This window comes from Gymnoscopelus microlampas (assembly GCF_963454915.1).
Source record: "Gymnoscopelus microlampas genome assembly, chromosome: 5".
NCBI lineage: Eukaryota > Metazoa > Chordata > Actinopteri > Myctophiformes > Myctophidae > Gymnoscopelus > Gymnoscopelus microlampas.
In genome coordinates, this window is record NC_139942.1 from 27,088,789 (window position 1) to 27,347,742 (window position 258,954).

A 258,954-nucleotide genomic window follows, 5' to 3' on the forward strand; every position below is an offset into this window, starting at 1 on the left:
ATACTCAAAATAAATGTGAGATGCATGGTAAATGTGAGTTGCATGGTAATAGTAACAATTACACATAATATAAATGTATCATCATCATCAACCATTCATCCAATTTGAAACTTCAATATTATTTATATCCATTTCTTTATCAATATTTTATCAAAGAAAATCTTAAGACTTTCTGTTTAAGAAAAGCTTTGCATGCTACCCAGTTGCCGCTGGTACTGGCCCTCTAGTGGGACATCACATTCACTACTGTGTTTTAAGATGACCTTTTTAAATCTGAACCCATTCTGGAAGTTACTTTCTAATCTCTCCTTAGTTAAGATGCCTGCTGCTATGAAGATGCAGGTTAAGCAATAGTACAAACACCAAAGTCAGATAGCCTCTCTTAAGTTTGGAACACTTTACTTTGTTGGAAATGATACATTTTAGGATAAGACTATTTTAAGTGAGGTTTGATCTAGTATTTCAATCTTCAGAACTTAGCACAGATCTGTTCAATCACTTTGCTGTGATCAGGCATACGTCTTATTCTAATTAACAGTTATTGGTAATGCTTTAGTGCTACATTATCACTGCAATGAGTTGGCCCTTGTGAGTAAATGGAACGGTCATAACCTGTTTGTGTTCAAATATGTTATTCTATCTGGAAAGATTTTAACTAATGTAGACAGGGGGTTGGTGAAATAAGAGTCATCGATTGGCTCTGAGAGGCTGTTTACAAATGAATGGTGATCTAATTGGACTAAACCCAGAGCAGCTTCTCTGGGCAGGCATGGATTGACTGCTATACTTTGTCGCACGAAAGTGTCGCGCACTGAAAATAGCAGATCTACAAGCTCACAGTGCAAGCCTCACAGTGGATGGACATGTGAACTTGAAGATCTGCTACTTTCAGTGTGTGACACCTTCGCACGATGGATCATAGGCACAACAGCGCGACGGGCGACGGCTGTCTTGACCTGCAAGGAAAGATGGAATAACTCCGAAAATGATTGTCAAACCTATCCATGTTCAACAACAACAAACTATATGATTTGACATGAATCATTCAACATTAATGTATTAAGAGAACAAATTACCCAATGAATAACTGTCCACAGCGGCATATCTTCTGAGATGTATTGCCACTGCTTTGGTGTAGTGTCCACTGTCGAATAGTGGTTTTGATAGTCGAATACTAGACGCAAGTCGGTAATAGTGAGTCGGATTCTGGTCCTTTCCATTTGGTTAGTGCACTCCCAGTATCTGGAAACTTAACAGTGTATGTTCTGCACTGCAGCACGGTGCATTGAGCATCCTGTACTGACCCGCTAAATCCAGGTGTATTGGTTGCACATCCAGAGAGTTAGGGTAGTTCTAAAAAAGCCCTGATAGCCCTGTTTTTTACTCCTCCTTGTCCTTTTATTTCCCCAGGGGGATGCCGGTATGCTGGTATCGGAACGGCTAGGTCTGGGAAATAACCTGGATCTGTCGGACACCATGGTGCAGCAGAAGCTGGATGAGATCAAGGAGCAGATCCGTCGCGAGATCCGCAAGGAGCTAAAGATCAAAGAAGGGGCAGAGAACTTGCGAAAGGTAACAACTTGGTGCATTTATCTTATGTTGCTTACAATAGTAAGGACCAACAATTACCAGCATATGATGAACATGTAATGCATAGTAGCTCACTAGCATCGCAGATTAAAGTCTGAGTTTAAAATCTGAAATCCGGGGGGAAAAAAAATGTTAAGCACAGCAACCTGGCACACTGAGTCCGATGCGTATTATTATATTAATTGCAGACAATTTCGCAGAACGAAACAAAAGAGTCATCAAGCAGTGATGAGTTTGGTATGAACAAGAAGAGTTTGACCTGCTGGTCAGAGCTTTCATAGCTGTGGGATTATCCCAATCATTTCAATTTGTTTAATTCAAGGCCCAGCTTGATGCTCTGCTATACTGGAGCGACATTAACACATTAAGACTGGGAAAGCATTTGTCATTTTATTTTATTTTAACAACTTTAACTATTATTTAATACATTGGCTATTCAAAAATTGCAGATCTACAAGCAAACCGAGTGCCACGCTATGAGCTATCTTTGAATATATGTTTTTTTCTCTTGTAGTCTACCTTAATTTGAGTTTAAACAAATAGATTGTTTTGATTATAATTTCCCGTTTCATTTCGAGGTAAAGACTGTTCCAACTTCCATCACAGCACAATGAGCACATCCTTGGAGCAATGCGTCTCCGTTCTCCAGATAAGTCCGGGCTTGTATCTAAACCCTTACAACTTTATTGGCTATAGAATAAAATAAGTATGAAGTAATCATTAATTTGATCTTGCAAGAGAGCGCATTTCTCAGGACCGACCCCGGCATATAGAGAAAGAAAGAGACCTTTGCTGTGTTTGAATTAAGTTTTACTGCATACAATATTTTACATAAGAAATAATTTACATTCAGACACTTGAAATGTATATCGTCCCATTTGGAACAGTGCATGCATTTTCTCAATCCACAGGCTTCATTCTTCAGGGTAGGCTACTGCTACAGCATCAAAACCAATGCAACACACAGACATTAGATGATGCGAAAAATGCAGAAAATCGAACTGGGTCCGAAAGAAATAATGACGGCCAAAAACATCTGAGGCAGTGGGCAAACATGATTGACACATTGAGGTCGAATACAATTTATTTCGTGCTCCGAAATTCAGGCGAAAATTCTGAGCTCATAAATCAGGCATAAGCGGTCTAGTGCAGGGGTTATCGAACCTTTTTATACCACAACCCAATTTTCTGGGGGATTTTTTTGAGTGACCCCACACTTTATTTATTATGCAATTTCAAAGTGGAAATAAAGAATATCTTAAAATAAAAGCATACATTGCTGGCCAGCCTGGCCTTATAATTATTAGAAAATGAAATTACAGCAGTGATTCCTGCTGAATTGTAGGCCTACTTTATCAATGAAATGGATGAATAATATTGTAGTCAATCAATAAAATCAGCGGAAGTGTTTCTGTACACACATTCGTAAACAGAAGCATATTTAGCCAGAACCACCAGAGTTTCTGAAACCAGCTCTCGATTTTATCTTTTGCCACCGACTGTGTGCTTTTCTCCATCCCGGCCGGGGGGCAGCTGTTGGTAACTGCTTGTGTGTGTGTGTTGTCTCTTCCCTGTGTTGCTGCTCTGCTGGTTCACGGTCGGTTGGAGTTGTATGTGTGTATGAGGAGTGAAGTGGCCGTCTTTGACGTCAACTCTCACGCTGGACACGATGACCTCACTTTGTTCATTTTTTTCATAAAAAACTAATTATGCATCAATCAATCAAATACATTTTTGGTAGCGGCACCTTCCTGCAACCCATAGTTTGAGAACCGCTGGTCTAGTGTAAAGGCACTGACCATAGTGTCTTGGGGGGTTGAGGGGCCACTAATGAATAAATATATTAATTATTTTGCATATTGATAGTGCTTACATTTGATGTTAGATTTATTGTCTACATGAGTTTTGTGACCAGGAAGTGTCATATGAACAGAGTATTATTTCTGATCAGGTCTGGGAAATTCTTGCATTCTAAATGCAACACAAATTGGCTGAATTGTGATTTTTGTGATTGTGTCACAACTCAGCCAATCACATTCGCTTTCCTAGACAGGCACAGGGTATCAACACCAGTTAGCTGGAATTGTTCTGTTGTTGGCTGGCTCGATTGTGACATATTCCCGACCTAGAGAAAACTACAACCGACATCACCTGAAAACACTAGGGTTAGTGGAGAAGGAAGATGCTGAAGAGAGAATTAGATTCTAGGGAGAGGGTGATATGATTACTCTTGAAGTGATAACTTTTCACTTTAATAACATTGTTCTTATTTATTATTTTCTACACCCGTAACTGTGAAAACCTGCTGACATACGAGACCCTTTTGCTCTCTTAACTCTATTGTTTTCTACTCTTAAGGTGACCACGGACAAGAAGAGCCTGGCCTATGTTGACAACATGTTGAAGAAATCTAGCAAGAAGGTTGAGGAGCTGCATCAAGAGTTGCAAGAACTCAATGCTCACATTGTGGTCAAAGACCCAGAGGAACTACTAGGTAACTACACAGCGAAACTCTGTTAACTGAACTCTGAAACGATAAACATTGACCCTCGAGGACAGTTGTTGGAGGACACGACAACCACCTAGTCCCTAGAGAATTCGGCAACTATAGTAAATGAAGTATACAATAGCCATATGATGTTGTACTACTGACAAAACATAGGGTTTGCAAATTCTAAAACGCAGAGCTGATCTGAAATGCTTTTAGGTAAGCTCTTGAAGGGGAATTTTGGACCACGGTTTTCCTTCATTTTCTATGATGTTAGGATATCTTAGGATGAATGGTACAGTAGAAAAATGTCATAACTCCATCCCGGGTCCGCCACAGTTTAAAACATGCGCCAATAGGCCTTGTGCTAGATCGCGTATTTTAATAGCTTTTTTTTGTGAGATCTGACGTTCATAGTGACAGAACACAAACAAACGGGGAAAAAAAAGAGAAAAAAACGGAAGTTTCGCTAGACGAGATTTCAATCTCGTCTTTGCAGTGGGTCATCTGTCAGCTGTGGCAGACCCGGGATGGAGTTATGAAAATGTTCTACTGTACCATTCATCCTAAGATATCATAACATCATAGAAAAGGTAAGAAAACCGTGGTCCAAAATTCCCCTTTAAGTTTCTTAAAGTCAGCGCTTATGTGTAAAGCATCATTTTATCATTTGCTTTGGCAATGTCTTGTGACTTTTGTCAGAAGACTTAACAATCCAAACAAATACCTTTATGAGCACACACAAACACAGAGAAACGGTGAGAGAGACAGAGCATATTCACAGTCTTTTGAGGTGACTCATTCTCCAGAGGCTGACATTGTTGCATTCCACATTCCACCAACTGTTACAATGGGGCTGATGATTGTTCCACTCGGAGGCTGTTGAAAGCTCGCTCCTGTGAATTCCTGTCAACAGCAAAGCAATTTTTGGAGAGCGTTACTCCAATAGGCAAAGACAGGGATTGTGTGAATGATTGCTTTTCTGTCTGCTCCACAGCTAAATCCGGAGTGTTTAACTCTGGAAGTGGACCTGTAAGGGCCACTCCGGATTTTACTATGTACTGTACTGTTGCATTCCCTGTTCAGTTGACATAAGGAAGTCGAGCTGGGGAAGTTAGGTGTGTGTGTGTGTGTGTGTGTGTGTGTGTGTGTGTGTGTGTGTGTATTGGGGGGGGGGGGGGGTCCTCTGTCTTGGTAAATGGTTGTCTTAAGTGGGAACAAATTTAGCCTGACTCAGTGACCTCTTATCTGATGAGAGAGGGCTTTTGTTCACTGACGCAGCGCCTGCGGAATGTCGCCGGCCACTGCAAGACCATACAGAGGGACTGACCACCAGGGTTCAGTGCCAAAGTCATGAGACAAGCTGTTGAGATGTACCGTTGGTTCTCGAGCCAGAGAGAGAGAGAGAGAGAAGGAGTTGTCATTGTAGAATGAGCAGGGAGGGGTTCCTTTGGCTCCGTGAGCAGCCAGAGTGTGTTCTCGTGTTCAAGGAAGAACATAGGCATGGCTCTGGTTATTCTCCACCTCTCAGCTGATGCCAGAATAGGACTTGCTTGTCTTCAGGTTGTGTGTCTGTATAGTGGGAGGTGCTGATTGAAGGCCTCTAGTCCAGTGGTTCTCAAACGTTTTAATTTCAAGGACCCCCCAGTTTCATATGTATTGGGTCACGGACCCCATAACTCTGAGGGTTACAGACCTGTAAGGGTCCATTTGTTTCCTGACTATCATTAAATTAGCTGGGGATCCCACACTTCAAGGACCCCTGGGGCTACCTGGACCCCACTTTGAGAACTACTGCTCTAGCAAGACCTGTTCACTCACTATGTTTTCATGAAAATAAAAAAAAGAAGAAGAAAAAATAAGGTGTTAAACTGACCCCTGATCAGCACTTAAAAACAACAAATATGAATCAAATTAATGTAATCCTCACACACCCCATGCACATGTAGCATGGCATATTTCCTGTGCCAAAAGCACCCTAGACTGGTGGGGGCTGTTTGTCTCTGACTGTGATATAATTGTTTGGAGAGTATCGTCATCACACATCCTCTGATCGGATCAGCTCAGATCAGCTCAGGGTAGTCTGGAGGGAGGTTTCCCCTTGTCGGCTGTCCAGCAGTGACATCAGCCTGTGGGCTGTCCAGTAGCTCAGAAACGTGTTCCTCTGGCCCAGCGTGGGCCAAGAGGAGCGGAAGGGAGGCCTTCGAATGCTTGACTTGCTGCCTGTAACCTCTACCAACCCCCCGGGCCCTCCCACAGGGAAGGGAATCCCAGTGCATATGTGTGCTGTTCTACATGTGTGCACGTGTAGCAGAGTCACACACATTACCTACTGCACTGACTCGTGCATGTGGTAGAGAGAGAAATGCCGGCACGTACATGGGGATGAGGAGCAGTGGTGTAACAAGTACATATTTACTCAAGTACTGTACTTAAGTACAATGTTGAGGTACTTTTACTTTACTGGAGTATTTCCAATTGTCTATACTTTTACTTTTACTCCACTACATCTCAGAGGCAAATATTGTACTTTTACTCCACTACAATTGTTTGAAAACTTTAGTTACTAGTTACTTTGCAGATATAAATTATTAAATTATAAAACATAACCACATTAACCACTTTAGTCCTATTTTATACATAGGTTATTTGAAAATAGCCGATCTACAATGATGAGACATTCACAGATATATATATATATATTTTTTTTAAACTGCAACGACATACAAAAATAAATCTTAATTCTTAAGTACTGTATTGTCTCAATTTGGAAATCCTTTGGATTTTCAGAACTAATTGTAACTACAGTATGTTTATGTTTTTGTTTATTAAAGGATCCCCATTATAGACACATCATGAATGAGTCCTCTAGTCTTCCTGGGGTCCTGAACAAAGCAATACAATACAGATGTACAACTAAAAATACAAATTAAAGTAAAACAAAAAAAGAATGAATACAAAAAGATGAATTAGCATTATGAAATCAAATCAGTGAGTTTGAGAAAATGTGTTCTTGGTGCTGTTCCTGTTCTTATGTTACCAGAAGCTGCTCCTCTACTGTAACCATCTTCAGAAGTCATATGTAACTGGTGAGCCAAGCTAGACGGCTTATTTGTGCTAATAATGTTCCGCTGTAGCATTAGAAGACTCACCGATCATTTCTGTTCAACCATTAGTCATGCCAGATGTTCTTGCATATAGCTAATACTTGTCATGTATGAACAGCCTAGTGCCAGATGAGCTGCTTTATTCTGAGAAACCTGTAACTTTTTCAAATCTGATTTTGTAGCTTACGACTAGATTACAGGGCAGTATTCTAAATAAGACGGCACTAAAGAGTGAATAAGAGCTTTCATCATTGAGGGAGTGATGAAAGCAGAACACTTCATAGTCATACCAATTCCTCTTCCCATTTTGATGACAATATTGTTTATGTGTAGAGTAGACCAAGATAATGAGCTATCAATATGCTATTAGTGTTGAATCAGGGAAGTCAAGACTGAGGGGTTGACTCATTTCCTTGTCATTTGATGCATTTGTCAACAACAAAATGTATTTTTCTTTAACAACGGCAGACCCATATAGGATGTGGCAGGGAAAGACAATATATAATAAGAATAGCATTTGCAAAAAGATGGTCGCATAACACATTGATCTATGGTTAAATGACAGTGTTCTCTACTGTGAGCATGACGAGGTGTTCTGTCAAGAAGAGCATGTCTAGTTGTATGTATGGAGGCCAGTATTTATTTCCTTTTTTATCCTCTCCTTTCTGTTTGTAACCATTTGAGAGGGGGTTGCCCCAGGGAATGGACATCCTCCCCTCCTGCCCACTCACAGAAACTACAGCAGAGATGCTCTCATGTAATTACAGCTATTAAATGAATCACTTAGACTTCATTTAGGTTCAGTGAATCACAAGCTTCCCTTCCCTCATATCCTGCAGGTGCTCAAAGGTACCATGCTCTTTTTTTCAATGAATCATTTAGACCACCTGAGGAATCAGGCACAGACCTCCAGAAATGGTTCTGTTATCAAGCCTTAATGCACTCCCCTGTTCTGCAAGCATTGGAGCCTACATCCACTTGTGTATCTGTCTGGCCTGATATTTTGTAGGTTCTACTGATTCATTGGATTCGGATTTCTGATTGATCTATTGTGATATATGTGTCATGTTATACCAGTTTTGGGATTGTGGGGTGGGAGCTGGCGGAATTAGATCCAGTTTGCTTAATAAGGATCTCTCACCCTGTAGCCTGGGCTCCTGAACTGAACTGGTGCTGCAAGCCAGGAGAAGTCTAGCAGGTTTTTTTAGGCCCACCTCACCTGTGTGTGAAGAAGCCAGTCAGTTTGCACCATGCTGCTGCAGTTGGCTTGGGGAGGGGTTTGCTGTGTGCCGTTCGAGCCCAGACATGAAAAAGCCAGTGAGCTCATCCCTCAGTACTGTGGTCCAGCTGAGGTGATAGAAGATGCATTTGCTCTTTGAAGTGTGTGTGTGTGTGTGTGTGTGTGTGTGTGTGTGTGTGTGTGTGTGTGTGTGTGTGTGTGTGTGTGTGTGTGTGTGTGTGTGTGTGTGTGTGTGTGTGTGTGTGTGTGTGTGTGTGCGCGCATCCGTGCTTGCGTGTGTGTGTGTATAATATATATATATATATATATATATATATATTTAATATAATTTGTGTACACACACACACACACACACACACACACACACACACACACACACACACAGTATAATATACACTATACCTGCCTACTCGAGTCGGGGACCACGTAAGTCGGGAACGATGCAAGTTGGGAATGCATACCCCATCCGTTAATGCAATACTCGTTGTACCTGTTGTCACAGTACTCGCTATACACGTTGTTAGAGTACCCATTGCGATACCCTTTACCACAGTACTAATAATGTTATATGTTATGTTACCGATCGACTAAATATGGAGATACGGGGACCTCCATATTTGGAGTTCTTATGTTCCACGACACCGCTAACACACTTAAAATTGGGCAGCGGCACGGGCCGTGTTGGTTAATCAGGGAAGCCAGTGCCCACACTCCCCCCAAACACACCTGATTCTGTGTGTCCTCCGCAGACCCACGGAAGACAGATATAGATATTCGGACCTCCTTTTTTCCAGACATTATCGTTTTTTTGTTTCTCAGGAACCGTTGGTCTGACCAAATTGTCACTCGGCACTGCACACCTCCAGGTCACATGGGAGACACACGGCAAGTTTAAGGCCGTTCAGTCGGGTGGTGCCTGAGTTATGCCCTGGACAGTCAGACACACACACACACACACACACACACACACACACACACACACACACACACACACACACACACACACACACACACACACACACACACACACACACACACACACACACATTCTGGTGTGTGTATTATATATATAATATATATATATATAAATACACACACACACACACACACACACACACACACACACACACACACACACACACACACACACACACACACACTGTATATATCTCACTGTGAAGAATAACAAGCATGCCGTATTCGCAATTTCGCATGTACTGTAACGTGACAGGTGGTTGTCTGCAAGTTCACACTGGTATTGTTTTTGTCCCCTCAGAATAGAGAAAGCCCCAGGGTTTCCCTCTGTACTGTTACAGTTGGAATTGACTTCCCTGCTCCTGTAGGGGGCTTATGCCTGATTTATACTTAGTTTCGCGCCATTGTTGTGCATAAAAATAGCACTGTGACATGTAAGCTTGTAGATCTGCTATTTTTGGTGTGAGACACCAGCGTGTAACTCAGTAAAAAACAGGCTTTAGTCATTTACAGGAAAGCACCCAGGAGTACAAAAGACAACTCGCTTTATCAGTAGCTTTCTTTGCAAAACGTTCAAATTATTCAGTGCAGAGCACCAGGTGCTATTCCTTGAAGATAATTCCCTTGTGCTTTATCATTGTCAGCTTGTACTTTCTTGCTGCTTTGTTTTCTGTATAATGGTATTGTGCACACTTGGCATAATACTTGCACTATAATGCAGACTGTCCTATCCCCATGTAAACTTCTGTAAAGTTTAACGCTTTGTGGTCATTGCTGCCAACTCTAACATTGGAAGTTGTTATTAGACCCATTTTATGGTAAACCTTTTGGGACCACCTGAGTGTTGGCACATTATCATGTGTATTATAAGCTTTGAAAGTACTGCATATTCTTGAGTGCTCTGAGTCTTCTGTGAATCTTACCAAGTCTAGGTTAGGGCTAGAATAATAGAACAATGCCCAATTTATGCTCTGTCATACAATGGTCACAAACCTGTGAGCTTGACGACAAAGTATATACCAGGCTTTAAGAGAGACCTTAATCTCTAATGGAGTCTTCTGCTAACAAACCTGATCAAAATATAAACAGCAGACATCTCAGGATACATTAACTAACTGCTGAATTTGGGGTGACCCGATAGCCGAATGTTTAGGGCGCACACCACATGAGCGCGAAATACCTTCTTCAGCGTGTCCAAAGTCTGACTCCTGGCCGGCAGGACTGTTTGCTGTGTGGCATTCCCCTGCTCTCTGTCTGCCTTTCCTGTCTCTCTCACTCTGTTGCTATCAAAATAAAGCAGAGATGCAGAAAATCTTATCTTTAAACAAACCTAAAGCTCATCCTGTCAGGCATGAGGATGATGAACTGTCCATTTTGCAAAAATACAAGTTGTTCCCGAACCATATTTAACACCAACTCTGACCCAACGTAATCTGCATTTCTGAGGTAACTACTTAACACACTTTTCCAGTTTTATTTTTGAGGTATTTGCTTCTCATTTAGCTAATATAGACTTTTCAGACACAAACTGGTTTTAACCCCTAACCGCTCCCAGGGTGCCGTACTATTGGCGTTCCCTGCTCCTAGTAGTTATAGGATGGGTAAATGCAGAGGACAGAAGTTGCCCTCAGTTTGCAATTGCATTCTTAAAATTGATTACAGCAGTTGTTCTCACTGTAGTTATACCTTCTTATTAGCACATTGGGAGATGTCCTGTATCATTTGTGACAGGGATGCCCCCTTTCGTCACCAGGAGCTGACCTCTTTGCCTTTCTGTCTTTTCCCAGAGTGCCCTCTGACACCAGACACCCCTAACAGTGAGGCCAGAATGTGCCACAGCAGCAGCCGCCTGGCGGCCCTGAAGAAGCAGAACGACATCGAGTTGAAGGTCAAACAGGGAGCAGAGAACATGATTCAGATGTACTCAAACGGATCCTCTAAGGTACGTCTGGTCCATCACTCACCTGAATATTGTTGCCTTTAGAAGTTTATTTTTTTATTTTAAAAGGATCCCCATTAGCTGATGCCAATGCAATCAGCTGGTCTTACTGGGGTCCACACAAAAACTACTACAATTACAAAAAAAACTACAACATTAAATTGCATTAATTCACATTACAGTTACATCAATATAAAGTTTAAAACATAAACACTGGTACAAAATAACGTGTACAAATTCATTTAGCATAAAGTTATTCTTTCAACTATGGTCATCTGCACTCCAGTAAATGCCTCTGCACTTTTTTCTTAAAGGCAGATTTGTTTTTTATTAGATGATCAAAGATCTCAGCCTACCGATACATCTAGTGATTTTAGGGACTGCAACTGATGGAAACAATTTGGATATTGAAAAAATAACTACATTGCAGAACCAATGCAAAGATTTTAGGGCGGTCCTTCTTATGGGGATGGTACTGTATGATGACAACTGAATTCCCCCAGGGATAAATCTATTCGTCTCTCTATCTATTAATCATCTGTCAATAATCAATCAATTCATCAATCGACCAGGATTGATTTCCAAAGCAGTGGGCGTAGGTTTGTTGGCAGAGGGTTTCTCGGCTGTTCTAGCCCCTACATTGAATTTGGATGTCCCCAGACGTATCGCTAGGTGGTGATCTCCGATCGTCTGGCTACGAGAGACTAAGAAGAGGGTAGTCTGCAAACCATGTGAATAAATTGTCATACGCAGTTTGTCATTCCTGAACATGGTCAATGGTCATGAGACTGAAACTTTGTTCGTTTCAATGCTAAGTTCTGATTGCATATACTCAACATATGTTGCCATTATCTAGTTTCTAGTATCCTCTGTCACACAGATTTTATATCCTCAATGAGGAATTTAAGTTTAACTTAAATGTAAACTAACCCATGGTGGCCTTCACCTGGCTTTTCCCTCCCCTAAAATAGCCCTTTTCTCTGGCTGTGATCTGCTTGTGGGTCCCTTCCTGCACTTGTAAGCCTTTCTTTGTTCATGTGGACTTGTTAGTTTACCTTCTGAAACAAATACTCTTGTGGGGGACAAGATGAACATCTCTGTTTTTTACTTCAGTATATTTAAAAGTATGTAATGTATAATATTTGATGCATTTAGATAGGATAGTAGAGAGACAGGAAATAGAGGGGGAAAGATATGCAACACATGTCTACACACAGGTCTGGAATTGAACCGTCGACGTTGTGATTATGTTGTTGATACACTTTCCAGTCAGACCCCCGTCCGCCAAACTCTTTATTTTTTTCCTTGAAATGAATCCTCCAGTCGTGTTACATAAGTCAGCCATTCAGACCAAGAGAATAAATGAAACGTATGGCAGCAAGATAATCTGCCGAGTTGGTGTTGCTGCTCTGTGGTGTTTAAGGGTTGTCAGACATGACTTCATCGCAAGTATTCTACTGGACACTACCGCGTCTTGTACCGCTGCTTGTAAGGGATTTCCAGACTGGTAATCAAACCAGCGGTATGGCATGTACCTACCGGCCCGGGTAATAAGCGCTGTTAGGTAACACCAGAGATTATTAGAACTGGACATGGAGTGGAGATGTGGTAGGGAATACGGAAACAAGCAGTCAATGGCTTAACGTTTGCACAAACTTTCACGATTAAAAAAAAATAGCATATCTACAAGCTCATAGCGCGGCAGTTCGAGCCACGCTATGAGCTTGTATATCTGCTATTTTTAAATAGCCAAAGAAATCTTAAAAAGACACCGGATGCGTTCCCGGTCTTAATGGATTAAGGCCAAAATTGGGGAAGTTTATATATTAGCCGTCCAGTATTCACCATTATGGGTCTTATAGAATCTTCACCCAAAGAGAAACTAATTTACCATATCCTGGGTTACTAAACTGACCTGGTGGTCTCTGTGGCTGTTTGACTGCAGAGTGTAGGAAAACTTTTTTCCATAGTGGAGCAAGAGGATGTGAATTTTGCAGTGGACACATATTATGTTGCATGCCATGGCTGCTTGTTTGTTCACAAAGCTCCTTTGGTTCCTTGTGGCTGCCGTAATCCTCAGCGCTACGAAAACTATCATTTGGTCGTATGCTGTGTGTAAGCCGCCATCACTAATAACAGCTGTGGCACTAGAGGCTCTGCTACTCAATGTCGGATCTTATGTCGGTCAGGGCTAATTCAAGCCACGAGTAGTAAACACGGTGCTTTATGATTTATAGGTTGTAAGTAACAGTGTAGAATATCAGTCACGTTAATGCTGCACAGTAACAGTCGCGTAGAGTTGTCCTCTGTTGTACATCACTATGAAGGCCAAATGAAATTTGATATAGTTTGGTTTACCCACAAACTACGCAAGACACCTGAGAGCACCACAGTCCACTGATGCGTTTAAAAATGGACTAAAAACCTAAATTTTCAACAAAGCGATTTCTTAATTTTTCCTGGGCCTCTGTTTTTGGTCTTTGCCTGTTTTTTACCTAGTTTTAATTTGACCCTTTAGTCTAGCCTAGTTGGGTCCCATGTAATTGTTTGGTTTTCTATACAGTTTTTATGTCTTGCGTTTTAACCCTGTAGCACTTTGAGATTCGCAAGAATGTAAAGTGCGTTATAAATAAAATGCATTATTATTATTAAGACTATTTTGAAACAAATACCTGTAGAGCCCTGCCCTACCAGGCTGAATCCCAATTAAAATACAAGATGGAGGTCAGTCCAGCATGCTATTTTATTTCTCCTAGAAAGCCTCGCAGACAAAACCAGTTGCTGTACAGTTGTACTACAGCAGAGGAATGCAGTCATAAAACCCCATAATGCATAATTCAGTTACGGTATGCCATGTAAGTGACCTCCTGGACCATGGTGTTCCTAGAGCCAGAGAGAGAGAGAGAGAAAGCGAGGCAGAGAGACAGACGCAGTGAGTGGAGGCACCTTGCAGCTGGAAATAAATAGCGCCTTCCTGATGATGTCACAGAGGAAATGCCTGTCAGATGGATGTCTTTCCAGCACGCTGCCATCGTAACCCAACCAGGGTCGGAACTCCTGAGGAATTCTGGGTGTTGTCTGCTTACTCCGCTGTTTATGCGTGCGCGTGTGTGCACACGTGCATATTCGTGCACGTTGCGACTTGCGACTGTGTGTTGTCAATGTATTGTACAGTGGTGTGTGTTCCACTTAGATTTTCTTGGTGAATAATATTTTCCATGTGGTGATTCATGCTTCATCTCCAATTAAGGGCATGAATTAATGTCCCAGGCTGTTTGTGTTCCCTGTTCATAACAAGTCTCTCATTGAGGAATGACATGGATTTAGGTGGGTTTAAGTGTGTCTAGGTTTCATTTATGGTTCAACTCAGGTTATAATAAAGGTTAAGTAAAATAATCAATATACCACAACTTCAGAAAATAGCCTGTGAGCTTACAACGCTTGTAGATCGGTGTGACGGTGTTTGGCATCACAATGTGACATGTTGGGAGCTTGTAGATCGGCTATTTTTGAAAAAGGAAATGAAACATTTAAGTTTTTGGGAAATATGCCCAAAATAGGGGTGTCCGAGCTAATGTGGTTAAAGGTTGTTTTTAACCCTGCGTTTGCCAACTTTGACATTGCATATTTGATTACAGTTCTTTTAACTGACTATAGCGTTGTCGTTTTCATCCGTTGTCTTTGTTAACAGGATCGCAAGCTACTAGCAGCAGCACAGCAGATGCTCCAGGACAGCAAGACAAAGATTGAGTTCATCAGAATGCAGATCCTCAAGGCCAGCCAGGCCAGCGAGTTGAACTTCGATAACACTGATGTGATTGGTGAGCCCTCCCTCATTTACATCCATAGATGGCTAACCTGGCCTCACCCTTCTTTATCATTCACATCCACAAATAAATACATGGTACAGAGGTGGTCTGGTTAAGACCTTGACAGTGACCAGCATCTACCCTCAGCTGGTTTAGGATCAGATCCTACTTGTCTTCACCCTGTGCTTCCCCTCTCTACCTTTATAAACAGTCTACTCAAATAAAGAAAAAATACAAAGTGGAGTGGAAGTGTGCATAATATCTTACTATCCTACTATAATTCTAGTAACCTCTGTCCGTTTGTTTGTAGTGGTGAGTGAGTGAGTAGGTGAAGCTTGCTCTGATTTTGCACACAGCCATCGACCATTACCATCTGAACTTAACTGTGAAGCCCGTTTTTCAATTTCATCAAATCTCAGCTTCTTATTAGCGCTTTTGTGTCAAAGAATGTCGCCATGGTTACGGGGCTGCCCAGCTATGGGACGAACTGCCTCCCGGGTTGCCAGATCATGTGCGCATATCCCCCCACGGATGCGTCGACCGGGTATGGTCTAGTAATTCTAGTAACCTCTGCCCGTCCGTTTGTAGTGGTGAGTGAGTAGGTGAAGCTACCCGGTTCTCCTCAGTGGCTGGACCCATTGCTCTGATTTTGCACACAGCCATTGACCATTACCATCTGAACTTAACTGTGAAGCCCGTTTTTCAATTTCATCAAATCTCAGCTTCTTATTAGCGCTTTTGTGTCAAATAATGTCGCCATGGTTACGGGGCTGCCCAGCTATGGGACGAACTGCCTCCCGGGTTGCCAGATCATGTGCGCATATTCCCCCACGGATGCGTCGACCGGGTATGGTCTAGTGATGATAATGATGATAATATTTATATACTTTAATTTACCAAATCTCTGTCCGTGTGTAACTCTGTATCCAGTGTATATTGGAAAGCGTCCGACCAAATGGTCTTAAATTTGGCGTGTGAGTATTACCCCGGGTGTGGATTGCTGAACGGTTTCAGAGAACAGAAAAATCACGGATATTTGTATCTGCTATCAGGTTAAAAATACTATTTTGTCATCCTTTTTTTTTAAAGCTATAACAGGCCTGTAGATAGATGTCATTAATTTAATTCCGGCATTATTTCACCCGCGTTTTATCCAATATTAATTAATAATTATGTTTGATAGACCCAAATCCGCCCTAACCGCGGTTATCCGCGGCTAAACCGCGATCCGTGCATCTCTATCGCACACGCACACACACACACACACACACACACACACACACACACACACACACACACACACACACACACACACACACACACACACACACACACACACACACACACACGGTCTACTCCATTGATGCCATTATTCACTCTTGCCCACTTTCCCTGTTTTTCAGCCAAGCCCATCATCAGCCCACTGGACCTGCGGGTAGAGGAGCTCTGTCACCACGCCAGGATAGAGTCTGCTGTGGCTGAAGGTGCCAAGAATGTCATGAAACTCCTGGGGACAGGCAAAGTCACAGAAAAGAGAGCACATTCAGAGGTGTGTGGGTGTGTTTGGGGCCGAGATCTGTTGTCATCAACTGCAGTCTGATTTTAGTCCAAAGGAAGCTGGTTTCTCATCCATGAAGTCCCTATAACACCATTGTTTGCACTTTACACACACGTACTTGACAACTTCAGTGGAATTTATTAGAAATTAATTGTTACACAGCCTTGCCGAATACTTGATTCTTATTGCGGTCTGTTATTTGCTGATTGAGTAGACTGCTGTTTCGATAGCAGATTGAATGTTCGGTCTCTGTCTACGTTGCTATCGAAAATGACAAAAGAATAGTTGAATCAGTATTTTGTGTCATATTATTGATTTGTTCTTAAATAGCCATGTAATGTAATAAGCAGAGTAATGTGCAAGTCTTAGTGAAATGAAACTACTGACTACTATATTTCAGAAGTTTCTCTTTCGAAGTAAATGGATCGTCTAATTTGATGTTTCTTTTTCCCTCCCCCAAAACCCTCACTCATCTCATTTCCCTCTTTTACGTCCTGCTTCCTGCACCTCCTCTCTTTCACTCCTTCCTTTATGCCGTCTGCACCAGGCCCAGGCCCGATTCAACGAGTCCAGCCAGAAGCTGGATCTACTACGGTATTCCTTGGAACAGCGTCTCAGCGAGTTGCCCAAGAACCACCCGCGTAGCAGCAGCATCGTGGAGGAGCTCTCGCTCCTGTCAGCACCGGCCATCACTAGCCCCAGGTCCAGCATCATCTCCACACAGAATCAATACAGCACTGTGGCCAAGCCTGCCGCACTCACAGGTACAGTAACTGGAGTGACATGATGACTATGATGACCTTGGGTCGTGAAACATGATTGTCTTGAATCATCATTTTTTTCTAACTATTTCGCATCTGGAAACCCAGCAGGGGGACTGTAATGCTATGAAGTTATGATGATTGTAATTTGATAGTCGAATCACTGCTCAATTTCATTTACTTTTTGTAAGTACTAGTAGTTTGAGTGTAGCATGAGATGCAGGACACTGCATGTAGCGCAACACAGCTTTCTGGAGTTTCCTGTGGTTAATACTCAGCCAGCTACAATAACTAGCTAGCCAGATGCATCCCTGTTTCTGTACAATTAGTAGAAGAGACATTTCCTTTCAAAGCAATGCTGTGCCTCTGTGTCAGAGGCAAGAGGAATGAATCATTCCATGAAGGTCTCCATGATGCGTTTGTAGGATATTAAAGGTAGGGTAAGTGATATTTTTTGGTTAAAACAAAAAGTGTTTTGTTAAAAGGTTAAAATACTATGTTCTGATAGTAATCATTGCTGTAGAGTGTTTGTTCAGTAACAGGAGTCTCCCTGTCTCTCCAGCTCTTTAATAAACAGAAAATACATTTTTCGGTAGGTGTCAACATCTCAGCCAATCAGGAGAAAGTACCCATTTTAAGCTTAATTTGTATAGTGTTCCAGTTCCAATTTTGCTTGCTCATTTCTTAGTGTCATCACTTCCAATTTCACTTGTTTAATCTGTATCCTGATTGAGTTCTCTGTCCTGGTTGGATAAAATTGGAAATGAAACTGAAACGAAAATGCATTTTCTGTTTATTAAAGAGCTGGAGAGACATGGAGACTCCTAATACTGAACAAACACTCTATAGCAATTAGTGCTATCAGAATATAGAGCTATTTAACACTTATTTTAACCAAAGCAAATCACTTACCCTACCTTTAAGATGTGTTCATTATATGGTACCATAAGTGTCATTGGTGTCACAGACACTTACTAGCAACGTAGGTGTCTGTGAACACGAACGCAGGGCAATTAGATCTATACTATTATCATTTTAGGCATTAGTCACTTTTGCAAAGTGAATCACATGTGCAACCATAGCTAAAGGTTCAGTTCCTAGATCAAAATCAAAATCGCTATAGTGCCTCAAAACATTTCAACAACATTTCACCAGAATATAGACAGGTGCTGAGCTTGAGGGCTGCTGTAGGCCCCACATCTAACGGTACACTGACGATAGCTGTTTATGGTGCCTGCTGACAGAACATGCTCTTCTATCCTTCAGGCACGTTAGACGTCAGGCTCATGGGCTGTCAGGACCTCCTGGAAAATGTTCCGGGCCGTTCCAAAGCCGGCTCGGTACCTCTGCCGGGCTGGAGCCCTAGCGAGACACGTTCCTCCTTCATCAGCCGAGCCAACCGGAACCGGGGAGCCAGCGCACGCAACCTGACCAAGAGCGAGGAGCTCTCCAGTAAGTGAATCTCATCCCACACCTATTAAGATCTTTACAGGCTAATGTGACATTAAGAACGGTGGGTGCCTGGTTAGTTAAAGCACAGACCAAATGCTCCTTGTGAGTGACAAGGACCCTGGTTTGTAGAGGAATAGTTAAAAAAGGAATACGTGTGAGAAGGTGAATCACAAACGAGAAATGGAGCAAGGAAATTTAATGGTATTACTATTTGTTCTCCCTTATGTGTCTTTGTACTGTCTCCACAGTTTAACTTTTCTTTTTTCCAGTGTTTTTAGTACAAAAGAAAAGCTCAAACCTAAAAGATGGTTAATAGGCCAGTATTTAATGTATAATATGGTTATGTTTCCTCAGATGAAATAAGTGCAGTGTTGAAGCTGGACAACACAGTAGTAGGCCAGACTAGCTGGAGGCCATCTAGCAACCAATCCTGGGACCAGAAGTTTACACTGGAGCTTGACCGGGTAACACACACACACACACACACACACACACACACACACACACACACACACACACACACACACACACACACACACACACACACACACACACACACAGAGTGTCTTTGACTGAGATTGGTGCTTTTGAATGAATGTTTGCCTGTTTAACATACACTATACATGTACATGTTTGTTGACCTGTGTGTGTTTACCCTCTAGTCTCGTGAGCTGGAGATCTCAGTGTACTGGCGTGACTGGCGTTCTCTCTGTGCGGTGAAGTTCCTGCGCTTAGAGGACTTCCTGGACAACCAGCGTCATGGGATGTGTTTGTACCTTGAGCCACAGGGGATGCTGTTTGCTGAGGTATGCACGCACACGCGCGCGCGTAACTGCTTACCCCAACCTTAACTATTCCAATACGTACACATAGATACTCAACCTTTGCCACTAACCTTAATCTATCGGAAGCTGGAAGCTAAATTTGTACTTCAGCCCTAAAATAGAGCTTTTGCATAGTGAGCATTTGGTTAAATGTCCTCACTTAGGGGGACATTTATCCCCTTTAAAAATAGAAGTACTAAAACACACACACACACACACACACCCACAGAGGCCTCTGAGGGTACGCTCTCGACTTTACAGCATGAGGTGAAAATACAACCTTGTGTGTCTATTCTACTCATCCTTTACAATGACGCTGAAATGCTCAGGTAGAATCCAAGCGCAGCACCTGGACAGCTGTGCTGCCTTGAGCAGCTGCACTACTTGTAAATCGTAATTAAACCTTTCTCTCCTTTTTTTCAGGTGACATTTTTCAACCCTGTCATTGAGCGACGGCCAAAGCTGCAAAGACAAAAGAAGATTTTCTCCAAACAGCAAGGTGAGGAGGCATTCCTTTCACTTTTAGGCCGTTCTGTTCTGACACTGAAACAGACCAAACAAAAAACTGGAATATTCCTATTGAAAGCACGTCTGGCCATATTCACACGCCAGCCATTCTGCTTACGTCATACTGGGATTTGTTGGATTGGAAATACTGTGGTAACTTCTTTCTTAAATTGTTGGTGGTGGTTCAAGGAGAGAGGTCGAACTTGTATAAACTATTCAAAAGGTGTGTCACATAACTCCCTAGTTTGCGACATGCGTCTCCATGGTAGCCCTTAGGCTGTGACCTCAGAGTTGTTAAGGAGGTCAGAAAATATGGAGATCAGTGTCTGTGGCAGGATGTCTCTGTCCATTTTCCCCCTTCCTCTGTGTCCCTAATCCTCTTCTCCCTCTGTGCCACACTCGTTTTGTTTTAGTTTGATTTATTTGCACAATAAAAACAGTACAAAAGTTAACAATTATTAAAAGAGACAGAAATAAGTGCTGGTGAGAAAGGAAACCTGTATAGGGTATAAGGTTCTCACCTAAAATAATAAACAAGTAGTAAGTTAAACATAGTACACTCCCCACCGCACACCAACTATTCCCATTATTCCTACTTTTATTGCCCACTATTCTCCACCTCACCCTCTACCTTTACTCCTTCCCCCGGAACATCTTTTCCCATATTGTCCTCTGTGCCCTCCATCGCCCTCTTGCTGTTCTCCATACCAAACTCTTTCCACCCTCCATGCCCTTCACTTCAGGTAAGACCTTCCTGCGGGCCCCTCAGATGAACATCAACATTGCCACCTGGGGCCGGCTGGTACGGAGAGCCATACCCACAGTCAGCACCAACTCCTTCAGCCCACAGGCAGCGGAGACTCTTCCCAGCAGTCTACCTGGCTCCCCCACACCTAGCAGGTGAAGAGCAGCATTCACACACAAAATGACACACACACACACACACACACACACACACACACACACACACACACACACACACACACACACACACACACACACACAGAGCTGGTAGAGAGCAGCATTCACTCACATGATCCCAAACCTAGACTCCTCAAACTCACCCCTTCTCACAGACTCACACTGATGGACCCAACAGAAATACAGTGATAAAACAAAGGTCCTGTTGGTTCTCAGACACAATCTCTTATTCTGATCAACCATAAAACCATATAATTTGACATTTTATAATGTAATAGTGAAGAATCAATCAATCTGCTCTTATAGAGTCTTAATCTGGGTGCTGAATCCCAAACAATAGTACAAAATAGGAGCATGGACAGCACTCATAAATAACTATTTACAATTGTAGCACAATTGTTTCAGTGAGATAAATGCCTTTCTCCAGCTTGCATGCTGGCAAAGATTTATATTGCAAATATTTGCATAGATATTGATCCCACCATTAAACTGTGTCTCCTTGTCCTTAACCCAGTGACCCACTGGTGACCAAACTTGACTTTGACAAAGAGCCCACCCCAGGACCCAAGCACTACCCTATACCTGTTGACAACAGGGAGCCACTTCCACAGGACACTTCCACAGACAAGGAGGAAGTGCAGGTATGATGGTGGAAATAGCGTTTGATAACAATACTAATCTGCTTTTTACCCCTAGTAGGGTCTTTGTTGTTTTTTGCCTTTTCTGTTTTATGCCATTGTTTTTAAACGCTGTAGCACTTGCGATATTTGTGAAAATGTAAAGTGCATTACAAATCAAATGTAGTATTATAATTACTAGAAGTTCGGGCCGCTGCGCGGCCCTCACATCTAGCGTCCGCGCGACGTCGCACTGTGTAGGTGTGTACATGTAGTGTGCAAGGAAGTAGTAGTGTTGAGTAATGTGATTGAGGCAAGAGAAGTATTGGGTATGAATGTAGGCGGGTTGTTGTTGATTGAAATGAGATTGCATTGTTTGTTAGATAGCATGGTTTATTGGCATGGTGTGATGTCGGACAGTGTTGGTGGCAACATGTAAATGTGAGAAAGGCAAAATAGCAGTGAAATGAAATGACATCCAGAATAACATTAACAGTGAAGCATTAATCAGGAGCAGGTGTACAGTATGTTGCATTGGGGGGAGAATACAAACAAAGGCAATGGCAATTATGTTGAAGAATGAAGGTCATTTGTCACTATGCAATCAGGGAGTAGCAGCACATGCAAAGTGTTTGAATGAGCATGTTTGGATTAATAAAAGAGTTCGGGATAAACAACGTTGTCAGTAATTCCCTCATCATTGTTCACAATGAAAACTTTGACGGCGCTGGCTCTCTTTCCCCTGGAGAAGGCTGTGTAGAGTTGGCCATGAGCGAACACAGGTTGAGGCAAGTAGATGCCAACTCGTTCGTTCTCTTGCCCCTGCCCCTTATTGATGGTAACAGAGAAAGCTAAGCGGATAGGGAACTGTCGTCTGATGAAGGTGAAGGGAAGCTCCTCATCTCTGTCATAGTGAGGTATCCTTGGGAGGAAGATTTTTTCACCCCTGTTTGTGCCAGCTGCAATCTCACACTCAATGATTTTGTCCATCATCTGCAGTACCACCATTCTGGTGCCATTCTTGAGAGTGCGGTCGGGACCTGCTTGCAGGTTTCTCAGCAGCATGACTGGGGCTCCTACTTTCAACTTGAGGTTATGATCAGGCATTCCAGAGGGTGTCAGTGAATTGAGGAATTCCACAGGCATGGAGTCCTTGTGGTCGTCCTCCAGAATTGTGTCGGCTGAAAAGTAGACTCTCTGTTCTGTAGGGAAGTCTGCCAGGCATATGTTGTTGATTTCTCTAATGTCATTATTCAGAGGAGTGTATACAGTGCCATTGAGAAGGTTGTCTTTGTTGACACATCCAGTTTGCAAGTCAGGAAAGGTGAATGAAATGAGAGTTTGGAGATCGTGAACCAAGTGGTGGGGTTGAATGCGGACCTGCCATTCTGTGTCCTCCTCGTGTGGGAGTGTTCCTTCCCCTAATGCAAGGAGATAGTGGGAGAAGTCCTTCTCTGCTGCGTGTGTTCTCATGTTGAGGTTTAGCTTGTGGTGTTTCATGTGAGGATAGAGTGTTGACATCTGGATGCATGCTGAAACTATCTGGGGCCTGCCTGCTCTTTTGATAACGGGGAGGGTTTGCCTTGGGTCTCCACCCAGGAGGACAGTTTTGCCACCCCAAGGCTGCTGTGAGTGCATGAGATCCCTCAGTGTTCTTTCCACACACTCGACGTTAAAGCGGTCAACACTGAAAATCTCGTCCCAGATGATTAAGTTGCTGTCTTTAATGAGCTTGGCCAGATTGGACTCTGCGTTGATGGCACAGACAGAGTCTTGGAAAATGGGGATTGGGATCTTAAATCGTGAATGAGCGGTCCTACCACCCTCCAGGTTCTGTGCTGCCAAGCCTGTGCTGCCCACACACAGCACAATGCCATGCTCTGCGCGTATCGTAGCAGCAATGACCTTAAAGGTAAAGGTTTTGCCATATCCTGCAGGGGAGTTGAGAATGAACTGGCGTGTGATGGTTTCTTCTTGTGGGGCATGCACTGCCTGATACGTGGACGTGTGTGGCATTGGTAGCGTCGCTGAGGACACTGGCATTGGCCAGGGCATCCAGGTCCTTTATAGTGATGGCTGTGCCCCTGTCATTATGGTGATGTCAGATAGTGTCAGACATCTCCATATATGGAGCTGCCTATATCAGTTATGCCCAAATATGGGACCGTGATGGCTGTGCCCCTGTCATTATGGTGATGTCAGATAGTGTCAGACATCTCCATATATGGAGCTGCCTATATCAGTTATGCCCAAATATGTGGGTTCTCTGATGTCAGACCAAAATAAGCACCCGGAAGTGAATTTCGCGCTGGGGAAGAGATTTGCATAGTATTGGGGCATAATGCGTTTCATATTTATTGTACATCATGGAAGTAGAGTAACGGTATGGGAAGCAGCCGGTTCAGAGGCAGAATATTGAGGAATTTTGGGGTAAAATGTGGAGTTAGTTGGGCCATGTGTGTGCGTGGAGACCGCGCACACACACATGTGTAGCCCCATGAGTTTGGCCGTCAATTATAGGTGCAAGATTAGTAATACTTACTATGTAAGTAATTAATGATGATATATGTTTTGGTATAGCTGGCTAAACTGTACAACGTTTCCATCCCTGCCACACTCCATTATTTTATGGAAACTCTGCTCGCAACCAACAAGCTCGTATTTCATTTCATACATCCATGGTGTTGGATGTGCAGATGTTCACAACAGTTATTTGCCATCGCTTGTCAGTGCCCTCATAAAAGCCACTGAACATGTCACACTATAGCTGCTCCTGCTTTGCCTCTGCATAGAAGTGACTCAGGAAAAAGTATCCCATAATAATTCACACTCTTCAATTCAGGCCAGATTCAGGAAACTGAAAGTTCTACCAGGGGCTGGCCCAGTGTTTGCAAAGGTTAATCTTAAAGGTTAATCTTTAACTCTCCAATTGTCACCTACCTTCTGTCAATTTGCTGTCCAAAACATTAAATAAATAGCACACCCTACTGGGTGCAATATCACTTTTATCTGATTTGCTTTTGTCTCTCCAGGATGCCCTGGCGTCATTTGACTTCCTCAACAAGAGGAACAGCATAGCGGTGAAGTCGGAGCTGGATGGAGTGGTGGAACAGGAGATCCAGCCTCCAGACTTGGAGCTCACTGCTATCCAGAAAGATAATGAGATAAGGTAGGACAGTGACTGGACTGAAATACTGTTGCAAAGAGAAGGACATTTTCTGCATCTATCGATTGTCAAGTACTTACGCCCTCCACACGTACCCTTAACTTGCATACAATCATAGCCCACCTGTGCATTCACTTCAGTATTAACCTATCTTCCTGTCCATCTACATGAATAAAATCAAAAGGCGACCAGTCCACTCTCCTGTGATTTAAAAAAGAAAGAAGGTTGTTGATTCACTATAAAGCCTAAAGTGTAGTGAATACATTCAAACTAGAAGGTAGGAGACAAGGTTAAAGGGGAAGTAGAAGGCTTCTTTTCTTTTATTCAAACAAAATGAACAGGCTGAGAAAGTGGATTCGAGAGGATATGTGCTGTTCTGCTGAAGGCACAACAGGCTATAAAAGAATCGGTATACGGAGACTAAAACCCACATACACTTCACTGCATGGTGCTGAACTCTCTCCCTATATATTAACACCATAGTGATGCGCTGTTCCTCCATGGTTCAAGTTCTAATACAGGGTGCTTAGCTCAAGATGTTTGAGAAGTGCCGATTTCATGCACTAGTCAAACGAATGGAAACACTGCCCCCTGGCTCTAACTCTGTATCATTTCACTGATGTTGATGCAAAATAGTGTAAGTTGCAGAATCCAGTTCGTATAATATTAACAAACAAAAAAAACCTTGCCACCTGCAGGTGAATAGTATTACCATCCATTAAATATTTTTTCTTTTGAAGCATTTTTTTTTGCTTAATTTCAGTTAGGTTAGTGTAAAGAGACAGGAAACCAAGGGAAGAGAGAGAGACAGCAGACAAGACAGCAGTCAGATTCAAACCTGGGTCCTCGCACTGTAGGTCTGTGCACTAACTGGCTCAGCCACCAGGTATCCAACATGCAGTAGTTAACTAATGTTAACAATGCTCTCCCTTCAGGGAAGAAGAACAGTTCCACTTCAGCCTTCAGGACTTCAAATGTGTAGCAGTCTTGGGACGTGGGCACTTTGGAAAGGTACGTTTTGTATTGCTGTGAGGCGACCCAGTGATGTGAAACGGACTCTTTTAAACTCTCTGCCTGCATTTCCCAGGTGTTGTTAGCAGAGTATAAAAGCACGGGGGAGATGTTCGCCATCAAAGCTCTGAAGAAAGGCGACATCGTGGCTCGTGATGAGGTTGACAGGTAAGGGATTGAGAGACCTGGGGCTCCCAGACAAAATTACTTTGATCTTTATGTCAACAACAGAGGCGTTTATCATGCTCATGTAACCCAAAGTATCTTGAGTTCTAAACCTAAATGATTTGGAAGCTAAATGCGTACGACTTGGTTTTGCTCTGTGGATTTATTAAGTGTTGATGGTCGCTTGAATGATAGTTTATGACTTAATATGTACATACTCAGTGAGATCAGTCCATTGTGCTCATGCAACTATGTACGCACGTCTGCATATGTTTTCAGTGCCTGGGTATAAATGTACATTTTCCATGCTCCTAATATTAACAATGCCATCACCCGCTCTCTTCCCAGCCTGATGTGTGAGAAGAGGATCTTTGAGACAGTGAACAGTGTGCGTCACCCGTTCCTGGTCAACCTGTTTGCATGCTTCCAGACGCAGGAACATGTGTGCTTTGTCATGGAGTACGCGGCTGGAGGTGACCTGATGATGCACATCCATGCTGACGTCTTCTCAGAGCCAAGGGCCATGTAAGTCACTGGGAGTTTAACCAGCTACCAGCTTATGTAAGTCAGCGGTTCTCAAAGTGGGGCCAGAGACCCCCCAAGGCCTTGAGGGGGTTCCATTGGGTCCCCAGCTAAATTTGTTAAAATGGCACAAAAACTCAGTTTAACCACTTTAACCTTACATGGGCTGGTGAATGGTGTTTTCATGTGTGTACAGTATAAGTTGAGGTAGTTTCGTGAAGCTCTAATATTATCAAACTTAAGAATCATATAATTCACATTAATAGAACAGAAATGGGTCATTTTCAGGGCCTTATAGATGGTTTAAGGGCATGGTGTCTGTTTGTTTAAAAATGAATCTCTGCTGATGTGGTTCCCCTGATTCCTCACTGAATCTGTCTCACCATAGCTTTATTTTTGTTCATTTGTCCCTTGTACAGATTTTATGCAGCTTGTGTTGTATTGGGACTACAGTTCTTACATGACCATAAGATTGTGTACAGGTAAGACACCATCACAGTGGATTCATTCATTCCGAAAATGAATGATTCATTCATTGAGAAATTCATCTTGCCGTTTGATGTTGATTTATTTCTTTTTTTTCATATGACAACTTACAGAGATCTGAAGCTGGATAACTTGCTCTTAGACACAGAGGGCTATGTGAAGATAGCAGACTTTGGGCTCTGCAAAGAGGGTAAGGTGGCAATCTGCATTAGTCTAAAGGCCAAAGACCTCTATTTGCTGAAGCAATCTGTATTCTGGGGCATTGTTTTAAAACTGTAACTTATTATTATGTTTTAATTATATCAGTTTTGAATGGACTTGTACTGTATGCACAGTTTCTAAAAAGAGTATGTTTGAGTAAAAAAATAAATGATGGGCCCATTTTAGTAAACTAGATGTTCAGGCCACTGTCACACCTAGATTTTCAGGCCATTTCGCAGCCTGAAAGTCCAGATTCCAGTGGTCTCCATATATGGCCGTGTCATGTCTATGACGTAACCCAAGACAAACAATGTGTCCCGTTAACATTGAAATGCCAAAGGGAAATAAGCTACATTTTATATAGGATATTTCCTCATTCCTGTCAGGAATGGGATTCAGGGACCGCACCAGTACATTTTGTGGCACGCCAGAGTTCCTGGCCCCAGAGGTTTTGACCGAGACATCGTACACACGTGCTGTGGATTGGTGGGGGCTGGGCGTTTTGATCTTTGAGATGCTAGTTGGGGAGGTAAGTGGATGACACCTGTCTGGCTCTCAGCCTCATGAATTATACAGCTGTGAACTAACTGTTATACAAAATGGTTACATAAATGATATGTACTGTATTACTGCAAATCTATGAAACGTAAGATCAAATCTTCTGCACAATATAATGTCATTTGACTCTTGTCTCTCTCTCAGTCTCCATTCCCTGGTGATGATGAGGAGGAGGTGTTCGACAGTATTGTCAATGATGAAGTGCGCTACCCACGTTTCCTATCCACCGAGGCCATTTCCATCATGAGGAGGGTGAGTTTAGTCAACTGAGAATTATAGGTGCATCTGTTAAAGAAACTAATTGATTTAATCCATGATCAAGAATAATGGATTTTAATAAAATGATCGATTTTCAAAAATACAGAGAATTATTATTGCACTTGTACAACAATGTATAAAATCACACTCATTGATTTAGTCGATTAGATTCATTGATATACAGAACGCGTTTCTCGATTAGATTACCTCAAAAGAATATCGATAGAATAATTGCTAAGAAAGTAATCTATTGTTGCAGCCCTTGTGACAATATGTTTAGTCCATCTATGATGGGAACAAGGTTAGTGTCCCATAGCCTGAATAAATAATTAATCTGTTCATGTGGAGCAATATGTATGGTTTACTATGTAAGTAAAGTTCTGTCGTTCATGTTGTAGTTGGTCATATATTTTATATATTGGCCTATATATTTGTATTATGTTTTTGGCATTATGTTTTCCTCATTTGTCTCTGCTGATGTTTATTGTGGTATCTACACAAAGGTGTATGCAGTAGTTCCCTGTCGGGGATGTTGATGGATTTGCATTGTGGTCAGACCAGACTGCTTCATTCCATTACCATTAATGTAATCTACTTTTAATGAGAGTGGGTGGTCCTTGTTTGGTAGGTGGGACCAGTTGGATCGGCCCATAACTGGAAACCCCACTCATATAGTGCTCCAAGCAGACTCAAGCCAGTTCTCAGTTTGCATAAGAGGATTTTGCCTTGTGTGTCACTGTGAGTGAGTCAGGTAAATGTTTACTGTTCTTTATCATCCTGTCTTTTCCATAGCTTCTGAGGAGGAGCCCGGAGCGGCGTCTGGGGGCAGGAGAGAGGGACGCAGAAGAGGTGAAGAAACATCTCTTCTTCAGGGTGAGTTTCTGTACAAGACATATGAATATGAATCCTGTCTTTATGGAGTGAGGCACTGTGAGGCAATTGAAAGACAAAATGTAGATCTTTATGTTTAAGCAGACTTTTTTTTACTAACACTTTGTCCTGGCAGAACATGGATTGGAATGGACTGTTGGCCAAGAAGGTGAAGCCGCCGTTTGTACCGACCATCCAGGGAGCCAGCGACGTCAGCAACTTTGATGATGAATTTACCTCAGAGGCACCGATTCTCACCCCGCCCAGGGAGCCACGAGTACTCAACACAGACGAGCAGCACATGTTCAATGACTTTGACTACATCGCTGACTGGTGTTAGCTCTCCTGTTCACTCATGCACACACATACATGATAATCACATACATGAATACACAGACATACACAGACACACACACACACACACACACACACTGTGAACCAATCAGAGCAGCGAAGACTGTAGCTCTTTTCCTCTTCCCTGCCCAAAATGTCGGGGGGGTGGGGTGAGGTGCAGGGCAGTGAATATCCACTCTTCAAGGCCTCTGGGTCCTGCTCTGTGCCATTGAACGGACAAGCCCACGGCCAGCCATCCCACCTGCCTAACGGACAACACACCATGTTTGTTTTTCTAAATCGACATGAAGAACCTTTTTTCTTTTTTTTTTTATAAAAAAGAAAACAAAAAAAACAAAGCAAAAAGTTGCTTCTCGGAGGAACTTGGCAGTGAAAGAGGAGGCAGCGCACCAAGTTCTCCTGCACGTCGTCGTGTCTGTTGTCTGACCACTGAGAATGTTTTCATATGAACTCCTTTAGTTCGAGGAGACAACAACACAATCATTATTATTCGTCACTGTCATTGTATTTTAAAATAGTTTTTTTTTGGTCTGTACAGATTATATTCATTCATATATTTTATTGTTTTTTTTTCTTTGGCAAAGCCCTCGCCATAGCTAAAGGACTTTAATATCTCACTGTATGGTTGATTTGTCTGCCATGATCATGAATGAAATTGTTATTCGATGAATTTGAAGTGCTCAAAGCATTAATGTCACTGAACTGGCACAACGGTCAACTGCAGCAAACATCTTGACTACTACTACTGCTTCTTAACTTGAAATCCAAATGGAAAGAAAAATAACACTACATTTTGTTTTGTGTACTATTCCAGTCTAAAATGCCTATTCCATGCTCAGATGGACTCACCTTTCAATGCTGTTCCAAATGCTGTCATCTTGTTCACATGAATATTACAGCAACTGTATGCGTGAATACAAGGACCCTCATTATTATAGTGCTATATAGTATAAAACAGTCCATCCAGCGTTAAAAGGTATTACTATACTAAACCGCATCATCCTGGAGAATCACATTAGTTTAATTTCATACCTGATATATAAAAATGATAATTGAATCTGTCATATGAGTAATCCTGAAGTTGTTTTAGAGAAGGTAAAGTGAAACTTCTCCAAATACAATTTACTCTCCAAGGCCACCTAGTGGCACTCCAGCAAGTTGCTGAATGCAGTACTGCACAGAGAACAAAACCTTATTGAACAACAAATGAAGCTGTGTGCTCTAGTCTTCTACCCTCAACATCTCTTTTCAGCAGAATATAGTTTAAGTTTCACTTCAGTTTTCAGTTGTCATTCCTGAATGGACAGCCAGGTGTGGTGGAATTGACAAGTTCCGTTTGATACCTCAGTTTACTTACAAATACAACACACTAATCCTAAATCTCTCGCAGAGTTACAGCTTTACTACCAAAACCCATTAATTTGGTCCTCATTGGAGGACATGGGAAATGGTGCTAATAAAAATATCAGCTGGGTTTCCCAAAAGCATCTTAGTGCCAAGATCTACCTTGTTCCTTTGTAAACTAAGTGCTCAGATGATTTTTTGGGGGGGGGAAACCAGGCCAAACTCAATGCCAGTGAGTGCATTCTAGATGTGGGTCAATTTGAAAATTAAAATATTTTAAGTACTTATTTGGTTTAATTGTCCACACTGGCACAATAGAACCAATTGTATTGCCTGCCACAAGTGCAGACCCTGCCAAACTGGTGCTTGAGGCATTAAGATCTTTCAGTAAATGGACGTATTTTAATTAGAAATTGTCAGACCTGTTGATATGAATCACTACAGGGGCGGGGCAGGGTATATATGTATATGTACACACAATTAAGCTGAAAGCACTAATTTTATCAATAGTTTTTTTTATATCTATGTTTAGCATAATGATGAAAATAGATTGTACAAAGTTTTTTGTTTTCCTTATTTTTCCCCCATTGCTTATGAATGGCTGCTTGTGCATGTTGGAACAAGAACAAACAAGATCTTTTTGGATGGTACACCAATAATGAAGTCACAAAACTTGCTGTTTCACCCTGGTGTAATAAAAGAAGCAGTCATTTGTTGCCTATCATGAATGCACAAATTAAACACTTAATTAATAGTGGTGGGTGGCTCCTGTATGCATCCTTTGAATTGAACCGAGTGATTTCATCAACCGCTTTGCGATTGTGAACCATGGTGGGTCTACCCTCAAGTTTTGTCTTACTTGGAGCTCATGGGCTTGGAGCACATTTTTGGCTAAACTGACTTTTCATTTTAAGGGTCCTATTAGCTCGATCAGATGGTAATGGTCTAAATATTTTACTTTTTTAAAATAAGGCATGGTAAGTATGTCCACATCTGTATAAGAGGGCCAGTCTTAAAGGCATAGTTCACCCAAAAAAAAACTTTTCTATCGATTACTAGTCCCCATGGAGACTTGAATTCATGGATATTTTTTTAAGTTTGTCACCAAGCCAATAATTAATAAGACATTTTGATCAGCAGAGCGGTAGGCAGCGGTTCCAGTACGAGACACAAAGGAGAATCTTTGCTTCTCCTACCGGAAACGCTGCCAGTCAAATTATTGGCTTAGGAATGCGACAAAAACAAAAAAAATATAAAAGGAACTCAAGTCTCTATTAAATTAGATAGAAAAAAAAATCACACCCTGTGTGAAGGTAGCGGCGCCTTTGATACATTTTGTCATCGATATGTGTTTATAATGTGTTTATAGCCACGTGTCACGTGAAGCTTGACCAATCACTTTGTTGACGTGTGTGACCAATCAGAACGTTGACGGTGAACACGGACAAAGTCAGGTATAGAGCAGGATCCGCTCGCGCCGCTAAAAATCACACCCAGTGTGAAGTGGGCGGTGTGGTCACAGTGGTCATCACAGTGATGGAAGTGTTTTTTTTGTCCATACTGCTATTCATAGGGCTGCACATGTGTCATGTGTTTCGCTAGCCAATCACAGTCCTGAATTTGCAAAGTCAGCCAATCACATTACAGCTAGTGGTGATGACACTAGCTGTAATGTGATTGGCTGACTTTGCAAAAGTATAGATTTGCATTGATTGTGGAAGGGTTAGCGTTGTAGACTGCGTTGTAGACTATTGGCCAATCACGGTGCAGGATTGGTCAGTGTCCAAACCTCACTTATAGGGGGCGGTTACACCGCCCCAGAAAACACAACAATTTACGCAAAGGCTCTGGCTTAGGGGCCCTCTGAGCTCTTGGGCCCCTGGGCCAAGGCCTAGTAGGCCTGTTCAGTAATCCACCCCTGCTCATTGAGCATAACCTCGTGTCACCATGCTTTCCAGTTTCCACACAAAGGAAATTTGGGGATGGCTGATAACATAGTGACATCATAGTCATGATGTAAGCGATGAGGTATCATCTTTATGTATTGTCTTCTGCGTGCTTGTATGCAAGGCAAGAGCAAGCCTTCAGTTCAAGTTTTTAACCCCCGGCCCCATGGCTTTTATTTTGATATAGAAACTTTTACTTCCACTTCACCTCTCTTCCTTCATCAATATGAAAACTAAAAACAGAAACAAGGAAAACTAAAACTGCTTTTCGGATAAGCATTTTCCATTTTTGTTTGGAAACAGAAAAAATATTTGCGTACACTCACTGAACCTTCTGTTGCGCCGTCCTTTCGAGAAGCCCTATTGGTCCTTTCTGCAGTCACGTGGTCATCTAAAGCTATAAATAGAAGTAGAAGAATCTATTGTTCGCATTGTACCGTGACTGTCTGACTGAACAGGAGTGACATGGCGTCGACAAGCCGGTGTGTAGCAACTCTTTTTATAACACATTATGTTTATGTTTGTCTCTTACAATGCGAGTTTGTGAAGCTCTAAGTCTAGACCACCACAACAAAGTCAACAGTGCCAACAGCCAACATGTCCTCCTTACTGTTTTGACCGTTCAGGTTTAAAACCAAACATAACGGTCGGAGCACTTTAGATGCTATCAAGCTTTTGTGCGCAGAAGTGACTATTATCTTGTAGGATCAACGTCTACGTTGACTTATGATCGTCCGTTCACTTCACGTCTCTCGTCCATTTATCATACTTTTAACATCTTGTCACATCTAGGTTGTCACTCACGATGGGTGTTTAATTGGGTGTTGACTGTAATGTACACGATATATGATATAGCAATAGCGTCGTGATGCTATATGTAGCCGTTAGCTAGTTTCTTTTACCAGGCGAATGTTTGTTCTGTGTAGTCAGTCTTAACTAGCACATAGCTGGTTTAATGTTTTACCTTACTTTTAGATCCTTTAAAGATTGTGACGGCACCGTTGGTCTCAAGAAAGACCCGGTGTGTTACGTTCATCCGTTATCTGTAGCATTTTGTGTTGATATTGTAGCGTCTATAGTCAGACGTAGATTCAGTACATTAATATTTATTACGTACATGTTTTCCTCACTTTTTTTTCTAGGCGTCCACCAGTATAATGTTGATACGAACCATTATCAGTTTTAAATCTTGCCCAAAATGGATGCAAGACGCCTTTCGCTTTCGCCACATCATCACGCGTTTTGTTTTCGTCCCGAATCACGTCGGTTGGCTTTTTACAGACATTAACAGACCGAATGCTATGATGGCGTATAGCCGTTATTTGTTTTGAATGTGTGTTTTTTCGTGACTCGGTAAATGATGGACGGATGTCGTGGCCTTCAACGATGTTTGCTTTTCTCTCCTCTATGCCAGGAGACAATCTCTGGGGTTTGATACTGCTCAAGCTAATTGTTAAACTCACTTTGGGCCTCAGCTAGGTCGACATGAGATACACGTACTGACTTCCTGTTGATGTTACTAAAGAAAGTTCCCTCTCTGAATAAGAAAACTAAGAATAATTTCCCTTTGCATTAGTATTATTTTTGACCCATCACAAGACCAGCAATCTGAGAACCCACAACCCAGTTGGTAAAATAAAATATTTGTTTTCCTCTGTTTGTTTTTTTTGTTGGCACCACCCCCTTGTTGTGTAGAACCAGGAACTCTGTTTGGCTCCTCCCCTTTCTTAGTCCACTTCCTCCCGGCTCTTTCTGTATTTATTACTACTAACAACACTACATGTTTAGGGCAGTGGTGCTGACAGATTCTGCTGTTAGCAGAATTTGTCTTGAGAGATTACAAAACCAGGGGTTGCTGATCAGCTAACTTTGGGAAAATTCAATTTCCTTTAAACGGGTGTAGTGTCAGGCTTAGTAGAGACGGCCAGTGGCCACCAACACAAATGCAACCTCTATTCTCAACCTTACCTTTCTCCTTGTTGAGGTTCTTGCAACCCTAATTTAACCCCTTGAACCCAGCATGCCTCTTGTAGGGCAAACAGTCACCAAAATAGCAGATCTACAAGCTCACAATGCGTTGCAAGATATTTGGTGCAGTGATTTAAAAAGCGTATAAAGTACAGTTGCCGCTCGGGTTAGTTTAATTAAGAATAGAGGGTTTAAGTGGTTAATGCCTATATTGTTTTTTCTTTTATGTGTAGCGGAGATGCTCTGGCTCTTCCCAAGGTTCAGTGCCCCAACCACCCTGATGCACTGCTGGTGGAGGACTACAGAGCAGGCGACATGATCTGCCCGGAGTGTGGCCTTGTAGTGGGTAAGACATGGTTTGTCTCTATTTAGTGATGATAATCATGCAAATGAAGCAATGTCCTTTGTTAACGCGCTCTTGCTGTGTTCACACAGAGGCACATACAAAGCTACAGTCTACCATTCATTTTCAATTGAAACCAGATATGCTTTGTATCTTTTGTAGTTGCGTGTGTGAATGCAGCATCTCACTCTTGACTCGCTCAGTGACTCTTGGGGTGCCAGCATATAATAATGAAAGAAACCAATCGCATTCAGTCATCAGGCATAGCAAACTAACAAGATAGCCACATACGAAACCAGGCTGTACCTAACTAGCGTTCTAACTCATAAGAGTGTCATACAGCTGCAGTGGAACACAGACTTCCTCTAATGAGCCCCCTGGGAGTGGTGCGGGGAGGGCAACCTAATCATATGGGGATATAGCAACTGAGCCAGAAACCGATGTAAGCCAAGTGACCTGTGACTTGTCTGTCTCTCCCATTACTTCGGCTTTCCATAAGGATATGAAAGTCAAGTTTACAGTCCTGAACCTGGCCTGTAGACCCGTTAGCAATTTGATGTGTGTGGGGGGGGGGGGGGGGGGGGGATTTCTCACTTGAAAGTGGGTCCCTAGACATGAAAAATTAGAGGTGCTTGTCCGCCATAGTAGCACGACTGGTGCAATGGTTAAATCAAATATGGCCGCCATTGGCTATGATGAAAATCCAACTTTTTTCTTTCCGAGTGTATATACACATGTAATGCCTCCATTTTGATATTGTTTTGACCATTAAGGATCAACTTGCATTGACATTTTTCAATAACATGAGAAATATAAATGCAATTATAAACACCCCCTTTAACTTTTATTTTAATTAGGTGTTGAAATAAGCAAATAAGACTACTGTATGTAGGGAAAAAAGTGATATAGGCCTACAAGATTAAACCATCAGAAAACGAATCCTTGGCCTTGACCCCACTTACCAATTATGTTTATTTGCATTTCTTTAAATAATAATATATCAGACTTGTGCTTTTCTAGGCTCTTAACACTAGCATGACTGAGGTTTCATTACCCCCTACACAGCCTGAAATTCGATCATTTTGATCCCCAAATAAGGCTATCCTATTGGCTACTGTCTCACCTCTGTGCTCCAGACTAGCTCACAGCTTCTCCCCCAAACCGTGGGGGGTTCCATTGTCTTCTAAATAGCCATTAACATCTGAATTGCACTCTGCTCAGTCAGTGAACCCACATAATGTTGTTGTTTTAGGCAGACAGAAACATTATAAAATAGTAATGTAGTATATATATATATATATATATATATATATATATATATATATATATATATATATATATATATAAAATAGTATTATAAAATGTAATGGTAACTGCAGATTCTGTATGTAAAATCTTTATTTAAAAAAAGCGTATAAAACAGCGCAATCTGTAGCGTCACATTAAACTCTTCAGTGAAACATGGAGCCTATATGAACGCTGAGGCCACTGTCTAATTAGCCTACGTGACAACTCCATTGTCCAAAACACATGGATATCTCTTGACAAACCAATATTATATTATATAATATTCACATTATTGTCTGAGCGTAAAGCTCTCATTCTATCAGCTGTCCACGCTGACAGAAGTCTCCTCTCCTCCTGCCTGTCAGCGCAACAAGTGAACACATTGCTACGTTCCACAAATGTGCTCATTCCTGCTCTAGGCTACTACTCCTGCGCTAAATATCTGATCTACAAACATAAAACAGTCGCTGGCTGACGAGCCCTCTGCTTGTAGATCGGATCTGTTGGCGCAGCATTGGGTTGCCACATTTTGCGAGAGAAATAAGCAGTCAGGTCTATGAAAATGTTACTGCATGCGTTGTGCCCTGACAAAACAGTGAGGCATCAAACCATTGTGGGGGTTATAGCCGAGGCTAATTTGCAACCCCAGTCCCTGGTTAGACCTTTCTATATAAATATTCACCTAATAAAAAATCATTTACAAAAGGACATGGAGCTCTAATCTAAATGAAATGAAAATATATTTATATCTGCAAACTAAAGTTTTCAAATAATTGTAGTGGAATAAAAGTACAAGATTTGCCTCTGAGCTGTAGTGGAGTAGAAAATTATTACCATTATAATGTAATTATATGGGTTATTATAATAATAATAATAATAATAGAAAGACGTGGAAAAACAAGCCCAAAGTCGCTTAGAATAAGCAGACATGGCAACATGGCAACTTGCAGCCACAGCAGAGTCTGCTCTCTACGGCCGCTCGGCGGGCTTCTCTGTGGGGGGTCTCGAGGTGTAAAGTGCTCTAGGGAGGGGGAGAGAGGGGGAGAGCGATCAATTTAGCCGAAATAAAACGGCTGGGATGGGATACATGGTATGTATTTCATATTTACAATGAGTTAAAAAAAAAAAAAAAAAAACGGAGATGGTTTGAAACATATATTTAGGAAAAGTCATGAAAGGGGAACTTTCTCAGAGCTTCCTGAGAGAAGTTAAGCCACTTTCAATTCTCAAAATCGGTCCCATTGATTGCTTAGTCACGGAAGTGTTAAAGACACTTGACACAAACAAAACAAATGGCAACGTTGAAGGAAAAACAATGAAAATGGGAGCTGCAAAATAGAACTGTAAAAATGGGCTTTGGCTGGAAAGGCTAAACTGAGGAGAGAGTAGGGGCTGCTTTGATGCAAGTTGGAACTTCCACAGAGACTTCTGAGAAGGCTCCATCAACCCTCAGGTTCGGTGCTTGTTCCTTGGGATTTCCAGGAGATTTATATCCCCTGACCCGAGGGAGTGGGAGGGGACATGATGTTGAGGGAGGTTGGAAAGGTAGTGAGAGCTAGGTTGTTATGGGCCTTGTAGCCAGGTGGTGCGTAGTATTTTGAAATGTATTCTGTATTTGACTGAGAGCCAGAGTACATACTGTAATTTATTGAGCCATTGTAGAGGTGGCTATTGCAGTAGTCGAGTCTGGATGTGATAAAAGCATAAATGTGTGATTCTGCAATGGTGTGATATTTTGGCTTGCAGGTGGGCAATATTGCGGGGGCTGACAATACTATTTTGCTGATCTGGTTGATGCCTTTGTGTATGAAATGTGCTACAGAAATAAACTTAATCAGTGAAATCATTGTCAATTATCATGAATAAATTGTTGAGTTGTGACAAGCATGGATCAACATTTCTGGGTCATTGCTGAAGAGTTTTGTGCAACACTGCCTTAGCACTCTGATCCAGCAAGATGTCCCTTGGGTTTAGATTAGAAGTTTTCACTTTTGTGAATTAATTGATTGAAGATGTGGAAGTCTACAGGTGGTTTTATGCTGTGGGTGCGTGAGACATCGGTCTACATGGTACCTGTAATATTTTCACCCACAGATGGTAGCTGCAGCAGTTCTGGGCTCCAAAATAACATGAGAATGTATTGAAATCCATGCAAAAAGACAGATTTAGCCGTGGATTAATCATTTGGTTTATTGGATGGTTCTCCATAGGCGACCGCGTAATCGACGTGGGTTCAGAATGGCGGACCTTCACCAATGAGAAGGCCACCAAAGACCCATCCAGAGTGGGAGACGCCCAGAACCCACTGCTCAATGGGGGTGACCTAACCACCATGATCAGCAAGGTGAAGGGATTACTTGAGGCCCATAATTTTCTTTCTTTGTATGAATGAAATTTTATTTTTGTGTCTTGTCATAAGACAATATCACGTTCACTTCTTGGAAACAGAAAACAGCACAATCCACTATATGTGTGTAGAAAACATTGGATATATGGAGATCCCCATAAATGGAGACTATCAATTTACAAAGTCGTCATAGATACCTGAACGCGTGTCATATGTACGGAGTCTGACATCAGCAACCTCTGCCAGATCTCCATATATAGAGATAACCGTCACGTCCAGGACTGACAGCATAGTCCCATATTCGGGCATAACCGACAGTATAAAAGGCTCGATGTGCCTTAGTTGGAGGCAGTCCCAGCAGCGACTCCGAGAGAGATTAACCACTAACAGAGAGAGAAGCATCGAAGAGATTCCAGCAATAGTCGATTGCCACAGCCTAAAGCATATTCTCATAGTGGCTTTCGGATCTGGATAACGAGCCAGCCGATTAAGAGTTTCTATATGTGGATTCTGCCCAACACAGAAATGCATTGTTTTTAATATGGAGAATTGTAATGTGTATTTTCCATTGCAGGGAACGGGTGCAGCCAGCTTTGACGAGTTTGGCAACTCAAAGTATCAGAACCGTCGCACTATGAGCAGCTCAGACAGGGCCATGCTGAATGCCTTCAAAGAGATTACCACCATGGCAGACCGCATCAACCTACCAAGGAATATTATAGTAAGATATCTCAGTACTGAGTCTGACCTGTAGTAACAATGTTATTTTCTACTATATTACATCAACCAGTCGTGTACCTCCCACGTGTCTCCCATTTCTTTTGCTGAGACAGTATTAATGGTGATTGTACCATAGCTTGCCATAGGCTGATGAAAATTCTCAACTAATCTACCCTGAAATCAGGCCATTGTTAAGTATTAGCATAAGTTGCAAGTATCACTTATGTGTTCTACTGGCTTTTGTATGATACACCCTGAATTATAATTAATTTGTATGACTGTTGAGTCTTTGCAACCGGACAGAAACAAATCTTGAACACAAGACATCAATGTCAAAGCATGCGTTTTGAGCTTGTGACAACAATGTTACAGAGGCCTTTGCTAGGATTCAAACACTAATACGTTTGTGGCGATCATATTCACAAAGATGGCTCATATGCCACAACCCATTGGTACGTTTTTATTTATTCATTTTGGTATGCCAGTAGCCACATTAGATAAAAGCTTTTTTTTTGTTTTTCCCTAGAAAGTGTTGTGTGGAGTTTCTTTGCGAATATGATCTTGCCTGAAGCCAAGCAGGGGTCCTTACTTCTTTTAATGTTTTTTTTAACCGACATGTTTGCCTCTACAGGACAGGACAAATAATTTATTCAAGCAAGTTTATGAACAGAAGAGCCTGAAGGGGCGGAGTAATGATGCCATTGCCTCAGCCTGCCTTTACATAGCCTGCAGACAGGAAGGAGTTCCCAGAACATTTAAAGGTCAGACCAATATTTTTGAGGAACATCACTTGAAGGAGCATTTGCTTGTAATATTTTTTTTCATTGTGTATGAAGTCTGTGCAAGCTGTTCTATTTTCCAGTAAATTAGCTTTGAAGGTTTGTCTCAGAATTGTTTCTGAGCCATTTGGGTCGCCTACTTTGGCAAAATGATAAACACAAATAATTTCAATAGCATTGACTTGGTTGGACAGTGTAAATGTTTTGAGGCACAATGATGTTTATTTTCCCCACACAATGGATTTGTGGAACCCTTAATTTTCTTTGCTTACCTTTCATCTAAACGACCAGTCACAATTGCCCTCTGCTCCTCTCCACAGAGATCTGTGCCGTCTCCCGGATCTCCAAGAAGGAGATTGGCCGGTGCTTTAAGCTGATCCTCAAGGCACTGGAAACCAGCGTGGACCTCATCACCACAGGAGATTTCATGTCACGCTTCTGCTCCAACCTGGGCCTGCCCAAGCAGGTGCAGATGGCCGCCACCTTCATCGCCAGGAAGGCTGTGGAGTTGGACTTGGTGCCCGGCAGGAGCCCCATCTCTGTAGCTGCAGCTGCCATCTACATGGCCTCCCAGGCCTCAGCTGAGAAGAAGACCCAAAAAGGTGGGTGTGTGTATATATATACACAGTATATTTTATATATATATATATATATATGTATATGTATATGTATATGTATATGTATATGTATATGTATATGTATATGTATATATATATGTATATATGTATATATGTATATATATGTATATGTATATATATTATCGTCACCTTCTTAAACTAATGGCCAATGTCATTTTTTGAGGAAAATTGTATTTTTGCCCAAGTCAGCTCCTCATGACACTGGCCACCTCTGGTAAAATCTCCTAATTGAAAAGGATCATGCTGTTTCCTCCCCTTTTAGTATAATGGGGCCATGGCCTTGGCCTATCTCCCTAGTGTGACTTGGGCCAAAATAGGCATTTATTTTGGCCTAAGTCATGTTGTTTTTTTTTGCTTATTTTGGAGTAAATCATTTGGCCAAGTCGGGTTTAATCCTATTTAAACCCATTTTAAATCTCTTATGTTACATAACTGACAAAGTGTTATTTTTATTTTAATAGTCATAATTTGTTATAAACATTTTGGGTGAAATGATTAAGAAATATAGTTTTGATTTGGATCAGTTTTTATTTTTTTCTGAAAAACTTGAAAAAATGACTTACTACTTGAAAATCATGTACTGTAAGCAGAGCTAATGTTGCATTAAAGTGTTTTTTCCCCCTGATATCTCAACAGAGATTGGAGACATTGCCGGCGTGGCAGACGTCACAATCAGACAGTCATATCGTCTCATTTACCCTCGCGCTGCAGATCTCTTCCCTCCAGACTTCAGATTTGACACGCCTGTGGACAAACTGCCCCAACTGTGAAAATTGGAAGATTTTGAGAAAATTGTGGATTTGGGGGGTTTATCTTCCCCCCCTCCTTTGTTTTGGTATTTTCAGGCTTTGTTTAAGATAGGTCAGTGTAGAGAAACCAAGGGCAGAGAGAGAGGAGAGACATACATGCAAGACAAGATGGGGGTCGGATTTGACCCTGGATCCTCCCGCTCACATGGAGCATAATGATGGTCTGTGCACTAACTGAGCCACCAGGCATCCCTCTTCCCTCCTTTCTTAAGACTTTCGACTTCGTCAAGGCAATTTTTGCAGGAATACAGAGACACACATTCCAATTGCTTCAATATACAGATTGCAGACTGTACTTACAGTATTTTCATTTGAGTGTATATATCTTGTATATATGTCCAAGTGAGAAAGTGTAATTGGTGGTTGCAATTTTAGGCTGGATTCATACTTTTTACATACATCTTTGATTTTTAGGAAAATGACCAGGTTCCATTTTGTTAGCTTCTTTGCATTATTACAGCTACATTAATGGTTATCATTTCCCTGTTTGAATAATATTAAACTTTGTTTAATGAAAACATACTGGTGTTTGAAATTTGATCTTCACTTCACTCTTGCTTGCAAAGACTATTTTTTAGCAGTGCCAACCGCTCTATATCTGACTTTGTCCGGGTGTGTGTCTGTCCCATAAACAAATATTGATGACAACATCAATACGGGGCTCATCAAAGGCACCGCTTCCTTCACACAGGGTGTGATTTATTTTTTCTTAAAGGGATAGTTCACCCAATACATTTTTAAATTTACATTTCTTGTCAAAGGGCAGCCCTTTTGTTCCTGCCTATGACATGCCCAAAATAGGCATGCTAGATTGAAAGTGGTTAATTGAAAGTGGCATATTTATTATTAATTAACCTAGTAATTGTAGTAAGACATTGTTTGAAATATCCAAACAATGTCATGAACTATTCAAATTGAAACGGGGGCAAATAAAGGGTTATTTAATTACTTAATTTATTACCATTGTCTATCCCATAAACGTTCGCCCCTTTCACTATGACTCTTCCATTGATGTTGACTTGATGGATGAATTCGTAGCCTACCACATACAAAAATATATACAAAAGAATAAAAATAGAATAGAAGTCTGTGGTATAGGCTATATTCTACATTTCATAGGTAGATTAAGGCTCTACCTAGTTTAAACGGTGGCTAACAGTGTAATTTTATAACCTTCATTAATGTCATTACTATAGTGTCATTGAAAAAATAATGTCACAATGGAGTCATGGCATGCCAAATGTTTTATCAAAACAGCAGGTGGAGCTAAATTCAAAAACATTCTGTCTAAATGGGTACAATATAACCTTCATAGACGGTTTCATAATTTATAACTTGTTGACACACAATTACTCAATAACCGTTAATTCTGAAAGCACAGCCAGTTTTTGTAACCTACCTAGCACAAACCCAACTCAAATACTTGCCTACTCAGGGAGGGGGTGCGTCCTGCATTATCCCCCCATCACTCATGGTGCAATCTGGGAACCCATGGTGTAATGAAAATTGGCACATGAATCCCCATATCACATTCCCAATGCAAATAATTAGCACAATTAAACAATAAAGCAATAAATGGTATTAAGATTCTGATCCCTATACTGTAGATTTGACTGCAATAATCAAAATGGTTGTCATTTTCAAATCTCTATCTCTGCTTCTGTTTCTCACAGTTTCCATTTCTATTTGCACTTCTGTCTCCCTCTCTCTGATATCCATTTCCTATATGTAAATGTCAATGAGGCTCAAAGAATCACATATTGCTGTTGCTGAGTATAGCATGCAATATCTGAGGTGCCAGTATTGGCAGCTCCAAATGGTGTGAATCCCTGAGCCCCATCTCGGGGGTCTTGGTTTGAACATTTGACATAGCAGCTCCAACGGGGCTCACTGCAAAAAAATCAACAACGCTAGGTACAACATATAACACCATTGCCCATGTAATCAGTTGATGTAGTATGTTTATTTAAGTACAATAGTTTATTTAAGTACAATATGAGCAGACTAACAGTTGGTATCACCCCAGCCGACGTCAGACAAGATGCAGCCACACTGGCGCTCTCTTGGAAGGCACAGACCAGTGAATCCCACTTCCTTTATAAGATCGTCATGACGATACCATGATTCATGCACCTCATGTCCCGGCGCTCCTTTGCCATGTACTCCCACGAGATACTCCACACAGAGGGTGGAACTTCCTTCCATCCAAGACATATACAATGGACATTGTGTCAGTAAAGCTTGCAGAATTAAAGATTGTATAGCAGTCCCAACCAATGCACTGTTTCAGATGTGGCCACAAGGAAAGCGGCTCTTTTTTTTGGCGATTCTCCCGGTTGTTGTATGTGTTTATTATTAAATTACTATTATTATTGCTGCTACAATGAACAAAATAATGTTACTCTTACTGTATATCTCGTACACAAGATGAACCATGAATCTCAACGGATCTGCGGGTCTAAAGACCAAGACCAGAGGAAAGATAAACTGTAACCGTCAAAGTTCCAAGCAGTGTGAAGCTGTGATGCACCAATATGGGAGAGTTTGGATAAATAGGTCACTGCTGCCCTGACCATTAAGTACATTTTCACCTGTAGCTTCATCTGAAATTCTGAAACTGTGTGTTTCAGCACTGCACACCCCCGGCCTGGGTCATATGGGTCACAGGGGTTTGAGGTTGTTCGGTCTGATGACACTAGTTCGGTCTGGGACACACAGACATACATACATACTGATTCATGTCGTTGCAAAGAGCACGAGCAGCCCTTTCAAAAATGATATGATCTCATTCCCTCCCAGCTTGGAGTCTCCGTAAACTCGATCCACGAAGGAAATCGGTACCTCTCCGATGGTGTAGTTGAGCTGTCTCGCCCGGACAATAATCTCCATGTGGAAGACATAGCCTTTGGAGACACACTGCTCAACCAGGCTCTCCAGCACCTTATTTTTGTACAGCCTGAAGCTGCCAGTGACATCTGAAGCACCAGGTCTCAGAAGCACTTGAGTGACAAAGTTGGCTCCTCGGCTGATGATTTTTCTGCACAGGTCCCAGCCATACACACCTCCATTGCCTTTGTATCGTGTCCCAGACACCAGGTCATAGTTACCTTCTTTCTGCTTCTTGATTAATTCTGGGATAAATTTAGGATGATGAGACAGGTCAGCGTCCATGATGATGATGAAGTTTCCTGTGGCATGCTTCATGCCATGAATGTAGGCAGTGCCAAGGCCTAGTTTTGATGTTCTTGGTCGAAGAATAATTCTGTCCTTCCCATAGATCTGTTGCAGTTGCTCTGCTATCTCCAAGGTCCCATCTGGGCTTCCGTCATCGATTACGATAATCTCGTAGTCATATCCACCTTCACCGAAATATTTCACCAAAAGCCACATGATCAAAGGCAGATTCTCACGTTCATTATACGTGGGTAACAACACTGAGTATTTATCGCCATCTTCTCGGCTTCGCTTTGCAACACTTCGGCTTTCCATTGCAGTGTGATAATGTCTGGGTGTCTTGAAGTACTTGGAGGCCAGTCTATGACATCATCTTGATGCACCATATTTGGTCATGAAGGGACACAGACAAGACAAAGATTTCTGGATTTAAAGTAGAAGATAGTAGATTAACTCACACAAATTGGTACACATTATCTCTGGATTATCTCAAGGTCTTGTTCACGAGTGAGGGGAGGACGGAGCGGGGGATCAGCTGGAGAATTGGAGCAGTATTGTGGTCGCTGTACCTACTCATGCCTATGGTCATGAAATGTGGGTCATGACTGAAAGTATAAGATCGCGGATACAAGCGGCTGAAATGAGTTTTTCTCTCGAAAGGATCCGATTCTTCTTCACACGGAAAGGAGCCAGCTAAGGTGGTTCGGGTATCTAGTATGGATGCCTCCTGAGTCTCCTCTGGGCATGTTCCACTGGGAAGAGTCCCCAGGGCAGACCAAGGACCAGATTGGGAGGGATTATATCTCCACGCTGGCCTTGGAACGCCGCTGGATCCCCCAGGATGAAATGGCTAATATTGGCCTGGAAAGGGAAGTCTGGAGCTTTCTGCTGGAACTGCTGCCCTCTCGAACCGACTACAACATTTCAAGTTATATCAATGAAATAGAAAAAACGGAAAAAACAATGCTGTATAGCTTGTGTGGAAAAGGCTTTTTATGGTTATATTGAAGGTTTTGCATGAGTCATAATGTAACTCATAATGTAATAATGGCTCATAATGTAATGGCTCATAATGTAATAACGATTCATAATGTAATAAACTAAATGTAATAAAAGCTCATAATGTAATAAGCTTATAATGTAATATCATGAGTGCATGATGTAATAACAGATTTTTGCATGTAATAATGTTACATTAAGAACCTTACATAGCCGCTGATAATGTAATAACAGTGCATAATGTAATAACGTCTCATATTGGTGAGAAAAGTGTAACATCGTAATAATCTCTAAACACAGCAGCTTACTCGTGTCCTGATGGCTGCACCACACGACTGACCTTCTAAAGCGCAGCATGAGGGGGTGTTTTTTTTTCCAATTAGCCTACTTTTTTCATTTTATTTTAATAAAACAATGAAAAAACATGTCCCCTCACGCATTAGAACAACAATATCAGTCACCAGAACCAGGGATGTGTGTTTTCAATGAGTCTAACATTAACATTAAAATGGAGTTTGAAGTCACAACAGGTTTATATAGGAAGGGGGCATGTCTGATAAAATTAATATCAAATATCTAAACATTGAAACAAGAAACTTGTCCATGGGGTGCACACAAAAGCCAGAGTAGATGTTAAATGAGCCCAGAAGTGTTTGAAAGTGAAATACCCCTTTAATGTTTCTGACAGCATAGATAGAACTTCATGGAACTAAATTGGGAACTCATACATGTGATGGGATATGGAAGGGTGTTTTATTGTATGTTGTATGTATACTATTTTTTTATGGCTTACATAATGTAATTATGGGACTTCAAATCAGTGACACCGGAAGCAGGTTATTATTTTTGTGTGGCATGAACACACACAGAAGCCCATTGAGTTTCCCTACAATTGACCTATACAATTAAGGTTTCACTTAGCTACTCTAAAGGTGTTATAAAAAAAACATTTTCTGTGAATAGCAGTGGTGCTATTGCTAAGTTTGGTTAGGCAATATCTATTGTTGTTATCTGTATCTTGAAAGACAGATCAAAGCTGTATAGCATGTTGCATTGTCTTTTGACTGAAAAGTAAATATACATTTCAGGGAACTATTCAGTATATAAAGCAAAGCATAGGAAGGAAATGGTGGCGAACACCTTTAGTGTAGTGTCATCTATATGCACAGATTGCACACCCTTTCACTTTCACTTCCTCATACACACACACAAAATATCTGTCGCGCTTCGAACTTCTGACTTACAACAAAAAAATCCTCAGTGTTAATTCAGAGTGTACAAATGTAACTTAGTTTGGTTATATTTCACTCTCTGACTTACTGTACAAATGGATAAATGAACACTGAGTATTATACTGTGTCCCTAGCTCCCTACTTTAACCTATGTCTTCACTTTAGACCGTCCTCACTACAGGGAATCCAGACACAAACAAACATACTGAGCGCTATAAGAGTGCTTACCATATAGAGAATCATCGACTTGGCATGCTTACAGGTAATAATTGCCATAGAAACAACGTGTGCTTGGGTTTGGATAAGTGCAGACTTGGATAGGTGAGGATTTTCCCGGCCAGTGTGAATAACACATTCTTAAAGAATAGTAATAATTCTCTTTGCTTTCAGAGTAATAAACTGACACCTGTTATTTGTGTGCGTGATCATCATGCACAGTGGTTTCTCTAGAAAACAGGATGGGGGCTACATTGAATAATTTACTGTGCATTCCAATAACTGAAAACAGATTTGAGTTGGTTGCCATGGACATCTGGGTTCATTTTCCCTATGTAATTTAATTATCCATTGCTGGCTCCACCCCACACAGGCAGGAAACCCCATGTGGTTGTACCAGTGTGACTGGTACACCACCAATGAGTCAATGACATTACCTTAAACCACCTTCCCCTCTCTGTCCACCACACCATCATGGTGTCTCAACCATGTTCCCCCATCCAGCACCACAGAAGCCATATGTCTCTCTAGGAGACAGCCTTGACACCATCTGCAGGTTTGGAACCAGGGCAGAATGTTACACAATCATTGTCATCAGAGCCTTATCCATGAACATATTTTCTACAGGCTCATGAAGAACGTTCCACTGAAATGTTTGTGTAATCTAGTGCATAAACTCAAACATTATTTAGTCTCTGAAAATACTGCCTGACTGACAAATTAAGTGGCAGTACGATGTAAGATACAGCACAATATAAGAGAATCACAGAAAGCTGTTTTGAGAATTATAACCGAGGTCATGAGAAAATGTTGGCCAGCCCTACAGTGGAAACCAGGCTACTTTGTGTTTTAACCTGCTTAACTTGATCTCCCACAGACCTGTTATTGACACACACAACACACCAAGTGCAATTAAAATGTTGCGCTGTATCAAAGTTTAATGAGATAGCCCAGTCATATATGTGGGTGGTTGGTTGTACATGAGCTCTAAGTCCATGTATGATCTTATCAGCCTGGCAAAGCATCACACAGCACCCTCATATATATGACGGCTTTCCTTCTTTTTTCCTTCTCCTCTCACTTCCTCACATACACAGTACAAGGGTTGAGTGAGCATGAACTGTGAGTACCAGCAGCCAGCAGCCCATTCTCCTTCTCACATTATCTGGCCAGGACCGGTTGAAACCTGTAGCCTACCGGTTGGAACTCAAGAGACACTTCCTGACGCTGTGCATCAGCAACCAAATCCAGACAAAGCTGGAAATATAGCAAGCACACACAGAGAGAGAAAGAGAGGGGGGTGGGGTGGGGGGGAGGAGAGGAGGTATTATATTATTTTAATATAGGCATAGACAGACTACAGTGCGTGATGCGACAGGGACAATGTATTCCTGTTAAGAGGCAAGTTATTAACAGTTCAGATCAGGTCCATTAGGGGATTCTATAGTTTATTAACGCGCCATGAACACAAAGGGCGACAAGAGGGGCCAAATGAGCCAGTTGGACTAGTTCACATTCACATTATAACAGCAGCGCGTCATGTCGTGTTGTCTGTAACCCTGTTGAAGACTCACAGTTTTCAGGGTTTAGATAAGCACCCACCGCGTCAAGACATCGTCCTCCAATGAGAAGCGTCCATAATACCGTTCACTACGGGTTCCATGTTGGACCACCCTTTTCTTCGAATTACATGGGTATGGTCAGGCTATCTGCGCATATTCTGCAACTCGCGGACAAGCTACGGCGGGGTCGTGTGTCTCCAGACAGTATGAGGGACGTTGTTGCCGATCATCAGCCCTTCATGGTTTTAAACGATGATGGACCCATGAATTGGTAGCGAGAGGCGCACACAAACTGGGATGTAGTAGCATCAGAAAAGAATAATTGGATTGAGATAACGTCACATAAGCAGTAAGTATGCTCATTTGGTTGTTATTTTGCCATTCCACGGTTTTATTTATTCATTTTTATTAGTAGTAGTTACAAACTACACTAACTACTAGTTAGTGGTATATATTGCTCGATGATGTTACATCGTGAGATTCGTGACTACATAGACACTGATATAAGCCACAGTGTGACATATGCTGGGACAGTGTTACCCTGCTACGCTGCTCCGTGTTACAATAGCCTACTGTAAGTCACCTGACCCTGTACAACAACATAAGTTCGTGCGCAAGATATCTTCGTCGTTGCGTTTCGTTTCACCCGACAATTTAGGGATTTTTTTTCCTATTTCGTGGTAACGTGACTCCAAATTACCTAACATGTTATTAGTACCGAATAGTTAAGGGCCTGTCGCCTATTTTCCACATGGCAAGGCAGTCTGCGACTAATTTCTTTGTTGAACCGGCTCAGTGGTGTGTGCGTGTGTGTGCGTGTGTGTGTGTGTGTGTTGTCTGTACCCGTATAGACAATGTCTCTCCCTCAGATGAGACTCAATTAATAAGTGGCCAGTAGTACACTGTGTGCTCAGTTTTGTGACCTGGATGTTCTTTGGTAGACTTTTCCCCCTCCGTCAGACTTTAAATGAATAATACTGAACAACAGGTGTTGAAATAGCACACGGTCTAAACCATTCCAAACATTTAAGAAAACGCCGGGTTGGGTAGCCTAAACACTGCTGTGCTGATCCATGCATCTAAGGTTTAGCTATTGATAATTGGAGTAATTGGAGTAATTTCCCACGTTTGCTAGATGCTCGGCAATGGTTGTCTTGTAATTCTTCCTTTAGGCACTACAGACAGACCGGAGCCAGAGGGCATGGTTTATTTATGTTTTTATATATTCTTTTTATTACTTGCTTTGCTTATTGTTGTTGGGGGAGAAAGATGGTTCAGAAACAAATAAATGGATGCAATAATAAGCAACACCGAAAATACAGGAAGTGCCACATGCAACAAAAGGGCACACATTGCATTGCTTCACTAAATGAAGCACATGCGTGCCAAACTCCTGTGACTCATAACAGTTGGTAGACTTAGCTTACATCAAAGGTTTCCCAGCCATTCCAGGCAGTAACCACATGTTGAAACAAGTCAGGAGGATCAGAGTGATTGCACAGAGCCTCAGCTCAGTGTTTTTATATAATTAAATGGGGCTGGAAAAAGACCCGGAAAGAAAATAATTGAAGCACATGAGGATGAGTTAAATTAACATCCAGCGTAGGTTGAGGTCTTTTTTTTTCCTTCACTAACACCCTGCTGTGCGCCTACACAGTTCCACATTCACACTTGGTTGCTGTACACTGACTGTATCCACTGGCCTAGGCGAGCAGCTCCCCTGGAGCAATCAGGGTTATACAAGCTATTTAAGGACACATCATTGGTAGTTTTAGACTCTAATACTTCAATTTTAAGTGCCACTCTTCCCTTCCCTCTAAAATTTTGAGGGAAGGGAAGAGTGGCACTTGTCTTAATTCAATTCATCTGCCCGGATTTCACCAGTTTGCCAGGGATTTAATCCACAGAACTGTTGCTCACAAATTTGCACCTCTGGGCTTTATGGTACAGCTGGTCTGAAGAGTAACTCATTTTGAGTGTTATTTGGGGGGTTTCCTTTCATGTATGACACATGATTCTCAGGGCAGTAAACCTTTATAGACTGTGCTATCTGTATTTGGACTTTAAACAGAAAATCATGCATTACCATTTAAGTGGATATGTTTTCACTAATCTAAATATTTTTCCTTCTCCGGTTCTCAAGTCTCATCTAACTCACATGATTCATTGTTTCCTGTGCATTGCAGTGATGTTTACTCTCACCGAGGTTGCATCCCTGAACGACATCCAGCCCACGTACCGCATCCTGAAGCCATGGTGGGATGTCTTCATGGACTACTTGGGGATCATCATGCTCATGCTGGCCATCTTTGCCATGACCATGCAGATTACCAAGGACCAGGTGGCATGCCTTCCCTGTCTGGAGGAGGAGTCATCCACATCGGAGCCGGGCTCTTACACAACACAGAGTCCAAAAGAGGCTGCTTCGTCTGCAGTCTCTAGGACAACTGTGGTTCCCACTGCCCCGCTGGCCTCTAAAGACTTACCAGACAGTGCCGTGCACGAGATCCATGTCACACACCAGCACACCGCGAAGGCACAAAAATATATTGGGCAACCTCAGCCTACAGGGATCAGCACCAACCTGGACTATCAGCAGTATATCTTTGTCAACCAAATGTGTTACCATGTTGCCTTGCCCTGGTATTCCAAGTACTTTCCATACCTCACCCTCATCCATACCCTTGTGCTCATGGTCAGTAGTAATTTTTGGTTCAAATACCCCAAAACAAGCTCAAAGATTGAGCACTTTGTTTCAATTCTGGGTCGATGCTTTGAGTCTCCTTGGACGACAAAGGCCTTGTCTGAGACGGCCTGCGAGGACAATGAGGAGAACAAACAGAGGTTAACTGGCACCTCCTCTGCACCAAAACAAATCTCATTAGAGGGGAAAGAAGATGGCACCAATGCCAACTCATCTACACCCATGTTGGGAAACAGTGGGGTTAAGTTCTCAGCAGATAAGCCAATTGGTGAGGTTCCAAGTAGTATGACCATCCTTGACAAAAAAGACGGAGAGCAGGCCAAAGCGTTATTTGAGAAAGTGAGGAAATTCCGTGCACACGTGGAGGACAGTGATTTCATTTATAAGCTCTACGTAGCCCAGACTATTGTCAAAACGGTCAAATTCATCTTGATTTTGTCCTACACTTCGACCTTCATGGCTGCCATTGAATTCAAACACGTCTGTGAGCCCGATATAAAACACCTGACAGGTTATAGACAGTTCTTCTGCACTCACAACATGGCTTTCATGCTGCGAAAGCTTCTCCTCAGCTACATGGCTCTGATAATGATCTACGGAATGGTGTGCTTGTACTCTCTGTTCTGGCTGTTCAGGCGGCCCCTTAAGGAGTACTCTTTCGAGAAGGTCAGGGAAGAAAGCAGCTTCAGTGACATTCCGGATGTCAAGAATGACTTTGCATTCCTCTTACACATGGTTGACCAGTATGACCAGCTGTACTCGAAACGCTTTGGCGTCTTCTTGTCAGAGGTCAGTGAGAACAAGCTGAGGGAAATCAGCCTCAATCACGAGTGGACCTTTGAGAAGCTGAGGCAGCTGGTGAGCCGAAACACGCAGGACCAACAGGAGCTGCACCTCTTCATGCTCTCTGGGCTGCCCAATGCAGTGTTTGACCTCACTGACCTGGAAGTGCTCAAACTGGAGCTGATTCCTGAGGTGAGGTTCACTGCAAAGGTTTCTCAAATGACAAGCCTACAGGAACTTCACCTCTGTCACTGCCCAGCCAAAGTGGAGCAAACGGCCTTTACTTTCCTCCGTGACAATCTCCGCTGCCTTTATGTCAAGTTCACTGATGTGGCAGAGATTCCAACCTGGGTGTATTTGCTGAAGAGCTTGAGGGAGCTTAACTTAATGGGGAACTTGAGCTCAGAAAACAACAAAATGATTGGCCTTGAATCCATGCGAGATTTGAGACGTTTAAAGACATTATACCTGAAGAGTAACCTCACAAAAATGCCCACAAACATCACTGAGCTGTCTCCACACCTAATAAAACTTGTGGTGCACAACGATGGAACAAAACTATTGGTATTAAATAGTCTGAAAAAGATGACAAATCTTGCAGAACTGGAGCTGCACAACTGTGAGCTGGAGAGGATACCACATGCTATTTTCAGCTTGACCAACCTACAGGAACTTGACCTAAAATCCAACAACATTCGAACCATAGAGGAGGTCATCAGCTTCCAGCACCTTAAAAGGCTAACCACCCTCAAATTATGGCACAATAAAATCATCACCATTCCAGCCTCCATTGGCCAGGTGAAGTCTCTGGAATCACTCCACCTCTCTCACAACAAGCTAGAGACCCTGCCCCCGGCCCTGTTTACCCTGCCCAAACTCCGACACCTGGATGTGGGCCACAACTCCATCACAGTACTCCCGCCAGACGTAGGTCTCCTCCACAACCTTCAGCACCTTGCCATCAACTCCAATAAGCTGGAGGTGCTGCCCAAGCATCTGTTCAGGTGCAACAAGCTCAAGGTTCTTTGTCTTGGGAACAACGGACTCACCGTGCTGCCGGAGAATGTGGGCCAACTGGTCCAGCTCAACCAGCTGGAGCTAAGGGGGAACTGCCTGGACCGACTGCCTGCCCAGCTGGGCAACTGCCGCCTGCTCCGCAAAAACTGCCTGGTTGTAGAGGACCACCTCTTTGACACCCTGCCTGGGGAGGTGAAAGACAGTATCAGCAAAGAGACCAACGTGTCCTTTACCAGTGGTTTATAGCACAAATACCATAATAATGGACCCACAGGCAGCTCCCTGATGGTTTGTTATATCCCTGTATTATGGGATGAGATATTGGACTTCTTACTATTATTACTCACTGAGAAAATTGTGTTGATTATTTTAATGAACTGTCTTAGTTGCATATGGATAGTGACTAGATTTGTTTTGTAACTTTTGAAAAAGTTACAAAAACGAAAAAGCAAGAGTGCTTTTTCTCGTTAAGTGTGTGCAGCAACTCAATTATTAGCATTTAGCATTTCACAATGTTCCATTTTAAAATGTTTAAAACTAAAAAGCTTTTAGCAACATTGTGTAATATTCCATAATCTTTTTTTCTTTCTTTTTTTGCTGAAATGATTTGTAGATTTAACATTACATGGTATTGTACTAGGTACTCAGGTATAATTGTATCCATGGGGAACAGTCTTTCGCCTTAACTGCTGCTATTTTTACAGTGAGGGCATTTGCAACAAAAAGGCCAAAAATGTCCTGTTTTATTGTCAGTGTGTGTGTGTGTCCGCAGACCTCCATCCATCCATAATTAAGAAGAGGACAAAGTACAATGCTCTCTTTTTCAGTAGTAATTCACTTTTGTTGAAATCACATTACATTCATTTTCCTCAATGTCCTACAGCTAACAAAATTATTTGGGTGTTGATAATGCCACAGTGGGAGCTTGGGGAAGCTGTCTAGACATAGGCTAGTCCCAGCAACTAAATTACAAGAATTCTCATGTGGCATGAAACAGAACTGAACTTTTGCCCTGTCACGGCAAAGATTGTATACTGACTAAGGCCTGTAGAAATTTCTTTGCACACTGAAAATGCAATGTTTGTTTAAAGATTGCTGAATGTTATTTGTGATTGATAGCACATATTCCCAACACATACCATGATAAATGTTCTTTTCTTTCTTTCTTTCTTTTTTGGTGATTTGATAAAGAGTTGATAAAAGGGAAACATCTGTTTTCTGACCATCTTCATCATATTTTCAAATGGACATGTTATTTGTCTTGAATAGTACTGATCCTACTGAAAGTACATTTTAAATCATGTAATGAAGATATAGCCTATGTCTGCCTTCATTCATTCCAATGTATTTCCAATGTAAGTGTTCTTCACAGATAGGCATCTACAACTTGAATGAATACACGAGCAAAGTTCATAACTTTATGGCACAATAAAACAAGACTTTAGACAAATGGGTATTGTTATTCATTGTTTGTGCTTTTGTTATGGAATTACATTTGTGTCTATAATTTTAAATAATATCTGCATATCAACAAGGTCTCATGTGGGCTGGCCTTTGAACTTAAAATAAATACTCTGTACAACTGTGTCACACACGCCGAAAATAGATTTGCAAACTCACAACACAACACCGTCGCACGACAAAGTATAATCGGGCTTTGTTCTTACCTGCAAAGACAAGGAAATCCAATAGGAGGATACCATGATGGTTATGTCACCTTAGTATTATATTATATGTCTCAAGGGAAAATCCGTTACCAAATAGGCTACACGTCTAGCCTTCATTACAATCCTTTGTTAACTTAATCTGTATTTAGCTCCCTGAGCTAAAACCAGTGGTGTAAAGTAACCTAAGTGCATTTACTCAATACTGTACTTAGTGTACTCAGTTTTGAGGTATTTTGACTTTACTGGAGTATTTCCAATTTTCAATACTTTTACTCCACTACACCTCAGAGGCAAATAGTCAACTTTTACTCCACTGTAATTATTTGAAAACTTTACTTACTAGTTACTTTGTAGATTTTGATTATTATTACAAAACATACATTAACCACTTCAGCCCTATTTAAACGTTGGCTATTTGAAAATAGCCGATCTACAAGCTCATAACGCGTTGCTTTGTAATGCACTGTGAGCTTGTAGAACTGCTATTTTCAAAAGATTTGTATACATTTTAGACATATGATAACTTGTGAAACTTGAGTACTCTTGCTACTTTAAGTATATTTTGATGTCAATAATTTTGTACTTTTATTCAAGGCAGTGCATTTTGAATACCGGACTTTTACTTGTAATAGAGTATTTCTCCCTTGCGGTATTGATATTTTTACTTAAGTAAAAAAATGTTGTATTTTTCCACCACTGCCAAGATTCACTTGACACTGTGATAAGGGATAAACTGAGCAGCTGAACTGACATTTGAAGAAGTTAGAGGCTGAGTAAGCGCTGCAGGGCGATAAACCTCCAATAACTGAATGGCTATAGCTCAGAGGTCTTCACCAGGGGGTCCGGGACCCCTAGGGGGTCCTAACAGTTACTACAGGGGGTCCGCCAAATCTTTGTGTGATTTTTACATTAACCACTTCAACCAAGCATCCCTATTCCGAGGAGAACTTTAGCCAATAATAGCAGATCTACAAGTGCGCTTGTAGATCTGCTATTTTCGGCAAAGTGGTTTGGTGTAGGGGGGGAAAAGAGCAGACTAAGTACAGAGTGAAAGGTCAGGTATACTAAGTATTGTTTAAGTGCTTGGTTAAATGTCTGGAAATACACATTAACATGAATCCAACATGATAGTGCTGTGAAACAAGTCTATGAAGCTGCCTATGAAATCTATGAAAAAATACATATTTTACACAATATATAATGGGGGTCCCTGCTTTATCTCGCTCTCAGCCAAGGGGTCCTTGGCCTGAAAACGTTGAAGACCCCTGCTATAGCTGTTAAGCCAACAACCAAATAAAACGTATTTGACGTAAAGCTTAAACACCGCAAATGAACAAAATCATTTTCATGATCAATACAACATGGAACTTGCATGGCGCATCGCCATTTCTTTAATCAAGTAAAAGTATCAATACTGCAATGTAGAAATACTATGTTACAAGTAAAAGTCAGGTAATAAAAAGTATTGGCATCAAAATATAATACCAAAAGTAAAACTACACATTATGCAGAAGGTCCCGTTTCACAAGGCATTATGTATAATCTTTAGAAAATAGCTCACACGTCGCATCGCAACGCGTTGTGAGCTTTGAAGTTTAAATAGGGCTGAATGTGGTTAAGTAACTAAACTACAGTTTTCAAATAATTCTAGTGGAGTAAAAAAGTACAATATGTGCCTCTGAGATGTAGTGGAGTAGAAGTAAAAGTACTGAAAGTTGGAAATACTCCAGTAAAGTAAAAGTACCTAAAAATTGAACTTATAAGTGCAGTACTTCAGTAAATGTACTTACTTCCACCACAGCACCAGAGGGCGAACTGCTGACGTTCATTCATGACATTATTTAAGTGCAAGTAGATGCTGCCACCTTCCGGTGGAGTATGATAAGGTACTCTAAATTCATATACTAAACCCAGTGTCTTTGGGTAATGAACACATTCAACATAATAACCGAGGATCACAACTTAAACCAACAAAGGTGAATGTCTTTGGACAAACTGTGCAAATTACAAAATGAATAACCTAAATACATATCCGTATACGATGCCTGGACCATCTATTGGAGCAAACCTATCGGCGCAGCAGCAGAAACAACAACAAACTGGAAGGTAACGACACAGTGTGGGACTCAGACTATCTCCTGGACACGTTCGTGTCACAAAGTTTCAGGATTGTAAATCCGACAACGTGTTTGCGTGAAATCTTAACTGATTAAACAAGGTTGTCTCTCTTTAAAAACATGGAGGATCTTGAAAGAACGGCTTTGCTGGTCATATAAACTATTATTTACGTTCAAATGCTGGCATGTGAGATTCCATGTTCCAGCAAATACACTGGACTTACTCGCTAAGCTAGCTAGCAGCGTTGCCATTTTTTTGTGAGAGAAATAAGCGACCAGATGTAGGAAAACAAGCCGAAAAGAAGCAATATAAGCACTTTAAACACATGCATCAAGTTCACAACGCGTCGCGATATGCTATTTTCAAAAACGTTTGCAATAGGCTAAAATGTGGAATATTTGTAATAGTTTTGAAACATTCGAACAATACAAATGCTCCCTGGCACAAAACATTTTCATGAAAATATTTGAGAACCACTGGTTTACATACTGATTTTGTTGTTGTTGAAGCAAGCCTAAATAAGCAAGTACTCTTTAGAAACCAGCCCCCCCAAAAAAACAACCCGCAACTCCCAATATTAACAAACTACAGAAAAAGAAGTCCAAAGTCGCTTATAATAAGCCGACATGGCAACACTGCTAGCTAGCAGCTACTGACAAGTTATCTACAACCAAGACCAGGCCATACTGTTAATAACACTGCCCTGTACTGTTAAATACCCTGTAAAGGAATTCTATAATTTAAACAAAACTATTTAACATTATACATGTTAAATAGTTATGGCTGAAAACATGTACATACAATGATTCACCCTATGGCACCTAAACACTGTGGGCAACTCAATGTAAAACATTTTCCAAAATGTGAAAGAAATAATAATTTGGAAAATGGTCTGAAGTAATGTAAAGTAGGCTTTACACGATTTGAACATGCACGTTACATCATTATCTGTATCAGACCTAAATTTACCCTTCAACTTATTGTTTATGCCTATAGCCGTAGAATACAACTCTCGTAGACGTATTTATGAGAAAACGTCAGAATTATAAATGCGTCTACGAGAGTTGTATTCTACAGCTAGTTTATGCCCATGGATGGATTGGATAATGACTGGCTTGTCACTAGGTTTTGTAGCAATTGTGGAAATATTAGGCCTTATATCAAATGTTCAAGCAGGTTCGAATCATGTATAGGCGAGGCTACTTTACATTACTTCCATTTTCCAATTTCTTTTTTTTTTTTTACATTTTGGCAATAAGTAGCCATTGAGGTTCCCACTCTTCCCGACACCGTGGCTGGCTTATAACACCATTATACTGTGTGACATCTGAGAATAATCATTATTACTTATAATTACAGACACTTTAAATAGGGCATAGCAGTGGTGGCCATTTTGTCGTTCCACTCAAAAAAATCCCATTAATTTTCCCATTGAGATTTATACAAAACATTTTTATATACATTATTTTAAGCCTAGAATCAAGCCATCCATGGCTTCTGGTGAATCATGACCATAAAACAAACCCAAAAAATGATATTGCCATGGCAGTGGACTACTATGTTAGATTGATGTTGTTGTTGTTACATTTCTGAATTATATGTTAATTACGTTTGATGCTTTATTATTTATTATTCAAGAACAGTATGTTATTCTTTATATCTCCCCCCCCCCCCCCCAATTAGAGCCAAGTGGGTGGCGTGGAGTAAAGACAGACCGACACATAACAACACAGCTGATACATCGGGTATGACAAATGAACCACTACCTACTACACAACCTGGCCAAACAGGTAAAGTTAATCTGAATGTTACTTTTAGGTTAGTGGGTTTCTGGGTTTGTCTCAGTCATAAGAAAAAGTCAAATTTAACCTTAAATGTATTGGTATTTCTTATAAAGTGGGGATCCCATAGGGAGAAACACAATCATTCCTAATTCATTTTAACTCTTTTAATGGACAGCACCACCTGAAGCTACCAGATGGAAGAGTTCATTTGCCCCTGCCTCGGGTCTATCAAGTGCTCAGCAGGAAACCGCCTCTCAAGACAAAAGCACAAGCAGTTCAGAGAAGTAAGACATGGCAAAATAATGGTCAACAGCCAGTAATTAATGTAAACACATCATCACTGGTGGCCCTAATTTCAGCTGGTATGCTATGCTGACAGGTAAAAGTTGCAGTACCATACACCCTGAACACACACACACACACACACACACACACACACACACACACACACTCACACTCACACTCACACTCAGACTAACACACTGAACTATGTTCCATTTCCTTCAGGGCTGAGATCTATGACCCATACGATCCTTACTCGTCAGAATCCGAGCATGAAGACCAAGAAGGTCCCCATCCCAAACGCCATGGATACGAGCGGTCCACTCCAGGCCATGGTCGCCATGAGGACCATCAATGGACACCATCTTACTCTTACACAGATGATAGGCGCTGCCGCGATGGGCGAGGCCCTGAGCACAGAGGGCGAGGCCCCAGCCCTGACAGGAGACCCCCTGAAAACAGAGGGCGAGGCCCCAGCCCTGACAGGAGACCCCCTGAAAACAGAGGGCGAGGCCCCAGCCCTGACAGGAGACCCCCTGAGCACAGAGGGCGAGGCCCCAGCCCTGACAGGAGACCCCCTGAGCACAGAGGGCTAGGCCCCAGCCCTGACAGAAGACCCCCTGAGCACAGAGGCCGAGGCCCCAGCCCTGACAGGAGACCCCCTGAGCACAGAGGGCGAGGCCCCAGCCCTGCCAGAAGACCCCCTGAGCACAGAGGACTCAGCCCAAGAGACGGACCGCCTCATGGGCGGTCCTATAGCCCTGATGCTGGACCACATCGGCGGGCAGGTTATGCTCAAGTCACACCCGTAGACCGCAGAGAATACAGCCCTGACAGGTTGCCTGAGTGGCAGGCACATCGCACTGAGAGGCAGTCACAGCATCAGAGTTTCAGCCCTGAGGAAAGACTGCGCGACAGGCTCAGGTCCATGCCGGCATCAGGGATAGGCAAACTGTTCCCATTAGAGACATACAGAGGACAGAGTACCAACGGTGAAGAGAGAATAATGGTCCCCGAGGCCAGGAAGGAGGTATGTTTAAGTGGGACCAATAAGCGGCAGGTTCATAGATACTCCTTTTTGTTTTTTTTCACTTCACTGTATCTGACTGTAATTTCTTTGACAGTCTCATGTACGTTACCAAACAAGTCGTACTTGATAAGAATAGGATTTAGGATCTGTTGTAAAATCAGTGTATGGTCATGTTCAGCCAGGTACAGTTTTAGGCCCTGTGTATATGTATAGAACACTGTACACATGTAGAACAACATTGTGGTATTGAGGATGAGAGACCGCTGCTGCGGTAAATAATACAATTAAAAGAAAAATCATCTTGTGAGTGCGGACTGTTTCTATAGACTATTCACTGAAATTCTGCACCCGTCTATCCTTCTCCGAAACTATTGACAGTAGAGCAAGCTCAATTCAGGACTTCTGTCCCCTAGTATTAGGGTATTGAGGTTGAGCAATGAGCATAAGTAGTAACTTAGTTTAGCTTCTACAATACCTCACCTAATGACTTTACAATTAGTTTTTAAGCACACTTACAGTATGTGATCTGTTGTACTTTAAAATAAGCATGAAATCTGTATTCACGACAAGCTGTTTGCAAAAATATGAATAATGGATTATAAATAATTTGTTCCCCTTAATCTTTTGTATGTGATCTCCTCCCTGTCCTTTTCAGAGTACTACTGCCAGATTATCTCCAACACAGGTCCCGATGGACCAGCCACGATTTGTTGGAACTGGTAAGAGATTGTCATGAAACTGTGGGTCCTTACACAACTGGAGCGTGACGAATAAACAATCTGAAAAATGCATCGTGAATATTTCACATCAAACTATTAATTTGGTGATGTGTCATACATATATACAGGTTCATGCCTTTATTTGCAGTGAAAAAATTGAAAAATGTATCTTGTTTCGAAAAATTACAACGCTGTATCACCATGTAATATTTGCATTCTGCGTGGATGTACTCATGACACAAACAGCAGTTTGCAAATTAATTGTAGTGTGTAAGGACCTTTATACTTCAACTATTTTAAATTAGCCAATCTACAAGCTCACAATTTATTGCACTTGTGAGTTAGGGTTAGGGATAGGGTTAGGTCTGCACATGTTTGAAAGATTATGAAAAACCGGTATGTAATAATATAATAAGCTTTGAAAATGTGTGTGCATGTACTAGTATCAACTTTTGTACTGAAGTTGAAGCTGCCGACCTGCTACTGTTGAGTAACTGTAAGGAAAACATTCCTGTGACATTTTAAAATAGTCTTCAGAGAAAACAAAGTTGGTAAAATATTTCACCACTGGCTTTTACTATATCGTAACTCCATATTTCAACTTTTTGTTTTTTCGTGTGTGTTTTAAAAATAATAAAAAGGAACGATTTTGGACATACATACAGCGACGATATATTTCTTCTGTTAAGTATTTGTATGGATACACTAAGGTTACACTCATTTTGCTGAACAGGAGTGGACCAACTCAGACGTTCCACAGATAGGACAAGAACCAGGAGCCGAAGTCCAATAAGGGAAATGGAAACGTAAGATGCAGCACTTGCCTTTTGTTCTGTTTGAGAGAGAGAGAGAGAGAGAGAGAGCCGTGGCACCCCATGGTGGCCACAGCAGGGCAGATATTCAGCAGAACCCCATAAGGGTCCACCCCAGGGACCTCTGTTGTGGGTATGCTTCTTGCAAAAAGAAGAAGAAAATGAACAGAATCATTATTTAGAAAAATCAGTCCATCTTGTCTTTATGTTTTGTTTTCTTTCAAAAGCCCCTTTACCTGTGAGCTGTGTGAGGTACAGTTGGCCAGCATGCAGGATCTGGAACAGCATCTGGAGAGCAAGAGCCACTGGGACACACTAGAATACATCCAGCAGCAAAAGAACTATGATGACCTGGCTATAGCCTTCTTGCAGGTAACCTGTTAAATACAATAACTGTTAAGGCTGAATATTGTCTGGGTGGTTTAGAATTTGTACATCCCGGGATTAAATTAGTTGCTTTATTCCCGGGAAAAGACAGATGTTCCGTTCGGAATAATACAGTTTAACCACTTAATTAGAACAAAATATACAGCATTTTTGTCATAGCAGTACTCTTAACCAGATAAGAGCACAATGTAAATATAATTCGTAAATTGTAATAAAGCAAGGAAAAGGAAAATTATCTCTTCTTTTTTCATTGTTTATTTTATAAACCTTGAGGTCGAAAGAGCATAGAATCATTTGGCAAAAGGAAGGAAGGAGCAGGGTGATTTTAGTTGTAATCTTTGTCGAGCATTAAATCTCAACTCATTTAACATGAATGGATTTTGACACAAAACATTTCTGTTACCTATTTTAACACCATGAACCTTTATGACAACAGCTGCATTGACCAATTGGAAGTGCATTCAAATTCAGCTAATTGTAAAACATGTTTGAACTGTTCTCTTTAAACTGTAGAAGTTGCACTAAACGGTTGTAATTAAAATGTATTTTTTACAATTAATCTTTCAGCTCTGTTGTCTGTCGTCGTCAGTTTAAAGTAGATACTGTATTATCTACTGTACCTGTATGGGTATTGGTCATTCATGAACCATGACTGATGGCTGCTTTCTTTACAACCACAGGAAGTCATGCTGTACAAAGTCAGACATTTCTGTAAACAGGCCGTTGAGGAACCTGCGATTGAAGGTAAGTAATCTGGAACACAGAAGGGTGAAAGACCTACATGGTTTCAGATGTCGTCTCTTCAGTATCACTAGATAGATGTAATCCCCAAATATGTCATAATTGTTTCTTCTTTTTGTCAGAACTGTGTGAAAAAGACCACATAACTAAGGTGGAAATGCTTCACTGTGCAGCCTGTAAAGTCTATGTGTCCAAGTCCACAGTACTTAAGCACCTAAGCTCTCAGGAACATCTCCACAACAAAAAGGTATCATCTGCCATTCAACACATTTGACCTGAGTGCATAACTGAGCCGGATAAAACATTTGATCAGAACATTCTTTGTTATCATGTAGATCAATACACTTTTTTTAAGTTCTCTTAATAGAAATCTCTGTATCTGTATCTAAAAGTGTTCACTAACTGTTGAAACCGTTTTTCTTTTTGGTAGGGGTTTGGATTGAAGCAGAGACTTGAGTGCCTCTCCAAGGCAGAAACCATGATGAAAGAACTTAAACCACAGTATGAACATTTTCTCAAGGTACCTACTCAAACTTAATGAATACCAAACCCATTTAGACCTGAGGCCGATTCTAAAAACACCTTGTAAATCCTGACCTAAGTTTTCTGAAAAACTTCAAATATTTATTGAAAAATTACAAAAAATGTTATATACTGTACATAGCAAAAGGAACCCCAAAAGGGGTTCCCTTCCTGAAAGGTATAGTTACAAATGGGCTAACAAAATATGTCCTCGTTGAATTCTTGAATATCATACTGGGTGCGTTCGGAAATGCGCACTGGGAGCGCACTCGCCTATTAGTTTGTATGGGCCAGTGCGCTCAGTGCTTCATTTCCGAACGCACCCACTGTGTGAAAATAATGATTGTTTCTTTTTTTTTTTCTAAATTGAAATTGTTCTTCCTTTCAGGGTGCCGATCCCTTTGAATGACTATCTAGGAAAAATGGCCTTGGAAATGCTCTTTACAGATGCTATTTGCCACAGATCAAGAAGAATTCACCGTAAAGACCAGCTGACTCTAAAAAACAGACTAAATAGATTCATTTCGATTTTTGTCCAGCTTGTCACCAGTGATGAGTCAGGGTTTGTAATACATTTTGATTTAATTTTTGCATTAAATACAAAAGTTCTAAAAACAAATCATGATCCGTGTACAAACTGTTTTTAAGAATCCTTGCATTGACACAAATGGTTGACAGTACAGAGCCCAAGTTTATCCTGGTTGCTTAGCCTTTTTTATTTTTAACATCACAAAAAATGTTTTCAGCGTATCTGTGTGATAGAGTACATTTAAAATTAAATTATTTAAAAACAGTATATTTTTTGAAACAGTTGAAAACATTTAATATAGGAGACAGTATAATGGGCAGCCAACACTGGGTGTGCATTTTTTTTAACCACCTTCAGTTCAAGTTTGTATAAAAAAGAAAAGAAATGCAGTGACCGTAACTAGATAAACCATATCCTATGCATAACATGACTTGGCATTCACTATTGCCCCTTTTGTTACCATGATTCAGTTTTTTTATGATCTCGGACTGTATTTGACTAGTTTTCAGGTAGTTTCTTACATTTTACAGGATTCTACAACCAGTAACTATATGCCATGAAAACAAACGGCTGTGTAGTCTGAGTTTGAACATGTCAAAATACAAAAGAGACCATATTTGTCATATCATGATTCTATGTATATTATAAATGTAAATATAGAGAGAAGAAAGGTGCTTCGAAACTGGACTAAAAGGGACTTTAAAACCATGTGATATCTGAGGTAAAAGTTGTCTTCATTAGAAATGGTTTCCACGCTAAATTACTGCATAAAATAAAAACAGTCTGCCCATTTGGAATTTTATTCCATAAAATGGACTGTAAAAACAAAAACCTTGTAACATTATCCAAAATAATTCACTTTTTTGTCTGTTACCTCCAAAAATGTCCAAACCTGTAAAATATCTCCAACATTTAATGTTTTTTTCCTATGTTTGGCCAATATTTGCAGTTACAAAAGTGAAGGAACATCCAATGTACATACACATACACAGTCTAGTGAATTCTAAAAAGGTCCCCGGTGGCTTCATGAGGCAGCGTTTGTTGCTGTATGAGAGCTGTCTTGGACAGTCACGTGGGTTGGGGGGTCCATGGGCAGTGTGATGACATCCACCATAGCTAGCCCAGTGTGGGGGACACTAGTGTTCATAATGTGCCTCTGTAAATGTTTAATCCAGTCCTCCTGGACCGCCAAGGGACCCTGGAAGACTAGGTCACAGAACCTGCAAAAAAAAGAGGACATACAGACTATAAGTATGGTCTCATGCACGCAAGTACAAAGGTTAATCAGGACACTTGGTAGTAGTGGAGTATGCCAGTAGATGACCGGATAGTACGTCGACCACATAATTGCAATGTCCCCCCTGCCCTGGTTGATTCAACCTCTACACTGTCCTGTTAAAATAAATAAGCAAACTGCCGCCTAAATAATCAGAAGTATATTGAGCATGTACTGTAAACATATCCCAATTACAATGCAGACAAAGTCTTATCTTGGGATGAAATGCCTGAATAAGATCTATTATTTATGGATATTGGGGGTGTTAGTGATGTTGATACAGCTTTGTATGATGTCAACAGTTAATCTTTTAGTGGCTAGAAATGTGAATAACTGCAACGTAATAGGTAAGGACTTGCTGGCCTGATATTTTCCTTTTTTTTTTAAATCTCACATGACATGGTTGCCAATTTCAGAAAAGGCTAAAGGCAAATCATGTTCACATACATGTTTTTCTAGGTGTATTAACCCATTAATACCTGGAACGGAATCTGTGTCACTTTAGATTTCTTTGGCTATTCAAAAATAGCAGATATACAAGCTCATAGCGCGGCACCGAGTGCCGCACTATGAGCTTTTTTTTATTATTTTAAGTTTTATCATGTTTATTTTATGTATTCTTTGTCTTTTTAACAGTGTCCAATCAATCAATGATTCCACAAAAAAAGCCTATGAGGTGGACGTCCAGGTGGTACAGTCCTGCCCACCATTGTGGAGACTGGAGTTATTACTCTGCCGTGCCTCCAGCTTGGCCATGTGTACAAGGCAAGACACATGGTGGTCTACAACCTGCCTAGACCAAACAGTAGGGGTTTGCAGAGACAGGGTCCAGGTCTATACACACATAGAAGGGAACAGGGGGTGGAAAAAAACAGCTCAACAGTTAAAAAAGAGCCTATGACAAGGTACAAATCAGCATGCATCATTCTTGATGGGACACACATATCTACCATAAAAACTGAATTGTGATCAACAAACCTGCAGGTGAGTCTATACATTTCCTCTGGAGTGTGTGGCATGGGCATTGTCTTCTTCTTTGAGCCAGGCCTTGATCGCTGCCTCCTTGCTTTACAGTCATAAGCTAATAGACAGAAATAATTGACTTGTATCAGGTTAACTGAATATAGCAGAGTTCAGCGAAATGATCTAAGCCAAACGCTTAGGACCTTATCAGCCTTTTGGACATGTGGGTCATTTGTCACGCTTACTTTGATAAGATTTAATAAATCACATTTTTGGTGTCTTTTCATTACTGAGATAAGTCAGCCTATTCATGATTGTTATTGAAGTATGGTGCCTCTCATAGTCTCAAATATTATCTTCAACACCTCGAAATCACACGAAACTTACCTCACTTCATCAAAATGCTATTCTCATGTTAGTGTTCTGACTTTTTAATAATTTAGGTTTAATTTAGGTCCACCCCCAGAATATACGTACATGCATGCATTATGGGAAATAATATGGGACTTAATTACGGATTGTGGCACAATTAACCTAAATCTAACATTACCTCTGTCAATGTCTACATCACTCTACAAAATGTTCCCTTATTTACATGCATGGATTTATGTATGCGTTTTACACACACATACACATATTTGTTTTGTCACAAAAAAGAATAGTAGCTTGATGAAGGTTGACAAGTTTAGTGTGATTTTTATGTGTTATATTTTGAGAGGCACCAGACATCAATAGATATATCTATCTACACTGTATGTATGCATGTATAATACCGGTACATACATATATCTATGTACACACACACACACACACACACACACACACACACACACACACACACACACACACACACACACACACACACACACACACACACACACACACACACACACACACACACACTATATACGTATATCTCTTTTTCCATTATTGAGATATTATTTACATATACAAAGGTTGTAACGGTCAAAAAGGCTGGTATGGTCCTATTAGTGATGAAAGTCATTACATTACCACTACACAAATGTTCTAAATACTGGTTAATTTGCATTTGAGATGCATCAAACTGAAAGCATCAATGTAATGTTTCAATCAATAATGTAAGATTAAATATTTTCGCATTGCAATCTTTTTCACCAGGACTATAGCTAAGCAGATTTGTTGTTAAATATATAGTTAACTTAATATTAAACACAAGTATTATATACAAGTAAAGGACTAGTAAGGCTTCATTTGTGGGACATACAAGGACCACCTACTAGGTCCACTACAAATATGTTATAACATTCTAGTTTTCAGATTAAAAATGTATTTACCCACATTCTCCTATGGGCAAAGTTAATACTGCTGGTATTTTTCACATTTGGATCCTTTGATGTAATCAATTATTGTCAAAACTGGGAGAATAAAAAATATGAAACAAATAAAAGTTTCATTTTACAATATTTCATATATGTTTCATTGAAACGTAAGACTACTGTGGATGTGCCGACTGTCCTTGCCACCACCTATGCTTCCCACTATATGGCAGATTATCCATTCCAAGGCAAACCACTGGCAGTAACTACGATTTCTCACTTTGTCTGCCGACGTCCATTGGGTGTGAGTGAAGGGGAGCGCTGGTTTGTTTTGACACACAATAGTGTAATTCCCCTTGTTTATCGGTAGAGGTCATGAACTGCACAATGGGGCTTTAAAAACAAAACGAATGGTTATTGGTCTAGCTAGCTGGACCTGTGAGGTTGACCCTCTGTGGGCACCCTCTAACAGCCACTGTGGGACATCCTTTTCTGACCCTTGCGGGGCCCCAGGACATACAATACACTTAATCCCACACTGACTGTGCATTTGTTATTGAGATTCATCTTACTGAATTAGTTGCTGGACCAGAAATAACATTGCTCTGTGAAACTTCTCTAGCAGATTCCCAGAACCTGCAATAAACTATAAACTATATCAACATCTAAGGATCCAGTGTAATGAGTGAAATAATTTCAAACTCTTCATACAGATAGTACAGATGGCCCACTTACTTGTTCCTTCAAGTAAGGCAGTCCTTTTTCGTTTTGCAAATGCCCGCAGGTGATTGGACAAGCTAACGCCACTGTGGAAAGATGCATTGCAATGGAGACAAACCTTCCTGTTGAATTCACCTTTCTCTGCAAGAAGACACACAATAGAAAGTATAGTGAATAATACACATTTCTTAGCAGTCCAAATATACCTTACAGATGGTCCAAGGCCCTTGGTACCAATTATTGTGGACAGGTTCCAATGGTATCTCAGCGTATACTCTTAGTAATTACTACAAATATATGCAACAATTGAGTCTTGATGCACAGACTAGTGGTTTAGAAATGCTATCTTGGAAAATAAATTCATGCTACTATTTTTCTATGTGGCAATCTCAGTCAAATTGCCATATTTTAAATTAAAGTCATTCAGCATTTTCATCAGAAATGACATGTGCAGGCTTAGGGCTTGATAGGGTGATTTATCAAAGACAATTAACCACTTTTTGAATGTATAATATCCAATCAAGATAAGAGTGCTACGAACTAACTTTGTAAGCCAAGAGAACAGGATATGTTGCGGCTGGGCACCCGGTGGTTTACAGAGTCAGAGGGCATACCATATACTGTAAATAAGGCTATAGTGATTGCAGTTAACAGCTAAACCCGGTTTGAATCAGATCCGAGACGCTTCAATGCATGTCATACCCCCTCTCTCCTTCCTTTCCTGTCTTTACAGTATCTATCAGCATATAAATGCCACAAATAAATCTTAAAAAGATATGTCATTGCTTACACATAATGTCTTAATGAGTATAGCATATGCACAGTTAATACTCCAGCAAATCAATGGATTTTTTGGGGGGGGGGTAAATTAAGCTCACTGATATAAACACTTTCTGTTCAACAATATGATGTCCACAAATTAACACACTTTTTTGTGACTTTTGAAACAGAATCGGCTCTGTGCATAACTGCAGTCCCAGGTTTTCAGAGGGTTGCATACCCGTTTCCTGTTCCGGTTCATTTCCCCATATCTTTTAGATTGCAGGTTTGAACTGAAAACACATGACACCTTCAAATGTGTTTCCAGTTTGCTGCTGAGCCAATCACATGAAGCTATGGAACAGGAAACAGCCCTATGCCACCCTCTGAAAACCTGCAACTTACAGTAAGTTATGCACAGAGCCTATTAATGCAAGCAAAAAAGTTAAATAATGTAAGGTTTAACAAAACGAATGTAGGCTTTAACCATATAGCTTATTTTCTGCATAAATCCGCAATCTTTAAGTAAAAAAAACATTGGAAATGTGAAGAGAAAACCCATTGCGAACTCTGGTTTTTAGGACTACAATCTCTATAGCTGGAAATGGCAAGTCATCTATACTTACCCGATATTGACTCTGGCAGTGAAGAGACATCTCTTGAACCAGTACTATGGTCACTGTTTGAAGAAACTGGTATGGTGGTTTTTGACATAGGTGAACAACTCTTCAATTTTGAATCCTCTTGACACTTCCTCTTTTTTAGAATTCCTATCAAGGCACTCGCACTCGAGAGTGAACCTTTAACCTCTAACTTGGTCTCTAAATGCTTCTTGTCCGATGCCTCTCCAGAAAAAGAAAACTGTGGTTTGGCATCATTGAAAAGGTTTGGAATTGAATTATGTTTAAAAATTCCAATGGGTTGGGGTGGTAAACCATCAGTGTTGGCCAGCTTTGAGGAAGCACCATATCGGTAACGGTTACGTTTCTTGCCCAGAATTTGAAGTGCCCTTTGGACCTCTTTCTTGTCTCGCATCAGCTCCCGGAGTAAGCATAATGGGGATTTGTTCTTTGTTGCAATGTTTCTACCAAGCCGTTTCAGGTGGCCTCGTATATGGTTGGACTGCCCAGTCTTGTTATCAAATGAATCCCCACATAATGGACAAGAGTGGTTGCTCTTGGGGATCTCAGATTTGGGGACCTCAGATTCTGACTCCAACTTTAAAGCTGCAAGAGGAAAAGGAATATCAGACATCAGTCAAACTGTGATTTGTGCATTCGTCATTATCACAATAAAGTTCACTAGCTATGATATACATTTCACACATGCATGTGACATTTATGGCAGGCTACTAAGACATTTGTTATGACATGGTAACAGTACCCTTTTTCAATCGTCGAATTGCTGACATCCTGCGACGATTCCTTGGCCTCTTGTCTTGAGAAGCCACATGCTCAGGAGGCACTACATGGCGTGCGTTGTAGCTCAGACCAACCCTGTGAAGATGCCCTCTCACATGATTGGACAATCCGACACCTGACTCAAAGACTGCAGGACAATATGGGCAGCTTTTGTGATCCGAGTCCAACACTGACAAATCATCAGTGAATGGTTCTACCAATGAAACTGTGTTGGTCTCAAAGGTTTCTTCGTAACACTCAGTTTCTATGCACTCTTCCTTGATCTCACACTCTTCCTTGATCTCAGGGTTATCGTCATCATCATCATCATCATCATCATCATCATCATCTTCTTCTTCATCATCATCATGTGTTTCAGTCTTAATGTTGTCAAACAGCCTCTTAGATGCCTGCAGGGCACCCCTCATAGACATTCTCCTACTATAGGTGTAAATGATGTGCGGTTTTTCTTGCTTGATATCATCGTCAAAAGGTTTAGTGTCGTTATCCGTGTCCTTGAACTGGAAAATGTCTTTTTCATCACAGTCTTCCAATTCTTCTGACAGGTTTAGCCTCTTTGGACTTGGCAAATGTTTTGGTAAGATGAAACAAGAGTCCTGTTCAGTAGTGTTGCGATATGGAGTACTCATTTTTCTTTTAGAGGGTGACTTTTTCACAGTTGGCTGATCTGAGGTTGGCTTGGGTGCGTCTTGGCTGCTGAGATCTCTTTTTGCTGATCTAACATTGCTTGTAGAAGAGATATAATTGGATACTAAAGACATTGCATGGCCATTTGAGGATGAATTGGTATCTTCAACTTTTACCGTCAATATACCTGGCAACTCATCATCACTTTTCTCAACATTAATGTCCTGAAAAGATGTGCTGCAGTTGTACTTTTCTTTTCTCTGTTGCTCTTCAGTTTTCCTGCTATGTTTCTGTCGAGACAGGAGATTATTAATGGATTTGTCAAGTTTTGATTCTGTTAATCGAGACTTGATTCTTGTATTTATAATCTTGTCTGTTTTGAAAAAGTCCGAAATCTCATCAGAATCACTGGGTGAGTGTGCTGGTTTTGTTGAGGCCAGGCTTTTTATTGAGATTTTAGATGTCAACTCTGAATCTCCTACAGGAGATTTGCAGGTAGGTGTGGGACATTCTGCAGGTGGTTGTGCATTTCTTACACTTTCCTGTTCAGCTTCATATGCCTCATAAGTCTTCTGATGACGACGCCCAAGGTGATTTTTGAACACTTTTTTGCTAAAGGCTCGATAGGAACAAAGGGTACAGGAGTAAACACCGATATCCTGTCCAGCTTCCTTTGGAGATGGATTAACAGAGTGCTGCCTAATTTCATGTTTGTCAAGTTCTTTCTCAGACACAGCCTTGAAGCTACACTTGTCACAGCCAAAGTGCCGCTTGTCCTTTTCGTGTGTCTTGGCATGCTGAACGAATGCGTTTGGGCAGTTTGTTCCAAATGAGCACTGGGGGCAAAAAAGTTTACAATTTTCATCCTCCTCATTCTTGCCCTTGATTTCTTCAATGAGTCTTTCCCTCTTCTTCTGGTGAACTGTCATATGCTCAAGGAGCAAGTAGCTGTATTTGAAGGACTGTCCACATTCCCGGCAAATGAAAGGCTTTGGCGACATATATGGAGGATCTATGTGAGACTTCATATGGCGTTGCAAATGTTGTTCTCTCTTGAAAATAATGTTGCATTCTGAACAAGGGTAACCTGATGATTTCTCCTCTGAGTGAGAGAGCACCTTCAATGAGGAATGCCTATGACCGATATTGTTCTCGAGTGAATTCCTTGATGGTGCATGGTATATAATTTGCTTGATGGCCTTAACAGTCCCATTGGGATACTGCGATACTTTGCCTATTGGTGATGACTGTGATTTGGAATGCTTCCTCAGGTTTCGTACCTTGCTGATGGGAATTGAGTCTACTTTGTCTTCTTCACCATCAGATGAGTCCTCAGATGACTTAAGGCTCTGATCAGGATAAAGGTCTTCACTGGGATCCACCATAACCACCATGTCCATTTTCCGTTTCCTCTTTCTTTGGCTGATGGGGGGAGTGACAACTTTTTGTGGTTCCTCTCCGGGGGAATCGTCATGATTCTCCCACAAAAACTGCATAAACTCTTTGCGTGGGTCCCAATTAAGGTCACTGGCACTGCTGAAATTGTCTAACGAATCCTCTGGTGAATCAACATCAAATCCCCATATTCCTGTAGTGTCGATTTCTTGCACAGTTTTTAATGGGGTAATGCTCTTTCCCTCCTCCTTCTCTGTGGATAAACTGTTGGGTTCATGGGCTTGTGTAGCCAGGTGTGAGGAAGGTCCATTTCCCAAGCCAACTGGCAACAATATATCTGTGTTGGATAGAACATCAAGGACATCGTTTTGTTTTAGAGAAGGCTTGCCAAAGGAATCAATGTAAGAGATTTGATCTTGCGCCATTCTCACTGGCTCTTGAAGGAGTGTGAGAGCATTCATCTTATGATCTGCATCTTTGTCATCTTCATCAAGACCTGCCAGACATGACATTTCTGCAGCTGTGCCCTAGAAAAGAAGAATACATATTTTTAGATTTTCCAAAACGAATACCATTGCACTAGACAAACCAACAAGTCATTGCAATCACATACTACACAGTACTGTGCAAAAGTTAGGGTTAGAGTAAGATATTATTTTGTTAAAGAAAATAAATTAACAGACCAATTTCCAAATTTTGTAGGCAGCCCAGAGCACGATTAAATGATTATACCAAATGTGCAACAGATGTACAACAACATAACATAGGCTATAGGTTGAACCATCATTTTTACTTAAGTAGAAACTACTAAAAAGGTGAGGTTGCTGAAGTAGTTTAAAAGTTGAGGTTGCTTAAGACAGTTTAAAAAAAAATATCTTACACCATCACTAGAGTGAGCATAGCAACAAGACACAAGGTGGTCATCCTGCCATCAGCAAGGTTTCTCACAGGCAGAAATTCAGAGGCAGACAGTTGTTTCCAGATGTGCTGTCCAAGCTCTTCCGCAGAAGCACGAAGAAACAGGCAGCGTTGAGGACTGGAAGCGCAGTGGTCAGCCAAGGAAACCGAGTACTGCAGATGAGAGACACATCAAGTAGACTTCCCTTCACAATCAGAAGATGTCCAGCTCCACCAGCAGCTCAGAACTGGCATAAACCAGTCAGACCCTAGTACACCCATTTACAGTCTTGTGAAATTCTGGTCAGAAGTGGTCTTCATGGGGTGCCTGGTGGCTCAACCACACACTGACCACATGCTTCTTGTGAGTTGCAAGGACCCAGGTGAGAATCTGACTCCCAGTTTCTTGTCTTGTCTTGTCTTGTCTTGTCTTGTCTTGTCTTGTCTTGTCTTGCGTGTCTCTCCTCTCTCTGCCCTTGGTTTCTCTACACTCTCCTATCTAATACAAAGAGCAAAAAAGAAATGAATACAAAACTAAATGGTCTTCATGGAAGACTTCCAGCCAAAAATCCACTCCTCCGACATGGAAACAAAACCAAGCGACTCACCTATATGCATGAAAACACAAGAACTGGAGTGCAGAAAAATGGCTGCAGGTGGTCAGGACTGATGAGTCCGATTTTCTATTATTTGGCTCTAACAGAAGGCAGGTTGTTCACCGAAGGGCTGGAGAGTGCTCCAAGGATGGTGAAGTATGGGGAAGGTTCCTTGCAGGTTTGGGGCTGCATTTCTGCAAATGGAGTTGGAGATTTGGTCAGAATTAGTGGTCTCCTCAATACTGAGAAGTACAGGCAGATTCTTATTGATCAAGCAATACCAATTCTGCAGTACGACAATGACCCCAAACAAACACACAGCCAGAGTCATAAAGAACCAGGAAAAAGAACAGCAAGGAGTCCTGCAATAGAGGGTTACTATGGCGCCAACAGGTCCCTGATCTCAGCATCACTGAGCCAGTCTGGGATTACATGAATTGAAAGATGCATTTGAGACCAAATCCACAAAAAAACTGTGGCAAGTTCTCCAAGATGTTTTGAACAACCTACATCCGAACTAGTAAAACCTTAATACATTGTGCACAAGTGTACTTAGGACTAGGTGCTGTTATGAAGGCAGAAACCAATATTAATTTGATTTAGGGGTTTTCTGTTTACTACACTTCGTTAAATGTTGTTAATTTATAAATAATAAAAACTATTCATTGTGTTATTTTTTAAAGCATCATCAGTACAGCATTTTTTTCATGTGCCTAAAACCTTTTGCATACTACTTTTATGTAGTAGGTAACATAAACAGCCGTGAAACACAATTATTAATTTCACAATTAATTACATGCCTGATAACATCTTATATACCAGGGCCGTAAGAGTCCCTGCTCGAGAAGACAATTTTGCCATCTATTAAGCCTTAATAGATGGCAAAATTGTCTTCTCGTCTTATCACTGCCCTTAATAATTAAAGGCAGTGATATGGACGTTAACAAAATGTGCTTATTCTGAATAAAGAGCCTCATAGAGAAGCTATTATCTAAACAAAAGTATGAACTAGTCGCCATAGTAAGCGGATAATAGCCAAAAGCAGAAGGAAAAAAGAAAGAAAAAACAAGAATCATGCTGCATTCACATGAACAAAGCTACAGGCTACACGTTAAGGCTGCAGCATACTCCAAATGACGACTACATTTTTTCGTCTTCGGCAAGGCCTCCCGAAACAAAGAAAGTTTGTTGAGGTCTAAAATGTGTTATACTTGCTACGCTCAGTTCTGACTGATTTCTGGACTTTAGACCTTGCCCACTCAGTAGTAGGCCTACAGTATGCCTAGCAACACTGTGTCTCTCTCCATCACTCAAGCCATGGAAGCATTGTGGAAGCATTGGTTTTACCACCTGGTTCTCGCTCCGACGTGCTGTGGCAAATTTGTCACGGAGGTTTTCCTTTTCTTGTGATCGGTTGTGTTAATTGTCACACAGAAAGGGATTACAGAGGTGATTGTACGTCCTGGAGGTTGGCTCGCGAGAATAGTACCTCCCAATCTGATGGGAACCCATCGTCAAAAAAAAGTAAAACACAGCGCCCTCTGCTGTTATTTTCCTTTGAATTTGACTCAATTTTCAGTAGAATGTTGATAACAGGATGTTGGCCCGTTTGGTTCGCCCTCAGCCCTTCTCTTCCTGTGGGGCGCCTATGTTTTCATTCCCACTGACAACATTTCTCCCACGGAACACTAACAACATTTCTCCCACGGAACATGGATGTTATAGTTGATGAGCTTTTTGCTAGCGTACTTCGAGAGTTGCTCAATTACACAATATTGAACATGTAAAACCTCTTCAGGACATTCGTTTGAAGTATTTGATAGATCGGTGAGTTTCCAGTGGGAACACATTAGAACGCGAACGCACAGGTGTAAATCCCGTTTTATAAAAAGAAAAATGCGACCCTAAGTGGTCAAAGTCGGTATTACCGGTCCGGTTTGAACGTGAAAATCTAATTGACTAATTGATTTGTACATTTTTAAACCGTCCCAAGCCTAACGCCCACCTTGAACTTCTGACCAGTTACACACGATGTTCGGCTAGTAGAGGTGGCTAGTGGGAGGTGTAACAAGTAACTACTGAACAGAATGTCAGAAAGGCACTATTGGGGAATGCTGCAGCCTTCATTTTCAATAGAAACCAGCTACATGAGTGATGCCCGACACTTGTTGATTCAATGTGATACGCTACAAATCAACGTTGAGCTGGCCCAAAAATGTTTCATTGGGCTAATGACACTGTGAAGCAAACAATCATATGTATTTATTTCACCATTTCCACACCCCTTCTCTCTCCTGACAATTCGTGTTCTGTTCTGAATATGGAAGAAAAACTAATTCTTACTGTTAACCAGTTCCTTGTGATATTTAACCCTACCCTTTTCATTTAGACTTGTGTGGCTTGAGCGACACTTCAACGTAGACTCGCCTGAAATGTAGGTGACAACACATAGCCATTTTGTAGATGGTTGCCGCTAGTTTGACTTTGACACTGTAACATAACAGAGCAGTCATAACACTATCTTTAAGCACAATCCTGTTAGCTAGGCCTTAAGGGCAGTCCACACCAAGAATAACTATAACGATAACTATAAATGTCATTTTAAATGTTTTTCTAAATGGATGGCAGAGTCCACAGTTCACCAATAACTATAACGACGACAATGGTGAACGATATAATTGAGATCACTTTCAGAGCAATTTTATGAATTATAGAAACACTGACAAGTGACAACCAATTAATATCCATTTAAAGGTACAAGGCATAACATTCAGCACATCACTCACATTCAACATGTCTACAGAACCTTATCGTTATCAGTGTGGATTATTGTTATATTTATTATAGTTAAAGTTATATTTAATTATCATTCTTGGTGTGGGTGAAAATTAACTGTGAGGCCATACCAGAACAACCCTTTGGGTCATTTGTGTTATTGCATATAAAAAGACAAGTAGACCTGCTTAAGCAGGCTCATGCTTTCAAATCCACTGCTGAATGAATATATATATATATATATATATATATATATATATATATATATATATATATATATATATATATATATATATATATATATATATATATATATATATATATATATATATATATACAAAATGTATAACATGTGTATAATGCATCATGTTTGTTTGTTTGATTTGGTTTATCCCAAGAGATGGAAGCTATATATGAATGAACATAATACAAGTGGCATTTTCAATGAATTAATAATGGCAATGGTTGCCATGGAAGAAAGGTCGTTGGATTGAGATGTGTTATTACACATGATGGGTAATAAATCTTTCAAACCCGCTATTTCTCTAGGAAAGAAAGGCTTTTGTAATGATCACAGCACAATAACGTGAACTGCAAAAGGGGCAAACCTCATATATGAGGTTTGCCCCTTTTGCAGTTCACGTTACTCAAAAGCCTTTTGATGAGCGCAAATGCACTGTATTCTTCTACAGCTAAAACTTTCAGCACAGTAGTTGACTTGCATGCCAACCCAAAAGCTAACCCCTGCTTTGCAAAGCACCGACATATAGCGAACAAATAGTAGTTTTCACTCTGTTCTGCAAAGGGATCATATTGCATTTTGTTCTCGTTTGTGTCACGCTGTGTTGTTGGATGCTGCTTGCAGGAGCTGCAGCCCATTCCATTTAGGCTGTGTTCCATACCAAAACCCAATCCCTAGGCTACATTTACAGCTTTATGTCAGTTGTGCCCCGCATTTACAATACATACGTCCGTATATAAGTGAAAGACAAGGAATACGTTACCTAGAGACGACGTGGATGCGGACAAGGTGCACTTTAAACGCTGCATTGAATTATTTCTTACTTTCGTCTTCCATCCATTTCACACAGTCGCCATTTTCCGTGGTGGTCTCTGGTGTGGAGCAATCCATTTCTTTTCAGAGGTTGACCATACCTAATATCGACAGAATAGTCAAATACAACGCAAGCAACTTCTCTAAATAAGCATATCCTGACAGTCAAGCACATTTATACACTTTACAGTCCCAAAATAATAGGTTTATAATATTCATCTTCGAGAAAATGGTTACACTGTATCGCCATGTCCCCCACGAGACGAGATGGTTCATTCCAGATAGGAGGCATACAAAACCTGAGTTAATGACCATCTCATTCTCTTTAGAGGTAGCAGATTTTTTCCCCCAGGTTGATAACGGTTAATCACAACATTCATTCATATAATAAAGTGAGATTTGATTCATCCCAACCGGGATCGATATTCCTGGCATTTTTATATCTCACGTTATTAGATTGGCTGTTTGAGGACTCCAAAATTCCCAAACCAACCTAACAAAGATGTTGCCATCCATCACAATCCCCTGATGGAGGGCTATCGTAGAGTAATTATTTATTCAATTATTAAATCAGGGCGGATTTTCAACACAGTATGAAAAAGGTGAAAGGTTTGCCATGAATTCAAGGCAGTGTTTCCTGAGTAGCATGCTCATTTGATTATTAGCTTGTATTTTGATACTATTAATCAGTGGTGGAAAAAGTACTACATTTCTTTACTTGAGTAAAAGTATCAATACTGCAATATAGAAATACTCTGTTACAAGTAAAAGTCCCGAATTCAAAATGTATACTTGAGTAAAAGTACTAAAGTATTGGTATCATAATGTACTTAAAGTAGCAAAAGTAGAAAGTACTCATTATGCAGACGTGTCCCCTTTCACAAATTTTCAAATGTAGCCTCTACAATGTATTACAATATTTTGTGCATTAAGAGCTTAGATCGGCTATTTTTCAAATGGCCGAAATGAATGGGGCTGAACTGGAAATGTATGTTTTTGTAACTAATAATAATCAAAATCTACAAAGTAACTAGTAACTAAAGTTTTCAAATAATTGTAGTGGAGTAGAATTTGCCGCTGAGATGTATGTGGAGTAGAAGTAAAAGTACTGAAAATTGGAAATACTCCAGTAAAGTAAGGCCTACCTCAAATTGTACTTAAGTACAGTACTTGAGTAAATGTACTTAGTTACTTTACACCACTGCCTGGTATTAATGTCCTATTAACATCCTCTCGCGTGAGGATGCTGTGTAGAGAGATAGGCCCACGTCTCGTGCAGACGGTAGTTAACAAACTGACTGTAAGGTCAGCAAGTTCGTAGCTAAACAAAGAGGAGAACACGTTAAAAACTACAAGTTTAAATGAACAATGTTTACTCTGTCAACATGTCACTCACCTCGCGGACTTCTGATGAATAATTCTAGTTAACTCATTGTTTGTCTGAGTCGAGACTCGAGAGAGGCTGCTTGACTTGACATTAAAAAAAAACAGGTAAGCTAGCTAAAGAGTAGGGCCTCCTCTAATAAGCGATAGAATGAACATAAAATGGCTAAGCTAATTGATTAGCTATTGTTGTTTCCCCCATGGTTTCTGCTGAGTTCATCCGATGAGATGGTGGACCAGGATGGCGCTTTTCCCTTGGACAACCTCTTCTTTGAGAGGCCCATTGTCCACAAAGTGTAAGTACACGCAGGGTAAAAATGGTTGCAAATATAAAAAACACACAAGAATAACAGCGTTATTGGTTTGTTAATTGGGTTGGGTTGTTAATAGGTCTTAGGCTACACACAGTTCTCGAAGTAGTAGACTATGATATTCATTGTTGTAAAGTTTAAATCCTTTGGTCAAAATTACAAACCAAATGAGGGGCCACAGACTCCATTGTGTGAGTGTTATTGGGCCTACTCATCTGCCCCATGCAAGTGTGTGTGTGTGTGTGTGTGTGTGTGTGTGTGTGTGTGTGTGTGTGTGTGTGAGAGAGTGAGACTGTAACTGTGTGTGTGTGTGTGTGTGTGTGTGTGTGTGTGTGTGTGTGTGTGTGTGTGTGTGTGTGTGTGTGTGTGTGTGAGAGTGAGACTGTAACTGTGTGTGTGTGTGTGTGTGTGTGTGTGTGTGTGTGTGTGTGTGTGTGTGTGTGTGTGTGTGTGTGTGTGTGTGTGTGTGTGTGTGTGTGTGTGGGGGGGGAGGGGGGGGGGGCACTAATCCAGTAGGTCAGAACAAAGAATCATCCATATCCTTTCCATCCATGGTGAAACTCCCCAACCTTAACACACCAAACTCATACCTGAACCTAACTACTATCAGAATTAGTGGGCTCCTATTGGCTTACCATATAAGGCAGATGAGTAGCCTACTTACCTACTTGCCTACTACCCATTATAACGGTGTGATAACACCCTTTACAGAATTACAGTGTTTGTTACATTGTAACAAACCCAGAGAGAGTCACAGAAACAATAATCAAATATTTATTCCTCTGAATCACTATCTACAGAAAGCCGCTGTGCCAAGAGGCTAATCCATGGCGGTTAGAAATGCCTCCATCTTTCTCTCAGATCCCAGCCACGCAGGACATCCTTAAGGAGGCATCCTTGTACAGTATGTAGGGTGGTGGATAAGTGTGAATTCCTTTTCTTTAGAGATATCCTGACCTGAAAATGTATTTTCTGTTTAATGAAGAGCAGGAGAGACATGGAGACTGTTACTGAACAAACACTAGTAATGGATACTATCAGAATATAGAGCTATCACTTATTTTAACCAAAGAAAATCACTTATCCTATACCTTGAGTAAACATTTCAGTATCTGGCATACACAAGCCTTACCAACTTAAAGGACGACTTCACCCATTTTCAACCTCTCTTCATATAATTGGTCCTCACTAATGCTCATTATAACATTTTAGCATTTTTGTCCCTGTCTGTGAGACTGTGTCTCAGAGGAGGGCTGTGGACAATTCCAAAACCTGCCTACCAGAATATCATCGATGGGAAATCCAAGCTAATAAACTGCAAGGCTTTCTATTCCTGGAAAGTTAGCATGCTATAATGGAAGTCATTGTTCTCGCTTTAATACAAATTTGAAATCGTATTTGAAAAAATAAAACCTGCCTAATGATGATGTCACTGGTAGGCAGGTTTCTGAAGTGTCCACAGCCCTCCTATGAGACACAGACAGAGAATAATGTTTTATTTTTTTTATTTCATCATGAGCATTAGTGAGGACCAATTATATGAAGATAGGTTGAAAATGGGTGAAGTCCTCCTTTAACTGTGATTTGATTACTTAAATTGGCTTCAATTCCATAACATTTTTACTTGATTTGCACTATTTGCCTTGTAAATAAATTGGACTTACAGTATATTCATGCATTCCAAAGTGTTATAACATTTTCGTTTAATTGGACTGGCAAAATTTCTGCCGTCTAAGTCTAAATACCTTCATCCTGTATTATTAAAATAACTAGTTGTCTGTTTAACCCATACTACTCATGGTAGACTTGACTACCGGCCATTTTCCAAAGCATACCATTAGTATAGATAGATTGCTTGATTTTTGGAGGACACCAGTGGATTCCTTTCAGTATGGTATGAAAATCAATTTTCTAGTTTTTTTTGTTACATTATCATTGTGTTTTAATTTTAAAAGCACAGATTCATAGCAGAAAATAGTTCCAGGGGAAAAAATATGGATTTCTAATTGAACTCACAATGACTTACAATTACCAGTACCAAATTATCAGTAGTGCAATTACTGGCACTGAATACTTAATTTTACTCTTCTTCACAGGTTTCTCCCAGAAGCCTGATCAATTGCGGCCCTCTTTGACAGAGTCAGTTGACACAAGCGTCAAAGTCACCAGTTCTCAGAGATTCAACAATGCCGAGGAGGTGACAGAGACCAGGGACAGCAGGTGTAGTGGCCCTCGGCTGGGTGAAGGGTTCATGGATTACTCCCGGGATGCCAATCAGTGTGGCAGAGGTGGAGATGAAACCCCGCTGGACTCTGGTCATGGGGCTGTCAGGGGGAAACATTTCACCCTGGACTTCAGCCAAAGACCTCCTCTACGGAGAAGGCAAGCGTTTTTTATCCAGGAAAACAATGTAGCTAAAGCCCTTTGGTTGTGTTTTTTAAGTCCAGTTGCAGGCACAGTATAATAAGAGACAGGACAGGATGCTTTTTTTCCCCACTCAAAGATAAGGCATGAGAGTTGTCAGATGCGATCCTGTAATGAAAAGCCATTCAGTCTATCAGAAGCCATAATGTTTATCCTCCTTATAGAAGCATCGACGTTTCATGACCTCAATTCTTCATTTTCTCTCCCTCTGTCTCGCTCCTCTCCTCTCTTTCCATCTCTCTTGCCTCCATTCTTCCCTCTGTGACAGTTTGTTTAAACCCCCCAGTGGTCAGGTGTTGAACAGCGGGGGCGACTTGTCAAACACAGACGACCTCAGTGGCAGCACCCGGGCTATGTCCAGACCTCAAACTTTCCTCAGTCCGGTTACCATGGTGACAGAGCCTCCTCCTTTCCAGCCACCGCCGGGAAAGGCTAGCCAGTCAGCTCCTCGTTTCTCCCCCAGTCCCCCCTTCCCCCTCCCCCACCAGGGCTCATCTGCAGTGAGTGGCCGACCCCCGCAGAAGGCAGCACACGCAGAGGCGCTGGACAAGGGCACAAAGAGAGCCCATGTTCTGCCCATGACGCCTCAGCCGCTTCACATAGAAGGTGCATTGACACAGTCACAGACCCATGAGTAGTCCTGTGCACAATGTCATACTGGCATGCAAAGTCCCACATGTATGGATGCTAAGGCATATTGCAGTTATAATGAATGTCTATATGTTATGCTAAGACTTACCGTATTATAGTTAATGAATGTCTTTATGCACTGTACCACCCTAGCAGCAGCTGCCATATTGTGTTAGATTATAATGAGGTGAAACAAGGTGAGCTCTCCCCACTGACCACTTCATTATACAGTAGGTATAGACAGCGGCCACTAGGTGGCAGGCAATTCCAACCTCTTCTACTTCAACTAGTTTTAGCTTGTCAGTGGATGTAGTAAAAAAGAAAAACATGACTGAAAACAAAACGATCTTTGTTTTGTTTTTTAGGTTCTTCTGAGTCTGGTGTACTACGACCAGTCTCTGAGATACGTATCCTTACGGGCCTGTGCTTCAACAAAATCAAAGACTAAAGAAATGTTTGACTTGCTACTGTATGCTGGAATTTGTGGAATGTAACTTTACCTTGGATTTCCTTAATCAGAATAAAACAGCAGCTAATTTTAGATCAGTTTTCAAAGAGTTTCCCTTTTTCAACTATGTTCAGTCCAAAGCATTGGATGATGTAAGTGTATACTGTAAGCTTGCTCCATGTCTTTGACTCCTCAAATTATCACTCCACATAATTTAAAGGCAATTGTGATACTATGTTATCATTATTTTAATATAACACACACACACACACACACACACACACACACACACACACACACACACACACACACACACACACACACACACACGCACGCACACACACACACACAGTGTCACACACACACACACACACACACACACACACACACACACACACACACACACACACACACACACACACACACACACACACACACACACACACACACACACACACACACACACACACACACACACACACACACACACACACACACACACATACTGTATATAGTATACTGTATAACTTATTTGAAGTAAATAGGTGATTTGTTCTCTATTATTTGCAGGTTCTTTACACAGGTAAGAACTTTGTTGCCTGCGCTCCCACTGGTTCTGGTAAGACAGTGCTGTTTGAGCTGGCCATCATCCGCCTGCTGATGGAGACCTCAGAGCCCTGGAATAATGTCAAAGTCGTGTACAGTGAGTGCATTATGGAGTAGACCTGTGAGCATGAGTGCAGTATTTCATATTTGCTCACCACTAAATCCCCAATCCTGAATATGTCTGTTTTCATACATGCATATTTTGAAATGTTTGACATCCTTATCATTGAACTTGTTTTAGTCTTTTTCAGCTCGTTTTCCAGCAACACTATGCAATCAAACCATTAGCAAGCACACATTGTTTCCCATTTTTATTTTCATGGCAGACAGTATTTTGGAGTGGAAAGATCACTCAATTGAATCAACATTGTTTCAGTGCTGTGTTTTCAGATTTTTCAGATTGTACATGTTTTTGTATCACTTTCACTTTTGACCTGATCACACAAAATGCCTCCAGAGATGTAAGATTCTGAGCTCAGTCAAACATAAGGCATTACTCAACTCTTGTGTATTTGTGAGATAATGCGCATATAAAGAGACTCCCTTTTGTTTTGGCCAGTGGCCCCGATCAAAGCTTTGTGTAGTCAGCGCTTTGGGGACTGGAAGGAGAAATTTGGTCCTCTGGGGCTAAGCTGCAAGGAGCTGACCGGAGACACAGAGATCGACGACTTCTTTGAGATTCAGGATGCCCACATCATCACGACCACACCTGTGAGTGACACAACACAGAACAGTGAATCTCTTTCTAAATTCTCAAGTGTGGGGGGGTATTGATGTAAATTCCTAATCTGTTTTTCTTTTGCTATCAGGAAAAATGGGACAGCATGACAAGGAAATGGAGGGACAATTGTCTGTTGCAACTTGTCAGCCTCTTCCTCATAGATGAGGTCAGAGAGTCTCACAGACATTCTATCCATTAACTTACTGTATACTGTAGGTTATAACCTCCTATGTTGGTAGTCAAGGAGCATCCCGCATTGTGCGTTTATGTGGTGGAATTTGAAGATACACTGCTGATGATTAGACTCTGCCACCATCAGAAACTTGTTGTTGTTCAGAAATCTGTCTAAACAAGGTGTTTTAGTACTGGTCATATATCCAGGCTGCATTAGAGAAAACGTTACACTTTATTCAAGATGTAGAATGCCAGCATCTAATTTGTATCTCCCTGGTACATTTTCAAACTGCATAAAAAATTAAGTATGAACAAAAAGCTGTGTCTAGTAGCCACCTCCCTGTTGACAGATCCTCCTTGGTGTGTTTAGCTGTATCTTCTTTTTCTGTGTTTTTAACTGCTGTACTACTTTTGGCAACTGAATTTACTTTTACCAGGTGCATGTGGTAAAGGACACAACTCGTGGGGCCACTCTGGAAGTGGTGGTGAGCCGAATGAAGGCGGTGCACACTTATCGGACAGCAACAAAGCCACAGGCAAACCTCTCCATGAGGTTTGTGGCTGTGTCAGCCACCGTACCTAACACATCAGATGTACGTGGATGAAAAGTGTTAAAGAACATCGTAAAAGATATTGCTCACATGTTCATGCCTGATGTGGCTTGAATGAGTGTTACATTGCCTCAATCTGTCTGAAATCATTAACAGCACTTTCTAATTTGAATGTTTGAACCGATACCAGAGATGTAGACTATGTCATCTGTATCAAAACGTGATGTTGGAATTGTTTGTCTGCGCCAGATAGCAGATTGGCTGTGTGATGAAAACGGGCCGGCCACCTATCTAGAGATGGACGAGAGCCACCGTCCAGTGAAACTGAGGAAGGTGGTGCTTGGATTCCCATGCAGCCCAAACCAGACAGAGTTCAAGTTTGACCTGTCACTTAACTACAAGATGGCTAATATCATACAGACCTACTCTGACCAGAAGCCTACATTAGTGGTAGGTGGTAAGACTACAGCTAAGCGTCAGAAAATGTTACTAGACTGGATTACTAGTAGACTAGTCTCACTATTATATCTGTGTTGTGGTAGTTTTGCTCCACGAGGAAAGGTGTCCAGCAGTCAGCTGCTGTTCTGGCCAAGGATGCTAGGTTCATTATGAGCATTGAGCACAAACAAAGGTAGGTCAAATCATCGAGACATCATAAATATCACAGTGTCTAATCATGCTTATACAACAACTATTCATTCAAATATTTCTGTGTGTCTAATTTATAATCTTTTGCAGGCTGATGAAATATGCAAACTCTATCTTGGATTCAAAACTGAAAGGTATGATATTTTTCATAAACTTATTGTTCCTGAGAATAAATAAACTTCCAACAACAATGACAATTGAACTTCCTCTTACTGCCACTGGTGATGCCTGACGTGTGCCTGACACAGTATCCTGCCAGCCTCATCCTCCTCTCTCTGACCTATTGAACCAATAATAGTAATGCTGTCTGAATACTCTAGGAGACCTAGACTTATTAAAACTTGCAGCCATTTTTGCCCCAGTCCCAGCTCAGAATAAAAATGCCCTGCCAAATGAGATTACAACTTAACATTTTTGACTGTATGAGAGGGCTTTCGTGTGTGTGTGTGTGTGTGTGTGTGTGTGTGTGTGTGTGTGTGTGTGTGTGTGTGTGTGTGTGTGTGTGTGTGTGTGTGTGTGTGTGTGTGTGTGTGTGTGTGTGTGTGTGTGTGTGTGTGTGTGTGTGTGTGTGTGTGTGTGTGTGTGTGTGTGTGTGTTCTTTCCAGACCTGGTCTTGTTTGGTGTTGGTTACCACCATGCAGGGGTTGATGTTTCTGACAGGAAGGTAGTGGAAGCAGCCTTTACCCTGGGAGACCTTCCTGTCCTCTGTGAGTTCTGTTAATTCTGTTAATTGATTGTTGACATTATATGATCATGTATATGGTAAAGGTTTCCTGCGTTCATACCCTCTCATTTATACAGTCTATGGTTCATACTACTGATGTACAGTAGCATAAATGGAGTCATTGGTCTTCTTCTGTATGTTTTCAATTACATGAAATGTTTTTTTTTGTACCAATGGTCAGTAGTCACCAGCTAGTATATTTCTGGTCTTTTCTTCTATATCTCAGTCACCACTAGTACTCTGGCTATGGGGGTGAACATGCCAGCCCACCTGGTGGTGATAAAGTCTACCATGCACTATGTGGCAGGCTCCTGTGTGGAGTACAGTGAGGCTGACATGCTGCAGATGATTGGAAGAGCTGGGAGACCACAGGCAGGTGGTGCCACAGTGGCAACATTTTATTTGACAGAACAGACGATAATCAGCCCACTGAGCATTTTTCGGGCTATTAGACGTCTAAAATAGTCTAACGGCTAGGCTAAAACCAGGTTAAAACTGGTCTAAAAGTGAAAGTTTTTTCAATGTCTATAGCCTAGACGTTGATAACCGTAGCTGTTTTTAAGCGTCTATATATAGACGTCTATATTATAGCCGTTGAAATTACGTCTATAATATAGACGTCTATATATAGACGTCTATATATAGACGTCTATATATAGACGCTTAAAAAACAGCTAATCAACTCTAGGCTAAGCCTAGACGTTGAAAAAGCTTTCACTTTTAGACCAGTTATAACCCGGTTTCAGACGGGGTTATAACTGTATTATATGTCTAATAGCCGACTATGGCTCACTAGGAGTATTATGAATAAATGACAGCATATCTTCAACTGGTGACTTATGCAATGTTATGTATCATGCCATTAACTATTCACAGCGTAATGGCTTTATTTTATCCAAAGTTGTTAAAACATTACCAAACTTACCTGAATGATTTAGTTGCTTCGGCTAAAAACATTGTTTCACTGTTAATACCTGTAGATCAAGGATGTTTCCTTTGTAAATCAACCTTTTCTCCAGGGCCTTTTTTCCGCTAGACTCTTCAAATCGTTCTCCAAAAAATGCTTTAAAACTCAATGGTGAGGTAGCTTTGACAAAAAATAACCACACAATGATACTTAAAGTGTGTTCCATTGTGTATCTCAAGCAAGTTTCAAGTCCCTGCAAGTTGATTTTCATATCATACTGAAATGAATGAAATTCAGTTGCTTCCTCAAAAATCTAATAAACCACAGTATGCCTTGGAAGATGCTGGTTGGCAGTGTTAATGTCATGTAAACTGTGAGTTGTATAATAAGTTGCTCAGAGTTTTGGATTTTCACTTCTTCTAGTTCGATACATCAGCGACCGCAGTGATCATGACCAAACACCAGACCAAGGACAAGTACATGACGTTTCTGAATAGAGCGGAAATCATTGAAAGCAGGTATGAAAAACTAAATTTGTCTGCTCTCCTATCTCTCTTTCACACTTACTAAAATATACCAAAAAACATACAAATAAAAAGTATCCCTCTGTCACCCAGCTTACATGGTCACCTGGTAGAGCACCTGAATGCTGAGATAGTCCTCCAGACCATTAGTGATGTCAACATGGCTTTGGACTGGATACGCTCCACCTTTCTCTACATAAGAGCCCTCAAGAACCCCAAACACTACGGTCAGAGAAAAGAATCTGCATTAGAATTAGGTTGCAGTTGTGGTTACTTACAGAATTGTAAGTGGACATTTCACATAATATGAGCATTCTTATTGATTGCATCATGGTCTTATGCGGTTGTGTTCCCAATGTAGGTTTCTCTACAGATCTTGATAGATGTGGAATCGAGGCCAAATTACAAGGTGAGATACAGTACATGTGTATATTCCATTTCATGTAAATGTTTTTAGTAAGGTTATGGATGAATTTCTTGGGATGCTGTAACAGTTTTACACCAGAGGCTATTTATGTTGAGTGCAGAATTAACGAATTGCAACATAAACTCAGTACAGTCCCTGTCCCACAGAGCTGTGTCTGAAGAACCTCAACTCCCTGTCTTCCATTGGTCTAATTACCATGGACGAGGACATCAATATTAAACCTACAGGTAGAGAATCTTATCATATCATATAGATGTCTATAGATGGTTTGTAGGTTTGACCCTCGTCGTCATGAACATACGTAAATGTTGCTAAGAATGAAAATATGCGTGTGCATGCCTGATACGGAACTCCATATATGGGCATAAAAGGCGCACAGACAGACAGGCAGATGGGTACAACGGGACACTGACAACGGGTATTGTATAACTGGGTGGGGCATGCATTTCCAACTTGCATCGTTCCCGAGTTGGCCGGTGCGGTATAGTATTTAGACTCAAGGTGACGGGTAAAAGAAGTTACAATATCTGATATCACAGATTTAAAGAATTGCAAAAGATAAATGTAAACTGTAAAGTCAAACACATTGGCAATTTGGCATATGTGCAATGATGCAGAGAAATATGTGGCTTTGTTAACTTTGTCTTTGAATGACAACCAGTGTTTGTCTCCCAGAGGCAGGCAGGCTCATGGCCAGGTATTGTGTTGCCTTTGACACCATGAAACAATTCAGCAACGTAGTCGGCACCGAGACTCTAGCTGAGCTGGTAGGTTCCCTTGATAAAACACAGCATTCTTTGTATAATATCTGGATTGGAACTGCCATGTTTACATGGCACTGCCATCCTACATTTGGGAACAATTTCAGTGAAGTGCAGGCAGCACATATACGCCAGATTGTTTAGAAAATAAATGGCTCTGTGTGCAGATTGGGCTGGTGGTGAAGGGCAAAGAGTTCAGTGATGTTCAGCTGAGGGTGAATGAGAAGAGAACCCTGAACACACTGAACAAGGATAAGAACAGAATCACCATCAGGTCAGAAAATAACCAGCATGTTATGGTCCTTGGAGCAGGATTAGATCATATACTATACAGTAACAGCCATTTTGTTTGTTGAATTGGGCAATTAATGTCATTAGTGCAACCCACAGCATATGAATGTCTCTACTTCTTTTCCCAGGTATCCTATGGAGGGAAAGATAAAGAGCAATGATATGAAAGTTAACTGGTAGGTATAGCTTGATGCTTTAATGCAGTACATTCCTGTGCTTTGCAGTAGTTTGGGAGCATACATAACGTATGTTCCCTCAGCCTACGTTCCCTCAAGACCTATCTGGTCTAAGTAAACCCTTTATTGGTAAAAAATAAATAAATAATAATTCATAGTCTTTCTTGAGAGATTACCTCAAGGCTAACAATACCCCCAGTCCTGACCCTAACCCTTAACCGCAAGCCAAACCCTAAACCGAGGGAACATACTGTGCTGAGGGAACGTAGGCATGACCCCAGTAGGAAATGGATGTCAGAGTTTATAATTTGAATATACTGTATACATACTGTATATGTGAGTGTGTTGACTCATTCACTGTACTTGTATACAGTTTGATTCAGGCTCAGCTGGGCTCCATCCCAATCCAAGAGTTCGGCCTTACGCAGGACAGTGCAAAAATATTCAGGAATGGCGTGCGCATCAGCAAGTGTATGTACAATAAAATAATTCACAATTTCCTCAAATGTTTGTTTCACAGTATTTTCACTTCTGCATTGGTTACATCATACTTTATAACTGATTCACTGGTACTGTAATATCATGGTAGATATTTTAAATGTTTGGTAACTATTTGATTTTAAATGTCACTAGGCTTGTCAGAGTTTCTGAACCAGCGGTCAAAGGCAGGTTTCACAGCTCTACTCAACTCATTGCTCCTGGCTAAGTGCTTCAGAGCCAAACTATGGGAGAACTCACCCTATGTATCTAAACAACTGGAGAAAATAGGTGGGGTAATGAGTATCAGTACATGAATGTTATAAGATATAAACTAAATGTAACTAAGGAAACTATGCTGGGGGAAATCGTGTGTGTGTGTGTGTGTGTGTGTGTGTGTGTGTGTGTGTGTGTGTGTGTGTGTGTGTGTGTGTGTGTGTGTCTAACCGCCATGTGTTCCAGGCCATGTGTTATGTGTCACTGTTGCCATCTTGTGTGAATGTAACAATGTGGTTGATTAATCAGACACATATGTAACTGACTGACTCAATATCCGATTGCATTAATACTGTTTATATCCATTGCAGTATGCTTGTATTTTTGTGGACGTAAATAAACTATTCAAATGTGTGCATAATAACCACCATGTGTTCCAGGCCTAACCCTATCAACTGCTATGATGAATGCTGGACTCACCACTTTCAGCAAAATAGAACAGACCAACCCCAGAGAGTTAGAGCTGGTCAGTTGGTACAAGAGTTTAAAAAATATACTATGATCAAAATCTGTCATGGATGTCTCCATTTTTGCGAAGGAGAGGTGTTGAGTCACACACATGCATGGCGGATGGCTCTTACAGTTGTCCACTTATGTTTTTTGCAGATTGTCAACAGACACCCGCCATTTGGAAATCAAATTAAAGAATCTGTCTTACACCTCCCCAAGTATGAAGTTACTTTGGAGCAGGTAAAAAGGGTTGCACAATAACTGCCAAAAGAGCAAGTTTAACATCTGTTTGTGGATCATATTAATGGACTATAACAGTCTAAATACAGGTTATTGTCTACTCACAGCTTTGGTCATATATCGTACATAAACACAGACCATTTTGCTATTAATTGGCTCATGTTTAGAGGTCACGTTGTCCTACGTTTGTTTACATTTTGTCCAGATGTTAAAATGCTTCACAAAACTGTGTGGTTAATCAGTTATTAACATCTGATTTTCATTTGCAAATCAAGCTGTGTTCTTTTCAATTATTCTATCTTCTAGAAAGACTAGTATCTCCTCTATCTTGTTTTATTCCTTAGCTGCCGAGGTACAGCTCTGTCACAGCCGAGATTGTGGTGACAGTTAACCTGAAGAACCAGCAGCATCTGCTGTCCAAGAGAACAGCTCCAGACTACCACTATGTCACTCTTATCATAGGAGACTCAGACAATAATGTGGTATTCCTACAGAAACTCACGTGAGGAAATACAACTACCAGAACAGCTGTCCACATTAACTGAATGTCATACTTTATAAAAACTATTTTATTCTTTCACACCCCCACTCTCTCTCTCTCTCTCTCTCTCTCTCTCACGCACGCACGCACGCACGCACAGCCATGTTTAAACCACTTTTAGGTTTAGGACAGATTGTTTACTTTTCCAGGGACTGGGTTCACACGCACATTCTGAGCTGCATTGTTTAGGGCAAGGCAAATTAAGACATTATGTGTGTATTTTGTCATATGCCACACCATTGTTTTATTTCCACCCAGGGACCTGGTGTTGTTGAAGTCTGGCAGCTGGTCAAAGAAGATTGAAGTGTTGAAGGCCTCCAAGGGAGAAGAGATCAGTGTCAACCTGATCAGTTCAGAATATGGTCAGCCTGCGAAGCACAGAAATATCTCTCACTTTAGCTTTGACTATTGGAGTGTACAGAATTTCACATTTAATTTCTACTCCTATAGTGGGTTTGGACATCCAGCAAAAGTTCAGTGCATTCTACTCTGGGGCCAAGAGGTTTGGGGCTGAACCCAGTGACCCTCCACACCACACTCAGTGGAAGATGCAATGTATTCCTGGTAATCAGAGAACACAAAGCACTGGACAGAGAGCCAATCCCACCATACTGAAGCCTCAGCCTACAGCACAGGCTAAAGCTACGTCAGCTACAGAACAAGGTATAAAGTGCATTACAAACACATGCGCTAAGACGTACAAACCCTGTTTATATTGTTATATATATCTTGGATGTGATGTTTTTGCTCTTGATATGCAGACCCTGCACAGTCAAATACTGTTCAGAGACAGTGCAATCATTTCTGCAAGAATAAGGACCAGTGTGCCCATGACTGCTGTGAGTATAATCACACACACCATACTCTGGAGAATAATCACTACTCTCTGTGTGTGTGTGTGTGTGTGTGTGTGTGTGTGTGTGTGTGTGTGTGTGTGTGTGTGTGTGTGTGTGTGTGTGTGTGTGTGTGTGTGTGTGTGTGTGTGTGTGTGTGTGTGTGTGTGTGTGTGTGTGTGTGTGTGTGTGTGTGTGTGTGTGTGTGCGTGCGTGCGTGCGTGCGTGCGTGCGTGTAAACTTTACTTTGTCTCACATGATTATTAAACCAGTTGTCTCTCCTGTGTTTCTAAGGTAAAGTAGGAGTAACAGTGTTACAGAAAACAGTGAACCAGGACTCTAGCTTCTCTTCCTACCTCAGAGATCTGAAGAATAGAAGTGACACACTGACTGAAACACCTGTCAAACGACTCAAGGTGCCGGGAAATACAGGCAGACATCACATAATTGAAATAGGTGTCACCATTTGCTCTCAAGGCGATCCATTGCTCTCAATTGATTTTTGAAGGAGTAAAGAAGTATTAGCTGTTTTAGATTTGATCCATAAGACAATGTTTGGAACTCTATTGTGACCACAGATCCAAGTCCTACACTCAAGTAAAATGTCTAGCATGAGCATGACTTGACTGCCTTTCTTAATTGCTGAAATCAGTGTGCTTGGACTGTGTTTGACGCTCTGTTTTATTTTTCTAGATGAAGACGAGCGGAGAGGCTAGGGGCAATCTGCAACAGTTTTCCTACAAACCTAAGGAGATATTACCATCTATCTCCAGGTAAACACGTTTGAATTTGCCACTTAAGGTATTTAGTCAACACTGAATCTCAAACAACAGAATTTCACATTTCACATTCACAAATTAGCTCTTCTGAAGGTCATCTGGAAAAAAGAGAGAGAGGGAGAGATAAATAACTGTTAATAGATATCAGAAAATGAATACCATCACTGAAGATAGACTCACTTATATTAGTGTCTTTTTTTGCATTTTACTCTAAGGTATGGGAGAAGTCACTATGAACCTTCATTGACCCCTCAAATTGCAACTGTGGATCTGACTGGTGACGCTTATCTAGAGGATGAGTATAGCTATGGTAAAGATTTCAATTTTTTTCCAATGTTTAAATATACGTATGTTTCTGTCCACCTCTCTTACGCTCTTCTCCTCTTGGTTTCTTTTTGAGATGATATTGACTACCTGGACAACATGTGTGAGATGGTAGAACAGAGTGTGGCTGCTCCACCACCTACACAAACCTCTGCTACACCTCCTGTTCATTTCCAAAGTATGTTGGTTTATCATGGCTCACTGTTTTTTAAAGGCTCACACTCAGTATTTAACCTGAATCCTATTGTTAAATTAGACATAATGCTTCCCAATACATTCTCTCTTGCTACCAGCCCATGTAAAAAGATCGCCTTCGCAGCAAAATGTTTGCCGCTGGTACGTGTACAGTATGTCGCTCCAGCCATCGCCGTTGGAGACTGCAATGGAGCGCGCTTGTCTGGAAATGCTTTCTATTTCACTATTTTCAGTGAAACAAAAAAACATTTAAAGCAAGAAATAGGACATCCAATCGCCCATTATTGATTAACATAGGTTCGGTATTTGTAGTGCCATAATGTGTGACCCACGGTGCCTCTTCACTGGTGGGAAAAGCCAGTGGACTAACAGCGGATACTTCTGTTTTCAGGCTCCTCAGTGTGGAGGAGACCAGGTACCAGCTTTGGTGACAGTCGGAACCTGAACCCTGTTGTAAACCAGAATAATAGAACCTACCCAGCTTCCTCAAAGAGCTCTGGTAGCACAGTGTCAAACCAGAATGTGGAAAGTGGTTATGTCTCTTCCTTACAATCGCCAAGCGTTAACTTTGACTTGGGAAGTGATTGGGATGACTGGGATGACTTTGACGATGAGTGTTTGGTGCATGCCAGCAAGACGTCTCTGTCCATGTGTACTCATGAAGCTAAAACACAGGTCCAGCAATCTGTGGGTTACAATGTGCACAAAGGTACACAGCATTTTGAATATCATTAAAGGAATAAAGTATAAAGTTTAGACTTGACATATTGCATTGTATGAGCTTTCAAGACATGTTACTGGCCACATTGGCCACACAATAGACTTTATTGAAACTATGGCCACACCATAGAAATAAATGTGTAAAACTGACATTCATACGGTAGCAATGCTGTGCTTCTGTGTCAAACATGGAAGAGGGAAGTCCATTGGAGCTTCCATGAGGCATTTGTTCAATATGAAGATGTTGGTTATGGTGTCCATAGCGATTATCATAATTGTGTCCCCTATAGCAAAGAATGTGGCTGCAAACCTGTAATTAGGGTGCTTATGACCTATCTATACTTTTATATCTATTTGCCACACACATGTAGTTTTGTTTTGTGTATGAACTGCTGTGTGATAATCTATGCCTACAATATTATAAGCTGTTAACAACAACCTACTTATCTCATATGTGCAGGCTGTGCCACAAAATCAGCACCACTACTCCACAGTCTTGCACAGACTGAACCACGCTTGAACACAGCTAACACACCACTCAGGTATCTCCAGCCAATTAAATACTTAATAGTAATTACACTAAAACAATGTGCGATATTTTAAACCCCTTAAATTACATTTAAGATATCCTTTCAAGCTATTGCCAACTCTTCTACTGTACTTAGACCATGCAAGCAGGTCAAAGCAAGAGGGATTTATGAGATTTATAATTGTTTTAGGTTAATCTCACCACCTGTCACTCCTGAGATCAGAGGATCAGGAACCCCCTCCCTCACAATCAGACCACAGAAAAGACTGACTCGTCCCTGGGACCAGCTGGATAACAAGGTGTGTGCGTGCATGCGTGCATGTGTTGGTGGGTGGGTGTATTTGTGTGTGAGTGTGCACATGTTTTATATACCACACTTAGAAAGTCTGTGTCACATGTATTTTGTCTCCTTGTGCAGGCACAGAGCATATTGAGTCCAGAGTTCCCAATCAAGGCACCAGAATCAGTTCCAGTGCAAAATGTGACAAGAAGGACCCCACAGGCTAAAGGATTTGATTTCTTCTCAAACAGTGGCCAAACCACACAGAGCTCATCTGGCATAAGCAGGTAGAAGACACTAACATTGTTCTTACAATTCCGTGTTGAAATTTGAAGCTACAGAAATATTTTTAAAAGTAATATCCATCACAATTTTATATTAATGTCTTATTACGCTTTTGCATTCCACCTGTCTTTTCAGGTTGCAGACTGACATCAACAGCAAAGAAGAGGAGGCTTTCCTGGGGATATTTGATGGAATATTTTAGAAATGCTTATCTGATTCTGACATGGTGGATATGTCATGATATAGCATGTTTCTTGTTCACTGTTTTTGTGTAACAGTGTTGTTTATATGAATAGTTGTACAATACACAGGCAAATATTCAAATGTGTTTATTTATTTTGAAACACAATGTAGACTAATGAAGTTTCACTAAATGTGTAATTAAACCTGTTTATAGAATTAAAGTTAATATTCAAAGATAATGAGGATCGTGTTATGCTCAATGTACAGTGTATGCTCTCTCATACTACAGTGTTGTGCGCCAGCAATTTGCCAATGTACAAACTGTTGGGAGCTTGTAGATTGTGTATTTTCAGTAGCACGCGACACCGTCGTACGGATAAGTATACATCTATTTGTTTTTCTGTCAGGGGCGACTCATTCTGTTAGGATTGAGAAAATAGATGGTCAGGTTTTTTTTTTTGTGGGTATTGGTGCTCAGGCATAGAGTCAAATTATAATTGGCCAAGGAATCTATGATGAAAGAAACTATTGATCCGAAGATTCAGTTGGGAAAATGAGAATGTTTTAGTATTTGCAAAGAAAAACTAGAGCTCCAGTGGCAAAAAGAGTAGACAGAAGGGGTCTGCATTATTTTGCTGTGTAGACATCTGATAAAAGTAAGAAGTGGATGATGATAAACTCTGGGAGAAGGGATTGTGTTGTTTTAACCAGACTGAGACTGGAACATTGTGGTCTAGACAATTGTTTGAAAGTCATAGGGAAACATCCAGATAACTGTGTCAGTGTGGAAATCTGGAGACAGAGTCTCTTCCTATCTTATATGTAATAATTACAGAAACGATTCTCTTTTGAGTGTATTTCTATGTCTGAGGTGAATTTTCAACCTATTTTTGGATTTAGTTGTCTTCTCCAGTCAAAAGGTGTTGGATAAAGTAAAACAGTGAAGAGGAAACCCTTGCCTGTAGAGGGCAGCATTACGCTTCTTAATGTACATTCTGCCGGAAGTTAAAAGAAGACAGAAACTCGTGTGTTCAGTGTTGCCATGTCCACTTATTATAAGCTACTTTGGGCTTCTTTTTCTGTAAAGTTGCTTGCTTATAAAGTTTGGACGTTTGCTTTTGAAAAGAAAACATGTTTTCTGGAGATAGAATGATAGATTGTTTCTTTGACTTCTACAAACTCAACCTGTAAGTGTAACTTATGTAAAACATGTTTTTCTAAAGATTACGCATACCATTGTGTGGTAGGCTATTCTTTAGTATGTGCCATTTCAACACTGATAAGGTTGATGGGGCTAATAACCTTCAAGGTAAGGAGTAAAGTAAGTAAATATTAATTTGTTGCTCGGTATGATGTGAAATGAAACAGTGCTCCCATGTGGGAAATAAATGAAAACACTGTGCAGACAACAATCATTATTAGATTATTTTTTATATTATTACATGAATACAGTATGAAGCCTACAGGTGCATTCAATGTTAAGTTAATTTGGCCTTTAGTGTGAGAACAAATGTAATATATTGCTGCTAAACACAAAGAGCATTAAAACAGGTGAGATCTATTCCGTCCATCACAGCCCCCCCCCAATCTTTTCTTTTATTGTGTGACCTCTGTACCAGAGATGCTCATGTCAGTGGCCTAGTCGCTTCTTTTGGGCTTGTTTTCATAGACCTAGTTGCTTATTTCTCTCGCAATATATGGCAACGCTGCGTTTGTCTCTGACGTCACTTTTAGCGCGGACTTTGTTGTTTACTCTTAAAGACAAGTGTTCTCTCTGCAGGCAGCGCTCAAACCAGTACTACAGAACCCTCTCCTACTGAGAGTTTTACTTATATACTTGTTAAACTTATGTCATGCACTTTTGCGAAGTGTCCATCTGAGCAACGGTTCAACTTAACGATCAAAGACAGGGTGAGACGGTGAGTTGAGTTTCTTTGTTTTGCGCCCAGACAAGGTGGTCTTATCTTACTAGACTAGCTTAACTAGCCTGTTGTTGCTAGTCTGTTGGCTCTGCTGGTGAAAAGGCATAAACAATTAGATGTGTAACCAAAGACAATTTTGGGGAAAAGCTCGCTAACGTTGGTCGGATTGTTTCTTTTGTTCCTTACCAGTGGTGGAAATTAACTAAGTACATTTACTCAATGTACTTAAGTACAATGTTGAGGTACTTTTACTTTTTTTACTGGAGTATTTCCAATTTTCTATACTTTTACTTCTACTCCACTACATCTCGGAGACAAATATTGTACTTTTACTCCACTACAATTATTTGGAAACTTTAGTTACTACTTCCTTTGTAGATTTGGATTATTATTACAAAACATACTTTAACCACTTTGGCCCTATTTAAACTTTTTACATTTGAATTTTTAAAATAGCCGATCAACAAGTGATGGACGTGTTGGGTGCTTGTAGATCTGCTATTTTCAACAACAAAAAAATAAATACATTTTAGACTGATAACTTGTGAAACGGGACATTCTGCATAATGAGTACTTTTACTTTAGGCACTTTAAGTATATTTTGATGCCAATACTTTCGTACTTTTACGCAAGCAAATTCTTATTACCGGACTTTTACGTGTAACAGAGTGTTTCTACATTGCAGTATTGATACTTTCCTAAAGTAAAAAATGTGAGTACCTTTTCCACCACTGTTCCTCACTTTAGGTCAGACTCAGTATGTTTTGGGTAAACGGTCAGAAAGTTGATGTGGAATGTAACTTCATCACCCAGTAAAAGTTACAGTAACTGCACAGTAATCATGGAAAGGGGCATCAGTGTTGGCTGCCTTATTACAGGTATAATGAATGTGCTATTAATGACAGCGTTGATGAATGGACAAGTAGCATTAACGATTTATTTTCTCTTCAGATACACATGTCTCTTAGCATGGAGTTGCCACCTCTTAGCAATGACAGCATCATCACAGAGGGGCGCCTGGTAAAATCTGTTCAAAGAAGAAACAAAATATCAAGTGAGTTGGATTCTTGACACACATTTTACATGCATGTGTATAAAGGATGTGGATGATGAGAGAGAGAAATTCATGCATGGTGTTATCTTGTCTTTCCCTCTATTCCTGTAGGGGATGTGGAGATGGACATCGAGTACCTCTATGAAGTTATACCTCAGCTTGCTAAGGTTTTCCGCATCATCGACAAAATTGGAGAAGGTACGTGTTCTGCATAACACATACTTATGCTACTTATGCAACATGTTGCTAAGTAAGTAAGCCGTGCAGAGTCATGTGGCCCATAGGGCAGGAGCCTATATATTGAGGGCAGGAGCGGCGGAGCCTATATATCGTTTCTATAGCGTGAAGCGGCTTGATGTACAAGTACACCCCCTGGATATGACGCTAGTATGTCACAGGGACTTACCCCCTATGCAACGATGCTGAGTGCCAAGTATGAAGGCATTGGGTCCCATTTCTTTAGTCTTATTTGGTATGAACCGGCCGGGGATCAAACCCCAACCTCCCAATCCCAGGGTGGACACTAAGCACAAGGCCAGCGTTCTGCTTACTTTGGGTAAAAATACAGCCGTTTAATACTTTGGCAGTTTTATGTGAGGAAATAATGTATATTAATGTATTGATGAATGCATTAACTTTTCTAAGCATTGATCATTTGACTTACTGTCATACCAGGTACTTTCAGTTCAGTGTACCTGGGTGAGGCTCAGATGCTGGATGGGAGGAGAGAGAGGTTTGCCCTGAAGCATCTCATCCCTACCAGCCACCCTGTACGCATCGCTGCTGAGCTCCAGTGTCTCACTGTAGCTGGGTGAGTCCCAAATGACCACATATTTAACGTTACTATTATTATGTATTTGTTTATTCTTAATTATGTTCTTTTCTTTTTTGTCATGAGATTGTGATCAATACATATTTGATTTTGGTAAGGCATGCCTCTTTACTATTTGTGAGAAATAAAGTATTTTAATCATTGATTCTTTGAATGAAAAAGCAGCATCTGCACACATGCAAAAATCCAAATTTATTGCGAGCTTGGTCATAGACTTTCTTCAGGCACTCTTCTCTACATTGCCTCTTTTTTTTGTTGATCGACAGTTCAAGAAATGCCACAGTCCTTCATTCATTATTACCATCATTGTATTATTATTATTTATTATATTAATATAGACAGACACGTATCAGTGTTATCTGCAAACACAGTTATGTTTATGCATGTTTGTCAATTATTTTATATTATTATTATTATTTATTTACTAAGAGTGAATGTTTCTATGGGGACTGACGTTAACAAATGTACCACTTGCAACCCAAAGCCTGATAGATACTTTGTCGCGTGACGATTCTGCATGCAGAGAATAGCTGACCTACACGCTCAAAACGCGTCACGGATGCAGCACGTTGTGAGGTCGTAGGTCTGCTATTCTTGCCAGTTCTCAGCATGCGACACCATCACGCGATGTAGCATAACTTAGGCTTATCAGTGATAGATGACTATTCTTGCGCAAATTAAATAGAGTTTGTCTCATGGTGTCTCATTCATTCTTTTACAGAGGCAAAGAGAATGTCATGGGTGTGACTTACTGCTTCAGGAAGGAGGATCATGTGGTGATTGTCATGCCCTACATGGAGCACCAAGCCATAGTGGTGAGTTTGACCAAATACATTTTTTTAGCAAATACATGCTTATTGCTTAGGACCACTAGAATAAAGTTGGTCCAATCCAAAAGTAGATTTTAGAGTAGATAAACTAGAATGTCAAACGAATGTGTTTCAGGATGTCATCGGGCTGCTGAGCTTTGAGGAAGTGCGCCAGTACATATACCACCTGCTGAAGGCCTTGAAACACATTCACCAGTTTGGCATCATCCACCGTGACATCAAACCCAACAACTTCCTCTACAACCGCCAGGACCAGACGTGAGTAACTGGTTAAACCTTTGAGATGCACAGATTGTACACACAGGTCATCATTACACTGTGCTCTTTACTAGTCAGACTCCCTCTGGTGTCTATAAGGTGTCTCTGCACCCCAGCCCATTTCAGGTCCACCAAGCTTTCTTTGATTGATGGGAGGGATGTGCCTCCTTGTTTACAATTCACTTTCCATTTTCTAATTTCCATTAGTCATTTCAATATCAAATGTATGTTTTTATATTTTTCTTTTTAACATTTAATTCCTAATGTTCTGATTATCCCTAGTAGTAGAGTAAAAAAATAAAACAAATAATGGGATAAATAAAATGATCCTCCATAGAGCTTGGCCCTTCTTATATAAGAGCTATATAATGTACTGTATGTAAGTTCGTAACTGTAAAGCACTTTGTAACTCTTTTTGGAAAGTGCTATATAAATTTAGTTTGTTATTATAAAGAAGTGCACTTGTATGTCCAGGTATGCGTTGGTGGACTTTGGGTTGGCGCAGGGCACTGCCGACACCCAGGTCGAACTGCTAAAGGTGGTGAAACAGAGGAGCTCCCAGAAGGGTGGTGGTACCACTGGGAAACAAGACATGGCACAGGGCAAGAAGGCACCATCGAGACCCCCAATCACCACTGCCACCACCTCCACCTCACAACCACCCCCTGCACAGCCCGCTCAATGTTCCAAAGCCCCACTTCATTCCATGCCCTCCTCCACCAGCACATCTGCTGTCTCTCCTTCAACCATGGGAAAACCACTGATTAAGAGAACGTCTGTCACTGCCACCTCTCGCACTAAACACACAAAGGTGTCTGCACTCGGTTGATCCAGTTAATCTTACTGTATATAGCTACATTGGTATTACAGATAACTGTCATTACATTATATACAGTAAAACTTATGTTTTCCGCTACCAGTATAAACAGAAATGTTGCCTCCCCAATTGTATTGTAAAATGTACAAATATTGGAGTAAAAGTGTTCACACGCTATATTCTGTCTCTGAATCTCATCCATCCATGTTTTATTTGTGTAGGATTTGAAAGCATTATGTAATGCCCCGCGGCCTGTGTTTGGAGAGAGAAACCTCAACAGCTGCATTCGAGCTCCCTCCACCACTAAACCAGCTGCCATGAAGGTAGAGGTAAGCAACTTCATAACCATTTAAAGTATTATCACTATCAACAAAACCTTTCTGTAAATATTGCAATCTATGTTCTATTGGATCACTTACTTTTTACATAATCTACCATGTTTATGTAGATGATTACTATTTCTCTTGGAATACGTAGCTATACCACAGATACCATTTTTAAATTTATCATATTTATTATCCTTTTTATTGCATAGAGATTACACCACCCAAAAAAACAGCAAAACTGAAAATGCAGTTACATTGACAAAGTGGGTGCTCTGACCTAAGGCCTGATTATAATGTATGCGTCAGCGTAGACGTGAGGGTCTGCACTCTGCAGGCATCAGAAGCGTACGTGGTTCTCTGTTCATACTCCAATTTGGTGTCACTCAGCACACATGCATGCGCTGAAGAGAAAGAGCAACACAGGCTGCACTCAATACAAGGCACAACCTAATGACCTTCCAGAGGACTTGTGCCATTTTATTTAGATTTTTATTTTATTTTTATTGTGTAGATTTAACAAGACTGCCAACGAATATCACTTCAAGTTCAAGTCCCATATTTGGAGTCATCATATGTCATAGTTGACTGATATCACAGGCTGGCCACATTAAGTCCCAGATCCATATTTGAGCCACGCCGTTACTTTGGATCCCGAGATCCACGTGATTCGATATTTTTATAGAGACTTGATTCCAAAAAGAGTTTTGATTGGTTTCTTGTACTTGCTTAGTTGGTGAAGCCAGGCAGAACAGAGGACCCAGCCCAACGGAGGTATGCATCAGCCAGCCGGCGCCCCCTGCCTGCCAAGAGCCAGACTAGCGGTCAGAAACCCCAGAAGACTGCTGGCATCAGCCTGGGCCTAACTTGCAACTGTTACTCAACGGACCGCGTCTGCAACAGCTGCATGTCAAGGTTAAAAAAATAAATGGACATGATCCATCTTCCAATCTTCCATTGGCATGGTCACTTACAGGCAGTAGTTAATAAATAGGGCAGGCATAACATTCTGTTACAGGTTTGTTTTTTTACACCAATTCTGCAGCAGGCTAGTTAAGTTGTTGTTTTGTTTTGTTCCCTTTTGTCCTGCATGAGAAAATGAGACACATGATAATCACATAAACATAGTGTGTGGTTTGTGCAGATTTTTCTTAGAAAGCGGACTTATAGTACGTCCTTCTTTGGTTTCCTTCTTGATCATCTGGCTTATCTCCCACTGGTTCCTGCCTGTGTGTTCTTATAATATTATTTTTCTTTGACTCCCACCCTGTCCTTCACCAGGAAGCAGCAGGTTGCTCCCAGGGCTGGAACCCCAGGCTTTAGAGCACCAGAGGTCCTCACCAAGTGGCCCAACCAGGGGACAGGTTGGTAACTCAAACAACATATCAACACATCCCTAATTTGTACACTTGCGGAGTAAATAATTTCAAAGATATGTTTTGGGCTTTTCTGCCTCTATTTGGATTGTGCCGTGTAGAGTTACAGGATGCAGGGGGAGAGAGAGGGAGTGACACGTAGCAAATGAACACTGAGGATTTTACAGTGTAGATTTGGATCCCAGAGATAAAGATGGTATCAAATGCATGGCCTAAAGCATATCACACATGGGGTCCTTGAAATGAAAAAGGTTGAGAATCACTGTTTTACTCATTCTCTGTGTCTCCTCATTGCAGCTATAGACATGTGGTCAGCTGGAGTCATCCTGCTGTCCCTCCTTAGCGGCCGCTACCCTTTCTTCAAAGCCAGCGACGACATGATAGCTCTCACTCAGATAATGACCATACGAGGCTCCCGAGAAACCATCCAGGCAGCTAAGAAATTTGGTGCTTATTATTCAAATGTATTCCAGAATCACCTGTTTCCTGTCTATTGTAATTTATCCTGACAAAGTAGGTCACCATATGTTGTCACTGTAGCAATACACACACAGTGAGAAAACAATACAGATAGGCTGTAATGCAAATATTGCAGTAGTTGAAGTAGGGATGCACGGCCAAAATTTTGGCCAATATCAGATTACCAGCTAATTGTATGGTCAAATTGACAATACAGATACCGATATTTCCAGTAGGATGTACTGTACCTTACATCTGTTGTGGAGGACGCACCGAATCTCTGTGTGTTTGGGTGGTGTAGGCATTGGCTTCCCTGATTGGCCAACCCAACTTGACAGCTTTTTGATTATTAATTTCTAATCTAACGGTGCAACAGAGCAAGATACCTTGCCTATTGGACTGGTTGCATTATGACACGACCCAAACCTCTACCAAAGTGTCCTTATGCTTTAAGGCCACTATTGCCGTTACTGATATGATGACCGATTAATCGTGCATCCCTAAGTCGAAGCACATTGCAACATTAATATTTGTTATTACATCTTGCCTGTGAATGGCTGAAAACCCTTTGGGTGTAATCTCCCACACAGGTAAGGCGGTGGTGTGTAGCCGGGAACTTCCTCGCCAAGACCTGAGGACACTCTGCGAGACGCTGAGAGGACGGAGACCGTCGCCAGATGATGAAGTCACGCCACGTTCCCAAAATAACAGAGACTCTACTCCCCAACATAATCTCAACAAGGTCCTAGAAGACTTGAAGACTGATGCAAGTTTAACACAACAACATCATCAACCCGAGGATGAAGCCAAAGGCAAGCCTGTTCATCAGCACCTGGAGTCAGAAACGTCCATTCACCCTGCCGATATAGAATGTGAGGACACGAGAGGCTGGGACAGAGTGCCTGATGACGCATACACTCTGCTGGACCGACTGTTGGACCTCAACCCTGCTACCAGGATCACAGCTCCACAGGCCCTGCTGCACCCACTGTTCAAAGACCTATCCTAATCCTTCAGCCTGCAGCACCCACTGTTCAAAGACCTATTCTTAAACCTTCAACTCAAAGTTAAAAACCTCAGGTAAAAAGGGGGTATATTAGATAATGTTCCTGCTAACAATGGGGACACTGTTCCTCTACGTGGCCCCTCAAATGGCAACCATGCTGCAGGTGATTTCAAGCAGGCGCACAAAAATGCCACAAGGCTCACAGCGGAACAGGCCCCACCATTGTTTATAGACCTACAATGCAGCTTGGAGGGAGGATGGAAATGGAAGGTTGCATAATCCACGTTAAGAGAAACTATTGAATTGTTCATTTTAAAACAAACTTTAAAACAGCAGTTTTATCCTCACCTAGCTCTCTGTTTTAATGTGACCAAATTACCCACTGACTATTATTAACAAACATTTTAAGTGTTAACTTAATCTCATCTGAGAATACAGGTCCCACTGTTTAGAAACGTATGGCATGTGATGCATGTTTAGTCTAATTGAGTAAATCACATTGGCGAGAGGGAGATGGCACATGAGCCGGACTCAACACTAGAACCATGTTATGTGTAGATTATTACACACCTAGCACTGAAGAACTTATAAAACCACATTGAATGCAATGCAGCAATAATTATCACTCACAGTTGCAGGCAACGGTGGCATTTTGTGTTGGTACTTCTGTGGTCATTCTGACAGCAACCAGCTGTATCACATCAACTGGACAGAAATCTTAAGAAAACCTGACCAGACGTTCATCATTAAAGGTAGGGTAAGTGATTTTTTTTGGTTAAAATAAGTGTTAAATAGCTCTATATTCTGATAGTACTCATTGCTATAGAGTGTTTGTTCAGTAAAAGGAGTATCCTGTGTCTCTCCAGCTCTTTATAAAACAGAACATGCATTTTCTTTCAGTTTCAGTTTCATTTCCAATTTTATCCAATCAGGATAGAGAACTCAATCGGGATATAGATTAAACAAGTGAAATTGGAAGTGATGACACTAAGAAATGAGCAGGCAAAATTGGAACTGGAATACTATAAAAATTAAGCTTAAAAATGGGTACTTTCTCCTGATTGGCTGAGATTTTGACACCTACCGGAAAATGTATTTTCTGTTTATTAAAGAGCTGGAGAGACGGGGAGACTCCTGTTACTGAACAAACACACTATAGCAATGATTACTATCAGAATATAGTGCTTTAACCTTTTAACAAAATACTTTTTGTTTTAACCCAAAAATATCACTTACCCTACCTTTAATCATCAACATGTTTTAACAGATCGTTTTATTTTAAAAGTTGTAACATTGGCAGCAAAACCATGGTGGAAAGATCTCATCCACTGGACCTTGAGGGCCGCTGTCACGAATTAAGTACGGAAAGCTGTTTACATGATGTTCATTTACATCACAATGTAAATGACAAAGTATATCCTTACATGGGACTTAACGCCTTACACGGGATTTATCGCCTCACATGGGACTCCCTTAAAATATGACATGGTGTTTATAAGGTATGCCAGAATTTTGTTGCATCATCTTCATCATTACTTGTATGAGACTGTTTCAATTAAATGGAACAGCCTCTGACTTGAAACTGTGTATTGTTCTCAATCTCACTCGTGTTTATTTATGCTGTTTGTAAATGCTGTTTTTTTTAAATAAAATTCCAATGAACCAGAATGAGTGGAGATATTTAATTCCAACATCACAAACAGCAGCAATGATTGGCTGTTAACCCATTTAGACCTGAGGCCGAGTCTAAATACGCCTTCTAAATCCTGACCTACGTTTTCTGAAAAACTTCAAATATTTATTAAAATGACAAAAAATCTATGTTGCTATGTACTGTACAGCAACAGGAACCTCAAAAGGGGTTCCCGTCCTGAAAGGTATAGTTACAAAATGGGGTTCCCGCTTTAAAGCAGTGCCACTGTGAAATGGTAGCAGTTTACAAAATTTGTACCTACTGTGATTTTAAACTTTATTTGTATTTTTTTGTTACACCCTCCATTGAATTTCAATCGTTTAGATGTTAGACTTTAAGTTCCAGTTCCAACAAAATTACAAATCAACAGAATTGACACAAAGATCCTTTGAGTTTGTAGGAAAGAAAAAATTGACATCTCTTTCAAAGTCTCAAATGTAAGGAACCCATACATACAGAATTCAATTCTGAAAACCACAATGGTACAATTAAATACAATACAAATGGACACAAAAAAAAATCTAAATGAGATCATATCCATTGATGCATTTAAGGGCTTCATAAAGGATGTAGTGAAGGAGGCCACTATGTTTGAATAGCTTTCTTTAATGTTTATTGTGGATTTATTTTTTATATATGGTGATTTTTAATGTGTTATGATCTGTGTTCTATTTCTATATGGCTGCTATGGCCAGGTCTCTTGTAAAGGAGATTTCTGATCTCAATGGGACTTCCTGGTAAAATAAAGGTAAAATAAAATAGTACATAACATTGCATTTGAAATGTTTTTTGTGTGTGTGCAAGCAACACCGTCGTATGACAAAGTATAAATCACGCTTTAGACACCCAGCTTGTTGGCGGTGGTCATGACTATTTTAAGGATGGGCATGAAGCCGGAGATCTCACTGAAGTTGCTGCTGCTGACCACCTGGGTGTGGACCTCCAAACCCCGCTGGTAGTTCTGGCTGGCCACATAGCGTCCGATTTCATGGAGTCCACCAAGGACATGCGGTGAAAGCGACTGCTCTCTCAGCTTGTCGTACAGATAGCCCAGGCGCTTGGGTGCATCATCCAGCTTCCTTTTTGTTTGTGGATTAGCTGCTGCTAGCTGGCACCGCTGCACAAGGCTGTCGAAGGTAGTTCTAAGCACCATGTGTTCAGCAGGGATCTCCTTCTGCTCTACCATCTCTGCTGGCAGCTGCTGGAGGAGCTGTACATTGGGCTCTTGAGGGGCCCCTGGAGTAAACTGGGTGGGGTCATATGGCTGGGGAGCCTCTCCTGGGAGGGGCCTCACAGGGGCAGTAATGGGGGCAGGTGGAGAGTAGTTATCAGCGACCTCAATTTCACTGGGCACACCTTGTTGAGCATCACAGTGGGAACTCGGCCAAGGAAAGTGCCCTGAGGGAGGTGGAAGGAAAGCAGGAGCAGGGTAGGGATTGCCAGCAGAAGCCCCAGGTCCTCCATGTGGATATCCTGGACCAAGGGATGGGTATGGACCAGCTGCCATGGAAGGTGGTGCGGGGCCCTGGTTGTGCACTGCCAGAGGGTACATGGGCACAGAGGCTCTAGGCTGGGAGCTTGGAGGCATGGGGCTTGACGGCAAGGATGTAGAAGTTATGAAGTCTATTGGTGGCACCCCAGGGCTAGGCATGGGGGCGCAGGATGGAGACTGCAGTGAGGGTCCTAATAAATTAGTGGATGGTATAGAAGCATCTGGCAGAGGGAAAGATGTGGATCCACCCACTGGCTGGGGATGGAATGGCTGTTGAGGGACTCCTGGACCTGTTGTGGGATGTTGGGGGTAGGGAAGCTGTAAGCCATGGTGTGGTGCACTAGGGGGGAGTACATTGGAGGAAGGAGGCAGGCCAGGCCCAGTGTTGGCAGGAGCAGATTGTGGAGTAAATACTGATGGCATAGGAGGTTGCCGAACAGGAGCTATTTGGGAAGGAGGAGCGGGCTGGTTTTGTGCTAATTGTGTGGGGGGCTGAGCAACAGGAGTGGGCTGGGCTGGAGACACGTCGACATTGTTGTAGGGGACGGGGGTCTGTTGTCTGACAGGTGCCCCTCCCTGAGCATGGAACAGCCTGTCTTTCAGCATCATGATCCCAGGCTGGTCTGAGTTCTCAGGCAAGTAGGCCATGGCAGTTGCCAGGCTTCCCTCTGCAGCCAGTATACCAGCATAATAAGTTAGTTTTTCTGCCAAGATGGAGCTCTGTACTGTCACTTCAATGTTGTGAAGGTGCTCATACGATTTGCGTAGGACCATCACCTTCTCCACTAGATCCTCTAGGCTGAGGGGGGTAGAGCAGTCCTTCTGCAGAGTGCAGCACTCCACCAGCTTCTCAACATTCCCAGAGCAGATGTAACAAAGACATGCCTGTATGCACCGCTGCTCTGTCCCCTCACCCTCTAAACGCGCTCCAAGAGTATCACACAGGTATGCAAATTCTTCTTCGTGAGCATAGGTCAGGAGAGCTGCAAGGGCCTCTTTCCAATTGTCCAACTCACAGCTCTGCACAATGTGTTTCCAGTTCTGCGTCACCACTGATGATATAAGCACGGAGATGCTGTTCCGCTGCTCGTTCAGGTATCTCTGTTGGGTCCTCTTCAGAAGCACCTCTCCCCCGCTGATCGACAGCAAGATGGCCTCAGCGTAGCGACTTTCATTCAGACATAGTTCCACAGCTCCCTCAAAGTTGGCCACCAGCAGAGCCTGGCTGATCAGGCCATCAGTATCAGATGAGACAGGGATCTGGAAGTTGGGACTCTCCTTTGGGATGTTATTGAACAAGTCCAACTGTGAGGCAGAACCAGATGTCCTGATGTCGCCTGTAGCACTGGCCTCATCAGACCTCTCTATGGAAAGCTGCTGCATATTTTCAGTCAAATCTTTAGCATCCACTCCATGTCTATTGGGCTGTAAATTCTTCCCCAGGCATTTTGAAATCTTTCTATCCAATTCATCTTTGTTGAAACCCAAAAGTCTTAGGAATTTAATGCGGGTTTCATTTTCAAATTTGACCAGAAGGAACTTCCATATGTCCCGATCGGCCTCTGTCGATGCATTTTGAATCTTAGCCTGGCAGTAGCTGATGAAGGAGCCCGACTGCAGTGTCGTCTGTAGCTCCATGGAGCGCTGGAGGAACTCTATCTCCGTGGTCACCTGGCTAACAAATACCTGTCTGGGGACGGGGTGGGGGCGCTGTGCTGGGGTCAGCTTGGGGTTCTCAAACATGATCAACTTTCCACCGAAAGCAAATGAAGCCCCCACTGGCCTGCGGACCCACTTAGGTGGCTTTTGTAGAGGGTGAATAATGGTGGTCTGCCCTGCACATTGTGGAACTTGTAGGGGATGGAGCACCCGTCCTGTCCCAAAGGGGTCCATTGAGTCTAATGAGGATGATAACTTATCAGCAGTACTTAGCTGCTGAGCCTCCAAGCTGCCTCCCATCACAGAGTATACGCTGATCCTCCCGTCTAACGAAGCTGCCGACAGCAGAGCTGGGTTCCTGGGGCACCATTGAACATCAAAACACCACTGGTTGGAAGTTGGCAGTTCATAAATTACATCCCCAGTATTCGGATTCCAGCAGAGGATGCGGTTGTCTTTAGCACTACTGAGAAGGAGTTCTGAGTCTGCTTGGCTCCAGGATATGGACAGAATTCCCCTTGTGTGATTCTCAAAGACTTTGAGGGGGGATGTGGCAAAGCGCAGATCCCACATCTGCATCACCGGCAGACGGTCATCTTCAGAGGCCAACACCAACTGTGTTGCCACATCAGGGTGCCACAGCATTCCTGAACAGTGCATCCTATTGCTGTGGTCACTGATCTTGATGATGGGCTCATTCTTTCTCAGGTCCCAGACAACCGCCTTGCCACTGCAGTCAGCGGAGGCCAAGATGGGCTGAACCTGCCTGTTCCAGGACACAACACTGATATCTGCAGCAGGCTGTGTCTTTGCTCCTGGCATACTTGGGTTGTTAAAATGGTTGAGATCCCAGATGTATATTTCTGAATCATTGGCTCCTGATGCAAGGAGATTGCTCTTAAAGGGGTTGAAGTCAAGTGCTCTGATGGGACCTGTGTGTTTGTCAGACTGTCCCACGACTGCCTCTACTCCAGAAGATATTATGGCTTCTGGGTTATATACCGTTAACGTGCCGTTCTCACTTCCACCAACCAGTCTTCCTCCAGAACCGTCTGCTCCCATTTCAGAATTAGCCCATATGATACTGTGCAACCTGTTTGAGATTGGTAATGATCCTTTGAGCTTCATGTCCAGAGAGGGATCAGAAAAATCCACCTCAAATATCTCAAGTGCAGCAGTGGTGTTGAAGGAGGCATCAAGCTGGTGAGCTGACGTGCCTAATGCCAGATAGATGGGATGGTGAGCTGCAGGACTCCACGCCTGGTGGGCTGTCCTCTGAATCTCCTTCAGTTTCATCTTCCTGCACTGATTTTAGGTTTGCAAAGTCATAAGAGAAGAATCTGTACTCAAAGCTGCACTAGTGCCAAGGACAGGTTGTTCACAGTACAGCTACCAGCTATCTGGGGTCTGATTTTAAGATTAGCTCCCTCCACACTCACATCATCACTATGATGTCACTCGTCAGCCATGCCCAAATACGGAGTCCCATGTCAGACTTGCCCAGATGTATCACACAGGTAGCCCAGAGGCTGGCACTGACTTCCATTGGAATGAAGGCAATGGGGGAGGCAGTGGCTCAGGGGTAGAGTGGCCGGTAGAGCAGCCGGATGGCAACCGCAAGGTTCCCAGTTTGATCCCGGGCTCCCCCAGAGTTAGTGTCGAAGTGTCCATGAGCAAGACGCTGAATCCCTAATTGCTCCCGATGAGCCATGAGCCTGAAGCCTTGCATGGTTTCCTCTGCCATCGGTGTATGAATGTGTGTGAATGGGTGAATGTAATGCACAATCTATGTAAATCGCTTTGGATAAAATCGCTATATAAATGCACCATTTATTTTATTTTATATTATTTATTTAACAAAAATAGAAAATGTTAAAGCTTTACTAGCAGACAAGTACAGACAACATTTTAATGTCCAATGTGTACAGTAATACTACAATTTCCAGTGCCCCTAAGTGTCTCTGCACCTCAACCTGCTTGCTTTGATTAAAGGTTTTGCCATGCCTCCTGAATGATTTACGTAATTGATTTAAAACATTTTTTTAACATGGAAGCAAATGGAAAACGGAGGAAGCGAAAAGAAAAAATACTATATTTTGCTATTTTAGCTACTATAGTTTTTTTGTTTCCATTTTGGCTATTTTCAAATGCATTATAGATGACATTTGTTTTTCAATGTTACTTTTAATTCCTAATATTCTGATTATCCCTAGTTGTAAAGTAAAACTTACGTTTTTACTATTTTATCTTTATATATTTTCTTAGGGTGAAATTATCCTCCATAGGGCTGGACCATTTCTGACCGGTCATTCCTACAGTATAGTTTTGTGTTTTGCTTAATTATTAAGCATATTGTAAATGTTTTATAGATTTTATCCGTTTTTTTTGTATAGGTGCTATATAAATAGTTCATTAAAATAAAGAAGTGCGCTTCTATATCCAGGCACAGTATGTCTCATGTCCTTTATTAATGTGTACTATACTGTGTTTACATACAGTATATACACATTTTTATGCTAAATAAAATCCATCAGTTATTCTTTGGTGGACTTTAGGTTAAGACACAGGGCAAGAAGGCACCATCGAGACCCCCAATCACCACTGCCTCCACCTCACAACCACCGCCTGCACAGCCTGCTCAATGTTCCGAAGCCCCACTTCATTCCACACCCTCCTCCACCAGCACATCTGCTGTCTCTCCTTCAACCATTAGGAAACCACTGATTAAGAAAATCTGTCACTGCCACCTCTCACACTAAACACACAAGGGTCAAAGGTGTCTGCACTGGGTTGATGTTTTTAATTTGACTGTAAATAGGTATTAGAGAACTGTCATTATATTTATATACAGTAAACCCAGTCCAGAATGTGTTCATCCCCAGAATTTGCTTCCCCCATCTTATAGTAGAAATGTAGAATTCACAAATATGATGGGGGGTGACATGCAGCAAAGGCCGTCGAGATCAGGACTCCAACCTGCGACGTGCTGTCACTACTTTAGAGCGTAGGTGCCTGACCACTACGCCAGCGGTCCAGGCCAGTGTGTTACACACCATAATCTGTCCATTCATGTTACGTTAAGGACTGAAATCATTTATCTTTTTTAAATAAAATTCCAATAAACCAGAATGAGTGGAAGTATTTATTCCCACAACATAAACAACAGTAGCTGTTAACAGCAGTGGCACAGTGAAATGGTAGCAGTGGAGTTTAGGTCTAAATAAATATCTTTGCCGAAAATAGCAGCTTGTAGATCTGGGCTTTGAGGTTGTAGATCTGAATATTCGCCCCCAGAATAGGGATGCTAGAGTTCAAGGTGATTAAAAGTTACTTTATTTTTAAATCATGCCCTCCATGGAATTGTAATGGTTTATATGTTGCCTATGAGACAAGTTCCAACAAAATTGCAAATCAACAGAATGTGACAAAAAAGTCCTTTATGAGTTGTAGAAAAAGAGAGAAAAAAACATACAACAGGCATCCTCTCCAAAATCTCAAATGTAAGGAACCCATACATACATATTGTAAATAATATCAATATGTTTAAGTAACATAACTGAAAACACAAACTCTGTTGCTTCCTAAGATCCTAAGGACAGTTCTTCTATCCGCGCCAAAACACTCTCCATCATGTCGAACGTGTCCAGGGCAGAGTGCAGAGCCTGTAACGAATAAAAAAGTAGTAAATCATGATGTGTTTTGCTTTAATGTGGTAGAAAGACAATCATGTATTTGCAGATAATATGTCCATTTGTAAATAAATGAAAACTAAAAAATAACATTTAGAACATCACTAATTACCTGCATCTGTGAGCCTTTAGTCATATTTGCCAATTTCTCCTCACCTACAGTTACAGAAAGTGCTGAACTCCCTGTGGAAGGAATTCATACAGTATGTGCATTTAGAAGACTAGTTGTGGGCAGTAAGAATACATAGAGGTTAGTGTAAAATCCTGTGTGTTCATTTAATTTAACTCTTACACTCAATAAAATCGCATTGTAGGATTTTGTACCTATATCTTTGGACTTCTTGTTGTCCATGGTGCTTCTGAGCTCCATCTCATAGTGAGCTCTGGACATGTTCACACCAACACGCAGGGGCTTCAGGAAGTTCTCCTCGATCTTACACAGCTCTGTCCAAATGCCTGTCTAGAAGCATGAGAAGAGCAGACATATGACGAATGTGACCATATAATTGATATAGCATCTACGGTATGTCATTTATATACTATAGTATCTAAGCCAGTGTTTCTCATCCAGTGGTTGATAAACACTGGATACCATGCACACACACCAATGTGTCCTGTCCTGACATCATGGCCAAATCAAAATTCATGTCCCAATGCAGAACCAGCTGTAGATTGTTGTCAGTGAGAGTATGACTAAAGGTACCTGGTTCTCTGACTCTTTGTCTCTGATGACCAAATAGCGCAGGAGGTTCAGAGATTCCATTACTCTGTGAAGAACAAGAAAAACAGACTTATACAGAAGCAACAGTACTTAAAAAAAAGCTTTACTATGCTACCAAGTCCATACAAACTATGTATGTATACTGACTGACCTGTCCATGTACTGTAAGAGGTCAGTCTCTGGGCCGTCAGGGAGACGCAGTACCTGGCGCAGAAGGGGGAGTAGATGTGTCCCCTGGAACCACTCGTTACCGTTTCCTGGCTGAGGAGAGACAGACAGACAGACAGACAGACAGAGGTGCAACACATAAAAAAAAGAATGAGATGGAGAGAGAAAAACAGAAGATCCCACTGCATGTCTGAGGCTTTTTCTTCTCACATAACACACCCATATTTCCCTAATAGTAGCAGATCTGATGTTGTACTTCATTACTACATTACTCTGCCTTTGCACATTGGTCTTACCTTCAGGGAATAGTCTATCTGGTTTTTGATGTTTTTGATGATGTATCCCTCCACTCCTGAGTGGTTGCTGATCTTAAGCATAGACCTGAAACAAGACAACCAATAGGCATCTGTATGGAGTGCGGCAGAGAGTGTGGAGAGTGAGACTTTCAAGTGAGAAATAGGATACTTACTGTAAAAATTTGTACTTGGCCTCAGTGTCAAACTTATCAATGCTCAGCTGTAACACCTGTAGACCTTTAGTTCTCTAACATCAACAGAAGAAAAAGTCAACATTTTGCAATCATATGTTTGGTTCTTAGCAAACTATATCAAGGGTTTGTTGACTTCTATTATCATGTTTATATGTCAATATCTTAGGGGATTTTCTTTTATTAAAATCCCAATAATCCCAACCGATAGTTTTATCTATACATATTCAGTGTTTGTATCCAGAGGGAATTATATTTAGCGTAACAGCAGGATGAGGATACGCTAAATAAGCATATGGAAACATTTGAAACACTTACCAAATGGTGTGCTGGACAGAGCGTCATGATGTTAACCAAGTTCTGAAAATAAAAGAAAACACATGCCAAGCCACAATTTCAGTATGTGTAATGGTTGAACATCTGGTTATGTTTACCAAAACCTTTGTTTTGGATTTTTTTTCACAGTAAAACAGTAGTACACACATTTTATAATTGAATACAGAAAAATGGACAGCATTTTAAAGCAATCTACAATCTGTACATTTTATGTCCATCGTCTCCCTCTCCTGACGGAGAGATGTTGACATTATCAGCCAGTAGGTGTCCTACCCAACACCAGTGTTGAAACTTGCCTAAGGAAGAGTGGAGAGACCACCTCCAAGTTGTGCTAGATATATTGTATTAAAGCCTCTTTCTGCTTTGATTGCAATAGTAACAATGAGAGAGTGACAGGTAAGGTGAGAGAGAGAAGGAAAATAAATGACATGGAGCAAAGACCCTCGGGTGAGATTCAAACCTGGAAGGACGATAGCTTGTGTGGTATTCACTCTTACAAGGTGAGCCACTAAGGCTGCCTGTTATATTATATTAACATACTCTACCATACAGATATAATAATATTTGTTTTCATTTAAATAAGTCCCAGATTGTAGCTGTTACAGTTAAAGAGCATATCATTAAAACAATACTATATGCATATTGAAATGGACACAAATCAAATTGTGTGTGTACTGTACCTGTGGGACACTGATGAAGGTTTTGATGTTCAGTAGGTTTACCGAGAGACTGGCATCCTCGGCCCTCATCAGACTCTTCTGATACAACTCCTGGTGACAAAGAAACACACACTTTCAACATATAGGAAGTAAAAAATTAAAAAGGAGCATTCTGTAGACAGGCTTATGGACTTATTTGCACCCATGCATTAATAGGACTAAGTAGGTAAGAAATTAACTAAGTAATGCGAGACTTACCAATCCTTTCTGAATCCATGTTTCCTCAGTTCTAACAACAGAAAACACTGTTACAATAGGTTGGGCGTATTATGTCTACAATGCTGTAAATACAATCTATAGGCTTTGTGCTTTGTAGTCCAGTGTTTCCAGAAGGTGACATCCCTGTTTCCTGTTCCACGTCATCTTCCCATAGCTTTGTTTGATTGCAAGTAAGCCTTACAGAGCCATGTGGTCGGAGCCTATCTCCTGTTTCTGTAGCGTACATGATGCTAGTATGTCGCAGGGACTTACCCCCCATCCAACCCTTGATGCTGAGGGCCACGCAGCGAGGCATTGGGTCCCATTTTTGTAGTCTTTGGTATGACCCGGCCAGGGATCAAACCCTTACCTGCCAATCTCAGTCAGGGTGGACACTCTAACCACAAAGCCTTACTGCTAATACGGGATTTTACGCTATAACAACTTAAAATAGAGTCATTTTTTACTACAATGTTAAGATGCTTTTGGGAAATCCAGCTAAGAAAATGGGTTTGGAATACTGAGTCATGTACAGCAGTTACCTGGACAAAAGCAGGTTGATATGTTCCATATTACACCGTAGGAGAAACACAGGGCTGAAAACAAGCAGAGTCAATAATAAGATTATACAAATACATTATCAATTCCTTTATTAGCTAGTCATAAAGTGTGCATAAGTAATGAAGGCAAGGTGCACAAATGAACGGCTGGTAAAAACAGTTCTCTGCTAATATGTGCTGTGCTTCGCCTCTGTCTTCAGGCTGTTGTCGAGACATGTATGACTTTATGTTCGTCTGAGCGTGTTTCTTAGACATATTTTCACAACAGACGTCAAACGTCACTATTTTTAGGTAAATACAAAAAAAACAAGCGAATAGAATCAGTGTGAGAAAAGTTAAATGATAAATTAATGAGAGCCACCTCTATCCATGCGACTTCTCTCCCTCACTTAGTCGTGGGAAGTCCGAGCCAATCTAATATGTGTGCAAAAACTTAAAACTGTATTTCTAGCCCAAAGTGGGCAACAATATTTGGAGGTCATGAAAGTCAAAACTTTATTTTAACAACTTTGTTGAATGACAAATAGCAAAAATAGCTGATCATGCAACGCGTTGTGAGCTTGTTGTAGATCTGCTACTATTGTCTGTCTGCTACTATCCCAAAATACGGATGCCGGGGTTAATATGGTTAGCATAATCTAGCAAAACCACAAAACATGAATAAGATGAATTTACCTGAACACAGAAGGGAAGGCAGCAAGGTGATTGACAAACAGAAGATAAGCCAGGCTGGCTAACGACTCTTTGGGGTAGCACACCTCCTCTTCAAGAAACCCTGGCACCGCTTTCCTCTTCAGCACAGGGTGGAACACCAGGTTATGGAGCGGCTCCCCAATTTGTGTTAGACTGAACTATAGAAAACAGTTAAAAAGAAGAAAAAAGGATCGCACAGTCACAAATCCAGTGCAGCAAACATACCTGCAACTGCTGTCATGCTGGTTAGTAAATATTGTGTAGCACTTCTGTGCATATTACACATCAACTCAAACAATATTTTTTTATTGGGCTCTTTAATATGTCCTACCAATATCTCTTCAGCGAAGTCCCTGATGGGAGACACAGCCAGGGTGTCTGCATCCGTCAGCACAACGCCCAAGAGAGGCTCACACAGACTCTTCATACAGCTGAAGTATAGAAAGACAGAAAAAACATAGATTTAATAAACTATAATAAACCAAACAATCCTAGTTGTGGAACAAAGATAATCCCACTTACAACTTCAACAGTTCTGTCTTCAGCTCGTCCTCTTTAACCAGTAGAAGCCTGTCTTCTCCGTCCACAGCCATGTCTGGCGTCTCGTTACGGAATTTAAGGATGTTCTGCCTGGCCTCGTGGACAAGGGGGACGATGAAACCCCGGAGAACAGTGCAGCAGCGGCACAGGGAGAAGTTATCATCTTTTTCCTGCTCTTTGGTCTTGGGGACCGGCAGCTTGGCCACCTGCTCCAGCAGGGTGGACAGAACCATGCCCAGAGACGAGGCCTTACGGCTGCCCAGACGCCCCAGCACTGTGAACGGAAGGGAGAGAGAAGAGAGACACACAGAGAGAGAGACAGAGATATATCCAGGGAGTGTTGTAGGAGTGAGGGCGAGGGGTAGAAGCAAGTAGAAACAGTAAGCTCAGTTTGTTGCATGACAGTGTCGTGTTCCGAAGTTCACAACGATTCGCGTTTGCGACATGTTGTGAGCTTGAAGATCGGCTATTTTGTGTGCAGTGTACCACAATGCATAAATCGGGCGGTAGATGTGAGGAATGAGTCGAAAGATGGAGGTGAAAAAGACATGTAATTTCTGGGACAGTGAGCTCATATTTTGTGGCTTCCAAGGCTTCTCCAAAACAGTATACCGAGGTGAAGCAAAACATTCACTGTTTCAGTGTGTGTTTATGTTGACGTATGTGTATAAAAATAAGAGTAAGCCCATAGTGATGTCCAGGTTTGTGTGTAGATGGCTATAAGTATGTGTAAAGTGAACTATCTTCCTTACCGTCTTGTAGTGGTTTCCATAGGAGGACAATGGTGTCTGTTATGGTGTCCGAGTGGGCCTCATCCAGCTGCTCCAATAAGCCAACCAGCAGCTCCTTGGGACTACAGACCTGACCAAATACACAACAACTTTTATTCTGTATGTTTCTTTGACTTGTGCCATTTTAATTCAAACACAAGAAATGCATATCAGTAAAATGGCAAACAAATGGGAGAGAATGGCAAAAGTATAGCAGTCCTATGTAATCTGCAAAAATAATAATAACAAAGCCCAATTTGTTCTATTTTCAAGTGAAAAATGCTAAATATGGCATCAATGTGTTGAATGTGGGAGTGAGAAGCAGACCGTGATCAAGTGTTTGAAAATGGCCAGGCAGTGAGGAAGATTCTTGTCCTCCTTCTTTATAAGAACTTGGATCAGAGGAGGCAGCAGGTTCCAACCCATACATCTCACTATGGCCTGAGAAGGATGAAGGAACTACATTATTACACTGTTTCATGGGGTGAACAAAGATATATTGGAAAAATAACACGCAGAAAAACAAATACACAGATAAGCTGTCATAACAAATGCAATACCTTATTTTTGTCATCCACAACAATACTAAGGACCTGAGCACAGTCTCCCTCCTCTATGCAAGTCCGTCCAGCAATCATAAAGACATCATAATCCTCAGTGGTGTAGTCATCACTTTGGACTGTTTGCTGTATGAAAGAGAGGGCAAAAACTGGGTGAGATGCTCGGTCTTAAAAACACTAGGCAGAGGACTATGTTTACGGTGATGACAATGGCTAGACAGACAGACAGACAGACAGACAGACAGACAGACAGACAGACAGACAGACAGACAGACAGACAGACAGAGTGAGGAGGGGTGGCTGACATTCTGTGCCAATTAAAGAATGGTCTAATGAACTCGGTCTATAGTTGCCTGAGGGGCCATTGTGACTCACAGATCTCTGGACGACATCACTGAGCTGCTCGAGTGCCAGTGCCATCACTGCTTTACAGATATGGTCTTTAAGGGATTGGTGGTCTCCTTTCAAACATAAACCGATTAGTCTAAGGAAGAAAAAGGGTATATTATTATTAATGTAATAGACAAGACAACACACAGTCAGACAGCATATTAATGTTCATGCTACATGTAAAATATTTGATGTGTGGAGGCCAAAGCTAACAGGCATCCAGTTAAGAGATCATTACTGGTTTATTCAGTTGTTAAACACTTTATTGGTAAAAATCATTCATATGTAGCCTTGGATCAAGACTGTCTATCATAGATGTATTTATTATTGATACTTTAATATCATAGATAATACACTTTAATATCAAGGATAATACATAATGACAACTGTCTCAAATGTAATGAGGCTGGGCTGATTTCAATACAATGTATTGGTGTGTTAGCATAGCATACCTACCTACCAGTACCATGTTATTTATTTTATAGACAAGTCCAACGCAAAAGAAAAGTGTTAATATTGCTGATGAGGAACGTTTTGAATAGATCATAATGTTTACTTACATGATGTCAGAGAGGCTGTGATGTGAACATGCATGGTTGTGTGTGTGAAGCCAGGAAGTGTTTTGCGTATGGCTGACCTAATCAGGTCCCAATGACTTGCCGTAGACTCAAAAACGTCATAGTTCAGAGGTCAACTTCTGTGTTGCCATGTCGGCTTATTATAAGCGACTTTGGGCTTATTTTTCTGTCGTTTTTTGGCTTGGCTAAAAGTATAGTTGCTTATTTAGGTTTGTTTCCATTTTTTTATTATTATTATTTAAACCAGAGGTTCTCAAATAGTTTCATAAATGTTTTGTGCTAGGGAGCATTTGTGTTGTTATAAAGAATATTTCAAATATTCCACATTTAGTTTTTGAAAATAGCAGATCTACAAAGCTCACTAACACGTCACATCGCGATGCATTGTGAGCTTGTAGATCGGCTATTTTCAAATAGTCGATGCATAATATTAGGTTTAAAGTGCTCATATGGCCTCTTTAGGATTTTTTGGTACTCCCTATAGTTGCTTCTTTTTGGCTTGTTGTCCTAGACCTGGTTGCTTATTTCTCTCACAGGATGTGGCAGCACTGACTCTCTGTGGCCAAACAGAAGCAGCATGGAGGACAGTGATGAGAGAAGACAGAGCAGTCGCTCCTCAAAAACCTCTAAAAAAGGTCCGTTTTAAACTAGGAAGTTTTTCGAAAAGTCAAACTATTACTGAGTTAATGCTTGTTCACTGTTCGTGTTGATAGAACACCTGTTGTAGGCCGGCTGACGTGTAGTCTGTACATAATAATATTATGTAGGTGATAGTGTTCTTTGGCTGGCCTTATATGCCCTAACCCTAGAATGGATGAATACATACATTACATTACATGTATTCTCTAACCCAGACATAGAACACGTGTAGTGCTGAGTGTGTGCTCTCTCACTCAACAATTAATTGCTGCGATTTGGGGTCAGCTCGTGTATATTTAGTAAAAATATTTCCACAAGAATCACACAGACCCCATTCTCTGTTAGCCCTCTCGTAGATGTATTTTTTTTTAATCGATTTTGACATTAGATATAAAAATGTCAAAATACATCTACGAGAGTCTTGATCTAAAGCCACTTCTCTGTATCCGATGGCATTCAAAGCAGCACTAAACACATGTAAACTTACTTCAACACACACACACACACACACACACACACACACACACACACACACACACACACACACACACACACACACACACAGCTGCAAGTAGCCATGGTTCACATGACGCTCGTCTGTCAGTCATCATGTTTCAGGGCTAAGCTGCAAGAAACTCTTTTTCTATCTGGCATCTAGAGTCGCAATACCAACCCTTGACAGCCCATTTCATCCAAACAGAAAAGTCCTATCTGATTGTATTAAACAACGTTAAACTAACCAACATTGAAGCTGTACGGAAAGCTTGGATTATCCTCTTTGTATCTGCCAAGTTTTTGTTTCATAAAAATCCACCATAGACATGTTATGAGGCGAGCTACTTTCTGGGGTCAGCTCTTGTCATATCATATCCATTTGAAAATTCTCACAGAACATGTATTTAGTCAAATGTTTCCACAAGAATCACAGACCACATTCTCTGTATGCGATGGCATTCAAAGCAGCACTAAACACATGTAAACTTACTTCAACAACCACATATGTATGACACACACACGACAAGGTTATCTATCCATCTATGTCTGTCTGTCTGTCTGTCTGTCTGTCTGAATCACTGTATATATTGATCAGTGTATTTAATCTATTTTTATCATTTTGCCAGGTGACAAAGCAAAAAAACAAGCACTGAACGCTGAAGAAGAAGCAAGAAGGTCTGTGTGTGTGTGTGTGTGTGTGTGTGTGTGTGTGTGTGTGTGTGTGTGTGTGGGTTGTGGTGGTGGTGGTTTGTTAGTATTATCTATATTATTCTCCACCAATTGCCCAGCCCCCTCATATATGATTCTATTTGTTTGTGTAATGTCTTTGTCCAATGACAGAAGAGAGGCTGTAAAGGAAGCACTGAGGGGGAAGCTGGAGTTGGAGAAGAGGGCTGTTCAGGTGGTGGAACGTCTCCTAGACGAGGACAGTGTGACTGAAGACTTTCTCATCGACTGTGTAAGTACAGTCAAATAGGACTGCAAATATAGATTATTTTCTTAGCGATTATTCTATCGATTACTTTTCCGATTAATCCAATAATCGATAAGCAGGTTTTTAAAAATATATTTTATATTTTTCATATATATTTCAACAAATGGATTAACCACTTAAGCCCTATTATACGTCGTATAGTGTTGTGTAATAATAGTGAAAATAGCCAATCTACAAGTTAATAACGCATCTCATGGCGATAACTTGTGAGCTTGTATATCGGTTATTTTTATTTTATTTACTTATTTACTTCCATATATTAAAACATAGTAAGGGAGATGTGGTCACTCAAACCATTAGATCATCTTAGCCACCCGTATAGCATAGTACAGTATAAAAGTTTACTGTTTTTCACCCATTTCCTTTCTCCTCCTTTTGCAGGCTAAGTTCATAACTGCAGCCAATTACAAAGATGCCATAGAGGAGAGATCCATCATTAAACTGTGTGGCTATCCTATATGTCAGAATAAACTAGAGAAGGTGAGATCCCTAAATCTTTCTCTATCATGACTACGCTTTGTATGTTTAACTGTAATTCATTTCTGCTATTTATTTCATAGATCCCCACTCAGCAGTTCAAAATTAGCACCAAGACCAATAAAGTGTATGACATCAGTGAACGCAAGGTAAGTTCTGTGTAGACTACAAAACCTTCTGTTCATTTAAGAAGTGTGTAAGATATTAACAGTTCATTTTGCCTTCTTGCTGTTCAGTGCTTCTGCAGTAACTTCTGCTACAAAGCATCCAAAGAGTTTGAGCTGCAAATACCAAAGACACCCCTGTGGCTCAGGCAGCATGACAGGTACACATACACCATACAATGAACCATACAACATGAAACACTGATGTGACAGTAGAATACAATCGAATGTGCTACAATATAATTCAATATAATAGAAATGTAAAAGTATGTCATAAGGACCAACAGACGAGATACAATCAAAACATGGTAAGACACAAGGACGTGACATGACGCTCGCTTATAGTGCATTTTTGATCATCATTGCATTGATCATCACTTGAGAAATGGCACAATTTCAAGAATTAGGATGACAAACCTCTGTGAATGCCTGCCTGATAGTTGATCAAATTAATTAAAAAAGGAATGTTGACCCTAATATTTTAAGACCATCATCCATGTTGTAATCATCATCTTCTGTATTTTCAATCCCACCAACAGCCCTCCAGGAATCTCTTTGATGGAGAAAGGAGATGGGTATGTATTATTGTTTTATTTAATCCATGATTAGATTCCATCAAATATAAAGAGTTTGTGTGTCTTATATAACACTTTTTAAGATTTATTATGTAAAGGTGTTACATGTCCAGCATTGGACATGATCCTGTATCTTGCTGCGTTGATGTCTTTGATATAACAAATTACTTACTGTATGCCTAATTTTAATACTTAATAGATTTCCAGTTGAGCTATGGTGTCGCTCGAAGAAGATAACTGATTTCAATTGATAATTGTATCGTGACAACATGAAAAATCTTAATTGAGTGACACTGTTGTGCACAAGGTATAAATAATGGGCACTAAAAACAAAAATGTACCTCCTTTCCTGTGTTCAGTGGTAGCTCAGGTGAGGAGGTGAGGCTTTCAGAGAGGTGCCTTCGTGGCGAGGACATCGAGACCCCTTCACCTCTAGAGCATCAGGCCCCTGCAGCCGGCCCAGGCCACAGCGACAGCAGCGACGGAGAACAGGAACCGGAGTTCGTCTCCAGTGTGGTGTCCCAGCGAAAGGGACCCAGAGTGCACTGGGGTGAACTGCCCAAACGCACAGATGAGGGAGAGCAAAGAGAGCGTGGGAGAAGGGCGAGGCAGGAGAATGTGGAGGGAGAGAAGGATGAAAAGGAGACCCAGCATAGAGGAAGAGAGACGCCAAATAAAAATGTAACTAAGCAGAAGAGTAAAGGGTGTATTGCTTCTAAAACAGAACCAGGCGCTGACATGGCAAGACACAAACAACTTAATACTATAGGGGTGGATCAGCCCATTGTGCAGCAGGTGGTCTGCGAGCAGCGAGGTCCGCTTGAGGGGCATTCTGTGGAAGAGGCAGTAGCTAAGCTTAATTTGAGCACTAAAACAGAGGCAACCACGTCCACCGACAGCACTCCTCCAGACAGAGATCCAGCTCTGAAGCAAGGTAAACTGCAGGAAGAACACAGAACTGCAGTTGTCCCGTCTGCGTTTACAGACTCAACAGAAAACAGAATTCATTTGGAACTCTCCGCTCCACCTCAACCACTCCCCGCTACTGAGGGCGACACCAGCACAGCCGGACCAGGCCTCGACATCACCCAGGTGGGTATGAGCCAGAGAGGAGCCGCAGGGCTACGCAACCTCCTCAAACACCACTCAGCCCGAGCTGCTGAGCCCGACACCTTCCGGCAGAACCTCCTAGAAGGCCTGAAAAGAACGCTGCTGGAATGGAGGACCGAGGAGACGCTGACATTCCTGTACGGTTCCGGCCCCCTCCAGGGCCCGCCCCCTGTGGACAGCAGAGAAGGAAAGGAAGAGAAGGAGGAGGAGTTGGATGAAGATGACTTGGAGGAGGAGGTGGTAGAGGGAGGGACACCAGGGCAGCGGGAGAGGCCGTGGGCTCCAGCTCCAGACTATGACAGGCTGCGGGAGCAGACCCAGGAGATGCAGCTGAGGGTCACAGAGTTCTACAAGGGCAACAGGGTGCTGCCTGAGGAGAGCAAACAGCCTGCAGAAAACACTCAGGTGAGAGGTGCTGGAGAATTACTGAAATCTAAACATACTTTATTTAAAATAGAAATTATTTCAACATCAGCCCCAGTGGATCACTTGGTAGAGCACATACCATTAAGGTGGCAGTCCTTGTTGTGCAGCCGACCCGGTTAGAGTCTGACCCGAAGCCCTTTGCATGTCCTTCCCTATCTATCCTGACATTTCATCTCTCTCCACTATCACTATCTAATAAAGGGTTAGAAATGCCCCCCTCTTTCTCAAAGCATGGGGGGATGTGAGGAAGGTGGGTGGATGTCGAGAGACGAATGAAGGGGGATGTGTACATTGGTTTGTAGCATGTGCCACTGGCCACTCGGGGGCGCTGTAAACATCCTGTGGTAGAGTGTAGAGAATTGATTGGCAGCATCTTCATCTACATAATGGCCTGGGCTTTACTTTATCTGTGTGTCTTGTTTTCTCTGCAGCAGAGCTGGAGTGAACCCGTTTTTCCTCTCATTGACTCCAATGCCCAGCACCTTATGCAGAAACACATCACTGTGGAGAAGCTCACCAGAAGGTGTGTGTGCACATTCGTGCATGTTCCTTTGTTCATGTGTCAAAGAAGTGTTAACATGATTACAACATTACGTTATGTAACATTTCTGCACGTACAAAGGAAGCTGATACTTTCATTCACATGCACAGTTTCTTGATGTAACATTAATAAACCTGATAGCTGTAGCAAGTAGCTATAAAACTGATATGATAAAACTGCCACATTTGTTTGTTAGTTGTGTCTGAACCATTTACCTCTTACAGTATCTGCTGTCATTGTGGCTAAAGTTATAGTCTCGGGTGGCCAGACTGTTGCCTCTCACAATTTTCAAATGTTTCCGGTCATACAGTCTGGGACTCGGAAGCTCTGATCATGATTAAGATATAAACCAGATGTGAAGCCTCCTCCTCACTTCCGTTTCGTCTTTACAATTGCACACATTTATCCTAATATAAATCAAAATAATCTAAGCATATATAGCTTGATGCTTAGCAAAAATGGAAATTAAAAAATAAAATGTAAAGATATTTTAAAATATATTTTCGTGAACGGAAGTGCCAGTTTCCTCTCGGACTTCGGGAGATGTAGTTCCAGACTCTATATAGCATTCGGAATTGTGGAATAGTTGTCTGGCTATTGATTTTGTTTTACTTGGACTGGATCTACGTATCACTGACCTGTCTATCTGTGATACTTCTCAGTCTCATAAACGTTGTGGGTCCGATGCGTCTCACCATAAATGACATCACCAGGGATCTCAACAACCTGGTCAGGACCTTTAGGTGAGTACAACACCTCCTTTCAGACCTACTGTACCAAGCTTCACACTCATTTCTTTAGTGCCTCTCAGGGTTTTTCAACTGTAAAGTTTTTGTTTTGAAAATTAGAGAATTATTGTTATAGAAGGGAATAGTGACATACATGGTAGCTAGTAGTTAACTAGTATTTGGTCATTCTCTATGTGTATTTACCGATTTATTAAAACGACACAAATCAAAAGCTTGTACCAAAATTGAACATACTTCCTGCCATAGACCTTTGCAGATTGTGATTGGCTGGCGCAGTTGCCATCAGCAGGAAGTGGTAATTGGCAGAATGCCGTTGACTTCCCATGGCAGTGATTTAATAGCAGCACAGTAACGCATCCAGTAAGAAGCCTACTTCCAGGAATTCTCTTTTCGCTGCTCGCTGGTTCCACTGAAATGGACCCTGAGGTGTAAACTAAAAGAGTTATATAATGTACACAGTCCTGTTGGAGAGCCATTCATCACCACTCTATTGACAGAGAGGTTTCCGACGGTTGGTAGGACCTCGTCAGATTTAATGATTGCTCTCTTTTCCTAGTTTATATGCTGTCAGTATCAAACGGTTGTGTGAATTTAGCACTTACCAGATTCCAATATGCTACTGTTTGTTGCACCCTGGTGCTGTTGTACCATCTGTTTAGGAAAACGAAATAAAGAAAGAATAATGATAATAAAAAGGTTATTCAGGTGTTGTCAAGCTAAATTATTAATTGTCTGCATTTACTAAAGTTGGGGTCAACCAGAAAATGTGATGTTTTAATAATAATAATAATAATTTAGTCTCCACTCCTTTTGGGATATTTGTGTCACTGTACATTCACACACCAACAGCAAAAGGAGCTATGCAAGGCACCAACCTGCTAATGGGGAGCAGTTACCTCCTGAGCCACTAACCTAAATTCAAACTGAACCAATCTTAATACCCTTTACTCTTTAAATAAGAAAAAGAGGTTGTGCATAAACAATTGGGTTTTCTCAGTGGAATGAAAGCTTTTGCATTTATCGATCAAATCAATGTTTATTTGTTTGCTTACTTTAAAAAAAAATGTTTTCAAGTTTATACAAAAGTTTTTCAAATTGATTTGGAAACTTAAAATCTTCGGACAATATATCGGTCAAAATATTGGTAATTGTGATCTAGGACTCTCCAAAACCGGTATCGACATCGGACTCAAAAATCTGGCATCGTTTGGGCTCGAAAAGCTCTGGTCGGATCAAGAACCTGACACGCTCAAACAGGCTGTTCAGAGCATTTCTAGCGGAAATCACTTAATTTCCATAGTCACTGGAGGAAGTGGGGATAATGAAATCTGTGTTAATCTTGTGGGAAAGTGGAGATATTTTACTAAATGCCCATTTTCTGCCACTATTTTCTGACTCGAAGAGTTCGTTTGGCCTTCTTTCCCCTTCCTAAGTTGTACAATGGCGTCTTGTAAACACTACTCCAGCCTCAGAGCACTCCATGGAGGAAAACTACACAACAATTAATCATAATGCTTGTCACTTCTCAGCCAGGGCTAACCTTCTTTAGACATATTTGTCAATAGGTCACCACGTAAATGTATTGTCATTTTGGAGTCTCTTTATGTAAGGCATAAATTTCTAAATTTCTGTCAACATTATTTCCTCTATACATGTCTTCACATACTGTATAGAAGAGGCAGAGAAGCCAGTGGCATATGATTTATTCAAATCATTTCTTGTTTTCTCTAGGTTTACCAACACCAACATAATCCACCAAACCCCAGAATGGACACTGATAGCGCTGGTGCTTCTCCATTCGTAAGTTTTGCGTGTGTGTGTGTGTGTGTGTGTGTGTGTGTGTGTGTGTGTGTGTGTGTGTGTGTGTGTGTGTGTGTGTGTGTGTGTGTGTGTGTGTGTGTGTGTGTGTGTGTGTGTGTGTGTGTGTGTGTGTGTGTGTGTGTGCGCGTGTGCGTATTGCACTGGTGCTTCTCCATTTTAATGTGTGTGTGTGTGTGTGTGTGTATGTATGTTTGTATGTACCCAGTAAATTCCTCAGTGTTTATTTATTATTTATTTGTATTTGTGCTCAGGCTGGAACATCATGGAACTTTCTGTTAAATGTCTGCCACAGTGACAGACACACACACACACACACACACACACACACACACACACACACACACACACACACACACACACACACACACTACAGCATGGAAAATCTCACTGGCATGTGTGTTCTTTTGGTTTTAGGTGTGCATGTGTGTGTTATGGTTCCATAAGATAACAGCTGCACAGCCTGTTCCCTAGCAAGGCAAGAGAACAGGAGAGGGGGGGTCCTGCATGGAGGAACACCCAATCTTTAAACTTAACACCACAACTGGAGCAAAGTGATTTTTCTGACTTGATCTGCACTCTGCAGTTGTACATGTGCATGTGTTGCATGTTTTTATGTGCATGTGAAGATAGAAAATCCTGAAATTGTGTAATGCCACTCTTATAAATAACTCATAGGGTTAGAAATAAGGGTAGGTTAAGGTTAAAGGCCAGTTATTTAGTGGTGGTTGTTAATTGTTAGCATTGGGGTTGTTTGATAAATACAATCAGTGTAGTGTAGATCAATGGATGGTCCTGACATGTGTAGCAATGCTCTGTTTTAGATCTGAGGGGAAGAGCAATAATTTCTCATGACTTCATACAGCTGGTTATGAAAACTCACAAATCAAAGCAACAACACTTTGTTCTCCCTGCCGAATCAATGAGTCGCATAGCCTAGACCTGTTCTATGTGGGCAACTTTGTCTCAGTGTAATTTCTGATGTTGGGACATTTCCTCTAACAACCCCTTAGTCATTATAAACATCATAAACATTTACTTTTAGTACATAAAGTACTGTATGTGTGTTACTGTATGTCCAAACTCACCCTCCCTGGAGTTCTGTGGCAGGGAAAGCTATGTGATATAATGTTGTATGGCCCGTGCCGTGTGTGTGTGTGTGTGTGTGTGTGTGTGTGTGTGTGTGTGTGTGTGTGTGTGTGTGTGTGTGTGTGTGTGTGTGTGTGTGTGTGTGTGTGTGTGTGTGTGTGTGTGTGTGTGTGTGTGTGTGTGTGTGTGTGTACACAATTTACGGACAGTTCCGTGCTGCTCCTGTCTGAGTACACACAGACAACTCCTGGCCTTATCTCCATCTGATTGCTCCCTCTATATCCGTGATGGAGTAGCACATACACAGGCCCATGTCCTGTACACGTTCAAAGCTAAATACACACATACACAGACAATCTAAATACACAGACTATAAAATGTCCTGGGAAACATTCCACCTGATGGCAACGTGAGATGATGACAACAATGAACGGACCATTTAAACTACAACTCTGATTTATAACAATCTGGAGTGGACGGACTAGTCTACTTCTGGAAATGTATTTGAACATGCTGCTTATTTGCATTGAGGAATTTCTCAACTCTTAAAAAAATAAGTTAGATTTATATAAAGCAAAGTTTTCCCAATTTTGTCTATTCAATATCGCCGACATGGGAAGATTAAGAAGTTTGTATAGAGAAACTAGCATCCAAAGGTTTTTGTGTTCATTATCCTGCTAATGCCACAACAAATCTCTGAACAGTAAGATAGGTTGAGTAAAATACCGCAGATTAATCACTTAAAATTGGATCTGTTTGTTTTAACGACAGCCTATTATGGTTTGGGTCAAGAGATGGGAAATTTGAAGAACAAATATATCCATCTGCTCATCCAGAACATTTCTGTTTCGCATGAAAATTAAGGAAGGACACAAGAATACTGCATGTAATACCTCTATAGGTTTGAATTCTTGCACTGAAGGCTAATTCATACTTCATACTCTTTAGACATACACTTTTTATTAAGGCGTGGTGCCTAAGGGGAACAGCGCATTTTCATAATGTATGTGTATCCCTCAAAATCGTGTTCAAATATTAAGTCTATGTTTGTCTGTCCGTGGCTAATCTTACAAACCACTACACTGATCAGCGCCAAACGTCTGACTTCTGCCAAGTAAATCCCTGAATATTTTTCAAATCGGTCAATGACAACATTGTCCTTTTCTTTTTTGTAGTTTTTATAATCTCCGATCCACCCGTCCCTCCATGCTATGGCCAGTCTAAAGCCGTACTTGGAGGGCAGTATGGATGTCCCCATCTCCATATTTGAGCAAGACTGACTTCATCAATATAATGTCAGAGATTCACAGGGAAGCCAAGCCATTCGAATGCACATCTGCCTAACAAACAAAATGGTAATTTCAGGTGAAATGGAACATTTCACCTGAAATTACTATCCTATCCTTTTATTTCAACTGGCTTTGATCAGATTGGCAACGGCCCCCTCATCGTCCTTTTTCCTCATCGAGTCACATGTCCCATTTGCACTGTATGATTTCTTTAGTCTCCCAAATCAACTGCCCTAACCTGTGCGTCCTTCATCCCTCTGTCATGAATAATTTGGCGTGCTGTCTTATCTATCTGCTGCCTGGCAGCTGTGGAGTTGGTCTGGCCTCTATTGTTGTGGCCAACTGAATAATGGATGCCCCCCTCCTGCAACTCTAGACCCTGGGGTGAACCGGAGATTAGCCAACAGTACACCTATAAACAGGTAGACTGGAGAGGTAGAGCTGGGGGGGGAGAGGCAAGGTAACCACGCCAGTCAGAAGCATGCCTCCATGCAGTACTACGAGCTCGAACTCACTGCTAGAAATAGTCACTACCCATAACTGAAAATTAATATTGTATGGAAAAATACTTTTAAGTAGTTGTGTGTATGCTAGAAGCATACACACACACATGCAGCAAGAAATGTGTGTAGAGGAATTGTTTTCTATTTTCTTCTCTTCTTGTTTGTAGTTTTGGGGTGCCATAGGCTCTTAATACTTTGTATGTGGTGTATAGGCTATGTTACAGTTGTGTGTGCGTTTGTTTTAGGTTGTCTGAGGTGTCGCTGGTGGTCCGTGAGGCCCTGGAGAGCCCAGCATCAGTGGAGTACCTCAACACCCTTATGCAGGAACTCAAACTGCAGCAGCAAGATCTACTGAACCTGGTGCAGCAGATCAAAACCTCAGCTCTCTGACACATACAGTACACATACAGATGCACACTATTTTCTGATACTGACTGATTTGAATAATCAAGAAGTGCGTTCTTTTATAACTTTTTTCTGTGTGAATGACTCGATTAAGCGTTGTTTATACTTCGTTGCATAACAGTGTCATGCAAAAATAGTGAAATTAGCCAATCTACAAGCTCTCAACGTGTCGCATTTTGAGATCTATTTCCACAATTTTTGAATGTTTTTGAAGTTTTTCAAAACGTTTCACTTGATGACGGGCCCAAAATAAGGATCGATAACAAATCGATTATTTTATTCAATTATCGATTATTTTTTATAACACTAGTTTGATTAACTGTTGCTCCCCTACTACTGACCCTGGTCCAGCAGATCAAAACCCCAGCTTTCTCTAATGCATACACAAACAGACACACCCTTTCTTGCTCAGTCATGCACATATCAGGATCAGTATGTCTGAATAAAATATATGTAAATAAACGTCAAAGGTTCTTACGTTCTGTTTGCATATTTTGCAAGTGACAATAACTATGCACCATCACATTAGTGTAAAAATAATCTGTCAGCCTAGTCCACACCAATGATCCCGTGACGCAACAAAAATGTTGCAATATGTTGCAGAGAGAAATTGCAGCGATCTGAATTGCCCCGTTGCAGGTTGCAGCAGTTTTGGCCTTCTGTTGCAAGTGGTTGCAAGTATTGCAACTGCAAGTTGCAACTCATTGCATTGCAAATTATTGGTGTGGACTGGGCTTTAGAGATGGCTGCTGTTGTCTGTGATTCTCGTTCTAATTCTGAACAAAGGTCAGGTAATTTTGTGGATTGAAAGTTTCTTGGAATGTATTTTTCATTTTATGCTTACACAGCTTATATTTGATCAACATTTTCGCATAGGCCGACTGTTTCTGGACATTGACATATGAAAGAGATTCCATTCTATCTCTATTTAGATACACCAAGAATCTAATTCCCATTTATCTCATCATTATAGGCCTACAGACATTATTTGAAGAGGCAGACATCTCTTTAAATTGACAGGTGCATATTAGCAACCTGATGTAGCCTACTGTAGGTGATCAAGTAATACGTTATGGATTGTAAAACATTATGTACACTATACAATGTGGATGGGTCTAAATCAGATCCTAGATGATTTAAAGCTCAAGCAAATAAATCACACCCACTGAGGCAACGTCATGTGGCCACGAGGATGAATGCTATAAAGAACTGGTGGAGTAATAAAAGTGATGCTATTTTCTCTGGACTTCCTTCACTTGAAGGTTTATGGGGTTTATGGTATCATAACTTCATTTGTTGGCGGGCGAAAATATTTGGTTTTGACCAGGTGGCTCTCGCTATAGGGATTTTTTTTTAAATCCGGGAGATAACTTTAAATCGGGTTTTATTTCGACCAGGCTGTCATTTAGCCCAAGACGTGATTGATTGCTTACAGCTTCTCATTTTTACAATGCACACATTGATGTTTAACTGCAGTGAGTGTCGCAATGTTTGTAGCCTAGCTCATTGTTTCCCAAACAGTGGGTCGGGACCTATCTTTGGGTCGCGGACCAATTTTTATGGGTCACGAGTAAATGTCAAAACATACAGTTGAAAGAAAAAAAATCATGAATTAAAAAAAAATGCAATGATTTTTCTAAAGAATTTCATGAATACATTTTTAAAAAATCAAATAAATTCCAAAACAAATGTTTAAGAAGTAGTGAAAATAGCCGACCTACAAGCTCACAAGGCAGTGGAGGAGAAAAAAACGAGCCATGTTGCAAGCAGCATTTGTTGACAAAAAAATATTCGGGGTTTTCCGTCCCCCTTTTTCTTTTATTTATTTTCTTTTTTTAAATGTGTATTTTCAGTGATTGTTTTCGATGTAAAGGGTCACATTCAGAAGTGATTATTTAAAAAACGTAATGGACATGCTTGGCTACCGCTAAATGACATGTTCTTTTTTAAATCACTGCTTTGCCTGGGCCTACTCGTTTTGAAAATGGCATCAATACCCACTTGTTTAACGAAAATGAATTATAAATAACATTTCATATAAAGACAACAATATGGTTAGAATAATTTCAATAGACTAGCCTAAATAAATTCGTAGGCCTATATGTCTCCAAATCATCCAAATACGTTAGCCAAAAAGACCACCTGACTGACAGCAGTAGAAAATGGAGTATAGGCCTATATATAGGCTACTACAACAAACATAATACAATTTCTGCATTCAGTGCATCCAAAAAGTGCGTCTCGAGTACAAACAAAGCGTTTCTCTTCCTTCAACACACTACTTTGAGTCCATGTTGCGTCTCCTTGTGTCTCCTCAGGTCAACCTTGCGCTGGAAGCCCTTGCCACAGAGGTCACAGCCGAACGGCTTGAAACCGGTGTGTTTGCGGCTGTGTGTGATCAGGTTGGAGCTCTGGCTGAAGGCCTTCCCACAAACCTGGCATTTGTGTGGCTTCTCACCTGTGTTGCAAATCACATGGAAGGAACCTTAACGGTTAATGACACGTCAAAACAATGAACAGTTAAGTCCTCGGTGTTCATTTAACTTGCAGGGTACAGTAGCCTACAAAGGAGATTTGGGTTGAGTTGTAGGCCCTACACGCTGCTGGGAGTAAGATTAACAGGATGTCACTGGCAGTGGTGTAAAGTAAACTACATTTACTCAAGTACTGCAGCCTGCCTACATAAGTATTTTTTGTGGTATTTTTACTTTGGAGTATTTCCAATCTTCTGTAATTTTACTTCTCCTATACATCTCAGAGACAAATATTATACTTTTACTCCATTACAATTATTAGAAAACTTTAGTTACTAAGTTACTTAAATGTTGATTATTATTAAAAATAATAATCAACAATGGTCATTTGAAAATAGCCGATCTACAAGCTCACAAAATCATGCCAATACTTTTGTACTTTTACTCAAGTACATTTTTAATACCGGACTTTTACTTACCACCACTGGTTGTTGGTTGGTTGTTTTTAGTTTATAAGTTTTGAAATGTCACCGTATATGCGGCCATAATCTCTCACCTGTGTGAATAAAAGTGTGTTTCTTCATGTCTGACTTCTGGTGGAACCTCTTGCCACAGTACTGACAGGGGTAAGGCCGCGTGTCTGAGTGGATGAGCAGGTGTGTAGACAGAGTGGATGAGCGCTTGAAGCTTTTACCGCAGATTTTGCAGTTGAAGCTTCTCTCCTGTGTGGGGGTGACAACAGAAAACAGCATTTTTATGTTTACATATTAATCAATGTAGTTTAGTTATTTCAGTCACCTTTGTGCACACATTATTACGCTCGCCCGTTTGGTTAGGCTATATAATTGTTAATAATCAGTGGTGGAAAAAGTACTCAAATGTTTTACTTTAAGTAGCCTAAGTAAGTAAAAATGTAAGTTCAGTATTAAAAATCCTGTAAAAAAAATCTAAATTATACCAAAAGTAAAAGTACTAAAATGTTTGAAAATAGCAGATCTAGGCAATACATGCTCACAACAACGCATTACGTGTGAGCTTGTAGATCAGCTATTTTCAAATAGCCTATGTATATAAAATAGGGCTGAAGTGATTAATGTATGTTTTATAATATAATCATTTATATCTGCAAAGTAACTTCAAATGATTGTAGTGGAGTAAAGATTGTAGTAAAGTAAAGATTCCTCAAATGTGTACTTAAGTAGCCTACAGTAGCACTTGAGTATAGGCTACTTCGTTACCTTGCGCCTCGGTTAATAATGAGTCATATATTTATTATGATAATTGTGCGTGGAGGCCTCGTGTACCTGAGAATGAACTGCCCTGTGCTGCTCCAGGCTCACTGCGTGTCCAAAGGTTTTTCCACAGATCTCGCATTCGAAGGGCCGTGTCCCGCTATGCGAGCGTCTCACGTGAACCTCCAATCCGTGGGGCGTTGAGAATACCTGGGGGGTTCAAAACGGGTGTTAGTCATGCAACTCAAGTGTCATCATCATCATCGCCATCAACCACTGCTACGTTTATCTTTATCTTTTTCTTTCTTTTTTGTCATATAAAAACACTGTTTCCCAAACAGTGGGTCGGGACCCATTTGTGGGTCGCAGACACATTTTTCTGGGGCACAAGTAAATAAATATCCCTTTATTTTTTTGTTTCCTAGTTTTCGTTTTTAATTATTATTATTTCAAAACAAATTCAACGATTTTTCAAAAGCATTTAGATAAAACAAATGTTTGAAAATAGCCAATCTACAAGCTACACTTTGTGAGCTTGTAGATCTGCTATTTTCACAAGTTTCTCATGGGTCTCGAGCTAAAAGGTTTGGGAACCCTAGAGAATACCACAAAGAGAATACCACAAAGACTATAGGCCTACCTTGCAACATTTGATACACTTGTAGGCTCCATTTGGTTGAAGTTTAGAACAGCTGATCTCTGACTTCGTGGCTTCAGAGCTGGTGGTGGGCTTGTTGTTGTGTTTGCGATCCAGATACAGCTCATCTTCGTCCCTCGCGCTGTAGATCTCGTGGCGGGCCGTCGGGGAATAATCCTGGTAGAATCTGGCACCGAGGCCCCGCTGTGCGTAAAGGTGAGAGTCGGTGCCGCTCTCCTCTCCATAGCCGCTCATCGGTGAATCGGGATCCAGTGGATCCAGCACGGCGGCCGGGTGATGATGATGGTGATATGTTCTCTGGACCAGATGTCTGAGCTCAGAGCCTGGGTATGATGTCCACGCGTACGGACGGAATGGAACGCTGCAATGGTGACCTTCTTCTGTCGCCGGAGTGAAACATTTCTCTGAATCTGGAAAAAAAAAAGAAGTTTAATCTGAGTTAACCACTTAAACCCCACATCATGGGTAAACGGTGGCCTAATCACTATAGTGCAGTGGTTTTCAACATGCCAAGGACCCCTAAATTGATATACATGTGGCCGCAGACCCCCATCTGAAAATGTTTTGTGCCAGGGACCCCCAGAAGCAAAGATTTGAGTTTAAAATGTACGCTTAAAAAAATCTACATTCAAAAGATACAGTAGTCTATGCACACATTTTCAAGATTTTTCAAAAATGGCAGATCTACAAGCTCATAGCAACACTCGGTGCCGCGCTATGAGCTTATATCAGCTATTTTTTAATAGCCAAAGCTAAGTGGTTGAAACGATTGTGCCGCTATGTTAACTAATTAAGGGGACCCCCTGGTACCCCGGACCACTGGTTGAGAACCACTGCTATAGTGTATTTTCTGTTTTTGTCGACAAGCTCACAATGCGTCGCAGCGTGATGTCTTGTGAGCTTGTCGATCTGCTATTTTCTGCGAAAGCTTTCCCCACCACAATACAGATGCTGCGGTTTAAGTGGTTAGGCCACTGGTTCTCAATGTGGGGGTCCTTGAGGGGTTCCCGAGGGGTCCCCATCAAAATTAGTTAGGCTAATATAGCATCAAAATCAGTTTATCCTCAATCCTATTATATGCCTATACTTCGTATTTTTCGAAAATAGCCGATCTACAAGCTCACAAGTTAATGCCATTGTTGATCTGCTATTTTGAACGTTTTTGGAAAATCTTGAAATATTTTTGAATCATTTAGGTAGGAACATTATAACAATACAAATCTCTTCTATCTATAGGCCAAAAAGGCCTTAATCAATGTGGGGGTCCTTGACATGAAAATGTTAGAACACTGTTATAGGCTATTCCTTAAGTCTTGACCATTACAGGCCTGTATAGGCTTGGAGCAATTACAGCAAAACAATATATCAAAATAAGGATGGAAAATAATCATTGACAAATGACAACAGACCTGGTGACGAGGAGGGAGACGGAGGACGCCAGAAGTCATCATAGTCCATGGAGCGGTCACACACGCTGCCCTCCAGGCTGAGAGGAGAGCTGGAGGACAGCTCAGCTGTCCGCGGAGAGCCCCTCACATCGTCCCCACGACCACCGCTCTCTGCTTAACGCACAGGACAACGGTCTGAGATGCACGTTTACAATGTGTCACATTACTGTGTGATTTTTAAAATCACACAGAAAAATCCCCAGTGTTTATTTTCTGAAAATATAGGCTCCATTTGTACAGAGTCCAATTAACACGTGATGATTTTGTGTACGGACTACGAAAACAAAATTTGAGTGGTAGAATAATAACAAGAATCATATACTGCTAACGAATTTACGCACCATGCATGTTAAATCACAGACTTTGACATAATATTGTTTTAACAATTACGCACGCCAATGGATCATTGACATGCTGGCTTGTGGTTGACATTTTTGTAAATTTATATTTTTGCCATGGACATACAAATGAACGGACAATAGATACACATAAAGAGCTATAGCCTTAAATGACCTAACAGGTCTGTAACTTTGCACTCTCAGAGTTATGGGGGTTGTTGAAAATAAAACGTTAGAGAACCACTGTCTTAGTGGACTCCTAATGTGCCAGTAAATCAGTGTCATGATTTACATATTCTGAAGAAAACCTGGAGACTGACATTTAAAAAAAAAAAAAAAAAAAACATTTGCCATGGACACGGTCAAGTCTTGCCAGGACACAATGATGATGACCCCTGCAACAATAACGTTAAGAATGAACACTTACCTGCGCATACATGAGCCAGAAGAGCGTCCAGCCTGATACAGTCATCATCCAGGTACCGAGGCTGATGGTAGCTGTGGGCCCGTTTACTCTTCACCAAGAAAGACCTCGGCATAGTTTACCTCCGTGGTCGTCAAGTCACTGTTTGTGATGAAATCCTCTCGCTCCACACACTGGCCTGACTGACTTTATCTCTGGACAGATTTCAACACCATTGGTTGATAGACGATCCAAGCTTTAGGATTTCTGGCAGACGATTACGCATGCGCAACGCAGCCGTATCGTTTAACAGGTGTCGCCGGGCAGGTGGCCAAAAGAGACCACTGGTCCCCTGAAGGGTCTCCGGGGTTATACCCTGTAAAGAGTGGAAACAGATAGTGTTTCAAAAAACGACTTTCTGGAAGTGATATATAGGCTAACTTGTTAAAGGAAGTCTACTGTTTAGGAGATATGCCTATAATAACAGCAGTTATTTAACCGAGATTGGATGTTGCGCATATAGCAGCTGTTAATAGCCTATATCTGAGATTTCAAACATGAATTAGACTAAATTCAATCAGACATTGTTTCTTTAAAACGCCAGTGATAAAAATGCGTAGGAGAAGACATGATAAAAATGATTTCAGGAGTTGGTTGTGAGTCATTATCCAAGCTCTCCTGGATAATGACCTATTTGTTTCAGCAAGGTAAAGTGATCTCTGGTGACAGTATCCAGTTAATGACACGCGAACGGCACGCTGAGCGGCCTGTCTGCACAACAGCCTGCTGATGGGGACCCGAGGTATCCCTTACAACAGTCTTATACCCCCAATAACTTTAGCGCTATTGTTTTACATCCTCAAAGCTCTCCCCTATCCAGCCTCGATAGGGGTTTAAAACCTAAAAAACAGTCCCTCCGAAATCAGAAAGCCTCAAATCTTTGCGGCTATTTGAATGTTCAAGGTTGGGTGAAAGCAAAGCGTTATCGATTTTTCTAGCCCAGCATGAGAAAAAGTTTGTTTGATGCACCTGCACGTATATAACCCGTAGGTTGAGATAACGAAGGCAAAGATGAAACACATGTTCGATACTCACAGCAGCCACTTCTTCAGTATAGGAGAGAAGTCATCATCCTGCAGTCACAATCTACAGCTGCTGAACTTGTAATCTGCTGCTGTCTGTCATTCAGTTTTAGAGAGAGAAGCTGCATAGTCACTCCTGCAAGATAGATGTTGACACCCCCTCCCCTTCCTCTCTGCCCCCCCACCCCAACACACACACACACACACACACACACACACACACACACACACACACACACACACACACACACACACACACACACACACACACACACACACACACACACACACACACACACACACACACACACACACACAGACTAAAATCTGACGTCCAGGAAATTAGTTTGAAGAACCCAAATTATCACATGGACAGCATGAGAAGTGAGACTGTTAATAGCACACGCTACACACTACACTATAGTTACCAGACAGTGATTGGTTGGGGCCTCCTATTTGTCAAAATGTCTTACCCACATAGGCTACTCTAAATACATTTTAAAACGTGAGAATTACTTTTTATAACTCAACCTAAACATTAGGCCCAATAGGCTGTAATAGCCTAATAGGCTTATCTGTCCTATAGGCTAAATAATTTCCTCCATTGCAGAGTATATTATTTGGCAAGGTTCTGAAACTGACAACTGTCTGTTCTGACTGATATTTCTCTTTTAGCATGGTGTAATCAGTTTGCGACTTCCATCATCACAAGAACTTCCATGTGATTTCTAAAATGTTCCTGAAAATAAAATGTAGGATAGCTGATAATGTTTTCTATCCAATATCAATTCATATAATAGGATGTTATCACAGATGGCCATACTTTTCCTTGGTAATGAATGGCTCAGCAATTTGTTGTGAGGCAATTGTTGCCTTACAAGAAATGTAAGGGATGTTGCACCATCTATTATTATTATTAGTTGTAGTAGTAGGAGTATTTCATTATATCAAAAGGAATAGGCCAATGGCAGTAGTGTGCAGCCTGTCACAGCAGCTGAAGGCCTGACATGAAGGCTCATTCTATATAGGCCTTGTCAATAGGGCCATCTCTGCCGTTCTGAATGCAGTCCACCAATTTGTTTGTTTGTTTGTTTGTTTGTTTGTTTGTTGCATCTCCTGGAGCTTTGATATGGTATTGCCTCAGGTAACAACAATAATCATTATAGGCCTATATGTGTCACTCTGTGCCACAATGATTCTGTTGCCTACAGTGACAGTCTGTGATCATCAAATCACAACACAAAGCTGTGAAATTTCATATAGATCTCTACAGTGTACAATATCTATTTGTTTCAATTTGGTGTTTAATGGTTGAGGTCAAGAAGGTCAATTATATCAGTTTCAGTTTCACTTCCCTTCATTGATGACTATTCATATGGATCCATTGAAGAAGAGTAGCATAGCGTATTTCATGATCAACAGCTACTCTGTATCAATCTGCCCATTCAAAAATCTCCCACCAGATTGACTTTATTGAACTTAAAATTCTCACAATTCTTAAGGCCAGTCCACACCAATGCAACTCTTTGCAACTGCCATTTGGGATAATGGTTGCAAGACAAGACTTGCAATGCAAGTAGTTGCAAGGAGTTGCAAGGAGTTGCATGTTGCAAGGAGTTGCGTCGCAAATCATTGGTGTGGACTGGCCTTTAGATTTCTATACCTATTTGCAGAAAACGGGTTGGGTCAATTTGCCAATTTAGAGTCAATACCTGGGTCCATACTCAGAGACGGTTTGCTCTCAGCTTTGATTGGTTGTTATTGTTGAATATCACAATTGATGCACTCTGTATGACTGTGAGATTACATGTTTGTCAAATGGACAGATAGATATGGCAACGTAGCCTACAGTATAAAATAGAGAAAAGGAAGCAAAGTTGAAGGAACTTCAACCCTAACCTCACACACACACACACACACACACACACACACACACACACACACACACACACACACACACACACACACACACACACACACACACACACACACACACACACACACACACACACACACACACACACACACACACACACACACACAAACCAATACTCAGGCTGTATTTATAACTCCTCATTCTCATAGTGAGAATGTGATTTAAAATAGAAATGAACACCTCTAAGTTATAGACCTAGCTGTCAGGTTATTTTCTGATGCTCAGACGATAACACTGATGCGGACAGAGCGACTCCTCAACCCTATGACCAAGTATAACCAATGCATGAGCTTTATTACCACATACATGTGAAAGTGCAATCCTCAACCTTAAAAATATAAGAGCTGTAGCTACCATGTGTCTGATTCTACTTTTTGTTAATTAGTGATGGTATCATTCTTGTTCTACATCCGGTAGGATGATTGTATAGGGTGATATATGTTTGTATACTTTTTGAATAATTGTTGGTGACTTTTTGTGATGTAACTCTTCCTATGGATGTGCTGTATCAATACTTCTAAATACCCTGTATCTGTAACTTAAACTGCTGTGGTGTCTCTGGCACCTGAATTTCTCTTGCCGGATCAATAAAGAAAGAAATGTCTCTATCAATTTCATTGATTCAGCTAAATGGTCTTCACAAGAACAGAAGAACAAAACAAGCAAAACACAGACACTCTCATGCAAGAGTGTGTTGACACCCCCTCCCCTTCCTCTCTGCCCTCCCAACGCACGCACGCACGCACGCACGCACGCACGCACGCACGCACGCACGCACGCACGCACGCACACTATCTCTTTCTCTCTCTTCCACTCTCTTTCAATCTCTCTTTATCCATCCATCTCTCTCTCTCTCTCTCTCTCTTTCTTTCTCTCTCGCTCTCCATACCTCCATACCAACCAGCCAGCCAAATCTGACTGACTGCTCAGAGGGACCAACTGCAGCCACCAGATAGGAACGGAGTGTGAACACAATGCATGATTTACTGGACAGCGACCCCCCCACCCCCACCCCCAACTGACCACAAGACACTTTGTCATACAGGGGGTTCATAACATCTTGTCCCCACCAACCTCGTTGTCATCTAAAATCATGACATCTCTACTCAGTAAATCAGAGATTATGGCAAGAAAATAGGCTGGATCTTTAAAACTGTTTTTGCTGTGGTCTGGTTGTTCATTCTGAACTTGTCTTTGATCTGATATGATTTTTCTTCTTAAATCAGATTTGTGTGTGCTTTCTGAATTGACTTCAGTATATGTAAAGAAAAACAGAATTCAGGGGGAACCCAATAGCTGAGTGGTTTGGGCACCTATATGGGCTCTAATGTCTGACAGTAAGTCCCCGGTTTGATTCCTGGCCGGCCGGACCATTAGCTGCATGTCAGTCCCTTACTATTTACTATCTATCTATCTATCTATCTATCTATACCTAATTATGATAATTTCCTATTTGGTTGGGTTCTTTGGGTATTTGGTTTTCTGTGAAATTTAAAGGAAACTTACATCAGTTCCGCTATTTTGAGAATAGCCAAAATGTCAGCTTTGTGTGATTTCTAAGAAACTACCACAAAAGTGTTAAAACCCAAATTACCATTAGTTACACTCAACAGATCTCTGAGCATGTGCCATAAACAGTCCACAAATCATTCTGACAGAATCCACCATCCATCACTGTGATCAACAAGTGCCCTTGTTAGCCAACCGGCCCATTTCTGGTTGTAAATTCAACCCAAATACTAGGGACCCCATCGCAGGCAGTGGCCTGCGGACATGCAGGGACCTACTCACCGCTTCCTGGTCATTGTGTCTTTTGGTATTTGTCGGGGGTTGAGTTGGTCATTTGAAAGGTTAGAGTTCAACAACTGTATTCAGGTCCTAAACTTTCCTGTCATTGGTTGATATAGATGTTGTGGTCAGAGAGAGAGCATGCAGATGACTAATTATCTACACATAAGGCTACTAATTAAATAATTCCTGTGTTAGGTGTTCATATTGTAGGCTAACAGGAACTTTTCCTTTGGTCTTACTGTCATCTAGTAACACGTTCACTTGCTCATTGTGATGCCATACAGCCATGGCTAATGTTCAGAATATATTGTTGCTTTTATATGTTGTGAATGTGCTGTCATTTTTCATCTTAAAGCCACTGGGCCTTTCTCCATACTGTACATCTCTAGTGCAAGTTTCCCTTTTCTGATGTGCTGAAATCTGTGGTCTGAATCTCATTTCGTATTTACTCTGAAAACTTCCGTCTGCCTATATGAGTTCATATATGTCTTAACTGCACAGCTGTAGGAGTGAGATACACTCTTGGCTTTCACAAGGAAATTACGTCTAAGCAGCATGTCTGCTGTCTTCCATGTATTTTTGTCTGGTGTCAAAGCCAACACATTTTGGTTTAAGTTAAACTGATTTGGTACTGCTGTTGATCTCTACTGCAGTCAGAGTAGCAGAGATCTTTCACAGTAATCTGAAACCCCATCTCTTTAAAAAGTACCTCTCACCCGTCGTTCTGGATCTCTTGGTTCTTGTTTCATGGTCTTATAATGTGTCTCTGAATGTGTGATATTTAGGCCTAAATTTGCTCTGTTTCTCCAATTCGGTTGTTGCCTTCTGACGATATACTGTATGTATACAGTACTGCATTGGCATACGTTAGGAAATAACATGCATCCAATGCATCCAAAAGTGCAAATATACTTGGCAAATGAAAGAATATGCTACATATATTAAAAAAAGTAGCACAAGAGAAATAGAATAAGTGTGTGACCTGCAGACCACTACTGCACAGGGTCAACTTAGGACCGGGACCGGAACGGTAGCTTTACTTTATTGTGAAATCAGAAGCATAGCATCAAGTTGGTCACTTGAGTGACTTGAACTTTCCTATCTAAAGCTTAGACCATCTGCACTGAGAATGACAGGGGAGAATCTTATCTGTCTCACATGGCCAGGAAAGCAGAAGACTCTGGTTCCTTTTTATAGTATTTACTGATAAGCTGATCAACCTTCATTTTGACAGTTAACTTTTTGTAAAGCAATCTTTCACCACATTTCTTTTCTTCCCGTAGACAGTTTTGTCTACAAATTCCCTGAACTTAAACTGAAGTATGCACATTTTATTATGTATGTTTACAAATATCAGCTTTATTTCCGAGAGGACTGTGTAGGGAGAGAAAAGCAAGGTCAAAAGGAGTGGCATTGAGTGAGTTTTACAGCCAAAATTGAACAGGGGATGTTGTAGTCACATCGTCGATACACCAGATACACACCAATTGAGCCACCGCTACCGGGGCCCCCCAGATGGGATTATTTTACCGTTACAATGTACCACTGTAATTACAAAAAAGCTAAATATAATCCCAGCTAGGTTTTTACATATGCCAAGGCAGTTCCTCGTTCAAGAGTACCGTATGTTAGTAAATTAATTAAACGTTTTGACACATACTATTTTCTCTTCGCCTTTGTGAATAAATAATGAAATGGGTATCTTTATTTTGTTATTACTGGATATTCAGTAACATTTAATTGATTTAGATATTTAACCAATATTTTCATTAACTCTTATCATAGTCAACAATATAGATTGAGAACTGTGAAAGATATATAAAAACTCATGGATAACTGAAAAACTGATGTAACATGACAATGTACTTAAATAGATGGGCACCACTCACACTCACAGTGGTAGATTATAGATACAACATTGGAAAAGCATGAGATTATGTTCTACTGTGGCTAATAAGACCAAATGATTACTATTTTGTTGGTATATTTCTCATTATATCAACAGCAACACATAACAACCGTATGTAATCAGTGCATTCTGATACTTCTTAATATGCTTTTATTCCCATCCTCCTTCATGACCTTTGTGGTCTATGGTGAACTCTGTGAATGACCAAATCTATTGTATTAATCACAGCAGAGGATGTTTCATATAGGGCGGCTCAGTGCTGTCTATAGACAGCATCTGCCTAGTTTGGGAAAAAGTGAATATGAGGCATTAAGGAGGCTTACTAATCATTGTCAAATGCCTTGCTGTGATAATAATAATGACCAATTTGCTGGTTAGGTATGGTCAAAAGATACAATGACAACAGATTTTCTGAAGGTTTAAGAACAGTTCATGACTACCATTCTTGTATCCTATACTGCTAAAAACTATGATGTAATAGTGAGAGGAGGGCTCACCCACCATTATTAAATATACTACTATAAATATTCATTAAAAGGAAGTTATTTCCATATCTAGCTTATTGTCACAGAAGACTTTGAAGCAAGATTATTAAAGATTAAATTACCCATCTTTTCAAGTCTTAGGCCTATTATCCTCAAGTGTTATATACTATACATGTAGCTGTCTATATTTCAGAATAAAAATGTTATTGAATGTAATCATTCAATATCTAAATTATTTACTAGCCAGAAATTGTTCGCAGAGTGAAGATGCCTTGAAATTATACATTAAATAAATAGATACCACCGTGTTTTAATCTGGCCCTTTTAAGATTGAGTTGAGTGTCACATTTTGAACATAACTCTTCAAATAACTTATATTATTTTTGAACTTTCAGGGTATAATCTGACGTCTACTGAACAAATATCTTATGCAAGTTAAGTCATGCATAAAGTGAGATCCAAACCTGGTGATAGTATGTGTGGGACTTCTGGGGAAACATTCAATCTAGCCTTATTATGACTGATGATGATGATGGTGTGCTAAAGAAATTATAGAGTAGGCATGACAAAATATCTGATTCATGCTCTGAAAAGATTCACCAAGTTCCTGACTTCTCCACCCAATGTTAAGATATTTCTTCATTAGCCATTTCACCCCAACCCTCAGCAGTCTTTTGAATTGTGAAATTTCACAACCCAGATGAATGATAAGTATCTTGCCTGTTAGAAAGAGATTAATCTCTCAAAACAGATTTTCACTAAATGAATGAATTAATGAATAACTAAGTAACTATTAAACCAACTAAATACTTTTTTGTTTTTTAAATAGATAGATAGAGATAGAGATAGAGAATCTCTTGGCGTGATTTCACATACCTTTTCAGAGCTTATGAACCCATTCGTTTTACCTTTAAGAAGAATGCAAAGTTCGAGCTGCCTCCACAAAAACAACAACAATAACAATTATAGTAATAACTAGATAAGTGCACTCATCTGAGCACAGGTCTCCGCCAGGCCCTGGGTGGGTCTTCCCACCCAGGGCCCGCAAACGTTGCAGGCAGTCATAGCTAATCGGAATGGAATATGAAAAATCGGATCACCTGTTAATGTGCACCGATTTGTGTGAGTTTTGGACAACATTTTTTGGAGTGTTAGCAAAATGTGTGTTTGAAGAAAAAGCTAAATGGCGGAAAATGTGATCTGGCACAAATGGCCGTGGCATATATGGGGTCACGATCCAAGGAACCGCTACGCCAGCAGTCCAGGCCTTTTAGAGTGGTTTTGAAGGACAGTAAGGATTCACATGTTTTTAACTGTTGGTAGGGCATTCCACATTTTTGTGGCATAGCAGTTGAACGAATTTAATCCCTTGTTAGAGCCAAATCTGGGTTGAACGTGATTTGTGGAGCTCCCTCTGGTGTTGTGATTGTGGACGTCATTGACGTTTTTGAAGTAGTTTGACAGGTACATGGGTGTCTTTGTGGGGTAGTGTATCTTGTAGACCAGGCTCATTGCAAGTTGCTGTACTCTGTCCTCTACCCTGAGCCCTCCCACCCTAGCAAAGTGAGCAAGGGTTAAATGAGTTGCAAATGTAAGGCCAAGCAGTAGCCTGACCAGTTTGTTTTGAGATGTCTGAAGCCTTGTTTTTAAGGCCTTTGTGGTGCTATGGTACCATGAGGTGCATGCGTAGTCAAAGTGACATTGGATGAGTGCTCCTGCTAGAGTCCTCCTCAATGTATTCTTACTGACCAGAGAGGAGATCCTGTACAAAAATCTTGTTCTTTGGTTGACCTTTTTGATTACTTTTGTTGCCATTTTTTTCAACTGGAAAGGTTGCCTCTAATATGCAACCCAGGTAGGTAATTTCCTCTTTTCTTGTGATCACATGTCACTCACTTTCACTGTGAAGCCGTCGGCCTTGCAGAGGTTTATTTTGGACCCAAGGAGAATTGATTCAGCCATCCGGCCTGGCAGAGACAATAATAATCCTACTAGAAATGGTCTGTCCGTGTCGTGTGTCTGAAGTTCACGTATCTCGAGAACCGTCCGACCGACCAACTTCAAATTTCAGGGAGTGTCACGCCCGGCGTCGAGTCAGTCGGATAGGCGGTTGTCCAGAACCCCCAATCCGACCGATACGGCCATAGGCATATGGAGATCTAGTTGTCCAGAAGAGCTGCTGACCACTATGCTCATGCAGTGTATGGGTGTGCCCATATATGGGACCGAATGACAGTAAATAGGTACGTATTATGCAGTTTGTTGCATGCAGTTTGTTGCATGTTATTTCCAACTCCAAGTTTACTGGTATAAAAGAGTTGGCAAAGTGATGTTTTGGTGCAAGCTAACCACAAGGTGCAGTTATGTTTTATATAATAAAAATATAACTTTTATAATTATAAAAATATCAAATATACATAAAGTGTGTAAATTATGACAGAGCATACCTCAGTCTCTTGTGTAAATAAAACACATAGCAAATAACTAACACACACACACACACACACACACACACACACACACACACACACACACACACACACACACACACACACACACACACACACACACACACACACACACACACACACACACACACACACACACACACTATATAGTATATTAGACTAATAATACTAATGAATTCTTTTAGTAATACACTGCTGCCCCCTATTGATTTTTGAAGCTTCAGGTCAGCCTGTGCAGTAGAGGGCGCTAAAGATACAGGAAATTGTCTTTTAACAGCTGACGCAATCGCTCAAATATCGCTTGGTCACGTCAGCGGTTTCCGCATTGAAATCCTGTCGACGCAGGAGGACCCGATATACCTTAGAAAATGGTAAGTAAATAAGATCAATATACTTTTAAAACAAGTCAAGTTGGTGTGTAAAACAAGTACTTCAAATGCACATACATATTGATAGTGGTTTGCTGGTCAGATGGTGTCGGATCCTGGCTGCATTACTTTTTGCCGGTTCTGCGAAAACTTCCAGCGTGGCGCAAATGGCCGTCATGTCTGTCTGTTCAGAGATAAATTATGATTATATGATCTTTTAATATAAACACTACAACAAGTTTACATGACACTGCTGATGCTGACCACTATGACTGTAAACTGGAGATTGAGCAAGTGTCTTAGGTTTGATATCGGATGTTATTTCTGTTTTGGCTAGTTTTTGACCAGTTAAGACGTAGCTATTTTCAAATGCATAACGAAAATGGCCAATCTACAAGCTCACAACGCTGGCTTGTAGATCTACTATTTTCGAAAAATAGTATAGTGTTTGTTATAAAGTACCAGGTACCCTGTCTCTCGTGCTGGAAAATGCATTCTCATTTCGGGATGCCATTTCGGGATGCCAATTTGATCGAATCACACGAGATGCATGATAAAACAAGTTAAATTGGAAGTTATGACAAATAAGTGAGCAGACAAAATTGGAACTGGAACATTATATGGTTACTCTTTTGTGATTGCCTGAAATTGGCAACCCACCTGAAATGTATTTTCTCATAACTAAAGAGCAGGAGAGTTGCTGAACAAACACACTATTAGCTTGAGGAACCGAATAGAACATGGCGCCACTTATCCATTGAACTCAATGGACACGGCTGCCTTGTTCTTTTCTGTCACCCTATTACTGTGAATGGTGTCCTCAAGCTCGATGGCAGTGAATGATCACTGTCAATCAGAATATAGTGCTTTAACATTTTGTTTTAACCTACAAACATAACTTGCCCTACCTTTTTAAAGACTGTAGTAGACAGATTTTTAACGTGATATGCTTGTGTGTCTGCAGGGGTTTGTTAAAGTGGTGAAGAGCAAGCAATATTTCAAGAGGTACCAGGTGAAGTTCAGGAGGAGGAGAGGTAAATTAATGACCCAATTCATGTTTTAGAAACTGCATACACATTGTGGAACTTTTTTTTTTAAAGTTATTGTCTTAATTGTTAAGACGGTACTGAAATAACTTAATGTTACCATTTTGACAGAGGGGAAGACGGACTACTTCGCCCGGAAGCGCCTGGTCATTCAGGAGAAGAACAAGTACAACACACCCAAGTACCGCATCATAGTTAGATTCTCCAACAGAGATATCTGCTGCCAGGTCAGTGACTGCTGTGGTTGAAACACCAAACCAGTGGCCTAAGTAATTCATGTCTTAGTTGGTACTGAACGTCATTGTATGCTCAGCTAATAGGCAGTTTTGCCAACGGTTGTGACTTCCTGTGAAAGTTTCCTATGTATAGGATAACAGGCCTAGCAGCCTGAGCTGATTTGTTTGCAAAATAACGTGTTTTGGTGTAAAGTGTTCACAGTGCCTGTGTCTATTTCAGGTTGCCTATGCCAAGATTGAGGGAGACCACATAGTGTCTGCGGCGTACTCTCACGAACTGCCCAAATACGGGATTCCTGTAGGCCTAACAAACTACGCTGCAGCATACTGTACTGGCTTGCTGCTGGCTCGGAGGGTAAGAGATGACACGCATATACGCACAAGCACACCACACAAGTGACATTTGCTGATGTGAGCAGTTTGGTGCCTTGGATCAGCCACCCCATGCCCAGTAAGGCTACTGGTTTTGCGCTGATGGAGCACAGCAGATGTTTCTTTCGGATAGTTTTGAATGTTAAGCAGAATTTTCAAACCAGTGATTTGGGCTGCCAAAAGGAGGCTGTGAGGTGTTATGCCAATTATGTGATTTTAATACAATAGGTACACAAGATTAACTCCTTTTTTGAATTCTCCCTTCAGTAAGTAAAGTCACCTGAGGTTCTGTAACCAGTTTCTTTTCCTGGGATCCTTACCTTTTGTTCTTTATTTCTCCTCATCAGCTGCTCAATAAGTTTGGCCTAGATCAGGTGTACGAGGGCCAGGTGGAGGTGACGGGTGATGAATTCAATGTGGAGAGCATTGATGGACAGCCGGGTGCCTTTACCTGCTTCCTGGATGCAGGCCTAGCCAGAACCAGTACAGGCAACAAGGTGTTTGGAGCACTGAAGGGAGCTGTTGATGGGGGGCTTGCTATCCCTCACAGGTCGGTGAAAAGAAAAGTTTAAAGAATCATATTGGTGGTCTGGGCCATTGACTTTGACTAATTTTGTTTACTTGACATTACTGCCCACCATTTCCCAAAACATACCTTAAATTATTTGTTTCCAAGTAAGCCACTGATATGGTAACAAATTCTACTTGCACAGACTTCAAAATTTCCTTAGTTGGGTCTTAAAAATTTGTTTTTTGATGCATGGAATTCCTAAGTATTCAGACAGACGCACACACTAATACTAATAGTAGCCTATAATTATACTAAAAAATGCTTTTACTAATACACTTTTCCACTGGTCTCATTTAATTCTAATCAGAAAATGCCTTGAACTGAACATGGTGAAACATTGTAATCACCCCATTATTAATGACAATACTGTGGTGCTGGTTCTATACTTCTTGATGATGATACGAAGCACACTGAGCAAAATGTAGTTGGTCCTTCATTTGCATTGGCTGATGTTTACTGTCCTTTCAAGACGGGGCTGAGAGAAGCTGCATGAACCAAAGCATGGCAGGAGAATAGTTTCAGTCGTTAGAAATGATCGCTAAACATACAGTATAAACAAATATTAACTCCGGTCGTCTTTTATTTCAGCCTCAAGCGTTTCCCTGGTTATGATGCAGAGAGCAAAGAGTTCAATGCAGACCTGCATCGCAAACACATCATGGGCATGAACATCTCTGACTACATGTCGTACCTGATGGAGGAGGACGAGGAGGCCTACAAGAAGCAGTTTTCACGTTTCATCAAAAACGGCGTCACACCAGACACTGTAAGACACCTTTCACCTGTGAAAATGGACATCTGTGGCATGGTTTTTCAAATGTAGCCCACATAACCCAGTGTTGAGTCGTCAGTTTGTCACTCACAACAGTGTATGTGTTGTCGGTTAATCTGCTTCTTAATGATTATACTAAGCATGCTGAGCAAAATGTAGTTGGTCCTTCATTTGCATTGGTTGATGTTTACTGTCCTTTCAAGACGGGGCTGAGAGAAGCATGATGCTGTGGGGATCCAGTGCTGCATGATATCTTTGCACCGTATTTAATAACTGTGTTCATTTGATCTTTTTCAGGTAGAAGAGATGTACAAAAAAGCACACTCTCAAATCAGAGAGAATCCTGTACACGAAAAGAAACCCCAAAAAGACGTCAAAAAGAAGAGGTGGGTTTCTGAGCTCCATAGACTTGGTTAAAACAGAATCAAACATGTCTTGGAAGGTGTTTGTACATAGAAACTATAGCATGGTTTGATTTCTTGGGGAATATGGTTTTACATTCTTTGCTCTCTATCTCATCTATATATATAAAAACTGTTAGGATTTAGAAGGCATTTGTAGAATCGGGTCTTGATGGGTTAAATACTGACTGGACCAGATTCCTGCATTAAATATTAATACAGAGGAGAAATAACACAGTTCCTCCTAAAGTGCATGTTAAAAGAAGTGAATAATGGGGACTGGGAGGGCATCAAAATGCAGAATGAATTGGCATCTCCTTCCTCTGCTCTACTGAATGTTAATGGACTCATTGTTTTTCCTCTTCCCGTGGCAGGTGGAACCGTGCCAAGTTATCCTTGGCACAGAGGAAAGACCGCGTTGCCCAGAAAAAGGCCAGCTTCTTACGAGCGCAAGAACAAGAGGAAGGGGACGGATAGTGATGCTGCTCCAAAACCACAGACACGCACACATCAGACAAATAAATTTATCTCAAATGCAAATATTTTGTCTCCTAATTCATGATTGAATTTCTCTGTGAAGCATTCTGTATAATGTACTTAAGTTTGGAATTTGATAGTAAAAGGTAGGGTAAGTGATATTTTTTGGTTAAAACAAAAAGTATTTTGTTTAAAGGTTAAAGCACTATATTCTGATAGTAATCATTGCTATAGAGTGTTTGTTCAGTAACAGGAGTCTCCCCGTCTCTCCAGCTCTTTAATAAACAGAAAATACATTTTCCGGTAGGTGTCAAAATCTCAGCCAATCAGGAGAAAGTACCCATTTTTAAGCTTCATTTTTAGTGTTCCAGTTCCAATTTTGCCTGCTCATTTCTTAGTGTCATCACTTCCATTTTCACTCGTTTAATCTATATCCTGATTGGATAAAATTGGAAATGGAACTGAAACAAAAATGCATTTTCTGTTTTATAAAGAGCTGGAGAGACAAGTAGACTCCTAATACTGAACAAACACTCTATAGCAATGAGTACTATCAGAATATAGAGCTATTTAACACTTATTTTAACCAAAGAAAATCACTTACCCTACCAAGTGCCAATCTTTAATCCTTTATTTTTACTTTTACAGATGAGTCAGGAGTGATGAGTCTAAAGAAAATATTATTTGGCCCACATTAAGCTTTTAAGCAAATCTCTAACATATTAAGGACAATTTAGTTAAGTTTACACTTTATTATCACGATGCGTCGTGGGCTTGCAGATCTTTGAAAAATGACTGCCCATGACTTATTGGCACACGCATCCATCCAGTACTACTGCCTGGTTTTCATTAGCAAATATGAATCAATTGAAAAGACATTAGTTGGATTTTATTGTGCAAAATCATGCTGGTTTTAATTTCAAAATAGTAAACACGTTCACAATATTGCAAACTTCAACAGCCACATTGGTCATGACCATCTTCCATTTTCTGTGACATGCTTTATAGGTGAAATGTATTTTCACATTCATCCCTCTTGTTAGTGTGACTACCTAAGTAACATTTAGAGTGGTTAAAGACCTTGGTATGCATAAGTGTCTGGATTGATCAATTAAATCACAGTTGTCATCCAAGATTTCCTTAATTGAGGACAGAAGCTCACCCCCTCATAGAAAATATTTCTGTCCAAACTTCTGCAGACTCAAATGTACCTTCATCAGTGGTAAACATTCATCCAAGTCTATTTTCAGCATTTTTTTCATGGCACCATAGATAAATTGAAAAACTGAAGTTAGTGAAATAATACAAATGTGATCTTTTTTTCATTGTCATTCTTCAGCAACTTTAAGAAATAGTTTTATATACTGTATTTCTCGTTTCACTCTTGGTGCAGCATTGTCAACGTCAACTAAGTCGAGGTTGTGAAATATCCAGCACAGTCAATTATACTGACTAAAGATACGATCCCTATGGAATACTGAAAATCAAAACATCATTCATGAATCATTGTGATGATCCAATATGAAGCTTCAAAACGGCTTAACTTTCACCATACTTTAACTATGATGTAATTATCTCTCAAAGTGGTCCAGTGCTGGGTGATGTACTGAGTTCTACACTAATGTTACAAATTCAACAAATACAATATTACCATTTCTGGTGTATTTTTCTATGAGGTGAAAGTGAATAATGTTCCCCAATCACTGTCTCTGCTACTTCCCCTTTATTTAGCCTTGATTTCACCAATTAGTGAGTCTCCTTCCTTCCTTGGCTTCTAATCTATTGCTGAGTATCAGTGGCCATTTCTATTAGAGATTTTAATCTATATTTTTTGTTTACGTTAAGTCTGATTTCTGTAAATATATACATAACATTGAGCTGAATTACCGTTTTAAATATTGATTGACATGGACCAGCTGAATTTCACCATTTAAAATATTGATGGACCATTCATTGGCCCACAAATCTTGTTACATGACTTTTACGTCTTATCACCCAGCACTAGTTCATACAGCTACAATCACTTTTAAGTATCAACTTCCATGTTCCTTCATGGAATAAACTCTCGTGAGGGAACAAAGCCCATATAATAACATCATGAATCTCAGACTTACTGCAACAGCATGACTAGGTCAAAACAGCAGTTTAGTTTCCTACCATTGAACTTAGTATAATCACTTTGTTCATCATATCATTTCTCTGATCCAGTGTGGTAGAAAATGTGTTAAGATGATATGGATGTATCAATGGTTCTGAGTGTGACTCCTATTACCTACTATTGTTATTCCCCGCCCTCTTCTACCCTCCCCCCTCCCCCAAACATGCAATTATTTAGTTCATCTTTGAGTGTGAATATCTCACTGCACACATATGTATGTTCTAATCCCAAAGCTTTGTGGGGAGTGACCCAATTTCAGGCAGAGGAGGTAGGATCTGTCTGCCAGTCTGTCAACTTTCTGCTAAAACCAAATAATCGACAAATGGCTTCATCTAAGTGTCGGCTTGTATTTTTCAACTGTACAACAGGATCTTCAATATTTACACCTCTCGTAGATAACTAGCGAGCATGAACATAAATATCTTCGATCTCGCTTGCCTTATGAGTCCTTGGTGTGAGAGATCTGTTTCCACAGCAGAGCTTTGAGGTTGTTCAGGATGAGCGAATGCTCCATATTCATCTGGCCAGCGTTGCCCTTCAGGGCCATGCAGGCATACAACTGCCTCTCTAGCTCCTCGCTCAGCCCTGATGGCACCCCCCGCAGGAGGTAGTCCTTCAGTGTACCACATGCCTTGGCCAGGTTCGGCAGTGCCGGCTCCTCCCGGCATCGTTTCTCTGCCATGTTGCATGACGTCTTACAGTCGACTCCATACACACAGTCCGCGTCTGTCTCACACTTCAGTGCCCGCATTGCACGCCTGAACTCGTCCTCTGCAATGACTATTCGTGTGTCTGTGAGCCGGAGCTCATGATGTTCAGTGTAGCCGAAGTGCGCGGCTGCGACATCACAGATGAGGAAGCTGCCATAGGTGCCGTGGAAAATGTCCTCCACCAGTTCCAGCAAACCCATAGAGATCTTGGCTTTGCGGGGCCAGGAGGGGGTGAACCACTGGTCCATGCTGCGCTGCACTCCATTGGGGACCCAGGACACCAGGGGCCAGGGCAAGGCCAGGCCATACAAGGGCCCATATGGAACACGTTCTGTCATGTATAAGTCCCCACAGTACCCTAGAAGTCGTGGAGCGTGTCCCCGGTCCTGGAGCAACAGGCCCAGTAACACCTCAAATAATGACAAAGAAAAAGGCATAAAAATCTGTGAGACCACGGAGTCAGAATGAATTCTGCATTTCCAATTTCCTTCTTGCACTTCTACTTTCTCTGGAGTAACAAGTCTTGCGTAAGATCCTCTGTAAATGCAAGTACAGTTATTTGCATAACTGTGTAACATTTTCTTGCAAGTAGCAAGTTGTTGAAGTAATTATCTACTTGTTAAATCACTCCAATGTACTATTATTATACCTCATCCATCTGGAGGAGTGCCCAGGCAGAGCGGGCTTCTGGCAGGGACACCCGTCCATCCTTGTTACCGTCAGCCACAGACAGGATCTGGCTGACTAGGCTGGCCAGGTTAGCCTGCTCTCCCAGTTTGGACTGAGGATGGATGGATGCATGGATGGAGAAAGAGAAACAGAGGTGAGGGAAAACTCAATACCTTACTTCAGTTTTATACTACTTTCCAACAGATAAGGTTTCAAGAAGGAATTTCGCCTGTGTCACTCAATCTGCTACTCTGTATTTGTACTGTAACAGGTCAGCCACTCCTTCTAGCAACGGATTGTATTACGTAGTGTGGCCTGATACATTATGGATTAATATTTCCACACACTGTGTTCAACACAAAGATCCACTGACTCAAAGGTATTTCTACCAGTGGTGTCGTGGAGGCCACACGGGGTAGGACGGCGTGTGGCCAGTATTTTTTTCACGAGCAAGTTACGGCACGGTACAGTGTACAGTTTGATTTAGTGATCAGATTTCATCACAGAAACGTCAGAGAGCAAGCAAAAAAAATAAAAATGTAACCAGCACTTATTTAGCTCACGCATGCAGAAATATGTAACAAAGGCAGAACAGAATGCCTCTGCAATGCAGTGATTCCATTAGTGCACACAGTAATACTACGTACGTACTCCACACATATTCTTTCATAGGTGTCACAAAACATACATTGGGTTGTGTCTGAACATTTCTGAAAGGGGGCTCTTTAATCTCTATTCCAAACCTTGAGGTGATTGAAGACCATTTCTCTGAACTTTTCCACAGATGTGCCTCTGGTGGGCTTGTCGAAAATGGGCACTTCTTTCCGTGGCTCCAACTCTTCTCCCAGCTCGTAGTGCAGAACCTCTCCGATTTGACAGCGGATGATACCGTCAGAGTCTCCCCAGCTTCCTGTGTACACCTGGGAAGTGAAAAGAACCTCAGAATAAGAATTAAACATGGTTACAGAGTGAAGGAATGCTGCTTATGGCTACCCCAATTTGGAAAGTGGGCTGAAAAATAGCCAGCAAAAATCCAAACAATAATCCAGGAAGCCCGATGGGCGAACTCCAAGCACACTCCCCACAACGAAGGACAACGTTTTAAAAGCCTTTAATGTCTCAGGGCATGTACACACATTTTGACCTTGTTGGATATTTGCATGCTGTGTAATAGTTATTTTACATTTCAACAGGTTCAAAATAAACCAACTTTGTATACATGAAAAGAATTAAGCTCATTTCAAAGCTCCCACCTGGTTGTTAGGCGAAGTGGAAAGACACCGGCTCATGTACATAACCTCTTTATCACATAGGCTGCTACAGGCTGACCCATCGATGATTCCTTTTCTGTACTTGTCACACTTTAAGAGATACACAGGGGGGGGGGGGCTTGGTTAGTTTGTGGCTTCTGTTATTTCATTCAATTAACATTCTGATTACAGATTCTAGCAGGATTCTACCGGTTTCCAAAAGTCATGTTTTAGTGCAAGAAGAAATTTCGGGCCAAATCATCTTTTTTTCAGCACCTTGCAGTTTCAATAAGCTGCTGTACAATTCAAATCAAACGCTACAACTCTCTATGAGTAGAGATTACTGTCCAATATGCCATGTTTTGTGAGACCATGTCACAATTATTACCTGCAGCAATAAAGCCATTTCCATTACTTTTTCATGAGTATTATGTTATTTAATAAGAACTTAAATAAAGGCCAGTCCACACCAATGCAACTCCTTGCAACTGCAACTATTCGCAACTCCTTGTAAACATTATCCCCGAGCTGTTCTGCAACTGGTCAGTCCAGACCGCTGCAATTTCTTGCAACTGGATTCAAGTTCCGACTAGTTGCATTGGTGTGGACTGGGCTTTAAATTATGGTAGCTGAGAAGTGAGAACATGTCAATATTAGTAGACTGTCCTAATCGACAATAGTAAGTAATACTGTCTTATCACATTCATCTAAATAAATCCAGAATGAAAGCATGAATATGTAGCAAACAGAGTTAAGCTAAATTTGTATAAATGAGGCTTGAGATCACTCACTATGGTGTTCTTGCACTCATGTCCCCTGCAGAGTTCTGTGTAGGTTGAGTACTGGACATAGAGCACCCAGCTTCCAACTAAAACGGTCAGCCACGTCAAGAACAGGTACTTTACCCGTACAAAGGAGATACGAGCCTGCAAAACCAAGCACAATTTAAAAAAAGGATGGACCACAAACCACAAGTTTCTGTACCATGAATTTGTGAAAGACAAGATAAATCCTGTGCGTTATTTATCGGGTGCACAAAGGCATGGTTGATTAAAAAAAACACATTTCTTACGTACATTACATATACATTCACTGTATACACACATTCATTTTATTTATTAATGGCATAAGGAATTAACTTCATCAACCCTGATCACATGCAGTACAGCAGGGGGGGGGGGGGGGGTCCCATAAAAATGTAGTGACTGAACAGCTACTAGTCAACAATGGCCCTTTTATTTAGGAGCGCTCAGTTATTCAGACTGACATGACATGTGATTCAAGACGGTAGAGACCTGGTAAAAAGAAATTAAATTACAGTAATCTTTGTCACAGGATTCAGATGTCACGTGTCTGGCACTGACGGGACTGGGAGGTAAAGCGTGGATCATTACAAATACAGGCATGTGCTACGTTAATGTGTAAGTTGACAATGACAAATCCCTGTGTTGACAGTTGACACTACACTTGGGGCACACAAAAAGCTACTCTGACAACAACTTATCTGCAGTACTTCGGCCCAACAGCTGCTGTTGGTATATGAAAAGCGACGGGACAAAAATGCTTTCCCAACGTCTCGTTACAATATGTGTGTGTGTGTGTGTGTGTGTGTGTGTGTGTGTGTGTGTGTGTGTGTGTGTGTGTGTGTGTGTGTGTGTGTGTGAATAAAGAATAGGAGGAGTAAGATCTCTGGCAGGATCTGAGCTATTAGGGCATACATGGTTCAAAGGTGAGTGTCCTTAGGGCCAGTCCACACCAACGCAATTCCTTGCAAATGCCATTGGGGATAATGGTTGCAAGTAGTAGTTGCAAGGAGTTAAGTCGCGAATCATTGGTGTGGACTGGCCTTTAGTCTAGGCACCAGACAAATTCTTCAGTTCTTTATATTTGAATTAGAGCTTCAATGCTGGTTTGGGGTACACAGCAGGACAGACGACTCTACTGTACAGCTGCATAAAGCCTATTATACTCAGTAGTATGACTAAAAAATCTAACATATTTTCAAGCTATGCATTTTTTTTTGTTTTAGCTTTATTTTTGCCATTTTCATGCTAAATTCACCTAGTTACAGTGAGAGAGAAACAGAAAACAAGGAGAGAGAGATGGGGAAGGACATGCAGCAAAGAGCCTCAGGTTGAATTCGAACCCGGGCCAGCTGCTCAAGGACTGAGCGTATGCGTTCTACGAGGTGAGCCATCGGCTCTGCATTATTAGACTGAAAATCTGTTATTTTTGGTAAGCAACACCATTGTACAATAAAGTAGGGGTTCCCAAACCTTTCAGCACGTGACTCAAAAGATACATTTGGTGTCGCAAACCCACAAAAATACATTATGAAACCCTATTTCTAAAATAGTGAAAATAGCCAATAAACTCACAACAACTTGCATCGTAACACATTGTGAGCTCATAGATTGGCTATTTTCACTTTAAAAAAATTTAGGACATTTTTTGAAAAATGAAAATGTCTGAAAATCTTTTGAAGTAATAATAAAAAATTAATTGTAGGAAACCTGTTCAAACATGGGATGCTCACGACCCATAAAAATGGTCCTATGACGCAGAAATGGGTGCCGACACAGTGTTTGGGAAACTGCAATAGAGTGTAATTAAGCTTAACCTTCCAGTGTTCTCTTCAGAATCCCAGAGAGATGGACATACAGATAAGGCTCCACCCCTCCCAGAAGGCTCACTAGCTATAGATATCAGAGCACAAAGCTGTCACACACTGCTATCAGATCTGACCCCTTTAGTGTGTGTGTGTGTAGCCCAGCAATTACATATTTTATGTCCTATTGAAACTTTGTCCAAAATAGCCAACGCATCACATCATGTTGCGTTGTGAGGTTGTGAATCTTTTAAGGGACACCAGATTGAAAGTGGTTAAAATTGGTAGACATCGGCTGCATAACTGCTGATACCAATGTTGTCAAAAAAGTTCAATAATGGCTGACTTAAGCAGAGCGTCATGTGAACCATGCTAACTTAAGCCCAATGTACTTTGTCCTACAATGCATGGCGAAAATAGGAGATCTACAAGCTCACAATGTGCTGCATCGTGGCAGATTTTGATCTTGAAGACCTGTTCTTTTTGCTCTTTTCAAAAGTTTGGACGACATGTCCAAAATAGGGACACCAGGTTGAAAGTGGTTAAACCAAGGCACAGCAAGCCTACCTCTCGTCAGGAAGGAACAACCTACAGGTATTATTTAAGTCAGGAGCATGTGTTTCAGTACATTAATGGCCGATCTCAGGCTCCACACGACGTACCCCAGAGGTTACCATTCAGGTAAAACAGGTACGATGAGAGCCAATTCCCTTCCCTGAGGCACTGTACTACTTTCATGCAGTTTCTGTTGCTGTGATGGCTTGTGGATCTCAATTTAGATGGTTCAGTTCATTTATTTGTCAGATCAGTGTCCGACTATTATAGGCTATGATATAGGCCTAAAGGTGGGGAGGGGTGGTCGCACAGGAGTGGAGTGGTGGTGCGGAAGTGAGTTGTGGAAATGGGAGATTATATAAAACCAAAGAGTTGTTGTTTTATGTGATTTGAATGTAATGTGTATATGGTTCTTTACTCTTTGAATACATTTTCTTTTCTTTTCATTAAAGATATAGGCCTTAAGGCCTGTACGGTGGTAGGCATTCATTAGCCGGGCCCACGATTATCCATTTCAGTATGTTGAATCAGTGGCGGGATACGTTGGGACGGGAGAGCATTCCCTATTCCTAAACAGCGACAGACACATATGCTGCTGGGTATACTATTTAGGATAGCCATCCAGATGTGCTTAGGTTTGTGGTGATAAAATTGTATCTACTGCCCATTCTAAATATAGCAACACGATAAACCACCTTGCCATGATTAAATAATATCAAATATAAACAATTACACAACACAAACAATACCAATGTGGACAAATTATGTGGAAAGGCTTGGCTTATGATCACCCACCTGGAGATAACCTCAGATAACCTAAGCAGGAGACATGCCCTGGGTAAGAGTTAATTAACTCTATTACTTATTAATATTTCATATTTGTTGAGGGTGTAACTAACTTGCTGGCTTGTCTTGCTCGGCCACATTCACAAATATCATTCAGATATAAATGCCTGTGACATTTAGTTAATTCAAAAGTAAAATCATCTGGAAACACAGTTATCCTCCTTTGTGAACAGGAGCTCTTTCATTGTTCAAGGTCTTGTCTTAGATATGGAGATGAACAGGTGTTCTGTCTACTGTTTAAGCCTTAAACATATGGAAGTTAACTTGAACACATTTTCTTCTATGAAATGAGATGCCTCAGGTTTGGCCAATAGTGTCTTAGAATGCCTGTGCCCCGGCCGAAAAGAAGACTTATACATACATTTGAATATTATAATCAGTTTTGGTTCCTTATTTTTCATATGGTTTTAATTAGTAGGATACTTGAATCTAGACTGGCACCCACCAACCACAGAGAAGAAGAGTCACTCTCCAACAGTTGTAGAAGCGTGCTTGTTGCCCTTTTGCCTACAGTATACTGTATCTTTATCTTTCATGAGGATAATACAGTAGTTGGTCATAGCATTGCTGAGAAAACAGTGGCTTGTGTAAAGTAAGGAGTTGTTGTGCAAAAGCCAAATAGAATTTCATCATTCTGTCTCTCACTCTCTCTTTCAACATTCCACATATCTGATCAAGCGCAACAACTCGGTTGACATTATTACTACTAGTCTTGTCTCCGAATTTGGTTGTACTGTATTAAATACAGTAAATCTCAAGTTCAAATGCAGCCCTCTATTGAGTCTATTCCCTTCGTCTCACTACAAGTTCACTTTGAACTACTCAGGGTCAGGGATCTCACTTCTAACTTCTCCTTACTGTGTTTGGAGTAGTTCTGACTGTATGCTACCAGTGCCAAAGAGTGGCTTGAGCCCTATTACCCAGTGGTGTAAGGTAACTAAGTACATTTACTCAAGTACTGGACTTAAGTAGAATTTTGAGGTATTTTAAAAGATTCTATACATTTGAAAACTTGTGAAATGGGACATTCTGCATAATGAGTACTTTCTACTTTTGGTACTTCAAGTACATTTTGTACTTTTACTCAAGTCAATTTTGAATTGCAGTATTGATACTTTTACTTAAGTAAAAAAATGTGAGTACTTTCACCATCACTGCTATTATCCATCCAGCAATGATGATAATAGATGTGGTAAATGAGGGATCTGATGATGCTGCTAACATGGAAAACTTTAGGAGTCCTTGATGACCCAATAGGCCTACTAATCAGGGAGCCATGCAGCCACTAGCCATTGGGTTCCTGTGATGGATTTCTATGCCTACTTGAGTCTTTCAAAGCGTCTCCATGATTAATTACATGCCCTAATTTATTAATTTGCCATCTGTTTTTTATACTCCGCTGGTACACGTGAGAGCAACACACACACACACACACACACACACACACACACACACACACACACACACACACACACACACACACACACACACACACACACACACACACACACACACACACACACACACACACACACACACACACACACGTAAAAGCAGGAATACAGTTTAACCTAGAGAGATTAGTAGAGGTTCAAACTATTTAGTGCAATACTGCAATTTCGGATCTGTGGTTTTCAAAGTAATCCAATAGGCTAGATCTCTGAACACAGAACGCACTGACCACAAAGAAACGGTCACGTTAGTAACGTTATAGTAACTGGATCTTGACGCACTGTCAGCAGCTGTCAGTCAATCTGAAGACAAGAAACAACGACACCCTTTCAGATTCGCAGTGTGTGTGTTCTTCTTCTGTCCATTTATATGGCGCTACATAAACAGAGAGTCAACAAAAACATGCAATGTTTGTTACCTGGAAATAGAAGGACTTCTTCACCCAGGCCCGTGGAAGCAGACCCTTCGCCATCACAGAAATAGATCATCTCAGTATGTGTGGACCCCCTGGCTGCTGCGAGATTTCATCCAAAAATACACGTCGATTGCCGTCCCCGAAGAATGCGGCTCCGTGCAGGTTCTTCTAACCTTTGGTTACAAAAACAAACGGTCGACAGCGTGTAACGTTGTCCCCGTTTCCCGGGCGGGTTGTGTATTATGACCCGCAGACAACGCTGGCATGTCACTTTCTCTCGTGTTGTTGGTGACTTGTAGCGGAGGATCACAAGCAACACATACCTCACTGCCAGCGTTGCCATGTCCGCTTATTATAAGCGACTGTGGGCTTGTTTTTCTGGTAAGTTGCTTGTAAATATTGGTAGTTGCGGCTGCGTTTTTTGTGGTCTTGTTTCTTAAGTGTACTTGCTTATTTAGGCTTGCTTCCATTTTTTAAAAAATATTAAAACCAGTGGTTCTCAAATATTTTCCAAATATTGCATATTTTATTGCAAGAGTTTTTGAAAATAGCAGATGTACAATACAAGCTCACAGATCGTAGATCGGCTTCAAATAGCCGACGCGAACCTGGATGCAAAGCAAGCGCTCATGTGACCTGTGTGGTTGCTTCTTTTGGGCTTGTTTTCCTAGACCTGGTTTCTTATTTCTCTCACAAAATATGGCAACGCTACTCACTGCTAAACACGGGCTCTAGGGCGCAGGCGCAGTGTGTTCAGCTGACTACAATTATGAGAAGATAAATAAATAATGCCTCCCCTGCTCTGCCTCAAACCTCATCACTTGTCTTCATTGCAGCCGTTTGGAAATAGGAGTTTGATTACATTTGATGAATTGATTCGTTTAATAAAAAAAAGAGAATCCTGGTGCTACCATAGTGAGCTTTTAGCTGTGACAATTTCATTTTAAAGTGATTATTACTTGGATCGGATGTGACCACATCACAATGAAGTTAAAAAAGCATAAATGACATTCTAGCGCCGACAAGTGGCCGTAATTGCATCAAGTCGATACGTTTCAATGAATATAAAACTCAATATATTTCGTTGTTCCAGGTGCAGATACGTTGCGCTACAGTGATGCGCGAGCTGAAAATAGCCGATCTACATGCTCACAATGCTATTTTCAAAGCATTTTTATATGCCTATTTGGAAACTTGTGAAATGAGACATTCTGCAAAATGAGCACTTTTACTTTCAGTACTTGAATATATTTGAATGTAAATACTTTTGATTGATTGATTGATTGATTGATTGATGTACTTTATTTAGTAAGACATGAGAACAGTACATGGCAGTACATAACAGTACATGGAAGTACAAATTCGCAATACAAGGTCTACTAAACTGGATAGCTCATTAAGCACTTAGCTTGTTTAAGATGAGATCCCCATGCACACAAATCATGTTGACATATAAGAGACAGACAGATATACACACTACTATACAGAATGTCATACAATCAGTTTACAGGTTACTGGTATGAAGTATGAAGGGTGAAAAATATGTACAAAAAAGAAAGAGAGGGGGGGGGGGGTAGGTTAGGTTAGGACTTGGGGTAGGTTAGGACTTGGACAGGGGCCATTTTTGAATTGCAGCCTCCTGAAGGTGTATCTTTAGGGCATTTTTGAAAGTGAGTAGGGTTTTACACTCCTTTACTCCTTTTGGTAGGGCATTCCACATTTTAGATGAATAGCATGAGAAAGAGTTCATTCCCTTTGTTGTGCCAAATCTGGGTTGAACATGGTTTGTGGAGCTGCCTCTGGTGTTATGATCATGGACTTGATTAACATTTTGGAAGTATTTTGACAAATACAGGGGGATCCCAATGTTGTGGTGTATCTTGAAGACCAGGCCCATAGCAAGTTGCTGTACTCTGTCCTCAACCCTAAGCCATCCAAGCCTAGCAAAATGGGCATGGGTTAGATGGGTTTTGTAATTGAGGCCAAGAAGTAGCCTTACAAGTTTGTTTTGGGATGTTTGGAGCCTTGTTTTTAGGGCCTTGGAGGTGTTGTGATACCATGAAGTGCATGCATAATCATAATGACCTTGTATGAGGGCCCCTACAAGAATCTTCAGAGTATTCTTACTGACTTTACGAACAAGCCTCCACATCCTCCGTGTTATTTTGTGGACCTTTTTGATCGTCTTTTCAGCGTTTTTGTCACCTGAGAGGTTTGCCTCCAAGATGGAACCCAGGTAGGTAATTTCCTCCTTTCTTGTGATAACATTTTCACCCACTTTGATCGTGAAACTCTCAGCCTTTCTAAGGTTAGGGTTGGACCCAAAGAGGATGGATTCAGTTTTACCCAGGTGTAATGAGAGTTTGTTGTCGGAGAGCCAGATGCAGATCTTGTTGAGTTCAGTGCTGAGAGTTTTCTCAACCTGCAGCCTGTCCCTGTCCGAGACCAGCAGAGCCGAGTCATCTGCGAACAGGAACAGTTTGCAGTCGCAAGCTGAGGACATATCATTCACATATATCAGGAACAGTAGTGGTCCTAGTATGCTTCCTTGAGGAACACCACAAGTCACTGGGAGGGGAGGGGACTGGGTGCCGTTTACTTCCACCACTTGCTCCCTCCCTTCCAGGTAGGATCTCATCCAGTTCACCGACGTGTCATCAAAGCCTATTGCTTTGAGCTTATTGATCATAATTGGGTGATTAACGGTGTCAAAAGCCTTCTGGAGGTCCAGCATGACCATGCCGCAATATTTGCCCTTGTCGACATCTTGTTTGATAGAGTCGTTCAAATAGAGAAGGCATGTGTCAGTGGAGTGGTTTGTTCTGAAACCAGATTGGAATTCGTAAATTAGATTTTTTTCGGCAAGGTACTTATCAACCTGTTCATAGACTATTTTTTCCATGACTTTCGAGATGGAGCTAAGAATAGAAATAGGGCGGTAGTTGCCAGGGTCTAATTGGTTTCCTTTTTTGTACAGAGGGGTCACTCTTGCTTTTTTGAAGACTTTTGTACTTTTACTCAAGTCAATTTTGAATACCTGACTTTTATTTATAACAGAGCAGACTATTTCTACATGGTGGTATTGGTACTTTTACTTGAGTACAACATGTTAGTACTTCTTAAGAGAGGACAGAGTAAATCCGTGTATGCAGCGTTCAGTTGATATCCGTTCTAAAGTCCCAAAAGCAACTTGCAATGGGCCTGGTCTAAGATACACTATAACACCACAAACACACCCATGTAGGCTACCTGTCAAACTACTTCACTCACTGCTTCAGCATACCTGCCAACCTCAGACCGTCAGATAACAGGAGGACATTGTTAACAGAGTAAATGTCATTTCCAGTATTCTGGTGGATTTTGGGAGTTTGACACTTTTATCAGGCTTTACTCATCGGATCCATTAAAAGTTGCAATAAAATAGCCATATTTAATAATAACCACTAATTACTTAAAAGTGACTATCTCTTTAAAATTGCATCACGCACATATGGGAATGGGGTTTATTGGGGTGTGTGTGTGTGTGTGTGTGTGTGTGTGTGTGTGTGTGTGTGTGTGTGTGTGTGTGTGTGTGTGTGAGAGAGAGAGAGAGAGAGAGAGAGAGAGAGAGAGAGAGAGAGAGAGAGAGAGAGAGAGAGAGAGAGAGAGAGAGAGAGAGAGACCTTTTGTTGGAAGGTGTGCCCTAGCCCTTCCAACAAAAAGAACAAGCAAATACTGCCATTGTGTTTTGCATATCAAAAGCACAAAAGGACGAAGTCACTCAAAACAGGAGAAAACAGGAGAAATTGTAGAACAGGAGTCTCCTTGTGAAAACAGGAGAGTTGACATGAGCTTGTAGATCTTGGCTAGAGATGCCGTCGTTGTACTACGATCCCCACAATGCACCTCGCGGATCATCAGCGGGAAACCAAAATGGCGAACAACACGCAAGGAGAAAATGATCCGTTTGTTATTTTTTGAAGCGCGCGTGAGGGTCGCATATTGTTGCACTGCACGTTCAAAGTGACTCTGGACCCCGTGGACGGTTCGGGGGCGACATAGTGGCGCTAGGTTCTATTCTGCTGTTTTATTGCACCGTTCGTTTTGTGGCAGCTGAAGTGACCGAATGAGGTAACGTTATTATTGTTGTCATCATCTCCATCACCATGTTTTTCTCTCCTTTTGGGAGGTGTGGGTTCTCGGGGGTCTTTGGTCAAATCCTGTCTGACAGTTGTACTTTGCATGATAATGACTAACATAGCCGTACCACGTCCGGATTATTCCACCCATTGAATCTAAATATATTTTTATCTTTTCTATAAACATTTTTTTTTTCCAAAGTTAGTTCATCATTACGTTTCTTGTGTGTGTCCATAATCTTCTTGACCATGTTCAACCAGCCTACGAACAAAGGGAAGCACTGTGACTGATGGACAGTGCAGGAAAAAGGCATTATTCCCGTGCTTTTGTCAAACAATAGCGTCATGTTTGGATTTACACACTTCATATAAAACGTGTTCTGTGCAACCTAATTAAGTTCACTTGCAACGCCACCACGACAGACAGATGTCACTGGAGCTCCTAATTGTTCCTCCTAATCTCCCCCCAAACAACAATGAGTTTAATTCTGTAAATGTGCATGGCAATGAGGGGCTTATTTAATGTGGTTGTCATTTCATTACAAAAGTGTCAGCTACATGATAAATCAGCTGTACTTTGCCCATCAAAATGGTATGGGGATGATAGTAAACTGTGCTGCCTGGGTCTGGATTTCCACTGTAAGATATTACATGAATGGCCGAATTGTAGCCTCATAATGATTTTGTAACATATTCTTGGTCAATTTTAATACCATTATAGTACAGGAAAATGTTGCACATAGATTTTTCAGTTATTCAAAATTACCACATGAAGCCAAGCATGAGGTGATATTATCAATCTAAGTGACTTAGAAAGATGGGAGAAAAAGGCATAGCCTCTACATGTGATTTAAATTGAGTTAATTAAAACATCTAACTTGATCATTTCATACATCCAGAGAAACTGTGGACCCCTTATCTGTCCATCAAAGAGCCCACCCACAGCGGCAGCCGCACACGGCGCCCCTGTCCCCTACTGGCTTCTCTGCCAGGGAAGAGTATGGAGACGAGACCATGTTGTCTGACAGTTTCGAAGAGGGACAAGATGTCTTGGCCCGGTGGTCGGACGGTCTGTTCTACCTGGGTACTATCACCAAGGTATGTGGAGAGACAGATGTTCACAGTAAGTCTTCCCAGGCCACGCAAGCCTGGAAGACAGTAGTCAGCTTTATGATGATTTGTTTCAGAAAATTTTAACTGGCTGGTTAGGGTAAAAGAAGCCTGATGTGAAGTTTTGATGTTTTTTAATCCATCAAAACTAGCTAACTGTTTCAGAATCTGTGCATGTTTTTGTTCTCCTTTCCAGATTGATAGTGACAAACAGCGCTGCTTTGTGGTTTTTGAAGACCAGTCTAAGTCATGGGTTCTCTGGAAGGATATCGAGACAGGCAAGTACCATCAACACCCCCTGCTCCCATCGTCTTATATCTATACATTAACGGAATCTCTGTCTCTGTGTGTGTATCTGTCCTGAACATAACTCAGGCATCGTCTGACCAATTGACTTGGCCATGTGTGTCGCTGATGACCCAGGGATGACGTGTTGTACAGAGTGGGAATTTGGTCAGACCAGCAGTTGTCCAAACTGTCTGTCTGTAGCCTGGGAAGCAAAGCTTTTCGGGTCTATGATCCGGTCGGGAGCGGAAGTAGCCCTACGTCACCAGGCGCGTCATCAGGCGACCGGATCGCGACAATCCGGAAAGACGTCACCCCAAAATAGGTCCGTCCTAATAAAATCCTTGATGCGCCGTAGTTTAGCTTATTTTTTAAATATAAATGTGAGTGTACTTTCCGGAGACGTCTGTATTATCCGTATTATCCCACAGGGAAATTCTATTCCATTTAAATGGGGATTGGGGAACCAAAACAAAGCGGCACCGCAAAACCGGATCGCGACAATCCGGAAAGAGGATTCTTTTTTCTTTTTTTTCCAGTAGGCGTGGCCTAGACCGGATCACACGGGTCTTTAGTAACGCATACCAGGCTTTCCTCCGAGGTGGAAGGACTGGTGACGCGAGGTTAGTCTGTCTGTGGGTCTGTCTGTCTGTGTCCACAGGCATCGGCTTCCCTTATTGGCAAACCCAACCCATCGGTTTCACAGATCAGCCAAGCTTTGCACCATGTTTGTGCCACTGGCTTTGCCATTTGTAGTTATATTATTATTTTATTCATATATTCATTTATGGAGAACCCTGTGCTGGCTGGTATGAACTAGATTCTGAGTACTTCGATAATGGGTACCGCACTCGGGTACAACGGCAACAAGTCCAACGGGTATTGCATAACCAGATATGGCATGCATTCGCACCTTGTGTCATAGCAATTATCAATTTAGAAACTTGAGTACTATTTATACATTATATGATTGCTATACAAATAAAAGTGTTATCTCTTGATAGTTCTTAATCGCAACATGTCCTGGTGATTTTATTGCCACTAGTGGGGAAAAAATGTTCTCCCAAAAGGCCAAATGAATACATAAGGAAAGGTAGAAAGCCACATAAATATCCTTGAAAACCCCCTTAATAAAATAAGAACAGGACAACAAATCATCCACAGATCTGTCGGTGTAACAAAACATTTCCCCATGGGAAAATTGGCACACAAAACATCTATGCCAACTACCAGAGGGAAGAACAAACTGTTCTGTTTAGTGATGGATAAAGATGAAGATAATACAAAGTTGTTTGTATTAAAAAAAGTGTTTTCTACATTAAATTGACTTCAAGTTTAATGCTGCTAATGGTGTATAGATTTAAAAGAAAAGTGGAAACCCTGTGATTACTTTTTCTAAAAGTTTTTGTAATCTGCAGTGCAGCATGCTTGCCATCTTTCATTCATTCATTGTTTTCTGTTGGCTTTATTTGGGGTTGAGTGAGTGGTTCGCTGCTGTCCTCTATCTGCCTTTCTCAGCCCAGAGTTATCTCTCTTCCTTTGCCTTGACAGTTAACGGTCCACAGAAAGGCTGGCTTCGGTACAGCACCAATTACATCATTGTGGATATAGTGGGCCATCCATGGCATTATCTGCAAAATGACCCTCCTCAGTGGTAGTGAGGCGTTGCTTACCCAACCCGCCATCTCAGTCGGCGTCACCCGTCGATAACAGTGGATGGACGGAGAGGGGGGCCGAACACTCTGGTTCTGGTTTGTGTGTCTGTATGTATGTGAGAGACAGAGCGAGAAAAAGAGACGTAGGAACATGCAGGTTTAATGTCAAGAGCTAGGCAGAAAGTGTGTGTAAGAGACTACTGCCACCTACTGGCATGGAGTTATTTCCTCAGGCTGGCTCATAACAGCGCCATCAGCCCGACTGTGTGTGGTGTCTACTCTGCGTGCACTTGGCACACATTTACTTTTCAATATTTTTTCTGACCCGACTGATCTCCTGACGCGGTGTGTATAGGTTTTTACAGGTTCAAATGCAACAAAGGAAATGAATGACACCCTGTGTCCATACTAGACCTCATTTGAGCAAGGGAAAACTCCAAGAAAATACCCTTGGAGGGGACAACAAACAGAAGGATCACAAGGGGAACCCTTCCATCATCTATCAGTACAATTTAAGAATTTTAACAATGTATTTGTTTTCAAAAAATCCTTCATGTTTTCAGGTGATGAAGGTGATGATGAGGATGAAGACGATGACATAGTCTGCTCCATATGCCAGGATGAGACTTCAGAGGAACCCAATGAGATTGTCATTTGTGATAAGTGTGGCCAAGGTAATGTAGCCTATCACTGAGGATTTCTTTTTTTTTGCAACCCAGTCAGAACATTTTGCGACCACATTCAGGGTCCTGACTCTATTGCACAGTTTCAATGGTAAACTGTACTTGTTTTCTTTAGGCTATCATCAGCTCTGTCACTCCCCCATCATTGATGCCACCGTCATTGACTCAGATGACAAGTGGCTCTGCAGGAAGTGTGAGCTTGCTGCTGTGCCTAAGGTATGGATAAACTACCAACCTGAATTTGTATTATGTATCCATCCATTCCAGTTAACAGAATACTGTTAATGAAATAGATAGAACAAAATAAGCAGTTCAGAGTAATGCTTCATAACGTTGATCAGTTAGCTGGCAATAAACTAAGTAGCGAGTGCTGTCCAATGTCCGTTCATCTGTGGTTAAAGCATTGTAACAGTTGCTTTTGCAGAGATCTTGTGTTGTGTCCTCCTAGAATTTTTCAATTTGAGTGGTAATGTTTTATGGGACCAGGCAATGTATTCCATGTATCCATGTTTGTGATTAGCAGTAGCACTGGTTTCACACAGTGGTGTGTTCTACCGTGTTATGCTGTATACGCCGTATACAATGCAGATTCTTTTAGAAAAAAGCTTACAGTCTAATAACCATTTCATCCATTGAAAACGCGATAGCGTATCGTGCATGTCGTGCAGGGAATAATTATCGTATACCCTCCGAAAAAACGTAGAACACACCACTCGTTTGAATTTTGACAGCTAATCTTGATTTAGTCTTAGTCTTTTGAATAACACAGTTTTAGTCCTATTTTAGTCTTCTGAAATCTTCTGAAGATTGTGTCTTAGTCGACTAAATATCAAAACCATAGTCTTTTAGTCTTAGTCGACAAAATTAACACTCAGTGGTTTCACATGCACGCTTGTCAACACAATGATGTGGCACCACTGTGTGAACTAGTACAGTTGGATGTACATTTGACCTTGGTATTGTTTCATAATGCTGTCAATGTGTATTGCTCTCATGTGAAAGTGTGTCTTGACACATTGCAGTGCTTTCTGCAGTTCTTGCAGTTTGCGCTAATCCTCAGAAATAATTTGAGCCTCTTCTACACTTAAATGTATTATCAAACAGCAAATAAATTATGAAAATCAAATTTGGAGACGAATATTTTAAAATGTTCATATTCGTGTGCATCCCTAACAGATCAATCTTCAGAATGTATGCTGTTGAAGGATGATTCCAGGCAGAATCTTAATCAAACTCAAAGGAAGCTTTGACTGTCGGCACACATTGCTGCAAAACATGTTGGGAGTTTGGTGGCAAACCAATGCACTCATTTTATTCATCTGTGGAATCACCTTTTAATAGATTTTATCTATGGAACTCTGTGTTGCTAAAATGAATCAGGCAGGCCATTCTATCATTGTGGCTCAAAGCGAGTGCCTCTGGCTAAACCGATTAATGGGGTTACCTACCTCTAGTTAAAATATAGTGTGTGTGTGTGTGTGTGTGTGTGTGTGTGGTTTCTAGAGGGGCCGTACACAGAGGACTGAAGTCCGTCAGCAGCAGCAGCAGCAGGATTGGCAGTTGTCTCTGCCATACTCCCTGGAGGAGCTGGACTGGGATCAGGGTCACAAGACTAATATGCAGGAGTGTTACTGCTACTGCGGGGTGGTAGGAGAGTGAGTAAAATACCTGTCCCCCTGTACACGCTCAATAATGTGATCACACCTTTGCATGAAGACATTTATGTATATGCATGTAGACACTAATCATATGGGAAACATTTGAGTTTCCACACACCAAAACCCCTACGCTCTCTCTGTCTATCTGTAGGTGGTTTCAGAAGATGCTGCAGTGCAGCAGGTGTCAGCAGTGGTTTCATGAGGAATGTCTCCAGTGCCTACAAATGCCCTTGTTCTATGGAGACAGGTACAGATACCATACCTTCATTTTTTATATATAGAAATACACCAGTTTCTTTTCTCATAGGCACAACCTCTCTTCCCAAAAAAATAAATAAATCCCCTTAACCATTTTAACATTTTCATGCCCAAACTCGGGACACCAAGGTTAAAGTTGTTAATATGCCTTAAATATGTATTGACTTTAGAAAATATGCTAGAATAACTATGAAGGAACATTGTGAAGGGATAACATATTTCATACTTATGTCCTCAGGTTCTATCTGTTTATTTGTTCAGTTTGCAACTGTGGACCAGAGTACCTCAGTCGATTGCCTCTTAGTTGGTGAGTGCTGTGCCTATTAAATATAAACACTTCAAGTTTATGACACTTTGTTTGCTACACTATTTGGCACTAATTAAATCTTTGTACAGGGAGGATGTGGTCCACCTGAGTTTGTACAACCTGAGTGTCATCCACAAGAAGAAATACTTTGACTCTGAGACAGAACTCATGAACTACATCAAGGATAACTGGGACCTGCTGCAGCTGGGAGAGGTCAGGCTTCTAGTAGCAACTAAAATCCATTCATTGTTGAACATCTGACTACCACTTTCAGGGATCAGGCAGGTGTTGGAGAACTACGTTTGAATTGGAATGAAGTGTTGCATGACATTGTTAATTCTGTGTCACTCACTATTGAAGTCATTATCACCAAACATGCAATGCTACATGCTGTAGCATTGTTATATCTGAGGAGACGTTCATTGAATTGGAATCCGTACTGGAAAATCCTTTTGCAGATGCAATTTGAGACCGTGATAGTGACTTTTGAAACCCTGTACACAACTACACATCCTATGTATAGATTATAATGTGGTCAGCCTGTATTTTAGGCCTGGAATTCTGCTTTTTTATTTCTATTATTCTTTCATTTATTTTCAGTGTGATAACATATAAGTTTGTTACAGCTTCGAAGCAATACAGTTAACTTCTCAAATATTTGGCATATTTAGCCATCTCCTGTATGCTGTCTCCTCTCTACAGCTTGCTGACACTCCAATGCCAGTGCGATATGAGCGTGTTCTTAAAGCACTAACCAACAATAGCAACTTGTGAGTTGTTTTTAATTTCATTTCAAACCATTGGTATCATGTTGACAATGACTTGATAATGTAAAAATAGTTACATATCCCCTCCTGCTATTCTCACCCCTTATGGTTTTTATATCTCCACAACTCAACTTGCCCTCCTCTTTTTCTCTTTTACCCGCTGATCTAATTTCCTCTCTCCCTGCTGTCTTCTGGCCGTCATTTCCCATCTCTTTCTTCACCTTCCTCTCCCAAAACTGTCCAGAACAGTTTTCACGTGGCAACCATCAGACTGCCGAACAAGGGCTGAGGCCTGTCACCATGTTGTATTGCAGACACATTCTGCCAATCAGGCATATCACTTGGTACACGTCTATTACTGCAGTACCAACACTATCTGTTATATTTGTACTTGTATTTGTACAGCTGATGGTGACTCAATACCCGCTGCTTATACTGCAACGTTTTCCTTTGCTCTCTTTTTCATTTATTTATCCGCAAGCCGCTATTGCTTTTTGTAAATGCTGGTTACGTTTTCCACTTGCTCGATAAGCATTTCTGCCTTCCGTAGTGCCATTTATCCATTGCTAATTTCTTAATCATTCACCTCATGTTTATTGGACTTTGTACATTTGATTTGACTATGCCTTCCTGTTACTTGACCAGGTTCCCTTCCTCTCTATTCTCTCTTCCCTATTCTAACAAATCCTGTAACTGCAATGTTGAAAGCTGGCGCAGAAATAATTTCTCCCATTATTTTACGCCTGTAATCATGTGATAACGTTAATTCTTTCTGATTCAGGTTCATGTCGGGGAAGGAGGTAAAGAAGAAGAAGCATCTGTTTGGCTTGAGGGTCCGATACCCCCCCGCTCCCCCGAGTTCGGAGGGGCACACCAGCCGAGAGCCATGGAGGGGCTCGCACAAGATCACCTTGAAGGGACGCAAGTCCTCCAAACCCCTGCCTAACACCAGGTAGGACAGGTCTCAGGAGCTTTCTTTATCAAATTGTACATAGATGTAGCTCTCTCTACATAAGATGTGTGTATGTCTTTTTTTGCACCAGCAAATCTCGCAATCCACATTCCCATCGTTTTAATCCATTTAGACCTGAGGCCAATTCTAAAAATGCTTTCTAAATCCTGACAGTTTTCTGATGAATTTATGTTGCAATATATATATATATATAGCTAGAAAAAATGACACAGATTGAATGGGTTAATTGGTTATGCTGTCCTCACTTTGGCTGGGTGGAAGTGACATGCGCCCGCTTGCAGCCAGTCTGTTTACATTATGTACTGAAGCTTGCTAGCTAATGTTAGCTAGCCTAATGTGCACGTCATTGTCATGTATTATGTGCAATTTGGAAACGGTCTTTTGTGCCTGTCTTTTGGGGAGTGATGGGGGGCTTGTTTTGCGAAACCAAGCCTGAAATTTGAAAAAGATGATGATAATAATAATGACAACAACAACAACAATAATAAGGAGAACTGAGGTATGTGCATAGTTGAACTGCATGCCACATCGCTGATTTTATATATTAGTTTAGATTACCTTTATCGTCCAGAAGGGAAATATTTTTTTCCGGGTTAGTACAGATAAGAACAAGATGATAATAAATACATCACAGTTAAAAGACACCACAGTATTCTTCAGCTTACACCTGGTTTTATGGGTTCAGTTTCCTCTTTCTATGACATTCTACAGGCTTCTGATGTTGTTTCCAGTGATAAATCTAGGTGCGACTGGGAGAGGGATTTGGATATTACAATTTCGGAAGATCTTTGGGAGCCAATTTTGAGTGAAATTCATTCCAGTTCTATAAATGCGAGACACACCCTGGTTCAGTTCAAAGTGGTGCACAGGCTACACTATTCAAAGTCAAGGCTTCATGCCATATATCCCAATACCTCTCCCTTATGTGATAAGTGCAAGCAGGAGACCGGCACACTTGCTCACCAGTTCTGGTTCTGCTCAAAACTAAACACATTTTGCTTATTTTTGATTATATTTCAAAGGCTTTCAATAAAAATATTGAGCCCGATCCACTGCTGGCTATCTTTGGATTTGTGACATTCAATCCCTCCATTAAATCATTTGAGGGTCGTGCCATCTCTTTGTGCACACTGCTGGCCAAACGTTTAATTTTGCAACAATGGAAATCTGAATCTAGTCCTCTGTTCCAGCAGTGGCTTAGAGACTTGGGCAATGTTCTACATATGGAGAGAATTCGGTATGCAATCATCAAAAAAGAACAGGTCTTTCTGAAAATATGGCAACCCCTGTTGGATAGGTGGTCGGTCTCCTGCGACGGAGCCCGTGCTCGAGGAGACCCCTCAAGTGTTTGAGAACGGTGTGGGTTGAGCTTTCTCTGTGCCTTGTTTGTATAATACATGCTGTCATGTCATCTACTCGGATACTCTTTTGGCTGAGTTTTATTTTCTTTTTCTCAGGTTTTGCTTTTGTTTTTGTCTTTTTTTTTCTCTCGCCTTTTCCACTTTTTGCCCTCTTTTCTGTACTTTTTAATACCATGTAATTTACTTTCTTGTGAGGGTTGGGAGGGGGGGTTTGTGTTTGTCTTGTGCGTTTTTTTTTTTTTCACAGAAAATTAGAAGAGTTCTGTCATTGTTTATCCTCCTGTAAGACTGACTTCTTCAATAAAAATTATGTGAAAATAAAAGACACCACAGTAAAAACTGTAGATTGTGTGTGTATGGGGGCAATGAACAAGTTCATTTCTCCCAGGCGCGGTGGGGGTTGTGAGTTGAGTCTCTCGACCTTGACCTTTGACCACCAAATTCCTCCATATGTCATCTAGAGTTAGATATCTAATATTATATGACTGTTCATGGCCTTGTTTTTTTTTTTTTTTACTGTAAATATGGCAGTGTTCGCTATGTGGCTAATTTTCAACTATAAGCAAGTGTTTAGTGTTGTGATTTGATGATAATGCAATGTCATTGCAGACAGAGTTCACAGAGCTCACACACAGCCAGCCTCGTTACAATAGTTTCGCAATCGCTTTGCAGTGTTTTGATACTGCGCTTTAGTCTTTTGGTATTGACACGCACTTAGTTGAAACTGTGGCTCTTCAGGTAGAAATGTCAGCGATCCATTTGAATGCACTACAGTATAGTTGACTGAAAAGAAGGTCACTGCTTTTTGTTTGTTTGGTGTTTTCTTTTCAGAACTTCCAGCTTCGGCAAAGCAACAAAAAGAAAGAGAAAGCAAGGAGCATATTCTCCGGAGACTTTGGCTAAACTACGACGTTCCAGTGAACTCCTCTCCCAGGTGTGTGTATGGTGGTGGTGGGGGGGGGTTACAACTGTATGTGGGTATACTGACTGTATTTGCATAGTGTGACTGTATGGAGTGTGGGAGGGAAAGTAACTAGGAAATGTTGTTTCTTTCCATATTCTTCCATAGGAAGTAAGGGAGCCTGTGCCAGTAGAAACCCACGCTCTGGATCTCTCCACCTCTAGCAAGTGAGTCAGCAGTACCTGGAGCAGACATTACATAACTCTTAAGTAATCATAACCCTTGTGACTGGCTAGTAGTGAAACTATACAGTGCTAGTAACTTTGCTGGAGAGACTGCACACTTGCTCAAGCAAATAAATTAATGTAATGTTCTTCCCACTCCACAGCAACAGGAGTGACAGGTCTGTACTGTCATCTTGTACCTCAGATGCAGAGTCAGTAGGAGCCCTGAGCACCACAGAAACTACCTCAACAAGTATTTCAATACAGTCCAGGTAAAGTATGCTTATTTAGCACAGACTTGTTTGTCAACATTTAGGCCTTTTTATGCTTTAAGGCATTTTTCAGAAATTTAGTGTATTTATTTCAACATCGATCTTTTGTTTTATGACTTTGAGACTTTTGATGTACATTTAACCCACTTAATTGTCCCTTTTCCACACTTGTACAGCCTCTGCGGCCCCAGTAAGAGACGTGCCACAGCTCACATCATGCCCATCGCTGCGCCCCCCATAAAGAAAAAACGTGGAAGGCCACGACGGGCCTTGCAGCACTGCAACCCTGAGATCCCCCCTCCCAGCCACACTGATCCCAACAATCCTCACCTCTCAGTCCCGGACACCCCGGGCCCCCTTACTGGGCTCCACTCCACCAACTTAGTGCATGCCCTTGACCCTGACAGGCAGCTCTCCCACCTTAAGACCTCCATCAGCAGCTATTTCGGGGCAGCAGGCCGCCTAGCCTGTGGTGAAAAGTACAGGGTCCTGGCCCGCCGGGTCACCCTGGATGGAAAGGTCCAGTACCTGGTGGAATGGGAAGGAGTCACTGCCTCCTAGCTTTCTTATCGTCATCGTCACTTGTAACCAGCTCTTATAACAGATGTAGGACTCTGTTAGGGACATTCTTCCTCTACCCTTGTTGAAAGCATTAATTGATTGACTTTTGTGCAGTCTACATGGGAATGAGTTACACCAGTGATGGTTACTGTAAAGCCTCCTGGGTTAAAGCAGTTCAATGTTATTACAGTGCATTGGAGTCTAAGGTAAAGAGTATCTTTTGAATGTTGTCTTTGTTTTGAGTTTGACTGATTTTTACCTGTGGGCTTTTAGTGAACTGTTACAGTGCGTAACATTTCAAGCCCCGCTTTAATTTCCATGACTGACATTTCGTTTTCTTCTTACATGTTCCCAAGCAGTTTAACATAAAACAAAATGACAGACATCCGTTTTTGGCAGAATGTAAAAACAGGTCTGGTAGTATGAATGGTGTTTGAATCTAGAGACAGAGGGGACATTCTTTATCAAGGAAGCTCAGATCAACGACTTTGTTAACATGATACCAAATGGGTTAACATGTTCTCACATCAGTGTGCCCATCTTCTCTAGTCCTTGCTGTGAATGCCTCTTGTTGCCTTGAGTGGACCTGGCCTTTCAATGGTGTTTGTTGAAAGTGCTTTTTAGAATGCAAAACAAGAGATAATGTTGTGCTGCTGCAGACCTGTTTACTTTATATACATTTACTATGTCTATTATTAACAATACTATTTGTGTTTTCTGATATGCCTCTCTACTACAGAAAGGCATATTTTTCTGATCATAATTTTTTACTAGATTGCACATATAAGTTGTCACCGTTGACGCTTAGTCTGAGCTCACCGGTTCACTCAAAGCAGCGGCCATAGTTTTTATTTATCTTTAGCAAATTACATAATTCCTTATGTTGGTCTCCCAAAACCAAGCATTAGTGTCATATCCTGAAAATTGGTGTCTAATGAACAGTGTTACTTCTGCATATAACACCTGATTTATACTTAGTTGCGTGCCAGTGTTGTATTTTTTTTGCGCATTGAAAATGGCAGACGAGCTTGTAGATGAGCTATTTTCAGTGCGAGAAGCAATGCACAACCAAGTATAAATTAGGCTTAAGTGTCCAAAGTCAGAGGGATTTTGTTTTTTCTTCGTGAGCATGTGCTTCCGAGTAAAACCTTTACTTAACAAAACTTGTGCTTAATTTGAAATGGTAAAAAATATATAAACTTTGTCTAAAGTATTTTCTTGTATGTTTTGTTTTACAAGTAACTTGTCTGTCTTTGTTTTGAACAAATATAATCTCATTTAAAGTGTTATGATTCGAAATTGTTAAAGTGACTGTTAACATGTTTTTTTTTTACTCCAATAAGTGAAGTGCAGCTTAATCAGAAAATTGAGTCGTCATGGACCTGTACTGTTGTTTTTCTTTTGAGCTGCCTATGCAAATCAGCCCCTAAAAATACTTAAAAACAGTGTATACATATATTTCTGTCATTATAGCTCTGTTTAGCTTGAAAAAGAGTGCAGCAACATTGACTATTAATACTTTACATGGATATCTGACTCAGGCTTTCAGTTTTCTGTATTGGAGGTGCTATTTATTATTTTTCATCCTAAAACTGTGCACTTAGATTTAAAGTTTGCTTTTACTGCCAAGCTCACCTTGAACAGACTCAGGATAATTACTCAGAAACTTCACTGTATAACATACACCAGCATATGTAGTGTGGAAAAGAGGCATTGATTGAAATAATTTTTCAACGATTGTGTCAGAATACTGTAGCATTTATTTAGACCATGATTTCTCTGCAAACTAGCTGCTTTTCATTAGAGCAAAGTCAGTCTTGGTCCATTATTATGTTGAGTCAGTAAACAATCAAAATCACTGGATCCCCCCCATGTTGTGCTTTACTACAATGCAAAAGGTAATAATTCAATCACTATCTCTTTTTGGAGATGTTTCTTTGTTTTGATTACTGGGAAGAAAATGTCATTGAGGTGAAGGGGATGGGCCTTTTTGACACGGATACCTCTTTATTTTAAAGTTGTCATACAGTACATTGAAGCTTTTCTCCTTTATATCTTGCCAGTGTTAGAAGCTAGATATTGTTTGTTACTGGCTTTGAGCAGGCTTCTATGGCCAAAGAATAAACATGTAAAGTCTACTATGTTTCCTAGAGTTGTGTTACATTTTATACATTTCCATATAGGTTGACATGTTGCTTCCGAAACTGTTTTGTTAAATGATGAATAAAAAAACATATTTTGAAGGTTTTGAATCTGATGATTATACAAGGTATTTAGCTTTTTATGCACAAAACCTATTATATTTAAACAATTCTTCAGTAATCAAGCCTGACTACAGTTGGTTTCTGTCTCTTTAACAGGGTAGATACTGTAATGAAGGACAGGCACAGTGAAGAGTATTTTATTTTGCCCAAAGTTACTGTAACTAACTTTCTGGGTTTTGTAACAGCATTTGATTCTAATTGTATACTCTCAGAGTTAAATGAACACTGAGAATTTCACAGTGTAGGTTGGTGTTCCAGATATTTAAAATGCTATCAAATGGGGGTCCATCCATGGTCTAATCATGCATATCAAAGTGGGGGTCCTTTAAAAAGGTTGAGAATCACTTCTACAGAGCCAAGCCGTAAAAATCTTCTCTTATGTTCCCCCAAATAATTTGAGAATCCCCCTAGGGTCCCGACCCCCAGTTTGGGAACCACTGTCTACACTACACAGTAATCTGACCTGCAGTTGATAATTGGTTGACAGTTCATGAGAACGCGCCACTATTCGCGGCCCTTGGGCATCACAAACGTCACAAACCTCTGCACCAATCACCTTACAGACGTGATCCATTGTCCAATCAGAAAGCACGTTGTTGACGTAGGGAGGAATACGAACGAAGATACAACTGTGGCAGTGAGACTAGCGTGGATAAATAACTGAATAGATTGATAAAGTTACAGTTGGTTTAATGTTTTTATGACACCACGAACGTTACAAGTAAATTGTTCTAAAGCATGCCTCTTACGTTTACTTGGCCTTAGTCGGGCGGCTCGGGCCATTTGGTACGTTCCAAATATACCAACCTGTTGATACGGCGCTTTGTTTACAGCTAGGTGGCTATTTTATTATGTTTGCTGATTATATGTTGTCTCTTGTGAATGTATTCCGTTTGTTTTCCCTATTCCTCATGTCAGCCTGCACGTACACGTTTGCTAAAGTTAGGTTTGTACGTGTTGAACTTGCTAGCAGCAAAGTGACCGTTAAGACACAATTGACAGGAAAAGGTGTCCTCTACTAATGTTTGAAAACGAGGAGAATCTTAACGAAGATGTGGCCACTTTAAGGAACCGGCTTCGATTTACCGAGCTCAGTCTACAGAGTGTCGGAGAGCAACTGAGGTGAGAGCAGTGGTGGAAAAAGTACTCAAATGTTTTACTTAAGTAAAAAGTATCAATACTGCATTGTAGAAACACTCTACTACAAGTAAAAGTCCTGTATTCAAAATGTACTTGAGTAAAAGTACAAAAGTATTGGAATCAAAAGTACTTAAAGTACAAAGTTTAATTACTTATATGCAGAAGTTTTCAAATGTGTAGAATGTATACAAATCTTTTGAAACTAGCCGAAATGTATATAGAGGTGAAGTGGGTAATGTATGTTTTGTAATAATAATCTATATCTACAAAGTAACTAGTAATTTATGTTTTTAAATAATTGTAATGGAGTAAAAGTACATTTGCCTCTGAGATATAGTGGAGTAGAAGTAAAAGTACTGACAATTGGAAGTACTCCAGTAAAGTAAAAATACCTCAAAATTGTACTTAAGTACAGTAGTTTAGTAAATGTACTTACTGTAGTTACTTTACACCTCACTGGGTGAGAGTCATGCGTGACTTTGACAGCTATCCCTCTTCAAATGAAAGCCTACAATCATGAAACACTTTGCATTCCAACAACACTGTTGTTGCCATTAGGTAGCCTACAGTGTATTCATTGAGTTATAAAATGTAACAACACATTTATACTCTACTGTACTTGCCCAAGTAAGTACAATTTATGTGCAGTAAAACACTGACTGGATACATAATCTGATGAATCTAAAAGCCATGTTCACATTTGGGAATAAGTGAAGCATTATACAATCGAGTACATACTCATAGTCTACTTGAATCTCTGAAGCTTTGAAGCTTGAATAGCTTCAAAATGGACAGCTGTGTTGTTGCAATTGTAATTGCAATGAAGAACCCAGAAGATACATTTTACTAGTAACTATAATTCGCTACTGCACTTGTTATGTGTACTTTGATATGTACTAATGCATTTGTTACAATTGAACGAGGCAACAAAAAGCTTCAAATGGACAGATGTCAAGAAGGGTATTTGCAAGTACACTATACATTTAAGTATTCATTAGTATCCTTTTAATTATCTATATACGCTGTAATATAGTGCAATCATAATGCAGTAGTTCCATGTAAACAATTGTATAATCGTACACTTATTCCCAGAACATGGCTTCTATGCTTCAGATGCACTTATTTTGCTGTGATTGTAACAGCTAATTGAATGTATCCTAGTGATTTGGGCGAAAGAGTATCCATGCCTATTTGACAAGTGTTGTAAATAGCGTTCCTTAATATAGCCCTGGTGCAGTAACGCTCTGGACCAGGGCTATCCTTAATACACATATGTATATGAGTATCAATGTGTAATCAATAAATGGCATACACTGTACATTTAAACAATGGTGTTGTAATGTAAACTGTTATTTGTAAAATTGTTATGGTGCTTGCTAATACAATTACTCACTTCCATCGATCTCCATGTCTAATTTATCTTGACCTCTTATGCAGTCAATCAAGAGGGCATGACCAGCCTGAGCCTCCCTACCAGAGTACACCCATTGGGTTGCCCGGTCGTCTCACTTTAGATGACCTGCAGAAACCAGATGGCCCTTTGTCCCATTCTGGCAGCTACAGTGTGGAGAAGTCTGTCAGTGGAACGTCTGAGAGGCGTGCAGCTGCCGTCAGTCTTAGTTCTCCTTCCTCTAAATCTATGGTGAGATCGTAGATGTAAAAGTATACAGTAGATGGGTCATAACAGGTCTGCTTCCCTGTTCACGGCCACCTACTTTGCTGGGGGACCTGATGACCATTATTGGATTATAGCTATGGATATATTAAGTGGTGAAAGTAGATTGAAGTTCTTACTTAATATCACAAGAATCTTATACTTTGTATAAAAAAGTTATTGTCTTTGTCAACTGGGACACTTTACTAGTAAATGTTTGTCTCTTTTCAGGTCACATAATGACATGCCTGTTTACAATCACACAGCCTCATTTATTTCATCTTCTTTTCCTTTTTCTGTCCTGCAGGTCCCCTCTAGCCATCCATCCTTCCACCGTTCTGCATCACGCAAGGCCAGGTCTTTGGAGATGGATTCAGGCCCTGTCAGAAACAAAGTGGGTTGCCTGCGTCAGGAGAACGCTTGTCTGACCATGCAGAATAAACAGCTCATAAGTGACCTAGAGGCCACGCAGTACCGACTGGCCTCATCCAAGAGCCAGGTACAATATGTCACACACACATCTGACAAAAACTGTGTTGTAAACTTGATGCTTGGATGAGATGATCAGATGTACATCTGTGTCTGTCCAGCTCCATGTCCTGGGCTCCAGCATAGGTGTCAGAAGCAATAATGTGGCTGTCATGAGTGAACAGATCCTCAACCTGGAGGCAGAGCTGGAGTCTCTGGCCAGACAACTTAGGTAACCTCGCAACCACACTTGCTGTTATTATTGTCAGCTGACAAACTACTGTTGTAAATCTTCTAAACATGCGTCTCCTTCCAGAAGCTACAGAGTTCCAGTTAATGCACTTGATATATCTTTATTCTAGAGAAAGACTGTGATTGTGGTGTGTGTTGTGTGGTGGTCCCAGGGCAGCAGAGCTGAGAGCAGAGCAGGGCCAGGAGGCAGCAGCCCAGAGCGACACTGAGGCGACCAGACTGACTGAGGAGCTGAGTGCTCTCAAAGATGAACTGGACAACAGGACAGCAGTGGGAAAACGGTTAGATATGCATCCTCCACTTTGGTTGCTGCAATCTTACTTACCAAGGTTCTGTTAATGGCGTGTGTTTAGCTGCATGAAATCACTGAACATGCTAACATTTCTGTCTGTTACTTTAAAACTACGAACTTACTTGAATGAAACCAATCTGCATGGTAGATATGTTCCTATATACTGTATGGTCTCCTTACTCTTCCGATGAGAAGAATTTTGACCCTGGTGCCGCGTGGAACACTGACTGGTTGACAATGTTGGTAAGGTTGATTATGTCATTAGATCAAAATGTCCGCCATGTGAATATGGCCAATAACACCATAATGGCTGTACCAACTCATCTCTTACAGGGCTGAGCAGCAAAGGAACCAAGCCCTTGAAAATGCAGAGAAACTCAAAGAAGCTTACAAAGAATACAAGGCCACTGTATCTGTTAAGCTTAAGAAGGTATGCTCATTCACCTGTCAGCATGCTTCTCTTCAGTTCTTCTGAGTGTGAGTTCAGCAGTGGTGGAGATAATGTTGCTCTGACAATATATTTTGCAGGTGGCGGAGAGTGAGGGCAAACTAAAGGAGAGTCTGATTGAGTGTGACAGAGAGAGAGAGGAGTTGGAGAGCAAGTGTGCTGCATTGGAGAGGCAGCAGGCAGAACAGAGCCAAGTCATTAGGTATTCCATGTTCTGCTGATTTCCCCGCAGCCTCATTCACCAATACACTTGAGGATCAAAGAAGATTAAATCAGACTTTGTGTATATAAAAACTATATCTGCTTATACTATGTGTGGACACATAAAGTATAGATTTCATTCATCATCAACATCACTCATTACATCTTTTCAGATAAACTTGCTCTGATTGGGTCACTCTCATATATAACTGTATAGTCTCTTGTTGCCTCACTTAGCCAGCTGAAGGAGGATGTAAGACAGGCTAAGACTTTGACTGCGGATAGAACCGACCTCGAGGCCCGTCTGGAGGAGGCCAGGCGGCGGGCCTCCCGCATGGAGAGGGAGCTTGATGAGCGGTCTGCGGAGGGCAGGGAGCTAGCCTCTCTGCGTAAAGAGCTGGATGAGCTGCGGGCTCTGAGCCAGACCCAGGAACAGAGGGTGGCACAGAGCCACAGAGAGTCCCAGCAAAGCCAAGCAGAGCTGGCCAGCCTGGAAGCCATTTTGGCCCTGCTGCATCTAAAGGAGGTAGGAGGGGAGAACACACACATGCACACATACCCTCAATTGTAGCACTCACACATTTAATTTCATGCCTTTGTAAGCACACATGATTTAGTCGTTTTGTATTGCAGGGTCCTGAGGGGCCATTATGTGCCAGACCCTGCCTCATGCCTCCAGTGGACTGTTGCAGAACTACACATCTAGCCATGTCTAAGCCAGGTAACACTGCCAGACCAAATAGGTACTTTCATTTGGGTGAAGTGTTCATTTTGTGGGTTCAATAAATAACTCTTAATCCTGCTCATATAATAAAATAAAACACGCACAGATCGTTGCTGCATTATATATCATACTATTATTATGTAGGGAAACCAGGAAAAAATAAATTCACACAATTGTATCCTTCCTTCCCTGTCTCGCCATCTTCCTCTCCGCTCGTTCTTACCACTCCTCCACATCTCTACCCCTCACCGTGGTCTGCAGGTGAGCGCTACCAGCTGCTGCTGTCTGCGCTGCAGTCCATGGAGTCAGAGCGGTGCAGACAGAATGGCCTGGCCCAGCGGCTCCAGGAGCGTCTGAGTCGGGCCCAAGAGGAGATCTCCGCCCTGCACAGCTCCATGGACCAGAGAGCCTCCCACTACCAGAACCTCCACACCGAGCTGATGGGAAAAGTTAGCCAGGCCGCCAACACAGAGAAGGAGGTGAGGGAGAAACAGTTGTTAGAAACATGTATAATGCAGCCGCTATCCACAGCCATTCTCTTCTCCTCAACTCTTCATTCAAATTCTTTTAGGTGTGTTCTACTCTCGTCTGAAAACCGCCATGTGCAATTACAGTCTGTGTATGTGTGTGCATGCTCTCTCCAGGTGAAGAGGAAGAGTGCACGTGTAGCGGCGCTGGAGAAGCAGTTACAGGAGAAGACATCAGCGTACAGTCAGGCTGCACTGAAGAATACTGAACTGGACAAACAGCTACTGGTACACACACACACACACACACACACACACACACACACACACTCACACTCACACTCACACTCACACACACATACTTACATATAAGACATAGACAGATTCATACAGGTACATTTTATACAAGATTTACTTGTCTGTTATGACCTATTGTCTGTTCATCATGCCTTGTGTCTTCTAGGAGCAGACCAATAGTCTGCAGCATTACCAGTCAATGATGAGCAAGAAGCAGAGAGAGTACCAGCAGGCACTGGACAAGTGTAAGAAATCCTACTCTCAACAGTGCACAGAGCTGCAGCACAGAACAGAAGTGGTACGTTCTCTCTCTACGTGTGCGTGTGTGTGCGTGTGTGTGTGTGATTATGCAATGTACCACCTTATTTAAACCTATGAACCAGGGTTCACACCGGTGCTAATAAGGGATGGTGTTGTTTGTGTGTATTTTACATTAACCAAACGAGAGCTGCTGGAAAAACGCTTAAATATGTACCTTGAGGGTAAATATAAAATGTACACCCTCCAATCTCAACGGCACATGTCAGAGATAGGAGTTTTTTCAGGGATAGAATTGTCACAATATCACAACAAATATGTTGTCTTCCCTCCAGCTGCAGTTGTCTGTGGAGGAGTCCCAATCTCGGGTGTTTGAGCTGGAGCAACAGCTCAGTTCAACCCAGAGGGAGAGAGAAGTGGCACAGAATGATTTCCTCCTTCTGCAGACTTGCCTGGAGCAGCTCACACAGGTTAGAACAGCCTCCATGGACCTGACTTAAAGCACAATTAAACTTTGGTAGAGTTTTTTTCTGTTGGGTAGTTACTGTAGTTACACTGCCATGATGTAACCCCAAATATTGGTGAGATATCTTCAATAGTTGCTCCGTAGATTAAAGCTGAATGATCAAACATTTGCTCCACATTGACATTGCATGGCTCAGATGACAAGATCCGTTCAGATTTATCTGTAGGACTTAGAATGTTTTTATTTATTTTTCTTGTTTTGGTTGCATTGAATATGAAACATTGGAACACTCAAATCTCACTGAAAGAAGATCATGAGTGCTTTTGAGGGAAACATGCAGATATGCTCCTGACATTTTTCAATAAGATATGTCCATTCCCCCCCTCCATTATCCTGACTTTCACAATTATACATTTTGAAGGCAATCAAAGGCAGTGATCGCTTATTTTACATTCTTGAGTTATTTTGTTCACAAACATAATCTATACAACTATTGTCCTCTAGTCTAAACTATCTAAACTGTCACTTATGATGCCTGAAGAAGGTCCTTCACCAAAAGTAAGAAAAATATTTTCTTAATTGAGCAAGTGAAAACAGTGTTGTGTGGATTTTTAATTCTCTTATCTGTACGTGTGTATACTCCACCAACGCACCTGTTACAATAATATATATAACATAACATACACACATAACAATACATGTCCAAAAGCAGGTCTTAGATGCTACAGCAGAAAGTGAGTTTGCTGAGCTTGTAATTTATGTTATTCCATGTACTATGATCATAAGTAACGTGATCAAATATTGCCATGATGGACAGCACTATCCATGTTTTGAAAAGGTCTTGTCGAGCAGCTGAAAAGATGTACTGGAGGTCCACCTAAGTATTAACAAAGAATACATATTACCTATAATAACACTATGCATCGTGAGAAGGGCTATTTCTAAAACATATAATCTTAGAAAATTACAGCAATTCTAGAATACTGCTGATAGATTATTGATAGATTGTTAAACCCCGCCCCTGCCTCTGATCTTCTTAGCCAAGCAATGTGAGGAAATGTGAGGAATTTGCAGTGCTGGTGACCTCTGCAGGCAGCCTTGTGAAAGGCAGGCAACAATGAGCAAATTCACGAGTATCTAAAAAGTCTGAACTTTGCAGGATTGAAGCAATCGTATTTAAAACACGGTCATACATTTTATTAATACCATACATCCCTTGTTACAGTACAATATTGTTTGTTTGTTTTTCTTGAAAGGAGCGGGAGGCTGAAGCAAGACACAGCAAGGAGGTACTCCAGAGTTTCAAAGAGCAGTCAGTAGAGTCTGCCACCAAGGTCAGTATAAAACGCTACCAGTCTATCTGACACATCAGTACATCAGAACATGGTCCCAACAGTCGTGCTGGAAGTTCTGTCTTCCAGCACGACTGCTCAACGGCAATCATTGTTTTGTATATGGCAATGGAAGAAACAATGGTTGCTATAAACAGCGTGTGTATGTATATATAGTGTATATACATAGTACACCATAAAGCATGTCATGTTGTAACGCATTATAAGCTTGGCTATTTTCAGCTAATGTTGGCCCCAGAAATTGGGATGCCAGGGTTCAAGTAGTTAACAATGGTTACAGGCAGTCATACTTGTAGAAATAGAACTACACAAACATTCTGTGCAAACAAGGCCTCTTGGTGTCTGTAACAGATGTTACAGACTAATATTTAGTCAGAGGGGTGTGGCTTCTGATTTGGATGGTACTTGTTACTCAAACCATGTAATATGGGAAGTGTTCTTGACTGATGATCCCCAAATAGAATTCTGATGCATGGCACCAGTTTATTAGCAATATGTTTGTCACAAGCAGCACCTCATGTTACTCCTCAGCTAACCACACAAAAAGCCAGAAAATAACCTTTGATCAGATCATATATTATACATATTCTTTTATATATATTATTTTCTTTTCAAGATCTTTTTATTAGGTTTTAATACAAGAGGCTAGTAGGCTAGTATGCTGTACATACATAGCATCTTCTTCATAAATTGTATCGCAAAAGGACAAACGGAGGAAAAACAAAAGGCACGACAAATAATCAGAGCAGATAGAATAAAACAGATATTTAAAAAAAGTTCTTTTTAGGTTTCCTGTGGTTTGGTGTTGCAGTTGCAACAGGAATACTACACACTATGCAGCCTGTGTGTTGTGGTAGAATGTCATAAACGGACCCCAGGTCTTATAGATGTTTTTCTCTGAGCCGGCTATTGAGAATCGCAACATCTCCAGTTTAAGACAAGACATTATATCACAATGCCACTGAGTGAGCACGGGCGGGGCAGCATCCTTCCATCGGAGCAGTACAGCACGTCTAGTGAGCAACAAGGCAAAGTCCACCATACGGCACTCTGCATGCGTCAATGGGAAATCCTCCCTCGGGCCCTCAGGGCTGCCAACATTGGACTATCCAAGCTCCTGATGGAGAGGCCCACTATATTTCCACACTCACTCCAGAGGGCCACATAGCATATACTGTCATGACAGTATATGCCACACATTGGCATATACATTCTATGTCACGCAAAAGTATTAAAAATAGCAGATCTACAAGCTTGTAGATCTGCTTTTGTTGCTAATTTTGAATTGGAATCCTGAAAAGTAAAATTTGTATTTAATTTCAAATGCATTTACTTATACTTATGTTAACTTTATGAACTTAAATACAAATACATTGGACATAAAAAAAGACCATTTTAGAATTTTAATACCAGTCAACTCATTGAGTGCCAAAAGAAGTCAAAGACGTCATGTGGCCTGACGCCCTGAGCGCCAGAAGGCGTCAAAGACGTCATGAAAAAAAAAAAAAAAAGAAAAGAAAATTAAAAATAAAAGATTTGCTGCTCCATCCACTCCTTGTTTAACCTATAACTTAAAAAGGCTGTATCTCGCTTCCTAAGCACTTTTTTTTGGCACTCAGAGCCAAAATTCAAAAATGAGCATGGCATCGAATGAGTTAAGCTACTACGACTGAAGTAATTAAAGCGGTTCATTTTTGCAATTGTAACAGCTGAAATCAATAATATATCAGTATTCTGACATTAACCTGTGGGCCGCATTAAGTGAAGGTGGGGACCGCATGTGGCCCCCGGGGTGCCAGTTGCCCATGTATGATGTAGGGCAAAATGGCCACTATGTGAAGGTATTTATGTTGACCTGAACAGCTGGAGCGATCTGAACTGAAGTTCTGTTTTATTTCAAACGCCTTGTTATCAGATGACACTTAGGTCCGAGGGTTTGGCTTATTACTCTCATCATTGTTGTCTGTTCTTGTTTGCTGGAGCCCCCCAAACTCGGAGCCCCCCACCTCACGTCTAAAATACACTTTTTGGCTAGAAAAATCGGGCCAATAGAAAAAATCCATTGACCAGATCTGTAGAGAGGGCCCAGTGGAGTAACTCATTTATTCTTTCCTTCCGGTGAAATATTATCTTGATAAGAACATTGTTCTTTTTGCTTATAGAATCTGCACACATGTCTGTCTTGTGTCTGTGTCTTACTTCATGTGACAGACAGACAGACAGACAGTCAGTCAGTCAGTCATGGTATTATTATAACAATAATAGATCTGCATATGATGACTGTGAAGACAGATTGTGCAATAAACACAATCAAAGACTATTATTGATATTGCCTCCTCTTAATTAGGCATACAAGTTATAAGGAAATGTATAAATTGAATAGTCCTCTTTGTAAGCAATATGCCCCAAAGTTTAAGAACTACAATAAAGCAACAAAAATACTATTTATAAATTACACAAGGGCATGCGTTCACACACTTACTATGACTGTGGACTATCGAGGGCAAGACCACCAGATTTCTGAACAGTGTTGAATAATTCTGAGATGTGAACATTTAAATTCATTCATTCAAACTCAAACTAGTCCAACCCGGTCGACGCATCCGTGGGGGGATATGCGCACATGATCTGGCAACCCGGGAGGCAGTTTGTTCCATAGCTCGCAGACGCAGGGCAATCCCACAGCTGGGCAGCCCCGTAACCATGGCGATGGTCTCACCACCCTACCTACCTACCTACCTACCACTACAGAGCATTGGCAAATTATAGGAGGATATGCAAAACATTATCCTCTCTCCATAAGCAGTTGTGGGAAAGTTCATGAGATATGAGGGCCTTGAGGTCAAGATATTTATGTTAAAGGTATTTACTGCTTGTGTTGACCTGAACACCTAGCTCTGTAGAGCCAGGTGTCCGAGGATGTGGCTTATTACTCTCATCATTCTTGTCTGTTCTTGTTTGTTGGAGCCACCGGAACTCGGAGCCCCCCACGGAGAACAACCCTGTTAGGATTAAAAATAGCAGATCTACAAGCTTGTAGATCTGCTTTTGTTGCTAATTTTGAATTGGAATCCTGAAAAGTAAAATTTGTATTTAATTTCAAATGCATTTACTTATACTTATGTTAACTTTATGAACTTAAATACAAATACATTGGACATAAAAAAAGACCATTTTAGAATTTTAATACCAGTCAACTCATTGAGTGCCAAAAGAAGTCAAAGACGTCATGTGGCCTGACGCCCTGAGCGCCAGAAGGCGTCAAAGACGTCATGAAAAAAAAAAAAAAAGTCAAAATAAAAGATTTGCTGCTCCATCCACTCCTTGTTTAACCTATAACTTAAAAAGGCTGTATCTCGCTTCCTAAGCACTTTTTTTTACAATGAATTTTGGCTGTGGCACTCAGAGCCAAAATTCAAAAATGAGCATGGCATCGAATGAGTTAAGCTACTACGACTGAAGTAATTAAAGCGGTTCATTTTTGCAATTGTAACAGCTGAAATCAATAATATATCAGTATTCTGACATTAACCTGTGGGCCGCATTAAGTGAAGGTGGGGACCGCATGTGGCCCCCGGGGTGCCAGTTGCCCATGTATGATGTAGGGCAAAATGGCCACTATGTGAAGGTATTTATGTTGACCTGAACAGCTGGAGCGATCTGAACTGAAGTTCTGTTTTATTTCAAACGCCTTGTTATCAGATGACACTTAGGTCCGAGGGTTTGGCTTATTACTCTCATCATTGTTGTCTGTTCTTGTTTGCTGGAGCCCCCCAAACTCGGAGCCCCCCACCTCACGTCTAAAATACACTTTTTGGCTAGAAAAATCGGGCTAATAGAAAAAATCCATTGACCAGATCTGTAGAGAGGGCCCAGTGGAGTAACTCATTTATTCTTTCCTTCCGGTGAAATATTATCTTGATAAGAACATTGTTCTTTTTGCTTATAGAATCTGCACACATGTCTGTCTTGTGTCTGTGTCTTACTTCATGTGACAGACAGACAGACAGACAGACAGACAGTCAGTCAGTCAGTCAGTCAGTCAGTCATGGTATTATTATAACAATAATAGATCTGCATATGATGACTGTGAAGACAGATTGTGCAATAAACACAATCAAAGACTATTATTGATATTGCCTCCTCTTAATTAGGCATACAAGTTATAAGGAAATGTATAAATTGAATAGTCCTCTTTGTAAGCAATATGCCCCAAAGTTTAAGAACTACAATAAAGCAACAAAAATACTATTTATAAATTACACAAGGGCATGCGTTCACACACTTACTATGACTGTGGACTATCGAGGGCAAGACCACCAGATTTCTGAACAGTGTTGAATAATTCTGAGATGTGAACATTTAAATTCATTCATTCAAACTCAAACTAGTCCAACCCGGTCGACGCATCCGTGGGGGGATATGCGCACATGATCTGGCAACCCGGGAGGCAGTTTGTTCCATAGCTCGCAGACGCAGGGCAATCCCACAGCTGGGCAGCCCCGTAACCATGGCGATGGTCTCACCACCCTACCTACCTACCTACCTACCTACCTACCACTACAGAGCATTGGCAAATTATAGGAGGATATGCAAAACATTATCCTCTCTCCATAAGCAGTTGTGGGAAAGTTCATGAGATATGAGGGCCTTGAGGTCAAGATATTTATGTTAAAGGTATTTACTGCTTGTGTTGACCTGAACACCTAGCTCTGTAGAGCCAGGTGTCCGAGGATGTGGCTTATTACTCTCATCATTCTTGTCTGTTCTTGTTTGTTGGAGCCACCGGAACTCGGAGCGCCCCACCTCACGTCCAAAATACACCTTTTGCAGGGCTGCCAACATTGCATTCCATTGTCAATGTCAAGTTCAACATTGCAAAATAAACATTCTATACACTTTCACTGGAAAGGGTTTACAACATAGCTTTTTGTGTGAGTTTGATACTTTTATCAGGCTTGCTGTACTAGCATTGGACAATGATGGGTACAATTTCACCCATTATGGGGCGGCAGTGGCTCAGGGGTAGAGTGGCCGGGTAGAGTGAACTGGAAAACCGCAAGGTTCCCAGTTCGATCCCGGGCTGTGGCGCTCCCCTAGAGTTAGTGTCGAAGTGTCCTTGAGCAAGACGCTGAACCCCTAATTGCTCCCAATGAGCAGGTTGGTGCCTTGCATGGTTTCCTCCGCCATCGGTATATGAATGTGTGTGTGAATGGGTTAATGGCACAATCAATGTAAAGCGCTTCGGATAGTAGCGCTATATAAATGCACCATTTACCATTTACCATTAAACCGCTTAAAGTAGGCCTACAGAAATTGATTTGATGACTGAATGTAAGACCCATCTTTAATAATAACCATTCATTACTTAAAAGTTATGCACTCACCACAACCCCCAAGCATGCACTCACCACAACCCCCAAGCAGGGGGTCTGGGGGTCCTCCCGCAGAAACTTTTTAACATAGTAGATGTCATTTCCTGTGTTCTGGTGAATTTTGGGGGTTTGAGACCAAATCCAGGAGAAAACCAGGAGAAATGATTGAGTTCATGCAACCAGCAAGGGACATTGTGAGAGGCGACCACTGCTGTAGTGACACCTTAACTTGATTTGCTAGAGACACAAAGTTTTTGGGAAAAAGATCTTTAAACTTGAGCGTAACTGTTACCCCCAGATAAGTGAATTGACTCTCCTCTACCTTAAAGGTATGTGACCGTAGTCTAAGTCGGATGCAGCTGCATTAATATATTCTTTCTTACTTTTTCTTTTTTTGTCAGGTGTGTGATTTGGAGGCATCACTGTCAGCATGTCGGGAAGAGCTGAGCTCCTACCTGAAGCAGATGGAAGAAATTAAACACAACTATGATATTGAGCTGCAACAACAGAGCAATAAGGTGCAGAACTGGACAATTACATGCACTTTCTACTACACCTATGATTCTTTCCACTTTCAGGGTGCGCATGTTTTTCTCCTCTGTTCTAACCCTCCATCCGCTCTCTTTCTGTGCCCCTGTTTCTCTAGATGTCCTCTCTGAAGGAGAAGCTGTGTGGGGCCAGCCTGGTGTGTCAGAGCTCCAGTGAGCAGAACCTGCAGCTACAGGTGTCCCTGCAGGAGCAGCAGAGCATGCTGACGGAGAGCAGCACCCGCATCGCTGAGCTGGAGGAGAGTCAGAGCCTCCTTCAAAGACAGGTCTGAGAACAGCAGTACACACACACACACACACACACACACACACACACACACATACTGTACACAAACACACATTGTAAACAATTCAAAACGTATGCTGCTGTGCTCAGGACACAGCCCCTTAAAGTCCTGTGGGGAAAATTCAGTTTCAGGTTCATCCAACTGATGCCTGCTCAGATGGTTACGTTGAGTTCTAGTCGGGGGAGCAGTTAGACTTCAGCACATAGACCGGGGCGAGAGGTGAACCGGTGACCTGATTGCCAGACTGCCACTCTACCCACTAAGAACTTAGCCCAGAGCTTAGAACCCCAATGAGATATACACAGTGAGAGTGTATATCTGATTGGGGTCCATTAGTCAGATCAGGTCAATCATTCTCAAATAAGCAAAGACACATGATTAACCAATAAACAAAAATAAAGAGAAATGTTTAGTGATGTTCTACATAGTGGGCTGGAGTAATTGTAGCTTGTGATTTCAATTATATGGGAGCACGGTATTTTTGGCTGCTGGTTGCACTTTATTTCTGAAGTGCCCCATTTACAAAAAAACAAAGCACAATAATCTCCATTCACTGGCTCGGGCCAATGCAAGAACAGTGGCTTGGGGCCAGGTTCTCTGACCTGTCTATAAAGATCTGCTTTGGATAAGAGACTGATGAACTCACAAATGAGGCTCTATTGAGGTTTGTATTTCACTGTTTGATGATTGTGTAACACTAATTATTTATATTATGCATTGATTGAAACGCAAAGAACGTGCATTGGAAATAGGATGTTTCTCGTCATCAGGATCTCTGATATGTGACAATCTCAGACATACAAATAATTTCTCCATGAAATCACAACAATTCAGTGTGCTGAACACAGCAGGCGAAGAAAGCACGGAGAACAACCCTGTTAGGATTTTAATTTCTGTCATGATGTGTGCTGCTGATGTGTGCTGCTGATGTGTCTCTGCAAGTGACCGTGCTTAAATATTGTATCGTTGTTTTACCTAGATATGTTTCAAACTTTCATTTCACGTGTCTGTGAACAAGTGTTGTGGTTTTTACCAGGTGCTCGAAGAGCGCCTGAGTCTACAGTGAGACAGAGACATCGTCATCCGCGACACCTAAGCGACACCTATTTGTCATTGGCTGTCCTGGCTGTCCTTCACTCCTTTAAGCCAATGGCGACACGAATGGGGAGACGGCCCGTCCTCCCCAGTAACCGCCCTCCGCTCCCCTCATTCACACTTCAACAGAGTGCAAGTTGTACTGCAGCCTCAGGCAGGACAGTTAGCCTAAATGCTAGCGTGCTTCATTAGACCTAGTTTGGCTATTAAGTTATTATTTGGCCATGTTCACACTGACTTCAAGCTTCGCTATTGTTGGGAAGACCCGTGTGGTGTCAAAAATGTTGCCACCACTTATATAAAAAACATTATTAGCTTTTAGCATCGCAGATTCAATGTTGCCAGGTTTGGCGAGAAGCAAGCAGCAATCCGAAAAACAAGTAATCAGGTCTATGAAAACAAACAAACACACACACACACACACACACTCACACTCACACTCACACACACACAGAGCACCTGGTAGAATATGACTTTTGTCATTTCGTTCTTGTTCTCTTCTGAAGGTGTCAGCTTTGGAGCAGGAACTGGAGCGTGTGCGGACCTCCCTGGAGGAGGGGGTAAGGAGGAGGGACACTGAGGCCCAGGAGAATGACCGGGATGTTCAGGAGAAGAGACGGCTGACCGAACAGCTCTCTGAGTCCGTCATGTAAGTATCAACTGTGCGCGCAGGGATATCGGTAGAGTAGACACAATGTGGAGGGAATTGTAGGCTTGTGATGTACTAGTATTGGTGAATGATTTTACAGTATTAATGAAAGGTGTCGACAGGAGACACAATAAGTTACTGTAAGTCGCTCTGGATAAAGAGCGTCTGCTAAATGCCAATTTGTTTAACTGGTTTCTCAAGTCCTCCACAATTTTTGTCAGTTACTGTATGCCAATTATTATAATTTTGTCAATTCCCTTGAACAATGAACTACATGTTGACTTCGACTTAATAAACACAACGTTTATTCCTTATAACTCAGTTTATTCCAGTGAACAGGCAGTGGGACAAATAACAACACTGTTCCCTCCATATTTCACATGTGCACCACAGCGCTCACTGCGCTTGCGTATATCCCTGTGTGGGACTGTGGGTAGTACCGTAAGGTACCACAGTCTACAATAGAGGAGGTCTCTAATAGGTCTACAATAGAGGAGCAACATAAGTTAACAATCTCCCTCTTCTTTCTTTAAAATAAAAATAAATAATACATTCAGGCATCCCATAAAACAGGTGCATTACAGAAAAGTGCATTTCAATTAAAAAAACAATTACACTACATGATCCTTGTAATTGCTAAGCCCGGGGACAGTGTAGATATTCTTTTCATGTGACAGTGATCAGTTTCACCTGGAGTGTCCTGGAGCGTAAGGTGTGTGGAGGAACAATATATCCCACACGTCCACTTCCTGCTCAAAAGGTGCACCAAACAATCCAGCGACAAAGAGCACAATTTCCTGGCGGCTTCAATGGAGGAATCAGTGATGGGCGGATACTTAAACAGCACTGTGCCACCTGGATAGCCTGCCATGTAATTTTAAGAAATGGTGATACAGCATATCTCTGCTGTCCGGCAGGAACCAGCTAACTCCAAAATGTTCATTTTCACCTCCAAGCTCACAATGAGGTTGGAGGTCAAAAGGGTGTGGAGCCTGGAGTCAGCAAAACCAGCTAACTCCACCCTCCTTTGGTGTAGTTAGCTGGTTAGCAGAAAGTTTGAGGATCCAATGGAGTTAGCTGGTTTTGTCAGAATAGCTTTTCAATACTTTTCATTGGATGAATATTTTTTTAGCAACACACAGATGTAAAGGGTGTTCAATAGCACTGATTTATGGAAAAAAATGCAAAAGCGTCAAAATGGAGTTTTGGACTGGTTTCTGCCGGACAGCAACGAATAGTATAAATTGTAATTGCCTGCTTTCTGACCATGTACTATTGAAACCATTTCATCACAGAGTGGAAGGGGCCTTTAATGGACACTGCATGACTATTCAATGTTATATAACTTCCCAGCCTGTGACCCAGGCAATTAAAAGCTGTGATACCCTGTGGGGCTGTCTTATGACTGGCACGCCACTTTGTGTGGTTTTAGCACATGTGTGTTCTTAGGTCCCTGTGTCTCCTCAACTAGCCCATCCCTCCACTCCATACAGCGGTGTATAAATTTGTAGCTGTTTGTTCTCAGATTTACTACTAGTGAGCCTGTGTTTGCGGCAGCTATACTTCATTCTTAAGGACCCCTGGCTTAGAGTTACTCTAGTTTAATTAAAATTGTGTGAGGGAAGCCATTAAAGGGCATGTTTTCTTAGAGACTATTCCACTGTGTCTGTAGGTAGTACTTCTCCAGGGTTTCTCTTTGTGCAGGAACATTTCTCTACTAGGGAGACTACAATGGGAGCCATGTTCAGTCTTAGGTGGGGATTGGAGATAGTGTGGCGTATAGTATTATATCCCAGTGGTCATGGATTATATTGTGCGTGTGTGTGTGTGGCACACATACTGTACCTGTACTGTCACGCTACAGAGTGGTATGCATATTGTGCTGCATGTTTCACCTGAAGTGATTTCAGACATGCTTTGTTGTTCTCTGTCATACGTCTTTTGGTGCCCTCTGCAGCAAGCTGACATCAGAGTTGACAGAGTGTCGTGGCGAGCTGTCGTCTATGGAGTCGGAGCTGCATCGTCTCAGGAACGAGACGGGCACCAAAGCCTCTCAGATCAGCTGCATGGAGCGGAGCCTGCAGCACACGCAGAGCCTGCTGGACAAGAAGAAGGACATAGGTATGAGGACGTGGGGAGGAGTGAAGTTAGCGAAAAGTGTTAAGAAGAGAACTCTGATGCACAAGCCAAGCACCACCAGTCTTGCTTTAAATCAAGTGATTAAAATCTCTCTCTCGCTCTCTGTCTTTTTCTCTCTCTCTCCCTCCCTGTCTCTGTCCCTCCCCCCAAGTGGAAGATCTCGAGGAGAAGCTCCACCGGAGTGAAGCTGAGAGACGCAACTCCATCCAGCAGGTTCAGGTTCTGGATGGGCAACTGCAGGCAGTGCGCATTGAGCTGTCTGGCACTCTGGCACACCTCCAGGAACTGAGGGATATTCTGCAGAGGACCCAAGTCACTTCCGACGAGCGGCAAGCCTCGCTCGAGAAGCTAACTGTGGAGCTTAGGTGAGGACACTGAAAAAAAGACAAGAGGCTCAGCGTCAGTGAAGAGAAACTCACTTCAACAATATTCTTAAAGTATTCTTTATCATAAAAAATACTATGCACATGTTATATATTTACATCAAACATCCTCAGGGGCGTCTGTGGTCTTACAGGTCAAGCTTGTATATCATACATGTAGTATAAATGCATACATATACTAAATTGTGATAATTGTTCAGCGCCCCACTTAACGGCAAGTTCTACACTTAGTCCAGACTGTCCTGTAGTGTGCCAGAGAATGTTAATGGATTATCAATAATGTACAAAATGGAAACTGTATCTGTGAAGTAATGTTTTTCCTGTTTGAGAAGATCAAATCAATGCCAAGCATCCAATTTCTCCTGATTTTTATTTTCTTTGTTTTGTTCAGATGTTTTTAATTGTATTTATTCTGGCATTGGGGCAGTTGGCAAGATGGGAATAATATAATATAAACTAAGTTTATAATGGTCAGATAATTTATTTTCATTTCTATCATGTGCTATATTTGTTACAATTTTGTGGGGACTTGTCTTGAATTCTTTCATAAAATGCCTTGCCATCTCTCATGTCAAAACGTCTTTGTGTTTCAAAACATGCTGGCACAGACATAAACAACACTGTCACACTGTGGTACAAGTACAGTACAACAAGCACCTGAGGGGGGAGTTCTACACAGCAAAAACCTCAGTGTTAGATTAACTAAGTGGAACAGAACCGCCTACGCCCTACGGTGTATTTCTCATATAACTTATGAATCCGTTGTTAGTTTATCTATTAGTTCCTGTTATGGATTGTCTTTGACTTTCTCTCAGGGCACACAGCCAGCAGCTTAGGAACATGTCAGCTGTCTACTCAGACGCCAGTCTAGAGCATCAGCATGTGTCTACAGTCTACTCTATAGAGTTACAACAAAGTACTAGTTGTATAAGTGCAATAAGCATTTAATCTGTTTTGGTCACACTGTGACCTGAACATTCCCCTCTTGAGTGTTAGCTGCTTTGACCAATAAGACCATCCACACACTGCTGTCTCCACCAGATGAACAGCAGAGGGGCTCTGTTAAGTCCTCTCTACTTGTGCCAGTTAATGCATTTTGACTATTTCACTATAGTCAGCAATTCACGTGTGTGCGTGCGTGTGCGTGTGCGCGTGTGTGTGTGTGTGTGTGTGTGTGTGTGCGTGTGCGTGCGTGCGTGCGCAGGGAGAGCAAGAGGGAGTTGGAGGAAAGGACCCATGAGGTCTTAGACATGGACAATGCCCTCAAGGAAAGACAGGGAGAGCTACAAGAGAGAGCCAAGCTGGTACAATGCACACACATACACACTCTTGTATATTCACAAACTGTGCATATAACTAAATGGCTAAATACCTTTTCCTCCCTTCTCTCCACATGGTGTCCTCACCTCGCCATGTACTACAGCTGGGCCAGCTGGACGTGGCCATCAGAGACCATAAGCAGGAGATGGAGAGGAAGGTGGACTGTCTACAGAAGAATCTGGAGGCCAGAGAGGCTGAGCTAAGAGACAAGAACCTGAAGGTGAGGAGCTACGTCCACACAATTCAGACCAAGTCAAGCTGGTTGTTTATACCAGGGGGTCCCCAGCGAAATGAGTTAAAGGTAGGGTAAGTGATATCTTTGGGTTAAAGCAAAAAGTATTTTGTTAAAAGGTTAAAATACTATATTCTGATAGTAATCATTGCTATAGAGTGTTTTTTCAGTAACAGATGTCTCCCCGTCTCTCCAGCTCTTTAATAAACAGAAAATACATTTTTCGGTAGGTGTCAAAATCTCAGCCAATCAGGAGAAAGTACCCATTTTTAAGCTTAATTTGTATAGTGTTCCAGTTCCAATTTTGTCTGCTCATTTCTTAGTGTCATCACTTCCAATTTCACTTGTTTAATCTATATCCTGATTGAGTTCTCTGTCCTGTTTGGATAAAATTGGAAATGAAACTGAAACTGAAACGAAAATGCATTTTGTGTTTTATAAAGAGCTGGAGAGACAAGGAGACTCCTAATACTGAACAAACACTCTATAGCAATGAGTACTATCAGAATATAGAGCTATTTAACACTTATTTTAACCAAAGCAAATCACTTACCCTACCTTTAACGTAGCGCCACAATCGTTTTAACCACTTAGCTTTGGCTATTCAAAAATAGCACATATACAAGCTCATAGCGTGGCACAGAGTGCCGTGCTATGAACTTGTAGATCTGCTATTTTTTAATTGTGTGTATATCTTTGAATATATGTATTTTTTTTAAAGCGAACATTTTTAACTCAAATCTTTGCTTCTGGGGGTCCCTGGCACAAAACATTTTCAGATGGGGGTCGCGGCCAAATGTATATCAATTTAGGGATCCTTGGCATGAAAAAGGTTGAAAACCACTGGTTTATACAACACTTATTACATACAGCGGCCAAAATAAAAAAACATACAAAAATAATAGCTAACAGATCATAAAACGTGTGCGTGGTACATGTGTTTCAGTCTCAGGAGTTGAGCCAGCAGCTGCATGTGTGTCAGGAGAAGCTTCAGTTTGTGTCGGAGGAGCTGCAGGAAGCCCAGTTTCACAGTGAGACTTTGGCTGAAGACCTGGAAACAAGTCAACAACTGGTCAAGGAGAAGGTAGTGGCCAATGCACAGTTATATCAACCACGTCCTAATAGTGTCAACAATATAGTATGAACCTTATATCAACTACTGTATACAGCACATCCTGATTGGGGAGATCTATTGATTCAACAATATCCTATGAACAGAGACTGTACTGTTGATACAGTAGGTGACAAGGTTAGTGGGGAAAGATAGAGATTATATTGGAAATGTATGATTTGCAATACATTGAAAACAATCTATAGATACAGTACATGTAATATATACATTTTCACTATGTTAATGGACACTACCTATGGCCTCTTGGAATACAAGCCATTTGGTCTAAAATAGACCCAAATAAAATTGAGTTTTTTTTAACTAACTTATTTATCAAATCAAATCAACTCTGCACACTTCATCCATATATTAATTACATTATTCTATCATTCCCTAGTCTAAAGCACTCTCTCAGTCATACATCACACAGAGAATGCTTTGGCTTACGTTACCAGTAGTTTCTTATTGTCATGTAAGCCCGATGCCTTCTCTCCATCCTGCTAGGAGCGTCAGTTGCGTGTCGTGCAGGAGGAGTTGGCTGTGAAGGAGGCCCGCTGGCGGCAGGGAGAGGCCAGGCTGCAGGGCAGCGTCACCTCCCTCCAGCAGGAGTTGGAGCTGGAGAGAGAGCAACACAGTAAGGAGGTATGATGACTGCACACGTGATGTACACACTAGACATGGCTGTTCCCAGGGGTCAGGAGTCAGGGCTACAAGGACAAAAAACACAAACGGGCGTAAGAGGGTCGTCACTGACTGGGTGACTGAATCGGTCAGTGCAACACATTCACCCGAACGTCCTCTCAGGCTATGGGATCACAACTGCCGGCACTACATAAAGAGGGAGATGTGCATCAGTTGGTTCAATAATCTAAACATGTTTTTTTTGATTGATTGAGTGGCCCAAAGAACACAGTTTAGCGAGAGCACCCCTCCCCCATCTGACGACATTGTCAGCAGTCTGTCTGATACAATAGCCTAGTTAAATTATTAGTTAGATCATTGGGAACTCTGCAGCCGCAATGAGGCACTCAGGTCAGGATTATATTTACATTAATAAGAATGAAATTTGTGTGTGTGTGTGTGATGATTAGTAAAATGCAAGAGTCATGACTACTTTTCAAGGGTTTTAACTTGCCACATCATAGCAAAAAACACTGGCTAGAGATGAATATACAAAGAATAAGAAATGACAGTCATATTATACCAGCTTCTGGCACCCTTTACTTCCCTATTTTCTTGGCCCTGACTAATATTTGAACTTCCCTCTTTCTCTTTTTTTTTAACTTTGCTCTATTTTCATTCCCCATTCACTTCCATTTCCAATCTTATTTCTTCCTCTTCTTTCCTTATAGCCTACTATTTCTATTTCCAAATGGTGGAATATTGATATCTTCAAGCTCACATTGTGACGTAAGCTTGTAGATCAGCTATTTTCGCCATTTGTCATACAACAAAGTGTATATAGGGCTTAAGTGGTTTATCACACAATACCAGGGTAGTGTACCATGTGCACCATGCATGTCATTTACTGGTCGGTGGAATGACAGATCCAATCCCTCTTTGCTGGACCTCTCCTGAAAGGCTGGTCTTGCTTTTTGAACAGACCTTTTCCTTCTCTACCACCCATGCCCCCCCTCCTCCTTCCCCCAGCTGGCATCTCTACAGCAGACCCGAGGCCAGCTGCTGAAAGTCTCCGAGCAGATCTCCTCCACCATGCGCTCCTCCCAGGAGCAGCTCACCGCAAAGCTCCAGCAGAGCCAGACTCAGCTGGTCCAGGCCAAGGCCCAATGCGATCAGGCTAAAACCCTCGCCACACAGCTCCAGGCCCAAGTCGACCAGACCATGAGCCACCTAGACCAGAACCAGAAGCAGTTAGACCATTCCAAGGCCCAGGTCGCTGAACTCCAAACAGAGCTGGATCAGAGCCAAGTCCAGCTCCTTCAGACCAGAAGTCAGCTGGAGCAGAGCGTGACTCTGTATGAGCAGGCCAGGACCCAGAATGGTCATCTCCAGGCCCAGTTAGAGATGTGTCGGGCCCAGTTTGATCAGAGCAGAGCCCAGCTGTCTCAGCTCCAGAGCCAGCTGCATGGCGCAGAGAAAGTCCTGGAGACGGCCAATGAGACCCTGCTCATCAAGGTACAGTTCTGATAAAACACTGGATATGGTTTTGCCACTGTAAATGCCTCGTATTGTGAAATAGGAGTACTGTTTAGGTCAAGAACATAGGGAGTATCCACAATGACAAGGAACTGTCTGGAAGAGATTGGAACCTAAATCTACTAATGTAACTTCTGCATAGTTAGTCTTCTAACTATGCATTTCAGGGTATTATGTACATAATAGCTACTAAGAAATATCTAAAACAAAATATTTTCATTTATGTTTTGTAAACGTTCCTTATATTGGGTTTGAATTGACCGTGGTTATGGTTGGAAATGTATTCTGAAAATTATGCAATTAATTCTGCAAACCAATAAAGGAAGCAATAATGTCAGTTGTCTCATCCAAACAGGTGCAATATAATCTCTCAATTTTCAATTATGGGCATGTCATTTTAGATGACATTTCTTTTTCCAAAAATAGCAGATCTTCTGACAAGTTCACAATACGTAGCAATGGCTGAGCTTGTAGATTGTCTCTTGTCGGTACTTTTGCGCAACACTGTCATACGACCAAGTATGAAATAGGGTTAGGGCAATCATTTATGAAAAAACATGGACTATGGAGAGAAGTTCTGCCTGACAGGGATGATATGCATTTTTACCACTGCAAGCCAAATTTCCAGGCGCTTGAATGATCCCTGAACGGAAAATTGGTTGCTACAGCAGACAGTTTTGGTACAGATGGATCATTGAGACATAATGGAAGGAACAGGATTTAGCAATAAAATCCTGTAAAAAATGTAAGCAAGATGTAGAAAGTTTCTCTCACGGAAACTTGAAAATGAGACAGTGAAAAGACAGAGAAAGTGACACAACAAAGCCAGGTAGCCATGACTGCAGTAGCAGCTTCTGACCACCAGGTGTCCTTTTATTTTACTATCGGATTATCGTAGGAGCATAAAGGGGGAAACCCTTCGAATTTTTGTGGCTGTTTTCATACTTGCACAGTACATCCTGTCACCTTATAAGGTGTCATGACCCTGTGGCCCATGAAACTGTGGTAAAAGTGCATTCATCTGTGGGGCTATTTTGCCCTTGTTTAAGGAGAATTAAAGAGTCCAGGCATTCCTTCTCCTCAGTTGATTTTATTAAGGAGAGAAGAGAATTAATTACATGGTTACACAGGTCAGGACATGGCAGTTTTCAGGAGGAAAAGAGACAGAACTCAACTCAGAGTGGATATTTATACCCAGTGTGTATGCACATGCATGCTGTTTTCTATAGGTTTGTGCACGAGGTGTATGTGTTCTGATCCAGATGCCTAACTGTGTGTGTGTGTGTGTGTGTGTGTGTGTGTGTGTGTGTGTGTGTGTGTGTGTGTGTGTGTGTGTGTGTGTGTGTCTATTGTGAGAGTTGGTTAAAACAATATAGTGGTCAGCTAAGGTCAGATGTCCCCTGGATACTGGACATCTGGACCTCCTAAGAGAATGGGCCCTTATCTCCTATGAAAGGGTTTAGGGTTTCTGTAACTAATCGGGAATGTCTTACTAGGCGAACTAGTAAGGATGACCACAGTAATCAATGGACTATGTCTATTAGACCTTCAATAGTAGTATGCATAGTTATATTGTAATGTAAGTGCATTACAATATAAGTACTAGTGAATTAGTGTATATTGATATATGATATTATGTATGGATACATGTATATAAGTACAAGGAACATGTGCTGTTTAAATGACTGTTCCTCATTAACCAGTGATTTCTGTGTGTGACATCCTGCGGGGGATGAGTGTCTCTAGGTCTGTTCTTTGTGTGGTTCAAATCTGGCTCTGTAAGCCCTTATGTATGTTCATCTCAGATATCTCTAGAACTATACTATTTCAATATACCACAAAACCAATTCAAAGCCCACTTTATGATTTTAACAACCCACTAATTCAGGCCCGGCATCACAGGGGAGTGTGAGGGGGCGACGCCCCGTCAACTGGACCATCTCACCCCCTAAGTCAAGACTGCCAGTTAAAAAAACAAACCTTCTGGTACTTTTTAATTAATAGCGTCAAGCCTTCCTCAGTGCGTTAAGAAAGTGGTCAGAGGTGTTGTGTGTACCAGGAGGGACTGATAGACAGACAGACATGACAAGGACTTGACCTGATTGCAGTGCTCTATATATTGCTTTTTTGTAATGTTTATCTCTCCCTGCAGGAGTCTGAGGTGACCCGTCTCCAGGCCAGGATCTCTAGTCTGGAGAGAGCCTCAGACCGTCTCAACTCCACCCTTCCCACCACCCCTCTGCCCCCGTATGTGCACACAAACTCATTCTCTGCCCAGCACTCACACGCCCGCTCCCCTGCCCACTCACCAACTCGCTCCCCTGGATCCAGCCCGTCCCCCACCACACACTTCCCCTCGACACACCTCCGCTCTCCGACGCGCTCTCTCGGCCAGCAACCTCTCCCCTCGCCGACCGCTTGCGTGCACCTCCAGCCTCCTCTCCTCTCCGACCTCGGCCCTCAGCCGTCAAGCCAGGCCCGTCGCTCCCTTGGGTGGCTGCAGTCCAGCAGTACTGACTCCTCCCTGGATCTCCCAGAGAACCTGAAGGCCACCCTGAGGGAATCCCTGGACCAGCAGCCCTGGGAGTCCTCGTCCCTCTCCATCTCACCCTTCCCACACACGGCGGACAACGGCTGGCAGGGGCTAAGCGCCGTGGACGCCAGCGTGACCACCGACTCCTCCTTCAACCCCCTCACCTACATGGTGGAGAAACCAGACGACCAGGAGGAGGAAGAGGAATGGAACCCTGAGCGTGAGGCTGTGTTAGGGCGAAGATCACGCGAGGGGCAGAAGGGCTCTGAGGTGGATGTGGGCTCTCTGGCGGGGATGCTGAGGTTTGTTAACCACACGCTGGCCATGCAGGAGAATGCATCTCTGTGGAGCTCCACAGGGCAGTCACAAGCCACAGACAACCTCACACTACAGGTAAGATGATCACAAGGAGGCTGGAAGACCTTTAGGTGGGACTACCTGTGGCTTTTACAGCGGAGGCTAGCCTGGATCGATCAGCACCAAAATATGTTTTATACTTTATGAAATATTTTACTTTCATTTTATAATGGAATTCAATGGGGCTGTGATAGGGCTGAAACTGTGCCCAGATTTGGAGTCATACATTATAGATACATTCATCAAGATGGAAAGTCGGGTCCATGTGCATAGGGTGGATTTTTTTCCGCCACCTGGTTTTTCTTCATCCTTGAAGTGTGTGTTTTAAGATTCTGCCAGGTAACGGGCTGAAATAATGTCCCATGGGGTTCATTTTTAACAGTTTATTACACATATCCTGAACCCAAACCTGAAGAAATAGAAAAGAGCATAACTTTTGAAGGAAACAACCAGAGTCAAATAAAATAAATCGCATACAATTTGGACCCAAGGAATAAAGTGGTTATTATTAAGATGATTCAAGCACATCTTGACTCTAGGCTACAGGACTAAAACAGCACCAAAGAAACTGAGACGAAACTGTTCATATCACATATATATTTCTGTTTTTACTGAATAGTTCTTACTAACTGCATTTTCTTAATCTTTGAAGTGTTTATTTTAAGATTCTGCCATTTACCAGACCCTTTTAACCCTATGTTAACACATATCCTACCCAAATCTGAAAAGGGAAACATAGCAAATCTTTGGAAGTAGACAACATACAAATAAACACACATTCCATACAATTTGAACTCAAGGAATTAATTACATTTTTACACTGAGCCAACAATGTTCAGATTACTTTATTTGTCAGATCTGTATTTGTCTTTTTACTAAATACTTGTTGATTATCATTATTATTATGATTATTTTTTACAAATTACCTCTGAATTTTAGGGGAAAGGATATATACTGGTTGTCTTCAAGGTATTTGCTGAGAAAAGTCATTTTTCATTTTGGACCACAGCCATATGTAATGATTGTATGCTGATTACAGCAGAGGAGAGCATTGGTGGAAACGACGTACAACTTCCTGTCTCACTGCTGTACATTTGTTTCAATTTCAGAAGAACCTCAAGGAGACATGAAGCTGTTCTACCAAGGTACTACCTGTCCTATCTAGAATATGTAGTGAATGATGACTTTGAAGGAATTTAATGAGCAGTCTTCTAGGTGAACTGGTGAACCTTTACCTTTGGTGAACCTTTACCTGCAAAAGGACTTACTTCACTACCAAAGGACCATCAAATACTGTGTCCACTCAAGCTGTTTACATAGTAGCAGTCTTTCACAAGTGTGTGTGTGTGTGTGTGTGTGTGTGTGTGTGTGTGTGTGTGTGTGTGTGTGTGTGTGTGTGTGTGTGTGTGTGTGTGAGTCAGGGCTGCCAACACTCCTGGATCCTGCAGGAGTCTCCTGGATTTTGAACACAGGAAATTACATTGATAGGTACAATTTCACCCATTAAACCGCTTAAAGTAGGCCTACAGAAATTGATTTGATGACTGAATGTAAGACCCATCTTTAATAGTAACCATTCATTACTTAAAAGTGAATATCTCTGTATGATTGCATGCACTGACCACAACCCCCAAGCGGGGAGTCTCGGGGGTCCTTCCCCAGAAACTTTTTTAACATAATAGATGTAATTTCCTGTGTTCTGGTTAATTTTGGGAGTTTGATACCAAATCCAGGAGAAAACCAGAATAAATGACGATCCAGGAGAGTGTCAGGAGACGTGGTTGCATTACATGTCACTCAGACTCACTCGGTCTATGAATGACCTAGTCGTTAGCATTTTGTAGCATTTTATGTTGTATTGTTTTTATATATTTGTAAGTAATGTACATGATTTTAAGCTAAGTGAATGTTTTTTTTTATAGAATAAAATGTGTTTTTATAACAATGTTTATTTTCTGTGTATTTGTTGTGGTGTTTGGTCCATCATGGTTACTACTGTACTTATTCTCCAGAGGATGGTTGGAGGATGATTCAGAACCAATGTGGGTTTTTCATGTTGCCTGGTCTGTTGGGGACTGTGGGAGTTGTGTTACCAGAGCAACCGGTATTTTCCAATCTGAGAAAAGGAATTTGTGGTCAAAGCTCTAGATGAGGTCAAGTGGAATCTATTATGACAGCCAAGCTGACTCAGTTGGATTTTGACACACTAAGGATGGTTGACATAACCACAACAGTCTAGATCAGTGGTTCTTAAATGTTTTCATGCATTCATTTAGCATCTTGTGCTAATTCTAAAAATGGATGGTGTTGTGGTGATAAAGACACCATAGAGGACATTTCTGTAGCTAGGGAGAGTGAACATGTGAGCATGTGATTTTCAACAAGGTTATATGGCTAGATTTTCTTCTCTATATCTCCACCAACATTTTACATTGCAGCTACTGATACAATTTTGATAGTGTAATATGATATAGATTTATTTCTTTTATATCTGCACTGAGCTCTTAGTAATTCATATGAATGCACTCTGCTTGAAAACATCCCTTAGCTAGCTGACAATAAATCCATGCTTAAACTGGGAAATAAAGATGGAAGGAGAGAAAGGATGTGGTGCAGCATCATGCAATGTTTAATGAATCTCTTTATTCTCACAGTCAGATATGTTCAGTTGGATCAGTTTATGGTCGTGGATGAAATTTGGTCACATTCTGATTATACAATATCCAATCCAGTGTTTTAGAGCAAGGCTCTGCAAAACCTGTAGTGAACAGTCTGGAACAGACAGACACAATACAAAACTATGTGTCAGCTACATACTGAAAACACATTTTGTCTGTGTTTGTATTTTTGTATTCATGTATGCCTGGCTACCTACAAGCTCACGCGCAGAGGTGGCTTTAGTGGTCGTAGTAAATTGTGTGTATTTTCTGTTGACACTTGAGACAAAGGCCCATTCACAATTCCTCCCTCTTGTGTCTACCCTGCATACTTTGCTGTTAGCAACCGACTAGACTGCTTAACTTTGTCCTGTAGGTGTAGGAGGGAGGGGGAATCCCTCCATGACGAATGTCAAACACTTCACTCAGTGTTTCTGTTTTGGAAAATGTAGCATGTTAGAAGTCTTGTCCTTTTCATTCAGCTGTTTCTCTTTCACTCATATGGATGGATCATGACGCATTGGAAGCTTGTAGATCTGTTATTTTAAGTCAGGCATAACTAATCCTAATGGCAACCCCTAAAACGAACCACTTTATGCCAAATCCAATCCTAACCGCAACTTGAATATTTTCCTTTCCTAAGCCTAGGTGGTATAAGTTCTATTTGTTAACATATGTGTTCAATAGCTCTGTATTCTGATTGTAAACGTGGCTATGTGTGTTTGTTCAGTAACAGCTCTGTAGTAAACGGAAAATAAATGTTCAGTTCGGGATACCATTTCATCTAATCAGGAGAGAGATCTCATACATGATACAGGATAAACAAGTTAATTTGGAAGTGATTAAATAAATAAATGAGCAGACAAAATTGGAATTGGAATATTATAAAATTGTGGATAAAAGGGTAAAGAGCTGGAGAGACCCCTGTAACTGAACAAACACTATTGCAATGATCACTATCAGATATAATAGACTTTTTTAACTAAAACATTTCTGGTTTTAACCAAAAAATATCATTTACCACCTTTAACCATAAAACAACAATTTATCTTTTGAGGACCAGGAAAATGATCCTCTCAGTATCTATTTCTCAAATTTGACTATACTTGTTGGGACATTTGGCCCTCACAATTATAGTAGTACAAGCATACACACAACACACACACACACACACACACACACACACACACACACACACACACACACACACACACACACACACACACACACACAAACACATGACAAACGACAGGAGAGAGTAAGCCAAAGCAATGTACATCCATATGAGTGAAAGAGAAACAGCCGAATGAAAATTATTTCACAAGACCTCCCTCTTCTCTTTTGTGGTATGTGTGCGTGTGGGTGTTTGCATGCTTTCATCAGCATAGAGGATGTGGTTAACTTTCGCAGCTTGCAGTATGTCACATAGACATCTAGAACCTATGGGAGCTGATTTGGTGCATCATTGTCAATACACCAAATGTATCTTCTTTCTGAAGGTTGTTGCTGAGGTCTCATGTCTCTGTGATATGGAGAGGTAGGTCATAGTCATCATGGAGCCATGTTATCTCCAACTGAGTGCAATGACAATGGTCACTCTGAGGTCTTATCACTGGACATGCACCCATGGGGCCCTAACACTGCCTATGACATAGCCTCAGTGGAAAACCTATATCCTTTCACAGCTCCACGCCAATCTGTACCAGTTCGACGCTGATGAGAGCCATAAATGAACAGTTTGGTTGAACAGTTTGGCTGTATGTGCAGATACTGCACATACAGTATGTGCCAGGAGATTTTGAAGTTGAAAGTTGTTTAAACACACACATGGAGAACAACCTTTAATGTTTGACAAGTTCATTGTTATCTCCTCCCATTCCACTCTACAATCGCCAAGCTTCAGCTCATGAGTGCCAACCTTTCCCTTGTTAAACTGACCTTTTGTATGGAAAAGGTTTCACGCCTGCATCCCAGCAACAGTTTCTATGACAGCTCACAGTAGTGAGTTTGCCCTCTGCTTGGAGGAGAGATACAGTATTGTTCCCTGGCCTTTATCTTTTGTGATTTTTTTTACTTAGTACTTTGTATTTTTCAATTTAAATATATTTGTATCATGTGTTTCTTTTACATCTTCTTAATGCTCTGTAGTTCAATGTCTTAATGCTTAACGTCTGTGAAAAGCACTTGAGTTGCCTTGTTGAAATGTGCTATAGAAATAAATTTGCCTTGCCTAGCCTGCCTTGTTTGCATGCTGCATTTGTTTTTTTTACAGAATGGGTTCCCAGATTGGGTTAGATGGATCTGGTGCAACCACATTGCTGTATTTAAAAGGGATGCCTGAGAAGAATGCTACAGCATGGAAACTGGTTGCTTCGCTATATATAATTTACCTCTGAGTCTTTGCTGCTTTTCAAGTTCAACAACTATGTTATAATGGCTGAGAATGCTTGCGGCAGAGTTTGTTCTTAGGTTTGTAAATGGAGACACATATGGCAAATCTCAGTATGTCATACTGGATATTGTAGTATTTCTTACCAGGTATTATTTACTTGGGTGCATAGCTAATAGTTATGCATGAGAAGTAGGCTAGTTCCTATTCAAAACTGTAAGGCACTTGGTTGCACCTTTCATTTTGTTAGTTTTACAACTTCTCTTATCATGTACCATGTCAAATGTAACTGAACTAAAGCTTTCCGCTTCATTTTCTCCTGTGAATATAGCCTGCTGATGCCCCTGGTTTTCACACTGTGAGCCTGTAGTGATGGAAGTTGCATCCGTTGTGTGCTAGCTGTATTGTCCCCTCTGGGTCAGTATCACTGGGTTCCAGAGTGGCAGAAGACTGGCATTCCTCACCCTGTTGTGTTGGTGTGAATGATGTCACCCCTTTCTCTCAATCGGGCCCCAGATACGGTGAGCTTCAACTGAGCAAAATGCGTTACTTCAGAGGGCTTATGCTGGCAGAGTTTATGATGCTACCTCACTGGCAGGGGCAGTTTCTGTTTTTTTTTTTTTTAAAGCACAATGGGCCTCATTCAGCAATAAATTCGTAAGTTGTCTTCTTAAATTTCTTGCTAAGTGAATTCCTAAGAGAAGTCGAGTCAGATTCATGAAACGTTCTTAAAAGTCAGAATTGTTCGTAACTATGTTCTTGATGATGATGAATCACAATCCTCGTAACTTGAAGGGATGTGCCAGTTAATCCTAATTACCATAGGGAGCCTCCCCACCAATCCCCATATAAGGCATGACTGCATGGCTCTGCCTGCAGTCACACCTGTGTGTGATTGCTGCACACAGAAATCACAGGAAATCACACAGAGAAATAAAGTTGAGAGAATGAAGTAAAGAATACCTAAACTAAAGCCTAAAGATGGTGGAACACCAGACTCCAAACATAAAAAGAAATAAATATTTCTGTGGAGGTACTTCTGAAGTGAGCAGCAAATTATTTTATTTAATTAATGAATGTATTTTATTATTTCTCTCACATTAATCAACATATCACCACTCGACATCAATGTAAATTTGCTGAAATTAGCTGTTAAAAATGTTATCCATATTTCATGTTCAGGAGTAGCGTTAGTAGTGGATATAAAATATTTTAGTACTGAAAGCTGGTGGGTGGATATAGAGGGTCTTTAAGGTAGCAGCTGCTTGGTATGTAATGGGGTGGAAATTGGGGTGTGGTGGGTGATATGGTGGTGCAAGGAGGGGTGTAGGGGGCTGTGTGGGGTATTTCAGGTAGTTAGGGGACTTGAAAATGGGGGTGTGACGAATGTCGGGATATGGGGGTGGGGGTATGGGGGGGCGATGAGGGTGGGTTGGGTGGGGGGTTATGGGGTGGGTATGGGGCTTGGGCTTCAACTCAACCGGGTCCGTTTGGGTTAGATGCATTTGGCTGCAGACCCCCACCTGAAAATATTTTCTGCTAGGGAAATGTTTTCAAGATTTATCAAAATGTTTCGAAAATAAACGATCTACAAGTTCAAAATTGCCAGTAATGGGACGCGTTGTGAGCTTGTAGATCAGCTATTTTCAAACAAAGTGTAAAATAGGGTTAAAGTGATTAAACTGTCCCTCGTTTGCTGTGGACCCCCTGGAACAGCTTCAAGGACCCCTGGGGGTCCCCAGACCACACCTTTGAGAACCTTTTTTGCTCTAAAGATATGATACAAATATTATTGTAATTTAAATCCTATATATACAACTGTAGAATTGAAGAAACTTCGAGAATTAATTATTTTTGCACAAACATATCACACTTAAGAACTCAAAGGCCACCCTAAGAGTGCTCTCTAGTATGCGTAGATTTCTTCTTAACTTAAGAACAAATCACAGCTAAGAAAACATTTGTGAATGGCAAAATCTCTTAAAAAACTTCTTAAGTGGGTCTAAGAACAAATTTGTTCGTAAGTACGGTTCATGAATCGGGCCCAATGTGCTGGGAAAAGCAACTGGGCCAACTTTCCAACAAACCATTTAATATTTGTGCAATAGAGTGAAAATATGTTTTGAATCATGTTATGATTAAAATATTTAATTAGGGTTTCCTTAATTGCAGTTTCAAAAGTTCCAAACTTTAGGGTCCCTGGTTTCAAATGCCAGGGACCATGTTCTGTGGATAAAGTTTATTTATTTATTTGGAAACAGTGAAAATGTCATGGTTTAAAACGCACATCCGTTGGTCCAGGTGCTTAGACAAACAAAGTATAATGAAAAAGAATAAAGTCTGCACACTGGTAGTTGCAAAAAGCTCCAGAATGTATTGCTCGTCAACGTTTCGGCCTGTTCAGGCCTTCATCAGGACATATATATGTCCTGATGAAGGCTTAAAACCACTTCCAACCTGGGATTCCTATTTTGGGCATGCAATTGCATGCATGAGCTGAAGCTGTCGGATGCTGATCTGATCGATTGAACCCGCGCATAACTTACCATACAACTTCTTGCCCCGAGGCCCCTGTGTGAGGTCTTGAATGGTGAAGGACCAACCAAAAGTGAGACATATTGTTCCTGGAGAAAGTGTTCTCCAGACGCCCCCCTATGGGTCCCAGGAAGCCCAGTTCAATGGCTGTATGGAGGTCACATCCTATTCGATGCATGCACCATCAGACACTATGTTTACCTCTCAGACAGCTCCAGTAAATCTACAATGACACAGCTGTGACCAAATAGATATTTTTGGCTTCCTACCAAGCCAGCCGGATGTAGCACACCTTCTGCACCACAGATGTTTCCCCAGTCTACTTATACTCTGCTTTCTGCTGCACAGCCAGCCCTCCACTGGATATATTTTTTGTTGAAATGTGTTAACATATGTCACATGCACGTGCATGCACATATGCACACTGTGAGATGTCCAAGCCAGGGACAAGAAGATGATGACGCATAATATCCTGGAAAGAGGATGTTTTACTGGGCATCACTTTCAGGGGACAATTTTAAGCATAGGGTTTGCATTAGGTAGTCGTTGATGGAATTAGATTCTCACATGTCCAGTAATTTAGGTGTGTGTGTGAGGTCATGTATTTGTGATGCGTGATGAACTGAAGAAAGAATAAACAAAATAAATGTGATAACCAGATGATATCTTATGTCATCTATGTGTGTTTGATGTTTCAACTTCAAAATGGATACTACTGTATATGAGGCAGATGACATTTGGTAAAGGCTTTGTGTAAAGTAGTTTTTTAGAAGCTTCACACAATGACATGGTGATGTTAACTTCCGTTTGTGCTGTGAGCTGGAGGCAAGCTCTGCTTATCAGCATCCAACACATTACTACTTCTGTGTTTTTCTACTGTATTTAGTTCTGCTCTTTTCAACAATCAGATAAGATATATTTTAAAATAGACTAGTCCAATAAAGGAGTAGAGGGAAATACTGAGTGATCTATGGTTTATTGCTGCTACATTGTAAATGGGTGAGGCGAGGCCTCACCTGTTTGCCATTTGTATATGCCCTGATGAAGACTGGTTCACAGTTCAAACATGGCTTTGCAGTCCATTCAACCATGCTAACAAAGGTTTTAGGACCACATCAGAAACGTTGACCTCTACCGAGGCCTCCCATCCCAGTGAGCCATAGACGGATATTCAATGTCTGGTTTATGTATAGACCAATTTTTTCCGGGCTAGATTTGGTCTATAATGTAATATATGATTCTAGCCGATTGAATTTAATCCATATGGGCTGTGCACTGCGTCAGTTACCTGGAACTGGTGGCGAGCAAACTGACACTGTGGGACTGGGAGCCAAGCCAAGGCACAGCTAGGAGGGTAAAGAGGCGCACCACTTATGTAGACAGACACGCTGCACAAGTAGTGTGTCTCGCAGCGCGATAGTGGAGCTAACAACACTGCAGAGCTCAAGACCCTGATGCTAGACAGGAGGGTGTGGAGGCAGCGATTCAGGAGTCCCGAGTTGGTCTTGGCTAGGCCGCACTCTCTCATCGCAATAAGCCAGTCAAAATCTATTCATGTGAGCACTGTTGTTTTGAGTTAAACCATAATTGAGTCCTTTGTTAAAACATTGCCATCAGTCTTGAGTTTCAGATCAGTGGGCAAAGAGTTTCCTGCCCTACAGCTTGGATTGTCTGCATGCTTAGAACATCATTTGAGTTCTGTTTTGGACTGTTTTCTCCTAATGCGTTTACAATTTACAATACAATTTATGCATTTAGCAAATGCTCTGATCCATAGTGACTTACAAAGTGCAAGATCAGATCAAATGACAGGGTAAATGGTCACATAAAAGAAGTGCCATGGAAATTAAGTGCTACAATGTAACTAAGATGCCAGGTAAACATCAAACCAGACATCTGTGTAAACATACTATCTAAATAACATACTTGGCATCTGTGGACAAACAAATGTCTACGTGTAAATAGAAATAGACAAAGGTTGTGATTCAAAGAAATAAGAATTGTGATTAGGTAGAGTCTGAAGAGGCCAGTTTTCAGATGGGAAGTGAGTCTGCAGCTGTCCTGACTGTTGGGAGGGGGGGAGTCATTCCACAGCTTGAGAGCCAGGAATGAGAAGAGTCTGTAGAGAGCACCTTGGCTGGCTGTATCATTGTGTGGTTTGAAAACTGCAAGGCATCTGAACGCAAGACCCTGCAACAAATAGTGAGGACGGACAAAATAGTCATAGGTCCCCTCTATCCAGGACATCTTCCAGAGGTGCTGTGTATAGGGCCTCTTCCATGGTGAAGGACCGCTCCCTCTCCTCACACAGACTGTTTGACCCTCTGCCATCAGGCAGAATGGATCACAACATCAGAATCATCTCTGTGAGGTTCTGTAATAGCTTTCCCCCCCAGGCTGTTAGACCTCTAAACACCTGTCTGTATCCATCACATGAGCACCTCACACACCCCACCCCTACTACCCACACGGCCCCCTTTTACACACATTATGCAAAACAACTTTTTGTGAAAACAACTTTTTGCAAAACAACGATGTGAGAAAGTTAAATGAGTTTTTACTCTAATTTACCTATTTTATTCAGTCATCATGGCTATACTCTGTTTCTATTATGCTTCAGTATCGATTTTATTTGGTTTCTATCTCATTCTATCTTATTCCGTCTGTTTCTGGCTACGGTTCAATACATTAACAATTGCTGCGCATACAGCATCTAAATGCCTGCCTGCCTGCCTGTCTGTCTGTCTTGTGTGTGTGTGTGTAATGATATATATATATATATATATATATATATATATATATATATATATATATATATATACGTGTGTATATGTATACACGCACGCACGCACGCACGCACACACGCACACACACCTCTAGGCCATGGCTGTTCCACTAAACTTATCCAAGGGACAGGCCTTTTTCCCATACAACTGCTGCCCTGAGTCTCTGTTTTTATGGAGGGTTTTCCCCAGAGAGGGGAACAGCCCAGGACCTCCTGGGCTCTCTGTCTCCCATAGGATGTCACTCTAACAGACTGTTAGAATGGGATCCTATGCCGTAGACACAGAGCCCCCCTTGGTACTCCATGTACCTGGGGTAGGAAGCTAAAAAAAACAAGAGTCAATAGCAACAGCAGAATAAGCTGTTTTGCATTTGATATTTGTCAATTTGTTTCCTGGGCGCAACCAACATATTCAGTGGAGAAGATAATAAAATAATAATGCTGGATGTAATGATTAGATACGAATTATGTTAAAGTAAAATGGCAGGTATGATACAGGTATCTTTGGTACGTATTGCAGTATGTGTAATATACCAATATGTATTGCAATGAAACAACTTAGCAATTCCATAGACTTCTATACCTACAACAAGTATTTCATGAATAAACACGTGTGTGTGTGTGTGTGTGTGTGTGTGTGTGTGTGTGTGTGTGTGTGTGTGTGTGTGTGTGTGTGTGTGTGTGTGTGTGTGTGTGTGTGTGTGTGTGTGTGTGTGTGTGTGTGTGTGTGTGTGTGTGTGTGTGTGTGTGTGTGTGTGTGTGTGTGTGTGTGTGTGTGTGTGTGTGTGTGCGTGCGTGCGTGCGTGCGTGCGTGCGTGTGTGTGTGAGAGAGTGTGTGAGAGAGAGAGAGAGTTGGCAGTGATAATCAGGACAGCACACTGTCTTCACATTACTTGCAAGTACATACGTGTTCTATGCAAACAATCTCTCCAAGTCCCATGGTGGAAGAAAGGTTAGAGAGGGCGTAGCTTGCACAAGCTTGCCTTTAGGTTTGTGTAAGGGATTACTCTACTCTGTGTATAATAAGGTGTGCGTCAAGCTGTAAATTCAACAAAGAGTGATGTTGGGCCCATGCTACTATTAGCCATTTAAATTATGTGTTTGGTCTGAGTAATTACATATTACTGTACTCTATGTTTTGCATCTCTTCTATTAGATAGTTCAGCTGTCCGGGCTGAAAACACAAACACACTCTGAAAATGGTTCTCAGCATGGGTGTCCAAATAGTTTTTGAACTATAGACTAAACTATCCTACTATTGAGCTATAAACTCACTTTCCAGAGGTGGACGAAGTACTCAACCCAAGTACTTGAGTAAGAGCACAGATACTCCTTGATCAAATTTACTCCACTATAAGTAAAAGTAGCTCAGTCAAAATGTTACTCAAGTAAGAGTAAAAAAGTAATTGCTTTTAAATATACCAAAGTACATGCTTTGAAAAATACTTAAAGTACAAGTAAAAGTAGAAGTACATTTCTTAATTTTGATATCAATGAATTGCAGTAATGTTTTCACAATGAATTTATAGGACCGTGTAACTCTGGTTAGTTACACGTAGTACTGTAAGTACTGTAACTCTTTGAAACCACCTGCACTGCATGCACTGATGTGCTTGCTTGTAGACGTTATACAAAGCCTTCAGAAATGCCTATAAAAACGTAGAAATGACTGAGGAACCAGAACTAAATACTTTTACTCCTACACACCCATACAAGATGTAACAAAGAGGCGTGCGGAGGGGGAAGCCAGAAACACAGGCAGCTAGTGTGAGAGCAGAAGTTAAGCCAATTGCATTTTAGGGAAGAAAAGAAACAACCAACCTAAAGGCCAAACGGGCAACAAAACTGTTTTAAGGTCAACCACACCAATGCAACTCCTTGCAACTGCCATTGGGGTTAATGGTAAAATAAAACATTCAACCAATCAATCAATCAATGACCTGCTACAACAATATCATGTGCCCAGCAGGACCCTAAGGTCAGCTGTCCAGAGTCAATTGGTCATTCCTCATACCAGGTTGGGCGGGCCATAGTTGAATGGTTAGAGAGCCCGCCTGGGAAGCCTAAGGTTCGAAGTGTCAAGACACTTAAAACTCAAGACACTTAACCCCTAACTGCTTCCCCCTCCGCACTCCCCCACGAGATGAAGAAAGATAATTAAAAAAAAAAAGAAAATGTATGGAATGTCCTTCCACAGGTCTTGAGAGCTGGAACGAAAACAGGTCAGCCTCTGTGGATTTTTTTACAGCCACTTACAAACATTACTGTTTAAAAAAGCATTTGTGGAATGTCTTAGATTTTTTGTTTTTTTGTTGTTTTTAAGCTGGAGGAGGCGGCGGAGGCGGAGGAGTTCCCCCACAGGATGAAAAAAGGTCAAAACCTAAAATGTATGGAATGCCCTTCCACAGGTCTTGAGAGCTGCAGCCTCTGGACATTTTTAAGAACCAAGCCTGTGGAATGTCTTAGATTTGTTTGTTTGTGTTTTTGTTGTTTTTGATCATTTGAATGTTTCATGCTGTGTTTTTATTTCTGTTGTATCTCAAGCACTTTGTGAGTTCTCTCTGTGAGAAGTGTTATATACTGTACTGTACAAATATAATGTACATACTTACTTACTTCACCACACCACACCACACTGAAAAACAATGCTTTATAACTGAATGCCACCATTGGAGAGAAAGAAAGAAAGAGAGTGAGTCTGTCTGTCTGTCTGTCTGTCTGTCTGTGGACACACACACACACACACACACACACACACACACACACACACACACACACACACACACACACACACACACACACACACACACACACACACACACACACACACACACACACACACACACACACACACACACACACACACACACATACATGTATTGTGTTGTGAGAGGAAAGTTTGAAACTCTCTCTCTCTAATTCAATTCAAAGGAGCCTTATTGGCAAGAGAGAACATATTGTAATGTCCCCATATGTTGCCACAACTTCCTCCTTTGAGGAAGGTAGTTTCTTTGGTGCAGGGGGTTCATTTCATAACAATTCACTATGAATATAACTTGTAATGAATATAACTTGGAATAGTTATCAGAGTGTCTGTCTGTCTGTCTGTCTGTCTGTCTGTCTGTCTGTCTGTCTGTGGAGTGTGGACACACACACACACACACACACACACACACACACACACACACACACACACACACACACACACACACACACACACACACACACACACACACACACCTACATCTACCTTACAATTTGAATCCACTGTTGAATGTTTGCGTGTGTGTAAGTTCATCACTGTTGCCAGATTGCGCGCGAGCAACAAGCAACCAGCTTCATGCAAAAACACCGCCCTGTGCACTGCGCATGCGTCGCCGCACTTTCCCCAACCAATTACACGCCACTTCACGCTTACAACTCCTGGACATGGCAACCCCGCCCCCCATCCAAATACTGTCTGTCTGACTCTTTGGGGAGGGTTGAACGCAGCGCGCGCCGTCTCGCTGGGCTGAGCGTGCTGCTTCATCAATCTGTGCCGCACATTCTGCTCCTGCAAGAGCCTGTGTGAATACATAGATAGATGAACGGGTGAAATGTGTCCGTCTCTCAGTTTGCTTTCGTTTTCGGTTTGCGTCTGGAAACACTGTTGCTCTCGCTTTTGGTTTGCGTGTCCAAAACATCTACAGCCCACTTCACGAGAGCCTCGCGCCAGCGACTAGACGGAAGGGTCGCGTAGCGACCCGCACCTCTAGTGTATGTACATATATGTAAGCCACCTGTTAACTTCTGGTTATAGCATTATTATTATTGTTATTTGAGGGAAGCTATTTTATGAATACCATTTTGTTTATTTTTTGCCATTTTTACCCCAAACCTAAAGCCACCTATAGCTGTTAACTTCTAGTTATTTAGTGTTCAAAACACTATAAGTAATAACACTGATTCAATTCATAGGTTTAATCTTGTATGAAACATGACTGACATGATGCATATTAAAGCTATATGTGTTCTGGAATTGGACACATTTACACATAATCTGGTTTTAGCATATAAAGTATCCACCCTATCTCTGCCACCATTGGCAGAGAGAAAGAGAGAGAATGAATCGACCAATGGGAGCAGCCATCTACCTTGCATACAGCCTTTAAAAGGTGTGCGAAGAACCTGGAATTTGTAGTTCACTCAAACAGTCTTACTATCTGTAGAGAAACTTCTTCCTTCCTGGGCGTTTGCAAAGCTACAAGGTACGTTTTTACATTGTTTGACATTTGTTAATTGTAGTATTTTCAGATTGGCTATGTAACTATGTTCACTGTTATTGATATGGTTGAACATTTCTGCTACTGTTACATTGCTCTTTAACAATGATAGAGTGATAGAGCTATGTTATATACAATATATATATATATACACAAATATGAATTGTGTATGTTATACTTACACTCTGCTGTTTTTTTCTTTTTCAGAACACACAACAAATCCTCAATTTGGACAACTGTTTGTGTAGGTATCACTTACACTATTTTTGTAAAACATGTTTTCATCTTTTGAAATAATTAAAAACAAAATGTAGGAGACAAAAAATAAAGGGGTATTTACTCGCGACCCTTGAAAATTGGTCCGCAACCCACATATGGGTCCCGACTCCCGACCCAGGGGCCTCATACTGGGGTTTGCCTCGGGCCTCCTGATCCCTAAGCACGGCCCTGGGTATCACTTACACTATCACCTTTTCTTTTTAATAGCTGCTTGGTGATGAAACGACACCACGACAGCGGCGCTAAAAAACGGAAGAGGAAGGATGAAAATACATTGTATTTTTTGTCATTGCTTCCATTATTGACCTGTATCATTTTTCCTATTCTGTGAGATCCTATCATATTCCAAACTTTTAGCTTGATCGGATATTTTCGCTACTTTTCTTTTATAATAACATTATTTTGAAAAACGATTGAATTTCATGACTTTTTTTTCTTCATTTTTTTTATTTTTGTAAAACATTTTTTCATCTTTTGAAATAATTAAAAACAAAATGTACGAGACAAAAAATAAAGGGGTATTTTCTCGCGACCCTTGAAAATTGGTCCGCAACCCACATATGGGTCCCGACCCAGGGGCCTCATACTGGGGTTTGCCTAGGGCCTCCTGATCCCTAAGCATGGCCCTGATCCTCAGAATCTGTACTCAAGTACAGTACTCAAGTACATTTACTCCGTTACTGTCCACCACTGTCACCTTCTCTCACCAGTGCATAGCTAATTTCACTGTTAACTTTTAGTCCCTTACTTGAGTAAAAGTACCAAAGTTTTGGCATCGAAATATACTTAAAGTACTAAAAGTAAAAGTACAAATATAGCCTAGGCCTACGTATAAAATAGGGCTAAAGTGGTTAATGTATGTTTTATGATATAGCCTAATAATTTATATCTGCAAAGTAACTAGTAACTAAAGTTTTGAAATAATTGTAGTGGAGTAAATAGTACAATGTTTGCTTCTGAGATGGAGTGGAGTACAATTAGTCTACAAGTAAGCTATTGAAAATTGGAAATACTCAAGTAAAGTAAAAAATACCTAATAATTGTACTTAAGTACAGTAGGCTACTTGAGTACATTTACTTTCACCACTGGCCTTGAGATGTGCATGACGTGAGGTGATATTTGAAACCATTCGCCACTTTGCCTCTTTCTCTGCCTCTCCTTTTCTGTCTGGGGACTTGGTAGGAGCTGCATCTTCAAAGATATAATCGACCAATCAATGCTATATTCCTCCATTAGACAGACTGAACACTCCCCCTCTGTCCAGCCAACGCTGAGGCAGCAAAGCCCTGAAAGCACTTCCACATCTGCCGTCTATCTTCCACCTCAGATCTGCTCTTCAGTCTCCACCACTCTGCAAAGCATCTTCTAAACCTGTGAGTTACGTCTGTTTATTCAACGCATTTTTTTGGGGACTTTTCAGTTTTAGTATACTTTATCTCGAAAAATTAGCTTGCATCAATGTCTTAAATACATCTTCACCAAATACGCAACCTCTTTGTTTTAATAAACGTTGGAAAAGATATCTGATAGTCCTATGTTTTGTGCACATAGACGATTCTGGGTAAAAGTTGAAGAAATGTCAAATGTTTTCATTTCCAGCTGTGCCAGCCTTGCATTCATTACGCTGATTCATGCAGCTCTCTCGCATAGAGGAGCGGAAACAGGGCAAAGAAACGTTATCTTTATAATACTTTAAAATGTTTTACAATACGCTGTGGAGGAAAATACAGATTTGTTTATGTCTACATAGTAACTGCTGACATGAGAATAATTGCGACAACACTAGTTTGGATTTATTACGTAACAGCCATGGGAGGGAGAAAATAAGAGCGAACGAGTTCAAAGTATAGACTTGTAGAGCAGAGCACTTGCACGTATATTCTATTCTATTCCATTCTCTGTTCTATTTTCCGCAGATTTCAGTTTCGATAGTAGATGTGTTGCAACTTGTAAGGACGGCCACAACGCTGAAAGACAAATTTAGAGCAGAACAAATTGCTTCTTCAATCATGCGGCTACAAAAACCACAGCTGAGGCAAATTTAATTAATTTTAGCTTTATGGGTTGGCCCTGCCCAGAACCTAGGCTGCATTTGCCAAATTACAATTTCAAGAGTAGGCCTAAACGTGTGAACCACACTCATTTAACATTAAAAATACAATGCAGGGTTATAGGCCTACTTGTGCTGCCACATATTCAGGCGTCACCTCTTTCAAATAGTGATATGAAGCAGTGTCAATGTTTTGGTGGCCCTCACATAGAGTTTGCTTGTCGCACTGCTGATCCGACCAATATGCCGATATATGGAGATTTCTGTATCTATTTGTCAGTCCTTGTCCCTTTTATGCCCATATATGGAGATCGCTGATGTCATCAGTTTAAATTTAAATTAAAAAAAAATCTCAAACTCAAATGCTTTTTAATTCTATAGCCTACATAGCATTTCCAGTAGGGAGAACAAAATATAATTTCAATAACATTATGATAGAGGTGACAGAAATTATAAGCAATTTTCAGAATTCTATAGGGAACGGGCGTAGGGAGGAGTCGAGGAGGAGTCTAGCTACCAGTGACGTAGTTCCGGTGGCCATCTTAGTTAGGGTCGTATCAACAACAACATTGACAGTTACTCACAACGTGTCCTGAACGCACAGTCTGTGTAAAGTCTATAACACATTTATTGGTAAAGGACAGAAGATGGACCGGGCAATGCGTGACAGAGACATACCATACAGAGAGAAGCTGAACGCGGACGCAAAGGCACGCTACCTGGAAAAAATGGACAGATGGAAAAAATTACATCTGTGCCCCAGATCATGTAATGACAGTGCCCAGTCAGAGTCACAATCATTCATTTCATAGACTGGTTCACCTGAACCGAAAATAAAATATAGTCATCTTGAGTACTGATTATTTACATATTATTATATACTGATTATTTTGGAACATCGAAACACTCTTACCGGATTCTCATAGGAATTTCATAATCCTATAGAAATTCTATTGGAACATTTGAAAATCCTATAGGATTCTTATAGGAATGTCATAGTCCTATAGGATTCTATTGGACATTTGCAAAATCCTACAGGACCTTTTGACTAGGGCCCCATTTTGTGCCCATATATGGAGCTGACTGATTTGTTTGTGCCTGATGATGACAGGTTAGACAGCACACTCCATATTTGGTGTACTTGCATTGGGAACTCCTTATATGGTTATGGCTGAGTCATACAGTGACATGAGCGTGATGAGATTGACAACCTGTCCACCCCCTTAAGCAATTTTAATATAAGATTGGCCTGCTCACCGAATGAACATGGTGGCAATAATCCTGCTCTTGAATCACTTTAGGTCAAAATTGTTCTAAACCTTTTCTGGATCAGGGCCCACTTGAAAATCCGATAAGCATTCGCAGCCGAGCGGTCTGACCACTTAACACAGCAGGCTGTCGTATTAAGTGGTCAGATGGGTGGGCCGCGTGCATTTTCAGAGCATTTTTAGTTTGAATTATTCAGCCATGTGCAAGTTGCAAATATCGACTGTGCCAAGTGACTATGTAAGCATGTGGTGATTATGTAGGGAATAGGGATTTAAGGTAGATTATAGAATGTGGTATCAGTGTTCAACTGTGTAATCTGCAGTACCTCACCTACAATTATCAACAACGAACAGTTATTGGTTTGCTTGACACGACAGCCATACAAATGATGTAGATTCATATTAAATGCTGCTGATATTTTCATTTTCTTTTTTGCATTAGCTCATATCCACATATTCTTGATGCCATTCAATTGTTATTAATATTGAAGACACTGACATACCAACTTACATTTATTGTTTCAAGAAGGAAGGAAGCCGCCCACGTAAACCATAAACTACCATATCAGTATCGATTTAAAAAGACTTTGAGAGACCTTGAGTACCTAGAAAAGCGCATGCGTATGTATTATTATTACTATTGTTATTATTATTATTAATAGGACATAACTGGACCCCCTCAAAAAGGAGATACTATATCTCAAGTGTTTATTCCTAATAAAGAATTTCAATAATGCCATATTTATTTAATAAAGTCTATGTAGCGATACACTAATAGAAATAAGAAAACATATTAAAGGCCTATTATTGGACTATTACAATTTCAAACCTCCAAGTAATGTGTGATAAAGCCATACATTTATTGAATATCCAGTTGTGAGTGCATGCCTGACAAAAAGGGATTTGAAATCTGCCCACGAAAGCTTTATTCAATAGCAAATTATGGAAAGTCCAGTCCTGTTTAAATGAATGTCGAGTATTTAGAGATGCACAGCTTCAATTTAACATCACCCTAACTAATCTGAGTAAGTAATTAATCTGATTATGTGGGTAAAACAAGACAGTTATAATGTTTAGACTTAGATCATAAAAACTGTGACAGCAACAGTATGTGACAAATAATGAATGGATTAACCAGCCTGTGTAGTTGTGACAATCATTACTTACACACTCATTACCTTCTATGGTAGGATTCCCCATGTCAAGATAACACATGTATTTATACCCCCTATCTGTAACTACAACCACATCAACAAAAGCCCTGTCCAGAAAACTTTACGACTCTTATCGCTGTTAACTTCCTTACAGCTAGGGGTGTTAATATGTCTTTTTGCATTCTATCTAAAATCCTCTAATTTGTTCACTCTCTCTTTACTCTTTGTCTTATTACAGCATTACAATTGCAGCACAGATTTGTCTATGGGGTGGGAAATCCATTAGAATATCCCACTCTGTTCCTCTTGTAGTAGTATCGACTTCCTCCCTCTCTCTCTCCCTGTCTCCCTCTGTTCGCTCACCATCTTTCTACATCTCGGTTTTTCCCCTCCATATTTAATTTACGATCATGACATTTTAATGAATGATTAATTGTCGTTAATTGTGATTAATGATTTAATTGTGTGATTGACATGATTACATTAATGTTTGCCTTTTAGGATTTGTAAACAAAAATTGCACAGGGTAGATATGACAACATACTTGAATAGTGTATACACCACCTAAATTATCTCCCTCCCTCGCTCTCTCCTCCGTGCCTCTCAGAGCCACCATGGTGTCCCATAAGGAGTTTGCGGGCGCTGGGAAGGAGCCAGGTCTGCAGGTGTGGCGTATTGAGAACATGGACCTGAAACCGGTTCCTAAGGCTCTGTATGGCAACTTCTACACTGGAGATGCATACGTACTTCTCTACACCACCCCAGCACCTTCCCACTACATCCACATGTGGATGGGTAAGACATTTGACATGTACACATTCACAGCACAGATGCAAGTACACCAACGGATTTCGGTGTGTTGAATAGATATATGTTTTTTTTGTCAACACATATATTATGGAATTTGGTTATGTGTTAACACATTGACTGCCATGGACGTAATATTACGTCATCCCAAATCCAACGCTTCACTGCCAATGACGTAACATTACATCATCTGGTGTTTTTTAGTGTCTATAGTATACAATGTATACTCATACAATGTATACAATGTATATTCATACAATGTATACTCAGAGTCTATGTGAATCATAAGTCTTTTTCTGTAATACCGATAGGGTCTATCGGTATTACAGAAAAGGCTTATGATTCACATAGACTCTGAGGTATCCCATAAAACGGTATACCATTACAGTTGGCTGTTGGCCTGATAGACTGCCACCTCTTGTTCAGAAGTCAGCATCTCACCTGGGGTGAGAGGAGCTAACTTCTGCTTCATCGTTTTATCTTTGCCGTATTTGCTCATACTGCAAGCGATGCGGATAGACCAAGAGAAGTGGAAGTTGACTTCCTTGCCACATATGCCCATTTCAGATTAGGAAGTGGCTAGCAGTTTGCATCACATTTCAATTCTGTCTTAACTAAGGTTGCTGTAACTTTCCGCTAGACAGGTCACAACAGTGTGTTAAATTCTTCTGTGTATCAGCATATCTTCAAAGACAAAAGGAATGCTCACACACCAACTTAACTAAAAACTTATGTCCACAGGGGTTTTGCGGATGCAAAAAATATTGTTCTTTAATGATGATCCATAGTGACAAAAATAAAAAGTGTTACTACAAAGGTTGTAAAGTTGGGAACAGTTAAATGTTTATGTTAAAAAAAACATCCTCAGTCTGCCACGAAGAAACACCATATCCTCTCCTGTGATCTGTACTTTTCTGTTCACTCACTTCAGATCTGTAGAGAATGCAATGAAAAGCTTATCCTGCAGACAGATTCATACTTTTTGACCAGGTAGCTAATTGCTTTCACCTGGCATCCCATGCCCACGTCTAAATGGGTCCCTGATTAGATGTCTGGAATAAAAACTAGCAGTATTCTGGGTCTCGAGTGTCACGAGTTGGGAACCACTGATCTCAAGCCTTACTAAATCAATCAGCCAAATTATTTTCCCAGGCCAGGCAAACCATTTTTCCATGCCACCTTGTCCTCATTTGCCCTGGGCCTCTCTCACCATACTGCCATTCCAATTTAATTCACTCTCTGTAGCTTTGATCCTCTTAAAGCCCCTCTCCTTCCACTTCCACTGAAACCTCATTTAAAAGTTACATAAGTATGGCAGTACACGCTTTCACACATCTGGAATCCTGCTGAAGGCATTGTTAAGCCACAAGAAAAAGGCATCAGTTCCTACATGTTTATATTGTTCCCGTCTACAGTACTACCAAGCGAACAGGCCCCTGTTCTCTGCTGCACTGTGTCTGTCAAATGTTGTTGCTGTGGAAACGGCGCAGACATAATTAATCCCTCTGTCGGGGGCAGATGTTAGTCACTGAACATTCTGGAACAATTTAGTCCACATTCTGTTGCATCTCAGTAGGGTTGATGGATCTAACGTGTCTCCAACCTACTGTAGCTGCTGTTGACTTTTGTTCAAGGTCTCTGTGTCAACGTGCATGAAGGGTGACTCATGGGCTTTTATTGCAGAGAAACTTTGGGACCGGTCATTGAGACCAGTGCAGCTACAATTTACTGTTTAATGACCCAACTGGTTCCAAGGGTGAAGATAAAGTCATCCAATGGGTATATTTTGGACCAATGCTCTCTACAGTTTTTTTTTTTTTGTTCAATGTTTTTTTATTTTATATTTTTACATACAGGTCAGTAATAAAAGGCATACAAAAACAGTGAATGTATGTTACCCCTCCCACCCCCCCAAAGTTCACGCTCCGAAAGAGCCACAACCCTGGTATCTTATTGTACCATTAACAAAGGACAATATAAACAAGTCAAAAAATAAATACAAAAAATACAAAAAAAATAAAGTATACACAGTAGGATATATATATATGATTAAAGAAGGATTTAAATTGAATTAAAAAGTAATAATAATCAATGCTCTCTACAGTTTGAAAGCAACTTACATTATTTTTTATGTACAACACATGTGCAGTGCTGAGTAGAGTCATTTTTTAATACATTCTCACAGGAAGACTCAGCTCTGTTCTCTGTCGTGTTCTCCAGGGGATGAGTGTTCTCAGGATGAGAGTGGGGCAGCTGCCATATTTGCCATGCAGCTGGATGATTTTCTTGGCGGTGGGCCAGTGCAGTTCAGGGAGGTCCAGAACAATGAATCCATTACCTTCGTGGGGCACTTCAAATCAGGCATCAAGTACCAGGTGAGCTTCATTGTGCAATCCTGGGGTGGATGGGGTTGCATAAACAATGTGCATGGAACAGATACATATATAGATTTTAACTACATAAACCCTGGCGTCCCTATTTTGGGGACACAATCATAGGAAAACATTTAAAAAAATAGCAAATCTACAAGCTCACAAGTATCGCGATACTTTGTGAGCTTGTAGATTGGCTATTTTCTCAATTTGTCCTAAGTTTTTATTATTTATACAATTCAGAGATCGGTGAGATAGACTTACTGAAACAAATGTTCCAATGGGTGTGGACTGTGGAGGCTGTAATCTATCTCAGAAGCCCACTTAAGGCCCACTAAAAATTAACATATACGTAGGGTTTAATGATTAACAGCATGTGCTGAACTTTGTCAAGTAATGAAGCTTAGTAGTCTGAAGTTCACGCAGGTCCAAGCCAAAACACTTCCTTTTCAATGTCTTCATTTTACTGACTGACTGACTGAAACACTGTTACCACGCTAGCCAGCTACTTCAACGGTACAGCCATTTTGCAACAAACGCAACAAGTTTTGTAACATTCTAGTTAGGTAACATTCACCATCTGCTTCACATTTTCCATAAAGACCTCCAGACCTCCTTGGTTTGGGCTGTAATTATGCCTGTTTACTGCTCTGCAATGATGCTTTGTGGAAACTCTGTTTTCTGTTCTGTTTGTGCACAGACACAGGCACATGTGTGCACATGCATGCACATACGCACATGCACAAACACACAACCTCTTTTTCTCTATTTTTGTCTTCTTCTGTCTTTCTATCCTGTCATTCTCTCTCTTCCTTTCGACCTCTGATTCTCTCCCTCTCCAGTGTTCTTTACACAGAGAGGGAGCCATAATCTGACCTCATGGTCTGGAGGCATTCTTTCCATTCAAATAAACACTCGCTGCCATGGAAAAGTTTAACTGTCTTTCTCTGGAGAAAGGCACTGAGACAGCATGAGATGTGGTTTCCATTTTGAGCACTGTATGGCCACTCCTCCACATACAAACAAGATTCTTTATCCTTGTGGGTAAATAACAAGCCCTGCATTGGAAGAGGAAGAAATGACAAGTTATACATTCAAATATATACACAAAGTTGATTCAGTGTTAGTGTTTAGTCCTCCAATTCATAATTTAGGAATTTATCACACACTCTTACCAGAGTGACTTACAAGTGCAAGATCAGAGTAAATGGAATTAACCCCAGTAAACAAACAACAGGTTAATGGTCATCCAAGTAGAGTGCAAAAAAAACAAAACAATTAAGTGCTGAATATAAACTAGAATACTAGGTAAACATCAAACCTGTCATCTGTCTAAACAACATGCCATCTACAGTAAATACATTTGTGGTAACATACAGTATGTGAAATGTAACCAACATACATCTGCATATAGTATAACTAGCATCCATAAAAAAAATAGGCTCCGAGAAGGGATACAAGGAATCGAGTGCTATGGGGTGAGCTATTATAGAGTCTGAAGAGGATCGTTTTCAGACTTTGGAGGAAAATGGAAAGTGAGTCTGCTGTAGGAGGTAGAAGAGTCTAGGAGCACTTGGAGCGTTGGTCAGGGTGTAGGAAGGGATGTCCAATACATCCTGTGTTATCTGATATACAGTAAGTGTGGGAAGGGGTGTAGGGGAGCATCATGTCCTGAAGATAAGTGGGTGCCATACCCTTGATTGCAGGTCATCACCAGTGTTTTGGATAGGACAACAACTGAAAGCCAGTGAAGTGAGCACTAAAAGAGGGAGAGAGAGAGACATTACATTTTGAGAGGGTGAAGGGCCAGGCGTGCTGCGGCATTCTGGATCATTTGGAGGGGCTTGAGTAAGGATGCAGGCAGACCAGCAAGGTGGGAGGTGGTAGACTCCTTGGAGACAAAGTGCCTCTTGGTGTTGAAAAGTGTGAAACTACAGGAGTGCGTGATGCTTTGAAGTGTGCCTTGAAGGACAGATGTCCAGTACCACTCCCTCCCAGGTTCTTGGCAGTTGGAATAGGAGCCACCAGGTTGTTGTCGATGAAAATGGAAAGATCCTGCAGGGGCAGGACTTTCTAGGGAACACTGCCAGTATGTTTCCTCCATTTGTTTGCCAAATTGAATTTGTATGCATTGTAAATACTTATGTCCAATGGCCTCACCAAGGATGGCAGAACAGACATGATTCCCTCTGTTAAAATCATGTTAGCACTCTGATAAATCGAGTCCTTCATGGTATGGCACTGATAAAAGAAATGTAGAGTCAAGAAGTCCTTCTCTGTGTCAGTTTATTTTCACGGACCGGTCCGGGGAGTTCTCCAACAAACATAGAGCATACAGGGATTTATATTTATATACACCTCACTCACACAAAATGAGTTAACTCAGCCTGTTACACAACACAAGAAGCTTTGTATTCATCTGGGGTCCTAAACATGTGGTATTGATTACAAACAAACTATCGTAGAGACCTTTGACATGTCTCCTGACCATCACAGACAATTAACTGGGCAGACCTTTTCCAGCCCTACAGTAGGTCACATCAACATTCCATGCTGCTGTGTATCATGAAATGGACATTGGTCCCATCAACATGTGCTTTTTATTACCTTAGTGCATATAGAGATAGATCCTAACAAATATATACATAGAGTTTACATACTAAAACTGTCTTTACTCCATTTCATTCTAAAATGTAGTGGTGCTATAATTTCTGATTTATAAAATATTAATGAGTGCTATTAGCTAGTAGTGTGATACCGGCAGAGTAAAAGCCATTGCTATTGTTATTGTTATTTTGTTGTGGCACAGTATTTGTGCAGACCTCACATACTTGCATTTTGCTGCTTGTACCCGTATGAGTGATGATTCCTAATTTAATTTAATTTTAGGAGCATAAAAACCTTTACACTCCCAGAGTTAAATTAAGACTGAGGATTTTACTGTTTATATGGCCCTGTGTTCGTTGTGGTTGTACAGCGTGGGACAGCTGGTGTGCAACACTTTTCATCTCATTTGTGTCATGAACTTTTTCAACCCCTGGCATCATAACTTGCTGAGACATCCCCTCTCAAACCAATCCCTGGTGTGTTAAGTGTTTACATTACCATGCATGGCTCCTATTATAACAGCACTTGTGCCCTGTGTATAGGCTTATAGTTAATGTAGAATGATTAAAATGGTAGAAATGTGAATTAATTTCTACACAGGGACATATTCACATGGAGATCTTATGTCGTATGGCAGCCTTAAATCCTTAAAGCCTTAAATCCCCCCCAGGGGTGTGAATATAGTTAGTCCTCATAGACTTCCCTTCTTGTCCCATCAGAAATGAAAAAGACAATTATCTTTTCTTGAACCATCCTTGTTTCATAGAAAGGAGGAGTGGCATCTGGTTTCCAGCATGTGGTGACCAATGACATGAGTACGAAGAGGCTCCTGCACATCAAGGGACGGAGGGCCATCAGGGCCACGGAGGTGGACCTGTCCTGGGGCAGCTTCAACCAGGGAGACTGCTTCATAGTTGACCTGGGAAAGGTACACTTTCTATGCTGTGTGTGTGTGTGTGTGTGTGTGTGTGTGTGTGTGTGTGTGTGTGTGTGTGTGTGTGTGTGTGTGTGTGTGTGTGTGTGTGTGTGTGTGTGTGTGTGTGTGTGTGTGTGTGTGTGTGTGTGTGCGTGTGAGAGAGAGAATGGGAGAATGAGACAGAGAGAGAGAGAGAGAGAGGGGAGAGAGAGAGAGTGAGAGTGAGAGAGGTAGAGGGAGAGAGACAGAAAGAATGAGACAGAGAGAGAGAGAAAGAGAGATTTATGTGGGGTTACAAGGGATTATGCAATGATCCTCACAAGGGTAAAACATGAATAAAATCCTGTCCAGTGACTACATTTTGGTTGAAATATGGATTTCGATTACATTTGAGTCACAACTTAATATCCTCAGTGTCTTTCCGCTATTCTCTCTGCTCATACATCTTTTTGTTTACTCGTCTCTCCTGCAGGACATCTACCAGTGGTGTGGCAATGAGTGTAACCGTTTCGAGAGGCTCAAGGCCTCCCAGGTGGCCATTGACATCAGAGACAATGAGAGGAATGGAAGAGCCAAACTGCACATGGTCGACGATGGAGCAGAGCCACAGGCGATCATAGAGGTGATGATGTACATGCTCGAGCACGCGCGCGCACACGCACACACACACACACACACACACACACACACACACACACACACACACACACACACACACACACACCACTCATTTGCTCTTGCTCTTTCTGCTTTTGTCTTAGCCTTTCTACTGCACGTTAGAGCATTTACACCAGAAGTGATTATTTGTGAGCCAGAGCCGTATACATTGTTGATGCATTTCCGGGCCATTCAAGTACTAGTAATGTGGGAATGTGTGGACACAATGGTGTCCTTTATGGTGTGCCAGTCAGTGTGCCAACTCTCTGCCATAGTGGCATTGTAAACACTGGCACCAAATGAGAGAGAAACAAGCCCCATGAGAAATAATGAGAGAGAGAGGGGGAGATGTGTGTGTGTGTGTGTGTAATATGTATACATATTTATCGCAGATCATGCGCGTACACACACACACACACACACACACACACACACACACACAAGTATGCACCATTGAGTTTGTGCATAAACAGAGGACACAAATGAGAAAACAATAGCAGGAGCGAGGATGACTGCTAATCATTTATGTTGTCCCTTTAGGCTCTGGGACCCAAACCCACCCTTGCCCCCGGTACCCCAGACGACGAGAAGGTGGACACCTCCAACAGGAAGAAGGGGGCTCTCTACATGGTGAGTGACACTAGGGCAGGGGGTGTGCCAGTAACTGACCGGATAGTATGTTTATCATATCACTGCAGAATCCTGTGGTAACCTGGTTGTGTTGCATGCCCTTCCCCCTCTCCGCACTTACGTTTCCTGTCTCTGAGCTATCTACAGTATTTGCATAAAGCAAAAACTGCAGAAGAATAGCCATACTCTCTATGGCCTAATGAATGAAGGTATAAGGTACATTTTCATGCAATTAATGATACAATTCATAATTGATTTAATGGATAAGTTCAAATAGAGTGATCTGCGGATGGAACATTACATAGCCCATCATAAATAAAAATTATTGGCCTCTCTTACAGCAGCAGCAGTAAAAGTTTCCTTTGACAAAGGAAACAAAAGCCTAGAAATGTTTTTTTTCCAGAGTGATGAAATATCCCCAGTCCAATAAACCACAATATAAACAAAGCTGGTGATGGAACAAGGTTATGTCAACAGAGTGAATTTGACCACAAACATCCCGGGCGTCTCTGACTAGAGAGCTGTGTCCCCAATGTCCCCTAGCTTGTTTTATTTTTAAAACGTACTCTATGCGGCCTAATGAATGAAGATATGAGGTTAATTTTCACACAATCAATAATAATCCATAATTCAATTTAACTTTGTATAGATCAAAATATAGGCCTGTCAGTTATTAACCCCAACAGTAAAGCTAGTCTTTGCACCAAAAGCCCAGAAAAAATATTTCAGAGTGAAAGAATATCCCAACTCTAATAAATCAATGTGATGGGGTAAGGTTATGTCAACAGAGGGTGCTATACTGCAGTTACAGACTGGAGCTGAAACATTTTTCACCAAGAACTCGGTTATGAATTTAAATAATAATAATGTTTTTTATTCATGATGTAACAAATTAATTACATGAATTAAAACTGTGCCCTTGTGTTTACACGTAAACTAAAGCCCAAGACAAGTTCGTACATGAATCTGCTTCTGATATTCTTCTGTTGTGTAGATCTCCGATGCTTCTGGTTCTATGAAGACCTCAGTAGTGGCCCAGTCCAGTCCATTCAAACAGGCCATGCTCGCTCCTGAAGAGTGCTACATCCTGGACAACGGCGTGGACAAGAATGTGTTTGTTTGGAAAGGTGCGGCTTCACAAATACAGATAAAACAGTTGAACATAAATGGCTGTCTATATACGTAGTTATGGGTTTAACTTTTTCTTTGCCCCCCCCCACAATCCTCCCTCACTGTATCATCCCCTGTCTGTGCTACTGCCCTTTTTTTTCTTCTTTTTTTTAACTGAACAAAATGGAAACATACATCTGGAAAATACATGCTTTCATAGGCTTAATTGCATACTCAAGGGCAAGTGCAATTATACAAGTCAAGGCATGTTAAACTAAACTTGTCCAGATACACTTCTCAGAACGCCTCACTTCATTCTACTTGAGTATTATGTAAGAGCAAAATGGCTGCTGCGTGAATATGGCCATTTGCATATAATACGAAAGCAATACACCCCAAGAGGTCATGGTTTACACTGATTTTAGAACAGTTAAGGCACAATATGGAATGGACTGCCTAAAACCACCTTTGCATGGCTTCATATGGCCAAGCAATGGAATTCTTCACCAACATTAACTTTGGCAAGCAACACACATACGCAGTGGATAGCATGTTAAGGTTTGGGTGATTATCTGGATATCTGTGATTGTTTAAAATCAATAGCTCCTAGAATTTTCTCGGCACACCAGGTCTGAAAACAGTGAACAGACCACATATTCTATTTTAACGGTCCTGGCTTTATTACTTGAGTTTATTGTTTTTTTTATTTTTTTTTATTTTTAAGTGAAGATAGACAGGAAAGAGGGGGAGAGAGATAGGGAGAGACACGCAGCAAAGGCCGTCGGGAACGGGACTCTAATCCGCATTAGAGCCTAAGTGCAGTGAGAAAGTTATCATTCTCAGTATACAAAAATATAAATATTTGTATATTCCGGGCCGGGCCTTCTCTCTCATTAAGTCAGCGTGTCTCCTTTCTTTTTTCCAATCTTCCTATTCTATTCTGTCAATCTCTTTTCTCATCCACACTAAGTCCAACAAAATCTGAAAAATTGGGCACAGTAATATTGATTTAATGTGATCACAGGTGTGTGTTTATAGTATTTTTGAGTATTTTACAAAGGCTTTGAGCACGGCTCAGCCAATCCTAACCAAGGCCCGGAAACTATATGTTTTCTGATAACATATTTCCATATTATACATTTATATTTTTGTGTACTGAGAATGATGACTTGCTCACTGCATCATCTTCATCTGACTGCTCACAGGTCCTAAAGCCAACACATCAGAACGCAAAGCTGCCATGTCAGCAGCCCAGCAGTTCATCAAGGAGAAGGGATATTCTCATAAGACCCAGGTACAGTGACTGATACAGGTGCTGCTAATCTCAGGATACTACACGCATAGCATAAGCAATCTGGAACTTATTAGTTGAGCAGCACCCAGCATGAGTGCAAAACTATTGTGACGAGGCAGTCTGTTTCTTTTGCCCATGTATGTATGTATGACACTTTGTACATTTGTCCACCAGAGGGTGCTGAAAGTCCAAAACAAACTTTGGCTGAAACACAGCCATATGGCTCAACTACGAAAATCGTTAATATTGCTGTGTTGGTCACTCTTACTTTTCTACAGTTGCACTGATTGATCAGAGAAGATAAATTCTTGTTACATGAATTGCAACAAGGAATTGTTGCAATGAATGTTGCATGAATTGCAACAATTAGATCTGTTCTCCAAAATGGCATTGAAAACTTAAATTAGTAGTAAATAAACATTTACTACACATTTCATTCCCCATAAGGAGCTACAAGGTGCTCACTGCTCACTAAATAATAACCTGTAAAATCAAAGAAACATTTGCTATTAGAAAGTACTGTATGTGAATGATAATGCAGCAGTAAAGCTAAACTCCAGATGACTAATCTACTTGGTACAAATATTCTTTTTTTAATTTCCCTCCTGCAGATCCAAGTGCTGCCTGCAGGGGCTGAGACCACACTGTTCAAGCAGTTCTTTGGCGACTGGAAGGACAAGGACGAGACCACGGGCCCCACGAAGGCCTACACCATCGGCCGCATAGCGAAGGTGGAGCAGGTGCCCTTCGATGCCTCCACCCTACACTCTAACAAAGCCATGGCTGCACAGCACGGCATGGTGGACGATGGGAAGGGCAAGGTTCAGGTATGTGTGTGTGTCTGTGTGTGTTACTGTAAAATGTGCAAACATGAATAGACAAAATGTATCAAATATTGGATCACCTGAGAGAATGTAATTTAGTTTTTGTTTTGTTCATTTGTTGTTAGATCTGGCGTGTGGAAGGTGATAAGGTGCCTGTGGAGGCCTCCTCTTATGGACACTTCTATGGTGGAGACTGTTATCTTATCCTCTATAGCTACAGGCTGGGAGGGCGTGAGCAGCACATCATATACACCTGGTATGATTTGTGTGTGCGTGTGTGTGTGTGTGTGTGTGTGTGTGTGTGTGCGTGCGCGTGCGCGTGCGCGTGCGTGTGCGTGTGCGTGTGCGTGTGCGTGTGTGTGTGTGTGTCTTAAGTACATGCATGTACCTAAGACAGCACTTTGAGATTTGGTTCAAATATAAAGTGCGTTACAAATAAAATGTATTATTGTATGTGAGTTTCTACTACAGCCCCCTAAGATGTCGTATATGTGTCCAGATAGCATAGAATTAAAAAACTCACTCACAGTTCGCTTCCCAACATTGGGGGTATTCATAGATCTGGGAAGAAAAGGCTTTTATGTGCGTATACTATACTGTATATTTTACTGTGAATTTGGAAAACCAGGGAGTTAGCAAATTCCCTGGGGAATTTTCCAAATTCACTGTGACATATAGTGCACACCCATGTCATTCAGACCATGAGTGTGTGTGTGTGTGTGTGTGTGTGTGTGTGTGTGTGTGTGTGTGTGTGTGTGTGTGTGTGTGTGTATGCGTGCGTGTTTGTGTGTGTCTTGATGCATTTTCCAGGCAGGGAATTAAATGCACCCAGGATGAGTTGGCTGCCTCAGCCTTCATGACAGTGAAGCTGGATGACTCAATGGGAGGATCCCCAGTTCAGGTTGGTGCTTGGTTTTGCCCTTAGACCTTATTACGAGGCTACTCATCTGTCTGTCATACTTCATAAATCAACACGGCGAGAAGTGCAAGTGGATGAACAAGTTAGTGTGTGTACCATGGAGTCACAGAATGGAGACATCATGACATGGACTCTAATCTGCCTCATGATCTCAAGTTATTTTAATTGTCACAACATGCAAACAATACAGCCAGCAGAAACCCTGCAGATCTGTGTCACATTACATCCCCTCATTCTGCTCTCATACATCTGTGCAATTCAATAAGAAATATAGAAATACCCTAGAAGTGATCTTTAAAACAAAAAAACAATAAACCAACAAGGTGAAGCTGCCCCAGAGTGCTGACTTCAGCGTCTTCACCCTTTTCTTCTAAACTCAACCATTAGTGAGCTATTTGTAAAACTGCTCCCAGAACTGCAGGTAGATATTGGAGAGAAAAAGATGAGATTCCTCAGATGACCACCAGAGAGCAGTGTTACTATGTTATTCATTCTATGGTTATATACCCCCCCTCCCACAGTGGCACAGCAGTGACCGCACAATCTAGTGAAATGTGATACTTTCGGTCTGTCAATACACAATCACTATCCATGAGGTTGATGTTGTTCACACCCAACGTAAAAAAAAAGGGAAAAGAATCATGTCACAGAACAGTAGTGATAGTAGTGTGGGAACCACTGTTAAAACTCTAAGATCTAGCTTCTTGTCTCTTGTGTCCAGGTGAGAGTGACCCAGGGCCAGGAGCCCCCCCATCTGATGAGTCTGTTCCAGGGCAAACCCATGATCATCCACAGTGGTGGGACGTCACGCAAGGGTGGCCAGACCAAGGCGGGCAGCACACGCCTCTTCCACATCCGCCAGAGCTCCTCTAACGCCACACGGGCTGTGGAGGTCAGCTGTCAGCCATTTTGTCTGCTCTGTGTGTGTGTGTGTGTGTGTGTGTGTGTGTGTGTGGGACTGTGTGTTTGTGTGGGTCTGCAAGGGCTAGTGGTTATCCTTGAACACTTGACAGCACCATGTATGACAGTACCTTGTTTGTATTTTTGCGTCCTCGCAGCCACTTCTTCAGTGGTCGAAAAAGTACTCAAATGTTTTACTTAAGTAAAAGTATCAATACTGCATTATAGAAATACTTTGTTACAAGTAAAAGTCCAGAATTCAAAATTTAGTTGAGTAAAAGTACAAAAGTATTGCCATCAAAATGTACTTAAAGTACCAAGTACTAAAATATTTGAAAATAGCAGATCTACAAGCTCACAACGCGTCGCGATGCGACGCGTTGTGAGCTTGTAGATCGGCTATTTTCAAATAGCCTAGGTATAAAATAGGGCTAAAGTGATTAAAGTATGTTTCATAATATAATAATTTATATATGAAAAGTAACTAGTAACTAAAGTTCTCAAATAATTGGAGTGGAGTAAAAGTACAATATTTGTCTCTGAGATGTAGTGGAGTAGAAGTAAAAGTATTGGAAATTGGAAATACTCAAGTAAAGTACAAATACCTCAAAATGTTACTTAAGTACAGTACTTAAGTAAATGTACTTAGTTACTTTCCACCACTGCACTTCTTACAGCTCTTCCTCCTGTTCCCTCAGGTGGAGCCCTGTGCTTCCAGTCTCAACACCAACGACGTGTTTGTGCTCAAAACCCCCGATGCCATGTTTGTGTGGCGCGGTGCAGGAGCCAGCGACGAGGAGATGGACGCTGCCAAGCATGTGGTGGGCTTCCTGGGGGGCAGCGGTAGCGACGTGTCAGAGGGCAAGGAGCCAGGTGGGTGTTCTCAGAGCTCCCACAAGGGAAAACAGCCGCGATAGGAAGGTGCTAAGCATAATCTATACTTCATAGTACAATGCTGATAATAACTCTTCAACACCATCGTAAGTGAAAGCGACTCCTACACAATGAAATTGTCAGTGTTAATTTAACACTGAGAGTGTAAAAAATGGTCCATTTGGTTCCACTTTTACCCTTTGAGTTAAATCGTGTACGGTTGTTTCCCACAGGTTAATTCCAGTCAGGATACGGATAAGATAAGATGCAAAGGGTGGGGTTGTGATACCGACCTTTGTAGGGTGGGTTTAGGAAAATACATTAGATAATGAGTAGGAGCAGCTGCTTCAAAGCTCTGTAGCATCTCACAGCCATAGGAAACCTAATAACCTGTGACTAATCCATGTCCTTTCTTTGTTCTAGATGGTTTTTGGTCTGCCCTGGGTGGTAAGAAGGACTACCAAACTTCCAAGAGTCTGCGTAACATGGTTAAACCTCCACGTCTGTTTGGCTGCTCCAACAAAACCGGACGACTCACGGTAAGCCAATGGAAGGAATGGGAAGGATTTTTTTTCTTATTAAAGCTAACAATTTGCTAAGAATAGGCTATAACTGTGGATTATATGATGACCTTGTTTGGTTTGGAGAGTGGTTTACTTTACGTCTATGTAAAAAAGCAATTAAAGCACTTCATTGAAATTCAATCACGCACACGCCAGAGATGCCCACGAGTCTCTGAGCTCGAGTCCGAAGCGAGTCTCGAGTCTTTGGCCTCGAGTCCGAGTCAAGTCTCGAGTCTTTGAGGGTCGAGTCCAAGTCGAGTCTCGAGTCTTTAGCCACGAGTCCGCGTCGAGTCGGGAGTCTCTTTTTAGGGTTCTTTTCTTAATTAATTAATTATTATTATTTATTTATACAATGTAGCCTTAGGCTCAAATACAGTTATGATGGTCCACAAACCCAACCCAACCCGAAATGAGAAATGCACAGAATTAATGTTTATCAAAATAGTAGGATACATTCATTTAGGCTCCTTTGCATCTTATAGCGCAGCTCAACTGCGGAAGGCACAGGCTCACACACAGCCTGACCAAGGCTACTGCTGCTAGTTAGTCTACATATGTTTTATTAAGGAAGATTGACATGTCAACATGTTTGGGTATAGCCTACAAATAAGTGCGCACTGCTGTGCTGTCTCTTGAGCGTAACGAGAACGCTCCTACAGCCATGGACATCCCCCGACCGACCCCCGGCCAGGCAGTGCACAGTCACATACAGTAGATATGGCTATAAGTTGGCCAGTTTCAGGAAAGATATGTGCTCACGTTGGCTGTTATCGTTTATGTTCCATTTCCACCATTCTAATGGATTCCAGGGGTGTGTAAACATCTCTGAAGTAGCTCCATTTAGTTTCCTCTGAGGTGACGCACTTATGTCCAAGCTATCGACGCACTGCGTCATGGCGTGTCGACAGCTTACTGATCTGATCTTTTGGGCAGCATAACCAATGAGGCGCGACAGAATATACAACACTAAGCATTTTGGAAACCAAATAAGCCTATAAGGTCTGTAACATTACATTACGTGTCAACAACATAGATATGTAACTTGCTTGTAGGCAGGGGTTCTCAACCTGTGGGTCGGACCACAACGGAGCTCACAACGCCTCGCGAGCTTGTAGATCTGCTATTTTCACAATATTTATCTGTGGAACCGAGTCAAACAAATATGATTATTTTGGGGGGTCACGGCCTGAAAAGTTTGAGAACCGCAGCTTTAATGCAGTGAACATGAGCGTAGCCTTTACCGTGGTGTGGATATTGAGTGTTGGATATTCACCCAGCTGGGTTTAAGAGACAGCAGCGCAAAATTAAAATCAGAAGTTTCAAAAATGTACGTTAATGAGCAGCACGAAGCAGCTTGACTGAAGCCGGTTGGAAGCCAGCTCCGCGCAGCGCACACCGGAGGTTCCTTTGCGGGAGGGGAAAGGGAGGGGACAGGGGAGTGGAAGTTTTTTGGTCATTTCTTTGAGCTCGAGTCCGAGTCAAATCTCAAGTCTTTGAGGGGCGAGTCCGAGTCGAGTCTAGAGTCTCATTTGTGGCGACTCGAGTACGAGTCTCTGACTCGAGTCCCCATCTCTGGCACATGCACACACATGCACTCATGTACGCACGCACACGCGCACACACACACACACGTGCGCGCGCACACACACACACACACACACACACACACACACACACACACACACTCACACTCACACACACACACACACACACACAAACACACACACACACACACACACACACACACACACACACACACACACACACACACACACACACACACACACACACACACACACATAACCAGTGTCCCTTGGAATTATCTCTCAGGTGGAGGAGGTACCAGGGGACTTCACTCAGTCAGACCTGGCTACTGATGATGTCATGCTCCTGGATACCTGGGACCAGGTAAGATGAAGTCACATCGTCTTCATGATCACTATTATCAGCATCACTTGTGTGTTCTCAGCAATACAACTTTGAATGAATAAATCATTGAGTTATTTCTGTAATCAAGAGGTCCAAAGACATTTTAAGATGGGTTGTAGCCTTATGTTGACAGGTTGCATATGATATGCTACATGCTTGTATCTTCCTCATAGATCTTCCTTTGGGTTGGCAAAGAAGCTAATACAGAGGAAAAGACTGGAGCTCCCAAAATCGGTTTGTAACAATGAATTCCTCCCTTAATCCAGGGTAATATTTCACTGAAGGAGAAGGGTATTCGGTAGTTAGATCAGATGTAACAGTCCACTTAGACTGTTTGAAGGAAAGAGGAGTTTAGTATCATTAGCTAATGATAGCTATTATCAGTGTACTCCAAATATTCAATAAGATGTGTAACAACAGCATTGACTGTCACCAAATTGGGTTTTCTTTTTATAAGGAAAAGCAGCCTCACAGTTTTTTGTAAGTAGTCCTGCATGGGTTGGACCCTTGTCCCTTTAGTGATCCATTTTAGTGCTGAATATTTACTCCACAGGAGACTACTCTGGTTGATTTTATTCTAAGTTTATACGTCTGCACACAAGTGCTACTGACAAGTCCTGCCCTACCTTAAAAAAAAGCCACAGCATCAACTGGGTGATTGCGTGATCCGGCCAACCATGCCCCTCTGAGAGAACAAGGTGCCATCCCAGACTGGTCCAGCTACAGTCTGAGCACACCAGGACACACTGAGACACCCCACTATGGGAGGCACAAAGCAGCCGTTTATGAAGGGGCTCTACATGGATGCGATAGTAGAGGGTTGAGGACTGATAATCTTTTAAAAAATATTACTGAAAGGTTCACATTAACAGGACCATACAAAGCATCAAATTTGAAAACAGCACAAAGTTAATTTAAGTAAGGAACAATTGTGTACTTGAATCTTGGACAAAAAGCTTTGTATTACATCATTTAGAATTTCTATTAAAACCAGGTGATGATGTAAGCAACTAATGTTTACATGTACTTGCTTCTCTTATTGTCTTCATTCTTCTCTGTCTTTCAGCAAAAGAATATGTGGACTCAGACCCCTCTGGTCGTAGAGGGCTGCCCATCTCCACCATTAAACAGGGGGACGAACCCCCAACATTCACTGGCTGGTTCCAGGCGTGGGATCCCAAGATGTGGGAGACAGACCCACTGGACAGAATCCGTGCACGTTTCCAATGAAAACCAAACCTCCAGGCTCTTACAACCACCCCAACTCCCCATGTACCCTCTGGCTAGCATCTCAGGCAATAGTATTTCCTTTCCCCAAAGATCCATAAGTGCCAATATCACTTTTAGCACTATTATCTTCTCGGAAGCCTGCCTTTTTCCTTTGTCACAGTGCAGCGCGCTGAATTTAAGATAGGGGTTCCATCACATCAGTAGTGTTTTGGGTTCCTCTACTGTGTTTTGTTTACAGCACATACAGTACACGTTATTGGCTGTGAAAAGCATCAGTGTCTATATTCACAGCACTCCTAATGAGTGAGATGTGTACAGCAGGGGGAAATAGGATAAGAAGCCAATATCAGATATCACCTGTTTCCCTCTCCTCTCTTCCACTATGCTGTGCTTGTGTTCAGATGATATCAACTTGTGCACCTTTCTGTATTGTTTTTTTATGGTAGTATAGACCAGAAGCAGCTAGTGTTTTGTTCAGCCACAATTGAGTACTGCAATTTGTCAAACTGTGTACTGCCGTATTGATGGTAATGCCATGCACTTCATTTGAAGGGTTTAATTTCAAAGTGTGCTCCCACTTCAATTAAAAAGAATACTTGAAATGTGTTCCTCCAAGTGATTTATTCTTTACAATGCTTGTGTCAAGAATTAATTCCTTCATGCAATATATTCATGTCACCAATAATTTTGTGATATGCTTTTATAGGGGCTGTCTTATTTTGACAGATTTTGCTACTAGCTGCATGTATTTTATTTGTATGTTTATAAATCATATTCTGTGGCTGTGCAGGTTATATGGCATCTACATTGCGTTTACCTTAGGACTCTGATGCTGGAAGAGTGGATGGCTTTCAAATAAAAAATCTCCAGTATTTTGAAGCAGTGTGTTGTTTTTATAAAACATTTTTCAGATTGAAGTTGAAAAGTTGTACATTCTACATTCTGCACTGCTCCTACAGTATGCAGTCTGAACCACACTCCTCACTGTCAGGAGATGATATCATGGATGAATGTCTGTTTCTCTTGGGGAGTGAGAATGGGATCTAGTTGCTGTTAGCAGCATCTGTCTCGGCAAGAAGAAAACATGAAAGCTGCAGTTCACAGCTGTGCAGTTGTTCAGGATATGCACACAGGTTTAACAGAAGGAAAAGGTAAACTGAAGCCAACAATGTCTGACTAGTTCTGTGAAGTTTGTAAATCTGGTTACAATTTGGCACGTGTGATGTGCTGTGTATCCACACATTAGCTAAAGATTTTTTTTTTTACTTAAGACGCTTGTATGCAAGTGGAGCACTGTCTTCTCCACAGTGTGCCAGACCAGGGTGCTATGCTATTCGGTCATGTGATTCACCCTTTTTCCTCTTTCATAGTTGAAAGGCAAAGCAGAGTGGTGCCGGGGGCCAACATTTCCTCACCCTGGGAGTGGCCTAAGCTGTCCGTAGATGCAGATATGACTGGCTTTCTACAGTATGATTTATTGTAACCTTTCTCCACGATGGTATAGCGGGCTATTATTGAAAATATGAGCACCAAAAAGTTGGTCATGGTTGGTGGTTTGATTGGTAAGTTTAGGCCTACTCATATTATTTGTTTAGATATGACTTAAAATCCTTGGTTGTCTACCGTGTAGAAACTAAATGTCTAGCTAAACAGGTGGTCAATTTTCTCAGTAAAAAGAGAAAGGCATTTTGGATTTCTATTTCTAATGTTTTTCTAGGGGTCATGAATGAGAAATTGATATGGTTCTTATCTCTCATCATGTAATTTTGTTGCGGTTTTCTATTATGTTTAGTTTGTATGATGTTTTACCCCCTCTGTATATAATAGGCTACTCTTTCTATAGCGGTTCGGGCCACTACGCGGCACTCATATCCAGAGTTCGGGCCACCACACCTACTGTATGTCACAACGCCAATCCATCCAATTGCATTTGACTCCATAGCATAGCCTATTTGCATCTCCATATTATGTACATTTGACAGGACCCAGCCTTATCCCCTAGTTGCAATTTGGGTCGTAACATATGTCAGTGCATGTTGAAAATCTCCATGGTTTCTGTTGTGTATGAGCCCAGGGGACACATGTTCAAATCGGTGTTGTATCATTGAATCAAAAACTAATAATTGAACAGGCCTACCTCAATGGGGAAGAAGCACTTCCCTAAAAAAACACAATTTATCAGTCAGGGCCCAAAGGGCCGCAGTGTAGGTTTCTGTTGTCTGACATCAGTGCTGACGGAGCCTGTAAGGGCCGTGGAGGAGCACTGTGTGTGTTGCATTGTATATTTAAGGATGTTTAGAGATAACTTGACGATTGTACGGCATATACAATTTCAGCAGTTATATAATGGTATCACTTCTAAGTCATACTTTATGGCAACAGTCAATTCAATTCTGACATTTGCGTCTGAGTCAGTTCTATGATTTCTTGGCAGTGATAGAAAAGGATGATGGATATAAATGATGCATGTAAAAAGAAAACACCAGCTAGGAGACCATTGGGCTCTGTCTCAGTCAGCACTCCTACAAGTGAAATGACATTCCTTCATATTAACTATGGATGAAATATACTGTACATCTAGGTCAAGCTAACTCAATGTGCTGGAGGTCATTGACATCAGGATGTGGTATTCAGCCAGTGTCTCAGCGTAGGATTGATGGAGAATAACTGAACAGGTTCCTCTCAGCCTTTTTGTACTCTGAGTATGCAAAGCTGTTGACTTTCATAGGAATAAAGCTCAGTCGATGTGAAGTTTTGTACTCTAAGCTCTGAGGCTATATACTAGTGCAGTGCCCATACCTGTGTGTCGATATGGTGTGGGCCAGTTCTGAAGAACTGCTCATCTGATCGATTTCACAATAACTCTGGACTTTCTTGGGTCCTCAGCAGTACACCTGCCAAGTGTGCCCCACACTTGGAGCAGGTTGGGCCAGTTCTGGAGAACTGTTCATCCAGTTGACTTGACACTCAACACTGTTAACTTGACAGACCTCTCTTTTTCTACTGAGGACTCTCTGTTTGTACTTGTAACAATACATACCTACAAACATTTCAAAACCTGTAGCACCTTCCACATATGTCTGTCTCTTATCCTTTGTTGCTTTTCTTTTGCTCCCTCTGTTGCACCCCCAAAACCACCCTCCACCGCTATCACCACTGTTCCTTCGCTTTATGAGTAGCCTCTGCCTTTCATCTAGTCCTGGCAAGCAGGGACCTGCTGCAGACCTTGGAGAGAAAGAGGCCCTATTATGTCTCTGTCATAGGGTGACGAGTTCTACCCCGCCCCGCCCCTCCATGCGTGCACACACAAACACACACACACACACACACACACACACACACACACACACACACACACACACACACACACACACACACACACACACACACACACACACACACACACACACACACACACACACACACACACACACACACACACACACACACACACACCTCTGTCTTGTCTAGACTCTAAACAAGGTTTGAGTATGTCAGCTGTAGAGAGGCAAGTCAGCCAGTTCATTAGACAGGCTATTGGGAACAAACTGTAAGACTAGATCATCTAGTACATAGGCAACATCTTACAATGTATGTGGTCCACTTTCATCAGATGCAGATTTAGCCATGTCACATACCTGCGTAACTTTGACTCCCTGTCCACATGTACATGGGTATGGATGGGTGGACACGGTTTTAAAGAGCCTGTCTGTTGAACAGCCCCTGAATGTAAAGCGGAGATCTTTCCAATGTTTTACCACACTTTGCTTTTGAATAACTTTACCTTGTAGTATTCTTTGATTTGTTAACTCAGCTTTTGCAGCTTGTTGAGTCATCTATTTTGCTTTGTTGTTGAACACATGAAACAAGTTGCTGATGGTGCAGTATTGACTACAATGGCTATTGATTTTGATTTCTTTCTTTTCTTTTTTGCAATATTGCAATATTGCAAAAAGGAGCAGTTGTCCATATCAATATATACATGCCTACCACACACATACTGTGTCTACAGTACCTGTACATACATGCCTAAACATACAGTTCGTCTTGGTGAGGATGCTAATAATTGCTAAGGTGACTGCATGGCCTTAACACTAGCACCATCCTTTTCCACAAATCTAATGGGGGTCTTTCTCAACACTTGCACTTCATGCTCCCCGGAATCCTAACCACTTCATTTTATTGACCCGATGACCTTTCCTCTGGTACCACCCTCAGGCAATATTGTCTGATTGTTTTCTGTTTTAAAGAAATGTTTTATCTATTTAATCGTAGTAGGCTACTGTACCTGTTTTTATTTCACTTTAAAGCTTGTGGGGCACTAACGATGGATACCTCCTGGAAGTTGGCCTGTGAGACTAGTACCTGTTCTGAGCCAACTTCTCTTCAAAACTGTCGCTGCTTCAGTGCTTTCATGATGGCTGAATGTGAAAACAAAAATAAATGGATCACGCCCAGCCCACCTTGAACGTCTGACCAACTACTGACCAATCACGCTGTCCAAACTTTCTTTAGATAGTCAGAACATCACCAAGGTGCAAGAGTGTACGAACTTACTGTAGATTGGACCGACCCTTCCCGAAACTCTGAATGGTGTCATTTTTAGTTATTGCCTAATGCCTACCCATCCGAACAAAGTTTGAATGTTCGGACGGATTATGTCCCAGTGACATCAACGGTTGAGTAAACAATAGAAATAGTCATTTCTTGGGTGAAGTATTCCTTTAATAAAGGCACCAGCTAAATGCCTCAAATGTAAATTATTCCACTTCTAATAAAAAGTGGAATAATTCAGTGATGCCAGATGTGAATACTACTGGTCTTCCCTGTGTGAGCATGCATGGGTGTGCGCGTGTTTGTTTAGCATGCCAGGCTGAATAATGCAAACTTCATCAGTGCATCTTTCTTGTCAAAAACAAGTGCAAGGAATCCTGCCTCTCTCTCTCTCTCTCTCTCTCTCTCTCTCTCTCTCTCTCTCCTTTTTTACTCTCCCTCTGTCTTTTCTTTCCCCACCGTCTTCCCCTCTCTGTCTCTGGGATCGAGGCATAATGAAAACATGGCATTTGCAGAGCTCTCAGAACACTCTTGAGTGGTTAGATAAGACATTTGGCTACAGTGTCTGTAACCAGGGTCATCAAAGCTTTATTAGGTCTGCTAGTGTCTGCTGGGGCCTTCCATTAAAGTTTTAGGAATGAAAGTTGTGACTTCAGTAGGCTATTCATTAGCATTAATTATGTATTTATTGCAGTTCTAAATGCATAAGCATAGGAGTTGATATGTTAATTATGAAATGTAACTCATAATTTACAGACACTTTTTATGTCCATGTCCATGTCATGTTATAATGTAATTCATTATTTTACACAAAGTTATTTTGCAGTGTGTTTCTGTAGACTGGCTGGCGCCCTTTGGGCGAAAACATCAAATTATGTAATTTGAGTCATGTAACTTGATATCATGGTGGTATTTTTCTATAAACACGTGTGTATCACCTGAATTTCCCCTACAGCGTTAATAAAGGTCTACAAATCCCCCAAATCACAATATACCCGTTTTCTTGAGCCATGTTGCTACAGATGGCTTTCATCATTGTGGCGGGGATCTGTGCCTGTCTCTACTTCCTCTTCCTGTGCTTCATGATGTTCCAAGTGTTCTGGAACATCAGTGGCAAGAGAACCTCCCTGCCCACCATGTCCAGGCCTAGATGCCTGCATTATGAGGTGTGTGTTTGTGTCTGTTATTGTCAGTTTGAGAGATACAGATTTTCAACTTTGCATTGTATTATGCATTTGTGGCATGTCATGTCAATGTTGGTAACTCTGACCTGTTCTGCCATGACTGTCATTTTCCCAATCATCAGTCAGGTCTGCCTGTTTATGTCCATTGTCTCTGTCCACCAGTCTATTTTGGTCATTGTTATCTCCGGGAGGCCAGGACGGAGATTATGTGTTTTGTGTGTGTATGTTTGCGACTGTCCAGAGCTAATCACACAAACTGCTGGACCAATCAGCATATATTGTGCACGATGCCAGTAAGCCCAGGAACTCAACCCCCGAATATTCTTCCAATCTGTCAGTGTCAATGACAACTCGGCTGTCGTGAATAACTTTTTTGGGGCTTCTGGAGCAATGCTCTGCGTTGTCCAGGTGGTGCAGAGGTAAAGTTCCTGCCCAGGACTGGTACTGGCCGTATCACAGCGCCCAGTGCCTTCTTCACTGACATCTATGGCATGTAGAACATCTTCGCCATCAAAATGGTAAATGGTGCATTTATATAGCACCTTTATCCAAAGCGCTTTACATAGATTGTGCATTACATTCACCCATTCACACACACATTCACACACTGATGAAGGAGGAAACCATGCAAGGCACCAACCTGCTCATCGGGAGCAATTAGGGGTTCAGCGTCTTGCTCAAGGACACTTTGACACTAACTCTGGGGGTGCCGGGATCGAACTGGGAACCTTACGGTTCTCATCCGGCCACTCTACCCCTAAGCCACTGCCACCCCCATTAAGTTCCTCATGCCCCCTTGCACTAGAGCTACAGAGATGAGCAGTCCAGTGGTCAGTATATTGGTTTCTCTCTGTTGTCTAATGTTATGAACTCTGTTTCTGTCTGTATTTTTATTGTGGTGTGTTTGTTTTCTATTCCCTTTTTTTCTTCCAATGTAGTCATTAGGCAAATTCCCATTTTCCCCACACAAACGTGTAGTCCTGTCACTGCTGACACTACTGGTTGGTCTTAAGGATGGTATTGGCAACCACATGTCTCCTCCGATACACATTACCTTTGCCTGCCACTTCTTTTCACGTCAGTTTCACCAGGAGGATGTACAGTAACACATGCAGAGGAATACACTATTGCTCATAGTTCCACACCGCTGCTGAACAGGTGCCCTGACCAACCTCTAGGAGTCACTAGTGCTGCGGCCGAGACAGCCCTCCCCATCTGGCTTCCCACCCACTTCGTTGGGGCACCCGGCCAAGCTGGATGCATTAGAGGATTTGAACCCCTAGTCTTCGCTGTGGTGGGCAGGAACTTTACCCCTGCACCACCTGGACACCCCGGTGCCTTGCTTTTAATTTAATTGCTTTACTTTTATTTCATTGTTAAAGAACATTGTGTTTTATATAAATAGTTTGAGACTATGGACAGATACATTCATGATAGACAAAGGCTTCCTGCTGGAGATACAATAACTTATGGACTGATGTCTGTAGCATCATAAAAAAACATCCCTCTTGAACTGACTTCAGCCGATCCTTGTGTGTGTGTGTGTGTGTGTGTGTGTGTGTGTGTGTGTGTGTGTGTGTGTGTGTGTGTGTGTGTGTGTGTGTGTGTGTGTGTGTGTGTGTGTGTGTGTGTGTGTGTGTGTGTGTGTGTGTGTGTGTGTGTGTGTGTGTGTGTGTGTGTGTGTGTGTGTGCGCGCGCGCGCGCGCGTGCGGGTCTAACGTGTGTCTATGGTTCTCAGAGGAAAGGAGGGTCTTTTGGCCCAAGAGGGTGTTTGTAATGGACACCAGGCTTCATTCCACAGAGAATAGTAGAGAACAGTGAAGAGGAGGGGTAGAGAGAGGGAGGGAAAGTAATGAAAACCATCCATCTCCTGACGTCAGTGATGGGAAGGGGGAGAGAGAGAGAGAGAGAGAAAGAGAGAGAGAGAGAGAGAGAGAGAGAGAGAGAAAGAAAGAGAGAGAGAGAGAGAGAGAGAGAGAGAGAGAGAGAGAGAGAGAGAGAGAGAGAGAGAGAGAGAGAGAGAGAGAGAGAGAGAGAGAGAGAGAGAGAGAGAGAGAGAGAGAGATTTCCTTCACCAGCCAGACTCGCTCCACTCTCTGTCCCAGTAGATTTACTTTATCAGGACACTTGTCTTGGTTCTTTTTCAAGCAGAGCTGTTATTTATCATCATCAGAAGGTCACCTAAATGAAGGAGACTTCCTCTGAGAGAATATTTGGCCAATGAAGCCTCAGAGGACTGTCCACCTGCATACAAAATAGTGACTGAAACCCTGTCTGGGTGAAATTATTTTTTTCATACAAGCACCATCATTCGTAGTTTTCAGGAATGGAGGAAGAATAGAGATAGAAGAAGAGCAAGGAACAAGGATAGAAATAGGTTAAATAATCAAAGGTTCCTGACATGAGTAGAGTAAAAAAGATATACATTAGTCTATAGTATATACATATAGAATATACAGTACAGTAACAGATATGTACATGAGGTTAATAATAGCACCAGATGCAGCAATCACAGCTGTGTACATAAGGTGCAACAATAGAACAGATATAGAACAAAGCACTGGAGCAGCACGGACTGTTAAGCGAAAGAGGACTCAATATCACTTTTAGCAATATTATCTTCACGGAAGCCTGGCTTTTTCCTTTGTCACCCTGGAGCATGCTGACTTTATAAACAGGGGTTCCATCACATCACTAGTCTTTTGGGTTCCTCTACTCTGTTTTGATTACAGCACATACAGTACACATTATTGGCTGTGAAAAGTGTTTTTCAAACATTACAACAGCAGTATCATCTTCACATCACTCCTAATGAGTACGATGTGTACAGCAGGACGGAATAGGACAAGAAGCCACTTGAAAAAGAAATATAATAATATCTGCTATTTAAAAACATCAGATGTCATGTGTTTCCCTCTTCTCTCAAAATTCAATGTGTTCTTCATTGTTACGTCTTGTGTACATAAGGGTACATTTATTTTGTTCTGGTTCCTCTGACATTGTAGCAGCATAAATAATAAGGGGAAAATGGGGTGTAAAAAAGGGCATGCGGGACCCACTTACTTCTAGGATATGATCCAACCCTAGACCCCTTCCCATACACTAAAGATCAGCTACCACTGCACTGTCCCTCCCTTCCCCATGACATCCTGGCTTACACTTCTCCCTTGTGTCTCCCAAGGTGTGGAATGACCTCCCCCATCAGTCAGGACTGCAGACTCACTCCCCATTTTCCCACTGCAGTCTGAAAACTCAACTCTTCATACTCTACCTCACCCCCTATAGCACTCCTCTTGCTTATTTCTATATACCGGTAGGTATATATTTTTAAACAACATCTTATTTTGATATCATATTATTGTGCAAGTTGATTTCAAAAGGCATATCCGCAATGTCTTACCTTAGGACTGCTCTACGATGCTGGATGGCTTTCAAATAAAATCTCCAGCATTTTGACGCAGTGTGTGTGTGTGTGTGTGTGTGTGTGTGTGTGCGCGCGCACGTGCGTGCGTGCGTGTGCGCACGCATGCGTGCGTGTTGTTGTTTTACATTTTTCTGATTGAAGTTGAAATCCTGCACATCCTACATTCTGCACTGCTCCTATGTGATCTGAACCACACTCTTCACTGTCAGCAGATGATATGATGGATGAATGTCTGTTTCTCTTGGGGAGTGAGAATGGGATCTAGTTGCTGCTAGAAGCATCTGTCTTGGTAAGGAAAACATGAAAGCAGTTCACAGCTGTGCAGTCCTTCAGGGTAAAACAGGTTTCCAAGAAGGAAAAGGTAGAAGCCAGCGATACCTGGCAAGTTCTATGAGAAGTTGATATGTTACTAAATCTGGATGGTGTTTGTGTGATGTGCTGTGTAAATTTACAAAAGACATTTTCACTGAAGTCACTTGTGTGAGTGGAGGATAGCCGTCTTCTCAGTGGGCCCACTGAGACTTCCTGTCCTAATGCGCAAAGTCTTTGAAAAAATAATAGTAAAGCATACGTCTTAGCAACAGTGGACCCCAACGATGGCACTGTTATTTAAAGGCTTATTTTAGGGCGTTCCATTTCACACACTGCTATGATTGTGACAAATAAATCTATTGAATCTTGGATCAACAGAATAGTGTAATTATATACAGACGTGCCCAGGAATCACAGCACATCTGTTATGTGAAAAATATATATATTTGCATTGTGTATCGCTATTATTTGTGCATTATTTTACTTTTCATCTTATAGCTTATCCAGCTGACGATGGACTGGAGATCAAAGTAAGTTATTGCCCCTGTGTGTGTCTGTGTGTGCGTGAGTCTGGAGCTCATCTCGGAAACTATTGGACCGCCAAATGTCATGTGCACGCCAGTGGAAGTCATTCCACCCCAGTTTTTCTAGTACGCTTTACGTTTTGGCTTATAATAACTCCTGAACCGTAGGTCGTACAATAAAAGAAAAGGTTCTATTGGATTCCTTGGACCATGACACAAACCCCCATATAGGTATGTCGAGTAGGTCGGATATTGTCGGTATCGGCCGAGAATGAGGGTGTCTATCCCCTTTTCAATACACAGCACTAGACTACCTGGGAGATGGATAGCTGAAGTGGAGCGCAACACCTACCATCAACTATACTCACTGTACGTCTTTGTTGCCCAAGCAACTCATACACTTAAGAGTTTCTGATGCCCGGGATCAAAACCAGAACCCTGTAATCCAAAGGCGAGTGATCTACAGACTGAGCTACCTGGACAAACTCAAATAACCCATATAGGCCACACCCATTTCCGTCTATTTCCGCATTCGGCCCCTGGCCCACCAGTTTGACACCCCTGCTTTAGACTAGAGCATTGGCAGGTGTTAGAATCTCTGTGAAAGTTGGTGGCTGGCTAAGGTCATGTATTGGGGGTGTTCAGGTCTCCCAAAATGGTGTGATCTACAGAAGAGTGTTGGTTGAGGAGGGCATCAAAGTGTTAAGCCCACCTCAACAGGACCCGATTTGATGCCTTCAGGAATGTGAGACCATTTTCTGTCACACAGACTGTCAGACACACACGCACACATGCACACATGCACGCACACTCACAGACCCTGTCGAAGACAGCTAGCCTCTTGCAGTGCCACGCTGTAAAAACATATCATGAACGCAAAAATCCATTCATCCCCAAATTGGAATCGTCTGTTGAGGTGCCTATAGAACGTACCTCCAGTGTTTTCAGTTCTGGCCATAGGAGGTGTGCCACAACAAGTTGCACCATATCCGTATGTCATAGAAATGCTATTCCCCCCGCAACTTCCTTGGGTCCTGATGGCTGCAACTAGAGCCCTGCATGGAGCCCAGCACAAATCTTGCGGGTGCGGGCGGTATTTAAATACCTGCAGGCGGGAACTGGTGGTCAAATAAAACATGCGGCCTGCAGGCCCCGCAAAACCCTGCACCGTCCCGCAATAAACCAGATACAGAGCACCTGTAGCATGGACGGTCGCGCTGTACTTTAGCTAGATAGGCCTATCCTCATAGCTACATTCAGAGGAGAACGTGCTGTCATTTCAAAATGTTGTTTATGCATGTGGTCTGTGCATAATGAATCTATTAAATAATCTAGTGTCAAGTAGTAAGTCTAGCAGAGCCACTGTGTCGCTGTCTGTGCCACCACGGTGCTGTAATGGCTGTAATGTCTCTCCCTCTCTCGTCTCTGTCTGTCTGTCTGTCTGTCTCTCTTGTGTGTGTGTGTGTGTGCTCATTCTTGTGCTGCACACTGTGCACAGCTCCTCGCAATCGCAATAAACTCTCTCTCTCTGTGTGCTCGTGCTGTGCAACTCCTCACAACAGCCTCTCTCACTCGCTCGCTCTCTCATTCTATTTTGTAATGTTTTTAGATCAAAAAGGAAATATTCAGGGTTTATGCGGGACTAGATGGTAATATTGTGGTACTACAGTATGCGGCACTAAATGGCACACAATTTTGTGTTGCTGTGGTGGTCAGAAATGAACTGCAGGCGGTCAGAAAGATGATTTGATTGAAATCATCCAATGGGAGCGGGCAGGAGCGGGATTAAGAAAACAGTCCCAGACGGGGCTGCAACCCAGGATTTACATACTAGTCCCTGGGCCACCCGGCCTGGTGGAGATATGCGCTCCACTGAGCATGCCTTTCTAGTTTTTATTTTGAATATCAATCAAACATAGTATGTATGACCTGTGGAAAATAACACATTTTTAACTGTAAAATGCATGGCACATTATTTTTTAATTTGAAAGTCTGAGAGAGCTATAAAATGCTATACAATTGGCTTAAGAGTCTCCCCAGTTTCGGAAGACAATATGTTCAGGAGGATTATAATAGATCAAACATGGGATGAGAGAGAGAGAGCACGAAACATTCCTTTAAATAGCCTGCAGACTACAGGCACAAACAACAGGGTTGCTATTATAGGCATTCAATGACACAGTAACCTGCATTACCAACCTCTATTGCAATGCGGAGGCGCTCCACAGATCTTTCTCTGGTGGAGTGCTGGTTGTATAGAGGGATAAGCAGGGTGCTAGTCGGTCATGTGATTCCCCTTTTTTCCTCCTTCGAAGTTGAAAGGCAGAGCAGAGAGCGGTGCGGGGGCCAAGCTTCTCTTCCTTTCCTCAACCCGGGGAGTAGGCTGTCCCTCCGTAGATGCAGTGAATTCCTCCCTTTTCACCTTATTTTTCTCCTCTCGCTCGGTGTGACTTTCACCAACCTTGTTTCTCCACGATGGCGGGGGCTATTATTGAAAACATGAGCACCAAAAAGTTGGTCATTGTGGGAGTAATTCTGCTTTTGTTCCAGGCGTTTTCCTTCATGGTCGGTGGTTTGATTGGTAAGCTTCACTTTTTTTTATTATTGGTTTTAGCTGTGATTTAGAATCCTTTCTACACGCACGGCTGTTTAAATGCCACAACCCATGGGTGTCTATTGTGTGGAAACTAATGTTAAAAGTTTGAAGTTCGGCTATTATCCTTCCATGCTCGCATGCAGCTACTATTTTCATAGGTAAGAGAGGCGACTGACTGGAGATTAATTCAACACTTGACGTTATCTAACAAAGCAGACCGTGGAGCATTTAATTTGTAGCATGCGTCACTCCAAAACTGATACTTTGTTCAAGCAAGATACTTTGATACTTTGTTCAAAGCAACAAAGTATCAGTATGAAGTGTCCTGAGCGGAATCACTGCTTTGTATCACCAAGGTATTTTCCGCCACTGAGTTTGACGCTATGCGTGGCGTTGCCACATTTAACTTCATTTCTGCAGTGGTGGAAAAAGCTACTCAAATGTTTTACTTAAGTAAAAAGTATCAATACTGCAATGTAGATGTATATACTCTGTTACAAGTAGTAGAAGTCCCGTATCCAAAATGTACTTGAGTAAAAAGTACAAAAGTATTGGTATCAAAATGTACTTTAAAGTACCAAAAGTAGAAAGTACTCATTATGCATGCAGAATGTCCCATTTAACAGGTTTCAAATGTATACAAATCTTTAGAAAATAGCAGATCTACAAGCTCACAATGCCTCACGATGCCATGCATTGTGAGCTTATTGTAGATCGGCTATTTTCAAATGGCCGAAATGTATTTAGGGCTGAAGTGTTTTGTAATATTAATAATAATCTAAATCTACAAAGTAACTAGTAACGAAAGTTTCAAACAATTCTAGTGGAGTAAAAGTATAATATTTGCCTTTGGGATGTAATGGAGTAGAAGTAATGGAGTAGAAGTAAGTACAGAAAATTTGAAATACTCCAGTAAAGTCAAAATACATCAAAATTGTACTTAAGTACAGTACTTGAGTAAATGTACTTAGTTACTTAACACCACTGCATTTCTGTTAATGACTAGAAATAATCTAGTGCACTTGCTTTGAGTTGACTTCTGATGAACTAGTGTTGTCTGTTGCAGACAGACAGTGCAACCGATTAAGCAACACGAGATCTATATTCTCTGCATATTTTATTTGATGCCAACCCCCCCATGTTCTCCCCCTCTCTCTCCTGTCTCCCTCTCTCACTTCTCCCCTCCCAGATTATGTCTGTCTGTCTGTCTGCTCTGTGGCCCCAGGCAGCATCTCTTTCTCTACCTTTCTTTCTGTCTCCCTCTGTTTCTCCAGTTCCCTCTCAATGTATTCATTTCCTGCTCCCAGGCAGTTTCATTTGTATTTCTGCACTTATGTCCCCCCTCTCTCTCACAGATTAAAAAAAAAATATATATACACACACACACACACACACACACACACACACACACACACACACACACACACACACACACACACACACACACACACACACACACACAGAGAGAGACAGTACAAGTCTCAAAGTTGCATTGTACTTCAAGGATTGTATTATTGGGAGTTGCTGTCAGCGTATTTCAAGTCCACAGACAGACACAAACAGACAGAGAGAGAGAGAGAGAGAGAGAGAGAGTGAAAATAACAGTTGATAGAAGTTAAGGCCATGTGAAAGATGCCTATCTTTACAGTGGGCTGAAGCTGGCAACCACCTTCCCCTGCCTGTGAACACCAGCCATTCTCGCTCTCTCTCTCTCTCTCTCACCCGTGAGATGGCTGGTGATAAATTAGCTTGTTTGGTTCGCTGCTGGCTGAGATGGTTTTAATGAAGCCGGATTCCTTTGTGTTTGCTCGGTGGCCAGGGGCGGCAGGGGTAATTGAGTAGAAAGGGGTTTGTCTCCCCCTGTTTCCCCACAAACCCAGGAACACAGCATGAGGTCAGTGGGCCAGGGGGACGGCCATTATTCTGGACACACTGTGTTGGAGCCGGTGTGTTGCTGGACTCTCGGGTCACCAGATAATGGAACTCCAAGGGGTTCCAGATAGCTGGCTTTAATTCGATTTGGTGTGGCCTCCTTGTCACCATGTGTGTGTTGCTGGTGTGATTTCAGTTGGCTGTGCCAAGTTCCACTGTGCTCAAGTGATGATGAGGTCACCTCAACAGACAAACACACCAAGTTATTATTATTATAATAATAATAATAATAACAATAATAAATAGTATTTGTACATAACCTTTCATACAAATCATGCAGCTTAAGAGTGCTTTACTTTCCAATTATTTTAAAGAGCTCAATCCTTTTTTGCTTTGGGGCTGACTAATGTCTTTATCATTTAAAATTAGAAAGATATGATTACCCATTTATTGATTGCAGGGATCCTAAGGCATCTTCATTATTTGGTTCAATAGATGTATACAATTGTGTATCATCAGTTTAGCTCTGGAAGCTAACATTATGTTCTGTAATGACATCAACGAGTAGAAGCATAGTGAGAATAGCGAAGTCCTATGTTTAGGATTGCAAAGGGGTGGAAAAGTTCTGGTAAATTTCCAGGAAGACAATTTACCATGGGAACTTAAGCTCAGGGATGTGGGGCTTGCCTATAATAAGGCATATGAATTTTGTAAAAATAAAAAAGGCCCTTGCACCTGTAGCCTCAATCATGCTCAAAATCCCAACAACATCAGGCACCTCTGAAATTCTGAATGAGTGCAACTGTTTGGATCATGCACACACAGGATCTAAATAAATCAAGCTTACCGGTACAACTGAAATGCTGCCACACATCAACTCTGAAATTCAATGCAGAATCCATGATCTCTTGATACGCCATTTTTGCTGGATCTGAGCCGAGCACTTCTGGTAAAGATTTATGGAAAGGTTTATTACAGGAGAGATGTTGTAAAGATAAGGGGATATGGGCAAATATCTACACATATCGCTGTGTAAACATCATAGGTCTGCTGCACAATTTTTGGCCTGTAATACCAATCGCCATCACAGGCCCACAATGATATAAAGATTAGTCATTGCGATACTGTGAAAGTCACAATATTGTTTTTTGTTACATCCCAATGGTTGACCCTTTTTTACACTACCAAATGAAGGATATTGCCATGCTCATGATTGGCTCAGTTATATGTTGAATAAGTTCTAGACTTTCAAGAAGAGATTAATGAATTTCATAGCCTTATAGAGAGCGCTGTTGTCCATGTGTACTGTATGTCGAAATCCCCTTTCAATCATTCCATCATCCCACTTGGGGAAGGCGTTTCGGCCGTTTCGGCAACTTTCGGGCATTGTGAGGCTTCTGGGCTGGTGGGTATAGTAAGTTTGATGGCAGTCTTTTCTAAATGTATTTCTACCATTCTATCACTGTCAGGATGGAGGGAGAACAAAAATAATGAAGAGAAGGAAGAGACTAGGGCTGAGAGTTTTGTCTGTGGAAGGTAACCTCAGGACAGCAGTGGGTCATCATGGTTGTCATGGGACTGATGCTGCATCCTTGTGCTGTCATGTCCTTCCTGGAGCTGGTACTGTTGCCGATGTTGTGTCTCTGTTGTGTCTTTATGGCATCAGAGTGTTGGTTTGGTGGGTGATGGAGGAGAGACAGAAGATTGTATGTTAGTAGTTTTGCTTTGAACTTGTTGGATGGTGGACAATCAACTTTGAAGAGGCATCTGCGTCCCCAGAACAGATTGATGTTGTCAATGTAGTTCAACCCTCTTTGTTTGCAGGTTGTAGATTGCCATGTGTCTACTGTCTAGTGAGAGAAGCCTCCTCCTCCTTGTTTATTCCTCTCTTTGCTGTTTGTAGT

The 258,954-nt window shown here is 41.4% G+C and overlaps 18 protein-coding genes across 30 annotated transcripts in view; 12 read left to right on the top strand and 6 right to left on the bottom strand.

Moving 5' to 3' along the window:
• Nucleotides 1-31,466, top strand: part of pkn2a (protein kinase N2a) — a 40,074-nt gene extending 8,608 nt beyond the window's left edge. For both annotated transcript variants that reach the window (XM_084056401.1, XM_084056402.1), the window contains exons 3-24: nucleotides 1,411-1,572; nucleotides 3,949-4,084; nucleotides 11,188-11,342; nucleotides 15,031-15,160; nucleotides 16,552-16,697; nucleotides 17,254-17,470; nucleotides 18,734-18,919; nucleotides 19,274-19,383; nucleotides 19,582-19,725; nucleotides 20,167-20,242; nucleotides 20,994-21,150; nucleotides 21,686-21,812; nucleotides 24,821-24,957; nucleotides 25,890-25,965; nucleotides 26,042-26,133; nucleotides 26,479-26,655; nucleotides 27,072-27,134; nucleotides 27,252-27,328; nucleotides 27,726-27,868; nucleotides 28,042-28,149; nucleotides 28,948-29,028; nucleotides 29,162-31,466. In XM_084056401.1, coding sequence (XP_083912527.1) covers nucleotides 1,411-1,572; nucleotides 3,949-4,084; nucleotides 11,188-11,342; nucleotides 15,031-15,160; nucleotides 16,552-16,697; nucleotides 17,254-17,470; nucleotides 18,734-18,919; nucleotides 19,274-19,383; nucleotides 19,582-19,725; nucleotides 20,167-20,242; nucleotides 20,994-21,150; nucleotides 21,686-21,812; nucleotides 24,821-24,957; nucleotides 25,890-25,965; nucleotides 26,042-26,133; nucleotides 26,479-26,655; nucleotides 27,072-27,134; nucleotides 27,252-27,328; nucleotides 27,726-27,868; nucleotides 28,042-28,149; nucleotides 28,948-29,028; nucleotides 29,162-29,365 — 2,904 coding nt within the window. In that variant the 3' untranslated portion in view covers nucleotides 29,366-31,466. The remainder of the gene's footprint in view (nucleotides 1-1,410; nucleotides 1,573-3,948; nucleotides 4,085-11,187; nucleotides 11,343-15,030; nucleotides 15,161-16,551; nucleotides 16,698-17,253; nucleotides 17,471-18,733; nucleotides 18,920-19,273; nucleotides 19,384-19,581; nucleotides 19,726-20,166; nucleotides 20,243-20,993; nucleotides 21,151-21,685; nucleotides 21,813-24,820; nucleotides 24,958-25,889; nucleotides 25,966-26,041; nucleotides 26,134-26,478; nucleotides 26,656-27,071; nucleotides 27,135-27,251; nucleotides 27,329-27,725; nucleotides 27,869-28,041; nucleotides 28,150-28,947; nucleotides 29,029-29,161) is intronic.
• Nucleotides 31,467-33,094: 1,628 nt separating this feature from the next.
• gtf2b (general transcription factor IIB) lies at nucleotides 33,095-42,082 on the top strand. The gene is made up of 7 exons (XM_084057557.1): nucleotides 33,095-33,151; nucleotides 34,871-34,983; nucleotides 38,478-38,611; nucleotides 39,189-39,335; nucleotides 39,966-40,095; nucleotides 40,434-40,715; nucleotides 41,388-42,082. The coding sequence occupies exons 1-7, from the start codon at nucleotides 33,135-33,137 to the stop codon at nucleotides 41,519-41,521; spliced, it is 957 nt and encodes a 318-aa protein (XP_083913683.1). The 5' UTR covers nucleotides 33,095-33,134; the 3' UTR covers nucleotides 41,522-42,082.
• Nucleotides 42,083-44,296: 2,214 nt separating this feature from the next.
• Nucleotides 44,297-45,049, bottom strand: LOC311045011 (dolichol-phosphate mannosyltransferase subunit 1-like; the record flags this gene model as incomplete). Its single annotated transcript, XM_084056822.1, has 1 exon — nucleotides 44,297-45,049. The coding sequence occupies one exon, from the start codon at nucleotides 45,047-45,049 to the stop codon at nucleotides 44,297-44,299; it is 753 nt and encodes a 250-aa protein (XP_083912948.1).
• Nucleotides 45,050-48,719: 3,670 nt separating this feature from the next.
• On the top strand, nucleotides 48,720-54,695 carry lrrc8da (leucine rich repeat containing 8 VRAC subunit Da). The gene is made up of 2 exons (XM_084058517.1): nucleotides 48,720-49,092; nucleotides 50,930-54,695. Coding segments are annotated over exons 1-2 (2,565 nt in total). The 5' UTR covers nucleotides 48,720-49,091; the 3' UTR covers nucleotides 53,494-54,695.
• Nucleotides 54,696-56,823: 2,128 nt separating this feature from the next.
• LOC311045585 (uncharacterized protein) lies at nucleotides 56,824-63,903 on the top strand. Of its 2 annotated transcripts, none has more exons than XM_084057521.1 (11): nucleotides 56,824-57,020; nucleotides 58,716-58,822; nucleotides 58,992-59,100; nucleotides 59,324-60,128; nucleotides 60,784-60,847; nucleotides 61,581-61,653; nucleotides 61,887-62,031; nucleotides 62,727-62,790; nucleotides 62,910-63,034; nucleotides 63,218-63,307; nucleotides 63,698-63,903. In XM_084057521.1, exons 1-11 carry the CDS (start codon nucleotides 56,926-56,928, stop codon nucleotides 63,716-63,718), a joined length of 1,698 nt encoding a protein of 565 aa, XP_083913647.1. In that variant the 5' UTR covers nucleotides 56,824-56,925; the 3' UTR covers nucleotides 63,719-63,903. The 2 variants fall into 2 exon arrangements, with proteins under 2 accessions (XP_083913647.1, XP_083913648.1); XM_084057522.1 differs by having other exon boundaries at nucleotides 56,824-57,033; nucleotides 58,723-58,822; nucleotides 63,698-63,901.
• A 190-nt stretch (nucleotides 63,904-64,093) lies between these two features.
• On the bottom strand, nucleotides 64,094-77,669 carry znf644a (zinc finger protein 644a). 4 transcript variants are annotated; one of them, XM_084057518.1, is made up of 8 exons: nucleotides 77,570-77,669; nucleotides 73,803-73,984; nucleotides 73,178-73,368; nucleotides 70,238-72,824; nucleotides 69,481-70,080; nucleotides 68,111-68,236; nucleotides 66,093-66,195; nucleotides 64,094-65,058 (listed from the first exon to the last, which is right to left on the bottom strand). In XM_084057518.1, the coding sequence occupies exons 4-8, from the start codon at nucleotides 72,807-72,809 to the stop codon at nucleotides 64,863-64,865; spliced, it is 3,597 nt and encodes a 1,198-aa protein (XP_083913644.1). In that variant the 5' UTR covers nucleotides 72,810-72,824; nucleotides 73,178-73,368; nucleotides 73,803-73,984; nucleotides 77,570-77,669; the 3' UTR covers nucleotides 64,094-64,862. The 4 variants fall into 4 exon arrangements, with proteins under 4 accessions (XP_083913644.1, XP_083913645.1, XP_083913646.1 ...); XM_084057519.1 differs by lacking the exon at nucleotides 73,178-73,368; XM_084057520.1 differs by lacking the exons at nucleotides 73,178-73,368; nucleotides 73,803-73,984 and having other exon boundaries at nucleotides 77,631-77,668.
• A 1,561-nt stretch (nucleotides 77,670-79,230) lies between these two features.
• On the top strand, nucleotides 79,231-95,196 carry hfm1 (helicase for meiosis 1; the record flags this gene model as incomplete). The annotated part of the gene is made up of 36 exons (XM_084056823.1): nucleotides 79,231-79,298; nucleotides 80,114-80,217; nucleotides 81,410-81,695; nucleotides 82,006-82,343; nucleotides 82,733-82,774; nucleotides 82,897-82,967; nucleotides 83,386-83,518; nucleotides 83,981-84,132; nucleotides 84,231-84,308; nucleotides 84,754-84,909; nucleotides 85,117-85,317; nucleotides 85,410-85,498; nucleotides 85,606-85,649; nucleotides 86,121-86,222; nucleotides 86,466-86,611; nucleotides 87,570-87,664; nucleotides 87,764-87,897; nucleotides 88,032-88,079; nucleotides 88,244-88,324; nucleotides 88,773-88,864; nucleotides 89,026-89,132; nucleotides 89,278-89,325; nucleotides 89,699-89,796; nucleotides 89,959-90,093; nucleotides 90,459-90,544; nucleotides 90,685-90,768; nucleotides 91,113-91,270; nucleotides 91,568-91,671; nucleotides 91,760-91,972; nucleotides 92,071-92,148; nucleotides 92,437-92,558; nucleotides 92,836-92,915; nucleotides 93,137-93,231; nucleotides 93,322-93,423; nucleotides 93,832-94,149; nucleotides 95,108-95,196. The coding sequence occupies 36 exons, from the start codon at nucleotides 79,231-79,233 to the stop codon at nucleotides 95,194-95,196; spliced, it is 4,377 nt and encodes a 1,458-aa protein (XP_083912949.1).
• A 2,012-nt stretch (nucleotides 95,197-97,208) lies between these two features.
• cdc7 (cell division cycle 7 homolog) lies at nucleotides 97,209-105,982 on the top strand. Of its 4 annotated transcripts, XM_084058694.1 has the most exons (13): nucleotides 97,289-97,348; nucleotides 98,027-98,071; nucleotides 98,311-98,413; nucleotides 98,525-98,611; nucleotides 99,089-99,224; nucleotides 99,967-100,060; nucleotides 100,191-100,333; nucleotides 100,808-101,144; nucleotides 101,372-101,479; nucleotides 102,207-102,388; nucleotides 102,755-102,837; nucleotides 103,147-103,296; nucleotides 103,899-105,982. In XM_084058694.1, exons 3-13 carry the CDS (start codon nucleotides 98,317-98,319, stop codon nucleotides 104,315-104,317), a joined length of 1,836 nt encoding a protein of 611 aa, XP_083914820.1. In that variant the 5' UTR covers nucleotides 97,289-97,348; nucleotides 98,027-98,071; nucleotides 98,311-98,316; the 3' UTR covers nucleotides 104,318-105,982. The 4 variants fall into 4 exon arrangements, with proteins under 4 accessions (XP_083914819.1, XP_083914817.1, XP_083914818.1 ...); XM_084058693.1 differs by lacking the exon at nucleotides 98,027-98,071 and having other exon boundaries at nucleotides 97,209-97,356; XM_084058691.1 differs by lacking the exon at nucleotides 98,027-98,071 and having other exon boundaries at nucleotides 97,209-97,348.
• Nucleotides 105,983-106,845: 863 nt separating this feature from the next.
• Nucleotides 106,846-110,454, bottom strand: LOC311045806 (protein transport protein Sec31A-like; the record flags this gene model as incomplete). The annotated part of the gene is made up of 1 exon (XM_084057862.1): nucleotides 106,846-110,454. The coding sequence occupies one exon, from the start codon at nucleotides 110,452-110,454 to the stop codon at nucleotides 106,846-106,848; it is 3,609 nt and encodes a 1,202-aa protein (XP_083913988.1).
• A 2,124-nt stretch (nucleotides 110,455-112,578) lies between these two features.
• On the bottom strand, nucleotides 112,579-119,598 carry glmna (glomulin, FKBP associated protein a). Its single transcript, XM_084057396.1, has 19 exons — nucleotides 119,550-119,598; nucleotides 118,975-119,083; nucleotides 118,600-118,725; nucleotides 118,367-118,480; nucleotides 118,022-118,130; nucleotides 117,252-117,543; nucleotides 117,061-117,160; nucleotides 116,712-116,887; nucleotides 116,019-116,072; nucleotides 115,477-115,507; nucleotides 115,240-115,329; nucleotides 114,542-114,583; nucleotides 114,206-114,279; nucleotides 114,033-114,117; nucleotides 113,720-113,829; nucleotides 113,551-113,614; nucleotides 113,172-113,307; nucleotides 112,960-113,030; nucleotides 112,579-112,820 (listed from the first exon to the last, which is right to left on the bottom strand). The coding sequence occupies exons 2-19, from the start codon at nucleotides 119,017-119,019 to the stop codon at nucleotides 112,740-112,742; spliced, it is 1,800 nt and encodes a 599-aa protein (XP_083913522.1). The 5' UTR covers nucleotides 119,020-119,083; nucleotides 119,550-119,598; the 3' UTR covers nucleotides 112,579-112,739.
• A 536-nt stretch (nucleotides 119,599-120,134) lies between these two features.
• Nucleotides 120,135-131,335, top strand: rpap2 (RNA polymerase II associated protein 2). Of its 2 annotated transcripts, none has more exons than XM_084057631.1 (12): nucleotides 120,135-120,202; nucleotides 121,328-121,376; nucleotides 121,542-121,659; nucleotides 122,077-122,175; nucleotides 122,256-122,321; nucleotides 122,409-122,497; nucleotides 122,876-122,911; nucleotides 123,271-124,426; nucleotides 124,882-124,970; nucleotides 125,651-125,731; nucleotides 127,469-127,537; nucleotides 130,682-131,335. In XM_084057631.1, the coding sequence occupies exons 1-12, from the start codon at nucleotides 120,145-120,147 to the stop codon at nucleotides 130,824-130,826; spliced, it is 2,055 nt and encodes a 684-aa protein (XP_083913757.1). In that variant the 5' UTR covers nucleotides 120,135-120,144; the 3' UTR covers nucleotides 130,827-131,335. The 2 variants fall into 2 exon arrangements, with proteins under 2 accessions (XP_083913757.1, XP_083913756.1); XM_084057630.1 differs by having other exon boundaries at nucleotides 124,879-124,970; nucleotides 130,682-131,334.
• Nucleotides 131,336-132,957: 1,622 nt separating this feature from the next.
• Nucleotides 132,958-137,530, bottom strand: gfi1aa (growth factor independent 1A transcription repressor a; the record flags this gene model as incomplete). Its single annotated transcript, XM_084057636.1, has 6 exons — nucleotides 132,958-133,299; nucleotides 133,872-134,037; nucleotides 134,620-134,757; nucleotides 135,188-135,615; nucleotides 136,615-136,764; nucleotides 137,419-137,530. 6 exons carry the CDS (start codon nucleotides 137,528-137,530, stop codon nucleotides 133,112-133,114), a joined length of 1,182 nt encoding a protein of 393 aa, XP_083913762.1. The 3' UTR covers nucleotides 132,958-133,111.
• A 9,791-nt stretch (nucleotides 137,531-147,321) lies between these two features.
• On the top strand, nucleotides 147,322-151,371 carry rpl5a (ribosomal protein L5a). The gene is made up of 8 exons (XM_084057893.1): nucleotides 147,322-147,436; nucleotides 148,398-148,467; nucleotides 148,591-148,706; nucleotides 148,936-149,070; nucleotides 149,435-149,637; nucleotides 150,247-150,424; nucleotides 150,728-150,816; nucleotides 151,206-151,371. Exons 1-8 carry the CDS (start codon nucleotides 147,434-147,436, stop codon nucleotides 151,306-151,308), a joined length of 897 nt encoding a protein of 298 aa, XP_083914019.1. The 5' UTR covers nucleotides 147,322-147,433; the 3' UTR covers nucleotides 151,309-151,371.
• Nucleotides 151,372-152,210: 839 nt separating this feature from the next.
• On the bottom strand, nucleotides 152,211-162,346 carry dipk1aa (divergent protein kinase domain 1Aa). Of its 2 annotated transcripts, XM_084057501.1 has the most exons (6): nucleotides 161,975-162,346; nucleotides 156,887-157,021; nucleotides 156,099-156,206; nucleotides 155,589-155,765; nucleotides 154,826-154,957; nucleotides 152,211-154,586 (listed from the first exon to the last, which is right to left on the bottom strand). In XM_084057501.1, exons 1-6 carry the CDS (start codon nucleotides 162,026-162,028, stop codon nucleotides 153,906-153,908), a joined length of 1,287 nt encoding a protein of 428 aa, XP_083913627.1. In that variant the 5' UTR covers nucleotides 162,029-162,346; the 3' UTR covers nucleotides 152,211-153,905. The 2 variants fall into 2 exon arrangements, with proteins under 2 accessions (XP_083913627.1, XP_083913628.1); XM_084057502.1 differs by lacking the exons at nucleotides 156,099-156,206; nucleotides 156,887-157,021.
• A 3,539-nt stretch (nucleotides 162,347-165,885) lies between these two features.
• mtf2 (metal response element binding transcription factor 2) lies at nucleotides 165,886-179,256 on the top strand. Its single transcript, XM_084057503.1, has 15 exons — nucleotides 165,886-166,081; nucleotides 166,989-167,187; nucleotides 167,396-167,477; nucleotides 169,703-169,813; nucleotides 169,938-170,038; nucleotides 171,326-171,477; nucleotides 171,632-171,727; nucleotides 171,977-172,045; nucleotides 172,135-172,258; nucleotides 172,748-172,815; nucleotides 173,594-173,764; nucleotides 175,978-176,080; nucleotides 176,216-176,274; nucleotides 176,436-176,543; nucleotides 176,720-179,256. The coding sequence occupies exons 1-15, from the start codon at nucleotides 166,077-166,079 to the stop codon at nucleotides 177,102-177,104; spliced, it is 1,833 nt and encodes a 610-aa protein (XP_083913629.1). The 5' UTR covers nucleotides 165,886-166,076; the 3' UTR covers nucleotides 177,105-179,256.
• Nucleotides 179,257-180,005: 749 nt separating this feature from the next.
• Nucleotides 180,006-207,402, top strand: ccdc18 (coiled-coil domain containing 18). 2 transcript variants are annotated; one of them, XM_084057178.1, is made up of 26 exons: nucleotides 180,006-180,490; nucleotides 181,946-182,150; nucleotides 182,470-182,661; nucleotides 182,753-182,862; nucleotides 183,035-183,163; nucleotides 183,508-183,604; nucleotides 183,703-183,824; nucleotides 184,061-184,349; nucleotides 184,457-184,544; nucleotides 184,809-185,026; nucleotides 185,192-185,302; nucleotides 185,478-185,609; nucleotides 185,905-186,039; nucleotides 187,292-187,369; nucleotides 193,164-193,280; nucleotides 193,409-193,576; nucleotides 195,199-195,341; nucleotides 197,299-197,462; nucleotides 197,632-197,845; nucleotides 199,068-199,167; nucleotides 199,287-199,403; nucleotides 200,362-200,499; nucleotides 201,031-201,168; nucleotides 202,177-202,662; nucleotides 204,836-205,609; nucleotides 206,683-207,402. In XM_084057178.1, exons 1-26 carry the CDS (start codon nucleotides 180,390-180,392, stop codon nucleotides 206,701-206,703), a joined length of 4,587 nt encoding a protein of 1,528 aa, XP_083913304.1. In that variant the 5' UTR covers nucleotides 180,006-180,389; the 3' UTR covers nucleotides 206,704-207,402. The 2 variants fall into 2 exon arrangements, with proteins under 2 accessions (XP_083913304.1, XP_083913305.1); XM_084057179.1 differs by having other exon boundaries at nucleotides 184,809-184,996.
• Nucleotides 207,403-221,699: 14,297 nt separating this feature from the next.
• Nucleotides 221,700-243,463, top strand: scinlb (scinderin like b). Its single transcript, XM_084058577.1, has 17 exons — nucleotides 221,700-221,854; nucleotides 225,561-225,748; nucleotides 227,981-228,135; nucleotides 231,506-231,667; nucleotides 232,128-232,277; nucleotides 232,853-232,942; nucleotides 233,937-234,069; nucleotides 235,258-235,346; nucleotides 235,958-236,173; nucleotides 236,296-236,426; nucleotides 236,981-237,071; nucleotides 237,811-237,981; nucleotides 238,688-238,862; nucleotides 239,286-239,401; nucleotides 241,256-241,333; nucleotides 241,528-241,588; nucleotides 242,421-243,463. The coding sequence occupies exons 2-17, from the start codon at nucleotides 225,568-225,570 to the stop codon at nucleotides 242,582-242,584; spliced, it is 2,163 nt and encodes a 720-aa protein (XP_083914703.1). The 5' UTR covers nucleotides 221,700-221,854; nucleotides 225,561-225,567; the 3' UTR covers nucleotides 242,585-243,463.
• An 11,392-nt stretch (nucleotides 243,464-254,855) lies between these two features.
• Nucleotides 254,856-258,954, top strand: part of wls (Wnt ligand secretion mediator) — a 32,091-nt gene continuing 27,992 nt past the window's right edge. Inside the window, exon 1 of one of the 2 annotated variants that reach the window (XM_084057156.1) lies at nucleotides 254,856-255,163. In XM_084057156.1, the coding sequence (XP_083913282.1) occupies nucleotides 255,058-255,163 (106 nt within the window). In that variant the 5' untranslated portion in view covers nucleotides 254,856-255,057. The remainder of the gene's footprint in view (nucleotides 255,164-258,954) is intronic. The other variant, XM_084057157.1, reaches the window with a different exon arrangement.

Excerpts from the sequence above, each read along its gene's own strand:
- znf644a (XM_084057519.1), bottom strand. The coding sequence starts at position 72,809 with ATGTCATGTCTGGCAGGTCTTGATGAAGATGACAAAGATGCAGATCAT. Across the intron at positions 66,196-68,110 it reads TGCCTTACTTGAAGGAACAA|CTTATGACTGTAAAGCAAGG; the intron begins GTAAGTGGGCCA and ends TCTGTCTATTAG. Across the intron at positions 65,059-66,092 it reads ATGTATAGACTCACCTGCAG|GTTCTGTGACCTAGTCTTCC; the intron begins GTTTGTTGATCA and ends TTTTTTTTGCAG.
- rpl5a (XM_084057893.1), top strand. Across the intron at positions 148,707-148,935 it reads ACAGAGATATCTGCTGCCAG|GTTGCCTATGCCAAGATTGA; the intron begins GTCAGTGACTGC and ends TGTCTATTTCAG. Across the intron at positions 150,817-151,205 it reads AAAGACGTCAAAAAGAAGAG|GTGGAACCGTGCCAAGTTAT; the intron begins GTGGGTTTCTGA and ends TTCCCGTGGCAG.
- gtf2b (XM_084057557.1), top strand. Across the intron at positions 34,984-38,477 it reads GGAGTGTGGCCTTGTAGTGG|GCGACCGCGTAATCGACGTG; the intron begins GTAAGACATGGT and ends GGTTCTCCATAG. Across the intron at positions 40,716-41,387 it reads TGAGAAGAAGACCCAAAAAG|AGATTGGAGACATTGCCGGC; the intron begins GTGGGTGTGTGT and ends ATATCTCAACAG.
- scinlb (XM_084058577.1), top strand. The coding sequence starts at position 225,568 with ATGGTGTCCCATAAGGAGTTTGCGGGCGCTGGGAAGGAGCCAGGTCTG. Across the intron at positions 228,136-231,505 it reads AATCAGGCATCAAGTACCAG|AAAGGAGGAGTGGCATCTGG; the intron begins GTGAGCTTCATT and ends CTTGTTTCATAG. Across the intron at positions 238,863-239,285 it reads GTCAGAGGGCAAGGAGCCAG|ATGGTTTTTGGTCTGCCCTG; the intron begins GTGGGTGTTCTC and ends TCTTTGTTCTAG.
- mtf2 (XM_084057503.1), top strand. Across the intron at positions 167,188-167,395 it reads ACCTGGGTACTATCACCAAG|ATTGATAGTGACAAACAGCG; the intron begins GTATGTGGAGAG and ends TCTCCTTTCCAG. Across the intron at positions 172,046-172,134 it reads AGTCGATTGCCTCTTAGTTG|GGAGGATGTGGTCCACCTGA; the intron begins GTGAGTGCTGTG and ends ATCTTTGTACAG.
- LOC311045585 (XM_084057521.1), top strand. The coding sequence starts at position 56,926 with ATGAATAACCTAAATACATATCCGTATACGATGCCTGGACCATCTATT. Across the intron at positions 57,021-58,715 it reads AAACAACAACAAACTGGAAG|AGCCAAGTGGGTGGCGTGGA; the intron begins GTAACGACACAG and ends CCCCCCAATTAG. Across the intron at positions 63,308-63,697 it reads AGTATGAACATTTTCTCAAG|GGTGCCGATCCCTTTGAATG; the intron begins GTACCTACTCAA and ends TCTTCCTTTCAG.
- glmna (XM_084057396.1), bottom strand. The coding sequence starts at position 119,019 with ATGGCACTGGCACTCGAGCAGCTCAGTGATGTCGTCCAGAGATCT. Across the intron at positions 118,131-118,366 it reads TTTTCAAACACTTGATCACG|GTCTGTAGTCCCAAGGAGCT; the intron begins GTCTGCTTCTCA and ends GTATTTGGTCAG. Across the intron at positions 116,888-117,060 it reads ACTTCGCTGAAGAGATATTG|TTCAGTCTAACACAAATTGG; the intron begins GTAGGACATATT and ends TGTTTTCTATAG.
- ccdc18 (XM_084057178.1), top strand. The coding sequence starts at position 180,390 with ATGTTTGAAAACGAGGAGAATCTTAACGAAGATGTGGCCACTTTAAGG. Across the intron at positions 182,662-182,752 it reads TGGCCTCATCCAAGAGCCAG|CTCCATGTCCTGGGCTCCAG; the intron begins GTACAATATGTC and ends GTGTCTGTCCAG. Across the intron at positions 199,168-199,286 it reads TACAAGAGAGAGCCAAGCTG|CTGGGCCAGCTGGACGTGGC; the intron begins GTACAATGCACA and ends CATGTACTACAG.
- rpap2 (XM_084057630.1), top strand. The coding sequence starts at position 120,145 with ATGGAGGACAGTGATGAGAGAAGACAGAGCAGTCGCTCCTCAAAAACC. Across the intron at positions 121,377-121,541 it reads GCTGAAGAAGAAGCAAGAAG|AAGAGAGGCTGTAAAGGAAG; the intron begins GTCTGTGTGTGT and ends GTCCAATGACAG. Across the intron at positions 122,176-122,255 it reads GTCAGAATAAACTAGAGAAG|ATCCCCACTCAGCAGTTCAA; the intron begins GTGAGATCCCTA and ends TTTATTTCATAG.
- dipk1aa (XM_084057501.1), bottom strand. The coding sequence starts at position 162,028 with ATGGCGAAGGGTCTGCTTCCACGGGCCTGGGTGAAGAAGTCCTTCTAT. Across the intron at positions 156,207-156,886 it reads ATGAGTGCAAGAACACCATA|TGTGACAAGTACAGAAAAGG; the intron begins GTGAGTGATCTC and ends TATCTCTTAAAG. Across the intron at positions 154,587-154,825 it reads CACTCCTCCAGATGGATGAG|GTGTTACTGGGCCTGTTGCT; the intron begins GTATAATAATAG and ends TCATTATTTGAG.
- cdc7 (XM_084058691.1), top strand. The coding sequence starts at position 97,286 with ATGTCATGCACTTTTGCGAAGTGTCCATCTGAGCAACGGTTCAACTTA. Across the intron at positions 101,145-101,371 it reads CTCGCACTAAACACACAAAG|GATTTGAAAGCATTATGTAA; the intron begins GTGTCTGCACTC and ends TTATTTGTGTAG. Across the intron at positions 102,838-103,146 it reads GTGGCCCAACCAGGGGACAG|CTATAGACATGTGGTCAGCT; the intron begins GTTGGTAACTCA and ends TCCTCATTGCAG.